Consider the following 288,358-nt stretch of genomic DNA (forward strand, 5'->3'; position numbering starts at 1 on the left):
ACGACCAGGGGAGGGGCAGAGAGAGAGGGAGACACAGAATCCGAAGCAGGCTCCAGGCTCTGAGCTGTCAGCACAGAACTCAACACAGGGCTCGAACTCACGAACTGGCGAGATCATGACCTGAGCTGCAATTGGACGTTTTAACCAACTGAGCCACCCAGGTACCCTGGGTGTTTAGGTCCTTCTCCCTGGGGACCTGGCCACCTCTTCAGTCACTGGGTTCTGCGTCTGAACACTGGTTCAGGAATGGAAACCAGGTAAGGAATTGTGCACTTTTATTGGGGTCACTGTCTCTCTCATTGTCCTGCTCATTAATCCTTATTCTTTTTTTAGATTATACACAGGAAACAGTACTTTGCTGGCTACCCATCTACTTCCCTCGTTGGGAAATTCTGTTCTGTTCAAAATCTCTGAAGCTCTCCACAGGTCGGGGCTGCTGGCTGGCACTCTGAACTTACAAACCCCTGGCTTTTTCAGTTAAGGGCCATCATCCAGGGTCTACGGCATCAGGGTCCTCTCGTCCCCGCTGCTATCGGTGAGTCAAGTCCTAGGACAGCCTTTCCTCCCATCCGGTATGTCCTGTGGGGAAAGCACCACAGAACTATCTCAGTGTTGCTAGTGTCCCCCCTCATCGGTGATAAATGGGATTCCGCTGGGCTGTTCTCTGAGCCCAGTCCTCTGGTGGATCTTCTGCTGGCCTAACATAATGTATCTATTCTACCATGCCCACTTTTCTGAATCTTTTAATCCTTTCATCTACTGTATGCCACAAAAATTCCGGCATCTCAATATCACTCTTCACGGGCTGTCGCCTTCCCAGGCTTCTAGGAGGCACTTGGAAGCAATGTTGCTCTACCCCTCTGGCCTTGCCAGGATGCTAACTCTTGTATCCCACAGACGGCTCCTATGTCGATGAATTCTCCCATATGCTTGATAGAAGAGTTTTCTCCGAACGGGAAGGTTGGAAATCAGAATAGATGGCTCATTTAAAATTTTTTTTTTTTTTACTGTTTTTATTTATTTTTGAGGCAGAGAGAGACAGAGCATGAGTGGGGGAGGGGCAGAGACAGAGGGAGACACAGAATCCGAAACAGGCTCCAGGCTCTGAGCTGTCAGCACAGAGCCCGACGCGGGGCTCGAACCCACGGAGTGTGAGATCGTGACCTGAGCTGAAGTCGGACGCTCAACCGAGTGAGCCACCCAGGCGCCCCAGATGGCTCATTTTAGAGGACTAACAAGGAAAGGGGACGAGAGGAGACGAGTGGGGAGGTGGCGGGAAAGGGGGAGGGAAGCGTGAGAAATTGTTCAGGTAGCCAGAGAGAGATTTTTTTGTTTGCTTGCTCATTTATTGCTGCTGTTTTACTAGAAGATCAGCAAATGTGCTGATGGGCAGTGCCCAGCAGAAGATGGGCAAATGTGAACATTTGGAAGAAATAAATCTGGGTAGAGCGCAGAGCTGCAGTTGCTGGGGCAAACTGGCCTGGTAGCAGGCTACAGGAGTCAGCTGAACCACCAGTCAGAGAGGGAAGCCCAGGGCAGCAACAAGCCAGCTATGCTAAGTCATAGAAATTAAAAGTCCATAAACATCAGAGGGGTGAGTCAGATGGAATGTCCAAAGTCCACGGCAAACAGATGTTCCCCAGGAGGTGTGGGAAGTCGAGGGAGGAGTCAGGCAGCCAGACAGGGGAGGGCAAAGGCGGGGAACAAGCCGAGGGGATTGCCCTCATTTGACTGAGCTGGGAAAGGATGGGGCTGCAGGTATTGGTGGAGTGAGAAGGGCCACTCTCCTCCGAGAGGACGAATTTACAGACTTTGCTTTGGTGGTGTTCAAATGAGGAACTTCAGGCTGCCAACCTTCACCTGGTAGCACTAGTCTGAAAGCGGAGGCAACAGGTAGGAGTGACCTAAGGGTGGGGCTGATTTGGTGACGGTGGCGTGATGTAGCAGGCTGACTCCCAGTGAGTCTCGCTTTCTGATGTTTGCACCTGTATGTCAACCCCTCCCACACCAAATAGGAGAGATCTGTGTTTCTCAACAGGATATTAAAGAAATGAGCCTGTGAATTCCAAGGGTACATCATAAAAAAACTTTGTGACTTCCTCCTTGCTCTCTCTTCCATCACTCCCTCTGGGAAAGCCAGCTGTGACTTTGTGTGGACAATCGAGCAGCTCTATGGAGAGATCCCTGTGGCAGGGGACAAGGGCCTCCCACCAACAACCAGCACTAACTTGCCAGGCCAGTGGGTGGGTCACTTGGAATGGGATCCTTCAGCTCCCGTCAAGATGTTAGGCGACTACGGTCCAGCAGACAATTTGAATTTAACCTCAGGAAAAACTCTGAGCTAGAACCACCCAGCTGAGCTGCTCAGCAGAAACCACGTGTGATAAGGATATTGATTGTAGGGGTGCCTGGGTGGCTCATTCAGTTAAGCATCTGAGTTTGGCTCGGGTCATTATCTCGAGGTCTGTGGGTTCGAGGTCTGTGGGTTCAAGCCCTTCATCGGGCTCTGTGCTGACAGATCAGAGTCTGGAGCCTGCTTTGGATTCTGTGTCTCCCTCTCTCTCTGCACCTCCCCTGCTCATACTCTGTCTCTGTCTCCGTCTCTCTCTCTCTCTCTGTGTCTTAAAAATAAATAAACCTTAGAAAACATTAAAAAAAAAAGTATCTATTGTAAAGCTGTTAAGTTTGGGAGTAAGTTGTTAGGAAGCAATGGATAATTAATATAATATACCCACACACACAAAGTGACAAAAGTCCAAAACACAAAATAATGTGACTGTTTAGGGAAATCGGGTAGGTAATCAAGTCCAGAGGAAGACTGAAAGAATGGATTAAGTGAAGAGAGCAGATGAGAGGGACTGGGAAATAGAGCAGGTTATCGGGTTTGGGTAAGGCTGGACAGAGAACAAGGACCCTGAGATTTCTGAGACCTGTGTACATTAGGTCAAGGCAGTTCTGGCCATGGCAGGCAGAGAGAAACCCAGCACCGGGCATTATCTGGGTGGCCTTTCATGGCTTGGGCTTCCTCCTCGACTACTGTTTCCACCTGGGTTGCAACATGATTGAGGCTGTGCCGTGAACCCCAAGGCACTGGGTGACGAGACCACCAGGCTCTAAGCGTTTACGATGTGTTATGTGCTTGAAATAACATGAAGGCTTAAACAAATGTGGCATGTCCATACAATGAAATATTATTCAGCCACTAAAACGGATGAAGTACTAATACATACGACAACACAGATGAGCTGTGAAATCATGCTAAGTGAAAGGGGTGCCTGGCTGGCTCAGTCATAGAGCCTGCCACTCTTGATCTCAGGGTCTCAAGTCCAAGTCTCACATTGAGTGTAGAGTTTAATAAAAATAAAAATAAAAAAATAAAAACAGATTTTAAAAAATATGAAACATGCTAAGTGAAAGAAGCCAAACATAAAGGGTTACATACCGCATGATTCCATTTATATGAAATGTTCAGACTCGGCAAATCCATACAGATAGAAAATAGATTAGTGGTTGCCAGGGGCTAGGGGGAAAAGGGGAATGGAGAGTGACTGTTAATGGGTACAGGTTTCTTTTTGGGGTGACTAAAATGTTCTAAAATTAGATAATGGTGATGTACAATTTTGGGAATATAATAAAAAAACCCACTAAATCATAGGGGCGCCCCGGTGGCTCAGTGGGTTAAGCATCTGACTTCACCTCAGGTCATGATCTCATGGTCCGTGAGTTCGAGCCCCACGTCGGGCTCTGTGCTGACAGATCAGAGCCTGGAGCCTGTTTCAGATTCCCTGTCTCCCTGTCCCTCTGCCTCTCCCCTACATTCTCTCTCTTTCAAAAGTAAATAAACATTAAAAAAAAAAAAAAAAGATGTTAAATCACCTGCCCAGGTCACAACACTAAAGCAAGTGAGAGAGCCAAGAACAGAACCCAGGCAGTTCTCCTCAGGCTCCACACTTAACCCACTATGTTATCCCACCTCTTGCTTATAAATGATCTCAGTGAGTCTTAAGCAAATCCGTGAGGTGGATTTTATTTCCTTTATTTACAGAGGGGAAAAAACTAAAATACATAGAGGTTAAGTAGCCTGCTCAAGTTCACACAGGTAAGAAGCAGGGGAGATAGAGTTTAAATCCAGGCCCTGCTGAGTCAAAAGCACACAATCTTGTGTCAACTTCAGTTCATGATCCTGCATTTCAGCAGCTGGCTGACATAGGGAGTTCCTTCTTTCAGGGCTCACTGGATTGCAATGCCTGGTATCTTTCCTGTTTACATTTTATTATGTTTATGTTGCTTTCTAATTTTCCAGTTATCTCACCACCAAATAATTACATAAGCAATCGGAGGTTGAAATCTGTTTCTCTATATTCTCACATAGAAGACGCCTCTTAGTTTTAACAGGTATAAATGCATGTTACCTTTTATGTTGAAATAAATATTGACTCCCATGTCTTTAACTCATTCCAGTTAAAACTTTGGCCATACTGAGGCACCTGGGTGGCTCAGTGGGTTAAGCATTTGACTTTCGATTTCAGCTCAGGTCATGATCTCACAGTCATGAGATCGAGGAGCCCTGAGTCAGGCTCCTCGCTGGGCATGGAACCTGCTTAAGATTCTTTCTCCTCTCTCTCTCTCTCTCTCTGCCCCCCCCCCCCGACTTGGGTGTGTGTGTGTGTGTGTGTGTGTGTGTGTGTGCATGCTCTAGCTCTCTCTCTCAAAAAAAGAAAATTTGGCCATACAGAAGAATTTGGGGATTTTCAAATAGAAATTTTCTTTTCAATGTTTATTTTTTAATGCTTTTTTTTTTTTTTTTTTAGTTTAGAGAGGGAGAGAGGGATACAGTGTGAGCTGGGGAAAGGGGCAGAGAGAGAAAGAGAGAGAGAGAGAGAGAGAGAGAGAGAGAGAGAAACTCAAGCAGTCTTCATGCTTATCGCAGAGTGATTTGGAGATTTCCCGTACAAAAATATAAAGGTAAATACACACATGCTCATCACTTAATTTCAACAATGATTACCTATAGATTTTCTGTCATCTAGTTCTTCAATTTATTAGTAGTTCAGCCATGACTATATTATCTTTTAGTACTGATTGAATCACTTTTTTTTTTTTTTTCATTTTTTTTAAAGTAGGCTCTATGTCCAATGCGGGGCTTAAACTCATGACCCTGAAATCAAGATTCACACACTGTACCCTCTGAGCCAGTCAAGCATCCCTAAATCATTTATAAGAAAACAAAATGTTAATAGGTGTCATTTCTTGGGTATGTATTTATAGCTAATTTAAATTTTCTTCTTTTTAATTCTCAGTATGTTCCAAAATTTCCATGGTGAGTAGGGAGCATTTTTGTAATAAGAAAAATCAAGTTATTTTAAAATAATTGAAAAGCATATTTCTTTGAAGAGTATGTATTCAAATGCATAATCCTGGAGTCAACTTTCTCTTGCTTAGAACAGTCAAAAAAAAGGTTCTTTCCCCATGAGCCCGTATAATTTAGTGCAGGGAGTGGAATAAAAAAATTTTTTTTTAAATATCTTAAAGTAATCTCAACACCCAACATGGGGCTCAAACTCACAACCCCGAAATTAAGAGTCACATGCTCTACTGACTGAGCCAGGCAGGAGCTCCTAGAATTTGGGTTTTTTTTTGGTGTATGTGTGTGTAAAATTTGGTTTTTAAAACATTCTCTTTTTAATTTTTCTTTAATTTTTTTTAAATTTTCATTTATTTTTTAGAGACAGAGAGACAGAGCATGAGTGAGAGAGGGGCAGAGAGAGAGGGAGACACAGAATCCAAAGCAGGCTCCAGGCTCCCAGCTGTCAGCACAGAGCCTGATGTAGGGCTTGAAGTCACAAACCTTGAGATCGTGGCCTGAGCCGAAGTCAGACGTTCAACCAACTGAGCCACCCAGGCACCCCAATTTTTCTTTAATGTTTATTTATTTTTCAGAGAGAGAGAGAGATGGAGTGCAAGCAGGAGAGGGTGAAGAGAGAGGGAGACACAGAACCTGAAGCAGGCTCCAGAGCCCGACCAGGGGCTCCAACTCGTGAACCGTGAGATCATGACCTGAGCTGAAGTCGGATGCTAACTGACTGAGCCACCCAGGCGCCCCAGGTCTGAATTATTTTAAAAAACAGACCAAAAACCCAAAAAACACAGATCTAACAGGATGCAATTTACAGATCATAAAATTCACCTGTTTTAAGTGTACAATTCAGTGATTTTTAGTAAATTTGCACAGTCATACAACCTTCATCACAGTGTGGATTATTTTTTCTAATCTCTCAGAAACTGCTGTTCTAATGCAACTACAATAAAGTTGCCAGTTCCAGCTTTGCCTCTTACGCACGCACCTAGCTTTTGTGTGTTTATGTGGCGATCTGTTTCACAACACCCTCGATTCAGCTGTAGTTGGGAATAATAGCTTCTTCTCAAGTACACCCAGAATGCCACGTTCTGCCCTTCATCATTAAAGCTACAGCCCAAACAGCCGCTATGGCGATTTAGATGCTTAAAGAAGTATCCCAAACTGCTGGAAATCAGAGACTATTTCGATAGATTTGGCAAGATCTTCAGGATTGCTTATACCATTATTGGCAACACTATCCTTAGACCCTCCTGAGGGAAGCCCTGCTCTGGACTCTGGGTTCTGACTGCACCAGGGGTGAGGAGGCCGTGGAGCCAAAGTTTGTTTTGTTTAAGTTTATTTATTTATTTTTCTAAAAGTTTATTTATTTTTTTGAGAGAGAAACAGAGCATGTGAGCGGGGTAGGGGCGGAGAGAATCCCAAGCAGGCTCCACACCGCCAGCACAGAGCCCCATGTAGGGCTCGAAACTACGAACTGGGAGATCGTGACCAGAGTCAAAGTCGAGAATCGGACGCTTAACTGACAGAGCTACCCAGGCGCTCTGGAGCCCTCTTCAGACTCCTTGCAGCCATCCTCACCCTGCTGTGGTGCCCAGGACTCTGAATTCCCTGCCCATACAACCCCAAACTTGTCTCCATACCTGCAGAGGTCTCTTCCCTGAGCCTATCCTGCCTTTAGGTCTGTCAGGGAGTGACAGCTGTCAGGAAAGTGGGTGACTACTGTTTGCATTGGTGGGCTGGGTGTCCACACACATGCACAAAGCCCCTCGGCGTAGGATGGAGCCTGGGTTGAGAGAAGGGCATGGGCTGGCACCCGGGGCTGGCTCTCTCCACACTGCCCCCTCCGGCAACAGAATTCTGGGAAGTCTGAGAATTCTAAATTGGAATCTGACTTCCTTCTGTATTTGTCAAGATAGGAGGATAAAACATTTTAGCTAACAGTTTGCTAAATTGATTTAAGATTTTTCAATATTTAGAAATATGGTGTGTGGAGCTCTATTTGTACAATTTCATTTACATGAAATGTCCAGAATGGGCTAATCCGTAGAGACAGAAAATAGAATAGGGGCTCCTGGGTGGCTCAGTTGTTTTGAGGTTCCGACTTCCGCTCAGGCCATGACCTCGTGGTTCAAGAGTTCGAGCCCCACGTTTGCTGTCAGCACAGAGCCTGCTTCAGATCCTCTGTCCCCACCTCTCTTTGCCCTCCCCCCTCTTATTTAATGTTTTAAATAAAAGTTAAAAATATATACATATTAGTGGTTGCCAGAGGCTAAGGTGAGGAGGGGAATGATGAATGACTGCTGATGGATATGGGGTTCCTTTTGGGGATGATGAAAGCATTCTGGAACTTGATAATGGTGATAGATGCACAATTCTGTGAACACAGCTTTCCCCTGCCATCTGAACGTAGAGTGTTCCTATGAAACTTTTCCGAAGCTAAAACATCTTAAAGCAAAGAAGCAATTACTGTTAATTAATTAATTATTTTTTTAAGTTTTATTTATTTCAGTAATTTTCACACCCCACGTGGGGCTTGAACTCACGACCCTGAGGTCAAGAGTCGCAGGCATGCTCTTCTGACTGAGCCAGCCAGGCGCCCCCTACTGTTAATTCGTGCAGGAAAACTGTTGAGTGCTCCCAGATCCAAATAATCACCTCTCTGAGGCTTTTCTGATCCCTTAGGACACATCTTGCTAACAGAAGCACAAAATAAATTGAGATAAAGCACAGATGATCACAGACACAATTCGAAGCTCAGGTGGTTTGATGCTGAGATGCCGAGCGTGGTTCCGGGTAAAGGAGCTTGGTGGTGCCACTTTTGCTGCACTGGTGCATGCTGCCCTGCTTGTTGTGGAACAAATGTGGCACGCTGTTTTTTTGCTTTTCTTTATAAAAGTGAAAACCCTCTTCAGATTTCTTTTGGTTAGCAAAAACAGGTACCAATGTAGGGTTTTCATAAAAGTGAAGTGGCAAAACGTGAACTTTTGAAAAGCAGGGGATACTTGTACTAAAAGTCAGTGAACAGGGGCGCCCGGGTGGCTCAGTCGGTTCAGCCTCCGACTTCTGCTCAGGTCATGATCTCGCAGTTCCTGAGTGGGAGCCCCACGTCGGGCTCTGTGCTGACAGCTCAGAGCCTGGAGCCTGCTTCGGATTCTGTGTCTCCCTCTCTCTCTGCCCCTCCCCTGCTCATGCTCTGTCTCTCTCTGTCTCAAACATTTTTTAAAAGTATGAATTTAGGAGCACGTGGGTGGCTCAGTCGGTTGAGCATCTAACTCTTGATTTCAGCTCAGGTCATGGGTCATGGGATCGAACCCCATGTTGGGTTCTGTGCTGAAAAGTGGAATCTGTTAAAAATTCTCTCTCTATGCTCCCCTGTGCTGCTTGCTCTAAAATTTAAAAAAAGAATTAAATAATAAATAAAAGGATGAGTTTAATATTTGGATGCTCTTGCAATAAGACTGTGGTAGGGTCCCCTCCCTTAAAAAAAAAAAAAAAGAAAGAAAAAACTCAAGGCAAACTGGATATACGCATACGTGACATCCCTCACGACCTTGTAACATGAAACCACTTAATCAGACTGCACGTTTGTGTGTTACCATATATGGGAAACAAAAAGTAAAAAATATATAAAAAACCAAGCCACGTGGTGTTCGGGGCTCACTTCTTTGGGTATGAACTCAACGAAGTTGTGCCAGCAGGAATAAAGTTGCTTCCTGGAAAGAAAAGCCTGATGTCACGACTCTCTGCGCAAGAATCCTGCTACAAGACAATTACAAAAGTATGCAGACTTCTGTAAAGAAGAGCTGAAAATAATTGGTTCTTTTTGAATGTTTTTATTTGTTTTTGAGACAGAGCATGAGCAGGGGAGGGGCAGAGAGAGAGGGAGACACAGAATCCGAAGCAGGCTCCAGGCTCTAAGCAGTCAGCACAGAGCCCAACACGGGGCTCAAACTCATGGACTGTGAGATCATGACCTGAGCTGAAGTCGGATGCTTAACCGACTGAGCCACCCAGGCGCCCCTGAAAATGATTGTTTTAAACTCAACCAAAAGTAGAGATATTTCTAATATTTGGAACCAAAAGAATTACAAGTATAGTGGTGGTGAATTTTCGCATTTCTTAAGTCTATGTTCCTGTGTCTGAATATAAGGATACTTGTGTGTACATAAAAGTGTATGTATCCGTGAATTAAGGTATGTGGTCATTTACTTATTCTCCAAGTAACAGGTGGTGGGAGGCGGGGGCTGGAGCATGAGCAGGATGCAAAAGAATCTAGGAAACCATAGCTGCCTCTATGATCTTATGGTATACATGAGTCTCTACAGGGCTGGTTATCTACAGTTGTATGTAATGTAATTCAACTATGCCACAACTACCTACACACTTGGAAATACTCCAGATGTTAGTTTCTTAGTTGGCTAATTCTCAGTACGAAACTGGGGATGCAAGCCCTCACAGACCCTACAATTTAGACATACTGCTCCCAGCTGCCTCTGACCAGAGTCCCGTAGTCCTTAGTTACTGTAAAAGAAACCTGTAAAAATGCCTCAGGAAATAATAGAAAGTTGCCGCCCCAAGTCTGTGGGATGCTGTTCTGCCTGAGATAACAAACACAGTGTGTCATGTTCCCAAGGGAATTTTTTTTTTTTTTTTAGCTTAGCGATAGTTACAGAATGTAGAACTTTTGCCTTTGTACTCTAGAGATGACCTCACCAATGCAATCTGCCAGGCCCCTAGAAGCAGAACGACCAGGCCCCTGAAGCAGAACGACCACCTCACTACCATCGCACCGAAACCAGACGGAGACGCCAGAAGGGATAAGATGATCAAGAAAGGAAATGTCATAGATGACCTAATCCCTAATCAGCATGATCCAAGGCCCTGGGATCCTTACCCTGAATTTTCACCCTTTTAAAACCCTGCTTGTAAAGCACGGTGGAGTTTGGGACTTTTGAGCATTCGCTCCCGCTTCTGGGTGGCGCCACAGCAATAAATAGCCTTTCTTCGACTGCGGAAGCTCCGTGTCGGTTGTTATTGGCTTGCCGCCCATCGAGCGGACGAAATGTCTGGTTTGGTTACAAAGGTTGCACTGGATGTCCTTTAAGATTGCTTCCAGCTCTAAATTCCACAATGCGGGGATTTCACCCGACGCATGCAGCCAGATTAATTCGGGTCAGGAGTAAAGTAGATAAATTAAGTCGTCCAACCAACATACACTTATTACAGTTACGGATTATGTTTATCTATGTAAATAATAAACTATTTTGGTGAACTCCCACCTGTAAACGCCAACTTCCTCGGTTCAGCGATTTTTTTCGAAGCTTCCCGGAGACCGGAGGCCGCAGATCACGTGCCAGTCAGCGCCGGGGGTTGCTATGGAACCCAACACGGTCCAAATCGGAAGTGGTCCTTGAAAATGACTTTCCCAGGAAACTTATATTGGAAAAAGAATACCATTCTAATCCGCCTGTTCTTAAAATCAAGCCCTAAGTAGAGACACAAACGTTCACTCCCAGCACAGCAAACCCTGCCTCTCCTCCTGAGGGGAGAACTTCTCCTCTCGCAGCGGCAGCAGGGAGCGGAACCAAAACGCGGAGGGCACGGGTTCCCCTGGGAGCTTTTCTGCGCGGCGAACCAGACCCCACCCCCGCGGGGTTGCCGTGGAGACGGAGCCAGCGGTGTGGATGCAGAGAGGCACTAAGGCTGGGCCTTTTCTGTCCGTCTGGGGAAGAGGCTCACCGAACCAACTCCCAAGATGGTTAGTGGCTCTGAACAATGAGGGAGGAGAACTTTGAGTGGATCCTAGACTTGGAGATCGGAGGTTCTCAACACACTTTGGGTTAAGTCTAGGAGTGTCAGCGGAGGATGATCTCCCTGCCCTACCCACGTTCTCACGGAAGACGAGGATGCGACTGTAAACACCTCGATGCTTTCTTCCCTCCCGCTTCTCCACTTCACGTCTAGGCTGCGCGTGGGATGGAAAGCAGACCAAGGGAAGACTGAGATGAGAGAAGCTGCGCCAAAGCATCTCCTACCCCGCTCTAATGAATTGATAAAGAAGATAACATGTAGTAGCTGTTGGGTTCAGCCCAAGTACAGGGTGATGGCCCTTTTAGTAAAATAGTTGTTACAAAGAGTTTGAATGGGCTTCCCTGGGGTTGGTTGTTAAGGACTTGACATGCAAATCCTGGAGCTGTTACTCTGAGTTTAAATCTGACCATCGGAATTGGATCATACAGCTGTCTTTGTTGCTTCTTTCACAGATGCTTTCAAGGGCCAAGCCTGCTGTAGGCGGGGACCTACCGCACGCTGACAAGAGAAAGAAGAAAGGTAGGAAGATTCCAAAACTAGAGGAGCTACTTTCACAAAGAGATTTCACTGGAGCTATTACCCTATTGGAGGTAATGTCCTAAGAAGATTGCTTCTTAGGAGGTGAATACCAGAATATGGATGAATGCTTGGGTGAACGCTGGTTGCATTCCAACGTTGTGCTGTTGGAACAGGTGTATGCTTTTGGGGGGGGGGGGCTTCCTATAAATCGAGTCTGGCACAGGTTCCAGATTCCGTGTTAACGATAAACCTGATTAAAGATGAACTAACAAGATCGGCTTACTTCTTGAGGGACGCTTTTAATTATGTCTAGTCCCACTGATGGTGAATTCAGCTAAAACTCTGGAGGGACATTGGATACAGTATCAGTTCACACATTGTTTATCCCAACCCCTGACCAATTTATGATTTGTTCCTCTTATATCTTATAAAATTTGAATCATTTGAATAATACTATGGTGCTTCATGCTTGTTGCCTAGAATACCCTATCTTCAGAAAATATTTCAAATCTTTATGGCAGTACTTCTCAGCTTCTAATATGCATCAGAATCACTTAGGGTACTTATTAAAACATACATTCCTCGACTCCTGCCTTAGGGGTTATGGTTCTTTCTTTTTTTTTTTAATGTTTATTTACTTATTTTTGAGAGAGAGCAGAGGAGGAGCGGGGGGGGGGGGGGGAGACAGAGAATCCCAAGCAGGCTCCATGCTCCACACAGAGCCCATCGTGGGGCTCCATCTTATGAACCGTGAGGTCATGAGCTGAATCAAGAGTCGGATGCTTCACCGATTAAGCCACCCAGGCACCCCAGGGCTTCTGATTCTTTACAATATGGTGCTGTTCAGGAACCTGCATTTTTGTCACGTAGCCCAAGTGCTTCTGACGTAGATGATCCAAGGACACTACACCTTGAGAAACTGCTTTGTGGGAATCACATGTTGTAGGAGAATGAAGGAGCACACCAAACAGTGAAGAGTTGAAGAGTTTTGACGGCATAGCCCAGTTGTGTTTTGCCAGTCATTTCTCCGAATTACTACTCCAGCTATCTTACTTATAATCTGTCAACAATGATTGTTTTAGTGAGCTTTATGTATTTCTCAATCTTCCACGTGTGGTTCTATGTTTCTTACTAGCTCTGATATTGAGCATCTTGTTTGACTTTTTTGGTGTCAGCTTTCTCATCATTAAAGTGGGGAAGTTGACTTGGAAGGACCTTCTAGCTCTGTAAGTCAGTGGACTAAGTGGTAGGTATATGTCTAATTTTTGTCGGTCTCTATTTCTCTTCTCTCTTTTTAGACAACAACCACATTTCCCTTACTGTGTAATCTTGCACTACTTTCAGGTTGTCAGGGAGACTCTGCTCTGTGCTTACATTCTTAGGTGGCCTGTCAAGTGCCATGAGGTATGGGAATGGGAACTGCCATGGTTTGCGGTGAGGAAGTCTCATGAGCTTTCCTTTGGCTCCCGGTAATTCCTGGGGCAAATTCAGGAAGGCTTCAAATAAGAATGTCTTCAGACTTAAGGCACTGTACTCAAATCCACAGCATTTTGCGAAAAGAAGATTTCTAATGTATGGAATTAACTATAGGAGTAAGTTCTTACCCAGACCAGAAAGTATCATTGGATGTCTTCATCTTGTCACAGTCAAGGCACCCAATATTCTGTAGCAGTGATCTGCCGATATGTGTCGGCTCCCTATTTAGTTTTTTTTTATCCATGTTTTTGGTTTATCAGCCTGTAGAATGGAAAACTCTCACCTAACCATGGGAGTTCAGATTCCTCCTTCAAAAGCCTCATTCATTTCCTCGAAAACAGGACTTTGTTGCCTGGGGAATTCACATATATTTTCTCACAATGGACAAAAATGAGGCCAGGCTTCTGAATATCCTTAATTCTCACAGGTCATGGTAAACCTGTTCAAGGGTTACAGAACGATTTACTGATTCGTTCTCAGCAGAAGGTCATAACCTATCAAAGATATATGTGTGCACTAACGGGATAGGCTTGAAGTGTGAGTTTGAATGCATAGAGCATGGAGGGTGAGAACACAGGCGTTGGAGTCAGTGGGCTGTGACAGTCCCTGCTGCTACCTTCTCTGGCTCTGGTAGCCTTGAGTTCATTGCTTAATCTCTAACTTTCAGTTATTTGGCGTTAGATACTTCGCGTAATTCTTGTGTTCCTTAATATGTCCCAGACATGTTGGGATTCTGCTTGGGATTCTCTGTCTCCCTCTCTCTCTGCCCTTCCCTTGCATGTGCTCTCTCTCTCTCGCTCCCCAAAATAAATAAATAAATAAATAAATAAATAAACAAACAAACATTTTAAAAAAAGAAAAAGAAAAATGAACGTGAAATATTTGAAATTATGCATTTCTTTCAACTGGAAATATTAAGTGAACGAGAAATTTTCATCTTGTGAATATCTAAGAAATAATCTATCTGTGTTATAGTTTTCTTGGATAATATAGAAGTCAAACATTAAAATTCGTTTAATTCCTAACCTTGAAAAGAATTGGGAAGATCATGTGGCTATATATGTTGTTTCAGTATAGCCTGTTTCAGTTGCTATGTAACAATAATTGTTCCAGCCTTTTGATGATGCCTCACAAAATAAATAAAATTTAGATTCTGATAGCTATTGCATCATTTAAGAAATATACAGATACATTCTCTGTGACAATTAGAAGGTAATTGTGCTGAGTTCCTTAGGTATATAGACTTAATTAAATGTTATTGTCTTGCTTCTGTTACTTTCAATTTCCTATTGTTCATCCGTAGCTTAACATAGCAGTTTTTTTAAACAGAGGGTTTATTCAAAGCTTTTCATGTTTCTTGTTTGTTTGTTCTGTTTTTCTGGTTTTTTTTAAATGAAATTTTAACCTGAAGTTCAAACGGCATGTTGGGGAACAAGAAGAGGACACTAATTTGTGGATTGGATACTGTGCTTTTCACCTGGGTGACTACAAGAGAGCTTTGGAGGTTAGTAAAAAAAAAAAAAAAAGGTATGGAGCGCCTGGGTGGCTCAGTCAGTTGGGCATTGACTCCTGATTTCAGCTCAGGTCATGATCTCACGGTTGGTGAGTTCAAGCCCCATATCGGGCTCTGCACTGTCAGTGCAGATTCTCTCTCTGTCCCTCTCTCTGCCCCTCCCCTGCTCATGCTCTCTCTCTCTCTCTCTCTCAAAATAAATAAATAAAACTTAAAACAATTTTTAAAAATTGTAACAGAAGGGTTTTGAAAAAGTTATTAAGCTCTGAAGTACAATAGTTCATGCTCTTAGTAAAATCCAAACAATACAGAAGGGAACAAAAGAAAAAGAAAAAAGTCATCCTATCTCCCTTTCCCAATTCTATTTCTTTGTTAACAGAGGCAACTATTGGCTTTTGTTTGATGTATTGCTTCATAAATCTTTTATATGTGTTCAAGCGTATATACTTATATACATATATATATATACACACATATATATATCTTGTTTGCTCTTTGATTTTGCATATATACTAGTGAGATTCTTCAAATCTCACTTAGTATTTCTTAAGGAAAGCTTCAGGAGAAGAAAAAACCCTTTTGATAAAATTTCCATGATGCTTTCCTCAAAAGTTCATTTTTATTTTTCTTGGTTCATTTTAGATAGGAAAGATTATATTATCTTTATATTTCTGCAAGTGCAGTTTTGAAAGTTGTTTTTCTTTGTCATTGTAAACAGTACCTACCTAAAATTTTTTTTTTTAACGTTTATTTATTTTTGAGACAGAGAGAGACAGAGCATGCACAGGGGAGGGTCAGAGAGAGGGAGACACAGAATCCGAAACAGGCTCCAGTCTCTGAGCTGTCAGCACAGAGCCTGACGTGGGGCTTGAACTCACGGACCGCGAGATCATGACCTGAGCCGAAGTCGGCCGCTTAACCGACTGAGCCACTCAGGCGCCCCTAAACAGTACTATCTAATGAGCAATCTATAGGATTATGAATCTAGATAAAATTTTAGATGCCATTAGTCAAACAGTTTTTAAATCATAAATGAAATTGTTTAAATACTTACCACATATTCTTACCCCCAAAATGTAATCTAAGGTTATTTTAAAACCTGCATAACCAGAATGAAAGTGTCCAAGGTCAGGTAATGAGGTAAGATGATGAACAAAAACAACAGGGGCGCCTGGGTGGCTCATTCAGTTGAGCAGAGGACTTGATTTTGGCTCAGGTCATGATGTCACGTTTCATGAGTTCAAGCCCCACATCAGGCTCTGCATTGACGGAGCCTGCTTGGTATTCTGCTTCCCTCTTTCTTTGTCCCTCCCCTGCTCGCACATGCTCTCTCTGTCAAAATAAATAAATAAACTTTAAAACAACAAAAACTGGGGTGCCTGGGTGGCTCCGTTGGTTAAATGTCTTACTTCGGCTCAGCTCATGATCTCACAGTTTGTGAACTTGAGCCTCATATTAGGCTCAGTGCTGACACAGCTCAGAGCCCGGAGCTTGCTTCAGATTCTGTGTCTCCCTCTCTCTATGCCCCTCTTCCACTCGCAGTCTGTCTGTCTCTCTCAAAAATAAACATTAAAAACAGCAACAACAACAAAATCAATTAGGGCAAAGGGAAGATATGAAAAAGACAATAGAGGCTGATGGTATTTTTGAAAGGTATAGGGAAAAGATGGGGCGCCTGGGTGGCTCAGTCGGTTAAGCGTCCGACTTCAGCTCAGGTCACGATCTCGCGGTCCGCGAGTTCGAGCCCCGCGTCGGGCTCTGGGCTGACGGCTCAGAGTTCATGCTGTGTTCATGACACGTTCATGCTGTGTCTCTCTCTGTCTCAAAAATAAATAAACGTTAAAAAAAAAAAAAAGGTATAGGGAAAAGAGAGTAGCCCATATGTAGTAAGAAAAAGAAACAAAGGAATCTGGTAAAGACTGGTAAATAGGGTATATGGAAAATGTGGTTGACAACGTAAATCTCAGAAGGTGCACTTGGCAGGAAAAAAATACCTTTTTCAAATATAAAGCCAGGGGGCACCTGGGTGCCTCAGTCAATTAAGCATCTGACTCTTGATTTCAGCTCAGGTCATGATGTCAGGCTTGTGAGATCAAGCCCTGTGTCAGGCTCTGCCCTGAGCTAACAGCTCAGAGCCTGCTTTAGATTCTCTCTCTCTCTCTGTTCCTCCCCTGTTTGAGCTTGCATGTGTACATGCTCTCTCTCTCTCTCTCAAAATCAATAAATAAATGTCAAAAAAAAAAAAAAATGTAAAGCCAAATGGGGCCACCTGGCTGGCTCAGTCAGTAGAGCATAGGACTCTTGGATCTCAGGGTTGTGAGTTCGAGCCCCGTGTTAGGCGGGGAGTCTACTTAAAAATATAGGGGTGCCTGGGTGGCGCAGTCGGTTAAGCGTCCGACTTCAGCCAGGTCACGATCTCGCGGTCCGTGAGTTTGAGCCCCGCGACGGGCTCTGTGCTGACCGCTCAGAGCCTGGAGCCTGTTTCCAATTCTGTGTCTCCCTCTCTCTCTGCCCCTCCCCCATTCATGCTCTGTCTGTCTCTGTCCCAAAAATAAATAAAAAACGTTGAAAAAAAAAATTAAAAAAAAAAAATAATAATAATAATAAGGGGCGCCTGGGTGGCTCAGTCGGCTAAGCGTCCGACTTCGGCTCAGGTCACGATCTCACTGTCCGTGGGTTCGAGCCCCACGTCGGGCTCTGTGCTGATGGCTCAGAGCCTGGAGCCTGTTTCAGATTCTGTGTCTCCCTCTCTCTGACCCTCCCCCGTTCATGCTCTGTCTTTCTCTGTCTCAAAAATAAATAAACGTTAAAAAAAAAAAATTAAAAATATAATAATAAAATAAACTCTTAAAAGAAATAGAATGTAAAGCCAAATAAACTAACCCAGAAAACAATTAGAACGAAACAATATTTATAGTATATTAAGATTATCAGATTTTAAGTTAACCAAACCTATATATTTCTTATAAGGTAGCTTTTATGTTTAAAGTTTATTTATTTATTTTGAGAGAGAGAGAGAGAGAGAGAGAGAGGGAGAGAAACGAGTGGGGAGAGAGGGGGAAACAGAGAATCCCAAGCAGGCTCCACCCTCTCAGCCCAGAGCCCAACTCAGGGCTTGAACTCACGAACCATGGGCTCATGTCCTGAGCTGAAATCAAGAATTGGACCCTTAACCAACTGAGCCACCCATGTACCCATTTTTTTTTAAGTTAGCAAAAATAAAATATTTTAGTTACTTTAAATTTTGCAGTTTGTTAGCTCATGGATCAGTGTTAAAACGGGGGAAAAACCAGTTTAAGATTGTGTGCACAACAGCCCACGTGGGTAGGATTGAGCTATAGCTTCAGTATGTAACCTTGAAGGTACAGAACAGTTGAGAAGCATATAGGATTCCCTAAATGTGAAGTTGCCCAGTCTCAGTAAGAAATCCTATTCCTTACAAAAGAATGGCTCATCGATTGCTTTACGGCTGAAATGAGATCCCTGCTTAATGTATATTTCAGGAATATGAAAGTGCAACAAAAGAGGAAAACTGCAATCCTGAAGTCTGGGTGAACCTAGCCTGTACCTACTTTTTTCTTGGAATGTATAAACAAGCTGAAGCAGCTGGATTTAAAGGTAAAATGGCCCCTTTTAATATCTAGTATTCATCACTAATGGTAAGAGTTATTTTGGAGATTTTAAAACTTATTTAATTCCTTTTTCTTTTTCTTTTTTTTAATTTATTTTGAGAGAGAGAGCATGTGCTTGTGAGCGGGGGAGGGGTAGAGAGAGAGGGAAAGAGAGAATCCCAAGCAGGCTCCGCACTATCATCGCAGAGGCAAACACGGGGCTCAAACTCATGAACCGTGAGACCATGACCTGAGCAGAAATCAAGAGTCAGACGCTTAATGGATTGGGCCACCCACGAGCCCCAATTCATTTTTTACTGAGGAAAAACCAAGTACCATGATAAAACTAAAAACTAACTAACTAAAATAAAAAAATAAATAATAATTAAGAAAAAGAAAACTAAAAAATAGCTTTATTCTTCAAAGAATATTGAACCTTAGCAATTTTACTTTTAAAGAGAGAGTTAATCTCCGTGGTGCTTCCTCTCCCCCACCTCCCCAGAGGCTGAAAAAAAAGGATGAGAGAAACAAAGAGCAAGTTATCTTTCTTAAGCCTCACTATGGTAGGATGTTCATGTTATTGTAGGAATTGGTGTAGTTGTTTAAGCCCTTATGGATGTGGGTTTTATAGCTATTTTCCCTGTTTCTCAATGAGAAGCCAAGTAATTTCCGCTTAAAGAATCCAGACTTATTTTCATTTGCTTGACCTGTCCTGACAGCCGTCTAACAAGAACTGGGCATCAACTTGCAAATAAGAATTGGGCAAAGAGAATCAGGGGTGGAAAGATGAAGAATAATGACAGTATGAATCAAATTAAATTGAGTGTTTTATTATTTTATGTTTGAGAAAGAGAGCGTGAGCGGGGAAGGGGCAGAGAGCGGGGAGGACAGAGGATCTGAAGCAGGCTCTGCGCTGAGAGCAGAGAGCCTGATGTGGGGCTTGAACTCACGAACCGTGAGATCATGCCCTGAGCGGAAGTCGGATGCTCAACCGACTGAGCCACCCAGGTGCCCTGAATCAAATTAAATTCAAAGAAATGTAGAGAAAGGGGGGAAAGGAACATTTGTTATGAAATTTGTTAGGGAAGAATAACAAATTCCCAGGGTAGAATTCTTAGAGAATTAACTGATATATACATATTTAGGAGCAATTCCAGCTCAAATTCATGGACACTGTGGAACTTGAAGCCTTTCTTGATTTGTACCCAAACTGTTTCCCATGTACTAATGTAGTTTTTCTTAATTTTGTTATAGGGCCTTTAAGTCACTTATTTTATCTCATGTTTCTAGATTTTATCTGTGAGAACAGTATTAGACACATAGAAAGTGATCAAGGTAGCTATCCTTCTTTCTGTATAAATTTTTTTTTTTTTAACGTTTATTTATTTTGAGACAGAGAGAGACGAGCATGAACAGGGGAGGGGCATAGAGAGAGGGAGACACAGAATCTGACACAGGCTCCAGGCTCTGAGCTCTCAGCACAGAGCCCGACGCGGGGCTCGAACTCACAGACTGTGAGATCATGACCTGAGCCGAAGTCAGACACTTAACCGACCGAGCCACCCAGGTGCCCCTAAATTTTTTTTTTAATACATTGAAGTATCATTTTTTTTCCTGTAAAGAGATACGGGGTTAGGTATCTAGGATTAGGAAAATTCTCCAACAGTGCAGAGGAGACTTGGAACTCGAAAGATGTTAACGTTTTCTCTTGGTTGGCTGTTTCAGGGTGGCAGATTATCATGCTAGATCTATGGAGTAGAGATCGGGCTAGTATTTAAGAAACTATGGCTGTATAATTGTGGAAAAAGAGATTTCAGAAGGACTTGACAATGAATACTGGGAAGCACAACTGAATGAGAGTGGATTCCTACATGACATGAGATAAACATAGCTGTTTGTTTCCAGTGTTTGATCAGTGTGTGGACAGCACGGCGGTGGCTGCTACCAGAATTGTGTGTGCTGTGCTGTGGGTCACCATCATAGAATCCAGTAGAACAAGTGCTGGGGAATAATAGAACCTTACAATGTTGTTTTCCCGGTTCTTGATGCTGTTCCTGCTACTGTAAGTAGAGAACAGGCTAAAATAATATATATCATAATAGAGACATATCATGATCATGTGTGTAGGATTTGGGAAGTTTTATCTTTGTCTCATGGTTTGTTTTTTTGTTTTAATTTTTTAACGTTTATTTTTGAGGCAGAGAGAGACAGAGTGTGAGCAGGGAAGGGGCAGAGAGAGAGGGAGACACAGAATCTGATGCAGGTTCCAGGCTCCGAGCTGTCAGCACAGAGCCCACTGTGAGGCTCGAACTCACAAACTGTGAGATCATGACCTGAGCTGAAGTTCGACACTTAACGGACTGAGCCACCCAGACGCCCCTGTCTCATGTTATTCTTGCAGGGGACTAAGTGCCATTGACAATTAATAAGTAGCTTGAACTTTTTTTTCTAGCTCCAAAAAGTCGACTTCAAAATCGCCTCCTCTTCCACTTGGCTCATAAGGTATTTATGTTCTTGTTTCACACTTTTTGTTTTTAAAATATTTTTTCTTTCTTATTAAAAACAATGGTGAAAGATAATTTAAAAAAATTTTTTAAGTTTTATTTATTTTGAGAGAGAGAGAGAGAGAGAGCATGCTAGCGTGTTCAAGTGGAGAGTGGCAGAGAGAGAGAGAGAGAGAGAGAGAGAGAGAGAGAGAATCCCAAGCAGGCTCTGCACTGTCAGCACGAAGACAGATGCAGGGGTCAAAATTACAAACCTTGAGACCGTGACCTGAGCCAAAGTCCTCTGACTGAGCCATCCAGGTGCCCCTGATGAAAGATAATTAACTAGAAATGCTTGTTAATGAATTTGTAGAACAAATAGAATATAGGTGTTAATTTTATAAGATTTTCTTCCCTTAATGTTCTTTACCCTACTAATTTATTAAGAGATGTTAGATCTTAGTTCTTCTTAAGTAGCAGTTATTCAAGATTAGTTTCTTTCTACTGTCTCCTATTGTCTCTTGGAAGCACATTCAAAGACACCTTGTCTTAATTTCTAGAAATACATACACACTTTTCAAAATTACCTTATAGCAATAATTTTGGTCATCAAATTTTTTTTTTTCAAATAATTTTCCATATTAAAGAAGTTACACATTAATTCCATTAGGTAAAATGTAAGTAAACAAAAATTGAAAAAGGAAATAACATCTACCATTTTTAAAGCTAACTACATTTCAATCTTTTGGTATATTATATCTCCTTTTAAGATAATTATTTTTTGTATGCATATTTATATATGCATTTCTTTGTTTTGCAAGAGTGAGACTCATGTTGAATATATATTTTTATATTCTGCTTTTTTTTCTACCTATCTTTATACTATGAGCATATCCTTGAGGCACAAATAGTCTTTAAGACTGTGACTTTTTAAAATGTTTTTTATAAAAAACATTTCATTGTATCATGTATCATAATAATTTTTTTAACAATTCGTAGTTATTTGACTTTTAGATCATATTTATGTATTTATTTATTTAAAAATTTTTAATACATTCCATACCCCATGATCCTCACAAGTGAACTCCTTAATCCCCATCACCTATTTAACCTATTCCCCCATCCACCTCCCATCTGGTAACCATCATTAAGGATCTGTTTCTTTGTTTGCCCCTCTCTGTCTTTTCTATGCTCGTTTGTTTTGTTTCTGAAGTTCCACATATAAGTGAAATCATATGGTATTTGTCTTTCTTTGACTGACTTATTTTGCTCAGGATAATATTCTCTAGCTCCATCCACATCATTGCAAATGGCAAGATTCCATTCTTTTTTATGGCTAAATAATATTCCATTGTAAATATATACCATATTTTCTTTATCCATTCATTAGTCAGTGGGCATTTGGGTTCTTTCCATAATTTGGCCATTGTAGATAGTGCTGCTATACACATCAAGGTGCATGTATCCCTTTGAATTAGTATTTTTGTATTCTTTGGGTAAATACCTAGTAGTGCAATTGCTGGATTGTAGGATAGTTCTATTTTTAACTTTTTGAGGAATTTCCATACTGTATTCAAAGTGGCTGCACCAGTTTGCATTCCCAAGAACAATGTAAGAGGGTCCCCCTTTGTTAATATGCTCACCAGCACCTGTTGTTTCTTGTGTTGTTAATTGTATGAGAACAGCATACCCTGATACCAAAGCCAGATAAAGATTCCACTACAAAAGGCAACCGCAGGCCAATATCCCTGATGAACATGGATATAAGATTTCTGAATAAAATACTAGCAAACAGGGGCACGTGGGTGGCTTAGTCCATTAAGTGTCTGACTTCGGCTCGGGTCTTGATCTCGTGGCTCGTGAGTTCGAGTCCCACGTCGGGCTCTGTGCTGACAGCTCAGAGCCTAGAGCCTGCTTCAGATTCTGTGCCCTCCTTTCTCTGTCCATCCCCCATTCATGCTCTGTCTCTCTGTCTCTCAAAAATAAATAAACATTAAAAAATTAAAAAAAAAATACTAGCAAACCTAATCCAACAGTACATTTAAAGAATCACTCAGCACAATCAAGTGGGATTTATTCCTGGGCTGCAAGTGTGGTTCGGTAGTTGCAAATCAACCAATGTGATACACCACATTAATGAAACAAAGGATAAGAGCCTTTTGATCATTTCAATAGATACAGTAGAAGCATTTGATAAAGTTCATCATCCGTTCATGATAAAAACCCTCAACAAAGTAGGGTTAGAAGGAACATATCACAACATAATAAAGGCCATGTATGAGAAATCCACAACTAATGTCATTCTCAACAGGGAAAAACAGAGCTTTTCTTCTAAGGTCAGGAATAAGACAGGGATGTCCACTCTTACCACTGTTATTTAACATAGTACTGGAAGTCCTAGCTTCAGCAATTAGACAACAAAAAGCAATAAAAGGCATTCATATTGGCAAAGAAGAAGTAAAACTTTCACTATTTGCAGATGACATGATATTCTATATAGAAAACTTGGTTAAAAAAAAAAAAACCTAAAAGATTCCACCCAAAAATTGCTAGAACTGATACATGAATTCAGTTAAGTCGCAGGAAACAAAAATTAATGTATAGAAATCTGTTGCATTTCTGTACACCAAAAATGAAGCAGCACAAAGAGAAATCAAGGAATCAGTCCCATTTAGATTGTTTTATTTATTTTTCCATTTAGATTGTTTTAATTTTAATTACAAAAATGTTATTCTGAACATCCTAGAAATGAGCTTATTGAGTTAATTGAATTTGAACAACTTTAAAGATTTTCATTGATATTGCTAAATTATTTTACACATCACCCATGGGCAATATATGAAAATAATTGGTGCATTTAAAAACATCACACTGTAATTATCTATCTCTCTGTTTAGTTCTTTCAGTTTTTGCTTTACATGTTTTCCAGACTGTATCATTAAGTGCATACAAATTTAGAATTCTTATATCCATCTAGTGGATTAAAACATCATTATGAAATGCCCCTCTTTATCTCTAGAAATTCCTCTTCACGTAAAGTCTACTTTGTCATATTTGTATATCTACACTGGCTCTTTTTTGTATAGTATTTGTCTATTATATCTCTTGACATACTTTTAAACTTTCTATCTTACTGTGTCTTTATGTTTTAAAAACATTTTTAATGTTTATTTATTTTTGATAGAGAGAGAGACAGAGTGCAAGTAGGGGAGGGGCAGAGAAAGGGGGAGACACAGAATTTGAAGCAGGTTCCAGGCTCTGAGCTGTCAGCACAGAGCCTGATGAGGGGCTCGAACCCACAAACCAAGAGATCATGACCTAAGCCAAAGTTGTATGCTTAACTGACTGAGCCTGACTCAGGCTCCCCATGTGTCTTTATATTTTAAAATGTCTCTCTTATAAACAGCAAATGAAAGCAATAAAAAGACATAGAAAAAAAGAAAAGGGAGAAAGAAATAGGAAGAAGAAGGAAGAAGGTGGTTATTAGCTGTGACTTAAAGGTTTTCCATTGTCAAGTCTATGCCTCCAGAGGCTGTTTTCATTCTTTCTCTGAAGGAGACAGAAGAGAAGATAAGGAACTGAAGAGAAATAGGGAGAACAGAGAGACAAGGTGGTTGAAGGAGGAGTTAAAATCTCTGTACCATAGGTATTGATTAACTGTTCTCTAATATGAATCTTTTCATGTGTTTTTTCCTCTGACAATTTTAGTTTAATGATGAGAAGAAGTTGATGAACTTTCATCAGAATCTTCAGGATATCACAGAAGATCAACTCAGTTTGGCCTCAATCCACTATATGCGATCTCACTACCAAGAAGCTATTGATATTTATAAGCGAATACTGCTAGATAACAGGTCTGTGCCCTTTTATTCTACTCAGAATCTCATTTTGTTCTTTTTTTTCCTGGAAACAGTTTGGCTGAGGACCCAGTATGGTTTCGATCTATTATCACCATGGGTTCAAATGTGTTTGGCTAATAATCTGGCCACATTAAGAACTCCTTATTCTCCAGATCAGGATTTCTCCACCTTCATTTCGTTATCACCCTTCCAGAGAGCCTTTTTGGACTTCTTTTCCCCAGCCACCTTCTCATGAAATATTAAAACCACAGATATACCGTGTGTCCATTTACATCTCAAACGTATATCTATGCTTTATACTTAAATGAGTACGATTTTCCATTTCTTCAGAAGAATTCTTAACTCCTGTTGAAAATGCATGGTCTAAATGTATCATTTCAGCATTGTATTACATCGTAGGTAACGTTTTGACAAAATTAGAAATAAACCATTCCCGAGAATTAACATTCCAACTTTGATCACTGACCATGTGGTCTCTCTCTCACTTTCCCAAATGTCTCACCCACCTGCCGTCTCTCCTTTTGTTTTACCTGCACCCCAGCCATTTCCCCCTCCCTCATCGAGTCTGCTTCTTGTGTGTCAGTCCCCTGTACCGCATGTGCTCATTTAGTTTTTGCCCAGTACGTTAGTTTCATTTTTTTTTAACATGAACGAGTAGGAGTTGAATGTTTCCCTTTCTCCTTTTGTTGTCATCTTTCATTCTACTTAAAACGCCCAAATATTACAGTACAAAAGAAAAATATCACACTGATGGTATCTTGGTTTCTTTCTTCGAAAGGCAAATTCAGGTTTTCTCCGCCTGGCTGTCCATTTTTTACCATTAAAAAAGTCTTTGTCGTTTGACAACATTTCTCTGAAGTAGACTTCAACTGTTAACCCTTATTCCTTTCACCTAATAGGGAATACCTTGCCCTCAATGTGTATGTGGCCCTGTGTTACTACAAGCTGGATTACTATGATGTGTCTCAGGAAGTTCTGGCAGTTTACCTTCAGCAAATCCCTGAAAGCACCATCGCACTCAATCTTAAGGCCTGTAATCATTTTCGCCTTTACAACGGCAAAGCAGCTGAGGTAGTGATGGAAATTTGTTTTTAATTTACTTAATTCCAGTTTGACTAGCCCTATACTTTCTGGGTCAGTCATAAAACTCTGTTATAATCTGTTAACTCGTGATTAATATCCCTTTGTCTTTGCCAGGGTGATTCTATAAGAACCAATTATATAAGTATTTATATTGATTAGGTATTCTAAAAAAATGTTGACTTCTGAATTCTGAATGTCTACTATATTGCAGATGATCTTTACCTAGATGCTTTACATTAACTTAAATATGTCAACACCAAACACTTCTGCTTCTTCCTCTAAAATAGATTTGTGGCTGTGTGGTTCATTATCGCCAGCATGGAAATCACATCACAAACCTAGGATTTCCATCAGTCTTTTTCTTCCTCCCCCATCTAATTGTCTACCACTCCCTATCAGTTCTGCATCCTGGATATCTCTTTGATCTATCTCTTCTCCTCTGCCACTGCTCTAGTCTGGGCACTCGTCATCTCTCTTATCATCTTTCAATAATTTCCCTGCCTCTAGCCTTGTCCTCTCCAGTTTAGCCACCGACATTGTTCCATACACCACACTCTGCTGCTCTCAGAGCTTTGCATATAACATTCTCATTTCTTGGAATGCCTTATTCTACTTGGTACAATTCAGCATCTCTTGTAGGGTCATCCCAAGAGGCAATACTGGTAAGCATTTTATAAATACTTAGAAATTGTGGGCACCTGGCTGGCTCAGTCGGTAAAGAATGTGACTCTTAATCTCCGGATCATGAGTTCAAGCCCCACGTTGGGAATGAAGCTTACTTAAAAACAAAACAAAACAAAACAAAACAAAACATTAGGGGCTCCTGGGTGGCTCAGTCGGTTGAGCCTCCACCTCTTAATTTTGGCTTAGGTAATGATCTCACGGTTTCATGAGTTCGAGTGCTGCATGGCCTCTCCACTGACAGTGCAGACCCTGCTTGGGATTCTCCCTCTTTCTTTGCCCCTCTGCCACTCACACTCTCTTTGCCTCTCTCAAAATAGATAAATTAATTAAAAAAAAATTTTTTAATAAAAAAAAGAAATTTAGAAATTGAGTTACTTAAAGGCACTATGCAAAATGCTCGGTATATATTATTTATTTTCCCTTATCCTGTGGATAAAATCTGTTATAGCATCTTTTTTTTTTCAAAATTTTTAATGTTTATTTATTTTTGAGAGAGAGACAGACAGAGGGTAAGCTGGGAGGGGCAGAGAGAGAGAGAGGGAGACACTCTGAAGCAGGCTTCAGGCTCTGAGATGTCAGCACAGAGCCTGATGCAGGGCTCAAACCCATGAGGTGTGAGATCATGACCTGAGCTGAAGTCAGATGCTCAACTGACTGAGCCACCCAGGCACCCCTGTTATAGCTGTCTTTGTAAGGAAACTGAGAGTACATAGGAGGCCATACATGGGACTCCCTTTTATTTAACACTCTACACACACACACACACACACACACACACACACTCATGCATGCACACATATAGAGAGGGAGAGGGTATATTCTATACTATATCTATTAACAGAGATTTATTTATTTATTTACATAATATATAAGGGTTTTTTTTAAGATTTTATTTTTTTTAAAGTAATCTCTACATACAACATGGGGCCCGAACTTAAAACCCTGAGATCAAGAGTCACACATTCCACAGCCAGTCACGTGCCCCTATACAGGTTATTTTTAGGTTAACTGTATGACGGAGGCCATGCTTGGAAATTACTTCCTCAACCACTATTTTAGTTGATGTCAGAAGCCACCAAATTTCAAATGTAAAATTTGTGCATGTGTCAAAATTACAAAATCCCACCCTTGCCCAAAAAACTGTTCCAGCTGGCATTGTGCCACTGGGGGAGGAGGGAAAGGAACTGAAACCAGCGAACTGACTGTATCCAAGCAAAATTCAGTGAAACTGCAACCGCGAGGAACGTTATTGACACGACAGCAGATTCGACTAATGGGTGAAACAGTGTTTCGTAATTGTGGGGGAGGGGAGGAGTACTATTTGTGGTTTATGTTGGTGAAGGGTGGTCTGTTGTGGCAACACAGATGCCCGCCACTTCATCTGCTTAGTTTGCCACTGAACAGTCCATTTATATGTCATGTAAAATACGTTCTTGGGTGTGCTCATTTCAACCAAATAGTCCCTGCAGTCTGCCTAACTGGCTGGTTTCCAGCATTAGCAGTTTAATAGTCAACTGGTTTGCAGTTTGATCTCTTTCGGGTTTATAGCCTTTGGTAAGAACAAATAAACAAAATGTATTCTCGCTTTTCTACCTTGAGTTAATCTTGGGGACTTTTCCAATGTTTCCCAGTCTGTTAAATGTTTACATTTTGTCTGCCCATGCTCTTTCCGTAGTCTCGTATGGGTAGCGTGGTTAACCAATATTCTGTAGGTCTGGCATTACCCAAGCCAGGGCACCAAGCTGCATCTCCGGTCTCTAAAAGGCATTCTTTTTCATCTGAAATTGTGTCTGTGCAGCTTACATACTAATTTTATAATGTTTCCAGCAGTAGATGACTATGTCAAATGTACCCTGACAAGCTTTGGCAGGGGGAACTTTAGCTGTTTGTGTTTACTAATAATTTTATCAAACCATTTAAAAATAAGGCATTCCTCTAGTAATTTGGATAATGGGTTCAACCTTATATGGCTCAGGCTCTCTACAAACACCAGTAGCATTCTGCTCTTCTCTAGTAAGCATGACGTAATCTATAATGACTCACTTAATTTTGAAAGTATTTTGAATAACTTGCCCAAAATTTTACAACAAGTGATGAATTCAGCTCTCAAACCCTTGTTTATCTGACTCTAAAACCCATAGAGTTAACTGCAATTTTAGATGAAATTTCTTAGCTCTTTTATGTGATTGTATATATATAATATATAAAGTATCATGTGTACTATTTGGTAGTTGCCTAATTGTCTTTAATCTAGACAAGTTTATTTAGGTTTGAAACTTTATTTTGACGTTCGCATCCCTGTACCTGGCACAAAGCACACATAAAGTTGGTGTCAACTCAGTATATTGGTTGAATGAGAAACTTAAAGTATGACTTAGAAATTAAGGGAGAATTGTGTTCAAAGAAGGGGGAGGTTCAAAAGAGGTCAGTAAAGATGAAGATTGAGAAAAAGCCATTGGGTACCATAACTAGGATTTCCTACAGTTCCCTACTCTGATGATTAGCATATCATTATCATTGGGGGTTGGATCTAGACAACAAGGAGTTGAGGAGTGGGTGAGTAATTGCTTGGACTGGAATTTGTCATAAAGGATATGACAGAAGGATGACAATTAGATGATGAAGCAATAGAAGCAGTGAATATAAGATGCTGGGGGAAGGAAGGAGAATGCTAGTTTCAGAGGATAAAGGCTTTAAAAAAAATTTTTTTAATGTTTATTTTTGAGAGAGAGAGAGAGACAGACAGAGACAGAGAGAGAGAGAGACAGAACATGAGCAGGGGAGGGGCAGAGAGAGAGGGAGACACAGAATCTGAAGCAGGCTCCAGGCTCTCAGCTGTCAGCACAGAGCCCAACGAGGGGCTCAAACCCTCGAACCAGGAGATCATGACCCGAGCCAAAGGTGGCCGCTCAACCAACTGAGCCACCCAGGCACCCCTCAGAGGATAAAGACTTAAAAAAAATCTGCCCCCCAAACTGGAAAGGCTTCCAGGGTAGTGGTTAAGAACAGGAGCTTTGAAATCAGATAGACCCAAATTCTACTCCCGGGTGACAGCTGTGCGGCCTTCGGTGAACTACTTAACCTCCTGCAAAGTAAGGAAAGTAATAGACTGACTTATTATAGCCTGCTGTGAAGATTAAGCGATACGATGTACGTAAAGTCCCTAACTTGATGTACATGGCAAACTCTCAGTAAATATTAACATTTATCAAGGATTTTGTAGGCAGAAACATTGTCAAAACTATCTTTTTCTTTATGTTTGGTGCTTTCTCTATTTTGTTTAAGAGGACTTCCTGGCTCAAGATCATATTCTCTGGTATTATCTTCTAAAAACCTCATTGTTTTGCCTTTTTCAAATTTAAATTATCTATAATTATATATATATTTTTTATTTTTTTTAAGATTTTTTTTAATGTTTATTTATTTATTTTGAGAGAGAGAGAGAGTGAGAACATGAGCAGGGGAGGGGCAGAGAGAGAGGCAGAGAGAGAATTCTAAGCAGGCCTCACGTGGTCAGTGCAGAGCCCAACATGGGGCTCGAACCCATGAACTGTGAGATCTTGACCTAACCTGAAGTCAGATGCTCAACTGACTGAGCCACCCAGGTGCCCCAAAGATTCTATGTTTTTTAAGTGGGGCTCGAACTCATGACCCCAAGACCAAGAGTTGCATGCCCACTGACTGAACCAGTCAGGCGCCCCTAATTATATTATAATATGTTATATTTAAAAGGTTTAATTTCTCAATTAAAAGACAAAGATTGGCAAATTAGATTTAAAAGACAAAACCCTAATATATGTTTCAAATATAAGGGCACAGAAAATTTGAATGTAAAAAGATACATTTCATGCAGAATATTTCCTCTTTTAATTTATTAAAAATTTAAAAAAAATTTTTAATTTGAGAGAGCGGGGGAGGGGAGAGAGAGAATGAGAGTCTTAAGCAGGCTCCACACTCAGCCCAGAGCCTGACATGGGGCCCGATCCCATGACCCTGGGATCATGACCCGAGCCAAAGTCAAGAGTTGGATGCTCAACCAACCAGCCATCTAGGCGCCCACATGTGAACTTTTATGATTATCTTCTTTTATTTAGTATAACGTTTATAAAGTTAATCATGCTGTAGCATGTATTACTATTTCATTTGTTTTTATGAGCAAATAATATTCTATTGTGTGGATATATTTCATTTTATTTTTCCATTCATCAGCTGATAGACATTTGGGTTGTTTCCACTTCCTATTATGAATAATGCTGTTATGAGCATTTGTGTACGTGTTTTTGGACATGTTTTGGACCTGTTTCCACTTGTCTTGGGTATATGCCTAGAAGAGGAATTGCTGGGTTATATGGAACTCTCTATTTAATTAAGGGACTGCCAGACTGTTTTACAAAGTAACTGTACAAGTTTACATTCACACCAGCCGTATGTAGGAGTTTCAGTTTCTCTATATCCTTGCCAACAGTTATTATCTGCCTTTTTTATGCTAGCCATCCTGTTGGATGTGAAGTGGAATCTCATTGTGGTTTTGATTGGCATTTCTCTGATGACTAATGGTGTTAGACATCTTTGCTTGTGCAGTGAGTGCTGCTTTTTTTTTTTTTTTTAATTTTTTAAATGTTTATTTATTTTTGAGAGAGACAGAGACAGAATGCAAGTGGGTTAGGGGCAGAGAGAGAGGGAGACACAGAATCCGAAGCAGGCTCCCGGCTCCGAGCCGTCAGCACAGAGCCCGATGCGGGGCTCAAACTCACAGAGCTGTGAGATCATGACCGGAGCCCAAGTCAGATGCTCAACGAACTGAGTCACCCAGGCACCCCAGTGAGTACTGTTTTAAATCTTGTGCCCTAGGCATCTCACTTGCCTTCCCCTGAGTTCTGGCTGGTCCTGCCTGAATCAGAACTATCCTCATCTTACTAAAAGATTTTCTTTTTTCACTTTCATTTGCTCAAGTGTGCACTGAAGTTTTCCAGAGACGACGTGATTTCAAAATAGATCCAATGCAGATACAGACATGCCAAGCTAGCTGTCCTCTTTTAAGCCTGACATGAAAGAGATTTGCAAAAATTTATGGAACAGTACTACTCTTCTCACTAAATTTTTGCAGTGGTAAATGCAAGGATTTTTTTTAAGTTTATTTATTTATTTTGAGAGTGACAGAGACAGCGTGAGTGGGGGAAGGGGCAGAGAGAGAGTATTCCAAGAAGGCTCTGTGCTGCCAGCACAGAGCCCCACATCGGGGTTGAACTCACAAAATTGCAAGATCATGACCTGAGCCGAAACCTAGAATTCGACACTAAACTGGCTGAACCACCCAGGCACCCCTACATGCAATTTTTAAAAATGTTTATTTATTTTTGAGAGAGAAAGAGCATGAATGAGGAGAGAAAGGGAGAGACACAGAATCCAACGGAGGCTCCCGGCTCTGAGCTGTCAGCATAGAGCCCTACGTGGGACTCAAAACTCACGAACCGTAAGATCATGACTTTAGCCAAAGTCGGACGCTCAACTGACTGAGCCACCCAGGCGCCCCTAAATGCAGTTTTCTTAATGAAATATATTTATGTTAATATATAGTGGTTTTATTATTATTTTTGATTAATTGAATAATTTAAAATTTCTGTTTTAATTTCTAATACAATGTATATTGTAGTGTGCGCTATTTATGTGGGCTATAACCCATGTAAACAAAAGCTCTTTAGGATCCTTAATAATTTTTAAGACTATAAAAAAGATCTTGAGATCAAAAAGCTTGAAAATTGCTGATCTAACCTAATATTACCAAACACTTTAGAATTGCTGCTGTGGACAAAAGAAGGGATTAATAAAAGCATTGCTGAGGTAGATGCACAATCCCATATGAGATCAAGTAGAGCAAGTTTGTAGTGGTTAGTGAGAACAATCGAGAATTTAAATAGTGGGGAGCCTGGGTGGCTCGGTTGGTTGAGCGTCTGTTGATTTCGGCTCTGATCATGATCCCAGGGTCAGGGGATCGAGCCCCACATCAGGCTCTGCGCTTAGCATGGAGCCTGCTTAAGATATTCTCTCTCTCTCTCTCTCTCTCTCTCTCTCTCTCTCTCTCTTTCCCCCTCTCCATCCCTCCCTCCTTCCCTCTCCCTCCTCAGCCCTCTGCCCCTCTCCCCTGCTTGCTCTCTCTCTGTCTCTAAAATAAAATTTTTAAAAATTTAATTATTTTATCCTGAAAAGGTTAGCTACCTACTGATGGAAGTAGAAAAAGGAGGAGAGGAAGATTACTCAAAATTATGGATTGGCAAGTCAGGAACAACAGAAAGCTGAGGAAGGGCTAAGGGAATCGAGGGTGTTAGTGAGAATGCTAGAAATGGTTGACCATTTGTTCTATGGGGAGCTAAAAGGGTGAGAGAATACAGAAGAGATCTGATAGGTCTAATAAATAATAGGAGAAGGTATTTTAATTATGGTATGTAAGTAAAGGCCAGTTCAGCAGGAAGGAGGTACTATGAGAGTTCAGGGTATAGGTGGAATGATCACATTGAAGAATCAACCTCAGTTGTGAAAAACTTAGCTCCTTTATCACCTTTGCTCTGCAAAGTAGAAATCTTCAGGCTTGGGTTGACCAGTTTCAAACTTGCTGCTTATTGGAAGGTTCAAGTCATGTAATGTTTATAAGCCTTGATGTTCTCATCTGTAAAATGAGGATAATAATCACACTGACTCTCAGAGTCCTGAGAAACAAATGAAATAGTGTGTTAAATTCCTTGTAAACTATAAAACGTTGTAAAAATATGTGGTGTAAGGACTGTATACTTGCGTTTTCCTAAGCCTTTCCTTTTTCAATTTCAGGCAGAACTCAAAAGCTTGATGGACAACGCTTCTTCTTCCTTTGAATTTGCTAAAGAACTCATCAGGCACAATCTGGTGAATAGCACTATCATCGTGACTGAATTGAGTCTTAATCCTACTTTGGTATATCAAAGCAGTTAGAAGGATACGTGAAGGGAGATATTGCAGCAAATACTTCTCTACTCCGAGTGAACTCCTCCTTGCTATGGGAGAGAGAACATAAGTTTTAGATATGAGGTCCTCTCCTCAAGGAAACCCTTACTGGGAGGGCAGTAAGACATATATAACATTTAGAAAGAACTGCAAGGCAGTATAAGTCCAAGGGTTCATTTTGTTGGCCAAGACCAAGGAACATCTATCCTTGTGGATTACAATGATTGGAAGGATTTTCTGGCGAAAGTCAAACTCGAGTCCATCTTTGTTTTTTTTTGTTTGTTTGTTTTTGTTTTTAATTTTTTAATGTTTTTAAATTTATTTTTGAGACAGAGAGAGACAGAGCATGAGCAGGGGAGGGGCAGAGAGAGGGGGAGACACAGACTCTGAAGCAGGCTCCAGGCTCTGAGCTGTCAGCACAGAGCCCGACGCAGGGCTCAAACTCACGGAGTGTGAGATCATGACCTGAGCTGAAGTCGGACGCTTAACCGACTGAGCCACCCAGGCGCCCAAAATTTAATTTATTTTTTAAATTTACATCCAAGTTAGTTAGCATATAGTACAACAATGATTTCAGGAATAGATTCCTTAGTGCCCCTTACCCATTTAGCCCATCCCCCCCACAATCCCTCCAGTAACCCTCTGTTTGTTCTCCATATTTAGGAGTCTCTTATGTTTTGTCCTCCTCCCTGTTTTTATATTATTTTGAAAGCATCTGTATTTAAGGAGCTTTTCTTAAAAGCTTCCCAGATGGATATAATGTGCAGCCAGAGTAAGGAAGCACCATATGTATATATGACTGGACGAGTATGTCAGCTAGTAAATAGGGACTCTCTTCTGAGAGTGGGATTAAAGAGAGAAATGAGAATACAGAAATTTTCCATTTGTAATATATAAGTTTTCCCCCTTTGAACATATAATACTTTTATAATTTAAAACAAAGTCTAAAATTACTACAGAATATAAATGGTTGTTATGAGCATTGGCTTTTGCAGTCAGACTTGAGGTCAAAATCAGCCTATTCCATGTACTAGCTTTGGACCTTTGGGTGAGTCACTTAGCATTGTTGAGACTCAGTGTTCTCAGGTGTTCCACAGGGGAAATTACAGTGCCTACCGTATTTTCTTGTGAGGACCAAATGACGTAACGTGTGTAAGATGCTTTGCACAATATCTAGCACTTAGTACACATTTAGTAAATCATGTTTTTGTGATCATGCTATGGCCATCAGTCCAAACTGCAGAAGCATCATTGGGCAGAAGAGTCCATTGAATTTGGTTAAAGGAGTTAATTTGTGACTTGTGAGAGTAAGTTTACTAGTGTGCTGAAAGCAGGAGGTTAAGGAGTAAGAGGATAATAAAGTTGAAGCAGTAAAGCCACACACTTTTGAACTGTGGTACTGAAAGAAAGGAAAAAAATAGGGCACTATCCAGAGGGAGGAAGATTTTTCAAGAGAGCAAAAACCCTTGTGCATGTTTAAAGTTGAGAAGTAGGACCAGGAGCAATGAAGATAGAATAATTAATAGAGAAACAAGATCCAGGTTGACTAAAACATCCTGAGATCCCTGGATTGGGAGAACAAATGTTAAAATGCCCCATACTACCAGGAGCAACCTATACATTTAATGCAATCCCTTTCAGAATACCAACAGCATTTGTCACAGAACCAGAGCAAACAATCCTAAAATTTGTATGGAACCGTAAGAGATCCTGAATGGCCAAAGTAATCTTGAAAAAGAGGAACAAAACTGGAGATATCACAAACCCAGATTTCAAGATATACTGCAAAGATGTAGTAATCAAAATAGTATGGTATTGGCATAAAAGTAGACACAGATCAATGGAACAGAATAGAAGGGCCAGAAATAAACCCACAATTATATGATCAATGAGTCTTCAACAAAGGAGGCAGGAATATGAAATGGGAAAAAGACAGTCTTTTCAACGAATGGTGTTGGGTGAATCAGACAGCTACATGCAAAAGAATGAAACTGGACCATTTTCTTACACCAAAAGTAAACTCAAATGGATTAAGAACATAAATATGACACCTGAAACCATAAACATCCTAAAAGAGAGCACAGGCAGTAATTTCTCACATTGGCCATAGTAGCATTTTTCTAGATATGTCTTCTGTGGTAAGGGCAACAAAAGCAAAAAAAAAAAACAAAAAAAAAAAACAGGACTAACATCAAAATTAAAAGTTCTGCCCAGCCAAGGAAACAATCAACAAAACACAAAAACAACCTGCAGAGTGGGAAAAGATATTTGCAAATGACATCTGATAAGGGGTCAGTATCCAAAATGTATAAAAAACTTATACAACTTGGGGCGTTTGGGTGGCTCATTCGGTTAAGCATCTGCCTCTTGATCTCGGCTCAGGTCATGATGTCACAGTTAGTGAGTTTGAGCCCCACATGGGGCTCTGTTCGACAGCACATAGCCTGCTTGGAATTCTTTCTCTGTCTCTTTCTGCACCTACTCCACTCGTGCTCTTTCTCTCTCTCTCAAAAACAAAACAAAAAAAAACAAACAAAAAAAAAAAAACCACTTACACAACTCAACACCAAAAAAACCAATCCGATAATTAAAAAATGGACAGAAGACATGAACAGACATTTCTCCAAAGAAGACATCCAAATTGCCAACAGACATGAGAAGATGCTTAACATCATTCATCATCAGGAAAATGCAAATCAAAACCACAATGAGATATCACCTCACACCTGCTAGAATGGCTAAAATAAAAAACACAGGAAGTAACAAGTGTTGGTGAGAATGTGGAGAAAAAGGAACCCGTGTGCACTGTTAATGGAATGAAATTGGTGCACTGTGGAAAAGAGTATGGGGGTTCCTCAAAAAATTAAAAATAGATTTACCATGTGATCCAGAATTCCACTGGATTCCACTGGGTGTTTACTCAAAGAACACGAAAAACATGAAAATGTTCAAAATTATATATGTACCCCTATATTTATTGCAGAATTATTTATAATAGCCAAATTATGGAAGCACTCCAAGTGTCAATCAATAGGTGAATGGATGAATATATATATATTTGTGTGCTTTTGTTGCCCTCACCACAGAAGACATATCTAGAAAAATGCTACTATGGCCAATGTGAGAAACTACTTCCTGTGCTCTCTTTTAGGATGTTTATGGTTTCAGGTGTCATATTTAGGTTCTTAATCCATTTGAGTTCACTTTTGGTGTAAGAAAATGGTCCAGTTTCATTCTTTTGCTCCCCCTACAGCAAATCCACAGACACACGATGGAATATTACTCAGCCATAAAAAGAGTGAAATCTTGCCATTTGGGGTACATGGATGGAGCTAGAGTGTATGAAGTCAAATGAAATAAGTCTGAGAAAGACACCGTATGATTTCAGTCATATGTGGAATTTAAGAAATAAAACAAATGAACAAAGAAAAAAAGAGACCAACCAAAAAACAGACTCTTGACTGTAGAGAACAAATAGCCATCTTACCAGAGGGGAGATGAGTGGGGGGATGGTTGAAACATGTGAAGGGGATTAAGAGTACACTTGTCATGATGAGCACTGAGTAATGTATAGAATAGTTGAATCACCATATTGTACACCTGATGTTAACTGTACTAGAATTAATTTTTTTGAAGTCATGAAATCAAGAAACTAGATGAAAGAATTAATCTTGGCAAAAGAAGGGAACATCTCAGATAAGGAAGAATCAAGAAAGAAACCAAATGGATATTTTTGAGGTAGAAAGCAGAGATTGGGTAGCTCATGCCTGATGGCCTCGATCTCTGTGTAGTTATTTATGAAACAGCTTGCTATGTGCCAGACACTGTGCTAGGCTCTGGGTAAACTACAGTGCATAAAACTGCTCTCTCAGATAGTATTTTTTTTTAGCCGTTGTCATTAGCATATGACACTATTCTTATGTGTTTGCTGTTTGAGGCTCTCTCCCCACTTGAGTGTAGCTGTGTTATAATGACAAGGAAGTGACTTGTTCTTGCTGCAACGCCAGTGCTTACTACAATCCCAGACAAACAGTAGGCGCTACTATTTATGCAATTCATTAAATGTTACCTACTATGTACCACACATTTACCCCTCTTGATCTCATTCAATCCTTATAATGAAGAAAAAGGCTCAAAAAGGTTATATAAATTCCTTCCTGGAGTTTTTGATATAGAATATTTGTCTAGAAAATGTTTTATTATTGACTATTGGATACTTTAAGAGTTTTCTGTAGTTCTTATGAAAAGGAAACGTATGCAATAGGCGTATGCCTTTATTCTGTTGCTTACACTTATTATAATTTAGATAATGGCTTTTTTCAAAAAGGTCAAAGTCGTGTGTATATTGAGAGCTTCAAAAATATATTCATCTTTTCAAAGAATAACTGAGTTATAAGTGGCAGCTCCTTACACATTTCCCCAGTAAGTGCATTCATGCTTATTGCCATAATAATGGACTTTTTCTGTCGTTAGGTTGTTTTCCGAGGAGGTGAAGGGGCTTTGCAGGTTTTGCCTCCCCTGGTTGATGTCATTCCTGAAGCTCGGTTAAACTTAGTGATTTACTACCTTCGTCAAGGTAAGAAAAACTTGTCTTGGTCTTGCTTACAACGAGATATGGTAGAACATTTAATCTCTGATTGAGCTAGTTGCTTAACTTTTAAAATCCAAAATACTCCCAAAAATGTATTTGCGGCAGGTTCATAGGATAGAACAAATTTATTGGTGCTTATTTGTTGTCGTACCTTTTCTCTTGCCTCCAACCTTCTCCCTCATTCTGTTTTTCTTTCTTCCTTTTATTTTTCTGTCTTTTGTTCTCTACCCATCGATTTCAGTTTTTCCATCGTTTTTCCTTCCTCTTCCTTACAGTTATTTTTCTAGTGTTCCCCTGTGTATAGTGTACATCCACGTTTTCTTGAGTCTTTGTCATTAACTATTTTTTATTTAGTCTAGTTGTCTGCTCTCTGTTTCTTTCTACCTGCAGCTTCTTATGAGAAATATTATGATTCAAAGAGAATGGACATTGACTGCCCTTAAGTAAGGTTAAAATTGTAGACACATGCCTAAAGCAGTCTTTTACCTAACAGTGATGAGTGCAGGATAGGAGCTACCATGCATTGGTGGTGGCGCTGTGTCAAGGACCTCGGACTAACAGTGTGGGCCTTTTTAGGTACATGGTAGAAACCAACCAGACAACATATTCCTCATCGAGGAAAATGTAAGTGTTTATTAAAATAAGAACATGAACGTGTCAACAGTTCTATCTGATATATAAGCTCAATGAAGTAGGCTTTTGGACAGGAATTAAATATCGTATGTGTTTTATAAATTAATTTTTATTATAAAAAATTTCAAACTAAGCAAAAGTAAATAGTATAAATGCCCAAAACGAACAGCCAAGTATTCATTCCAGCTTCAACAGTCTTCAAGATATTGCCATTATTTTTTCATCCATACTCCCCCTACAGCAAATCCCAGACTTCATGTCATTTCACTCGTACATACTTAATATAACTTAATATATATTCTCTTTTAAAAAATCGGTTGTTTTTCTTGTATAATTACAATGCCATTGGTATATAATAGTCCATATTCTTAGCTTGAACCCTTTTTTAGGTGCTTCATGGCTTATGGGTCTCCTAAGATATTTTGGTTATCCTTAAGGTAATTACTCCACATTGAACTTGATGGAGAGTTAGAAGACAGATAAAACAACTCATACTTCCCATGAACGTTTGAGTACTGAAGGACCGTATGTTTTTGGGACTATTTCAGAAGAGTTTGCTGGAATATAGACTAGTATAGCTACTTATTTCTTGTATTTCAGATGATGTTCAAGAAGCTTATAACTTAATTAAGGATCTGGAACCTACTACTCCTCAGGTAATTGAAAATGTGTTACCATTTTACTAACCAACTTCTGTTGAAAGCAGAATTTCAGAAAGGTAGCAAGAAGGCATATTAGAGAAGATCCCTGCTTGTAGAAGCTCAGGGAAGACCATATATATTGATCTAGGAATGTCCTGTGAGACTTTTGATATGAGAATGAATATTCTGGATTTTTTATGTTTTTAAACTCCCTTATATGTGGTCATTTCCTCAAAAGGGTTGAGGTGTGAAAAAACCTAAATCTAGGATTACAATGGAACTAACAGCAAGGTATAGAAAGAAACTTATCTCACTAGTATAATTGTTTGTAATTTGTCTTTCCCCTACTAGATTGTTAGCTCTTTGCAGTCAGGGACCATTGTCTATTTGGATTTCCAACACTATGTACACAAGTATGTTGTAGACATTGTACTTATTGAATGAAAGACTGAAAATGTTTCTAGACCCTATGAAATCCAAGCAGGTATAGTTCTCAAGTGTATTAAAAGCTTCAGCATTGGGATGCCTGGGTGGCTTAGCTGGTTGAGCTTCCAACTCTTTATTTCAACTCAGGTTATGATCCCAAGGTCATTGTATTGAGTCCCACATTGGGCTCCATGCTGAGTGTGGAGCCTGCTTAGGATTCTCTCTCTCTCTTTGCCCCTCCACCCCACTCATGCTCGCTCTCTCTCTCTCTCTCTCTCTCTCAAATAAAAAAATAAAAGCTTTGGCATCTTTTGTGTTCTTTTTATGAGCCCTCTTAAATAAAAATAGTACCTACATAAAAAATTGATAAAGCTGCTAAAAAAGGTGTCTATTAAAGAAAAGAACCATGTCTGAAAGGGATGAAGGTGAGGTCTCAGGACTCCAAAAGAGAGAATACCTTACAAATGGAAATTACAGGATACTTTTTTGTTTTTTGAGGAAAAAGATTATTATGAAAACAAAGTTATTGTATTATTGAAAAGAGAAAATAATGTGTATGTTGTTGTTATTAACAATGGCAGGGGCTAATAAGGTGATAAAAATTATTACATAAATATTTTATTGTTAATTTTTTCCATTGAGTTCAAATAAAACTTAAAGTTTCCACTGAGTTTTTCTGCTTAAGATTGAGAATTTACAAATATGGTGAATTCTGTTATATGGACACTTTCCTGAAAACCAAATCAAAGTCTCCTAATTCTTTCATTCAAGCCAAGGATGGAAAAGAGAAAAGTGACTCTGGGTAACTTTTGATAATATATTGAGAGTATTAAGTTGAAATTAATTTGGAAGACATCTCATAGTTACACATTCTCTTAACAGTAATTAGTGTTATTCCATGTTGCCAGGAGTATATCCTCAAAGGAGTGGTCAATGCAGCTCTTGGCCAGGAAATGGGTTCGGTAAGTAGGAAATCACTGGTAATGTACAGTCTGCAGTTACACTGTTGTGGAAAAGATCAAAGTGAACGTTCAAGTTCAGCCAGCAATAAGCTTACGATTAGGCTCATTTGCAGTTCCTTTCGTTCCTCCATATCCCCCAACCTAGAATCCATTGTAAAAAGAATTCTATGTTATTTAAAGACCAAAAAAAGAAATCTTTCAGCCTAAGAATTGTTGCTTCATCTTTTAAAAGCCCCATTTTTAAGCTGTGTGTTTATACCTAATAACAACTGCAAATCATCGCACATCTTCATTCTTACTTTCAGTGAGTTGCATTAACCTTGCACACCTCTGAGCTGTAATCTTGGCATCTGTAAAATGGGGATAATTGTTGCTTTGGCAAAGACTTTTTATAAGCACTGCCCAAAATTAAGTACTTATTCATACGAATATGGCACATTACATTCTTTTTGGAACAAAATAGATATAAATAAATCTTTTTATCTCTGGCTCCCTCTACAATAGGCATTAAATAGTCACTGAATCAATGAATGAGTGTATTTAATACTCCTTGTTATAACTATGGCTCCTACCACAAGGGCTGATATATGATAAAGGAGCAATAAATATCTGTTCATTGTGTGAATGAATGACTAAATGAATGAGTTCATTCAATGAAGGTACTTTCAGGATACAATTTGGGAATTAGATTTTTTTCTCTTTTTTATCTGACCCTGGGTTGGTTTCAATTCAGTTTCAGGTTATGATTCTCTAGTTGCTTATGCTAATAAGAATTAGTTTGTTTGGGAGAGGATTTGAAAGAAGGGTATATATTAAATCCTGGCAAATATTTTAAAAGCATAACGTATAATACAAATGAAATATTTTCAGCTTATATCAGCTCTCTCAGCTCTGCTTTGTTTTTCAGAGGGACCATATGAAAATTGCCCAGCAGTTCTTCCAGCTGGTGGGAGGGTCAGCGAGTGAGTGTGGTATGTCTGAAATCTGTACTCATTCACATGATTTGTAATTGTTGGAGTTGGTTCATATATTGACTGGTGAAGTTTGAGTCTCTGTCCGGAGATACGTCTGTCAGGCTTGAAAGAAAAGTATAAAGTAGGAAGTCCTGTGGGAGAGACACAGGAGGGAGTATTGGGTTAGCTCTTCTCAACATCTCAACTAAAGTGGGATGAGAGAATATATAAATAGAGGAGAATAAATGTAATCTTTAGTTCATAAGAGTTCTTAAAATTCGATTCTGTTTCTTTTTAATGTTTATTTTTTATTTATTTTGACTCAGAGAGGGAGAGTGTGAGCAGGGGAGGGGCAGAGAGAGAGGGAGAGAGAATCCCAAGCAGGCTCCATGCTGTTAGCACAGAGCCTGATGCAGGGTTCAAACCCACAAACAGATCATTACCCGAGCTGAAGTCAAGAGTTGGGACGCTTAACCAACGAGCCACGCAGGCACCCTGATTCTGGTTTTGATTTGAAATGTTAACTTCTCTGGATTTTTCAAGGGCTTTCTAAGCATTCAACTTTTATCATGTCATAGGTATTTTTTTCTGGCGGGTCATTTGCCTTTCAATTTTGCCTGTGGTATTTTTTCACATATAAAAATATTTAAATCTTATTCAATTAAGTTTACCTTTTTATGATGATATTATACATGGGTATGTAGGTTAGAAAATGCTTCCGTACCCCCATAGTTATATAATATTCACTTATATTTCCCACTAGTAGTTTTGTTGCTTTATTTTCTTAATTTAAGTATTGATTTCATTGGTCAAGATTGAGTGTAAGATTTGAGAAAGGGCTATCAGAAGGGCTGTGAGTTGGCCAGTGGGAGCTGGTACGGCTGTTTGCACCAGTTGTCTAAGGCCAGCATCTTTTCTGGTGGACAGTGTTCGTAGTGAACTGGTTGTTAAATATTTTTATCACCCCTGAATATTCATTTTCTTTCAAATGTTTCACCACGACCATTTATTGAATAATATTTCCTTTCCTCATTTCATTCATTTATATAAGAAACTTTATTGAGGTGCTGGGGATGTAGCAGGAAATAAAACCAACAAGTCCTCCATCCTTGTGGAGCATACAGTCCAGTGGGACAGACAATAAACACAATAATTAAGTAGATCACATGGTGTATCTGACTGTGATAAGTGCTGTGGGGGGAAAATTAAACAGAGCAAGAATGAATAGGAGTCCCAGTGTCAAGGGTGGGGGTCACACTAATTCTCTACTATCTCAAACAGGAATCTGGTATCAGACAGAAAGTTGTTCAGGATCAGGACCAGCTGGTTCCACGGCAAATTATTTCTCCATTTGATCTGGAAGTGCTAGGTTGTCTTATAGACAAGTGATGGTGAAGACTAAGCCACATTAGTTGAGTGTGCACGTGTTGGAACGGGTGAGAGACTCAAAGACGTGGGAAAACATACGAGGAATACCGTAGCCTGCAGGGCGTGTGTTCATTCTGGAGTCTGTGAGTTAGGCCCAAGAGAGATCATTGGTCACCCTCAAGTACTGTGTGACCTCCATTATGCTGGGGTTTTGTCCACTGAACAGAATCTACAATCTCAGAATCTAGAAAGAGGTCTTGGAATACATTCCTATCTCTGAATTATAAAGTGACTCAAATCTCAGCTAAAGAGAACTTGCAGTTTCATGAATATACCTGGTTCCTTTTCCCATTCCATTTCAGATACAATACCCGGGAGGCAGTGCATGGCTTCCTGTTTCTTTCTGCTTAAGCAATTTGATGATGTCTTGATTTACCTCAACTCATTTAAGGTCAGTATAGAATTTTCTAGATGAGTTTGTATACAAAATACTATATATAATGTGTCAGAGATAAGATACTCATAGAGATGGCCCTTTTACAATGGTGATGTTGGTGGTGTCAGCCCGTGCCTTAAAATGATCTTTGAGTTTATCTGGTATAACTGATGTTTTTATATTTTGTATGTTAATACTCAATGTGACCTATTCTTGGGATGTTTTCCAGAGTTACTTCTACAATGATGACATCTTTAACTTTAATTATGCCCAAGCCAAAGCTGCAACAGGCAATACCAGCGAGGGTGAAGAGGTGGGTATCTGCTTTTGATGCGTTTGAATGATTTCTATTTATAAACACTGTCTGCTTTAACTTTTTGAGGAACCTCCATACTGTTTTCCAGAGTGAAACAAAACGGATAAACATAGGGGAAATAAAAAAAAAAAAAGAGAGAGAGAGAGAAGCAAACCATAAAACAGACTCTTAACTATAGACCACAAACTGAGGGTTGCTGGAGGGGAGGTAGGCAGGGATGGGCTAAATGCCTGATGGCTATTAAGGAGGGCACATGGTAAGCACTGGGTGTTGGATGGAAGTGATGAATCACTAAATTCTGCTTCCAAAATCACTATTGCACAATATGTTAGCTATCTGGAATTTAAGTAAAAACTTGAAAATAAATGATAAAAATAAAAACATTGTTATCTTTTTGTCACTGAAACAATGTTCAAGGGCAAAGGATTATGAAAAGTTCTTTTGTTCTTAGGTTATGTTAAAAAGTAAAATATGAATAGACATAGATTTTGTAACTATGTACTGTTTTCCTTTTTTTGATAGCATTTATGAAAGCATAACATACAGTGAGAAAATTGTACAGATCAAATCAAAGTATACAGCTTGATGAATTTTTAAAGCGAACATATCCAGATAATCAGTACTCAGATCACGAAACAGTATTACCCTAGCCCCATAGAAATCCCTTCATCTACTTGTTTGAGTCCGTCTCTTTCCCCGGAGGCTAACCACTATTTTGACTTCTAACCCTGTAGATTAATTTGTCTGAATCATTCAAAGCAATTCAGTTGAATTATTCAATTCAGTTTTGTTATTATTTAGCAAATTGTTCCACTTATTATTATTCAAATTCGAATTCTTTCCTAACTTCCATTATGATGTCTTCTTTGTGAAATTTTTTTTTAATGTCTTTACTTATTTTTGAGAGAGAGAGAGAGAGAGAGAGAGCATGAGTAGGGGAGGGGCAGAGAGAGAGGGAAACACAGGATCCGAAGCAGGCTCCAGGCTCTGAGCTGTCAACACAGAGCCCGATGCGGGGCACAAACTCACAAACCATGAGATCGTGCCCTGAGCCGAAGTCAGACGCTCAACCGACTGAGCCACCCAGGCGCCCCTTCTTTGTGAAATTTTATTTAAAATGTGTTTCATTGGGAATGCAAGCTGGTGCAGCCACTCTGGAAAACAGTATGGAGGTTCCTCAAAAAATTAAAAATATAACTACCCTACGACCCAGCAATTGCACTACTAGGCACTTATCCATGGGATACAGGTGTGCTGTTTTGAAGGGACACATGCACCCCCATGTTTATAGCAGCACTATCCACAATAGCCAAAGTATGGAAAGAGCCCAAATGTCCATCGATGGATGAATGGATAAAGAAGATGTGGTATATATACAATGGAGTATTACTTGGCAATCAAAAAGAAAGAAATCTTGCCATTTGCAACTACGTGGATGGAACTGGAGGGTATTATGCTAAGTGAAATTAGTCAGTCAGACAAAGACAAAAATCATATGACTTCACTCATATGAGCACTTTAAGAGACAAAACAGATGAACATAAGGGAAGGGAAACAAAAATAATATAAAAACAGGGAGGGGGACAAAACAGAAGAGACCCGTAGATATGGAGAACAAACTGAGGGTTACCGGAGGGGTTGTAGGAGGGGGGATGGGCTAAATGGGTAAGGGGCATTAAGGAATCTATTCCTGAAATCATTGTTGCACTATATCCTAATTTGGATGTAAATTTTTAAAAAATGAAAAAAAAATGCGTTTCATGATTTTTAAATACGTGTATTATCTTTCCCAAGCTTTTTATTTTGATTTCTAACTTAATTGTATTGTGGCTATCCAATGTGGTCTGTAAGACACCAGCCCTTCAAAATTTGTTGAGACTTGTTTTACTACCCAGTAATACGGTCAGGTGTTCTTAAACAAATGTGTATTGTGCAGTTGTTAATTATTCTGTTCAAATCTTATATATCCTTACCAGTCTTTTGCCAGCTTGTGAGATCAATAACTGAGAGAAGTATGTCAACATCACCCTGTTTTGTCCTTTACTTAGCAGTCTGGATAGCATTTGATCATCTGTAAGGCTACAACTAAGTGTTAACCTAAGGCAAGCCCATATTTTATTGCAAAAATATCTTCATGTTTATTCCTTTTCTTTCCTCTTCTTACAGGTTTTCCTTTTAATCCAAAGTGAGAAGATGAAAAATGACTACATTTACCTCAGTTGGTTAGCTCGGTGCTGTGAGTCATCTTTTAAATGTTACAGAGGAATCCTCTTTTTCTTCTCTGTTGCATAATCTTCTGGATAGAAATTATAGTGAACATTTATTTATTTATTTATTTATTTTTAAGGGTTTTTTTTTTTTAATTTTATTTATTTATTTTGAGAGAGAGAGAAAAAAAGAGCACAAGCAGGGGAGGGACAAAGAGAGAGGGGAGACTGAGAATCCCAGGCAGGCTCCAGGCTGTCAGTGCAGAGGCTGATGCAGGACTTGATCGTGAGATCATGACCATGAGATCATGACCTGAGCCAAAATCAAGAGTTGGACGCTCAACTGACTGAGCCACCCAGGTGCCCCTTGTTTTATTTTTTTATTTTAAAGAGAGAAAGCCAGGGAGAGGGGCAAATGGAGAGAGAGAGAGAGAGAGAGAGAGAGAGAGAGAGAGAGAGAGAATCCCAAGCTGGCTTCATGCCCAGCATAGAGCCTGACATGGAGCTCAATCCCACGACCCCAGGATCATGACCTGAGCTGAAATCAAGAGTCGGATGCTCAACCAACTCAGCCACCCAGGCACCCCTACAGTGAACATTTCTAATTTTTTTTGTAGAATGAGTAAACACTGAAATTAAGCATCATTAATGCTACTCAATTAGGGTGGCCATGTACACGTATTACGTACATTTACCCTGTAGTTGGTTCTACCATACAACATTGACCTCCATGAATAGTCCTGAAAGGTGTCAAGTTCTTCCTTCAGCCCTGTTCAAGTTTCCAGAATCTCAGTTTACAGTATTCTGTGTTAAGTAGGCTAATTTTACCTTTTCATTATGATGAAGGCCTGAAAAGTGGTAATGTGTCGGAAACATATTTTTTAATCTGTTTTTAAAGTTTATTTATTTTGAGAGAGTGTATATGTGCATGAGCTGGGGAGGGGCAGAGAGAAAGGGAGAAAGAATCTAAAACGGGCTCCGTGCCTACAGCATGGGCTCAATCCCACAAACGATAATTTTTTAAAATACTATGTAGCCTACAACCTTTGTCTGTCTGTCATCCCCTATTCATTATCTTTCCTTGCTCCTTTTTTTTCACTCGGATTTAAAATGTTCACAGAGTTTTTGAAGTCACAGAAAAATTTCAGCAATCACATGTTCTCAGTGAGGCTGAAACTGTATGAGAAGGATTTAATGAATGATACGTGACTTTTGAGCAGATGAGCGAAGTGGGAACTACTGGAAATCAACCCAATCTAAAAAGACATAATTCTGTGAATCCTAACTGAAATATCTTACGTATGGTAGAGTTCTGATGGAGAACCAGCTTAATGATGACCCTGCAAGCTTTCTACATAAGGGCTGTTTACCATTCCTTTGTCTGTTTGGAACATAGAACCAAATCCAAAGAATAGCAAGATGCAGAATTGTATTTCCTGCACATTTAAAAGGCAAAACTCTGGGGCGCCTGGGTGGCTCAGCCAGTTGAGTGTCCAACTCTTGATTTGGGCTCAGGTCATGATCTCAGGGTCATGGGATCAGCCCCATGTCAGGATCTGTGTTGAGCGTGGAGTCTGCTTAGGATTTTTTTTCTCTCTTTCTCTCTCTCCCCTGCTTGCATGCTCTTTCTCTCTCTAACAAATAAATAAATAAATGCCCCAACTTTTTTTTTTTTTTTTTTTTTTTGTAGATATAATGAATAAGAAACCAAGACTAGCCTGGGAACTGTATCTCAAGATGGAAACTTCTGGCGAGTCCTTTAGCCTCTTACAGCTCATTGCTAATGACTGCTACAAGGTGAGTCCAAGTGACACCTAAAGGGAAGACTGAAGGTCAGTCACACAGTGCTACACTGGCCAAATATTAGGGCAGGGTGTCCTAGAGATTAAATGGCCATGTCAGAAATGTCATCCCTGGGGCTCCTGGCTGGCTCAGTCAGAGGAGCATCCAACTCTTGATCTCAGGGTTGTGAGTTCAAGCCCCACATTGGGTGTAGAGAATACTTAAAAATAAAATGCTAAAAAAAAAAAAGAAATGTCATCCCTTTTATGAACATATGAATTCAGAGATAGACAGCATTTCACGATTTTATATACATATCAAATATGTATGCATATAAGTGAAATATGAAATGTATATGAAACAATGATTTAGAGAGGTTGTTTTAGATTTCTAAAGACTCTGAATCTTTAGATATCATCCAGGTAGAGATAATCATGTGGGAGTTGGAAACTTAATTCTGAAGATCAGGAAAAATGTCCTCTGAAATCTAGAGACGTAGATTTGGAGAAATCAGCACCATTTCAATAGTAATCGAAGCCCTGATAAACAGGATTACCTAGGTAAGGAAGTAAAGTGAGAAGAGTAGAGAGTTGCAAACCAAACCTTAGGGAATACTTAGGGGCAAATAGTAGACTGGAGAGACAAAGGAACCAGAAAAGAGAATAAGAAGCAATCAGGTTTCATAAAAGACTAGCTGTGTGTGTGTGTGGGGGGGGGGGGGGGGGGGGGAGCTGGAAAGGCAGGGAGAAGGAGGGAGGACTTTGGGGCCTTATCCTATAGATTAGAAGTTTTTTAACAAATTAACCTCACATTCTGGAGGTTCCTATTGGGGAATATTTAGGTAACACTAGACTAGTGTTAAATTAATAACAGCTCATTTCAAAGTGAATCATTACAAAAATAAAGTGAGTCACTACCAATGGAAAAGGTTGTAAAACATAGGAAACTTGAAAATGTTTAACATGACTTAGTAGATGGCAATGACATTAAGCGAGTTAGGGGAACCAGAGGGAAAGAAAACATTCAGACGGGAATTTAGTTCAGTTGTAGATGTGTTAAATCTGAAGTGTGTTTGGGGCTCCAGCTAGAGATGTTACCTGTGGGAAATTATTATGGCGAGCCTGGAGCTCAGGTGTTCCTGTAAGAGGTCGGGATTAGAGATACAATTGTAGAAGTTAACAGTAGTTGGCGGCGGTGGTGGTGGTGGTGGCGGCGGCAGCAGTAGCAGGAGAGTGTGGGCGACAGTGAGGTTAACCAGCCAATGGGGTGAGGAACCACACGGACACCAGTGTTTAAGGCATAGAAATAGAAGAATCAGTGTAAGAGACAGAGGATGCTGATGGATATAAAGGAAAGAAAAGAACCGGGGGGGGGGGGGGGGGGGGGCTTTTCATTCCTCTTTTTCTTGTTTCAGTTTTATCGAAAGCCTAGGGAGGAGCATGACAAATCTGCAACCTGTTGGAACTGCATGAGACTTGAGAAAACAATAGTGGGTAGAGAAGAGAATGAGATTAGAAAGCCGACACAGTGAGCGTAGACCACAAAGAAATGGATGCTGAGGATAAGGGGGGGAAACATGACGCTAACTTAAAAGGAAAACCATGGTTAAGGACGTGGGGCGGGGAGTATTTTTACAGGTGGAGGGAGAGGTTGTTTTTGTTTGTTTGCTTGTTTATTTTTTATTTTTTAACGTTTATTTATTTTTGAGACAGAGAGAGACAGAGCATGAATGGGGGAGGGGCAGAGAGAGAGGGAGACACAGAATCAGAAGCAGGCTCCAGGCTCTGAGCCATCAGCCCAGAGCCTGACGCGGGGCACGAACCCACGGACCGCAAGATCGTGACCTGAGTTGAAGTCGGACACTTAACCGACTGAGCCACCCAGGCGCCCCTGTTTGTTCGTTTTTAGAGTAGGGAGTTAAAGTATCGTTAGGCAGAGGAGCTGTTGGACAGGGAGGTTAGAGATTCAAGAGAATGGGGGCATTTCTGATGGAAGAAGGCCCTACGGAGATGAGAGGAAGATGGAGTTAATGACCTTAAAAAGAAGAGAAGGACCTTAAAAACCAGTTCAGTCTTACCTACTGTCACAGTAGTCCCATGACCACCCACTAGTTTGGTGAGTCACTGGAAGGGTTCAGAGGATTCAAAGTTACACTCATGGCTAAGATTTACTACAATATAGAAAAAGCAAGAAAAAGATACGTATAGGAGGAGACTGGAGAGGTTAAGCCCAGGCTGTTTTGTCCTCCCTCTGTGCTAATTGCACAATCATGTCTTTCTCCAGCTGCAAACTACAGAGACATGTATGAGATGTCCTTGTCCAGGAAAAATAGAAAGGGCAAATAGGGGAAAAAATGGCAGAATTAAGTCTTCTAACATGTCAATCACATTAAATGTAAATGGTCTAAATATACCAATTAAAAGAGAGATGTTGACAGAGTGGATAAGAAACCAAGACCCAACTATGTACTTTTTACAAGAAACTCATTTCAAATATAGTGATATAGGTAGGTTGAAAGTAAAAGGACAGAAAAAATATATACTGTGAATTAAGAAATTTGTTTAACAAACACATGCTTACCATATGACTCAGCAATCACACTCCTGGGCATTTGTCTCAGAAATGAAACCTGTATCCATACAAATACCTATTCCCAATGTCAATAGCAGCTTGATTTATAATAACCAAAAACTGGAAATAATCCAAATGTGCTTCAGTAGTGAATGGTTAAACAAACCGGTTTGGCATGGACTACTGCTTATTAATAAACAGGAATGGTGATGACAGTCCTGACTGCCTTTCTTGATGTTTGACTGCTGACACCTTTTAAGCTTCACCCTTCCTTTTTCCCCTTGTGCCCCACATCTGGACAAAATGATAAGAAAAGCTAGGTACTCCCTTCTCTGGTGCCACCAGGTGATTCAGACCACATGAGCCCCTGCTGGTGCTCAGGAACCCTCATCCCAGCCCCAGCCCCAACCACAATAAAAATCTCTTAAGAGATTTGTTCTCTTGCTCTCTCTTAAGAGGCCTGCCCTACTCCTCCCAGAGATCTCAATTATTTAAGTAAGAAATCTTTCCATGCTCTCTTGGTGTGTGTATGGCATCATCACTCTCAACATCCAAACCAAACTTTGGGTGGAGGTGCCTCCTGCTTTTTCAAGGTTATGTAATAGGAACCAACTACTGATATACATAGTAACTTGGATTTTTTTTTTAATTGAAGTATAGTTGACACATAATGTTACATTAGTTTCAGGTGTACAACACAGTGATTCAACAACTCTACATGTTATACTGTGCTCACAAGTGTAGCTACTATCTACCACCATACAATGCTATTATGAACCATTGACTATACTCCCTGTACTGTGCCAAAATAACTTGGATTAATAAGGAATAAGAACGACATTATGCTGAGTGAAAAAAGCTAATCTCAAAAGAGTCCCATACTGCTTGATTTCATATACATAACATGCATGAAATGAAAAGTATAGAGATGTAGAACAAATTAGTGATTGCTGGGAGTTAAGGATGATCAACAGGGAGAGGAGTGTGTATGTCTATAAAAGGGTAGGACAGATTTGTGATGATGGAATCGTTCTGTATCTTGATAGTTACGTGAATCTACAGATTTGATGAAATGACAGAACTATACACCCACATTGTAGCAATGTCAATTTCCTGGTTTTAGATACTGTGATACTGCACTATAGTAAGCTGTAACTGGGGAATTTGGGTGAAAGGTACCTGGGACCAAAAAACAAAAAAAACAAACCAAAAAAAACCCCGAAGTTTTAGAGTACCTGGCTGGCTCAATTGCTAGAGCATGTCTCTTTGATCTTGGGAGTGTGAGTTTGATTCCTATGTTGGGTGTAGAGATTACTTAAAAATAAAATCTTTAAGAAAAGAAAAGAAAAAGGTATATGGGACCTCTTTGTACTATCTCCAAAACATCCTATAAGTCTAGAATTATTTCAAAATAAGTAATTTTTAAAGATGAACCGACTAGAGCTATATCCAGCCATATAGATGCATCTTAACATAGGCAAGACACAGAAGAATATTTATGATATTCATAAAGATAAAGTCTTGAAAGACGAAAGTTTAATTGTATTGTCTAAAGGTATATACATAAGTATAAAAAAAGTCAAAGAACTGATGACCATAAGAGTTGGCATAGCAGTTGCTTCTGGAGGGAAGGAGAGGGCTGTGGTCTGGCAGTGACACAGAGCTAAATAGCTGTCAATGTCTTGTTTCTTGACCTGAGCAGGGATTACTCTTGTGTTCATGTTTTATGCATTAAATTGTACATTAATGTTTCAGGCACCATTCTATATCTGTGTTATTTCTCCAAAAATAATTTTTTGAAGAGCACATAGGAAGAAGGACTAACCTTGAAAAGGAATAAGAACACTTCTTTCTGTGAAATGTACAGAAACGAGGGAAGGATGAATGCGAGTACGAGCATAATTTGAGCTGAAGGGAGGAAGGTTGTGTTTTCCTTGAAGGATAGACAAATGCTAAGACTGCAGTAGAGATCTTAAGGAAATTAGCAAAGGTTTAGAATAGCACTTTATGGGAGTGGAGAGGTAACTAAACCACACTGAACGAGGAGGATTGCCCAGCAAGTTGAAGACTTCAACAAAATGGCAATGCTATATGTTTTTGGCTGCCAGTTAAGAAAACTCACCTAAGCACAGTTTAATAGTATTTGGCATGCTCTACATGGCAGAGGAAATGTGTAGTATATTTGGGAAAGAGTTCTGTCAAAATGAATTAAGTGTTTAGAAGATTTGATGTTTAGAGTAGTAGTCAGTATCCATCTCGGCATTTTAAGAATTTAGGAACAAGGTCAGGAAAAGTCATGTTCTCTTGGGTTGAACATGATCAAATTAACGTAAAATGAATGATAGTAGTCACCTACAGAATGTGTTGAGGAAACCTGACAGCGCGGAGCCTGCTTGGGATTCTCTCTCTCTCCCTCTCTCTCTGCCCCTCCCCCACTTTTGCTATCTCTGTGTCTCTCAAATAAGTAAGCTTGAAAAAAAGAGTACAGTATAATTAGAAGAAATGACAGATGTGTTGATTACAGCATAACTTGACTATATGTAGGAAAAATGTTACGTTTTTGAAAACTGATATAAATTGAACCATGTACTCAAATTGTGATTTTCCTTCTTTAGTTTTAGTAAGGAATTGAAATTTATCTAATTTGCTAGCTGAAAATGTCATCACTAACCATTTTTTATATAGTTCTGTTTCACGCTGTCTTTACATTTCGTTTCATTCAGTGCAATCTTTAGATTACAAGTATTATCACAATACTTTCTTTTAATCAGATGGGCCAGTTCTACTATTCAGCCAAAGCTTTTGATGTCTTAGAGAGGCTGGATCCTAACCCTGAATATTGGGAAGGCAAGAGGGGAGCCTGTGTGGGCATTTTCCAGATGATCTTAGCTGGACGAGAACCCAAGTAAGTAATCCAAAAGAGACACTACCTCTATTCTTTTGGTGTTTGTAAGGGAAAAGAATTATTTTCTTGTATTACATCTTCTGAAAACCCAAAACGATAATGATGTTTTATAATGATGAATAGAAGATTAAGATGTTTTATATGTCTATCTGATGTTTTCTCTCCAGAAATTTTTTATGTTCCAAATCATTTTTACTGGGGACATTGAGTATACTATAGCTTTCAAATGTAAGAGTAAGATATATATTTGGCTCCAAATGAATTGTCATTTTCATTAAAAAAGTCTCTTTCTATCTCTTCTACTCTTTTCTTTGGCTGTTAGCTTTTTCTTGTGTACTTACTTTGGGCTTCAAAGATTTAGGAATGGAGTGGGTATGGTTGATAATTTTTTTTTTTGTCTCCCTATATTTCAGGAAATAACTGAGACAGTAGATTACATAGAATTAAGTAACATACAGCTCCATTTATAACAAAAATTAAAATACTTAAAACTAAATTCAGTTTTCTAAAAATAACTTTGTGGAATGTATTTGTTACTGGTGTATAAATAGATGTGGTTATTTTATAAGTATATAATATATCAAAAATTACTTTCTTCCTTGTATCTGATTCCATTCCTAAATACTGGTTTAAAGAAATTTATTAGGATGGGGTGCCTGGGTGGCTCAGTCAATTAAGCATGGGACTCTTGATTTCAGCTCAGGTCATGATATCACGGTTCATGAGTTCAAAGCCCATGTGATTGAGATTCTGGCTCTTCCTCTCTCTGCCCCCCCTCCCTTTCTGTCTCAAAATAAATAAATGAACTTAAAAAGAAAAAAGAATTTGATTAGGTGAAAGAAGATGCCTGAAATAAAAAACAGAAATAGAAAATATGAGTGAAATCTTAGGGAAGAGGATCCATAGGCAGAGTCACCTATACATTTGATAAGGTAACAGGGAAGTTTTAGTATGCATTACATAAAACATGAGTTTTAATTTTAATTAAAATTAAATTACTTGAAACATAAACACTGGGTATTTGCCAAATCTTGGCCCTGAATTTTCTTCCCTTCCATATTTATTAATATATTAATTTTCTTTAAAAATTTTTTTTAAAGTTTATTTATTTATTTTGAGAGAGAGGAAGAGAGCATGAGGGGGAGGGGCAGAGAGAGAGGGAAAGAGAGGATCCCAAGCTGGCTCTGTGCTGTCAGTGCAGAGCCTGACATGGGGCTCAATCCCATGAACTGCGAGATGATGACCTGAGTCAAAAGCAAGAGTTGGACACTTAACCGACTGAGCCACCAAGGCGACCCTAATATATTAATTTTCTTGAAGAAATCATCCATTACTCTGGCTTTATAAAATTTTACAAATATGGTGGTGACACCCAGTTTAAGGTGATTACCACCTCAAACAAAAGAGAACTTGGGGGCACCTGGGTGGCTCAGTCAGTTAAGCTTCTAACTTCAGCTCACGTCACGATCTCCTGTCTCATGAGTTTGAGCCCTGCATTGCTGTCAGCTGTCAGCACAGAACCTATTTCAGATCCTCTGTCTCCCTCTCTCTCTGCCCCTCCCCTGTTCATGCTCTCTCGCTGTCTCTCTCAAAAATAAATAAACATTGGGGCGCCCGGGTGGCTCAGTGGGTTAAGTGGCTTACTTCAGCTCAGGTCATGATCTCTCAGTTTGTGAATTCGAGCCCCGCATCGGGCTCTGTGCTGACAGCTCAGAGCCTGGAGCCTGCTTTGGATTCTGTGTCTCCCTCTCTCTCTGCTCTTCCCCTGCTTGCGCTCTCTGTCTCTCTCTCCAGAATAAAACATTAACAAAATTAGATAAACAAACAAACGTTAAAAATAAAATCTTTGGGATGAGCACTGGTGTCATGTGTAAGAGATGAATCACTGGGTTCTACTCCTGAAGCCAAGACTACACTGTATTTTAACTAACTTGAATTAAAATAAATAAAATAAAGTCTTAAAAAAGAGAGAGAGAGAGGTCTTGGACTCAGAGAAGCAACTTGTTAGTATGGAGCTAGAATTTGAACCTAATTCTTTGAACCCAACCCTCGTTCTACTTGGTCATGCAGAATAGGCATAGAGATAGGAATACTTACATCATGTTAGGCCAGAAAGATTAATAGCCTGTGTATGGATAGTATAAGTAAACAGGAAAACTTGGGTTGGTGAAAAGGATTTCATAGAATTTCCATTTTAGTATTCTACCATAAAAATAGAAGGCTTGGGGTCGCCTGGGTGGCTCAGTCAGGTAAGCGTCTAGCTCTTGATTTTGGCTCAGGTCATGATCTCATGGTTTGTGGGATCGAGCCCCATGTTGGGCTTCTGTGCTGACAGTGCAGAGCCTGCTTGGGATTCTCTCTCTCCTTTCTCTCTGCCCCTCCCCTGCTCGCACACATTCATTCTCTCTCTCTCTCTCTCTCTCTCTCTCTCTCTCTCATTTTCTCTCCCCCCAAAATGAATAAATAGACATTAAAAAAAAATAGAAGGCTTGGAAGTCCATAACTGGTTTGTGAATACACAGTGAAATAGTCTGTTACCAAAAATGCCTTACTGGAAGGAGCGAAGAACAAGTATGAGTTGATTAGATCTGTTAATTTACATGCTTATTGAAACTCTTTGTCCCTTCAAATCTTTCCCCCAGAGAGACCCTTCGAGAAGTACTCCATTTACTGAGAAGCACAGGGAACACCCAGGTGGAGTACATCATCCGGATCATGAAGAAATGGGCCAAAGAAAACAGAGTGCCTATCTAAAATAGCTCCAGAGTCCTGGGGAACTGGTCACCGCTTTGCTGTAAAATTGGAAATTCAGGAGAATTCCTCAAGTTTAATGTAAGATGCAGGGCTCTATTTTTTGACATTTCCTTCCTTGCTCTTTGAGCCTCAAGATCAGTGACTTGACTCGCTTAGACCTAACCTCCTGGCTGAACTAAGCACCATAGTCCGTGCTCCGGCCCCTGTGTGATCCGACTAGCAATAAGACTTTGGATTTGTTTGGTGCCTTTCTTCCAAAAATACTCAGAGAACTCTTATGTAATAACTGACTTTAAGGAGAATGGCATAATTTTTTTTTAATGTTAGCATTCCATGGCATTTTCCCATCGCTCCAATAACAAATGCCTTTAATGCCCAAGAGCCACCGTCATTCTGTCCTCTTCATTTTAGTCATCTGTACATCATCCCATGTCACTGGGGCATTCCATAAAGAATTTTGTAATGCATTTCTGAGTCTTAGGAGAGCAGAGGTTAGAAATAGCAACATGATTCTAAGAGTGGCAGTAAGATCCTTTATCAAACTGTCCAGTCATTAATAGATAATGGACTTCGGGGATTACTCTTTCAGTAGTTTTGATGATAAATAACATGTTATTTATCATCAAAGAAACAGGAGTATTACAGCTGTTTAAAAGGTGCATACTATGAAAAAAATCTGTATGGTACATTTAAAGGTATTCAGGAAATAGTATGCAAATCTCATTAGTCACTGCTCCATTATATTTTAGGGAACAAAACAGGTTAAGGATCTTTTTCATATGTTTTGCTGAATAGACATCAGTTTTGAATGTAGGGCTACAAAGGCTCTATGTATGCAGTGGGGCCATTTATTAATATAATGATAATAAACACGGGTTGTGCAGAGCCCTTTGAGGGACTTCCTAATAGCTGGACTCTGTCCTAAGTCCTATTCCAGCCCCGGGTTTCTGAGCTCTTGCAACGTAAACCTATCACTGAGCACTTTTAGACTCACAACTGATTTTCAGAAAATACACATACATGTTTTGATGTAGCAGATTACCTTTGTTTCTACACCATGTATTTTGTTTCTGTTAGCTTAAGGCACCCAGCGTTACAGGTGTAGAAAGTGCAGAGCCACCCCTCCCCGCATGAGAACTGAAAGAGCGTCCTAACTCCTTGAAGCAGTGCAGACAGCTTAGAGAAGTCCCATAGGCACTGCGCCCGTTGTCCCCGCACCCCCAGCACGGCGGTGGCTGAGGGAGTCCTAGAAAATGGAGCCGGGAACGCGGCAGGAGAAGACCAGCGACTGCAGGTAGCCTTGGCCATCCGGACACTTGCAAGGGGTTCTTTCAGTTCCTGTCTTTGATCTTAGACCCAGATCTAATCAGTTCGGAGCACAAGTCAAACTAAAGTGGCCCGAATAACTGCATTTTAAAAAACAAAATTTTATCATTTTTCATATGCCAAAGCTTCTGTGTTCTCATGTTGTCGTTCGTCCTTTTTCAGTAGTTGGTTCTCAGCATCTAAGGTGGATCAGATCTGGGCAGAACCCAATATGATTTTTAGAATTACCTTGTGATTCTTACTTAAGCTCACTTGAAATATGAGCAAACATAATAGTGGGAAAAGACGGAACTCCTCAATGGCTTTTGGCAATGGAATTTGTCTTCCGGTTAATTTCCATTATCGTCAGATCTCCTGTACTCGGTAAGCTTTTCCACTGGTGGTGATTTACTTCTAAATGAGCTTTTGTTGAATTTAACGCTCTAGCTCGTCCCTGTCATTTTCCTGTTTTGGGGGGGAAAGCTGATACTCCAAAAATAGCAATTCCTGGAATTTTAAACTAGTTTTTTAAAAAAGTTTTTAATCTATAGAATTGAGCCAAAAAAGCATAAAGGCTAGTTTTAGAGAGATACCATCCAATTGTTATTAAGGATCCTTCTGGAATGTCTTGGCGGGGTCTCAAGATTGCAGAGTCCTGTTGCATGGCTGCTTTTCTTACATGTGATTGATGATACAGGAGAGAAGAAGGTGCAGGCTTAGGAATGTGGTGTCATGGGTACAGTTCAGAGCGTCGATGCACCTTTTCTAGTTGGTAGCAAATATTACTTGCAAATGGAAAACATTTTAAACTATTTTTGTACTTCAAAAGAATGATGATATTCTACTGTAATATATTCAAATTAAAGTTTGTTATTTGGTCTTACTATGGTGGTCTGTCGAGTGTAGCGAATGCAGGTCCTGGGTATGTCCTGTGCCTTCCCTCCTTTCCTGACCCCAGAGCGGAGGGAAAAAACAAAGTTTGGGGCATCACAGTTAACTCTTTACGAGAAAGGAAGGTACATATTTTTAAGAATCCCTGTCCACCAACGCTGTGGTTCGTGCTTAGTCATTTTAGGTTTGGCTCTGCTGAATCACAGCTCATGGCAGAAGTGTTACGGCCAGTGCACAGGCCGACACTTCACACTCAGAAAGCTCTCAAGTACTTGTTTACTGAGAATTAAACATATCGTAGCTGGTAGAGCAAAGGACCTGTGAGACCTGACCTCATAGAATTCTGGTTCCCATCTAATTATTGTTTTATTGTGTGCCGAGCATATACTCGGGGCTGGGGAGGCAAGGATAAACAGTGTGGCGTCCTGACCCTTACGGAACCCAGGCTAACAGAAGTATGTAGCACCGAACACAATAGTGTGTGATTTTTGGTGTCAGTAGGAGCAAAGTGTGAGAGGAAACGAGGCAATGGGAACGCTTGTATCCCTTGCAAATGGACACCTCCTGCCTCACTTGGGAGAAGCAGTGGGGATGGGTCCTGAAACCCAGCAGCCAGCACGGTGCTCAGGCTTTCCGTGTGTGCAGACGTGCAGCGTACGTCCCAGGACGTGGAAGCCGGGGGACGGCTCTCCCTTAAGGCTTGGCACACTCAGAAAGTCGAGAGCGAGTGGGCAGTGCTCTCTCTCAGTAGTTATGCCTGCTTCCTAGTGATAAAACTGAATTCGCGGTTTATTAGTTCCTATACCTAGGACTCTCTCCATTTGACTCGGATAAATAGTCGTGTCTCTCCTTCATCCTACAAAATACTTCTGAGGTCGGTAGGTTTTTGATGGTAATGTTCAAACGGTACTCTGCCTGTTTAGAGACGCTGTCAGAGAATCCGTGCCTGTCACCTACCTTCACTCTGGACACATGAAGAACGTGAGGCAGGACAACGAAACACTAGATGAACACAACCAGCCTCTGCGTGCGTATGGAGTGTGTGCTACACGGTCAAATCCGTGCTTTCTGTTGCATCAGACACCCTTTAAGTGCAATCTAGATGCCACGTTCAACTAGGGACCGTGTCGGCGGTTGGGGGAAAGGGAAGGGAGGCAGCAGCCGCGGCAGGCCCACCGCTCAGGCCGCGCCTCTCGGGGCCACACACGGTACGGAGCTCGGATCTAGGGCATGAACTCGGTGACCCCACTGCATGAACTGTGCATACATTTTATGCATCCTCGTTTTCGTACCTTCGTTCGTGAATTCGTGTATTTATTTGGTCACTTCCTTACCCCGCTGTGTCCCAGAAAGGATTGGGATAAGTTACCAAAATACATGTGACAAAATACAAATAGAAGGCACTTAAGAGTAAAAGAAGCCCAGAGTAAAGGTTCGAACACAAATGTACCTACCAGAGTTACGAAAGATGGGCCAGAAGTTCACCTTCAAGCTTCCTACCAACCGAAGCAAAGGGTGAAATATAATCAGATACAAAATTCACGGTTCATCTGTGTGAATGAACTCCCTAATGGGAAGAAAAAACCGGGTTCTCGGTGATTTCTGATCGTTCGTGGGGTCCTGAATCAGGTTTTCTGTGCTATAACTTAACACATTAACTCTCTGCTTAATGAAATGTCAAGGGAATCTTACTGCTTTCCTACACATGTACGAGTCAGTCCTATTATGTACAATTAAATAATTACACTTGCCCTTCTATTTTTAATTTCCTCTATAAACATAATTATACTCTCCTTTGCCAGTTTTTGACTGAGGAGTGGTTATTAATATGGTGGAGCTGAGACATGTTATTCAAGTTTTTAAAATTACAAGTGGGAGTGCCTTGACTGGCTCAATCAGTAGAGTATGCGACTCTTCATCTCGTGGTTGTGAGTTGAAGCACCATGTTGGGCATGGAGCCTACTTAAAATTTAAAAGAATAATAATAAAATAAAATTACAAGTGTATGTTGGGATGAAATGTGGGTAACAGTGACCTAAAGAATAATTACAAGGTACTGTAAAAACAGTGAAATGATAGGAGGAGATTCGACAGGGAAACACTGTGGAGCAGGTTAAATAGAAAAGGCTACACGGAGCAAGTGAATCTTAAGCTGAAACTTGTGTAAAAATGAGAATAAGAGAATATGAGAATATGAGAATAAGAATAGAGAATAAGTAAACAATTGTGTCAGATGAAGCATAAAAGGAGACGTGAGAAATACTTACAGATGGTTAGTCTCAACTTTGTTTCAGTTTGTCTATTTTCATACAATTGGTTCTATGAAAAACAGTACGGCCTTATTTGTAAACTTGTAGTTTCGCACCATGAAACTCCTAGGCACCTGTCCAGGAGATACCCCCCATACATGTGTAACAGGAGATATGCTCAAGAATGATCCTCACACACTGTCCCCGGGAAACACCTGGAAACAGCCCAATAATACCCTCCGACCGGAGAACGGGTACACTGAAGTGGCTTGTTACAAAGTAAAGACAACTCAAATATCAATACACAATTAAAAGGGAGGCAGGAGAAAGATGAACAAGGAGGGCAGGATGGTGGTTACCAGGGGTGGGGAGACAGGGGCTGGGGAGAGAAGATACCACACACACAGCGTATTTTTGTCCTGGCTCTAGTCTTTGTGTTAGATGGCAAGCCACAGGAGTTTATGACTTATAAAAACAAATTATACATATACTATTAAAGACAAATTAGAAATAGTTCAATAAAAGAGGAACAACAATGAGCGTATGTCTTGAACTGAAAATATGACCAACCTGATCCTGAGTACCTGAGGTAAAACAAAACATTCGTTAACTAGAAGGAAATACTCTTAAATGTAAACAATGATTATTTTCAAATGATGGAATTAGATAACTGTACTTCATGTTCTTACTGTCTTTCTATATTTTCTATTCTTTTCTACAAGGAGCACATGTTACTTGTATTATCAGAAAAAGGCCATGAGGTGCCTCGGTGGCTCAGTCAGTTAAGCGTCTGACTTCAGCTCAGATCATGATCTCACGGCGCTCATGAGTTCAGAGTTCAAGCCCCCCGTCGGGCTCTGAGCTGACAGCTCGGATTCTGTGTCTCCCTCTCTCTCTGCCCCTCCCCCACTCACTCTCTGTCTCTCTCTCCCTCAAGAATAAATAAACGTTAAAAAAATTTTTTTTAAGAAAAAGGCCAGTAGAATAATAAACATTTTAAACTAAAGAAGAAAAAATGAAGAGACCTTCAGTTTATACCTAACAAAATTAATAATTCCTACAAAATTAATAATACCTTTGTGTCATCTAATACCCAATCCTTATTCAAATTCCCCATTGTCCCCACAGTAGTTTTCTAGAATTAGGATAAAAACTAAATCCAGCATCGCAGGCAGCTGTTAAAACCCTTACATATATTTGTTTAAAAGACATCCCCTCCCCAATTTTCCCCAAGCCATCGATTCAGGAGAACATTGGGTTATTTGTGTGCTGGGACATCCTACATTCTGAATTTGGTTGATTTCCTCCTCCTAGGATTATTGAACTTGTTCCCATATCACTCAAAGTGCCTTTAAACGGATAGATCTAACAACTGAGTAGATTCAAGCTGGATCATTTTACGCTGCTTAGGTGGCAGGTGCTATTGTGTACTTCCTACTGTGCCATGCCAGGAGATCCATAGTGTCTGGTTCTCCCACTTTCCAAGAATCCATTCTTCTCATTAGTAGACCTCTATCAAAAAAAAAAAAAATGGAGTCAGTTACCATTATTATATTTTTAATTTTATCAATAAGAAATTTCAGGAAATTTGTTTTCCCTCTTATCACATAAGTAGCTACATAATATTCTCAATTTGGCCTCTTGGTCTGCAAAGCCTAAAATATGTATTATCTGGCTCTTTATATTTTTTTAAAGTTTTTTTAAATTAATGTTTATTTTTGAGAGAGAGAGAGAGACAGAGTGCGAGCAGGGGAGGGGCAGAGAGAGAGGGAGGGAGAGACAGAATCCCAAGCAGGCTCCATGCTGTCAGCGCAGAGCCTGACATGGGGCCCCGTCTCACTGACCCTGAGATCATGACCTGAACCGAAATCGAGTCCGCCTTTTAACCGACTCAGCCACCCAGATGTCCTGACACGTACTTGGTTGAAGCCGAGGAAATTCTGCTGTGATGAAATACCGTTTTAAATTTTCTAATTTTTTTGGCCTTTGCTCTCCTGTGAGTTGCGATTGCCGCAGTGACTGGGTAATCTGCTAATGTGACTTGTATTCTCTCGCCAGTGCTATCATGTCATTACATAAAAAGCATAATGTTTTGCCACCTGATCTGACACAAAATAATTCACACTCCACTGTGCCTTAAAGGCTGAGGACCCGTTATTGGAGTTTCTGTAGTTACCAAGTGTGTGGATCCTAATTATATATTAAAGGAGGGAAAATGACCACTAGGTGGGTCTGTGGACCAGTGGACCCAAAGTAAGATAGACTTTGGCCAGGACTATATTCATTGGCTGGGGTCTGCACTCCAGCAACGGGGTCGTGATACATTCTAGGACCCTGTGTCTCACAGTCCTCAGAAGAGCTGGGTATTCCTTAGTGTCCTGTCATCTGAGAAAAAGGCCATAGGTCCCTTTTGGGAAAGGACTGAGAAAATCATGAAATACAAATATATGAACTCATACAGTTCTATGAGTTTTGGCAAATATATACAGTCACGTAACAAGCACCAGAGAGATAGATTGATGGGTTTTTTTTGTACAATACAAACTATTTTTCATAGAGAATCCCAGGTTTAAGTTTATGCTCACTCTCTTTGGTCACGACCACTATTCAGAGGCTGGGATTTGACCCAGGCATTTGTCCAGGGTGGCAGAGAAACAAAAAAGGAAAATTACAGCGACATTGATGACAACAAAGAGAACGAAAGCATCTCGTGTGGGGGAAGGTGGACACAAGTTGCAAACAATCCATCAAAAATACGATCGATAAATGGCGTTGGACTTCTCAACAGCAACTCTGGAAGCTATAACACAATGCTGCAATGCCTTAAGAATTCTGAGGAAAAGTTATTTCCGCCTAGAAATTGTTACTCAAATATGTAATAGAACAGATATCTTTTCAGACATGTATATAACATAAAATTTTCTCCTGAATTATGTGCTAGACCAAGAATATGGGAACAAACTAAGGAAAAAGGTGACATACCATCTGAGAAGTGGGGGCTCCAAGTTAAGAGCGGGTGAGGGGAAGGCCCAGGATAATGATGGGGAACATACTTCTAGACAGCTGTGCACAGTCCCAGAGATCAACCAGCACAGACTGGAGCGGGTCAGAGGCTCCAAGAGAGACTCATTCAAGATTAAATAGGATGCCTCATTTATTAACCTATGAGAAGAGAGTATTAGAGAAGCTCTAAAGAAAACCAAGCAAATGAGATGATTATTAAAATGTGCAAGAAAGGAAAAGTAATCATAATGTACTTCATGGTTCAGCTGTAAAAAGCGTTTATAGCTCATAAAACTGTAAGCACTGAACACTGATTCAACCAAAATCTGATCCAACAGTATTAGGAGCAGGAGGGTTGGAACGTGTCTGTGTATGGGGTTGTGCGTGAGAAAAACCTGTCTTCATATTTCATTGCACTACAATAAATGAAAAAAAAAGAGGGGTGGCTGGCCGGCTGAGTCTGAAGAGCATGCAACTCTTGATCTTGGGGTCGTGAGTTCGAGCCCCACGTTGGGTGTAGAGATTACTTAAATAAATAAAATGAGAGGGAAAAACAGGGGGGGCACCCTGGTAGCTCAGGCAGTTAGGCATCCGACTATTGATCTCAGCTCAGGTCATGATGTCACAAGTCAAATTGCGTGATCAAGCCCCACACTAGGCTCTGTTAACAGCTCAGAGCTTGCTTGGTATTCTCTCTCCCTCTATCTCTGCCCCTTCCCTGCTTGTGCTCTCTCTCTCTCTCTCTCTCGCAAAATAAACGTAAAAAAAAAAAGTCTTCAATTTAGTTCTGATAAACAGAGGAGGCCGGCAAACCAAAGAATTGCAGAGACAAGCCATATTTGCAGGAAGCACTTTGCCCTGTAGCAGAGAAGGCAACATTGTGAACGGCTCCACAGCTACTCACCAAAGAGGTGGAGCAGAGTAAATGCAGACCCCTGAGTCATAAGCTTAGTACCTGCCAGGTGGGCACATGGCCGTGGGGTCCCCGGATATGCATATTCACCAAAGCGGCTGGTCCAGGAAGCCTCAGCTTCCTCAAAGATGAGCAACTCACACAAACAAATGGACAACACAACTAAGGGTCTATAGAAAATTAATACAAGAGAAAAGGAAGGAAGAAGGAAGTCAAGTGCTAAACAAAAATATCACCAGAAAATTTGGTAATATGTACATGAAAACCATAACCAAATATTTCACTCTTACAGAAAGGTAGAAAATAGTGGTAGTTCAGAGATATCATCTTTAAGGTATCATTAAAGGTAATAAATCAAATAGTATATAAGTATATCTTGCAATACCAAATTAAAAGAAGAGAAAATACTGAGGTATCTGGCTGGCTCAGTCGGTACAGTGTGTGATTCTTTTTTCTTCTTCTGCTTTATGCAACTCTTGATCTCAGGGTTGTGAGTTAGAGCCCCATGTTGGGTATGGAGATTACTTAAAAATTCAATCTTAAAAACAAAAAAAGAAAGTCCTAAATTTCATCATTGGTCATAGAATGGAATTACAGACAATGTCCAAAAGAAATTGAGGATTAAGTGCGCTATAACATTATCCTATTAGAACAAAAACATAAACCTTCCAAATTACCAATGCGGTAACATACACAAAACAAAGCAAAGAGATTAGTTCAAGGGGGATTCTTAAAGAGGTTTAAAGAAGAAAGCACGACATAAAATAATGTGTCAGATCTATGCACAAACATACCTCTCATGTCAAAAATGCTAATGGACTCCACTCACCTATTACAAGAAGAAGATTGGCAGATTAGATCCCAAAGCAAAACCTAACTCTGCTGTTTACACATAAGTAGTGGTAATAAAAATATGGGTAATAGTATAATTGGGCAAATGCAAATAAAAGGGAGCAGGTGTCACAACCAAACAGGGTTGAATCCAGGTCAAGATCATTAAGCAAGTCAAAGAAACACAATTTGAATGATAAAAGGCCCATTTCTCAGTGAAGATATAACAGTTATGAATCTGAAATGAAAGAAATGGCATCAAAAAACAAAAATGATAAGAGTTATAAGGACAGTAGTAATAAAAGCTTACAGTTCACAATGGTTGAAATGAAACAAATGTAAGTAAAAGCATATAGGTAACTTAATCGTGACAACTAATAAGGAATATATTGTTAATGTAGCTTATGCCTTGAAAAGAGACTGACTTCCTTTTCAAGAACCCATAGAACATTCAATAAAGCTGTCAGTAAATTAGGCCACAAAGCAAACAACATCAAACATTTATATAAGTGCTTACTATGCCCCAGCTACACATCTAAGCACTTCACACATACTAACTCAATTTAATCCCCACAACTTTTAAAGTATGTGTATTATTCCCCTTTTGCAGACCAAGGCACAGAATGCTGAAATTGCTTGTGCCAAAGTCACAGAGGTAAGTTAGTTAGTAACCAAGAGTCTCAAAAATAAAACCAATGTGGGGCGTGTGGGTGGCTCAGTCTGTTAAGTGCCCGACTTCATCTCAGGACATGATCTCACAGTTCGTGAGTTCGAGCCCCGTGGCAGGCTCTCTGCTCTCAGCACAGATTCCGCTCTGGATCCTCTGTCTCCCTCTCCCTCTGCCCTTCCCCCCACTTGTTCTCTCCCTCCCTCTCTCTCTCTCAAAAATAAACCTTTAAATAAATAACTAAAAGCAATGCGGAGGTTTTCAAATCACAATGTCATAAGTAGAAGTTACCTACAAAACTAAGAGCTCTGCCACCTAAACATCAAAAAAAGAAAATAAAAAGCCACTTAAACAACCAACCAGAGGCCCCTGGGTGGCTCAGTCGGTTGAGTGTCCAATTTGGGCTCAGGTCATAATCTCATGGTTCGTGGATTCCAGCCCCGCGTGGGGCTCTGCGCTGACAGCTCAGAGCCTGGAGCCTGCTTCAGATTCTGTGTCTCCCTCTCTCACTGTCCTTCCCTTGCTCTCTCTCTCTCTCTCTTAAAAATAAACATTAAAAAATCAAAAATAAATAAAAATAAACCACCACCACCACCACCAACAAAACAAACAAATTGCAAATAAAAACTTAGACAAAAACCCTCTCTTAATTTTAGGGTAAAAGAGAAAAGCCAAGTTGTATTCGAACTGGATTGGAGATAAGTTTCAGAGGACAGGTGAAGGCCTTTGATTTTTATATTAATAAAAACAGAAAACAGAAATTAATATATATTAATTAATATATTAATAAAAACAGAAAAAAATAAAAACAAGTGACCTAAGCAACTTACCAAGAAGTAATAAAAAGTGGGGGGTGTCTGGCTGGCTCCCTCAGTAGAAATGCGACTCTTCATCTCCCAGTCATGAGTTCAAGACCCCCATTGGGTGTGGAGCCTACGTAATAAATAAATAATTAAATAAATAAATAAATAAATAAACTAAATGAAGTAATAAAAAGAACATTGAAATAACATAAGGACTCTGCAAGAAAACTAGTAAACTCTGAAATTAATTCATTTAAAACCAGAAAAATGGTACAACTAATAAGTAAGTGAAGGGGTTGGTTGGCTGAAAAACGAATAGATTAACCTTTAGCTAATGAATCAAGGTGAGGGATGGGGAGGAGCACACACAAAATGTTACAGCTCTTGGATAAAGTCATACAAGTGGAAACACTTGGTTAAAGAGAGCATACACAAGTATTCTCACAGACGGTGCTGAATCGCTGTGCACGCAGGTTATTCTGATTCCGGTCTCCACCAGCATATTTAAACATATTTAAGATATATGTATTTAGTTATTAAGTACACTCTATCCCCAACGTGGGACTTGAACTCACGACTCCAAGGTCAAGAGTCACACGCTCTACCGACTGAGCCAGCCAGGCACTCCTCTGCATTGGTTTTTAATGTTTATTCTTTTATGAATTCAGTCTTTGTCAGAAGTGGAATCAGTGTTTTGCTTGAGTCATGAAAAGAAGCTGTAGGCTTTTCCCCTATTGTCTATACTGTACCACTTTACATAACAGTAAACCTATTGTTCTATAAACGCCTGGTGGAATTTTTCTGTGAAACTGGATGGTCCTAGTCTTTCTTTGTTCTTTGGCAACATTCTTGATTTCTTCCATAGCAACTGGTCTGGATTTTTTGTCATCTCTGGAATTAGTTTTGTTATACGTGATGTGTTTTCTGTTCTAGGATAAATCATCACCGTGATTCACAATGATTTTACCACAGAGTCATCCACACTTTCTGCCGTCTCATGCGGTGGACATCTAGTGGATTCCTGAGAGGCCCCTTACCCTTTCTTGGAACAGTGCCCTGTCCCTCACCCCCATCCCCATCCACCTGATCCCAAGTTCCTGGTAGCCATGCTTCTTCACAGTTGTTTGATCTGGGGGTGAGCACCTGACCCAGGCCAGTCAGAGAACCTTCTCTACAATTTTGGTAGAGTGTAAAATTTTCCTGTCTTCGTCTGGGCCGGTCGCTCCAACAAAGATGATGTAAAGAAAAACTGGAGGAAGTATAACAAGGCCATATTTTTAATCCTGTAACTTGGGGAGCAGAGAAAGCTAGTCACAGAGAAAGGAACGCAGAATGAAATAGATCGGAAAGAGACGCAGAAAGGAGACAGAAGGAATATTGTCTGGCGTCCCGCAGGTTTTCTATCCCTAATTCTGGTTCCATCTTCTTGGGGACTGATTGCAATTCCTTCCCTTTGCTTCTGGGAGATATTCTTGCATCTGCTCTATAAACTGCTCTGTGTGTTCAACCCACTTATGCTGATTTCCTTTATGACACTTGAAAACAGAAGTTCTCATATTATTCGGTTCTGAATAATCTACTATTAGCCCACTTGGTGGGGCATGGCCGCCCATTCCATCCCCCTGGGTCACTGCAGTCCATCTCAAAGGCCATCACCATGCTTTCCCTTATTCTATTTATCCACCACCTCATCATCCGTAAGTGCGTTTCCTCCATAACATTTCCCTAACTATTCCAAACTTTTTGATTTCTCCCTTGTCTGAATGTCCATGTACCATCTGCACATTCGAGGAAGAACTGAAAAACGTTGGCCCAGCTATGCCAAATAACACTCGTAGCGTTTTCCAACTCAAGCATCTGACTTTCACACAGAATCTTCCGGTCCTCGTGCTTCTGCAGTGTGAAATTCCCATACCCTTGCCCCATGGGTACAACCTCATGAACCTGCTCAAGACTGAATCTACTATTAGTTTAGTATTTCGTTACTCATAGCACAATTTGCAACAAAACAGTTTCTGCTCAAGGGAGCTGTTCCATGTGCATTCCATAACTTTTCCATTAAAATTAGAAAACAGGAAATTATTACACTTTATAAGCATTAAAGCTGAATAAACATTCAGAATATCCATTAATACATACACTGTATACTGGGGTGCCTGGGTGGCTCAGTTGGTTGGGCATCTGACTTCGGCTCAGGTCATGATCTCGCAGTCTGTGAGTTCAAGCCCCACCTCGGGCTCTGCGCTGACAGATCAGAGCCTGGACCCTGCTTCAGATTCTGTCTCCGTCTCTCTGTGCCCCTCCCCCGCTCTCACTGCGTCTCTCTCTTTCTCTCTCTCTCTCTCTCAAGAATAAAATAAAAACATTAAAAAAATTAAAAAATACATCCACTGTATAAACAAATTGTGGTATATTCATAACTGAAATGCTACACAACAAGAAAAAAGAATAAACTACTGGTAATATGCCACGGATGAATTTCGAAACCATCATGTTGATGGAAAGAAGCCAGGCGTAACACACACACACACACACACACACACATATATGTATATACTGTGTTATTAAGTACATACTGTGTGATTCTGTGTAATGTTCAAGAACAGACAAAAGTAATATATGCTGGATAGAAATGTGAATGGGGCTTACTTTTGGGAGGATACTGAGCGGCAAAGGACACGAAGGACCTTTCTGGGGTGAAGGAGATCTTACCTATCTGGAGTGAGTACTAGGGTAAAGGGCTGTCTACAAAAGGAAAAGCTCTGGGGCGCCTGGGCTGCTCCACCGGTTAAGCGTCCAACTACTCTTGATTTTGGCTTGGGTCACGATCTCACAGTTCTTGAGTTCGAGCTCCGAGTGCAGAGCCAGCTTGGGATTTGCTCTCTGTCCTTCTCTCCCTGCCCCTCCCCCACTCGTGCTCGCTCTGTCTCAATGAATAAAATATAAAAAAACGTGCAAGTATGCATTTTCTTGTATGTTTAGAATTCCTAAATTAAAAAAAAAAAAAAAGATGCAAATGTTTAGTTACCAGAGGTGGCTTCAAATCAAAACAGGCACAGCTAGACTGCCTCCAACCGATATAAACCTCTTCTGTTTCTACAACTGGCTGTGCAGTGTCTCTCCCCAGATCGCTTTTTAGTTTTGTGAATATACATCCAGAGATATTTTATATATATATACATAATACATCATTTCTCCCAGAAAGAACACAGTGTTCTTCCTCTTTTTACACAAATGGTAGCATATTGAAGGTTGTTCCGCCTATTGCTTTTTTCACTTAAGAATAGACCTTAGTGATGAGATTTTTAGAAGATTGCATAAAATTCCATTGTATGGATCATGTCATCATAAGAGAAATGTACACGAAAATCACTTAAATAAATATCTCAGCTTGGCAAAGATCAAAAAGTTATATTGCCAAGGGTATTGGGAAATAGAAACCCTCATGCATTGCTAGTGGAATATAAACAGATACTTCCTATGGAGGGCAATTTATTAAATTCAAAGTGCACGTATTCTTTGATTCTACAGTTGAGTCAGGTTGAACCGACTACCTTTGCGGAAAAGTTGTTTGTATTTCCTTTCCTGTGAACTATCTGTTCATATCTTTCTTCACTTTTCTATTTGATTATTATTGTTGGTGCTCCTTGATCTGTGAGAGTTTTTTATAGATTAGAGACAGTCACCCTTTGTGAAATGTGTTGCAAAATTGTTTCAATTTTGTCATTTGTTTTTGACTAGTCCTGCTTTTCTGTCATGTAGCAATTTATTTTAAATGGTTGAAATTATCAACCAGACTTGGAAAGGGCTTCCCCAGTGTGAGATTATTTTTTTTTTATCTCAGTTGATTTCTTCTGAAGTTTTTATTTCTGTTTTTACATTTAAAATTTGAGTCAGTAGAAATGTAGCCTTTCATACGGCATAAGATACAATTTTATTCCTGTGTGGACGGCTACCCAGTTGTCTTTAAAAAACAAACAAACATTTTTTTTACATTTATTTATTTTTGAGAGACAGAGACAGAGCATGGGTGGGAGAGGGGCAGAGATAGGAGACACAGAATCCAAAGCAGGCTCCAGGCTCTGAGCTGTCAGGACAGAGCCCAACATGGGGCTCAAACCCACAAACTGTGAGATCATGACCTGAGCAGAAGTCGGATGCTTAACCGACTGAGCCACCCAGGCACCCCTTTTAAATTTTTTTTTTTTTTACATCCAGTTGTCTTAATCTATTTATTGAATAATCCATTATTTCCTCACTGATTTGAAATTATTGTATATTCAACAAGAGAAAGACAGGAAATGGAAAATGCACAAATGGAAAAGTGGAAAATGATTATGAACAGGCAGTCTGCCGAAGAGAAAACTTAAAAGACCAACAGGTTCTCTGAAGCAATGCTCATCTCCCTTAGTCATCAGAGAAATGCAAGTTGGAATAATAAGGACTGGCAAGAATTAAACTGGATTCGGTGGTGGTGGTGGTGGAGTGGAGGGCTGAAGTGATATGGGAACCCTCATGCACTTGTGCTACCATCCTGGAGAGCAGTCCCTCAATGCAAACGTGTGTCCTAGGACTCAACGGTTCTCACCCGAGCACACGTCCCCAAAACACATTTTCACACACATCCAAAGGGCATATGAATGAGTGTGTTCATAGTTGCACTGTGGTGGTGGTGGGGAAGCAGGAGATAATTCGAGGCTTCATCGCTAAGAAAATAGGCGAAACATGCTACTGCAGAGTACTCAAAAGTTATAGGCGCGCCTGGGTGGCTCAGTCGGTTAAGCGTCCAACTTCAGCTCAGGTCATGATCTTGTGGTTCATGGGTTCAAGCCCCGCGTCGGGCTCTGTGCCGACAGCTCGGCGCCTGGAGCCTGCTTCAGATTCGGGGTGTCCCTCTCTCTCTCTGCCCCTCCCCTGCTCGTGCTCTCTCTCTCTGTCAAAAAATTAGTATACATTTAAAAAAAAAAGTTATAAACTGGTGTATGATTACACACAGCAACGTGGGTGGATCTTAAAAATATGATGTTGAGTGAAAAAGAAACAGAATGAGATATGTAACATAATAAACTTACTACTAAAAATATATGCATATAAAATCACATATTACAAAGTCACGTACAAACAAAGAGTTAAACTTCATAATTTCTGTCATTGGAGATGAGGAATGATATTAAGGTGAAATTTCAGAGAGGGAGGGAAGGAGAGGTTGACAAGGGTCTTGAATAGACCAATGATAATAATGTGCCATAAACCAAGTAGGATTAATTCAACGTTGTCTGAATTGAAGAAAACAAAGCCTCAAGGTTACCAAAAATCTCCATTTTGTCAAGCCAGGGAATCATCTCCCTGCCCTCATCTTACTAGACTTGGTAGCATTCAACAGCAAGTTGACTACCCACTTTCTTGAAATGCTTTTCTCCTTCTTTTAAAAATGTTTATTTATTATTTGAGAGAGAGACAGAGAGAGAGTGAGGCGGGGAGGGGAAGAGAGACAGAGAGAGAGAGAGAGGGAGAGAGAGAGAATCCCAAGCAGGCTCCACGCTGTCAGCACAGAGCCCGATGTGGGGTTTGATCTCATGAACCGTAAAATCACAACCTGAGCCGGAATCAGGAGTCCGACGTTTAACTGACTGAGCCACCCAGGGACCCAGAAATGCTTTTCTTCTAAGATCATGTTACTTTTTTTACTTAAAATTTTCCAATGGCTCTGGTTTCATTTATAATAAAATCCCAACTCCTTACACCATTGTGTAAGCTGACTCTTAAATCGCTCTCAGATTTATCTCTTACATCTCTCCCCACCTTGCTCACTGTGCTCTCAGCCACTCTGACCTTTCTCCCAACCCACCAAGTTCACTCCCTTCATACACTTACACTTGCTTTTCTTTCTCTGTGATATTCTTCACTTGGATCTTCCCAAAACATTCTGGTCTTGATTCAAATGGGTGTTCCTCAGGCAGAACCAACACAGGAAGGATTACCGTAACATTGAACTATGGTCCATTCTACCTTTTGCTGTCAATCGTCGCTGTTATTGCCAATTAAGGTATTTCCTATTGTTCAGCTCCAAAAGGCAACCATCTTACCTCATTCATTTTGGGGAAGGTGGGAGACAGGAACTTGGGAACAGTCCTGCCGCTCTGCCTGTAGGATATACCACTAAATTTGAAGCACCAAAGAGTGGGGTTGGTGTGTCCCTCTTCTATAAGTACAGTTCTCCACAGGTGCAAGAACACCACACCTTGGATTGAACTTTAATCCTCAACACGAGATTTGAGAGTTTGTAAAATTATTACATTGCCATGCTAAAGATGTGGTGGACAGTAATTTTGCATGAAAAGGGTATGAGTGGCTTGATCTCACAGGATATTTTATATACAACAAAAACGTAACGCCTGATCTCATAGCATTACAGTTCAATAACACTAATATCTTAGATATCTTAGATAATCTAAAATCTTAGACAAAGGTATTCTAACTTTGCATTCAAGAGGAATTGAATTTGGGGCACCTGGGTGGCTCAGTCAGTTAAGCATCTGACTCTTGATTTCAGTTCAGGTCATGATCTCGCGGTTCTTGAGTTTGAGCCCCACGATGGGCTCTGTGCTGAAACTGCAGAGACTGCTTGGGATTCCTTATCTCCCTCTCTATCTCTGCCCTTCTGCTGTTTGAGTTCTCTCTCTCAAAAATAAATAAGCATTAAAAAAAAAAAAAAAGAGGAATTGACTTTGACCTCTTCCTGGCCTCCTCAAAGGCCCTTACTACTGAACAAGAGTATTTAGGATTTCCCAAATTCCCAAGGAAATGCATCGGTACCCATGCTCTGCCCCTGAAACATCCCAAAAGTAAGAAAATTAAATTTTCCTCATCTATTCAGGTTCTAATAAGGTGGTTGCTAAGGTGGCTATTGGTTTCAAGCCGGTGATCGCAACCAGTTAGAAGACTGTGAAATCAATTTTGAGGGTCACAAGCAGCATTTTTAAAAAATGAACTAGGCTACAGCAGCACTTAATTGAATCGAAAGTTCCAGTGGCCACACTAATCCTGGATTATTCAAGGCTGGAGTGCAGGAGGGGAAGCTGGTAGATAAACAGTTACCTCATTGGAATTCCTGGGTTAATTTGTTGTACAGATAACAGTGTAGAGCCTAATTTTACCTATCACAGCCTGTGATTTATGCAGTGAAGTACAGGAGAAATTTTACTTGCTGATAGAAAAACCAGAATTTTCAATTGAGTGCCAATGAAGAACTTAAAGTCTGTTTTTGGAGCAAGGGGTGTCATCACGTATATGTGTGTGTGTGTGTGAGATACATATCGTGAATTTGTACTATTTATTAATCGAGTTGGTATCAGTTGTTCTCAAAGAAGTTTCTTTGTTATTAGAAGAAATAATAACGTGAGAAATATAGAGGCACCTGGGTGGCCCAGTCAGTTAAGCATCTGACCTTGGCTCAGGCGTGATCTCACGGTTGATGAGCTCGAGCCCCACTTCGGGTGGGCCCCACTTCTCTTTCTCTCTCTCTCTGCCCCTTGTGGGACTCTCTCTTTCCCTCTCTCTCTCTCTTCCCCTCGCTCACTTTCACCCTCTCTCTCTCAAAAAAGAAAAAAAAAAGTAAGAAAGAAAAATACAAAAATTGTGTTCGTTTATTTTAAAATTTTTTAAAAATATTTATTTATTTATTTATTTATTTATTTATTTAAAAAGCTTATTTATTTGCTTTGAGAGTGAGCAAGCGCAGGGGAGGGGCAGAGAGAGAGAGAGAGGGAGAGAGAGAGGGAGAGAGAGAGAGAGGAGAGAGAGAATTCCAAGCAGGCTCAGTGCTCTTAGCACAGAGGCTGACACAGGGCTCAATCCGACGAATCCTGAGATCCAGACCCAAGCCAAAATCAGGAGTCGGAGGCTCAGTCGACGGAGACACCCAGGCGCCCCCATGTTCAAGTTTAGCTGTTAGATTTGGATGTGCAGTGAAAATATTGAGAAAAATACGTTATTCTAATAATCAGAAAACAGACTTTACATTTCAAAGAAGAAAAGATAATACATTTCCTGCAAAGAAAGCTTAATAATACCTTTAAAAGTAAAAGGACATTTGAAAATACAGCATGATCAACTTGTCAATAAGCCCCAAAAAGATGTTCTTAAGGAAAAGGGCATAAAGTTATTGGCACAATTATCAGTTGCTTCACAAATATTGATGAGGAACACAATCTTTGTGTTTAGCTGTGGCAAAAGAAAAATGGTTTAGTGCTAAGTGCTAAAAAGCTGCTTCATCCAATATGTTGGTACATATGTTTTTGGTGGCAAACAAGCTGATAAGTTCAAAGCTATACTTCCTGGAAATAACACGATATCAACTCAATTATCACAGAACCTTGAGAAGAATCAATGATTCTTATGCAGTAACAGTCCAACTCGATGAGAGTACTAATATTGCAAATTATATAATACTTTTATGCCAGATATGTGTAGCAAGACAATTTTATAGAGGAGTTATTGTCTGTATGGAGAAAAATATATTCACAATTAGGAAATAGCATTTAAGTCACTAAAAAAAAAAACTACAATTTATAATGGAATTGCAAGTGATGGGACAACAAATATAATCAGGAAACCATAGGGGCGCCTGGGTGGCTCAGTCGGTTAAGCGTCCGACTTCAGCTCAGGTCACAATCTCGCGCTCCGTGAGTTTGAGCCCCGCGTCGGGCTCTGGGCTGATGGCTCAGAGCCTGGAGCCTGCTTCTGATTCTGTGTCTCCCTCTCTCTCTGCCCCTCCCCCATTCATGCTCTGTCTCTCTCTGTCTCAAAAATAAATAAACGTTAAAAAAAAAGTTTATTAATCAGGAAACCATAAAGATATAAAAATTATTGAAAACTACTAAAAACAGAAGATAACTTGAAATATTAAATGAAAACAAATGTATAGAAGACTCAATTGGTCTTCAAAACCTTAAATAATTTTATTAAAGTTGATGTCTATGAGGAGAATAAATTATTGGGGATTAGTACCTCATTTACACAGAAAAATGATTGCCATACATGAAATTAATCATTATGTTGGATTAAGATGAAAGAATTTACTGCAAAGAAAGTGGATTCACATTACTATTCACAATGCCTATGTACATGAACTAAGAAATTCAGTTTTGACTCATTTGAAAAATAAAGTTACAGATCAGGCTCAATGGTAGACGAGATGAACCTGCAACATTACCCTCATGCATTGTGGACCGAAACCCATGAACAGGCAAGGATTTCCACAGCATTAAATAAAATCTTCTGTGCTATTTATATGGATTGGTTTGTACATTGTATTATAAAACATATTTATGCGGTATGAATTTTGTTCTTTATTTTACACAATAAGGTAAGTTCTGTGAAACCTGTATTTCAGCTATGTATCTGTGCGTATACTGGGTTTCAGTGTAGAATCTATTTCTCACTGGGAGTTGTGAGAAGTTAGAAAAACACTCAGTGCGTTAGAAGTTGGAAGATTACGTTGTACGAGTCACACGCCTGCAGAACGATTCAGCCCACAGACCGCCAGTTTGCTGTCTGAGCTAAGCTGTGGAGGCTACTGGATAGGAGTTACCATACAACTTACTCCGTAGGAAAAAACTGAGTGTCTAAGACGTCATACTGACTCAATCAAACGGTCGCGAGTTCGTGGTAACATTGTTAATCCGGTTAATGGATTTAACAGAAGGCGTGAATTCTCTTCAGGATTTGGAGGGGGCAGGGCCTCAAATTTGCTTTCTGGTTCGTGGATTAAAATGGACAGTAACTCTCCTCCTTTTAAATCTGGATTCCAATTAGTTTATCATACGTGTGCCTACAAGGCGTTCCCAAACAAGGCTCCCCTCCACCCCGAAATGGGTCATTCAGCATTTCACTTGCAGAGAGTACGTTCTCTAAAATACCACCAAATCCTCCTGAGAAGTTTTCTATTAATTTCAACAGTTTAGACTTTGTGGACGAGCCCAGAACTGTTCATTTACCCAACTGCAAAACGTTACTGCTCATTTTACGACCGTGCCACACACAACCCCCACCGTGGCCGGGCGACAGCAGTCGGTCGAGGAGAGGTAGGCCTGTGGGAGTCAGTGTTGCGCTCTGCGGAGGGAAGCCGCAGGGCGAGTCCGGCTGGAGTTAGCCATTTCCTTTCTTCCCTCGGTATTTCGGGCAGCGGGGCGCCGGGCAGGCAGGCACCGCAGCTGGTCCTCGCGTCCCTCAACCCTTTCTCCGTCTCCGCCTCGAGTAACCATCTTGACAACCCCAGCTCATTAGAGCCGAGTGCCGGAGGAATGGGCCGGACGGGACCCAGCGCCATGATTAGGTCAGTCCCAAGCGCATCCCGACGCTGGCTCTTTGCTGAGCCCCACGCGCGCCTCCGGTTTCCGGGTGCAAACGGGAAGCTGGGGAAACCCCAGACCCCTCCCTTTTAGGAAGGGCGCAGACGGCGTCTCCGTTTCCAAGGAAACCGGCCCTGCCACTACGTCACTTCCGCTGACCTGTCTGGACTCCAGACTGTTGGGAGGAAAAGAGGAAAACTGAGCCGCAGCCACGACGGTGGACGCGAGCGTCTCCTATCTGCGCATGCGCCCGCTCAGCGGCCTGCTTCTATTTATGTGGGGTATCCAACATGGCGGCTGCGGCGACCCTGGCGATGGCGGTGGAGCCCATCAGAACATAGTGGCTGGGAAGGGGGCACGGTCCGCACTCACGGTGGCGTCGGCAGAGACGACTGAGGGTGGTGGAGGGAAGAAAAGCGACGGAAAGCAAAAGGAAGGGCGGGCAGGCAAACAACTCGGCGTAGAACCGAGCGCCGGCTCGAGCGAAGGCACAGGGCCAGAACAGTGGGGATGGCGGAGCCACGCAGAGTAGCGTTTATTAGCCTGTCACCGGTGAGGCGGCGCGAGGCCGACTACCCGGGGGCCGAACGCGAGCCCGAGTACCCTCGCGAGCCCCCCCGGCTGGAGCCGCAGCCATACCGCGAGCCGGCCCGGGCGGAGCAGCCGACCCCGCGGGAGGCTGCCCCCCGGTCGGACGTGCAGCCCCCGCCGCGGGAGAAGCCGCTCCCCCAGCGCGAGGTCAGCCGCGCCGAGCCGCCCATGTCGCTGCAGCGCGAGCCCCCGCGGCCCGAGCCGCCGCCGCCGCCGCTCCCTCAGCTGCACTTGCAGCCGCCCCCGCCGCGGGAGACGGCTTCCCGGGCCGAGCCGCAGCAGAGGCCGCCGAGGGAGACGGTGCGCCTGGAGCTGGTGCTCAAGGATCCCACCGACGAGAGCTGCGTGGAGTTCAGTTACCCGGAGCTGCTGCTGTGTGGAGAACAACGGGTACAGAAGATTCCTCCCTCACCCCCCAGACCCTGGGAGTCTCAGGACGCGTCCGCCTCTCCCAGTGGTTGGCACCTTCCGACGCCCACTTTGCGCGTCTCGGGTCGCCTGGGAGGGTGGGCTGGCGGGGGCAGGGGCCGAGAGGGTGGACGAGTGGTCGGTGCTGCTTTCCCCTGCTCCCCAGGGTTGGCCAAGGCTCCCACCCGGCTCCGCCGACCCCCCCCTCGCTCGCCTGCTCCGAATGCCGCTCGGAGCCGGTTTTCCTCTGCAGCTTTCGGGACCTCAGAATTTATGTTCCTTTCTGCTCCCCATACAAAATCTGGGAGCTCTGCAAGTTACGTGGTTGGGTTTTCCTTGTGGAGCTCCAGCAGTCATTCCGGTAGAAAGGAAGAGAAAACCTTGGGGGACACGCCCCCCGGTCGGAAGCCCAGAGATAGTGTAACCCCTCGACATCGTCCTCTTCACTCTTATGTTTGGCTCTGAGGTGTGCTTGCGAACGTTGGGTATTTCTCTTAATTGAAGGGGATTTGAAAGTAATCTGAAAAATTTCAGACTAAGGATTCCGCTCTAGGAATGAAGAAGTGGGTTATTTGGTTACTTACTTTCCTCTCTCATGTTGCTATTGGTAAATCTATTTAGCTTTGTTTTCTGTATAGTTTGTTCTTAGTGTAATTGAATGGGAAGGTGTCTTTGGCGCCTACCATCATACTTTTATTTCAGTGTTTATCATTAGTTTATAGGTCCGCGTTGGAGGATGGTGTATTGGCCATGGTGATTTTTGGAGAACAATGAAAAACATCTTAGCTTTGAATTTTTAGAAACTGTTGAAAATCCATAGGTATGCCTTTGATGGAACTGGTGAACAACGAAGATAGGAGAGAGGTTTGTTGCTAATTGTAATCTTTATTGTAGGTTTTGGTGGTCTTTAGAAGTAAACTAGAAAGGGAAATGATAGAGTAAAAGCAGTAAGAACAATTTCCTCTGTCATTTAGAGGTTATGCTCTTTATTAGGTTTGTTTCAGTACAGATCTAATGGACTCAAGAAGTCATTTGTTTTGTTTTTGTTCTCAACTATCTTTATAGTTGAGATGAATGACTCTTTAGTTTAAAAATATATTAATGTCACTTGATTTTGTTTATTTTAAGGCCAATGAATCTTTTGATCATTATTTGTAAATATTGTTGTGTGGTCAAATCACTTTATTATTATTATTTTCATGTTTATTTTTGAGAGAGAAAGAGAAACAGAGCATGAGCAGGGGAAGAAGGGGCAGAGAGAGGGAGACACAGAATCTGAAGCAGGCTCCAGGCTCTGAGCTGTCAGCACAGAGCCCAACACGGGGCTTGAACTCATGAGCCACGAGATCATGACCTGAGCTGAAGTCAGATGCTTAACTGACTGAGCCACACAGGTGCCCCTAGGTCAAATCATTTTAAATGTTTGCAACCTAAATGAATTGGCAAGGGTAGAGATTATATTGGCCATGTCCACATAACATTTTATCCTTCAGACTCACTTTAGTACCCCTCCTTTTTATAAATTTGGTTTCTTTTTTCCAAAATAATTTTGAAAATACTGGATTGGAGCATTTTTCAAGTAAATTGTATTTGATCTTCTCATCTAAGTAAGTTTGCTGTTTGACTCCCTAATCTACTTCATACATTACAGATGAAAAGCATCATATTTGGGTAAAAATACATTATGGTAGCTAATATTTACTGAATTCTTCCTATGTGCGTGCTAGACACAGGTCTGAGTAAGGTGTATGGCTTATGGAATCAGTCCAGCAGAGCTCCTTGAGGTAGGAACCATTGTCCCCACTTTGCAAATGAGGACGCAAATGCAAAGTGCTTGTATGTAATTTTATTAGTATTTCTTTCCATACTAGTACCACTTGTTAATAAAACAAAACTTCTTAAAATTGTATAGTTTAAAAAAATTTAGAGGATCCTGCCAAAATGAACTAAAACGAGAGTTATAGTAGAAATAGGGATTTGTTCTGATCCTCTTAATGCTATGATATTCATTCCATGACAAAGTAATAGTAGATATTTATCTTTTAATTACGACCAAAAAAAGTTAATTTTGACCCCCTACCTTGTTTGTTAACCTGATAATATCAGAACTACTAGTTTCATGTAATAGGAGAAAGATGAATAATTCAGATTAGTTTTTCTGTTTATGCTCTCAATTTTGGGATATATTGGTCACTTTTTCTTGTATATTCAGCCAAGTATCATTTGTTGTATTCTGAACAAAAAAAACCCCATGGTTTATACAATGCACCTTTGCAACCAAGATTTGCCAGATTTACCTATGATAACTCCCAATGAACATATTTTTAAAGGAATTGTAGGAAACATTTCTTTAAATGAGGTTGTCATATTTCCATGAAAGGAAATCCTAGCAATAGAAACCAACAAAAAAAGCAAAATGAAACCAACAGAATTGATCTGCAAAGCAGTGATTCCCAAACTTGGTTTTTCTTCCCTCAGGGAGAGTCCAGTTATTTTTAAGGATGTTATAATCTTTTCAAAATAGTTTTAATGTTGAGTTTTTGTAATTGAAAAACTTACTGTGTAGCAGAGTTTGAGTAGAAAGGCAAGGAAAAGACATTGTGTAAAATTAAAAGAAAAAAGATTCTAAATTTTGAAATAGCCATCTATCACTGAATAAGATTTTAGTTAATAGGTGTAGGTATAAATCTGTGTCGCATGTGAATACCATCTTTATCGGGATACATTTAAATCATTCCCCTTCTGGGGCGCCTGGGTGGCTCAGTCGGTTAAGCCTCCGACTTCAACTCAGGTCACGATCTTGCGGTCCGTGAGTTCGAGCCCCGCCTCGGGCTCTGGGCTGATGGCTCAGAGCCCGGAGCCTGCTTCCGATTCTGTGTCTCCCTCTCTCTCTGCCCCTCCCCCATTCATGCTCTGTCTCTCTCTGCCTCAAAAATAAATAAACGTTAAAAAAATAAATAAATAAATAAACCATTCCCCTTCATAGATACAAAATGAATAGTAAAACCCTGATTAACCGAATGCAAACAGAATTTTTGCATATTATTTTTTATTAATGAGGCAAAGCGCAGTTAAATGAGTGTATGTTGGCAAAATATGAAAAACAAAATCCCTTCTTGTTAGGTTATAAGGACGCAGGTTAGCTAAACCCTTACCTTGTTATCTCTGTGGACTGCTAAGCCCTGATTGAGGTGGTTCGGGATGATGACTGAGGCATGGCAATTGTCTCTATCCTCAGAGATGAATGTGTTCACCATTTCTGGCTAAAGGGAAATAGTACAGTTTAGATATAAGTTCTGGCAGTAATTGCTATGCAAGTAATTTTTGTTTAACTTTTAGTAAACGAGGGAATCAGTTAACTAGAGCATCCATTTGTGAATGTGATTAATTGAACACATAGTATAAAAAGAAAAAGGGGTGCCTGGGTGGCTAGTTGGTCAAGCGTCCGACTCTTGATTTCTGGTTGGGTCATGATCTCACGGTTGGTGGGGTTCGAGCCCCACATTGGGTCAGTGCTGACAGGTGGACCCTGCTTAGGTGTCTCTCTCTCTCTCCCTCTCCCTCCTTCCCCCTCTGGCTCCCTCCCTCCCCCTCCCTCCCTCTCCCCCCCCTTTCTGCCCCACCCCCCACCCCATGCTCTCTCTCTCTCCCTCCCTCCCTCCCTCCCTCTCTCCCTCCCTCTCTCCCCCCCTCTCTCCCCCCCTCTCTCCCTCTCTCCCCCTCCCTCTCTCTCTCCCTCTCTCAAAATGATAAACTTAAAAAAGGAAAAAAATGATTATGGTGTTAATATGGTTATACTTTTACAGAATTCTATGGCATCCCATTGTCATAGTGCATATTTTCGGTAACGTGAAAGATCCGAAAATGGTGTTAATGAGTTAACATCAAAGGACAAAATTATTATAATGTTCATGCCTGTGGGTAGCTCATAATTTTGATATTTACTGATTTTCAAATCTTTTTTTCCATCGGAAAACCATAAAGCTTACTTAGAGCCTTGATTGTGGGTAGGGGTTGATTTCTTAACTGTGAAAGGAGAGTGAGTCAGTTTTCTTAAATTTACTTTTACAGACTGTCAAGAGTAAGAGATTTATTTTTGATGTCTCTATGAAGTCTACACAAAATCTTATAAAATGGCACATAAGGTGATTCTTATTAAAAATATATGTCCGTGTGTTTATATTTCACATATAAAACGGGTCAGACCAACAGGAAGACCTAGTGTTTAGACTTCACAGTGACTTGAAGCATAAGGTCATAATGGCAGTCATGGTGGTTGCTCTCTGTCCTTAGGCTCAGGTTAGGGCTATATCCTGGACATGCTTCATATTTCTTATTTCATTATCAGTCTCTTCCTGCTGGTTTAATTATTCCTTTCAGGTCATATGTATTTTTTGCACAGGTAACTCCTACTGGGATAAAGGATTCTGTAAATATATTACTTAATTGCAGTAGATAATTTTACAAGTTGATTCTAAGATTACTTCTTTAAGCTTTAAGAGCATCCTTTTATTCTTATACCCTAGGTCTGATGAATTGTTTTGTATGAATTCTGTTCATATTTTTCTGTCATGTTTTTAGACTGACCAAACCTCAGCCTTTATACCCAGGATGAAATATCTCTGTTCCAAAGTGTGCAAACCTTTGTCCCTTCTGAATTTTTTTCTTCAGATTCAGCTGAATCTGTATCCAATATTTCACTTGTAATATACTTTATCTTTAATTCCTGAAAATACTACCTCAGTAAAAATACCTAGCCTTCCTTTTTTAAAAAATTAACTTTCTAGTCAGTTGTTCATAATTGGGTACAAGTAGAATTTTGATGCATATGCAGCTCCTTGTTTCCCCTTTTTTGTGCTGAAAAACTATATATATGAAATGTGCCTGCTAAAATAGTAAACCTGAGTAAAGGATGTGATTTATGTTTTTGTTTGTTTCGGTAAATGGATGGCAAATGTGGGATCCGAGCTGTTTGTGTGGTTTTTTAAAAACCATGTATTATAATAAACTTTGATTCTCCCCTGCTAGAAGGAAGCCATGGTAATGTAATCTATTCGCAGCTACTTCACTTTTCTAGCTTTGTTTGAAGGTAGTATGTATTCCCTGAATGACTACCCATTGATAACAAGTAGGTGATGTTGGGGCACCTGGGTGGCTCAGTTGGCGGAGCGTCGGACTTCGGCTCAGGTCATGATCTCGCGGTTCGTGGGTTCGAGCCCCACGTCGGGCTCTGTGCTGACAGCTCAGAGCCTGGAGCCTGCTTTGGATTCTGTGTCTCCCCCTCTCTCTGCCCCTCCCCATGCTCCCGCTCTGTCTGTCTCTCTCAAAAATAAATAAACGTTAGAAAAAATTAAACCAACAAAAGTAGGTGATGTAGGTAGAGGTGTTGATGCCCGGCCTCAGCAGAAGGCTGTAGCAGCTACAGATACTCTAGTGACAGCTCAGGGCAGATAAATCAGCGGGGACACTGATGAATAACCAGGTGATCCTTTGAGAAGCATTTCCTGACCAAAGCAGTTATCTTTGTTGGGAAGATCTCAAACTAGAGTTATAAGTGGGATTTTTGTTTTTATCTAATTTTCTTGGGGGATTTTTGGCCTTTTTATTTTGGACATGGTGGCCATAGATCATTCTGTAGGAGGAGACAAGTTGAATTGTTGAGCTGTTCACCGAAAAACTTGAGAATGTGTAAGAATCCATTAAAACTGAAGTGTTATTTTGCTACAGATGAACATTTCTTTCTGGTTACTTTTTTAGCATTTTTTTTTTTAACGTTTATTTATTTTTGAGACAGAGAGAGACAGAGCATGAACAGGGGAGGGGCAGAGAGAGAGGGAGACACAGAATCTGAAACAGGCTCCAGGCTCTGAGCGGTCAGCACAGAGCCCGACGCAGGGCTCGAACTCACGGACTGTGAGATCATGACCTGAGCCGAAGTTGGACGCTTAACCGACTGAGCCACCCAGGCGCCCCTCTTTCTGGTTACTTTTAATGCTTCTAACTCATTTGTTAATATTTGGAAATTTTGACGCTCATTATTAAATTTAAGGATGTATTTGCCTCTGGTTGAAGCAGTACTAATACTTTTATTTCTTTTCCCATTTTCTTTGAATCAGAAGAAGCCCATTCACACAGAAGACCCATTTAATGACGAGCAGCAAGAGAGGCAAGAAGTGGAAATGTTGGCTAAGAAGTTTGAAATGAAATATGTGAGTACAATATACTCTTCACTAGGTCATTTTACCCTGTTGGCCTTTTTTCCACCTGTGACTGGTTGGGAGGGCTTATAATACCCACTGCAAATCTTATTTTGCTCTTATAAATTGCACTCCTTATAGAGTCCAGGTACCTTGCTTAACTTACATTTTCTCCCATCCTTATAATAACACCACATACTAAGTAATACTGAGTGCGTTTTACACATGAAGAAACTGAGGCTCTGAGCTCAAGATCACACAGTGGCAGGAACTAAGCTACATATCCATGTGTGTCCAGCTCTGATCCTTTGTCTTTCCACTGCCATTGAAAAGACCACTTTAATTCCCTTGGTGTAGTATGTCTCCAGTTTTCATGCCTCTTTAGACTTTAAGAGAATGAATGTGTGTACTTGTAGGCCCTGGGGATCAGAATCAATCAGAAGCAGCATGAAATTTCTTTGAAAGTCTCTTGTTTACCTTAAACATTCATGTACATTTTAAATTCTGTGCCATGAATAGATTGGTATTGGTTTTAATGTAAAAATAAATTCTAATGACCTGATTGTGAAGTTGCTTAACATTTTCCTCAAGTTTTCTAGTAACTGGGTTTGTAGGAAAGCCCTCTCCCCTCCTCACTCCTGATGTTTATCCTATGACTTGACTTCATGGCACTTTGCTAAAACATAACCCATGAAAAGCAAGACCCCTTTCGGGTTCCCCTGTAAGCACTGAAAACTGTCTCACAGAGATAGGAGGTCAGGTGGTGCTAGCCCTGTCATTCATGTTATCCAGATTCAACTAGGATCTTGGTTGACACTAGTTGGCTCCTTGTGCTAATGAAGAATGTATTTGGGGTGAGGGAAATGTATGAGAATGCTTTGGGATGTGGATCAGGTTGTAGGCCCTACTTTGCCACCTACAAATTGTCCTTTGGTGAGATTATTTAACCTTTGTGGGCCACAGTTTTCTTTTTTTGAAGACTCTTTGAAGCTCCTTCTGGCTTTATATTCTGTAATTATATAATAATTTGGGGATGGACTGGTGGGCGTTTTGATGGAAAGAATAGCAAAAGTCGTTATGTAAACTGTAGTGTTTAATTAAAATATGGTGTTCTCGTTATATATTCTGACGTACTATGGCTTGATTTTTTAAGTAATCTCTGTACCCAAAGTGGGACTTGAATTCATGACCCTGAGATCAAGAGTCCCATGGTTTACTGACTGAGCCAGCCGGGTGCCCCAACGATTTTTTTTTTTTTTTGTGAGAGAGCGTGCTAGCACACGAGAGGGGCATAGGGGGAGAGAGAGACAGAGAGAGAGAATGGGAGAATGAATGAATCCTAAGCAGGCTCCCTGCTGGGCTTGATCCCACCTTCCTGGGATCATGACCTGAACCAAAATCAGGAGTCAGATGCTCTACTGATGAGCCACCCAGGCGCCCCCTATGGCTTTTTTATGCAAGTTGATACATTGGTTAAATTTAATGTTTTAACCAGACAATATATTTACATGGTTCAGAACTCAAAAAGTGTAGAGTGAAAAATCTTTCATTCTTTTGTTCACCCACATAATCTCACCTCCCAGAGGCGCATAATGCTTTTGGGGGTCCTTCTGTTCTTTGTTTTTTTCATTTACTCTAACTTGGAGATTTATTCATATCAATACAAAGAGAACTTTCTTCTCTCTCTCTCTCTCTCCCTCCCCCTCCCTCCCTCCCTCCCTCCCTCTCTCTCTTTCAGGGTTGCATGGTATTCCATTGTATGGACATATCACAGTTTATTTAACCAGTCCCCAAATGATTTAAATTGTTTCCAAAAGTTTGCTGTTGTAAATAGTGCTACAGTAAATTACTTAGTCGCGTGGTATTTCACAGAGTTGCAAGTTTATCTGTTGGGCAGATTCCTAGAAGTGGAATTTTTAGGTCAAAAGATATATGCATTTATTTATTTAGTTTGGGTATATATTAACCAAATTACCAGTTTCTAAGTTGCCAGTTTCCATTCCTCTAATACTACATTGGAGTGCCTATTTTTTCCATAGGTTATAGAACTAAGAATTAGAATTGCCCTTTGCAAATGGAAGAATTCCTAGCATATGATCCTATAAGTATTGTGACTCAGTGTATGATGTACTGCCTCAGAGTTAGCATTAAATCTTATTGGGGAGCTCTTGGATAGTACTTGCCATGGAAAAACCAATATTCTGAAGAAGGTGGTTGATGTGTAAAATCCAGTTCCAAATAACTGGGTTGTATCCAGGCGCTGTAATTATGCAGGGAGAAAATATTACTCTTGTTATAATTCAAATTAATGGGTTATATTTCTTCTCTAGATTTTTATTGTGGCTACTTACTCTCTTATTTCCTTTCTTTAAATTTTTTTTTTCTTTTTTAGTTTATTTATTTATTTTGAGAGAGAGAGAGCACAAGCAGGGGAGGGGCAGAGAGAGGGAGAGACAGAATCGCAAGCAGGATCTACACCATTAGCGCAGAGCCCAGTGCGGGGCTTGAACCCACGAACTGCGAGATCACGACCTGGGCTGAGATCAAGAGTTGGATGCTTAACCAACTGCACCACCTAGGCACCCCTCGTATTTCCTTTCTAAGTAGAGATTTAAAATGTCCTACCCTATGAGGCCTTTATGTGCCATGAGTATTACGGGTATTAACTATGTATGTTTTAACAAATTATTTGGACCCTTTTAATTAAGAAAATCGTCAGGTTGAAAGTGATGGGAGAAGATACTTTATCCACCTCTAGGCCCCGGGCTGTCACAAAAGATCCCTTCTAAACAGCAAAGATTTGGGGCACCTGGGAGGTTCAGTCGGTTTAGCGTCTGATTTTGGCTCAGGTCATTATCTCACGGCTGTGGGTTTGAGCCCTGAGTTGGACTCTGTGCTGACAGCTCAGAGCCTGGCGCCTGCTTTGGATTCCATGTCTCCCTCTTTCTCTGTCCCTGCCCTGCTCATGTTCTGTCTCTCTCAAAAATAAGATAAACATTAACAAAAAATTTAAAAAAATAAACAGCAAAGATTTTTTTGGTGTTGAGAGGTAGCAAATTGGGATGTCTGTATGTATATTTATATTTATGCATATGTTATATGTATATTTATATTTCAAGTAAAAAGCCTTAAATAGTATATGTAAAATATTGCAAAATGTTAACCCACCAAGGTTACATTTCCTTTTTTTTTTTTTTAATTTCCTTAAAAAACTTTTTTTGGTGATAAAACGAGGACTTAATTTGGAGGTTTATAAAACATGAAACTAGCTACCTTCTAACTTTTGTTTCCTTCATATAATTTAGTTGTCCTTGTCATTATTTCTGAAAATCACTTAAGGTTACTTCTAGCTCTCTGCTTTTTAGAACGAGAGATGCACTTTTTTTGTTAAATTTTGTGTATAAATGATAAAGTACTTGAGGATTTACGTTGGACATACAAAGGGGCATGATAGTTGCTTTCTCTTGGAGAAACTTTCAGAATAATTGGGAAGACAAGACATAGACACACAAATCGAGTACCAAGCAGAGCCTGTGGAATTGAATGACTCTGGGGATCTGAAAGTGAGTAGAAAGGCCAGTTCCGCTCTTGCAACTGGAAGGAATTTTGGAGACCTTGGTGCAGTCATTGAATGGATTCTTCCAGTCTCCTGTCAAACCACATTTGTCTGTAATCCCTGGAATAACTTTTCTGCCCATCGTAGGATATCGAGTGGGTAAGAAGCGGAAGGAGCACAGGATTGTGAGTTAACACAGCTGGATTCTCATCCTATCTTTACCATGTTAACTAGCCGACCTTAGTGAAGCCTCTTGGCTTTTTTATGCTTTGGTATCTGTCAGGGGAAAACAAGATCTGTGTAGCCAACTTTATATTTATAGCACAGGGGTTTTGTCAGCGTCAGATGAAAAAATAGATTTTTAATGTTGGAAATATTTAAGGTGCTATCTAAATAGGAAATACTACTTAAACATGTCAGTCTCGTGGAGAACTGCTCCGTCTCATTGTACATGTCATAAATTCTTTTTGATACAAACATGCATGGGATTTTTAACCTCTATTATTTGACTGCCCCACTGATTTTGATCTTTTAGCTCAGGCATTCTGTTCCAAATGGCCTTTATCTTTGGTCATTCTCCAAACGGTCAATCACCATTTACAGACAGTTAGTTATTACAGTCTTCGTAAAGACCGCAACAAAGTATTTGGAACCCTTTAAGAAAATCATCGGGCCAAAGTGACCTGGGAGGAGATATGTTGTACGGTGCTAGGCTCTCGCAAAAGGTCACTCTTAATCACTGAAGATCTTTATTGACTGTAGTTTACTGTCCAATAGTTCCTTTAGTATCCTGTAGCAAATTCAGATGCCCACTGATCCACCAGCGAAGCAGGCCACGTGAACAGTAAAGGTGGGGGGTTGTCTGAAATAGGGGACAGCTCCTGTCAGCTGTAGCCCTTCTTACTTTGCGGGGACTTGGGCTTATGGTTGTCACATCTTTACGTTTCTCAAAAGAAGGCTGAAGTCTGGATTTTCCTCTAATATTTCTTAAATATTGGCTTCTAGTTAAAACACCTACTAGACTAAACAATACATCTGTGGGCCGTATCCAGCTCTCAGGCCCTAGTTGGAGACTTGGTATACTTGCTTCACTCTTTCTTTTTTTCTGATTTATTTAACTTATCAGTCCATGTACTTTCACATCTGCCCCTTGTCTTCTGTGAGCTGGGTGGTTGGTGATACAGGTGGGAGGGCCTGCCATTTCCGTTGTGGAGGAGAATGCATTTGTAGGAAGTTTCAGAGAACGGAGCAAGTTAAACTCAGTTGGGGGTTTCCATGATACGGGGGAATAATAAGATGCATTGAGTGGTGGCTGGGTCTATAAGCAACGTTAGTGACAAATTGAGTGGTGTGGTGGAGGGCTGAGGCAAGTTTATGGGCTTCTTGTGGTCTGGAGTGCGTGTGTGTGGCGGTTCCTTGTGCTGGAAAGGAGCTGTGTGAAGTGGAGCTGGCTGCCACTTGAGGGAAAAGGAGGGAGAATGTGGAGTTCAGGATGTGTCCTTTGTCTTGCAGCAGTTGCTTGGGGGAAGGGATGGAGACAATTTTAGTAGTTGAAAAGCAGTAATGGAAATTATAGGATTTATAAAATTGTAAGCATAGTACCCTGTATCAAATGGTTTGTTTTTTCCCTCTATTCTGTCCTCTTTTTATTGCCTGTGTCCTGTTACCTTTTAGGTAATGTAACAATGAATGTTCAGCATTAATTGCTACATGTTTTCTTGGGAAAAGAGGAATGTAACTGTTCAGTGCTTAATTTTACTTAGAGCATACTAAATTGGTTGTTGTATATAAATCTTATTAAATAGCTAAGTCCAACCTTTGATACTTCTCCATAGGTTCCAAATTTTTCTTGTTGGTTACTATAGGAAGAAAGCAGGATACAATTTAAAGAGGTTTGTGTTCCTTTCCTCATTCTCAATTTTAAGGCTCCAAATGTTTAGGCTAGATGTCCTAGTTTCCTGAATATCCTGAATTTCCAACTCAGTTTTTAGATGGTTTCTAGATTGTGTATGCTTTTTCTGAGGCTGTATACACTCTACATCAGTGAATGAGGTTCGCTTTGATGGGTATAGACTTGTTCTCTGAGCCTTCGAGGGCATAGGAAAACCTGTGGTGGTTGGAAGATTTCTTTTAGTGGTTTTTCTCACTCTGTTACCCTAGCCATCTTGAAAGATCATGGTATCCTAGAATCGGATATAAATTCAATAATCTAAATGGAAGTGCTTAGCATAATATCCGGTGCCTTGCAGGGGCTCAGCTGCTCAGCTCTTTGAATCTGAATGACTCTCTGAATAGGAAGACATGTATTCAGCCAAACATTTATTAGCATTTCTGAAGTCACATTATGGCTTTAAAATTCACTTACTTTACCATATAGATTTTGAATGCCACATTTGATATTTAACTCTATGTGATTTTGGACTCTCGGAGCCCTGATAGCTTCATATTTATTTTAAAAGAGAGGATAAGGGTAGATTTGATGGTAGGAAAGTAGTTTTCAGCAATCTTATAAATAAAGCAATTGAAAAATAAAATCACTTGATCAAATGGAGTTAATACTGTTTTTAATAGAAAAGTATATTTATAAAGTCTTGATTTTCTTTTTGTATACAAGCTTTTTAAAATTGATTTTGCCCTGATATGTTTTAAAGAATGGCAACATCTTTTTTTCTAAATTTTATTTTAATTCCAGTATAGTTAACTTACAGTATTATATTAGTTTTAGGTGTACAATATAGTGATTCAACAGTTACATATATTCCTCAGTGCTCATCGTGGTAAGTGTACTCTTTTTTTTTTTTTTTTTTAAAGTTTATTTATTTTGAGAGAGAACGTGAGCAGGTGAGGGGCCGAGAGGGAGAATCCCAAGCAGGCTCTGCATGTGGTCTGTGGGCAGAGCCCGATGTGGGGCTTGATCCCATGACCCTGGGATCATGACTTGAGCCAAAATCAAGAGTCAAACGCTCAACTGACTGAGCCACCCAGGCACCCCATGATAAGTGTACTCTTAATCCCCTTCATCTACTTCACACATCCCCCTACCTATCTCCCCTTTGGTAACCATCTATTTGTTCTCTGTTGTTAAGAGGCTTGTTTGTTGGTTTGCCTCTTTTTTCCTTTGTTCATTTGTTTTGTTTCTTAAATTCGACATCTGAGTGAAATCATGTCTTTCTCTGTCTTACTTCCCTTAGCGTTATACTCTCTAGCTCCATCCATATTGTCCCAGCTGGCAAGATGGCAAGATTTCATTTTTTATGGCTGAGTAATATTCCATTGTGTGCGTGTGTGTGTGTGTGTGTGTGTGTGTGCGTGCGCGTGTGTGTGTATATCTTCTTTATCCATGTATGTATCAGTGGACACTTAGGTTATTTCCATAACTTGGTTATTATAAATAATGCTGCAAGAAGAGAATGGCAATATTTGGAATAACTGTATAATTTCCAATGAGTGACTTCTTAGTAAATACTACTCAATTGAGTGAAAAGGAAATATGCTTTTTTTAAGCATAATTATTTAAAATAATTATGGATTGCTTAAAAAGTGGCCTCAAATATGAGACGGACACAAGTGGATGTTAGAAAACATTTATGCACTCTTTCTGGGAGGTTTAAGAATTTTATCAGTGACTCATATTATTTGATAATCATCGACACTTTATGAGGGGTTACAGCTTCCTTGGGAACTTCCTTGGCTGTTTTTCCTCTGTTTTGGCCTTCTGTTAGGTCTGGTCCCTAAAGATCAACATGGTAGGGTTGGGTAAAGCAGTTTGGATAAATCTGCTGTACTACCACAAAATAAATTCTTTTTGTGAAGCACAAGTACCAGAAATTTAGGTTCTATAGACCAACAATATATGGTACTACATATGTAATAAAAACATAAAATAACAACCTTTTAAAACAGACTGAGGTTGGGAGATTCTTAAATATAGGGCAAGAAAGAATTCTTAAAAAAATTTTTTTTTATTTTTCATTTTTTAAAATTTACATCCAAATTAGTTGGCATCTGGTGCAACAATGATTTCAGGAGTAGATTCCTTAATGCCCCTTAACCCATTTAGCCCATCCCCCCTCCCACAACCCCTCCAGTAACTCTCAGTTTGTTCTCCATATCTGAGTCTCTTCTGTTTTGTCCCCTTCCCTGTTTTTATACTATTTTTGTTTCCCTTCCCTTATGTTCATCTGTTTTGTCTCTTAAAGTCCTCATATGAGTGAAATCATATGATTTTTGTCTTTCTCTGACTAATTTCACTTAGCATAATACCCTCCAGTTCCATCCACGTAGTTGCAAATGGCATGATTTCATTCTTTTGATTGCCGAGTAATACTCCATTGTATATATAAACCACATCTTCTTTATCCATTCATCCATCGATGGACATTTGGGCTCTTTCCATACTTTGGCTATTGTTGATAGTGCTGCTATAAACATGGGGGTGCACGTGTCCCTTCGAAACAGCACGCTTGTATCCCGTGGATAAATGCCTAGTAGTGCAATTGCTGGGTCGGAGGGTAGTTCTATTTTTAGTTTTTTGAGGAACTTCCATACTGTTTTCCAGAGTGGCTGCACCAGCTTGCATTCCCACCAACAATGCAAAAGAGATCCTCTTTCTCTGCATCCTCGTCAACATCTGTCGTTGCCTTAGTTGTTAATGTTAGCCATTCTGACAGGTGTGAGGTGGTGTCTCATTGGGGTTCTGATTTGTATTTCCCTGATGATGAGTGATGTTGAGCATTTTTTCATGTGTCGGTTGGCCACCTGGATGTCTTCCTTGGAGAAGTGTCTATTCATGTCTTTTGCCCATTTCTTCCCTGGATTATTTGTTTTTTGGATGTTGAGTTTGATAAGTTCTTTATAGATGTTGGATACTAACGCTTTATCTGATATGTCATTTGCAAATATCTTCTGCCATTCTGTCGGTTGCCTTTTAGTTTTGCTGATTGTTTCCTTCGCTGTGCAGAAGCTTTGTATTTTGATGAGATCCCAGTAGTTCATTTTTGCTTTTGTTTCCCTTGCCTCCAGAGACGTGTTGAGGGGCAAGGAAGAATTCTTAAATAATAGTTTTCTTTATTGGAGTTACCAATTGGAATCACTTGTCATGACATGCCTTTTCAGTTCCTTGACCTCTTTGAGCTAAACAAATTCTCTTCAGCTTCCTGAAACCATTAGGAACAATTGAGAATGAGCAGTTTTAGGGTATTTGGAAGGAAGGCCCAATATCCTAAGTGCCGATTCAAGAAATCTGTGTACGTTATATCTGTGCTGTTAAGTCAGCTCTTGGGTGTCTTTCCACTGACTTACATTTCTACTCTTTTCTATGGGCGGGTTAAGGAAATCAGTGGAAGTGGAGAATGATAAGGTTGTGACCAGGCTGGGGCAAATAGAGAAGCTTGGTGATCAGGAGTTACATTCTTCTCAGTTATAAGATTGCACCTGGGTGGCTCAGTTGGTTAAGTGTCTGGCTCTTGATTTCAGCTCAGTTTCTCACAGCTCAGTGATCTCAGTTTGTAAGTTTGAGCCCCACGTCAGATTCTGCTGGCGGTACAAACTTGCTTGGGATTCTCTCTTTCTGTCTCTCTCGCTCTCTCTTTCTCTCTCTTTCCCTCTCCCCCACCCCATTTTCCTCCCCCTCCCTCCCTCTCTGCCCCTCACTCAGTGGTATATTCTCTCTCCCCTTCTCTCTCAAAATAAATAAATAAATAAACATTAAAAAAAGACTGCAGTCTTAGCATTCACTGTCATGCTTCCTCTGTCTTCCATAGGTGATCAATGAATGTTGCTTATTAGTTAGGTTTCTTATTACCTGGAGTTAATTGGCAGGGAGGTGACCGGGGTGGGATCCTGTACCAAGAACATTTTGTTTGTTTGTTTTCCAGCTTAGTGTTATAGTGTAATCAGACAGCATTGGCTTGAAATACTGATTATCAGGTTAAACAGGTACTAATGATTCAGTAAGTCATTTTCTTCTGAGTCATAGTAAACTAGTGATCTAGGGGAATAGATTCAAAGGGGATTCTTCATTTTAGATGTAGCAAAGCTCAAGATTATTTTTTTTAATTTGGAAAATAAGTTTTGTGTTTTTATAGGATGCATTTATTGTGTAAACTGTGTAACATTAACAAGGCTAAGGTCTGGAAAATTTATCAAATAAGACTTTGATTCTACTGCAGGGAGGATCCTTTCTAAGGCTGCTGGAAAAGAGACCAGTTCAAAACAGGCCTATTCAGGAAGACCCTATAATATAATCCTTTGCCAATGTATCTTGATTTCCTTAGAATTAGGTGAAATTCTAATATTTGTGAATTGTCTAGTATTTGGTTCCAGTTTATACCATTTGCATATCACTGGACTTGAGCGTAACTGGGGAGCCAGAGAACTAGAGGGTGGAGAATGGAAAAGAGGAGGTGAGGCGGAGGGCAAGCCAAGAGAGAATTGTTTCCAGGAAGACCAGGAGATGAGGAAAAGGGAATTGAGGCCAGAAAACTGTACTCTGGTGGCCTCTGTGATGAAGGAAGGAGCTGGGATGTGCCTGACTGTAAATGCTTTGGCAGAAGGCCATTGATAGGTAGAGGAGAGACTATTAAAATCCTGGCTATCCGGGAGGGATTTGAGAAAGAGCTACTTGGGCACCGCGGTGTCTAATACAGGTTGTCCAAAGCTCTTTCCCCGAAGTGGGACTAGGAAGCAGAACCATGTAAGGAGTGAAAACCCAAATGGTATTGAACATTTGGTGGGCCAGATGAAGAAATTCTTGAATAGGTAGTACATGTACTTGACAAAAACTCAAAAGATATGAAGGGAATATGATGTAAAGTAAATCTCCCTCCTACTCCTAACTCCTAGCTAACCAGTTCCCCCCCCCCGCCCCCCCGCCCGAGATAATCACTGTTTGAGTTTCTTGTTCTAGAGATGTGTTTATGTAAGCATTTACATATTTCAAAAGATTTTGTTCAGTGTAAAAGAATACATAAATACAGATAAAAAAGGGAAGAAAGTAAAAATCACTTAATCATCTATAATCCCACTACCAAGCATAACCACTGTTAGTAGTTGGATATGTAGCCCTTTCAGGGCTTTTAAAAATGCTTGTCTGCTTACAGATGTACTCTCTTGCACTTAAGAAAATTATTTTTAATCGTCTAAGTAGCATATGAATACATTCCTGTTATTACGAACAAATTCACAGTGTTACAACTCTTTGAGAATTCATCCAGCAGGTTTTCTAGTTCCTACCAAAGGGGGAAAAATTCAAACGATACATATTAAGTCAAAATCTTCCTTCACGACTGTCTCCAATTGTATCCCCTCTCCATTGTAGCAAACATGGTTATCTGCTTGTTGTGATTCTTTGAGCTTTTTACATATATTTATGGACATATATTGTTGTGTTTTTCATAAATGAGATCCTACTGTTTGTATGAGAATTAAAAAAGATCTTATTTTTAAAAAAAGCAAGAAAACAAGATCTTGTTATTTTAATGTCATCTCCACAATTACCAGTTTAGGCTGAACACTTCCTTTTTTAATTTTTTTTTTTTTTAACGTTTATTTATTTTTGAGACAGAGAGAGACAGAGCATGAACGGGGGAGGGTCAGAGAGAGGGAGACACAGAATCTGAAACAGGCTCCAGGCTCTGAGCCGTCAACACAGAGCCCGACGTGGGGCTCGAGCTCACGGACCGCAAGATCATGACCTGAGCCGAAGTCGGCCGCTTAACCGACTGAGCCACCCAGGCACCCCTAAGCTGAACACTTTCAAATGCTTAGTGAATACTGTCTTTTCTATGACTAGCCTGAACTATACATAGCATTTGGTAAACTACTTTTATAGCCTTCCGTACTATTAAATATTCCTCTACCACATGGTTTTAAAATGGCTGTTAGTGGGGCATCTGGATGGCTCAGTCAGTTAAGTGTCCAACTTCGGCTCAGGTCACTATGTTATAGTTTGTGGGTTTGAGCCCCGCGTCGGGCTCTGTGCTGACAGCTCAGAGCCTGGAGCCTGCTTCAGATTCTGTGTCTCCCTGTCTCTCTGCCCCTCCCCTGCTCCTGCTCTCTCTCTCTCAAAAATAAATAAACATTAAAAAAATTTTTTAAATGACCATTAGCATTGAATGGATGTGTCACAGTATATGTAATTTATACCTTTATTATTGTTATGATGCTATGATTGATAGGATGGTTGGTGAAGAACTTACACCTGTACATCCTTTGTACAAGTTATAGCAGTTATGTCTTCCTGTGGTAACTCCTGATCAGCTTGATTAGACTAAAATGTTCCTAGATCTTTCTAGTTATGCAGAAGTTATTTGTGCTAGTTATGCAGAAGTTATGTGTAATCATGCCCATTCCAACAGAACCTATTTGTTTTTTTAGTTTTTCCCTAGGTAAATCTTAGAGGCAGTTAGCTAGCTGTCCTTAGATAAAAAATGTTAGGAGAGTAGAAAAAGATCATTTTGATTTTAAGTAGAAAGCATGAAGGAGGAAGGGTTTAAAACTTATTAGCTGGGAAGGGTGGGGAAATTCAGAGAGGAGTAAGAGATTATTCCCAATAAGGGGAAGGCAGAAGAAAGATGAACTTCAGTGTGTTTAGGAGGAGAGTGGATAGATAGGTTGAATGAATCAGAGTGTTCAAGTTGGAAAATTGTAAGAAAAAGTTGGAAAGGTAGTTTAAATGCCTTTAATGCCTTATTAAGGGTTTTGGATTTATTTTATAATAGGATGCTTCTGAAGCATTTTGAACAGAGGAATGATACGAAATGGTATTTTAGAAGTATTAATTGGATGGTATAATGCAGGATAAACTAAGATAAATGAGGGAAGAGAGGCTAATTAAGGCATTCACCACATTTAAATGAAAAATAGTGGCCGAGATTATAGCAATGGCAGGTGGAATAAAAAGGAAATTGCAGATGTGAAAAACCACATGAACAAAGGTTTGTGGGGAGAGAGTTGAAGTAGAAAGAATAATGAGGAGTTCTAAAAATCAGCACTTCTGAAAGGTAAGTACCTACAATTCATTCATTTAAATTGTTCTCCCCAGAACCCAGAAAGTTCCCTGATACCTCTCCATAGATAATCCTCTCCCTTCATTCCTGGTCCCTGGTATTCTCAGACCTACTTCATGTCAGTATAAGTTTTTTATTTGTTTTTATTTTGTGGTTTCTAGCGTTTCTGTGGTTTCTGGGAATCTTAAAGTCTTTTGTGTCTGGCCGCTCTGACTTAGCATGATGCTTTTGAAATTCATCCATGGGTTGCATGTTGTCAGCGGTTCCTTCCCTTGTGTTGCTGCATAGTAAGCCATAGTTCTTGGCTGCTATGAATAAAGATGTTCTGAACGTTGGCATATAGCTTTTTGGGTGAACATACATTTCCATTTTTCTTGAGTAAATACGAAGAGTGGGATTGTTAGGTCATATGTGAAGTGTACGTTTAAGCTTATAAGAAACTGTCAACTGTTTTGCAGAATGGGTCTTCATTTCGCACCAGCCATGTAGGAGAGTTTTAGTAGCCCCACATCCTTGTTAACATTTGGTATCATGAGTCTTTTTAATTTTAGCTCACTGAAGTTTTAAGGCAGAAAAACAGGATGAATAAAATGGGAATGTTCAAGTGGAAGGAGCTAATTTGGAGGTGGCTGACAGTGGGGACACTGGTTTCAGTTTCTGGTATTGAGTTTTAAGGGGTCTCCAAGTAGGAAAATGACCCCAGAGATTCTATAACTTCTCTTATAGAACTTTTAATGGAATGGCACTTTGGAGCCAGATAGTCATGAGTTTGAAGATTAGCTCAATTACTTTCTGTGTGATCTTAGCCAAGTTATTTGCCCTTTCCAAGCTTTAGCTTTTCCCATTTGTCAAATGTGAAATAATAGATGGTTACACTTAGAAGAGGCGCTGGTGCAAAGTTAGCACTCAGCGGGTGGTAGCCATCATCATCTTGGTCGTCGTCATCATCATGTTTGCTGCTTAAATATATATTTTATGCCCCCAGTAACTTAGGAGTTTCTTGCACATCTCTGCATTTCTTCCCTTCCTAACCCATCTCCCTATCTTTGCTCATCCCCCACCACAACAGGAGTGATTTTGTTCAGCACTAATCTTGTCTAGTCACTTCCTGTTCTGATCCTTCTACTCATGTTGTCCGGGCATAAATATCTACAGAAAGCCTTGATTAAGACCGCGGTTAGAAAAGTCTGGTACCACCTATATTTTCCTTTCTACTGTGTATCATTACTGTAATTTGTGTAATCTTTCTCCTGTCTACAGTACTATAAAATCCACGAAGGCTGGCACTTGGAAGGTACTCAGTTAATTTTTGAGTAGATTGTCTTGTTTTAAGATTGTTCAGGACAGGATTTTTACTACTTAATTTAAATTCTTTCTGAGGGTACCTGGGTGGTTCGGTTGGTTAAGCATCTGACTGTGGATTTTGGCTCAGGTAACGATCTCCTGGTTAATGAATTTGAGCCCTGGTTCTTGGATTTGAGCCCTGCATTGGGCTCTGCACCGCTGGTAACAGTATACTATGTAATTTTTTACAATTAAAAAAATTTTTTTAATTCTTTCTGACATTTACCATATTACTTTCTTTTTCAAAAAAAATATTTATTTATTTTAAGTAGTCTGTACAACTTAAAGCATGAGGCTCGAACTCATGACCTCAAGATCAAGAGCCGTATACCCTTCCTATGGAGCAGCCAGGCACTCTAGCGTGTTACTTTCTATGGCATAAGTTCTTAACAGATATTCTTGAATCTAAGTAGTGGTTTGAAATAAGCTTACATAGAATTATCAGGTCAAATAAGGTAAAGAGTTTTAAAAATTATTTTACTGTATTTCCATTATGACATTAATACTTTATAGAAAGTTTGGAAAATAAAGAAACAAAAAGAAGAAACACAAGAGGATGGCAGAATTCTTGGCAGATGCTTTTAGATTGCTTTCCAGAAGAGTTTCATGGTATACTGTTACCAGCAGTGCTTGAGTGGTCCTGTTTCTTCTCCATTTTGCCAGTTTATAATTTGATAGATGAAATTAGTATCTTTAATTCCATTTATTTGATTTATTAATTACTCTCTGTTGAGTTGTAATGCCGCCTTTCTCATGTTAAATTCTTACCTACTAGGATAGGTTTCTGAACATTGTTGTTGATTTATGTTTATTCTTACATTCCTGGTATGTCGATTTTAACTCCCATAACTTTATTTTTAACTTAATTTTTAAATTTTAATTCCAGTATAGTTAACATATGGTGTTATATCAGTTTCTGGAGTACAATATAGTGATTCAACAATTCTATATATTACTCAGTGCTCATCAAGATAAGTGGACTCTTAATCCCCTTCACCTATTTCACCCATCCCCCCCACCCTCCTTCCCTCTGGTAACTATCAGTTTGTTCTGTAAAGTTAAGAGTCTGTTTTTTGGTTTGTCTCTTTTTTTTCCCTTTGTTCATTTGTTTTGTTTCTTAAATTCCACATATGAGTGAAATCATATGGTATTTGTTTTTCTCTGACTTATTTTACTTAGCATTATACTCTCTAGATTCATCCACGTGGTTGAAAATGGGAAGATTTCATTCTTTTTTATGGGTGAATAATATCCCAGCATATGTATGTATGTACACACACACACACACACACACACACTCTACATCTTCTTTATCCATTCATCTGTCAGTGGACACTTGGACTGCTTCCATAATTTGGCTATTGTAAATAATGCTGCAGTAGGCATAGGGGTGCATAAATCTTTTTGAATTAATGTTTTCATGTTCTTTAGGTAAATACCCAGTAGTGGAATTGCTGGGTCATATGGTAATTCTACTTTTAATTTTTTGAGTAGCCCCCATACTCTTTTCCACAGTGGCTGTACCAGTTTGCATTCCCACCAATAGTGCACAAGGGTTCTTTTCTCTCCACACCCTCGCCAACACTTGTTGTTTCTTGTGTTTTTGATTTTAGCCATCCTGACAGGTGTGAGGTGATATCTCATTGTGGTTTTGATATGAATTTCCCTGATGATGAGTGATGTTGAGCATCTTTTCACGTGTCTGTTGGCCATCTTGATGTTTTCTTTGGAGAAATGTCTGTTTGTGTCATCTGCCTATTTTTTAATTGGATTATTTGTTTTATTTATTTATTGTTTTATTTATTTATTTATTTATTTATTTATTTATTTATGGTGTCGAGTTGTATAATTTCATTTACCAATATCTTCTCCCATTCAGTAGGTTGTTTTTTGTTTTGTTTTGTTGATTGTTTCCTTGGCTGTGCAGAAGCTTTTAATTTTGATGTAGTCCCAGTATTTTATCTTTGCTTTTGTTGCCCTTGTCTCAGAAGACATACCTAGAAAAATGCTACTATGGAAAATGTCAGAGACCTACTGCCTGTGCTGTCTTCTAGGATTTTGAGATTTCACCTCTCACATTTAGGTCTGTGATCCATTTAGAGTTTATTTTTGTGTATGGTGTAAGAAAGTGGTCTGGCTTTATTCTTTTCATATTGCTGTCCAGTTTTCCCAGTATCATTTGTTGAAGAGACTTTTTCCCACTGCATATTCTTGCCTCCTTTGTTGAAGATTATTGGTCACATAATTGTGAGATTTTTTCCTGGGCTTTGTATCCTGTTCCAGTGATCTATGTGTCTGTTTTTGTGCCAGTACCATACTGTTTTGATCAGTACAGCTTTGTAGTATAACTTGAAATCTGGGATTGTGATACCTCCAGCTTTTTCTTTCTCAAGATTGCTTTGGCCCTTCAGAGTCTTTTGTGGTTCCATGCAAATTTTAGGATTGTTTACTGTAGTTCTGTGAAACATATTTTTGGTATTTTGAAAGGAATTGTATTAAATCTGTAGATTGCTTTGGGTAGTATGGACATTTTAACAATATTTGTTCTTCTAGTCCATGAGCAAGGCGTATCTTTTCATTTGTGTCATCTTCAGTGTCTTTCATCAGTGTTTTATAGTTTCCAGAGTATGGGTCTTTTACCTCCTTGGTTAAGTTTATTCTTTGGTATTTTATTATTTTTGATGCAATTGTAAATGAGATTGTTTTCTTAATTTCTCTTTATGCTGCTTCATTATTAGTGTATAGAAATGCAGTGTATTTCTATAAGTTGATTTTGTATCCTGAGACCTTACTGAATTCGTTTATCAGGTCTAGTTGTTTTTTGGTGGAGTCTTTGGGGTTTTCTATATGTGGTGTCATACCATCTACAGATAGTGAAAGTTTTACTTCTTACTGATTTGGATGCTTTTTATTCCTTTTTCTTCTCTGATTGCTGTGGCTAGGACTTCCAGTACTATGTTGAGTAAAAGTGGTGAGCATGAACTTCCTTGTCTTGTTCCTGACCTTAGGGTAAAGGTCTCCATATTTTCCCACTGAATATGATGTTAACTGTAGGTTTATCATATATGACCTTTATTATGTTGTTAACTCTCATAACTTTAAATATATTTAATATGTAACAGGGTTAATATTCATTTGTTTTTGTATTTTTTATATAGTATAAAAATATACTATATTTTTATATTAGTTTTCATGTATCTGTGCGTTTTTATATTCTCTTTCGAGTTCTGTCTGGTTTTTGGGTGAAATAGTCTCTCATGCTTAATTGCATGTATGTAACTATCCTAGAAATACCTCCTTCTGTTTGTCTTTTTTTTTTTTTTTAACTTCTGCTTCTAACTGTAGTTCTATAAACTAGTTGTAAGGGTCCCAGTTTGCAGACCTGACAAATGGAAAAAAATAAGAACAATTTATTACATGTGTTGTATATGAGCACACACATGCTGTGTATATGTGTGTATGTGTATATGTGTGTGTGTGTGTGTGTTATGTATGTATATGTTTAATGTTGCCAACTAGTATTTCCTTTTTTTTTCTTTTTTTAAAAAAAATTTAAATGGTTTTATTTATTTTTGAGAGAGAGAGACCCAGCAAGGAAGGGGCAGAGTGAGAGGGAGACACAGAATCTGAAGCAGGCTCCAGGCTCTGAGGTGTCAGCACAAAACCTGATGCGGGGCTTGAACCCACAAACTGTGAGATCATGACCTGAGCCGCAGTTGGACGCTGAACTGACTGAGCCACCCAGGCGCCCCTGCGAACTAGTATTTCTTGAGAAGGATTTTTGTTGTTCTGAGATTATGCCCTTTAATGGCTCTATTTGGGGGTGGGGGGGGGAGAAGGGTTGCCACCTTGTGTTGGTCTCCAAAATTGTTTTTAAAATTTACCTAATTGTAAAAATCTAAAAATACGGGAACTGCTACTTTATCTCACACTATAATGACTTTCTTGGCGGTAGTGGTATAGTAACAGGGCTGTCTTGGTCACCGAAAAGCATACAATGAAGTTACAGCTTATGGGGGTTAGGTTTTTTAACATCTGGATGTAATAAAAATATAACATTGAATCAGGATTACTTTTACAAATTACTTAGAAAAGGATGTCACCACGTTGGTGACTTCTCAGCAAGTCCAGCATAACCATTTTTTCCCTGAATCACTGGAATAGATTATTTCTTTGCATGGAAATAAGATAGAGCAGTTTGCTTTTGTTTAAGGGCAGTGTTTCACAAAACTTATCCATCTTTCACTGTTAGAATCACACTTTCCATTGAGAGCTATTCACTGAGAATTGAAACCGAATAAGAGATTTACGTCTTGCATCCCATGCTCTCTGCTGGACTTACTCTGGCTCAGTGGTAGCATGTTAGGCAGAATCCTTACCACTTAGTGTTTTCTCTCCTCTTTCTGAGCATCTTCTCACTCATGACCCACTTCAGTAAAAAAATCAGGGGTCATGGAGGTGTTAGGATGATACTTAGAGTAGTTAAATTTGAGTGAGTATGGTTGAATATCTAAAATGAGTTTTGGAGACTAAACTAAACACTTGTTTCAGCAGTGCCACAATAGTATTAGGTTTCCTGTCCACTTAAACTCCTTAAAACGAGCTTATCTATACCATTTACCGTACATGTACCATTTATACCTGACGTAGAATGTTTTCTTTATAACTGTAATCAACCATTTAAAACCTCCTGAAAGTATGACATGAATAATGGAATGTATACTAACTGGTTCTTTTTATTTTGTTGTTGTTTTACTTTAAAAAAACATTTTTTTTCTTTTAAGAAAAAAAATTTTTTTTTGTTTTCTTTTTTTGTTTGTTTGTTTATTTAAGTAATCTCTATACCTAATGTAGGGCTCGAACTCACAATCCAGAGATCAAGAGTCGTACGCTCTGGGCTCCTGGGTGCCTCAGCTGGTTGAGCAACCGACTTGGGCTCAGGTCATGATCTCGTGGTTCTTGAGTTAAAGCCCACATCAGGCTCACTGTTGTCAGGACAGAGCTAGCTTCAGATCTTCTGTCCCTTACTCTCTCAAATAAAACAACAACAAAAAAACCCAAACAAACAAGAGTCATTCACTCTGCTGACTGAGCCAGCCAGGTGTCCCTAAAATACTTTTTATTTGAAGAGATTGTACACTCACATGAAGTTGCACACACAATACAGAGAGGTCCCTTGTACCAATCACCCAGTTTCTCCCAGTGGTAATATCTTACATAACTGGAGTTATCAAGACTAGAAGATTGACATTGGCACACTACAATTAACTAGCCTTCAGTCCTTATTCACACTCACCGGTTTTTGCATGCACTCATGTTTCATTTTCTTGTATGTCTGATGTGTATAATCCTGTGGTGTTTACAAAAATAATTTTAAGAATAGTTTGGATTTACAGAAAAGTTGCAGAGATAATAGAGGCTTCCCATATACTTCTCACCCACTCTCTCCTATGACATATTATGAATGATGATATCTATACAGTAGATTTGTTACAGCTAACAAACCTACTTTGGTATATTACTATTAATTAAACTCCACATTTTATTCAGATTTTACTAGTTTTCCCCTAGTGCCCTTTTTTAGTTCCTGGATCCCATACAGGATACTACATCACATTTAGTCATTACATCTCTTTAGACTCATCTAAACTCTGACAGTTTTTCAGATTTTCCCTTGTTTTTAATTATCTTCATAGTTTGAGGAATCCTGGTTAGTTATTTGTAGAATATCCCTTAATGGGACATGGTTTAGTTTGTTTGTTGTTTTTCTCATGATGAACCTATAGCTCGGATTATAGGCTTTTGAGAGAAGACCACAAAGGTGCCATTTTTTATCATATCGTATCAAGAGTACATGCTATCAACATGACTTACCGTGTTGATGTTGAACTTGATCACCTGGCCGAGGTCATGTTGGCCAGGTTTTCACTATAATTAGTCTCCTCACTTTCATACTCTATTCTTTGGGAGCAAGTCCCTCAGCACAACTTATATTCAAAGGGTTGGGGGATTTCAATTCAACTTCTTGGAGGGGGGATTATCTACAGAAATTATTTAGAGTTCTTCTGATAGGTACTTTTAAAGTTTATGGAAACCGCATGAGTACTGATATCAGTCTAACGTATCTGTTCTTTGCAGGGTGGGAAACCCCGTAAACACCGGAAGGATCGGCTACAAGATTTAATTGATATAGGCTTTGGCTATGATGAGACAGACCCATTTATTGATAACTCAGAGGCTGTGAGTAATGTATCTTTAATATAGCAGCAATTCTTTGTTTGGGATAGAAGTCAAGGATAAAGTTACTAAAATAGTTCAGTATTTGTTTTTACTAACTAATCCCCTATTGACGTCCATCTAAATTGTTTCTACTTTTTTATGTGCTTACGAGCAGCTGAGCATCTGTGTACGTTTATCTTTGTGTACTTGAATAACTATGTAAGATAATTAGAGAGTGCAAATGTATGTACAGGATAAATTTCTAGCACTGGGGTTTATTCATTAAGGGTATTTACATCTTGAATTTGTATTGATATTCCCAGACTTGGGCAGGTGTAATTTCAAATGGCTTCCAGATAAGACCCATATGAACTTGAAGATTGGAGCTGCTGGGTTGAAGTTAATCTGGCAGACAACTTTAAAATGTGCTTCATTTTTTATTACTGCCAAGCCTTAGTACAGTGGTGGTGATTGAATGCCAGCCTTTATCAAACCCTATCTGTTTTGTTCCAAGCCCTACAGCTTTTTCCCTGGAATCTTCTTTCTTTTATAAAATGAAGAGGAATTTAGGAGAGCATTTAAGGACTATAACAATCCATTGATCACATAGCAAACAAATGCAGGCATATTGTGTTTGGGGGTAGGTAAGGTGTATGTTCTTACATTCTTCTCAGTGCACTGGAGAAATCTAAACAAACCCTGGACTTATGGCATCCTCTGCATTGTTCAGTGATTACTTACAATACACAGAAAGGGACACCAAGGTAAACATTGTAGTACTACCCACAAATTAGTATTTCTTTTTCCTGTTACTACAGTGCTTGGTTGTATAGATGATGATAAGGCATATAGTGGTAGGAGAATCATAGAACTTCCAGCAGGAGGCATACTGGATACCCTGAGTTGTTTCAGTGTTCTGACCTAAACTGGTTTACCATACCAGGCAGCCTGTTCTATAGGAGTAAAATATTGACAATGCCCTTTGGAGTAGAGAAGCCTTCTTGTTACCAGAAAGGTTGACAAACCTTTTTGTAGATTAGGGCATGGGATGTTTTTAAAAGTCTTGACCTTGATTTGAAATACAAGTCAAAATTCCTAGATTCTAGCCTCAACTCGGTTTCTAAAGATTTCTAGACAAATCTTTTAGCATTGCTCAGTTTTCTCTGCTACAGTCAGAATATTTGGATATGGTGTTTTTCATACTGACTTTTGCAACCCATAATTGGATTACATATCACTTTAGAGAGTGTGGCCAGCATTTTTAACAACAGTGAAGTAGAATAGAATAGGAGCTATCATAGTAAATCATAGTAGATTATGTGAGTTTTTTTTATGTGTGTGTGTACACACTGGGATTTGATGTGTAACATATTTCCCACTTGGGTTGTGGTGAAAAAAATTTGAAAAGTACTGCCTTAATAAATAAGGGTAAGTTTTGTATGTAAAAGTTGTTGAACAAAAATTATTTTATTAGTTGCTGACATTTAGAGGACAAGGTAGGTTCCTGTTTAGTAAGAGGAAATTGAACTAGATTACAGGTTGTTTATTGACTCGCAAAATAATTTTGTATTGTTATTCTTACAGATTATTGGGTTCTTATGAGATAATTCAGACATAAGACAATTATTATCCAACCAAATGATTTTCTGTTCTTTTCATTGATTGTAAGCTTTCACTGTTTGTAATTATTTGATAGTGAAAATAATCTGGTTCTAATTAATTTTCAGAATCATGTACCACTTATAAATACCTGAAAATAAATGCTTTTAAAGATTATTTTTAGTCTCACTTATGCTGCCACGTTTTGTGAAGACTGAAAGAAAATGTTTTTCTTTATTTATTAATAAATAATAATACCAGGCATGAATAACACTTTTATTTAGTTTGTCTCTTGTAAATTTCACTAGAACGTTGTGAAGTAAGTGATGTTGTCACTGTTCGACAACCCCAAGATATCCATGTTAAGTGATTTCCTCTGGGTCACAATTGCTAATCATTGGCAAAGGATCTAAATCCAGGCCTTCTGATTCTCAAGTTCAGCGTTCCATTGCCTCTTAACACATTCTACTTGGACGGCTAAATTAAATATGCATAAAGAGCTTGTTCTCCTGGAGAGTGTTCCGATAGGGAGAGCTTAGGAAACACTGCAGCAGACCGATGTTGAACACACCCATGTTGCTATGTAACGTGGTGATGAATGTGTTTCCCACTGCATGATGTAGTGGATGGTTTGGGATACAGCCAGAGCCTCTACCATAAGCTTATAAAATTACTCTGGGGGTTCTTATCCTCTCTAAATTTGGTTTTCACTTATAAAATGCCTTTTTTGCCTCACAAAGGTATCAGGAGGGCCAAGTGAAATAATTTATATGAAGAAGCATTGTAAATTATAAAGCAGTGTAAGCAAAAAGTAATGTTTGTCACAGTTACACATTTCCAAAATAATTACTACAAAGTCTTTTCACTTCTAATTCTTTCTCTTCACTCCTTTGCTTACAGATAGTACCGGACCCTTTCCGAAGGTCTTACCCATAGATCTTTATAGTAGCCCGTCAACTGCAGCAACAGGAAAGGGATTCATTCCTTTTTTTGACTCAGTATGATTAAACTGGAAATTCTTTTTCTATTTACCATTTAATTTAAAAGGATACAGGTTAAAAGCAAAAACTTTTGCATGTAGCCTCAATGTTCTTACAGTAACTAGTACATTCCCTATATTCCTTGTCCAGTGCAAAGGATCTGCTTAAAATCTGCCTTTCTTAAAAATATAAAATATGAAGAACCTATAAAGTAGAGTTCTGGGGACCTCAGGTAGCAGGTATCTTGCTTCTATTAGATAAGTAACTCACTCCTTTTTTCTCAGCCACTATGGACTCCCAACATTTGGTTAAGATTGACCCTCATTTAATGTTTGCTTTTGTCCATTTTCATCAGGTGAGAAATGATAAACTTTAAAAATCCAAGCTTAGAGGACATCAGCTTAAGTGTTATTTTAGGTCAGACCTTCTATCTAACTTAGACAATTTGCTCTTGATCCAGGCAAAGTACCTGGCTCATTATAGTGTATGCTTACTGAACTGGGCAGTTATTTTTCTGTTGCGTTTTTAAACACATATGTTATTTTATGTTTTAAACTTTTAAACAATTTTCTTCATTTAAAAGCTTAGAGCTAAGACATAAGAAATAACTTTGTTATTTATAATCTTATGAATAAAATTATATACTGATATGGTAGGAAATGAAATTTATTCCTTTTCTGTATGTTTAGTCATCTGTTTTAACTTGTTTCAATTTCTCATCAGAATCATTTGTCTTTGGGGCACCTGCCTGGCTCAGTCAGTAGAGCAGATGACTCTTGATCTCTGGGGGCGAGTTCGAGCCCCACGATGGGCATAGAGATCACCTAAAAAATAAATAAAGGTTTGAAAAAAAAATTTGTCATTAAGAATAGTAGCAGTGATCCTTAAATTTTTCTCAGCAGATGATGGCTATACTGAGGATTTGCTTCATTATTCCAGAATTTCCTTTCTTTATATATACTGAGTACTCTGGGCTCATTTTTATCCTAGATACTAACTTTTTCTAAATTTATTCCACAAACATCCTCATTGCAGTCAGTTTTGTAGTTAGGATGTAAGGAAGGATGCTGACATAGTGATTGGATTTCTTTGATGTATTTGTAGAATTAATAATGGGATATATCTGAAACATTTTATTTTAAATATAGTATGACGAATTAGTTCCTGCTTCTCTAACAACAAAATATGGAGGCTTTTACATCAACACTGGCACTCTGCAGTTTCGCCAAGCTTCAGATACTGAAGAAGAAGATATTACAGACAACCAAAAGCACAAGCCCCCCAAAGTGAGTTTATCCAACACTGCAATGGTAATGAGAGTGTTCAATAAATACGGTATACTTTTTGAATTTACTTGTGGATATGAGGAAAAGTAAAATGCTAACCATTGTTTAATAAATCTGTAGTTATTTACCTGCTTTGAAGTAAAACTATGTAGATATAGGGAAAATTGATATTTACATCATAGTATAATTGTATTTTCTTTTAAGACTTCTCTCTCCATATGTGGTCGAATAATCTACTGTTTGGGGGATAAGGGTAAGTTTCTAGGGTAGGTTAAGACTTGGTGTAGACATTAGCTTTCCCGAGACAGCTAATTCTATTTAAGATATATATAGTTTGAGGAAGTGAATAGTGTGTCCTTAGGTGTTTCTTGAAGCGTGATCCAAAGACTGACTTGTGCCAGAATCACCAAAATGTTTGTTAAAAACTAGGCAGTACTCAAAAACAAAAACAGGTAGTGCTCATAGACCCCAAGAGTCTGCATTTTTAACAAGCACTTCTTTTTTTTTTTTCTTTCTTTTTTTTTTTTTCAACGTTTTTTTATTTTTATTTTTGGGACAGAGAGAGACAGAGCATGAACGGGGGAGGGGCAGAGAGAGAGGGAGACACAGAATCGGAAACAGGCTCCAGGCTCCGAGCCATCAGCCCAGAGCCTGGCGCGGGGCTCGAACTCACGGACCGCGAGATCGTGACCTGGCTGAAGTCGGACGCTTAACCAACTGCGCCACCCAGGCGCCCCTTTAACAAGCACTTCTAATGCACACTGAACTTTGAGAAAAAACACTGCCCTAGATGCTAGATCGCTAATCTAGCGAGTAAAGCATTGATCCTCCATTAAACGATACTTTGTTTATCATTTGCAGATTCCCAAAATAAAAGAAGATGATATTGAGATGAAGAAGCGGAAGAGGAAAGAGGAAGGGGAAAAGGAGAAGAAACCAAGGAAAAAAGTCCCCAAACAACTGGGGTATGTAAAATTAAACATCCCAAGGGAACTAGGGTCAGAGCATGACTAGCTGCCCTTTTGGAAAGATCTATTTAGCATTCATTAACCCAGCTTAGCTGGGACTAATTTAATACTATATTTAAAAGTGTCAATGACCATTAACTTACATTTTAATAATATTAATATGTATTAAGTATAAGTTTTTATTAAAAAATAGAAGGCTTTGTCATCTTAGAGACTCATGGTGTTTTAGATCAGATTTACAAATTAGTTCATTAAGTATTTTGGTCGTTAAAATTTTTTACCGACAAGAACCAGTTTGAAAAGATGGTACCTTTGAAAAGATGGTACAAACGTTGAGCAAGTTGTTTTCATCTTTTGGTGCTAAAACTAAACTTATTAGATGCCTGGGGATTGAGGACTGGCAGTAGTCTATGTGTGAATGATTTATAGTTGTTTTAGTATTTAAAAAGTCATTTATTTAGCTCTTCTTTAACACCTGTGACTTTAGGTAATGATATCACCTCTAAATACCAAGTAGAATTTCTCGAAAGACTGAAGTCATAAGAATGAAATGTTTGTACCATGCGTCCATAAAATTACCAGTTGGTCTTACTTTTCCATGGCCTTTTTTTGGAGAACCAAGGGACAGAAACTGTGACAGGCTGGATTTTCTTCCCTTCCTCACCAGGGGAGGTGCATCTGAACTTTGGGCTATCAGTATGCAAAAGCTTGATGTAGGGAGGTATTTATTCTCTCCTAAGCATGAGATTTTAGTGAACCTTGAATCATTAATTAAGAAAAAACATATATATATTACTCATGCATGTTTTAAATTCTCATTATTTACAAGTAAATTTCTTTAATGTCTTTTAATGGATTTGTTATTTTCTGAAATCTGTAGCTTATTCATGCAACACACACTTATTAAATACCTTTTATATACTAAGCATTGTTCTGGTTTCGGATATAAAAACACGGGCCTGCCCTCAAGGCACAAGTGATAGTTTCGATTCTGTAGTGCACCTAGAAGCGTGTATGCCGTAGAATGTAGAAAAGATTTCTAGAGAAAAGTGTTAACTACACTGAGACACTTTTCCCCCATGGTTCCTGTAGGGAGAAAGTTGTCATAGAAAATCACACATATGTGATTGCCTCACATGGCTGTTCCTAGAATGGAAGGTGAAAATGATCAGAAGGTAGTGGCAGAATAGGGTCTAGAAAGATTTTATATTTCTTTGGCAGTTTGTAGCACAAACCACCTGGGGTACCAGTTTGAAGGTGTACTGTGTGAGCTTCTCTGGTTGCTTATAAGGCAATTCTGTTTTCTCAAGTACATTTCTTTCTTTCTTTTTTCTTTCTTTCTTTCTTTCTTTCTTTCTTTCTTCTTTCCTTCCTTCCTTCTTTCTTTCTTCTTTCTCTCTTTCTCTGTCTCTCTCTCTCTCTCTCTCTCTCTCGTGCATGTGCACATACACACTTGCACACAAGCAGGGAAGGAGCATAGGGAGAGGGAGAGAGAGAATCTTAACCTTGCTCCATGCCCAGCGTAGAGCCTCACTCGGGGCTCGATCTCACGACTCTGAGATCATGACCTGAGGTGAAATCAAGAGTCAGATGCTCAACCAACTGAGCCACCCACACACCTCATAAGTGCATTTCTTTACTTGGTTAATTCTTTAGGTGACTACTTTATAGATGTGCTAAAGAATGTGAACATTCCAAAAAGAGTAGTTAGTTTGACTTCATAGACTTTAATAATCCTGAGTTACCCTCAGTTTTGTTTCTTTCTGTTGACTTTTGTCCTTTTGTTTTCTTCACTCTGGTGGCCATTTGCCTTTTGACCTTTCCCAAGTGAGTCCAGATGAAGGTGCTGTTGTAAAAGGATGATGTAAGAAGAAATTTGCTTTCCCACCCATCAAATGACCGTTTTGATTATCTGTGCCTCCTTATTTACACGGGCTTTAAAGTAAAATCCTACACAGCCTAACTGATCCTTTTTTTCTTCACAGAGTTGTGGCTCTAAATTCACACAAGTCTGAAAAAAAGAAGAAACGTTATAAAGATTCTCTTTCTCTAGCTGCCATGATACGAAAATTTCAGAAAGAGAAGGATGCATTGAAGAAGGAGCCTAACCCCAAAGTCCCAATGAACTTAACGACGTCCTCTCTGAATAAGACCCCCTCCACTGCCGTAGCATTGGGAAGTGATGTCTCGGACTTAAATCTGAACACTGCTGATCCGGACCTCCCCATTTTTGTTGGCACAAATGAACACGAACTGTTTCGGGAAGCTGAAAATGCCCTAGAGATGCTAGATGATTTCGACTTTGACAGATTACTGGATGCTGCTTCTGATGGTAGCCCCCTCTCTGAGTCAGGGGGAGAGAATGGAAACACCACCCAGCCAACCTATGCCTCTCAGGTTATGCCCAAGGTGGTGCCTACACTCCCAGAGGGTCTGCCTGTCCTTCTTGAAAAACGCATCGAAGACCTCCGTGTAGTAAGTGTAATGATTCCCTTGTTTCTTATTTGCCACACAAACATAACAATAAATGTTTTTTATAAGGCAAAAATACGAACCCACAATCCCAACACCCATATAAACAATTTTTAATTTTCTGTATTTCCTTTCAGGCATTGGCTATATTTATAGGCCTTTGATTTTAAGTAGAAGTAGCTGTAGCTATAGTTCTAGCATGATATGGGTGATTGTTTTATTATTTCATTTCAACTTACAGTTTTCATAAATATAATTTTTATTGTAAAAGAAAATCATGTAAACACAACAGAGGGAAGGTAGGGGAAATAGTAACACTGCAGGAGTGTACCTGAACGTGGTCCAGACTGTATTGACATCTGGTTTTTTTATAGTTGATTTTCCAACTAGTCCTTTGTAGCTAACCAGCACCCCTAGTAAACATGCATTGTTCCCACTAGTACTTGAGAGCTGAGGTTTTAGCATGTCCCATCAGGTACCTCTCTAGATTGGCTTGGATTTCATAATCTTTAACTAGCTGCAAATCCAGATAAATGTCATCACACTTACCCAGTTAATCTCAAGGAGATAGTATTTTGACTAAAAATAACACGCCAAATCTAGCTTAAAATGCCCTTCTTGATTACTTGAGGATTTGAACCCGTGCCATATTTTAGTCCCCTTTTTTCCCTGACTACAAAGGTAAAACACACAATACAAAACATATTTCAGGAACACCTGACTGGCTCAGTCGGAAAAGCATGCAACTCCTGATCTCGGAGTCATGAGTTTGAGCCCCGTGTTGGGTGTAGAGATTACTAAAAAAATAAATTAAAACCCCAAAACACCAAATATGTATTTCATACATATGGAAAGATTCCCCATAATCTGACATTCATTCCCCACCCCCCAACAGAGGTAACCACTATTAACTATGTATTTTTTTGGATTTTAATCCATGCATTTGCAAACGTTATATTATTATAAAAAATAATTAATGGGATTGTAATGTATGGACTGTTCAAAACTTGCTTCTTTCTCCTAGGATTAGTGTAATCCAATTTAAGTCATGTTTTAAAATTTAAACTCTCTCTCTCTGCCCCTCCCCCATAATAATCTTTTTATTGTATTTATTTCTCTTAACTTTTCCTAAAATTTAAATATCTGATTAGGGGAATATTAGATTTATCTAATTTTTTCAGTAACTGGCCCACAGATTTTATTTAGTAATTCTGTTATTTTTTGTTTTATTCTTTAGCATTTCTTCTAAACTTGTGACTTAATTGTAATTCCCTGTTAATTTAGTTACCCTTATTTTATTTTAATGAACTTCATTAGTCCAAGACTTAGAGAAGTGTGTTACTTTTTTTTAACTTTTTTTTTAATGTTTTTATTTACTTTTGAGACTGAGAGAGACAGAGCATGAGCAGGGGAGGGGCAGAGAGAGAGGGAGACACAGAATTCAAAGCAGGCTCCAGGCTCTGAGCTGTCAGCACAGAGCCTGACGCGGGGTTTGAACTCATGGACTGCTAGATCATGACCTGAGCTGAACTCAGACGCTTAACCCACTGAGCCACCCAGGCGCCCCTAGAGAAGTGTGTTAAAGTATCTCATTGCCAATATTTCTTTCTAAAAATTTTTTAAAAATGTTTATTTATTTATTTTGAGAGAGAGAGCGTGACCAGGCGAGAGAGGGAGAAAATTTCACACTTAACCAACTAAGCCACCCAGGCGCCCTTATTGCTAGCGTTTCTTAGGTTGTAGCTTGTGCGTACCATAGTTTTTGCTTTGTTTATTTCTATGCTGTGTGGTTTGACCCATAAAATTCTTGATGACTAGATCTTTTTTGTGATAATTATCATTTGGAGGTGACTTTTTGTGCTATTAATGCCTTTCATCTTGAATTTAGTTTTGTCTGATTTACTGTGGACTTTTTATTTTTACATAGTATAGCTTTTCTTATCATTTACCTTCAACCTCTTTGATTTTCTTTATTTTAGCTCTTTCTCTTATAAGGCAGCGTAAAAATGGAAATCTGTTTATGGACCTCATTTGAGTCTTTTTCCTGTAACAAATGATTTTAACTTATAATTATGTAATTGATCTTTGTCATTTTCTTTTTTATTCTGTTTTATTACTTCCTCCTTTGTTTTCATTCTTTTGCTATTTTCTGTGCTTATTTTTTGAAAAGTATACAGTTTCTATAGTTTTGGTAATAAATGGGTTTTTTATTTAACCTTTTTAGCTACTCTGTGTAGGAAGTATGGGTCTTATTTCTTTTTTATGGTTCAGAAGCTTGAGGTAGGTTATAGCTTGGTCAGGTCCACACAAGTAGTAAGTGGTAGAAATTTAACTACAATCCAAAGTATGGGCTTTTTGCTCTGCCATTTTGCCCACTCCTAAAATCTTTAGTTTCTTCTAAATTTGAAAAAGTGCTTAGTGATGCGATCCACATTTTTCAAGATGTAATTAATAATAATAGCTGCTGTTCATTTAGCAAAACTTGTACTCTGTCCTGAGCACGGACGGTACTGCCGGGTGTCCCAGAGCAGTTACCAGTCAGGAGGCAGCCCTGTGAGTGCGCTCAGTGTGCTTCACCTACTGTGCAGTCTAGTCCTCCCACAGTCCAGTGACGTACGTAGTGTTCTTCCGTTTAATGGACGAGGAAACCAAGGTTCAAAAGGTTTAAATGCTTTGCTCAAGGCCACATAATTTTTAAGTGTCTGAGTCATGATTTGAAGGCAGAACCATGGAGCTCCGTAGCAGGCACTATGCCTCTGTGTTATATGCCGTTCATTCTCACTTAAGAAACAAAACTGATTAGTAATAAGTGTGTTACGATCTTGTAAAAGCATTGTCTTCCATACCAAAAATTATTCTCTGTCTCTGTGGTAGCCCTGCCAGGGTTAATGTATCTGTTCCATTGGTAGGAAATTATCAATAAGAAGTTTGATTTCACTTACTGGTATCTGTGACTTCTATTTTTTCTTTGAAATAGGAGATGGAGGGGTGCTTGGGTGGCTCAGTTGGTTAAACAGCCGACTCTCGAGTTTGGCTCAGGTCATGATCTCACGGTTCGTGAGTTCAAGCCGCGTGTCTGGGCTCTGTACTGAGAGCATGGAGCCCACTTGGGATTCTCTCTCTCTCTCTCTCTCTCTCTCTCTCTCTGCCCCTCCCCCGCTCGTGCATGCTTTCTCTCTCTAAAAGTAAATACATAAACTTAAAAAAAAAGAAATATGAGATGGTATTTTTTCTTCAGGAGGTGAGATTTCATCCTTGGCTTATATGCTTATGTCTGTATGATAAGGAGTTGCTTCTCATGACTCTTTTCTTACTTTGTAATATTCTTCCACTGTTCACCTTCTTGACTTTTTTTGATTCTCTTTCTTGACATTTAGTTTTCCTTATAGCTTTCGTGTATTTCTGCCCGCTGCATATACGCAGTTTTCATTCTTTTTAATAAGTACTAAGGCACGTCTTAGAAATTTTCTTCTATTTATTACATGTAAAACTGTCAAATAACTTGATGGGTTGACGTGGTCAGCATATGGCTTGCTCAGATTATTAGATCAGATTTCTCGATGTTTTCCATCTCATGGATCTCAACTACATCCTTTGTGATTTTCCCAGTAAATTTTGCTTATGGTAGAGTGTCTTGGTTTGTACCCTTGGTTTCTGGGCACCTGGTTAAGGTGACAATAATGATGAAAATATTATTCTTAAGCTCATGGCATTAATATTTGCTTCTCCCTTGATAATAATCTTGGCTAAATTTTTTTGTTATTAGTAATTAGGTAGAACCTAGACTGACTGCAGTTAGCTGAGTATCTTTGTACAGCATGGTCATGTTGCACAATTGAAATCAGAGGGCTTGTGGTCTGAGTCCTGGGTCCACCACTTATTAAGCAGTGTGATTTGGGAGGGAGAAGGAGGCAGGATTAAAAAAAAAAGAAGTAGTGTGATTGGGGGCATGCCATGTAACCCTCTGACAGATTTAGGTTCCTTGTTTGTATAATGGGGGCTGTCATACCAATGTCATTGGCTGTTATGAGGATTAAACATGATAATGTGTGTAAAATAGAGGATATCAGACAGATCTTCTGTAGACAGTGTCTGTAGAAAGTGAGCCATCTGCTTTCTGTTATGTTGGAGATCATAGCAGTGATTAATAAAGCAATGGATCGTCAAAATGCACAAGATACTCAAAGCACAAAAAAATCTTGTGTTTGGGATGCCTGGGTGGCTCAGTCAGTTGAGCATCTGACTTCAGCTCAGGTCATGATCTCACGGTTCATGGGTTCGAGCCCTGCATAGGGCTCCATGCTGACAGCTCAGAGCCTGGAGCCTCCTTCGGATTCTGTGTCTGCCCCTCTTCTGCTCATGCTCTGTCTCCCTGTCTCTCTCTCTCTCAAAATTAAAACAAAAAAAAATTTTTTTTAAGTCTTGTATGTATAATTTTGTTAATTTATAAAGATTGAGAAAAATTAAGTACAGATATAATAGAAAACAGTGGTATATATGCTAAATTTGTTTCAACACTCTGTAATTGCCTACTCATGTCAGGTACTAAACTGAGTATGGATGATCCAAAGGGAAGTAAATCACAGTAGCCTCACCCTTTAGAAGCTTATTCTTTCCTAAATAGATATGGAAACAAATAATGTGTTGAAAGCGGTATTGACAATCCTATGTTTCTCTAGGCTGCCAAACTTTTTGATGAAGAAGGAAGGAAAAAATTCTTTACACAGGATATGAATAATATTCTTCTGGAGTAAGTAATTCTCTTCTTTGATTAAAAAACCTAAAAAATTATTTAAACTTTAAGAACTCATTTAAAACTATAGTTGATTACAACTTTACAGGTTGAATACTATTTTAGATTTAAATGTATTTTTTTGTCACTTTCTATGAAAGTGTCTTTCTGGAACAGCTCTGAGTGGTCATATTAATTTTGGTATATTTTCCTTCTATTTTCATTCAGACTTGGGAAAAATAATTCCATTGGTATCTAGCAAGGTTGTAGACAAACATTTGGAGACAAATGGAAAGTATGGTTTAAAAAAGAAATTCTGGTTGTGAGGTAGGGGAGAGGCAGTGTGGAGAAGAGAAAAGGAAGAGAGGGAGGGGGAGGCTGAAGGCCGACATGTGATACAGATTGTATTTAAATTAGTGACAGTTTTTACTCTCAGCTGGAGTTTGATACTAACAAAGCTGCACGTTCTAAGTTTGTGGCCAACTAAGCTGTCCTTATAAACCTAACGGCTTGTGAATTCTGACCATTGGTTATAGCATTTGAGTGTGTAATTGATTGCTGCAAGCAGAACTGGGCAAAAAAACAATCCTGGAGAAAACAGCACACGTTACTCCTCTTTCACGAAAATGATGTATGCCTGCTCTTAGTGGTTCAGTAGTGTTATATACAAAGAAACAAGGAGTGTTTCCACTACTTTGTGTGAGGCTTGTCTTTTAAATATACAATGAAGGTAGTTTCTCATATAAAAGATGATGGATTGGTTTGTTTTGATAACTTTTTTTAATTAAGTACAATCTCTCTTTTCTCTGGAATACTTAAAAGATCTTTCTGGTCCCCCATGGACCCATGAAACACCTAAACCTAGTATGCCACCAGTATGGTGACAGGAATTTCTTGTTCCTGTTCTTCATTTTAGCCAGGGATTTTCAGACTGATTCTGTCTGCCTGGAAGCAAGGCAAATGTTTCCTGTCTGTGCCAGATCCTTTTACCTGGCTCCCTTTTCACCCCAGATTCAATGAAGAGTGTAACCATTACTCATCAGAGCTGTCCCAGATTCCACAGTCAGGAATCTGACTAGCTCTTCTTTTTCTTGCCACTTGAGAGCCCTAAGTTTACTAGAGCAGGTCCTTTTCCTGTGACTGAGACCATTTTTTTTTATTTTACTCTTCTGTAAGAGGGACCCTCTTTTTCTCTCCTGAGAGAAACAAAGGACCATCCTTGGGACCTAACATCTCAAATAAGCAGAGTATCAACATTCCATTAACAGGCTTCTCTCTTTCTTGCTCTTTCTTTCTTTTTTTAAGTAATCTCTGCACCCAATGTGGGGGTCAAACTCACGACCCCAAGATCAAGAGTCGCATGCTCTACCCACTGAGCCAGCCAGATGCCCCCACCACCCCCAGCAGACTCCTTAATCTCTCCATGTCTGTCTTAAATCCTCTAATTTTTTTGGAGCCCTGTTTTTATTTCACAGAGTGTGCCTCCAGTTCTACAAGCCCTAGTGCTCAGAGTTTATTTTTTTTTCCCTTTTAGTCACTTATTTATGCCCCCTGGCCTCTGTTCCCACTTTCCTAAATATCCCTGATTTCTTTGGACAGAGTTGATCTTCTAAGGGCATATGGCATGTGATTATTTTGAGTAGTAAATTCCCATGAAATGATTCACATGTATTGGCTCTGCCTCACCATTGCTTCTTTATGATGGGGAGAAAGGGAGGTAAGTTTATTGGAATAGGGAACACTTTTTCTTTTTGCCTAATTGAGTTTGACTTGGATCAGTAAATATACAGCATGCCGACTTGATCCTCCCCATTTCCTCCTTTACCTCAAGCAGACATTGCTAACAAAATCTTAATGCTCTTTGCCTGTGATCTCAATCCAACCTGAGTTCTGTTCAACAGATGCTCTGGGAAGGCACTACCAATCCCAGTGGACACTTGCAGTGAGCCCTGTTGTCTGCCACCTCATTGTTAGACGCTCCTTTAAGGAGCTCATGAATGAGTATTGACTTTTGAATCTCAGTATGAAGAGACTTATCAGTTGGCCTGTCTGTCTCACCCTCTCTGACATAAAGGAAGGTTACCAAAGTGAGGGGGTTGATCCTCTGCCACAGCTTTCCTTAACTCTCTTGAGGGATTACTTTGCATTTGGAAAAACGAACTTGGAACCACATCTTTAACCTATGCCACACCAGGCGTTCTTGAGGTAACACTAGAACCAGCCCATCTGAATAAAGTCATTCAGGGAAGGAGGGATCTTTTGAATTCTTGCTATAAAATAAATTTTCGATTTTGAGTTTGGGTTACTGCTCCCTAAGTCTTTCTTCAGTTACTAGTTTCAGTGGTTCTGTTATATGGATAGTATCGGTAGGGTATCTGAAATATTTGAGAAAAAATTCAAGAAATTTACTAGATTCCGGGGGCTCCTGGGTAGCTCAGTCGGTTAAGCGTCTGACTTTGGCCCAGGTCACACGATCTCATGGTTCGTGAGTTCGAGCCCCGCATTGGGCTCTGTGCTGACAGCTCAGAGCCTAGAGCCTGCTTCAGATTGTGTGTCTCCCGCTCTCTCTGTCCCTCCCCTGCTCGTGTGCTCTTTCTCTCTCTCTCAAAAATAAATGAACAGTAAAAAATTAAAAGAAAAAAAGAAATTTACTAGATTCCGAATTTATTTGGACTTAGGTTTTCTTTTACTAGTGTTTTTAAGCTGATTGACTAAGATATGTATTCTGTTTTGTTGGGTTTTTTTTAATGTTTATTTTTGAGAGAGAGCATGAGCCGGGGAGGTGCAGAGAGGGGGAGGAAAACAGAGGATCCAAAGCAGGCTCCATGCTGTTGCAGAGACATCGTCATGGAGCTTGAACTCAGGAACCGCGAGATCATGACCTGAGCCAAAGTTGGACGCTTAACTGACCGAGCCACCCAGGAGCCCCTGTATTCTGTTTTTTAAAAAGAGGGAGAAGGGTGCCTGGCTGGCTCAGTTGATAGAGCATGTGACTTGGTCTTGGGGTCAAGATTCCAAGCCCCACATTGGGTGTAAAGCTTACTTAAAAAACAGTTATTAAAAAGAGGGAGTTGATGGGATGGGAAGATTTATTTATGTATCAATTATGGTGAAATGATTGTATTTCTAGAATTTTGTGTGAAAATATAGGTAAGACTAAGCATTCCTGAGCCAGAAGAATCTTTTTTATAAAGTTGGCCATTGCTTCAGCTGTGGATTCCTATGTTGTGTTTCTTTGAGCCTTCTTCAGAGGCAAATGAGAGCCTTGTACATACAGATGGGGATATAAAAGTGGGTTTCAAACTTATATACTCAGGAAATCCAGTGTTTGTCCTCCAGTGCATTATCAGCAGGTGGTCCCAGTATATTTTTATCCATTTAGAGCCTGTAGTAATCTTGTGCTTATAATTTATTATCAGAGGTTTGAGACCCAGTCATTGTAACATTCTTGCATGGATATCTGTTTTGGGGACAGACTTTACTTAAAGAAGGAAAGAAAAGACAAGAAACCTGGTAGAGAGAAGGGGTCAGACTCAGGAAAGTTCATTGCTTTGGGAGAACCTTTATTTTTCTGAAATGTGAAAATACCTGAAATTCAAACTTTGATTGGCATGTGTTTTTAGTCATCTGCAGATACTTCTTAGACCTTAGAAGATTGTAATTCTTAGGAAAATAAATAAATAACTGTATGAGGGATGTGTGTTTAAAATATACTGCTGTCAGGTAGGATTTTGTATATATTTGTGATAGACCAGTATAGTCTGTAACCTTAAGGGTTAATATGCTTCTCTGATTTTTCCCTAGTATTGGCTTAGCAGCAGGGAGTCAGTTCTTCTGTTTTCGAGTTTCGCCCTCTTTGGAAACCACTTATTTTTTTAAGTATGTCACTGAGTCAATCTATTCTTAATTGAAATCTCTTACTACTTGGAGTTTCTATTTTATTTTCAGCCTCAACTATCGTTTAATAACAGGGCAAGCATAGAAAGCCTCCTACCCAGAGTCTAGACTTCTAATAAAGCTTCACGCATAATTTATTTAACCAAACGTTTATACACAGAACCATGACAGTAATGGTTGTTTCCCATATGATCCTGTGCATTTGACCTTCTGGTTCTTATAGATCCTAAACATTTTTCTATTTGTATATTGTATTTGACTTCTTTAATACCAAACATTTTCTCTTGCCAATGCTAAGGGCATAGTTTTCCACATTTCATTGTTTCTGAACTTGCAGTGTATCTTCTAAGTGATGGATATATTTGATAGGCAGGGTTTCTTCCCCAAAAGCTGTTAACTGAATCTATTTATGAGAATTATTTATTAAATCTATCTATACGTTGTCCTGTCATAGAATGTGATGATTTGGATGTAGTTTGTTGCCAAGAGCTCCAGTTAAGTCTTGGCCTTCAAATTAGTATCTGTTCCTATCTTCCTACAATAGCAGCTGCCAGATTTAGTGTCTTCCATCTTGGGAGAAACCTCCGTTATTTCTTGGTAGACTTGTCCAGCTGGGAATATGGTGGCTGTTAAAACTCTTTTCCTTTTTTTTTTTTTCCCCCCCCCTTCTTTAAATAACTATTAGGCTAAATACCCATTTAACAATTTATTTTTGATCTAAAAAACTAATTTATAAATGGAAACAGGAACTGAAGAATTGGAATAAATTGAGCCAACTATTAAGTATCTAATTTGTGCAAGGCAGGCATAATAAGGGAGACAAATGGATAAAACAGTCTGTATGTGTAGCCAGAAGAGCTTTACCTCTTCTGGATCTGCAATTTTTTCAGACACCTCTAAGGAAAAAATATTCTAAGAACTCATTGAAACTATGTGACTCTCTAGCTTAGCAGTTGTGGTTGGGGGAGAGGGGATGTGAATATCTATCTCTTTGAGGAAATGGGGTTTTGGTTAATAATGGAGTTCCTATGCTTTACCCAAAAATGTAGGTTTTGTCCCTGTTCATCAAAAAATTAGTCACCAGACTACTTATGTTGATATAAATTCTCTGTATATTTTTTTCCTTGAAAAATACTGTCTAGGAAATCGTGGAAAGATAAAACGAGAGAAGAGTCATTGCTTTTACCTCCTTGCTTATGTATTAGTACCTAAAAGAAATTCTGTACTATTTATTTGTTGTTGTTTTTGTTCAGCATTGAGTTACAGCTACAGGAACTAGGCCCTGTCATTCGTAGTGGTGTCTACTCCCATCTTGAAGCTTTTGTGCCATGCAATAAAGAAACACTGGTGAAACGTCTAAAGAAGTTACATCTCAACGTCCAGGTAAGAAGAGGATCAATAATATCCGTATCTGGAGTTTTATAACCTATAAAGAGACTAGTTTCTATTTGGGACTTTTGCATATTAGTTTCTTTATACTCTTAATTGTATGTATTGAATAACCATAGGAGGTTATTAAAGGCATAGAGAATCTCTTGAAAAAAATTACTTTTCAACAGTTGAAAAGGCTAGACGAGAATGTTTCCTAAGGCGTAGATTCCTGGACTGGTAAATTAATGTCAGTTCCACAGGTGATACAACTTTGCCCTCAACAAATATCTGACAGATTTATTACTCGGTTTTCTTATTACTGAAATGGATCTGTACAGATTTGTTCATGCCTACGTTACAAAAACTGAGAAAGAATCACAGGGTTACGTGTAAACTTGGAGATTTTTTTGTGTGTAATCATCCATATTTTGCTAGATTCTTCTCCCCTAAAACACCACCAAGTAATTATCTAAGTTTGAATGCTTCCAGGGTCAGAAACTTATTTCATTATATCAGAAAGTTCTTCTGTGCACTGAGACATATCCAGGTGCTTTCCACCCTTTTGGTCCTGATTCTGCCTTTGAGTCCATTCATAAACCTAATTATTTGTCACCTTCATGGCTTTCATGTTTTTGAAAGCTTGTATTATGTCCCCTCCTTCACTTCCATATAAGGTGGTTTTCAGTACCTTCACTGCCTGATGATTTTTCCCTTATGATTTATTTGATTATTTATTTTTTAAATATTTATAACTTGCAAGTAATAGGAAATAATGCAGTTTAAGACAAGAAAGGACATTTTTTTTCTATTAATAAAGGTATTTGATGGAATTAAAAGTACATACAAGGGGCACGTGGGTCGCTCAGTCAGTTGAACATCTGACTTCGGCTCAGGCCACGATCTCACAGTTTGTGAGTTTGAACCCCACATCGGGCTCTCTGCTGTCAGCACGGAGCCTGCTTTGGATCCTATGTCCTCCTCTCTCTTTCCCCCTCCTCTGCTCATGTGCACATGCACTCTCTCTTTCTCTCTCAAAAACAAAACAAAAGAAAACAAAAAAACAACCAGAAAGGGATGGGAACTGATAATTTGGATTAGCTCTTGTTTTTCTCTCCCTGTGTCTTATTTTTATCCTTTTATGTGCATCTGAAAATAAGATTACTTCATTCTCAAGGTTTTATATTATAGAAAGGCCACACACAGAGACTGACTCAACCCTCTCATCCCAATCCAAGTTTTTGGATCAGGAAATCTGATTATACTATGTTGGGTCAACCTAAACTTTTCTGGCCAGAGGTTGGGAGTCACACAGCACAACATGGCTAGCCAAGGGCCTCCATAGCTGGTGGGGGAATGAACATGGTGCCCAGGGCCACTAGTATTAAGAGCTGATTGGCATAGAATTCTTTATTGTAGGTATTATACTTCTGTTAATAAAATAACTCTTTTGAATTCAGAAACTTTAAGTTCTTCCTCAACGTAAAGCAGAGTAATCAACAAATGAAATTTACTCGAGGTCACAGATTTTGTGTGACCTGGCTCCTTTTTTTTTTTGCCTGGCTCCTTCAGACATTGACTGCTAGAGCTCACTGCCATACATTCAGGTGACAGACATGGGTACCAGTAAAAAAAGGAATTAGAGGCAGGAGAACAACTTTTCATACATTATAAAATATTTTCTAAGGGGCATTTCAGATTTGATGTTTGAAGTTATTTAATATTCCTGTTCTTCCTGTGGAAGAAGACATCTATCTTAACCTTTGATTTTCTTCATGTGGTTTTATCATGTATACTTTATTTATTTATTTATTTATTTTAATGTTAATTTTTTGAGAGAGAGAGACAGAGCATGAGCGGGGAAGGGGCAGAGAGAGAGGGAGACACAGAATCGGAAGCAGGCTCAAGGCTCCGAGCTGTCAGCGCAGAGCCCGATGCGGAGCTTGAACCCACTGTCTGTGAGATCATGACCTGAGCTGAAGTTGGACACTCACCTGACTGAGTCACCCAGGCTCCCCGTCATGTATACTTTTAATCCCTAAATACTATATTATTTGATTTTGCATGTTTTTGAGCTCCGTATGAATGGAGTCATCCTGTCTCCATACTTTTCCTCTGCAGCTTGCTTTTTTACACTGAACATTATGTACCTCAGATTTAGCTATGTCTTTACCTGTGGAGGACTCCAGTTGTACTGCTCTACAGTGTGTACACCGCTCCATTCTGTTAATACATCCCAGTTATTGTGTCTGTTTTACTGCTGATGGATAGGTGGGTTGTTCCCAGGCAGATAGTCGCAGCTACAGAATTAGGAAGTGATCACCTAGGAACCCTGATACCGGACGTTCACATTTCTTTTGATAGGATTTTGTAGCAGGCACTGTAATGTGTGCAGTAATGTTTGTTAACTGGTATGCATGAAAACATAAGAGTCTTCCAGTTCCCTCTTTCTCTTTGACCTCGATCGTGTAACTTTGCTTGCAGCGTAAGTCACAATTGGTAACAATAAACGAAAGAACAGGATGCCAACATCCAGTCGGTTGTCACCCAAACCAAATTATGTGTTCTAGTGTTGCAAAGCAGTATCTCCTCTCATGGTACCTCATCAAAATGGGGATCAACCGGTAGTAGTCTGCATAGTGTAGATTTTGTTCTTTACTTAATTTTTTATGACATTTGAAGTGTCCATATAATTTCTTGGCCAAACGTGGGGCATTTTTAAGAATGTAAAGGAATACGTTATGTGTCAACTCTACTCAAATAAAACATTTTTTTAAAAGAAACAAGTGTAAGGAACACTATTAATTATGCTGGGGTAATTACCAGGCACAAACTAGGATTCTCGTTGGCTGCCTGGGAAGTATGGTCATTCTAATTTTATATCCAGTGTGCCTCCTGAAGACTGAGTGTTGTAGAAGAAATGTCCATATTTAAATATGCTTACATTTTAAATCTATAATTATTGTCTTTTGAGAATCTGCTTGCAAAATAATTTTTTGTAAATGTATTTAAAAAAACTTGTAGTATTTTTTTTTCCCCTCAGGATGATCGTTTAAGAGAACCTCTGCAAAAACTGAAACTGGCTGTTAGCAATGTCATGCCTGAACAGCTATTTAAATACCAGGAGGACTGCCAAGCTCGCAGTCAAGCTAAGTGTGCCAAGTATGTACCTCTTCTGTTTGGACTGGCTTTTGCATTTGAGAAATATTTTTAGCTCTTAGGGATTGGTATTATGTGGACTTTATCACCAAATAGAAATCCACATATGCCACTGAAACAGTATAATTGAATATTTTCTAAATGACACAACACTTCCCATTCAGTTGCTTTGATGTCAAAAGCAAAAGTTCTGTTGATTTAGTGGATGGGTGTGATGAAAGCAAGAGCTGGCACTGGTCAGGTATTTCCCATGTCACCCAATTTAACTGGCTGAAGTCAGTATTTTCTGAACTCAAAGATAAGTAATCATGCCCTTAAATGACACAGCTTGAAGACCTAATTTACCAAACTACTTTATGATGCTCTTCAAAATATTATGTATAAAGGTAGATTATTTACTCTGCCTTTTGAGTTAACATTCAGTTAAGCAATTTAACAGGTGTCTCTGGAGCATATCATAGGCACTGTTGGGTTAGAACTTGGCTTCATAAAATCTTTTTCATTTTTAGGTTGCAGACAGACGAAGAACGAGAGAAAAATGGATCCGAGGAAGATGATGATGAGAAACCGGGGAAGCGTGTCATAGGACCAAGAAAGAAATTCCACTGGAATGACACCATCAGGTAAAATTTAACCAAAGCCTTCACTTTTAACCAAATGGACAATGCGGAACTAAGGTTTCTAATAAAAAGAATATATAGTAAATGGAAGAGTAGATTGGCAGCAACCAAAAATTGGTGTGTAGGAAAAATTTATTCAAGAGAAGTTTGATTTGGTCCTGGTATCTTTAGAGTGCTCTCACTTTTATTTTCATACGCTACTTTCTATAAACTAATCTTCTAATTATTAAGTCAGTCATATTGGCTTCAGAAGGTGAAGTACTCTGTGTACATCTGTAATCAGTCATCTTTTTTGACCAATATTTCTGTACCCCAAATAGAGGGTTTGGTTGCAGGACTATCCCTTTCAGTCTTTGGTGCCTAGATGAAAGGTATCAAAGGAAATTGTTTCATATTGGGGATTTGGCTGTAGTGCAATGAGTGATGTGTGTTAGAAATTATTTATCTTCATGTCATCTGAATTCTTGAGATAATATTCTTTATTATTGCTGTCAGATTTATGTGCTTAAAAAAAATCTGTTTCAAACTTTTCCACAATTTTGCAGTCAGATTTATATATAAATATATATTTTTAATCTGTTTAGAACTTTGTTATGTAACCTTGTTGAGATCAAATTGGGATGCTATGAGTTAGAGCCAAATAAAAGCCAGTCCGCTGAGGATTATCTTAAATCCTTTATGGAGACAGAGGTGAAACCATTGTGGCCTAAGGGCTGGATGCAGGCAAGGTAAGAAATATGACATCCTAGATTTCATTTTACTTTCTTATTGTTGCTGTGTTTAAAGATACATGTATAGAGACAGATATGTGACATTCATTTTGTTAAGAACCTAGTGTGTTTAGCGTTCTCTATAGTCCTCTCAGATGATCTCTGCTTTGAAAACTTCAGGCACTGAAAAGACAAAATGGTTAGTCACAGGGACGTAGAGATACAGAGATACACATAAAGGTGACTTTTTTGCCAACCACTTTCTCTTTTTTTGCACCTGACTTTGCTAATAGAGAAAATGGGTGGAGAGGTAGATGGCTATAAACTTTGGGAGGGGACTTCACATTGGTATCATGAAGATAAGCCTAGAGCTGAATACAAAATTGAGAGTGTAGAAATAGAGACACACAACCTTGGGTTCTGTTGTCAATAGTCAATGTAGAGTGGTGTCTCAAAAATGCATAGTCGTCCAATTTAAACCATAAAGCGTTAAGAATGTTAAGATAGGCAGCTGTCGCAACCAGTTAAATCAACAGAAAACATCTTTTGATCTGTTAAAAGATTTAAATAAATAAATCTTCTGTAAAACTCCCTGTAAGACAGATTACTGAATTTACTCTGTGCCATTATAACTTCCATTTGATAAATAAGCAAGTAATAGACTGTTGAAAACCATGTGAGTAAAATGAGAAAGTGGTTATCATTATCTGTTACACAAAAATAATTGTGTCCTTTTAACTTTTGCAGAATGCTTTTTAAGGAAAGTCGGAGTGTACATAATCATCTTACTTCTGCTCCGTGAGTAAAACAGACTCCATAGTTCTTCATTTGTTTTTACTCACATTATGTGCTTTAGTAAACAAAAGTACTATTTATTAAATGCTAGGCAACATAGTACTTAAATGTACATTTAGACGATCTCCATTTTACTACTGCCTTTTTTTCAAAAAGAATCATTTTTCTGTTGACCTGAGACCACATTTATCTGTTTAATAGTTCTCAGGCTAGTCTCTAAACACCTGAATCTATGCTGGCCTGAGATCTGGCGGCTAGGAGCCGTGTAGACAGGAAGCCTCTGATGGTTTCCTTTGTTCCTGGGCCTTCTTCCCTCCAGTTATTTTGTGTCTTTTTTCTTTCCCTCTTAATGATGATCAGCATAGCTAACCTGTAGCTTTGTGCCTTCGAAGACAGTTTCTTACACATACCTACCCTGCCTTGCCTTGCAGAGTGCTTCATTCTACAAAATTAATCTATTTTTCATGCCCTTCCCTTCTGTTCGAAACTGGGTATTTCCTTAGTGGTATGATTACTAAAGAAAAGTCTCTGATCCTAGTAGGCAGTAGTAAAAAGCTGGGTTTTTTGTGGTTATATTTTTGGGTGAATACTGGTTGACTCAACAAGAATTTTATATTTACCTACAACTTAGGGCTATTTCTCTGCACCATAGAAGTGTAATAGTAAGAGTTAATAAAATATACAATTAGCAAGTCACTGAGAATTTACAGACCACTGTAATTCAATATTCTAAGAGGTCTGGTTAACAACCGGGTAACATTACAAAACTCCCCATCCCCTTGTGTACAATTATAATGGAATTTTTTACAACTCTTAGGAAGGACACTTTGTTAGTATACTATCAGAGTTATGTTGGGTTGATTGTGGTTTTTGGTTCTTGCTATTCTTGTTTATGGAGTATAAATTTGGGATAAGTTTGGTTTCATACACATAGGTTTACTTTGTTACTGGTGGTTTAATTATCCTGGGGTGGGGGGTATATATATATGTGTGTGTATGTATTGGTGTCGATAATATTTCTGGCCTTTAATTTCCCTATAGTTCTAAAATCACAAATGTGTTACAATTCAGGTATAAATAATTCATCCCTTTAAATCTAAAGCATATATTTACATAGACCCTCTCTTCAGTTTTTTAGGTGGCTTTATTATTATGACTAACTTGTGTTTTGTTTTGTCTTGTTTTGCTTTGTATCAGAAAGTACAAATCTATGGGATGCATGGGCCTGATATCTTTTGCCCCAATGGTCTTTATCAAAAAAACTTGGAAAATTACTGTCGCCTTAATGAAGTTGTAGATTGGCAGTTTTAATCAAGATATTGGTTAATTTAATGGATGACATTTCAATTTAGTGAAGTAGAAATACTCAGTGTGAGGTATTTTAGCTTGTTAACCCTTTAGTTATTCAACAGACATTTGGGTACTTTCTCCTCTTATGGAACACATGAGATTTTTGTCTTCAAACTTTTTCACACTGGTTCCCAAAGTTTCCAGGGTTGCATGGTATTTTACTTGCCTTTTGTCCTCATGTCATTTTGACATTTTTTATTTGAATTCTCATATTAAAATAATTTTCTTTAAAAGAATTTTATTTTTTTAAATAATACCTTATTTACAAGTTCTTGGCATTGGTTCTTCTCAAATTATGGTTTAATTTGAGCTTGAGGTTTCTTGAAGATCTGTTTTCTTATAAATAATTATTAATTCTTACCAGTTCTTTGAAGTGGGTCTTCTCAGGCAGCTTTGTTACCCTATCTTCAGTTATTTTTTTAATTTTATTTTGATTATTTACATTTAATTTTTAAAACCTTTTATCATCTACTGTTCATATTTTGCTAATGGTTCAGCCTTTCTTCCAGTTAATTGAAATTGGAGGAAATGTTACTGTATATTCATATATAAACTGAGTGTGTGTGTGTGTGTGTGTGTGTGTATACACATATATAAATACACACATATGTATAGTTCCTTCATAGAATTTTCCAAATAGCATAAGAAATTATTTACCCATGTAATGGCAAGATTAGAATTTCATAATGAGTGACCTAATTGCTACTGAAATGACCTCCTTTTTAATCTGTTGTCTTAGGGCAAAGAAAAAGGTGATTCCTGCACCTAAACCCAAAGTGAAGGTAAGTATTGAACCAAATCTTTAATTGGTCATAATTGAGGAATGTTGAAATACATTCATAAGATGAAAAGGATATATGGTATTTATCATAGATTAATAGGTAGTGTACTCTTAAGAAGAGTGTTTTTAAACTTTGTAAAAATCCTAGAACCCCTGTATTTCCAAGAATAGATGACTGTGTGGTAGTGGGAAATTTGCACACATTAATTAAATTGTAAGATTTAACCTCATACAAGTTAGAAACACTATAAAATATAACAAATATCCTTTAAAAGCACAGCTGAGATTGCAGATGTATAAGAGAAATCCCAAGGGCCCAACGCAAAGAAGCTACCAGCGTGTTAATATGACTTTGAAACTTTGGTTGCCTGTAGGGGTACTTGCTGATTTTCATCTAACACTTTATGATTTATTTTCAAATTTCTTCTCAGAGCACAGGAGATAGGGTTTTCTTGGGCTTATATAGATTGAGAATTAGACTCAAACTCTGCATGAACCCGGACCTTCAAAGGGTAACACCTTTGGTAAAAGAAAGAACTAGAAAAATTCACTCGCCAGCAGAAAGTAAGAAACTTGTGTGTCTTGGCCTGAGTCCTAGATTAGGGGAAGGAAGTCCTCCCTGAGAATTTAAGGAGTTCAGGAGTTTAATTTATACTACCTGCAAGATCTGGGAAATCCTCAAACTTTGAAAATAACTTAAAGGAATTAGTATTAACCCAAGGCAATTGGCAAATCAAATTTTCCTTAAAATAGTGCAGTCTCATAGCAGGCTTCAAAGGCTTGCCACATATATACTGTGTCAAACATGAGCTTACAGTCTGAAAATACAGATTACACAAGGAAATGAATTACTATGAGTGAGAGTCAGCAGAAACATCTGACAGAATTAGATCCCTGAGAGGGCCAAGTGACGGACTTACTGGGTTTCGAACATAAAGGAATTTAACTTGTTTAATATTCAAAGAAGGAGAAGACAGAATAAAAAATATCACAACAGACAAAGCAGTTGAAAAAGAACCAGGTATAATCTCTAGAAGTGAAAACTGTAATCATTTGAAAAGTAAAATTATAGAGAAATCCCACACGCTTTATTTAGCTTTTGGACTTTCCCTATAGACTTCATCTCTTTGAATAGATGAGTTTCTTTGCTTATGAGGTATGGCCAGAAGGCCATCCTTCTCTGTGGCCTTCTTAACTTTTAATATTAGAGGCTTTGTAAGTACGAATAGTCTTCTTTTTCTTACATACCTCATTTGTCTTCTAATCTAAATAATGGTGAGCCAGTATTCCATCACATCTGTTGAGTTCATGCTTTGTTTTGACACATTATTTTTAAACTCCTAATGCCCTTCATAAAGTGTTTGTTAAATTTTACATCTATTCAAACATATGACTAATTTATCAGAATTCTGATGTTGACAAGGATGGTATAGGGAATTCCCTGTTTTTGCTTGTTTGTGTCTTTGTGATTAAATTATTTTTTCCTTTTCCCCAAATGGAAAAACTATATTGCCGATTTGTGTTTCTCCTACCCTTCCACCCCTCAAATACCTGTTTTAATTACAAAGGTAATACAAGGAAATGCATTAGAAAATGCAGGGGTGCCTGGCTGGCTTAGTTGGTGAAGCATGTGACTCTTGATCTCAAGGTTGTGAGTTCAAGCCCCACATTGGGCATGAAGCCTACTTTAAAAAAAAAAAAAAGAAAGAAAATGCTAACAATACAGAAAAATAAGAAGGCAAAAAGTATAAGTATCCAGGAAAAAAAAAGCTCCTACTTTCTGGTACAAACCCACCCTCCCTTCCCTCTGTCCAAACACCTGTTCATTTATTCATATGACTTAACATTTTATAAATGGGATAGTTTGCTTTTTTGACTCAAGTGTATACCCTGAACAATTATCTCTGCCACTATAAATTTACACAGTACTCTGCTGGGTGGATTTAATGTTATTTTTATAAAGAAAAAATTAATTTGGGGGCACCTGGCTGGCTCAGAAGAGCATGCAACTCTTGATCTCAGGGCTACGTGTTCAAGCTCCACATTGGCCCTAGAGCTTACTTTCAAAATAAATAAATAGGGGCACCTGGGTGGCTCAGTCAATTAAGCCTCTGACTCTTTAATTTTGGCTCAGGTCATGATCTCATGGCTCATGAGATCAAGCCCCACTTAGGATTCTCTCTTCCTCTTCTCCTCTCCCAGCGGTGTGTGCACTCTATCTCTCTCTCACATGTGCATGGTCTCAAAATAAATAAAAACTTAAAAGATAAATCAGTAAAAATAAAGCCAGTTTATTCATTAAAAAATAAAAAGTTACTTCAAAAAGCAGTTTTATATTGGTAACACTACCAGTATTATTCTGATACATTCTCCCATCATCAGTTTCTATACTTTTTTATAAAATGAAATTTTCACTAACCACAATTAGAGGGATGGCATGTCACAGCAGACATGTTTTATGTGCATTACCCCTTCATATCTTAACAATTTTGACCTTAATGCAGTTATACTACAGAATTCTGAGAGGCAGTGGGGTTTTCAATCAGGGCTTTGGAGTAGCAGCTTAGAAAAATTGCTGAAGAAGTTAGAGTTTAAAGCATTTTTAACAGCTGATTTACTGTAATACAGTAGAAGGTGATAGTAGAGACACTTCCTCTCCATTCTTTCCCCACTGTGGTTAAGGTAAGTGTTGTGGTGATATAAATTGATACACAATTTAAGACTTTGGGTTTAGGTTTATTTGGGTTTGTTTTTAAGAAACCAATCAAAGAAACTTTGAAATGATTTTTATGTAATAGTTTTATTTCTTCTTAATTTTAAAAATGACATGAGTCAGATACTTTATATTTCTCTTTTAAGGGAAACAGTTACTTTTTCATTCTTTTGCTTTTTGAATATTTTAAGCTGTGCTTTATGGGGTGCTTGGGTGGCTCAGACGGTTAAGTGATGAAGTGTCTGACTCTTGATTTCGGCTCGGTCATGATCTCACGGTTCGTGAGGTTGAGCCCCAAGTCGAACTCCGCGCTATTAGCACGGAGCCTGCTTTGGATTCTCTCTCTCCCTCTCTCTCTGCCCTTCCCCTGTATGCGCGTGCTCTCTCTCTCTCTCTCAAAATAAATATATAAACTTAAAAAAGAATAAACTGTGCTCTAATTCTCTTTTCTCTTACTTGAATTTTAAGAAGGTTAATTTTTTGAAGAAACAGACAATATTCTCTTAGGTATTCAGAATTTTAATTCCTAATAACCCTGTTTTCTTAGTATATGGCCTTGCTCATAGTACACATTTAGTAAATATATGTTGAATACATTACAAATGATTTCTACCATGATAAATAGAAGACATAATTTCATATGCTCGGACGAATCCCAGTTTGATGGACTACTTTCTCTACGTATGGCTCTGGGTGGCTCTAGCACAGGGCGTACAGAGGGCAGAAATACAAGGAAGCAGAAAGCAAGGGTCAGTATCCTAGCAAACCATTCTATAGAAGAAGGGTGGAGTCTTAGGATAAATGCAGAATTTCTTCTAGGTGCAAGGAGAATAAAAAGAGAATAGCCTCTGAACAGACGGATTTGGAATAGCACGTGAAGATCTGATGTAGGTGGGCAGGGTGAACGGGGTTTCACCAATATTGTAACTAGTATGTGGATGTTCCTTTGGCTTGGTTTTAATTTTAAGTCTTCTCAGAAGAGCTTACTGAGGTATGGCAGCTGTTTGCAATGTATCAGATGCTTTGGCTTATGAGCACAGTTCAGTCAGGAGCTCTGTCCTCAGAAACATTTTGGTTTTTACAGTCTATAAAGATTTCCAGTGGAATTTGAATCATCGTGAGAATTTCTTAGTCCTTTAAAAACTGATACTTAATAATTCATTTAATTTTTTCCACTATAATGCTGTTTATGGTAGGAGTGTAGTCCAAAAAAGGACCAGAAAACTCCTGCATCCTTGGTGGCTTCAGTTGGTGGTCCTTCAACGAGCTCTAGCACATCTGCCGTGGCCTCTACCAGTTCTAGCTCTACACCAGCCCAGGAGACCATCTGCCTTGATGACTCACTAGACGAAGACCTTTCTTTCCATCCACCTGCACTGGATCTTGTTTCTGAAGCTTTAGCTGTTATCAACAATGGGAACAAGGGCCCTCCGGCTGGCTCAAGGATAAGCGTGCCAACTGCAAAGCCTCGTCCAGGACTGAGAGAAGAAAAGTTAGCAAGTATCATGAGTAAGCTGCCATTGGCTGCTCCTAAAAAACTAGATTCTTCTCAGACTGCACATTCATCAAGTCTTATTGCTGGTCACACAGGGCCGGTACCAAAGAAACCCCAGGATTTAGCTCATACTGGCATCTCTTCAGGCCTTATTGCTGGTTCTTCAATTCAGAACCCTAAAGTTTCCTTGGAACCTTTGCCAGCCAGGCTGCTTCAACAAGGACTACAGAGGTCGAGTCAGATTCATGCTTCTTCCTCTTCACAGACCCATGTTTCCTCTTCTTCCCAAGCCCAAGTTGCTGCCTCCTCTCACGCTCTGGGAACATCAGAGGCCCAAGACGCTTCTTCGTTAACACAAGTAACAAAGGTGCACCAGCATTCAGCTGTCCAACAAAACTATGTGTCTCCATTACAAGCAACCATTAGTAAATCACAGACCAACCCAGTGGTGAAATTAAGTAATAATCCCCAACTTTCCTGTTCATCCCCGCTTATTAAGACTTCGGATAAGCCACTTATGTACCGCCTTCCCTTATCTACTCCCTCACCCGGAAATGGTTCTCAAGGGTCCCACCCCCTGGTTTCTAGGACAGTACCTAGCACCACTACCTCCAGTAACTATTTAGCCAAGGCTATGGTGTCACAGATGTCCACGCAGGGTTTCAAATCTCCCTTCTCAATGGCTGCATCCCCCAAACTTGCCGCATCTCCAAAACCTGCCACATCTCCTAAACCCTTGCCCTCACCTAAGCCTTCTGCCTCACCCAAGCCCTCTGTGTCCACTAAGCCTTCAGTATCAACTAAACTTATTTCTAAATCCAACCCAACTCCCAAGCCTCCTGTACCCCCAAGCTCTTCCAGTCCAAATGCACTAGTAGCCCAGAGCAGCCACTCCAGCAGTAACAACCCAGTCCATAAACAGCCCAGTGGGATAAACCTCAGCAGACAGTCTCCCACCTTGAATTTGCTGCCCTCCAGTCGTACTTCGGGCCTTCCATCCACAAAAAATCTTCAGGCCCCTTCAAAGCTAACAAATTCCTCACCCACTGGAACTGTTGGGAAGAATAGCTTGAGTGGAATTGCAGTGAATGTACCTGCCAGCAGAGGTAGCAACCTTAACTCAAGCGGAGCCAATAGGACTAGTCTCTCTGGGGGAACAGGAAGTGGAACACAGGGTGCTACTAAACCGTTGTCTACTCCACATAGACCATCCTCTGCCTCAGGGTCTTCAGTGGTAACCGCCAGTGTGCAGGTATGTATGTTCTGTGTGTTCGCGTGATAAAACGTAAGCTCGTTTGATTGTTCTCTTCAGTCAGTTTAATAACCATATACATACAGAAGTTGTTTGTAATAGTTTCTTACAGCTTATGGCCAAGGCATGTTCCTGATGTTGACATCACAGTAATGGGGATACTTGGTGGATGAGGTTTCTGTTGGGATGTGGATTCCCCCCTCCCCCCCGCCCCCCTTCCTCCCGCAAAGTAGCACATACATACTTTCACAGTTGTTGAAAAACACATAGAATGAATATTTAAAACTGTATGTTGTCAAAGTCCAGAACAAAGCCGTAACTTAGGAGTTTAATATACTCTCACTTGTCTCCTTTCTCCCCTGTTCTAGTTCCTCCTCTCCTGCTAACTTTGATTTTTTTATTTAGACAGATTTATACATTTGTCAGGGTCTTTTCCTTTAACCATTTGTCTTTTCAAGTAAAATTTTTATTTTGCTTTAAACTTACAGTTATTCATACATAATTCTCTCTGTCAAATTACTGTCAATAACCCTTTTATATACCAGTTTCCCCTTTTGTGAGTTTTTACTTTACATTTATCTTACAGTTAGCAGAGTGCCTCACTCAAGAAAGGAGTCTTTTCAAGAAGGCTAACATAAAACCTAGTTTCCCTTAGCTCTAGCGTGCCTGATAATTTCTGTGCCATCACGCTTGAGTATGTATAGACTTCTTGGGTCACTGTCTCCCTCTTAGTGTTATAAATACTGTTCCACTGACCTTTGCTTAGTATTTAGGATTATGGAGAAGTCAGAGGCCATTCTGATTTTTTGTTCCCTTATGTGTGTTTTCTCTGCCTAAATTCTAGTAAGATTTTGTCTTTTTACTTGAAATTCAGGTATTCTCGGATTATGACTAGATTTATGTATAAGGTTTTGTTAACTGTACCTAAAACATGGTGACCTCTTTCAGTCTTATACCTGGTGGCTTTTTCAGCTCAGGAATATTTTGTTCTATGCGTTTCATTGTCTTTTCTGATCCATTTGGCCTAGGTTTTGTGAGAACTCTTTATCACTCATATATTTCATCTCTCTCCTTTCCATGTCATCTTCTCTGTCATTGTTTTCGTCTTGCTGCCACTCCTTGTATTCTGAGACTTTGTCAGATTTGTCCTTCATGTGACCAGTTTGATTTCTTTAATATTCTTTCTCCCTGTTCCCTGTTCCCAGAAGTAATACATATTCACTGTAGGCAAATTCAGAAAAAAGAAAAATCACCATCCTCCCACCGCTGTTTATATTTTCTGGGTACTGTTTGAGATTCTTGTCAAGAAAATGGGTTTTACATAATCTGTTTCATAACAAGCTTTTAAAAAATACATAACATTTTATGATGTGTTCTTCAGTTCTTAAATGTTTTTTGAAAACAAGACTTTTATTGATTTGTAGAATTCTGTTGTCTAAAAAAGTACTGCTTCCTGTTTATGTGGAATAGGAACATCTAATGAAAGAATGTTTACCTTAGTGTTTGTAAATATTTCTGCTATTCAGTACAAGTTAGCATCGGTATGCATAAACAAATGAAACCCAGATCATCACTCTGCCATCCCTGTAGGCCTAGGAATGAATTCATTGTAGAATTCTAATGAAAATAAAATTCAGTTAACTGATACTTCATTAGTTGAAATCTTGGACTCTCTGATGTTTTATCTATTAATTTTATTTTTATCAGAAATAAACTAGCAAACACTGATTAGGGATGGCATGTTAAAATTCAAGTTATAAACTAAGGTCTGAAGAGTTAGTTCACATTCTTATTACTTTTTGATGTTAATCTTTGAGTAAAGGAGAGATTTATAACAGAAATACCAGTTCCCTGCCAAATGGGTCCTCCTTCCTAGTGTCAGTTACTTTTAATTCCCCTAGGTTTTTGTGTGTTTTTAAGTATGAAAAATGGATGAAGACAATTTATTCATTTTAGTATTAACTTTTAACTTCTTGTCATGATAAGGCTTTTAGCTCGCTTTATACCTTTGCCATTCTCCTGAAAGAGTAAAATTACAGCCTTTGACCATGTAAACTATTGTCTCTGTTGAGCCTACTCATAAACTATGGTTTCATTTGCTTTCTTATTACAAGTTTTTGGCTTTTTTTCTGAAGTTAAAAATTCACTTTTTCCCCCCTTCACTTAGGAATTTAAAGCTAAATCTTTCTCCATTCTTTGTCATCTCCAGTGTCTATCAGTTCTCTTTCCCACCCCCACCCCCATCCTTCTTGTATTTGATCATTTATCCCGAGAGAAGCTAGATACTTGGCATAACAGTTGGTTTGTCATCAGGGAACCTATATGGCAGAATTTGTGTTTCCAAAAAAGAACTGCTTCCTTCTGGTTTTCTTCCTTTCTGAAATGACTTTATGATGTGAAGGCCTTAGCGTTCCTGCCTTCAGACTGACCCTTTTTTGTTCTGTCTTACTGGTTTGACTGAAGAAAAGGTCAATAATTGAATAAGGTTGTTGGTAAGTTGGGGAGAACCGATGGCTTTTTGTTTTTAATGTAGCCTCTCATTGAAACCTGGCGGCCTCTAGATAACCTGTTTCTCTAGCGCTCTGATACTAAAAAGAGATTCCCTATCCGTGCTTGCAAAACATTCAGTTCCTGTCTGAAAGACATCTCCAGCTATCTGTTCGTTTGCAGAGTGAAAAGGACAGGTCCTGAGTTTAACAGAAGTTAAAATCTTTCTGGGTTCAGATTATCACCGCTACCTTCTTTATATTTAATAACTTTCTGCTCAAGTCTTTCCTCTTCTTTCTTACCTTTCAGCCTGTCGATTTTCTATGAATTCTGTCTTTGCCACTTTATAATTCCCAAAATAATTCATTCCTTAAGCAAATGTTTATGAGATGTTTAATATGTGCCAGGCACTCTTCTAGGTGCTGGGGAAATAGAGTGAACATCATACTCAAGATTTCTCTTCTCATGGAACATATATTCCAGGTAGAGAGAGAAACAAAACACAAATTTTTTAAAAATATTTTAAGTGTAATGAAAAATTAAAACAATAATATGATAAAGTGTGATTGCTGCTAACATAGATAAGGGATTTTGGAAAAGCCTCTTTCAGGAGGCAACATTTGAGTGGGGAATTGAATAAGCAGGCCAGTCATTTGGAGATAGGGGGGAATGAACAGTCCAAACTAGAGTGAAGACACTGAGATAGGAAAGAGCCTGACATGTAGGCGTGCACATCTAGACTAGGGAGAGATGGAGAGGTGATGAGATCTGAGATCCAGCAGAACCATGTGATGGAGGACCTTGTAGGCCACGATGAGAACTTGGGGTGTTAATGTGTTCAGTGGGAAGCTTTTAGAGGGTCTTCAACAGGGGAGTGGTATGGTTTGATTTATATTCCAAAAGATTACACTGGGTGTCGTGGAGAATGGGGCCAAATTCCCTTATATATCCGTATACGTATATACGTATACGTATATATATATATATATGTATATGTATATATATATATATATATATATATATATATATATATATAAAATTCCCACCACGGGAAGAGCAAGGTTTTCTTTTATATTTTCTCCTGGAAATAAAATGTAGAGGTCACGGAAGTATTTTTGATTATGGAGCATCATCCTGAACTTTGCCTATTTACATTTGCCTGTTTTATGTTGACAACTTCTCCTATATGCTTCCGAATCATAACGATAGGATACCCAACTTTTGAAAGGTCTCCATCTCATAAGAGAGAGAAATTTATAAATGCCATGTAACATTCAGATAATCTGATGTTTCATTTTAATTTTAGAAACAAAAGTGGATATCAAAGTTTTTTGAAAGCACAAAATGTTAGTTATGGCATGGTATCATTTTCAATTGCTCAGTTACTTAATTTTGGAAGTTGCTCTGATTTACACTTTCCAGCTATTTTAATACTTCAGTTAGCCTCCTCTAGAAAAGCTTGAGTTCTCCTTATTAGCAGTATCTAATGTTCCTTACTACGGGGTTTACTTGGGGCAAACGGTATTGGAGTGTGTGCACCATATTATGCTGGGATTACAATAGAATTATGATTGAAAAAGAACTCTTATTCTTAAATTGATGCAGGATCCCTTCAATCCAAATTGCTTCCAAGCGTTATTTCTAACTTAGTAATTCTTTCAAATTGTATCTGTTTTGTATATCATGGTTGGCTCAGTAAGGGAAAGACCTGAAAATAAGAAAAATAGCCAAGTCCAAGCAAAAGTGATGGAGATTTGTACTTAAGTGTTGGAGGAACTGGTGGTTTAAAAAAAAAGTTTTTTTTAAGAAAAAGAATGAGTATGTTGACAATGAGTTCATCTTGTCTTGCTATTTTATGATGCCTAAAAACTAAGGTTTCAAGCCTGAGTGTTGAGAAAGAATGAGACTATTAATGATAGCCGTTGACAAATAGGGCGGGGTTGCATGATTGCAGGAGCTGATGAGTTCAGTTGTGGTTGATGAGTGTTCCATATCCAAGTGACATTCCTCACTGAGCTTTTAGACTTACAAGATTGAAACTGTGACGAAGTCAGAACTATGGATGTAAATTTGAGAGCTAACAAAGAAGAGAAGGGAAGGCTGTTGGAGAAAGAGTTGTAGAACTAGAATTGAAGCCTTCTTGAGGATATCCTTCATTTTTTGTTTAGCACTGGCATGGAACATTTGGTGTATCAATATATGTTATTGGCATATAAGTATGGGGAGATCATTTACATGGATTTTTCATGGATTAATTAAAAAATAGATCAGCCCCTTTATTAATTAGTAATGTTTACTGCAAGAGTAGTTAACACAGAGATAGACCTGATAATAGTTGACATTGATTACTGACTAAAAAATATTCAAAGAATTCAGTTTTGTTGACTAAATTTAGAACCGTAAAATTTTTGGCCAGGGAAACTTAGAATCGGTAAAGATAAGACTACAGAAGAAAATTCACAGTTGCAGAAACTATAATAATATCTGATACTGAAAAAATTTTACTGTAATTTTTGTTAATAAGTACATATAGAAAAGAAAGTCAAAATGGGGACAGATTATTGCTGAATAGAAAATTGTTCAAAGAATTAAATTAGCTTAATGAAGTATATTTAAGTAATTTCTCAGTGAAAGCTAATTACTGCTTGCATATTTCAGATTTAAATGTGTTTTTCATAAACATGGCATCAAAGCCCAGGCAGAGGAGTATTAAAACACCTTTTTACCTTAAGGAGTCTTAAGTTGAGAAAAGTAGTGAAAATGGAAACCAGCTTTCAGGGGTTAAGGAGAAACTAAATAATATGGAAATGGAGGGTATCATTTAGTAAATTTGATAACAAAAGGAGTACAAATAAGTCAGGTTTTTTCTAGGGGTTGAGGAAGAGCCAGGGATAGCTGTTGTTATAAACAAAACAGAACAAAAACAAAAAAACAAAAACACGAGGACTCTGTATGTGACAAAGCAGAGGAAACATGGGGAAAGGCGTAATACTAGATATTTGTACCAGAAAGTTCTGCATAGGTGGGATTCATGGCATGGTCAGATGGTTAGTCTTGGAGAAGAGACAGGTAAGGCTAATGATGAGGAAGAACATCTGGGATGGCCTCATTTCTTTAAGGCTTTATGATGAAAGCAGAGGGTATTGCATTAGGGGCTCTGAGAGAATCCTAGTCTGGAACAATAACCATGGGGATTGTGTCAGGAAGGTGGTAAAACAATGAAATTACATTTTGAAATTACATTATGATCATTTTCAAAGATCATATTGAAATTAAATGAAATTAATGGCTAGTGAGTGGCTCAGATCTAGGGTTTAGAAGCAAAAGTAGAAGTCTGAGGTGAGAAAGACGTGTTAATATAGACATTAAAATAAGTCAAGGAGTCTAAACTGGTGATGAAGAGCTGAGTAGAGAATTAGTTCCAAAACCAATATGGTAGCTCTTAGAAATACACTTTTCACCTCGGTCTTTATTTTCTGTCTCATGAAGTTTCTGTTAGAGTAGAGTTAGGACACAGTCTTGCGCCCATGAGGATATTAAATACAATAAATCAATTCAGGTTAAAGATTTGATTTCTTATGTATTTTGACCCCTGGTTTCTGCAGTCCACAGCAGGAGCATCATTATTGGCTAATGCCTCACCTCTGACTCTCATGACATCACCTTTGTCTGTAACAAATCAAAATGTGACTCCTTTTGGGATGCTGGGTGGCCTTGTTCCAGTGACCATGCCCTTCCAGTTTCCCTTGGAGCTACTTGGCTTTGGAACGGACACAGCTGGAGTGACAACCACCTCGGGATCTACCTCAGCCGCTTTCCACCATAGCCTAACTCAGAGTAAGTGGGGCTCTTTTAGTTACTTGCCTACCTAGTTTGACAGAACGGGAAAACTCATGAATTTATACTGATTGAGAGTAGTCCATTTGGAGTTAGTGAAGATTACAGAATTTTCTTTAAGAAATGCAGTTTAATTTCATTTATATAGAATAAATCAAATTGGTGGATTCAGAATTTATTTATAGTCCTTAAATGAACCATCTATACCACATTGCTATCTTAATGAAATTTATAATAAGAGGCAGTCAAATTTGCTGGGTTATTTGCATAAACGTATTTATATATGTACATTTTTTCAATGTATGTACTCTAAGGAGGACTTTGAAATCAGGGGCTGTGCTTAACATTATATAAATTAAACTATTTCCATTTTTTATCTAAGAGCAATTAAGTGTTAGATTGAAGAAGATCACTGACAGTTCTGTTTTTCTCTCAGATTTACTAAAGGGTTTACAGCCAGGAGCTCAGCATGCAGCAACACTTTCCCACTCACCTCTGCCTACACATTTACAGCAAACATTCAATGGTAAGAAAGCCACCTATTTTTTTCATCTCATAATATTTATATAGATTTATAGATTGGATTAAACATCTCTGGAAACTAAATGGGATGACAAAAGTTGGAAAAAACAGATTTTCACATGACTGAATCCTCATTAGCAACAAACTCCTTGTAAGGAGAGGAAATAGGTAAAGAGACCTTTTGTTACATGTGGAGAAAAAAAAATTTTTTTTGAGAGCAGAATAGCACGAGTGGAAGAGGGGCAGAGAGAGGGGAACAGAGAGAATCTTAAGCAAGGTCCACACCCAGCACGGTGCCCAGCATGGGGCTTGATCTCAGGAACGTGAGATCATGACCTGAGCCGAAACCAAGAGTAGGACATTGAACCCACCGAGCCACCCATACGCCCCTGAAGAAAACATTTTGAAGGTATTTGTTATATTGAAACGATAACGAAGAAGAGGATTCGTAAAACAGTGTACAAAAGTCATGTCCAGTAGTTGCAATAGTTCACATTTTGAAGGTTTACTAAGTGCCAGTTAGTCTTGTGACTACTGACGTGTATTAGCTAATTTAATCCTTACAACACCTGTGAGTGTGCTGATAACAATCCCCATTGTTATAGATCAGGAAACTGAATTAGAGATAAGCAACTTGCCCAAGATGATACAGTAGTAAGTGATCTGAGATACAAATCTGGGAAGTCTGACTTGGTACCTTTTCTGCCTTTTAGCAGTAATTCAGTTAATACCCTCCAAACTGTATGCGGTACACACTTGCAGCCCAGCTAGATCACTCTGAAATTAGATAGTGGACATTGGACATAACATATTGACCTCTAGGTTATTGCTTTCAACAGCAGTCGACCTCAGTAGACTGCTGATACTATTCTTGAAGGCCATTTTCAGGATCTTTTGAACAGAAATAAGTGTTCAACTGGCCTCTTAACTTTGCAGGTTGACTGGGATCTCACTATTCTTTTTGGCCACTGCATTTAAAATGATCTTTGAAGGGGCACCTGGGTGGTTCAGTCAGTTAAGCATCCGACTTCAGCTCAGGTCGTGATCTCACAGTTTGTGAGTTTGAGCCCTGTGTTGGGGTGTCTGCTGTCAGCACAGAGCCTGCTTCAGATCCTCTCTCCCCATCTCTTTCTGCCCCTTCCCTGCTCATTTTCTCTTTCCCTCTCTTTCTTCCTCTCTCTCAATAAATAAATAAATAAATAAACTTAAAAAAATAAATAAAATGATCTTTGAGGGACACCTGCGTGGCTCAGTTGGTTAAGTGTCTAGCTCTTGGTTTCAGCTCAGGTCATGATCTCATGCTTCATAAGATCAAGCTCCTTGAGAGAATGAATATAACTTCTCTATATTCATTTTATATATAATACAAACTTTTTCTGTAAAGGCCTCAACAGTAAATATCTTCAGCTTTGCAGGCCATATAGTCTCTATCACAACTACTCAACTCTGCCATTCTATTGCGAAAACAGCCATAGATAAATATGTAGCATGAGTGTGGCTGGGTTCCTATACAACTTTTTAAAGTAGTGGTGGGCCACATTTGGCCCTTGGGCCAAACCTTGGTCTAGACAATCTCACAGTCCAGTTAATATGAGTATTTTATTTTGTAGTTTCCCAAACCTGCTTTGAGCACAATCCTTCCTTGCCATTTTATGAATTTAATCATACCTTAGGTCACATCATTCTCCCTGCAAACACAAGTACATAAGATCTCATTATGAATGGAAAAACCAATTCCTTAGATGTTGTCACCAAAGTTATTTTAATAGTGTCCTATTTATACAGCTTTTGAAACAATCATCCTCTCTCATTGATACAACAGAGGATGTTTCTTCAATAGAGGCAGTTTTTTGTTTTATGTTTTACCAGAGTAATTTAGATACCACGTGAATGAACCTAGCAGTGTGACACATGGTCTCCTCCAGCCTTGAGGTTGATCTTGTAATACGGCAATTTGTTCCTTTTCACCTGTGTGTCTCTACCATTCATGCCTCCCCCTGCCTTTTGCTCTCAGGCTTAGGAGTGGGAGGCTTCATTGTCCTTGCTAAGGCAGTACCTTGTTAAACTTTCTCTATATTTTGTTGGCTCTTAAGGTCACTGGGTTCTAGTCTTGCCCATTTTAAATAGAGTAATCAACTAACTAAAATTTAAGAAATAAGTCAGCATATAAATAAATACATACAATAATCAACATTTTCCCAATTAAAAGCTAAAAACCATATGTAAGGAGCACCTGGGTGGCTCAGTCGGTTGAGCGTCCGACTTTGACTCGGGTCATGATCTCATGGTCTTGAGTTCGAGCCCCGCCTCAGGTTCTGTGCTGACAGCTCAGAGCCTACAGCCTGCTTCGGATTCTGTATCTCCCTCTCTCTCTGCCCTTCCCCTGCTCACGCGCTCTCTCTCTCTCTCCCTCTCTCTCTGAAAAATAAATGAACATTAAAAAAAAAAAACCACACATGTAAAACTAGAAACCGTTGTTCCCAGTTAGCAGACTTTCCTATCACTTACAACTTTTGCCAGGTTAGGACCAAAACAAAGACTCAGCTGGAATTTTCACTACCAGTGTATCCCATTTATTTACATAAATAATCGAGAATTAATTATCAAATGCTATGTCATGGCAAGGAATTTAATTTCACTTGCAAGAAAATGAAATTGACTTTGTCTTCTAAAGGGATCAAAAGATGTGGTAGGTTCCTTGAAGGTGGGGATTATGTCTTTTTTATGTTCCTTTGTGATCCTCATAGCATTTGACACAGTGGGTTCTGAGATGGATAATAATAGTATTTCAACTGAAAACCAATCGAACCACAGCCATTTGACTTAAGAGGATCTTTTTTGTTGAGTTCTCTTATGTTTCTCAACCTCTGTAATGCCATACATAGCATGTAAATTATTAAAGGTTATCTTTTTTAGCAGTGTCATTTCACGTGGAAATTAAACGTTAATTGTTCTCATTGCTCTGTTTGCTTTTAATATGTATTTTTATAACACACCGACACAGCCCAATTAAACATCTCTTTTCTCAGATGGAGGCCAAAGTAAAGGGGACACTAAATTACCACGGAAATCTCAGTGACTTCCCAGCGAGCAATGGAGATGAGACACTCAGCTGGCTGATGGAATCTACCTGATGGGAAAGTACTCATGTGGTCATAGGGCTGCTGTTCTGTCGATGTTTACATTCTCTCGTCCCAAGCACTGTGGTGAGGAGGAAAAAAGAAAAGAGAACATTACTTGAGTCAAGCCAGGTGCAGGAGGAAGAAATGCTTTCGTGCAAAGTTAGTGACCTGTGGTCTCCTCTAAAGAAAGACAAAGTGACCATATTAACTGACTTGAAAGAGACTCAGTTGTCAAACCCACAGAAGTACAAATTTGATTTTTTTCCCCGGGGGAGAAAGAAGGAATCTGAGGATTTGGGTAAACTCCATCCATCCTGGGGGTTGGATCTGAACACTTGTAGACATAATCGCATAATAAAAGGCAGTCTATCTGGAATTAGGCCAGTTTGTCAGGAGTAACAATCATGTTTATCTGAGTGGACTATGCAGCAAATTTGCCACACAACAAAATTAACGACCCTGTGTTTGATCCAGACAGTAGCTGAGGAAATCCTGTACTCTCACAAGTCCTGAACAAACTTGAATCTTCTCCAGTGTGTAGCAACCCCCCATGTAAATCAGTGGACTAAAGATGTTTCAGGAAAGTTATTTTAGCACAGTGATACATATTATTAAATCATCAAGATTTTTAAAAGTGAAGAAATTGAGCCTGTTGCTCTTAACAGACAAACTTAGATGTCCCCTTTTTGTAAAAGGGTCAATTTCATCTTCCATTCAGAAGCAGGTACTTAACTCTCCTTCAGGTGATTTGTGCATCTGGTATTGACTGGTTAATTCTTACTTCCATTCTTGATGTTAAAATGTGACTCTTCAGAAATGGGGATCTTTGACGTAGGGCTGCGACTTCGGTGCTCCTAGCCCCTGCAGGCCCAACACCCTGAACTGTAAACTTCCCCAGCCGCACCTCGGTTCACAACTTCTCCTGGTCTTGTAGCTAGTGGTACTTCAGGTGATTCTTAATTGTTGATAGAGACAGGCGTGAGTGTGTACTACACATGCCTCTTCGTTGGTCATTCAAATGGCATATATCTATTTTTGGAATTTTTAAGATAGTATTTTAAAGGGAGGAATTACATTAGGATCATTATGTGTATAAGGGATTATTTTTTATAACAATCACAGTGTATTTTTACTCCCTGTATCCAGTGTAGTGAAATTGATTTGGAGCATTTGGGATCTTCAAGCTTTATTAATATTTACTGAGAATATTGATATGTGAGTAAAGCTGCAGATAACGGGATAACAAAACTGCTCAGTTCTTATAGCTTCCTTATGCAAATACATACTCAACAAAGGATGTTAAGGGAGAAATTTATGGTTCTTTTTGAATATATTGGATTTGATTTTTTTTTTTTTCCCTCACCTTTGGTCTTGTCTCCTTTTCTCCCTATTTAGGCTTTTGAATGTTTTCAAACTATACCCATGATTGGTGTAAGCTTGATCCATTTATAACAATAGACTAACCTAAAAAACAGCATGAAATTGATAGTAGCAAGATTTGCATCTTTTTTCATTACAAGTCACCCTATACCCTTACATTTCTTCAAATAAGTGTATTAACCTGGCCCTTTTTTCCTTTTACAAGCACAAGTCCCAAATAGCCTATAGGACTGTGAATAAATTACCACAGATCTGTTCAGATCTGTATACCTATATTTTGACTTCAAAGTCACATTGGCTTGCTTCATAGCAACAAGTTAATAAGTAACTGAAAGCTTTAGTTCCAAGAACTTTTTACAGTAAGGGGAAAGGATTATTTCAAAGGAATCACTGATATAATTACTTGCCCCTAAGAATTTAGTTTACCAGTAAAACATAAGAATGTTGTATCAACCCCAGTTGGAAGGATATTGGGATGTTGCAGCGAGGCTTGACTTGAATCGAATATGTTTAATTAAAGGTTGTTTGGTTTTTTAAATTAGGGAAGCTTACCCACTTCTTGAGTTATTCGAGTGTAGTATACCTGTTGCTTTTATCTAATTTGGAAAAAGAAGTCTTTGCTAATACTCTATGGGAGTTTTCCTTTGGGAAGCAATAGCCTTTGTTTTACTTCCCACACCAGGAGAGAAGTCACAGTGCATACTAATCTCTCTTCCTGCTGATAATTGTGTATGTGTTCATCTGTGTGCATATGAAGATTTATTTATATATAAATTCATTACTAATGTAAGTCAGGGAATAATTTCGGTTTCTTAAATCCATCAGTTCTGAATCATGCTACGTGAAGATCCCTGACAATTCTTGGTTGTCATTAGAGAAGAACAGGATTATCAATTCTTCCCCCAAGTATTATTTTATAACTAACCATTAAAATTATCTGAAGGCTCTTGGCTCTGAAAAGTCCATATATATGGAGATGATATTCTATTCTCTTCACTCTTGATTCCTTGAGGACTGCTACCTGGTCCCCCCCCTTAGCCCCCCACCACATTTTCACTAACTTTCGTCCATTTCAATCAAGACGACCCTTTTATGTTGTACAAATGAAACAAACATCTTTATATTTCTTAATAGATAAGTATGACCAGAGAGCTCCTAGATGTAAATACAGAACTGTTTCTTTTCTAGATCATAACATTGAAAATGGTGTCCATACTTTATGGGTGCCTGTCTTTACAGTTTTTCTTACTAAATACAACCATATAAATTGGTTATTTTTTAGCACAGAGACTTGTGACTCATACTGTATTTTTGCACTTAAAAGTCAAATCGTGTTATTTTTTAAAACGGTGAGTAATTGGAAAGGATATAGAGCAATGTGTATTTCTGAAGAGCATTAGCAACATCCCAATGCAAAAATAATCAGCACACTTAATTATGTCCCAGTCAGCGGGATTCTTGATTCAGGAAAATTAAGCTGTTTTGTTTTCAACTGTCGTGTATTTTAAATTGCCTTCACTGATGTATAAGCTGTTACTGTACATACAAGTTAATCCTCAGTATTCACAAGCAATAACGGTCAGCAGAGTTGTCTTCAGAGATAGCAGTGCTGAGCCTCAGTTGGAGACTGTTTGGGAGCAAAGTGTCAAGCTCATTCAGAGCCTCCAAAGTCAATGCAAGCAATAATTCCACTATAACTCAATTCTAATTCTTTCTCACATGCTTCTCAAATCCAAGTGTAAAAGAAATCATGGTTTTAAAACAGCCTGAAGAAAAACGTTTTGGAAAAAGAAGTGAAGTTAATCTGAAGTCACAAAATCCCGATATTCTGAGGAAATCAGAGGATTGTGTTAGTACATTCTGTCATGCCTGCCACCCCTTTGATGGATGTTGTTACCCCAAATTACATTTTTTTTATATCCTAGAAGTTGAATAGGGTGTATTGCATCACCGAGGTAGGAGGAAGAACCGGGCACATACATGTTTGGATACTGTGGGTTTGACACCTGTTTGAAAACAACGTATTGGGAAAGATTTTTAACCCAGGATCCCCAACCACCCACCCCACCCCACCCCACCCCACCCGCTCCAAAGCAGATCTAAATTGTTTACTACCCAGGGTTGGAAAGGGCAGACACGTCTAGTCTGTTCCGGTTGCCCTTACCACTCCCCTTTCCACCTCTACTTGGTTCAAGACGTTTTCTGAAATGGAAATTCTGCTGTTAATCAAACTGCCATTGATTGTGAGAACTCTATGTCCCTTGGGATCATCTCTTAGAACTCCAGTTATCTATCATATTTGCTGCTACATTTGTAACATGAACTTTGCCTGTATTGGTCGATTTTAATCTAATTTACAGTTCTTCATTTCTAGGAGGTTTTGTCATATAACTTGACCCATGTATAGAGTTAGGATACTTTATTTTAGGAGTGTACCGTAAAAGCACACTGGTTGGTCCCTGTATTCTTTTTATTATCACTTAGGTTTTGAATTTATGTTTGCCTTTTTGGTTCGTTGATGTTTTGTTTTGCTTTGTTTTAAATTAGAAATAGAAGAGTGAGAAAAATCTATAATCAGGCCAAACTTGAGAACTTTCCCTTGTGCTTCAGCACTATAGTTTCTGCTGACCATATGTTCTCAAAAGGGGCACTTTTACTTTCTCTTGTGCATGTATGATTGTTTTGTTATGTTTTTTGCTTTTGTAATAAGCAGAAGAAAAATGCAGTAGTAGGTAAATGATTACAAACATGTTCTGCAATTTTATTTTATAAAATTTAAGGGGAAAAGTTTAACTCTCTGTAAATCATTTCTTAGCTCTGGTAAAATGCTTATTCCTCTAAAACACGCTCAATTCAGGCCTTTGTCTTCGTTAAGTGCCTTTTTTTTCTTTCTTTTTCCCCCTCTTGAAAGTGTTCTCAGATATCCTAAAGTACAGGCTAATAAGTCAGGGGATTCAGGAGGAAGAATCTCATACTTGCCAACATCATGTCATGCTGTAATATTATTCTTCCTTTTTTTGTTTTATAAGTATAAGGATATATGTATAAGATACATACATACATATATATGTATACATATGTAATATACATATCCATATATATACATATATATACATATACATATATATACATATACATGTGTGTGTGTGTGTGTGTGTGTGTGTGTGTGTGTGTGTGTGTATAACTAGTAGCTGCTGTACCATCGCATCCTTTCCAAACACACTCCTTTCAGTGTTTGCAAAACTTCTGGCTTGTTTATTCCATTGTTTTAGTCAATTCAAATGGGTAGATTGGGAAACTGTCTTTATACAAGATGCTATCTTCCCCCTTTGAGTATCTGTTTGTAGAAGTTAACAAAAATACCTAAATATAATAAGTCACTTATTTCAAGTAAAATAAATTTAGTGGACTCATTGACCATCCTGGATGTAACCCACTGCTCTGTGCCCTTCAAACTTGGCATGAGTACTATTGGAGAAAGCATTGGAGTAACAGTCTTTTGTGGGTCAAGTTGATAAGGAGCACTTATCAAGTTATGGCAGGCAAGACTAAAGACATGGGCAGCTAGAGTCAGAAGCTCGGTGTTGTATCTGAATAAGTTTTGAACAAAGATGGCAACTTTGTCAACATTAAACGTGCATCAGATTTTTCTCTGGGAAATTATTTTTGAAGAATTCATATAGCTGCATATCTGTGAAAAGGTTGATAAACTCAGAAAGACTTCAGATACTCATGTAAACACTCATATAACCTATAGCATTCTTGAGAGATCTTCAGTTTTCTTTTTATTTGCCAGATAATTACATCTGGCTTACTCTGATTTTATGGTTATTTAGATTTCTCCCTTGAACAAACTGGCCTAATTTTCGGTATCTAAGATTCATCTGTTTCTTGTTAAAAACAGGTATGATACATTAAGGGAGACTAAGTTGAACCAATCCTCAAAGCCCAGTACAAATATATCTAATAAGTGCCCCCTTTTAAAGACATTTTAATTGGGAAGAGGAGACGGGTGGCGAACAAGAAAGCAGCGGCTCCTGGTAGCGCTACCTGAGAGCACAGCGCTTATCTGGCAGCCTCAGTTCGGGCGAGTCATTCTTGAATTACTATATTTAACAGGGGGAATATCATTTAACCTTCGTGCCTCAGACTACCCATTCGAAAATTGGGTATAATAATATTCACCTACCTCCCAGGGATATCAGAGACTTTACTATTTCAAAAATACTTTGAGTTTTTCTAAATGTCCTATAGATTTAAAAAGTATCACCATCTTCCCGCAGAGGCTAAAAAAATGTGTCCCCATGATGGGTATAAAAAGCACCATATGATTTTTAAGTTTAAAGAAGAATCACTGGAATTCTAATTCAGATGCATATTATTTAAACATATTTGTGGTGGGATGAAAATGGTTAGTTTCAGGTTAACAAGTGGGGAGGGGGAATAACACTAAGTTGCTTAATTGTAAGTAGATTTTCTTTTTTAGCCTTTTATGGTGTTAATACATGTGTGATTTTTGCCAAGGCCGTGGAGCTGCAGCTAGGTAAAGGTTGGGTGATTGGCTACTGAAGTTGATAAATGATCCTGAAAGTTTTTTCCGTCTCACTTTTCCATCTTCTCAGTCTGCTTTCCTTAGAGCACTTGTTTGGTGATGGAAAGCTAAGCTTTTAGCTTCTAAGCAGGAATGGACAACTCCTCATTCTTGTAAATCAGAGACTGTGTACTATTCATGTCACTACTGGCTTCTCTGGCTTTGCCCTGAAGGAGCAGGCGCTACACGCCGTCAGCTGGGTGTACCGTTAGCCCGGCCACCTCTGTGTAATTCAGGCTCCTTCCACCCGCGACGGAGGCGGAGTCATCTGCCACTCAGGTTACAGAAGAATGGGGAGAGGGGAGGCAGGATTCACTTCTTAGCTGGGACACGGGTGGGAAGGGTGGGGGTAGAAGGAAACCGGTTTTTGCTCATCTCTAAGGAAGAAACGAAGATCATTTTATCCCACTTTCCATCCTGGCATATTAAGTAGTGATGCTTACAATTTTCCTTTATCGTTTCAAACAACAGCAACAGCGGGAAAAAATGGATGCTGCATTTTTAGTTAGGGCTAAATGCTAAGCAACAATTATTAGAGAGTGTGTGCAGAATTAAATTACAGCACAGATTCAGGGTCAGGAAAGAGAATGTAGACCGTAAGGAAGAAATTATCCAGCTCAAGTGAGTCAAGAGAAAGCACCATGCCCAAGCAGACCGAGCATCTGGGTTAATTCCCACAACTGGCCAAGGCCCATTTAATATCTAGTGATAGGATGTTTTTCCTTAAAAATCACTTTTTGGTTGTTTACTGCTTTTTCCAGATAAGGCCTTAGTTAGTAACCTCTAAATATCAGCTATGCAGATAAACGTACTCTTTATTTTCCACATTTCCCTCTTTTTCCATGCTTCAGATAATAGATGTTAAATGACTTCTACCCAAAGAAATAAGGCATAAGGGTTTTGTTGAATGTGTGTTTGTTCCTCTAGGGAAAATTAACAGAAGCATAACACAGAGATATTTTGTGTGTTCCTCTATCCTAAAATGTGAACTTTATATTCAAAAACTTAAGTACAGATCCTTTTACTGGTGCAAAACTGTAGTTAGAATCATGGAGTGTCTTTGGGTTGTTAAGATAAAATAGTCCCAGTGTTCAGTTCTGAGAACGTTTTAGATTCTGTGGCACAGTGTTCAGGTTTATAGAGCTGAACAGTTGGTCAGACTCTAATTAAAAATAGCTTTGAATGTTTAATGTTGAATTCCTTCTTTCCTCATTCTTCTTACCTCTAGTTTGAGCTCTTAAGTTAACCATTTCATCAGCTAGTTGCTACACTAGAATATCACTTGCATGTTGTCAAGAGTCTGGGGCAGAAAGGTTAGACTTTCACCTCCTTTTCTCACTCACCTGGCCCATCTTTCCTGTGTCTCCACTGAATTCAGAAGGGAAGACTACGGTACAGGCATCGTCCAGGAGACTGTTTATATCCTAGCACAGACTCAGACAGGAACTCAGAGGAGTTTAATGAGACTGTCTTTGAACAACTTGACAGTAAATGACATTTTTCTCAGATACTCCCAAAGTACTGTTTGCTTGAAAGTAGCTATTTGTGACCTTTATTTAATTTCCTCATACTGTAATTCTTGAACTTCTCAGTCTTTCTTACCTATTTCTATTTAGAATAGGTTAGCAGTTTTCTGAACTGTTTCCCAAACAGGTCAAGAATACTTCCAGAAATCTCAGTAGTATAGTTAAGGGGGTCTGTATTTCCAGGATTTGGAATCATCACTGGTGACTGGAATTTTTTTTTCTCTTCTCCCTTGTATTAAAAACTAGATTACTCTCCTGCTACACAGTGTGGTAGCTGTAATTCATGGCCTCCTCTTGATACTTTTCAAGGCTATTCAAAAAAGATGCAGACTTTTATCAAGGGCTCTTATTTCTCCTAATACTCTTCCTTGCTTATTTTCATACCGCCCCTGGAATAAACCTACTTTTGCAAAGGCCTGAGTCACACAGGCCATATAAATTCTTGCCAGTTTTAATGTTCCTCAGAAGACTCTGCCCATTATTTTCTCCCATTTTGCTAAGAATAATATAATTCTATTTTACCTTAAATCTAGTTTTAAAATATTTTGTAATAGAGCACTAATGGAAACCTAATTGAAATACAAAAAAGATAACTATTCCTCAAGATAACTTGGAAATACTTTTGTTTTTGAAGTTAACAGCTCCACCTACCCCCAAGCACATTTCAGAGTCAGCAGTAACGAAGACCAGCCACTTGGCATCTTTTTCTGTGTGACAACCTGCCTTTAATTTGTCAGATCTTACCTACCTTGTATTTTCTGTCCTCGCAACCATAAACTTTTCTCATTTTTGGCTGTCGTGTGCTGTTTGCAGGGTTGACGTGCCCTGTGGCAGCACATAGGATTTTTCTTTCCCAAACCTGCAAATTTACCAAGGATGACCCCGGTTTGGGCAAGGGGCATTAAAAGACAAAGAAGTTATTCTCAGCTGATAAAAGTATTGCTGTTTTTATATAGTGAGTTTAGAAAATTGGCCAAAGATGGCCAACTTTTTAAATCCTGGCTATGCCTACATAATTAATTACATATCCCGTCTGAGACCTTCTGATAAGTAAGGGGCCCTTCCACCAGTAGAGGCAGGTTTGCAACCTACAGATAATTTCCTCTGGCCAGCCATAGAAAAGATTCAAACTTTGTACTGTCCTTTTGTTGGCTGTCGTTGAAAAATTATATTATAGAAAGTATCAAAAATATCAAACTGTTCTTAAGAAGAGTATATAATGTGGGGCTTGCCTTTGTGTTTTGCTCACTAAACGTTGTCAAGCTTAAAAGAAAAGGAAATGAAATCTCTGGCTGGTGAAAATTTTGTGCCCCAAACAATACGTTAATCAAAGTCTACCAAGGTAACTAAGTGATGGGTGTTTTCTCTCTTTCATTACAAGCAAGAAAGTTTATTCACAGTTGTAAAATTATAGCGGAACTGCAGACCTATTTGCTATAACTGATTGGAAATAAAGATTCTGATTTTTAGTCTGGGTAAGCACATATTTCCAACACTTGTGGTATGCATTTTGATAAGGGAGAGACTTTTGTTTGGTAACAGAAGGAAAAAACAGGACTTATTTATACAGTGAACGTTCACTCTGTAGAGGAACTTCCCTCCAGGTACACATCTTCCTCTTACCTTAGCCGCCTCCGCACTTGGTAGAGATGCCAACATGTTTCACAACCGATCTTGAAGGAAGGAGCCTAAAGAATTGCTGCTCCTCTGGGTGAAAGGCACTGATTACTGTATCGCGTTTGTTTGTAGGGAGGTGCGTTTTTGCTCACTTGAAGGGATATACTGTATTTTAAATAAGTGTGTGACTTAATATTTGGGGATTTTTTTTTTCCTCCTTTAAAACTGGACCTGAACACAGCTTTGAGTTGATATTTGTAATAATCTCAGGACCTGAAAGATTGTAGCATTTAGTGTGTCTTAAAAATTATGTACTGTACCAGCCATGGATTTTTGTAAATATACCTGTCTCCCTTTTTTGTATTATTTTAGTAAAAAAAATAATAAATTTAAATAAAAGGGGGTGGTGATGACATGTGAATGGGTGTGGGTATGTATGTGTGTGTGTTTGTATAAGGCTCTTTTGAGACGAACTGGTGCTTGTTTAATTTCCGGCTCTGAGGAGAGCAGGAATATGGCCAAACTGCTGCTACCGACCCTGCACTGAGCCCAGGTGTTTCCATTTTGTCTTTCCCAGTGCTTGATTGGACGCGGGCCACCAGGAAATGACTCAGAAGCTAAACTCTTCTTCCCACTGCCACCTTGCCTTTGCATTCTCGGTTCTGCACACCCTTTGAACTTCCGTGGCAAAGCTTTCCAAACTCTGGGTGGCTTGTCGGTCTGTAGTTTTCAGAGAGCTCTTGTCACTATTTTCTAAGAAGAAAGAAGGACAGGTAAATTTCGTAACCAAAAAATGATCACACATTTCAGAAAACCCTGATGAATTCTGGACATGTGAGAGGGCTTAAACATTCCTAAATGTGGATCTGTGAATTGAGAAAATCAGCCCCGTGGATATACGCCTTCAGTGCAGGGAAAAAATTTTTTTTTTTTTTTTTTTTTTTTTTTTTTTTTTTGTTGCAACAGCCTTGCTCATATTCCAGGTATAGTTAGCAAATCCCTGTTTTAACACAGGAGCCTTATTTGATTCCGTGTAGATGTTTCCTGTCTATCCTTTGTGACAGGACCTTTTACATGAGTGTTTTTTCTTTTTGTATGTGTTATGTGTTGTATTAAATAAAGAGGAATGTACATATTACTCTTGTGTCTGTTGTATTATTGGGCTAACTTGGATTTTAATACCTCATTCTTTTAGTAGTGGTTGAGTATATGTTGTCTGTATTGTACTGTGCTGAGCGCTATCAGATACAGAAGTAAAGGGCAGGGGCCCCACCTTCAGGGTATTGACAAACACTTTGCAGTCTCATGACAAGTTAAAAGGTAACAATTCGAAATTTGTCACAAGGGTGTGGTCCATTGCTGCTTGACATGTGAGTTCAGAACAGGGAAGAAATTGGACTGGAGCGATCTGGGAAGATTTTGTCAATTGGATGGCACTGAGCTGGGTCTCAGGATACTGGGATTTGGCTAGGAAGAAGGAAAGGGGAATGTCCCGAGCAGAGTCAGGAAATAGACGAGGCTGGTGTGAGGTGTATACTGGGATTGGTAGAAGCCAGACTGTGGAAGTCCTGGAATGTAGGCTTGCTAGGTTCTTCCTCCGGGTTATAGGGTGTGTGTGTGTGTGTGTGTGTGTGTGTGTGTGTGTGTGACAGAAAGCAAGGAATACTACTACTAGGGTCAAAGTTTGAAATGTAGATATGGGAATTCGGCAGAACTGATCATCTTTGGGGTGTCTGGCTGGCTCAGTTGCTGGTAGAATGTGCAACTTGATCTCAGGGTCATGGGCTCAAGGCTCATGTTGGGGATAGAGATTACTTAAAAAAAAAAAAAAAAAAAAAAAAAGACCCCCAAACAAGAAGTGATCACCTTTTCAATCCTTACTTGTAGAAGACCTCTGGAGAAAATATTATTAAGATAAAGAGTAGAAAAAGAATTCAATCTTAGAACTCTGGTGAAAGAGTGGGGAAAAGATGACATAGAAAGCAACATGTGAGAGAAATTGAACAGTTTGTCATTTATAAGCGAATATGTATATATGCATAGAAAATACAGAAAAGACATATACCCCAAAGTATAGAGTGATTATATGAGTGTTTTATTCCTTTTACTTATGCATATTTTTGGTGCGTTATCATTAAGAGGAAGAATTTTTAAAAGGGATGGTCCTCATGCATGGGGGAGAGCGTAGGCTGCAAATGCCCTCACTAAAAAACAATATTTAAAGACAGATACGCCAAAGCAGATTCTTGGTAGTAATAGCCCCTAAAGGTATCTATCGTTATTCAACTACATTCACCTATGTTGTCACCATCTTGTATATTAACATATTTAAAGGTGTTATCGTAAGCAAGATATTTTTAAATCTGTAATTTCCCCGAGTTTATTTGACCATGGAATTTTTTCCGTGTAACTCCAATTAACATTAGGCATGTAAAGCACTTATCACGGTGACGCGTATTAAGTACTAGGTAAATGTTAGCTTTTATCATCAGTCAACCTAGTTCTGTTTTATTATTATTTCTGTAGTTTGGAAAAGTTTCTAAGAAGATACTTGGCCCAAGGAGTTAAGGATTTCAGAATAACCTTTAGAGAGCCAACAAGTAATCCAGAAATGCTCCCAGCCTTCCAGAGTTGAACGAGGGCCAGGTGTCCAGAAGGGGTTCTTCAAAGGAGTATAGTGGAATATATGCAGCAGGAAGTACTTCTGACACTGTCCATGGAGGCAAGAAATTGTCTCAGGCCTGAGCTCTGCCACAGGAGAGTGGTTGGTTAGGAAACGGGTGCATGGAACAGTTCCTAGTGATGGAGTTCAAAGGCAAAGTGAACCAATTGGTGCTGGAGTTAGTTACTTTGCTTTTATAAGTTTATTCAAAGGGAGAAATGGATGGTACAAGGATTTCTGTACAGTGGTAAACGATTGAAACAGCCTAATGCCATGTTAGGATTTGGTTCAGTAAACAAAAATAATACTAAGTAAAAAAAATTTTTTAATAAGAAATGACCAAGATATCCAGGCATTAAGAAAGAGCAGACATAAATATAAATGCACACTGGCGCAGAAAAATAGAAAAACCAACACTCCCAAGTCCAGAGGCGTGGTGTGAGTGCTTGTTCTGTATCCTTTTACTTAAATGTATTTTCAACAAACGTGGATGATGTGAGAAAGGGCTTTTGTTGGTTTGTTTTTAAGAAACAGGTGGGCTTGGTGGAAGAAAGAAAAATGGGAAAGAGGCTCTTCCCTGTCTCATCACTGGGAAAAGGGAAAAGACCTTATTTCTTCTACTCAGATCCTGCTAGAGCCCCAAATTGGCTCTGTTTTGGAGGGAAGGCACAATGAACTGCTTGATTTAAAATCAAAATTTTCTTTGGAAAAGATTATCCTTGTACTTGGTTAAAAAAAAAAAAAGTACCAAGTACATGGGCATACAGAGTGCAAAGCGTGTCTTTCCTGGCTATAGTCCCTGTTTTCTTTGCTCAGAGCAACCACTGCTACGAATTTCTCCAGCTATAAGTATAAATATGTACCTGACTCTTTAACATAAATTCAGCATACGCACTTTGCTGCACAGTACCTAGCATTTTTTCCAGTTGTCTCAGAGATCATTCCACATCAGTACATAGGGGTCTGTTCTGTTCTTTTTGACAGTTCACAGTCTTCCATACTTACGGTATCATCACGGTTTATTGTATTTATTTTTATTGATGAGCACTTAGATTACTATCACAAGGCAAACTGTAACATCCCGTGTATGTACATCACACGGAAGTTCATTTTGGCGTGGGTAGTAATGACCTAACACCCTAGATTTCAAAGTCAGGGTCTGGAATCTCTGACGTTGCTTCTCATCCAAGTAAAGCTTTGAGAAATGCCTGGGAAAATCAATCCTTGTTTAAAGGAATTTGGAAAATTGGAAATAAAAGCAGAAGACGTGACTCTGGGTACACCAAGGGTGGAGTCACACGCGAGGGAGATCATGAGTTTCTTCAAAGGACAGCCCCCTCTGATGTGTCATGCGTGTCCTTGCCTCAAAAACGATGGCCCTTCCTTGTCAGTGTGTGCCTTGACATGGCTTGTTTTTTTCTGTCTGTATATTTACCTCTTCTGTGCCCTGTGTCTGTCCCTTTACCATTTCCCCACTATCTTTTTTCTAGTAGGTGGCATAGCATGAAGGAAAACAGGCTGACATTAGATGGGTTCACGAGTCCCCGCTCTGAAGCTGTGACACTAATTTAGACAAGATGCTTACCTTTTAGTCTGTTAACTTATTTCTACAGTGATGATAGCAACGATGGGGTGTGTGGTTGAATTAAGAGACTGGATATGGAAAGCACCTAGCATCGTGCCTAGCACATAAGAGCTAATTAATGGTGGCTACATTATTCTCTCTCTCTCTTCTGCCTTTTTTCTTCTTAAATTCATACTTCCTCTTGCTCTCCTAACTTCCCCAACTATAGAGGTGAAACCATAGTGGTTTTTTTTTTTTTTTAATCTTTCTTAAAAAAAAAAAAAAAAGCTTACAGTACAGGAGTGGATAAATATCAGAATTCTTTCATTGCAGATGTCAAACCCCTGGCTTAAAAAGTAACCAAAGTAAAGTCTGTTAAACACAACAGTAAAGAGAATCTTTTGGTTCGTAGAACTGAGTAGTGTAGAGGTGAGCCTTGAGTAGGGGAAGCTTTATCCAGTGATTCGGTGTCCTCACCGTCTAGCCGTGTCTCTGCCCTGGCATTCGAAGTGCCAAGATTTCACAGATAGCCCTCTGACAGCCTCAGCCTCTCCCTTCGTGGCCAAGTGGCCGCTGCACTTCCAAACTCCATGTGTGTGTCGTGTGTCAGTTTCTTTTTGCCTTATGATACCTCATGTGCAAAGCAGTGCGTTAATCACGTGCCTCCAATCATAGTACGTGGTTCACCATCACGCAGTACAGCAACTCATTCCCTCATTTTATTATACATTCAGCTCCTCCTTCCTTCCTTAGTCCCCAGTGCCCTGTGTCTCATAGGTGCCCTCTTGATATGTGCCCCTTGTTATGTTATGCTATGCTATGTTATGTTATGTTATGTTCACGTCTAAAATAGTGCTATTTAGTGCGTGTACAAATTTCATTTGTACGAACGGTCTGGGCCTATAAATCTTGCTCTTTCCTACTTTTCTCACTTTTCTTAAATTTGTCCATGTTGCTATGTGTACATCCTGTGTGTTGCTGCTTATCACCGTGTAGTATTCCATACTATGTATCCACCACGTTCTAGATACCCGTTTCTCTGGAGGTGGATACCTAGGTTGCCTCTAATCCCCTGTTATTGCAAGAAAGGCTATAGGCTGTCTTCTGCCGATTGCCTGTTCATCTCCGCTTATTATTCGATCGCGTTGTATCCTTTTGTTATAGATAATACTCTCTTACCAGTTGTAGGTGTGCTTGATATTTTAGTCTGAAACCCCCCTTTCAACTTTGTGGAGGACATCCTGAATTGAACAGAAAATGTTAACTTTTAATAGTCAAATTGATCTATTTGTCTACACGTATGTTGAGGCGCTTGTTAGGAGATATGTCCCTATCCCTGTGCCACAAATATATCTTCCTGCTCTTTCTTCTATTAACTTTATAGTTTTAAATTTTCTCCGTAAAGGTATTGTTCGTGTATTGATTTCTAGGTACTTTATAGTTGTCGCTTTTATGGGTGGTATATTCTTCTCCATTCGATACTCTCATGGTTTTTGTGGGTAACGAGGAACGCTGTTGATTTCTGAAAGTTGAGTTTGTGTCCAGCAACTTTGCTGAACTCTCCTATTCCAGTAACTCATCTGATTATTTTATTAGCTTTTCAATGAAGATGATCATATCATCTACAAAAAATGACAGGGCGCCTGGCTGGTTCACTTGAAGAGCATGCGACTCTTGATCATGGGGTTGTGAATTCAAGCCCATGTCGGGTGTCGAAATTACTGAAATCAATACATAACCTTTTCAAAATGACAGTTTAATCTCCCTTCCCAATTCTTTCACTTTCGTCTTATCTTAGAGCATTAGACTGGTCCTTTAATACTATTTAAACAGTAGTGGTGAAAGTGACATCTTTGTTCCTTGTCTCAATTTTCTCAAGTGTGCTGTTTATTCTAGGTTGTTGGTATATAGATTTTAAGAAGTTAAGAAAGTTCTATTCCTAATTTTCTGGGAATGCTGATCATAAGTGTGAACTGGATTATAGCAAGTACATTCCCCCTAACCCTGATACATGGTCAGCACTTCCAGAAAATTTCTGAGAAATGTATTCATAATTTTTTCATTCTTATAATCTTCATTTTCTTTGTTTTCCTCTTGCATTCTGTTTCATTTATACGCATCTTCTCCCTTGTCCTCCTTCAGTCTTGCCAGTTTTTTTCAGTCTTACTAATTTTTCAAGGAATCATGAATTTTATTGGGTGCACATATGTTCGTTATGGTGATATCTCTTTAATCTATTTTTTCCACCAATATATAATGTCCCTCATTTTTCTTTATGATGTGTTTTGCCCGGATATCGCAGTTATCTATATTCTGAATAATATCCCATTGTATGAATATATCACATTTTTAATTTATCCATTTATCAGTTGATAGACACGTAGGCTGTTTGTACATTTTGGATATTGCGAATAATGCTGCTATGAACATTTAGGTACCATACTCCCCCACCCCACCCCTGATCCAAGTGGCACACATTCCGAGACCCCCAGGGGATGCCTGAAACCGTGGACACTACTGAACCCTCTAGATCCTATGTGTTTTCCTATGCATACGTACCGATGATAACGTTTAATTTGTAAATTAGGCACAGTAAGAGATTGTCAATAATAACTAAAAATAGAACAATTATAACAATATACTGTAATAAAAGTTATGTGAAGATGCTCTCTCTCAAAATATCTTATTGCCCAGCCCTCACCCTTCTTGTGGTGATGGGAGATGACCAAATGCCTGCATGATGAGATGAAGTGAGGTGAATGACGTAGGCAGTGTAGCATAGTGTTCGACTACCCCTCACCTTCTGACTCTGTGTCCGAAGGCAGATCATCTGCTTCCAGCCCATGGTTGACCGTGGGTGACTGAAATTGCGGATAAGGGGGACCACTGGACAGGTTTTTGTGTGGATGGATGTTTTCACTTCTCTCAGGTGTGTACCTAAGAGGCCATATGGTAACTCTGCGTAACTTTTTGAGGAACCACAAAACTGTTTCCCATAGTAGCTGAAACATTTTGCACCCTACTAGCAATATGTGAGAGCTTAAATTTGTCTGCATCCTTGCCAGCACTTGATATTTTCCGTTTGTTTGATGATAGCCATCCTGGTAGGTATGAAGTGGTACCTCATTCTTTTGATTTGCATCTCCCTAATGACTCACGGTGTTGAGTATCTTTTCATGTGCTTATTAAGTGGTTAGTATATTAGTATAATTAATAGTATGTAGCTTAGTACATTAAGTATAAAAGTACTTTTTTGAGGCGAGTTCCCAAAGAGGCCGTGTGCTGTAAACTCTCTGAGGCCTTGCGTGTCTGAACATATTATCTTTGCATTCTCACATTTCAATAAGAGTTTAGCTGGATATAATATTCCAGGTTATTTTCCTTCATCACTTAGAAAACATAACTTGATTGCGTTTTGTCTCCAGTGTTTGTTAGAAACATCGATGTCAATCTAATTCTTACTTTTTTGTGGACTAGCTGCTCCTTCTCTCTAGCTTTTAGAATTTCATTTTTGTCTTTAATGGTCTTAAATTTCACTAGAACGTGTCAAAGTTTTAGTTTTTCCATATTTACCCTGTGTGGTGCACCATGAGATTGTTGTATTGGAATCTTTTTTATGTTTAATTTTTGAAAGTTCTGGGGCGCCTGGGTGGCTCAGTCGGTTGAGTGACCGACTCTTGATTTCAGCTCAGGTCGTGATCTCATGGTTTGAGTTTGAGCCCTACATCGGGCTCTGTGCTGACAGTGTGGAGCCTGCTTGGGATTCTCTCTCTCTCCCCCACTGTCTCTGTTCCTCCCCCACTTGTGATCTGTGCTCTCTCTCTCTCTCAAAATAAATAGACTTTAAAATTTTTTTTAAGAAGTTCTTAGGATTTCTGTAAATATTCCCTTTCCTAAATCTATTTCCTCTCTTCCTGGGACACATATCATACATATATTTACATCATATCACCATCATCATCATCATCATCATCATCTCTCTAATGTTCTCTCATATTTTCCATCTCCTTCCAGTACCTTCTGAGAAAATTCCTTGAGCTGATCTGGATCATTATTCATTTTCCAGCTATGTAGTCATTCTTGTTTTTATCCAATCTTTTGGCTTTATTCACCTATCACGTATTTCATACCCACTATTTCCATTTGGTTCTTATAGCTGCTTGTTTGTTATTATTGTTCTCCTATCTTAGTAAGGATCTTTCCCGTGCTTCTTTTAAGTTCTTGTTTTGTCTTGTTCCATTCTGGCTTGTCTAGCACGATTCGTCCCAGTTATCGTCTCTTTTGTTGTGACTCTACTCCTCAAATATCTGATGATTTTCACTTGGGAGCTTGTTTTGTCCTGGGCTTATAAACAGCTTTTTTAGCTGGTGATGTATATACCAAGGGGAGAGGCCAAGGACCCTAGCATGTGCTTTTAAGAAGTGGGTTGGGAGCCTTAGGAGCATTTCCCAGAGCAAAGTCCCAGGTACCAGAGTCAGATTTTGACCCACTGTGGGTCCAGTCACATGGGTCATTATTTTCTGCAAACTTGCTCACAGTGGCTTATTTCTGTATATTTGGTGATTTTTTAGTATATATCCCTGCACTTTATAACTTCAGCTATGGGCATTCTTCGAGGCCTAGATTTTTATAAAGTATGTTCCTCTAAAGGGCATTTGAGTTTGCTTCTTCCCAGCTCCTAGGAACATTACCAAGCCAGGACCACTTCAAACTAAATGTTAGCTTAGGGTTTCAGGGCCTCAGAGATAGGATGAATTTCAGCCACAAATGCATGTGAATGGTTATTGCTAGTAGTTAGGAACTTTAGAAGAAGGCTCTCCACCCTGCTACCCTACCCTGAGCTGAGATTAAAACAGAAGGGTCTCAGGGCTCCTGGCTGGCTCAGTCAGTAGAGCATGCTACTCTCTGACTTAGGGTTGTGAGTTTGAGTCCCACATTGGATGTAGAGATTATTTAAACAATAAAATCTTAAACACACACACACACACACACACACGCAGAAAAGTCTCTTCTTGGTGAAGTCAGGGATATTTTTTTCATTCCCACCAATGAGGCCAATGTTAGGGGTTCCATCATTCTGTAAGACTTTTTGATCTGACTCCCACCATGCTAGTCTGAGGCTTTTTTTCCCTTCTGACTGTCTACAGTAAATTGAAATCCCGACTGTAGGCCACCAGGGATCAACAGATAGATATCTTCAGGGCAAATCAGTGCTCATTTTCCTATTCCTCCTCCTTCCTCACCTCTGGCTACTCTGGCTCCCTTGGCTGTCAGCTCTGTCATGCTCTGAAAAAGTGTTTTTATGTGTTTGTTCAAATTTCACTCAGTGCTTAAGGCGTTTTATATTGAGAGATTTCTCTGCACGTCTAATCTTTCATAATGTCAAAAACAAAAGTCCTGTATGTATTTTGTGTAAGCTCATTATCTCTCTATGTAAATATATAATATGCAAACATTAGTATTGAATATGAAATTATAATATATATGCTACTTAGTATTTAATTCTATATGAACTGTACATTCACATAAGCTAATTATCTCTCTATGTAAATATATAGTATGCAAACATTAATATTGAATATGAAATTATAATATATAGGCTACTTAGTACTTAATTCTATATGAACTGTACATTCACAGTCCATTTCATAAGTCAGACTCTTGCAGATCACCTACAGCGCATCAGGTGTCCTGATGTAAGAACAGGAGTTCCATAAGGAGGAGGGGTTGACAGTGGTGACTTCATTTACTAAAACGGGACTCTTTCTGTGTCAGTTTCACCAGAAAACCCAAAGGCTGAGAACAAAACCATAGGCGCCAATCTGTCCACATTCTAAAGGGAGGAGGAGCCAGATCACCTATGCACCCACCCTAAGAGGTTGTGAAATGGACCCCGGGAAGCACTAGCTCAATACTGGGAAGGATTAGCTCGGCACCCACCTCAGGCTATGGAAGAGAATGTGAGAGGATTTCTTTGGAAGTAGCTGTCTGTATGCTGGACGTTTCCCCTTCTCCCCAAGCAGGGGAGGGTGGGGGGTGCTCCCTCTTTGCTTCATGCCAAATGAGGGGGCACTTCAAGAGGACCACCTGGGGAGTTTGGTACAGCTTGCGGAGTTTCAGGGACAAAGGGACTGGTGTCTGACTTCTTCCTAAAGTCTGAAGACAAACTGTCGGTGGCTAGGTCCTTGAGAAGACAGAAGAGGAGAGAAGACTGTGCTCCAAATGGCTTGCACGCCCCAAGTTCCTGGGTTCCCGAAGGCTTGCTGTGCTTCTTGAGAGAGGGAGGCAGGTTTGGCCATTTCAAGAAGGAGTCCAGCCAAAGGGAACACCTGGAGGGAGGAGATGACATCAGTGGCAGGGAGGCTGCTGGAGACCGAGGGGCTGGGGCAGGCACCCTAAGGAACTAGAGACGGCATGGCCCACAGGGGGACGACAGGTGCGAGATCCCCAGTGATGGACGGAGACTCGAGAACCTGTGAGGAAGCGCCTGTGGGACAAGCAGCCATGGCTTCTCCTACTCCCAGGGGACACCGGCGCCAGCTTACAACTCAGCCACTCACGTGAGACTTACCCCTTCTCCTTCCCCTGCGGCCACACGAGAGCAGGCCCGGAACAGCCACGAGTGGGAAGAGGTCCTGTGTGAGAAATCAAAATGACGCTGACCGTGACCCCCGTTCTCCCTCAGATTTCCGGGCCGGGGAAGGGAAAAAGTTTTAAAATTAACTGACATTTGAAGTTTTGATCGATCACTCGATGAGACCTGTTGATAGCCAGAACAAGAGACTATTTCTGAAATGATGATGATGACAACTCTTTGGCCTGTTTGTTACTTTGCAGAGACTGGAAAAGCTGTAAATTTCATCCAGGCTCACGGGAGACCAAACCATGACCTCAGGTTTGTCCGGGCATTCACGAGAAAACAAAGTTACTTTCTTTTTATACAAGTCTGGCTTGTTCCAGGAACAGGTTGCCTTTGAAGAGGTGACCAGCCAATCGGGGGATGGAGAGGTTGGCCAGGTCCTCCAGCCCTCGCGGCTCATTTTCCAGCCGACGGCAGTCTCACCTTGTCAGTGAGGAGTCTTATTGGGTAAAGTCTGGGGTTTTAATGTTTTACAGACTGGACTTTTTTTTTTTTTTCCAAACCAAAGAAAAACCGCCAATTGTCCTGTTTTTCTCTTGGAAGAGCTGCGTGAACTGCCGCCGATCTCATGCTGGGAAAGGAAGCCTTCGGCCAGGAGGTCCGCAAGCAGCAGGGGTTGAGAGGGATACATCGAGGCTCTCTCTGCCTGCATCTACGGGTCAGCTCACCTGTTAACAGCCACATTTGCTCCTGAGTATTATAACGTACTGAGCTGATATGCTACAGGATGTCATCAGTTAGGTTAAGTTGATGAAAAGTGATACCTTTACATGGAAGAAACTACTACATAATGCAAAGTAGTCATGAAAATCCCGTACACCACAAAGAGACCAAGTGATTTGCTTGCTGCAAAGTATCTACCAGAGTGGCCAAACTTAAAAATGGCTATTTTTCGTTTACAGAAGTGTTTCTCAATTGCTCTCCTTTTCTGTGACGACAGGAGGCTATCAGGAGTGTGCTGCCCGTGAGGTCTGCAGTCTGTTTTTTGACAGCCCGCACTCATTCCCATATCCCTCTGTGTCATGCTCTCTCTGTGTCACAGGGACTGGACTTATGGGAACTACATCTCCCAAACTCCTTTGCCTTCCAGGTTCTGGATGTCATTTCTTTCTGCCAGGGTATTCATGTGAGATTTTTGTAGGTGGGAGGAGAAAGTGGTGTTATTTTTTTTCTCTGGCAGCACCTTGCAAAGTGGGTAGGTCCCGGGAGACCCGAAGCTCCGCCCCAGCCTCTAGGTGACCTGTCAGCTGGCACGTCAGTACTCGGCTCGGCTCTGATGAGCAAAGGGGGCGCCCTGCATTCTTCTGACCTGGGTGACGGCAGCGACCTTCTAGTGACTGCTTAGAACTGCTGAACATTAGTGGCAACTTCCCCAAACTCCGGCAGTCCTTCCCATAGTGCCGCAAGCATCCCAGTGCCCTGCACTCAGTTCCTGTTTGCTTGAACAGCCTGCAGTGGGTTCTCTCTTGGTGACTGACCCCTGATGGTCACAGCGCCTACCTAGCTGATATTGTGAAAGAAACGAACATGCCTAATGGGTCTCGTTGAGTTAAAAGTAAGTTTTTATAGTGATGAACGAGGCCCTGGCTGCCTCTTTAAAAGAAATTCATGCTATGAAGAGAGAAATTTAAGAATCGATCTTGAGAAATATTTATCACTATGTGATTCTGTGGCCCCAAATAATGTGTTAAACCAACATTTTCAAAATATTGAAACGTATTGAATTGCATTGTTTTCAATAAAGGAAACAATAATCTTTCTTTACTGAGAGAAGTTAGGACTTTTTTTACTGTTAATAAATAAAATAAAAATATTTTCCAAATATTGTATATTTCATTTTTTAAAAGCATCCTTTTAATTCTGTTTTGTGCATAGTTTTAATGTACGTGCTACATTCATGCAGTAGTGCATGTGTATGGTTTAAAAGTAAATACAAAGACTTACGGGGGAGGCACAAGATTTTTACCACTATGGATACACCATCAAAAAAGTTTAGAGGGGTTGCCTGGCTGGCTCAGTCAGTAGAGCATGCGACTCTTGATCTCACAGTCGTGAGTTCAAGCCCCATGTTGGGTATAGGGTTTACTTACTTACATAAATGAATGAATGAATGAATAAATAATAAAGTAATATCATTAAAAAATTAGAAATCAGTGCTTGGGACACACATCTAAAGTATCACAACTGATGGAAGCCAGCAGCTACACATATATATTCTCTCAGATATACCCTCTTTCATTGGTCCTGGCTCTTTCCCACCAATAATTTCCCCGGATTCCTGTGTGGCTGACTGGCTTGGCTACCCAGCTACAGTTGCAAAGTTAAGACTGAACGCTCTGGGTCTGTTCCCACAGTTTCACTGGCCACAGAAAACATCCTAGAATCCCTTCCTCCTTCACAGAGCTTGAAGGACCAGAATGGTATCCTCACAATGGTTGGGGAATGGAGGTTGGGTCTCTACTTAAAAGCATGGGCACTAGGGTGCCTGTGCGGCCCAGTTGGTTAAGTGGCTGACTCTTGATTTCACCTCAGGTCCCCATCTTGGGGTCATGAGTTCAAGCCCCATGTTGGGCTCCATGCTTAGCATGGAGCCGACTTTAAAAAAAGTATGGGCACTGTCCCACCCCAACACATGCACACACACAAGCTGACTATGCTTACACCATTTGTGTTTCTGCTCAAATGTCACCAAGTCAGTCAAGACATCCCTGAACACATTATAAAGCAGCAGGTCCCAATCCTCTGCCCCAGTTTTACTTTTCTCCATAGCACTCATCACCATTTGGTAAGTTTTGCTTTACCGGATTATTGTCTGTCTTCCCCTTTCTAGAACGGAAACTTCACTGAGTATCAAAGCTTTACCTACTCCGCTTGCTTTTGCTTCCTCAGCATTTGGAAGAGTGACTGACTCATGGCAGATGCTCACTAAAAATTCAAAGAATGATAAAATACTCGCTTTTCCCAGCCACCCTTGACCAAAACAGCGGGACATGACCCAGGCCATGCTCATCAGAAGTACTCACCCCAGAATGGGACTCTTAGGAAAATACTTCATCCATTCCGGCACAAGTGAGAGCAGAGAAACCAGCCAAAACCAGTGTCCCGGAGCAGCGGCTTTGGTGCTGGCGCCCAGTCCCTGTCCATGGTCATTGTGTCTGCATTGTGAAGCTGTGGCAATTATGCCTGCTGGTGTTTTCACTGGATCAGATCTGGGGCAGGATAGTGGGTGAGGTTTCTGAGCCTGGTCTCTGGCCTTAGTAGGAAATTCTGAAAATTATCCAGCATCTTTTTTTTTTTTGTTTGTTTATTTATTGCTGAGACAGAGAGAGACAGAGCATGAGAGGGGGAGCGGCAGAGAGAGAGAGAGAGGGAAACACAAAATCAGAAGCAGGTTCCGGGCTCTGAGCTCTCAGCACAGAGCCCGACGCAGGGCTCAAACTCGCAAACCGTGAGATCATGACCTGAGCCGAAGTCGGTCACTCGACCGACTGAGCCACCCAGGCGCCCCACCCAGCATCTTTTTAATAAAAATCCTTTTTCTGCTGTAACTTTAAAAATGATTTAATATGCTTTGGAGTCAGATTGCCCGAGGCCGAATACCGGTTTTCCACAGACCAGTTAATAATGTTGACTAACCCATGGAGCTATTCTGAGATTATTCCCACATTTCTAAGTGGGAAAAATCAGTACTACCTCATAGGATTGTGGCGAAGGTCAAATGGGACATTGCCCGCGAAGTCCTCCGGGACGCAGTTCATACATTCGCAACCCTAAGCTGTGTAAGGCCAACGGAAGTGTTCTGTTTGGTAATTTATTGTTTTTAACTTGATTGCTAACGTTGAAGAGTCAGGGCACTGCATAAAAATGCTGGATTTACAACTATTGAAAAATCAGAAGCTCTGGCAACACTGGGTCCACGTGCCGACTTCACACCAATGAGACCGAGCTGAAAGTGTCCAGCTCCTTTGCAGGAAGTAGCCGCCCACCCGGCCTGATTTATTCTTGTGTTACCTGCCTGGTCTCTGCTGTAGGGTTTCGGGGTTGTAGCCCTGTAACTAGGAATAGAAAGATTTTCTAAAGCTGCAAAACTGAGAAATTTGGCTAAATCGGCTCTACAAACTTTTCCAGACTGATTCGGTGTTTTGTTGCTGCACAGTAATCCCAAAACTTGGTGGAATTATTCCCACACAACAGCCATCTTATCATCTTCAATGATTCTTCGGGTTGACTGGGTTTAGCAGGGCAAATCTCTGCTTCAGCTGACACTGGCAGAAACTGTGGACATCTGGACATTCGAGATGGTTTATTCACATAGTCGGCAATCAGTGCTATCAGACCGATAGCAGAGCTCACCTGGGTCTACCCCAATACCCCTCCTTGTGCCATGGGGTTTTCATAGCATGGTAGCTAGACAAGAAGCAGGAAGTGAAAGTTGCCGGTTTTAAGACCTGGTGTTCTACAGAAGTTCCAGAATGTCACTTCTGCTACATTCTATTGGTCCAAGGTAGTCACAAAGCCAGCTCAGATTCAAGAGAGCGAAGGGTACATGGGACAGGAAATAAGCTTCACCTCTTGATGTAGGGAGCAACATATGTATAAAAAGAGAAGAGAAGACTGCTGGAGGGCCATCTTTGGAGACTAATGGCTACATATACATATACATAAACATTTCATGAGTATTCACCCTTTCCTAGTGTAAGAATGGCCTGGAGAAGAAGAGTCTCCTGGCCATGCAGTAAAAAGGAATTCACAATTAGTTATTGCCCGTATCACAACATATCAAGTTATTGAAGACCTACTTCCAAAACATTCTCCCAATTCCTCAGAGCTGGTTTAAATTCGCTACATTTTAGAAAGCTGGTTAAACAAATTTATATTGGTAAATAACAAAAATTCAGCCGAGTAAATTTGAAAGATCTAATCAACTTAGGAATCAGGCAGCATCCCCTCTAGCAAGTATAGGGGAGTTCCAAAGGGCTACAGAAAAGGAAAGGTTTTTAAAGGTAGAGTTGAAAAAAGGAAATTATTAGCTAAGAATCCATTGTTTTAGGCAAGGTTGCCCTCCTAAGGGGAACGGATGGGGTCTATCAGTAAATGTCTCAATGCTGACCAGGAAATTTCTGCATTGACTGGCTATAGGTTCCATTTGGGGGGGGGGGTAGCTGTTAATTCTTGGTTTACTGACTTGCGGACTTAACTAAACGACACCATTTTTGGCCTGTGGTTTTTCTCTTTAACAATGTTCAGAGAAGAATAACTGATAGCATTCTCCCCAGCCCCTACTGCAGATGAGATGTGCCTTTTATATTTATTTATTTATTTATTTAAATGAAATTTATTGTCAAATTGGTTTCCATACAACACCCAGTGCTCATCCCAAAAAATGCCCTCTTCAATACCCATAACCCACCCTCCCCTTTCTCCCATCCCCCATCAGATGTGCCTTTTAAAATCAGATACTTGTGAATTATAGGTTGATAAATATTTTATGAATGCCACAGGGAGAAATTAATTCACTCATATGAAGTCATTCTAGTCTGGTTTCCTCTAAGGTCGATTCTGGAGGTGTCAGGATTCCAGCCAGAGTATGAACCTTAAAGTTACCTTAAAGTTGGCCACTGTTCTCCAGACAGGGACCTAGGAGGAGGGACCTATTAAGAGTGGGAAGTTGGAGTCTGCGCGGTTGCATACTGATTCACGGGAAAGATAATGAAACGGAGACACAGGTAATCCACACGTAAAAGGAAAGATTAACATGTCATCTAGAGAATCTAGAGGAATGCAGAGGTGAAATAAATCATTTTCGCTTTACCATACTGACCACAAAGGCCGAAAGCAGTGTCTGACCTAGACTTCTCAAGGAAACTGGAAGCCCGAAAGGTAAATATTAATACAAATGGCTAAACTTCAGGCGGAGAAAATAAGACAAAGGGAGGCGAGGAAGACAGAGAAGTTGAGATACCTGGCGCAGAAAGAGTGTGAGGAAACGACTAGTGAGAGATGACAGTTACGATACAGGCAAGTCTCCGGGGCAATGGAGAGCCACTGCGACATTTTAAGGAATTAAAATCTTAATTTTAAGGAATTAAGAGGAATTTAAGAGGAATTAAGGTCGCTGATAACTCAAGAAACCCAAGTTATACAATTAGAAACAGAATCAGAAAAAGAACTACTAATTATTTCTAATTAACTAATTCCTAGCGAATTAAATAATAAATTCCCGCTGTCCTACATTTATCTCTGACGGGGCAATTCAGAAGGTAAGCTACACATTCACAACTCGCCAATGCCTCTGCGGAAACGGCCTCACCCCTACAACCGGAAACAGAAAGTGACCGCTGCGGACGCCACCTAACGGCGTGTTGGAGCCAAGCTAAGTGGGAAAGCCGCACCACCGGAAGGGGCCGGCTGTTTCCGGTAAAAATCCGACCCAGCAGCAACTCAGAGGGCGAGTCTCCGAGATTCGGCCAATGTGCCCCGAGCGCTCGGCTCCGCGACATCGTATGCCCGCTTTTGCGCAGGCGCGGGGTTACCGGGCGGGCAAACGCGTACGCAAAACCGTGCGCGCGCCCGTCCTCCGTCCGGCGCATCGGTGCTGATTCGAGGGTAAAGCCTTTGGAGCTGGAACGCGGACTCTTGTTCTCTGAACTACAACTCCCAGCATGCCTCACAACTCATAGTGGTACTAGGTGTGGTTTCTCAGGATAGGTTAAAAGGAGACCTAAGTGACGATGACGTACCAAAGAGGAAAAAAAATTGAATACGTTGCTGCAGCGCCTCGCTCACAGAAGCCCCAGTGGCCTAATGGATAAGGCATTGGCCTCCTAAGCCAGGGATTGTGGGTTCGAGTCCCATCTGGGGTGGTGAGACTTTTGTCTTGAAAAGAATTTTTGCTATTCTTAAAGAACTCTACCGAAATATGCTAACTTAATTTTACCTTTTAAAAATGGGAAGTATACGTGTCGTTTTCCTAAGTGTTGGGCTACTGCTTGAGAGAATAAGCATATCCCATTTCCTTCTTCTGAGCCACCACAGTGGCTGGAAGTCAGTGCTGGAATTCTGATATCCCCTCTGGGTATCTTTCATGTTGTATTTCAAATCAACATCCATTCCCACCAGGCCCACTTATTCTCGAGACTCCGCGGTCAGTTAATGACGTCTTAAATGACGCAGTCACCAAAGACCCTCCTTTCCCCTAGCCCGGCCTTTCTCGGTGTTTCTTAAGGACCTGCGAGTCAGTTACACTCGGCTTTCGTTTGCTTCTGTCTTAACTCCTGAGGGGGCCTCTCGGCGTTTGATTAGTAAAGCTGTGCGGAGAAGGGAAGCGAGACATTCCACTACTCGGCGATCGAAGGGGGGACCCGGCAGTGTGGGTCCGACCGTACCATTAAGCAGCTGGGCGGGGGTGAGGGAGTTAGAGGGGCGTAGGGCGCCATTGGGCACCACGCTCCGAGGACATGAAAATGGCGGCCTTAGGGTCGCCGGCACGCACTTTACGAGGCCTTCTACGGGAGTTGCGCTACATGAACGCGGCCACTGGCCGACCCTATCGCGACACTGCAGCCTATAGGTACCTCGTGAAGGCTTTCCGTGCGCATCGGGTACGGAAGCCCGTGTCCGGGTGCTCCAGCGGCCGTTCCCTGAGGAAGGAAGGGGGAAGGGGGGGGAGATCTAGCTGGGGGGTAGGGAGCGTCTGGCCTCAGCCCCTGCGTTTCTGAAACCGGCCCTCCCACCCAGCCCTGGTTCTGGCCAAGCTTACCCAGGCCCTAGTCCTTGGTCTATGGCCTAAGCCCGGGGACTAACCAAGGAGCGGGGATTTCATTGGCTGGTCTTTTGCAGGTGCAGAGGACAAAGTCAGAGCCATGGGAAGTGGAGGGGATGGGGCGGGGGTTGGTAAAGGAGAGATGCACTTGATGGAGAGTGTAGGGTCACTAGCTGCAGCATCTATCAACCACTCTCCTCATCCTTCCCATGGTAGTTATTCTAAAAACCATTTTTTGAGGCGGAAAATAACTGTAATAAGATGAGGAATATTAAGAATTTGGCGGGAACCGTGTTTCACTTATGTTGTATTTCATTCCCCATTTAAAGGAAATGGTGCCTGTGGAGCTGAACTAGAGATCTGTAATGACATTGCGCTATCACAACATTAATGTGATATCTGACCAGATATATTTTTTCCTTCTGTAGCAGATAAATATGAACATATGGGAAGCCATCCTTGGGAAATTCCTTTGTGAACTCCACACTCCATATTCCCGTTAGGCAAGATCGGGTGGAAGATGTTTTATTTTTCAAATGGGTCAACTGAGGCTCAGGGACCCCGTGCAAGGACTTGTATAGAACTAGAAGCTAGGTTCCCAAATAATCGGTCTTCCATTTAATAGCTGTCTTTAGAGTTACGGATTGGGCTTTGAAGGAAGTTGCAAGCTATCTCCAAAATGGTACGTTGGAGAGTCATCTTGGGCTTTAGGGTAGGAAACTGTCTTTTGAGCAATGTGGGAAAAAGGAGAACCAGGATCCTGTTGAATCTTTAAGCTATGGAAGTTAGAATGCATTGTTAGAACTAAAATTCAAACATTTTTATCTTTTTATCAAGATATATATATATATATCAATATATATATATATATTGATATATATATATAATTTTATCAAGTAAGCTCTATACCCAACGTGGGGCTAAAATTCAAAAACTTTTCAAAGGCCACAGTGTTAGGGACTTCTAGGAACTTGGCTAAAATGATGAATCAGATGCACACAGGTCCTGTCTTTTAAGAAGTTTACGAAGAACCCTACAACAAAGCACTTGGAATAAGAAAGTGCTAAGAGCATAAACAGGAGGTCCTTGTATAAAGAAGGATTTCAGGAGGAAATTAAGCAGGATTTCAGGAGGAAACTAAGCAGGGACCTGATGTGTGAATTGGAGTTTGCAAGCAAATGGGGGTTGGGGAAGATGAGGTCCAGGTCGAGAAGCTGCACAACTGAAAAGCCCAGAGGTGAGAACAGACATTTGAGACTGGTTGAAGCTTAAGGTGTGGTAGGTGAAGTAGAAGTTGTGGTAGGCAGGAACTTATTAAACTTCATTGTAAATGTAATGGAAGGTCATTCTAAGATTTTTAAGATGACATGATTATAGCTGTACCACCTTATGGGGGCATTATTGCTCTTAAGAGAGGCTCTCAAATTTTGTGTAAATTCATGTTACAAGTTTCAGAAACACAGCAAGGATATGAGGAATGGTTTGTTTCCTGCTGGCTCAGAGCTAGCTCAATAACCATCTATGCCCATTTTCTTAACTGAAGGGGTTCAGTTAGGGAGGAACCTCTGCCTTCCCCTTAGAGAAAAAAAAATTTTTTTTTTCATTTGATTTCATTTGGTCTCTTGTGATTCATATACTGTTTATATATTGCTGACCCTTCTGTCCTGACTCATGATTCAGGCTTAGCTGAATCATGGCCTACACTAACAGAATTCTTGTTTCCAATCTATCAGTTTTGGTGTTTATTATAGAAATGGATGTTAACCTTTTTTAAAAGTTTGACATTGGTGTTAGTCATTCACAAATTTTTACTTATAAAAAGTTAACTGATTAAAGCAGATAGTTCTTTTTTTGAGCAGCTTATGAGTGTTATTTTCACATATGTGATCTGCAGATCTTTTTTTGTATGTGTGATGTGCAGATCTTAAACCACACTTTCTAGTTTTCAGATTCCAACTCTACATATTCAAGTAAAGAAAGGTCAAAGGGGTTGACATAGGCATTGGTACACAGAGGTTAATATACATTTAGAGAAACACGGGGCTCCTTAAGTATTTTAAGCTATGTACACATCTCTGTCTCACCTTTTCTTCCTTTTCTCACAACTTCAGAACGCAAAGTTAGTCAAATAAAGGACAGTGTACTAAATCTGGGAATTAATTGTGATGAAGAAAAAACAAGTTTGGAATTATTGGCGACTTGTGAATGGATATCATTTCTAGCTACTTAACAGTTATCAGAATATGGGTTTTTCAGATGGATAAGTAAATTATAATGAATAGATGCATATTAATTTTATATATAAAGGCTTCATTTTGTTACGTTGAGGACAAAGCTATTATTTTTCAGACAAAATGGTTTTACTTTTCATTGAAATGATAATCATATACCACCTTGACCAAAGTCAGAAATATAAAAATCAGACTCATTTGTTTGAAGGGGAGAAAGTTCTATACACCTTAGGCGACATTAATGATTATAGTTTCCTATCTCTGCCAGTAACCAACTATTGAGCCCCTCTGGGCTTTAGTTTCCTCATTTGTAAAACAAGAGTGTTGAAATGACTTTTTCAGTTATTAAAATATGAGGACACTCAATGAAACTCCTCTGTGAAACTCCTTGTAAACTTCCTCTTCAGTTAATTAGAGGTCAGGTTCCCTAATCAACAATTAGAGTGTCTCTACATATGTAATTAGTATACACATACGCATGTTTATATTTCCTCTGTGCAGTTTACTTCCATTCTAGAGAATGCTTATTAGATCTCTCTGGCTCTGTATCTGTAGCTGGGCTGTTAATAAAGTATGTGACCTTGCTGCTTCTCCAGGTTACCAGTGAGAAGTTGTGCAGAGCCCAACATGAGCTTCATTTCCAAGCTGCCACCTATCTCTGCCTCCTACGCAGCATTCGAGAACATGTGACCCTTCATCAGGAATTTCATGGCAAGGGTGAGCGCTCAGTGGAGGAGTCTGCTGGCTTGGTGGGTCTCAAGTTGCCCCAGCAACCTGGAGGGAAGGGCTGGGAGCCATGAGAATGGAGAGATTCCTTGGATGCTGCCTTCATACAAGAACTTAATCATTTCTATGTATTTATCATTAAATTTGTTTCTAAGTGTAGGGTTTTTCTCTGTAATTTTGTCAACTGTTTCTTAGGTTTTATTCTTACTCAGTGAATTTACTGAACTTCTTACATTAGGCTGATTGATGCTCTTCATTTTTTTAAAACTTTATTATTTTTATTTTTAAAGTATACAAACCTATTGTGTTAAGTAATTCAAATGGTATAGAATATAAAATAAAAGCCTCCTTTTCTTTTCCCTTGTCCCTCCCCTCTCCCATCCCTGTTAACTGGTGAGAAATGTTGCTAACAGTTTGGTGTGTGTCTTTCCAGCTATTTCCTGTCCTTATACAAGCATACAGTTATATTTATGCATGCCCGCACACGCGCACACACACGCATACTTTAGTACAAAACACAAAAATATGATGTGTTTTAAGTTCCTGACAGGAAACAGGTGGCATACTCAATTAAATAGGGTTGCTGAGGAGAGTTAATGAAGGGGTAGATAAAGATGTGCTGCTCCTAGAGGCTAGCAACATAGGCTGAGTTGACCCTTAGGTGTAGGAATATGACCACCACTCAACTGCAGGCTGCAGAGAGGAAGTCCAGGGAGAGGGAGATGGAATGAGCATAGTGACTTATGCCTTCTAATCTGTCAAATTGTTACTCATCTTGAATTCTCTATCAGGGTAAAGGGCTCCCAACCACACACTTGGCTGACCGAGTAAACTACTTGGGCTTCATTCAGTATTCCCGACTCTTCTTAGTCTCCATATCTAGTCAATCAGCAGTTTTTGCTTCTGCAATGGCTCTGACATCCCCCCCCCCCCCCCCCGGCCGCCCCCATCTCTTCATTGCCTCTCTTCTTGTTCAAGCACTAACAGTCTTTTGCCTGAACTACTAAACTAGTCTCCTAAATGGTCTTTTTGCTTCTAACGTTCTTGAATAGAAATTACTCTTTCTGTGAACTACCAGTGGTTATCTGTGACCACTTTGTGGCCTAGGTTGGTTTCTTGTAGGCACGTCTTACAGCTTCTTTTTCCCTGGACTCAAGCTCCTGAAGAGTAAGGGCCAGTCTCATGCATCTTTGTAGGCTCCAAATCACCATCCATGGTGACTTACACGTAGCGTTATTCCATATTCTGAATACATAGCTCAGGACTACTCGCTAGGAGTACAATCTGAACAGAACTATTCATAAAGCATTCCAAACACCATCTCTTCTAAGAGATCAACATAAAAACAATAGTATTAAGAGGTCAAACAAGCATTTATTCAATTAACAGATCAAAAAACTGGAAAAATTTAACACACTTTGTTTCCCATTTTATTTCATGAGCATGAGTGTATTATTATTTTAATGTTCATTTTTGAGATAGAAAGTATGAGTGGGGGAGGGGCAGAGAGAGAGAGAGGGAGGGAGAGAATCTGCAGCAGGCTCCATGCTGTTAGCCCAGTGTCCGGTGCGGGGCTTAAACCCACAAACCGCAAGATCATGACCAGAGCTGAAGTCAGAGTCTCAACTACTGAGCCGCCCAGGCACACCAGGTATGAGTACATTATCTGAAGATGTCTTACTTTTATAAAATAAAGAAAGCAAAAGGACTAGGGTATGTTGATGTTTTGATTTCCTTTGTTGTTACGGTATCCTATATACAATAAAGTTTGGGGTGCCTGGGTGGCTCAGTTGAGCATCCGACTTCGGCCCAGGTCATGATATCACAGCTATTGAGTTCGAGCCCCACGTCAGGCTCTCTGCTGACAGCTCAGAGCCTGGAGTCTGCTTTGGATTCTGTGTCTCCCTCTTTCTCTGCCCCTCTCCTGCTTGTGTTCTCTCTAAATAAATAAACATTAAAGTTATAAAAAAAATAAAGTTTGAGGCAGAATTGCCTAACCAGGGTAAGATATTTATTATGGGTTTGAAGTGATAGAGACCTAGGTTTTAACCCACTTTTGTAATTCACCAGCTGTGTTATCTTGGGCAGATTAGTTGACCTGAGTTTGTTCCCTCTTTTGTAAAATGGGAATGCCAACAAGGTGGTTGTATGTAATAAATACATAAAATACTTGCACAGTAAATAAGGAGTACTTGACAAAAAGAAAATCTTACTATTTTAATCATTTTACTATACTTTCCTTCTTTTGTCATGAACCCTTCTCTAAACCCCATTGCCACCTATCTTCTGGATTATAGACAGGGTTTTTTTTACTTTGATTCACTCAGGCAAATCTTTTTTAAATAGATTTTTAAGATTTTATTTTTAAGTATTCTCCATGTCCAACATGGGACTCAAACTCACAACCCTGAGATCAAGAGCCGCACGTTCTTCTGACTGAGCCAGCCAGGTGCCCCTGCTCAGGCCATTTCTATCCATGTATGTTCAAACCTGTACCTTTTACTAATGGTCTTACCAAAAAGAATTAGTTGAACTCAGTTTTAGAAATAGAAGGAAATGATTTTGGACCACAAGCTATTCAACTTTCTATCTTGGGAGTTCCAAGAACTGAGGTTTTTGCACTGTGTTAATTTGCTGCTCTAGTGTATGATGTGCTACATGCTTTGTCACATTCCTTTACTTTGCTGTCTCTTTTACCCTCGCTCCTTTATTTTCAACTGCTTCCTCTCACTGAATTATATAGTAGCATTTAAATATGCTCCAGGCTCTTTCATCTAAAAACATACTCAACCTCTTACACAAATGCCTTTTCAGTTACTACCTCTTCATTTAAAATATGAAATAAGCTGTATTGAAGTATAATATAATAAATATACCCATTTTAAGTGTGCAGGCCAATGAATAATGACAAGTGAATACATCTGTGTAAGAACCACCCCATGAAATTTAAAGAACCTTTCTGTAACCCCCAAAAGTTGCCCTGTGCCCCTCTGAAGTCAATCCAGTTCCCTTTCCCCACACCTCCCAGGCAACCACTGACTTGCTTGCTGTCAGCAGAAATTAGTTTGGCCTGCTCAGGGATTTAATCCAAATGCAGTCATACAGTATACACTCTTTTGAGTAGCATACTGATTTTGAGGTTAATAATCCATGTTGCATGTGTCCATTTTCTGCATTTTTCACTGCCCAATTATCCTCAATCCACTGTAGTCTGGTTTCTGCCCCTCTACCAGAACTGCCTTGCAAGCTTACAAATGACCTTCAGGTCACTAAACTCAGTGGATCATTCCTTATCTTGTTTGATCTCTAGGGAGCATATTTTTTCTTAAGTAAACTCTCAACATGGGTCAGGAATTCATGACCCTGAGAAGATGATTCCCATGTTCTACTGAGCCAGCCATGTGCCCCTCTAGGAAGCACTTGACACTATTCACCATTATTTTCTCATGGCTTCGAGGACCTCACATTCTTGTTTTCTTCTCTTGCTCTAGCCATTTGTCTTCAGTTTCGTCTTCTGCATATCCCTTATATATGTTGATGTTCCTCAGGTTCAAATCTAGGTTGTTACCTCAAACTTGGTATGTTTTCCCTGGCTTCAATTATCATCAACAGGCTAACTCCAGCCAAGCCCTGCTGTAAACCTGTATGTCCAGCTGCTTCACAGACAACACTACTTAGATGATTCAAAGGCATCTTAAATTCAATGCATTCAAAATAGAACTTCATCATCTTCCCCTATAAATCTCTCTGCCACTGCCACTTGTGCCAGTTGCTCAAGCCAGAAAATGGGAGTCATTCTTGATTGCTTCTGCTCCTTCATACCCTCAGTTAAATCACCACTGAGTTAGATTCTACCTCCCAAGAATCTCTTGAATCTCTAATACTCTAGGTCCAGGCTTCGTACCTCTTGCATCTCTTTCCAGAACCACTTTTGTGCCTTATAAATGTAGCACATAAAGACACATATTTGGCTTCAGGGCATTTGCCAGTTTTGTAGTAACAGCTTCAGTATTAAAACTGAGCTGTAGTTTTGGTGGGTTTGTAGGGTTAGGGATGCAAAAGGCAAAGTCTAGGGCCCTTCAAGGTAGGCACTCTAAAAATCCACATCCACTTGCATCTAGAATCCTCAAGTTCACCCTAAAGGATGAACTGTAAGCAAAAAGTCCTTGCCAGGTTTTCAGCCCAGATTTTTGTCATTTTGGTGGTCAAGAGGAATTGAGACCTTGAACTTGTATTATGGTGGTCCTTGACCGGTAAGGTCTTCAGTGACCGACAGAGAAAAATAAAAATCTTCTCTGGAGGAAGATATTAGATCTTAGGCAAGGGGCCCCTGGGTGGCTCAGTCGGTTAAGTGTCCGACTTCGGCTCGGGTCATGATCTCACAGTCTGTGAGTTCGAGCCCTGCGTCAGGCTCTGTGCTGACAGCTCAGAGCCTGGAGCCTGCTTAGGATTCTGTGTCTCCCTGTCTCTCTGACCCTCCCCTGTTCATGCTCTGTCTCAAGAAAATAAACATTAAAAAATTTTTTTTTTTTAGATCTTACTTAGGCTTATACTATTCCCATACATATTTTTTCAGATACGTGTTCAGCACATAAAGATAACCAGACACACAAGAAAACAAGACTCCAAAAGTGAAAAACAGCAGAAATAATAGACAACAGAAACAAAACTACAAAAAACTTCAGATAATTAGATTTAGTAAACTCAGATTACAAAACAATTATGTTCACTAAGTTCAAAGAATAGCCAGGCTTGAAAATTTTATCAAAGAACCAGAAACTATTTAAAAAAAAAAAAAGACACAGAAGACTTGAGAAAGAACTCAATAAAAACTATAGAACTGAAAAAAATAATTCAATTTATGGATTTAGCAGCAGGCTAGATTCAGCTGAAAGGAGACTAGTGAACTATAAAATTTGTCAGAAAACAAAAGTACCAGAAGGCAGCTTGTCAAGACAAGGTAGAAAATGCAGAGTAAAGAAATCTAGACGATACAGTGAAAATTGTCTAATAAACACTTATTTGGAGGTCTACAAATTGATGAGTGAGAAACAGTATTTAAGAACAGCTAAACACTTCTTGGAATTGACAAAAGACAAGTTTACAGATTCTAAAAGCTCAATGAATCCTAAAAGAAAAAAAATACATATATATATATATATATATATATATAAATCTCCACACCCAGAGACATTATAGTAAAATTGCAGAAAACCAAGAGCAAAAAGAACAAAATTTTAAAGCAGCCAACTATCTGCAAAGGAGTAAGAGGCTGAAAACTGACTTCACAGGAGCAAAGTTAAGCAGGAAGATGGTGTGCACATGTTGAAGAAACTTCAAACCTAGAATTCTATACCCAATAAAAATACCCATCTAGAATTAAGAAAAGCAAAAGAGCAAGCTTTTAAGGTAAAAAATGGGACAGTTCCCCACTAGCAGACCAACACAAAAGCAAACTCTGAAGAGGTTAGGCAAACTCCAGTAAAATGCTAGATAGTAAATATTTCAGTCTTGCTGGCCATACAGTATGTTCTCTGTCACAACTACTCAAACAATGCTGTCGTAGTGCAACAGCAACCATAGACAATAGTAAATGAATGAGCCTGGCAGCATTCCAATGGACTATTCAGAAAAATGGGCAGTGGGCTGGATTTGGCCTGTGGGCTGTAGATTGCTGACTCCTGTCCTAAAGTTTAAACTTCAGACAAAAGGGAAATGATTCCAGATGGAAAGGCAGAGATTCCAGAAGGAATGAAGAAAAAAGAAAGTGCTAAATAGATGAGCATTACGTGAAGTTTAGCTTCAAAAAACACAGAACTAAAACACATATGATAACGGGCATAAGACTTCAGGAAAGGTTAAAAGGAGTCTTCTTTGTGTTATCTGGAGGAAGTGAAAAGGTATTAAGAATGCCTATTTTAACTTTTAGGGTAACTACTAAAAGAATAAAAATAAAATGAAACTTCCAAATTACTAGAATGGATGATTAGAAAGCAGGCAAGAAAGGAGAGAAAATTAAATAGATGAGACAAATAGGCAAAATAGAAGAGCTTTAAGACCAAACGAGTAATTACACAAATATAAACGAATAATTGCTTCAATGAAAAGAAATAAATATGATTATTAAATTAAAAAAAGCCAACTATATGATGTTTATGATACATTTAAAATGTAAACAACCACTGAATGCTGGGACACTGGATAGTTCCTCCAGTTGTGTCTCAGGTCCTCATCTTGTAATATAAAGAAGTTGAACTGTAAAAAAAAAAAAATAATAAATAAATAAATAAATTAAAAAAACGTAAGCAACCAGAAAAGTAGAAGGTAAAAACTAAATTCTCATTAACACATAGATATTTCAACATGTTAGTTTACTTCCCTCCTAAGTTTTTCAGATTATATAGATATATAGATATATATATATATATATGCCTCCCACTAAGACATGATAATTTGTACACTTTTATTGCGAATTGTGTTCAGTGATATTCTTAGTATTTGGAGTTGCTGGAATTTTGAATTCTTTGAATAATTGGAGGGAAACTATTTTGTCAGTTACAAAAGACAGCATAATTTAAAATTTTTTATTGGCCCAATATAGATTCAAAGTGATATTGGGCCTAGGGCTACTATTTTATGTTTTTTACTAATCTTGCAAATAAATTATAAGTTCCAGGCTGATGCATATAAATTTTTAATGAAAAAATTTTAGTTATTTCTTTCCCAAGTATCTAGGAAGTACCTAGGTCTCGTTTTAAAGAATTAGATTTTACAAAAAAAGTTAAAATGCCAGGCTAAGTATTTTCTGCTAGCTCATTTAACCCTCACAACAATGCTGTATGTATTTATATCCACAAACATGAGATTACGAAATAAACTGCTGAAGTTAGCAATTAGTCGACTAAGATTTTGAATCCAAGGTGATGGCAAGCTATGAACGCACAGGCTTTCTTTCCCGTTGGCAATGCTGCTGATACACTGAAAAGGCCTAATTCTTCAAATTTACCTCTTAAGCAGGAAAAAAAAGAAATTCTCTTAAAAAAAAAAAGATCACCTCCTTTCCTTTCTGAAGATACTGCTCAATTTTTATAGTTCCAAATTTAGACTAACAGCTTCCTGTTATAAATGATGATAATCTGAATGGGTTAGATCATCTGTTTCCTAGTGTATTAAGTTCAGGTGTTATTTCATGAAGGGAAACTACCCAGACGTCAGTTCTCCAGGGCTCCTTTTATAGAAGGTCAAGGCAGCAGTGGGGAAAAGGTTGAGTGTACGAGATTCTGGGCGGGCCCCTGAAAGCGAGTTAATCGGTCAGTGAATAGTCGTTAGAAACACGCCTGCATTAACTATTAAGATTGCTAACCTCAGTAGAACCGATCCGCATGGTCTCCACTTACTTTCGACTCGGGGTAACCCTCTGGCACATTTGCTAATTTGAGTCCGGTTCGCCAGCACAGCGTGCCGCGCGGCCCTAGCCCACTTGCAGAAGGGTGCGTGCAGTTTGGCGCCTCGGGCGGATCTAGCTCGAGGGTCGTTTGATAAGCACTCTCGCGAGATCTGGGGGAAAGGGGCGGGCAGAGCCCGCGTGCACGCGCCCGAAAGCCGTTAGGGCGGAACCTCTCCCGGGCGGGGCGGGTGGAGCAAATACAGTTGGACGCCAGTTGGTGGAGCCCCCGCGGGAAACAACTAAGCGCGAGGAGCGTGCGCGCTCACGTCCCGGCGACGGTGGCGGCGAGCGGCGTCAGAGCTTGAAGGGGGGGCTGACGGCTTCTGGCGGGTGGCGGTGTTGGAGGCGAGAGCTTGCTTAGCCCGTAACGCTTCTGTCCCAGGACCAGACGGAGAGTGAGGGAACGAGGGTTGCTTTCGGGGGCTGCTGCTTTCCACTTACGCATCGTCGTGAGGAGCGCAGCCCGGACTCTCCTGCTACAAGCCCTCCAGCTCCCTTTCCACACGCCTCGAGGCGGCGGCGGCGGCAACTGAGACAGCGTCTCACCTTCCCCCACCCCTTCCCCTGTCCCCCCCGCCCGAAAGGGCCCGGTCTGCGCCCCACCCCCGCCCGCCCGCTTGCTACGCCGCCGCCATGTCGGCGCAGGCCCAGATGCGCGCGATGCTGGACCAGTTGATGGGCACCTCCCGGGACGGTAAGTGTCTGCCAGTGCCCTGGGGGTGGGGGAGGGGAAGGGAAAGCGAGGGGAAGGGGCTCCGCGGGCGTACCTGGGCTTGCGTGTGTGGCTGAGTAAGGGGCTCCCAGATTGGTAACACGAGGTCCCGGCTCCCGTCCCATCCAATCAGGGTTGGGCAGGCGGGCTTGGGGGGCGGTGACCGAGCGGATTGGCGGGAACTGCTGCCAATGGGGTCAGACGGGGCCTGGAGGCAGAAAGGAGAGTTTGAGATTCAATGTTGACTTGTCTGGGATGGGGGAGCCCACGTCTCTGTTGGCGTAGTGGGGCATCCCGTCTTGTGGCTGATGAGGTACCGGTGGACCGCTAAAGCCTCCGCCCCTGAGCTAATTCCTTCACCCAGAGCTTTGGGATCATCCCTCGCCGCCGCCCTCCCGAGCATCCAGAGACAACTGGCCGCCCCCTCCCCCAACCCCCCCGCCCCTTACCTGGGTCCGGAGAAAACCTTCACAGTGATTCCAGCCCCAGAAGTGCACTCTCGATCCCCACAGAAACAACCATTCTTATGGAAAAAATCTGACCCAAACCATGGTTTCTTGAAGTGGGTGTGTTTGGCCCCATTTTGTGAAAAGAAAAAATGTTATGGACTGTTTTTTCCGAGAGACCTCCATCTTGTTAGAGAATTTAATAGAAGCTTTGTTCAGTAAATATTGACAAATCTTGCATGTGCCCCAAATAGAGCCATTTTGAAAATGTGGTGCCCAGTGAAATAGAATTGAGGGAAACAATCCTTTTAAGCACTTAGGTTAGAGTTTGTGTAGAAAATCACTAATTGCTGGATATCTTGTCATAAAGAATTTCTAATAAAAAGATGAAATGCTGTTGCTTTTTTGGTGATGATAATAGCAGTGTATTCTCAAATTGAGCTCAAATCCATGCTATTTAGGAGGAAAGATCTAGTTTAGTACTTTCTCTTATAACAGCAAAACACTTGCTCATTTTTATATGTTGCTTGTTTAGGTAGATTGTTTCTTAGCCATTAAAGAAATGCTTTTTTCTTGAAAAGTTATTTAAATTGCTTGACGTAAGAGAAAAGGCACACTTATATTTTTAACAGTTGCTCTTCTGATTTTCTTGAGTACTTTGCAGCAAAATATGTGAGTAGATTAAAAAATATGTTCTGAATTCATATACTTTTCGCAATGCATATTAAGAGTGGCTTTTCAGTGTTCACATTTGAATTTTAATAGAAACCCACATTGGGAACTTGTCTTCATAGGACATATAAACAAATAGGTGGAGGTGGCAGACCTATTTGTGGTTGTGTAGAGAGGAGGGGAAGATTGGGAAGGAAATGAATTTTGTGTAGTAAACCCTTGAAAGTTAACATTAATTAAAAATGCCCCTGGAGAGACTGTTAACCTGTTCATTTTCCACTTTAGATAAGAATGGCTATTTTATAACTGCAGCATGTCTTGACATTGCTCCTTTTCCATAATGAAGACGGTATTGGGAAGAGACCTAATTCAGGATTTTAGTTGATAGAGTAACTGATTTTTGTAATAGCAATTCGGAAATCATTTAAGATTTTACATGAAACTTTTAATCCTAGATGGATACCATTTTTGTTACCTTCTGCATGGATTGAATTTTCTAATTTTACTGGGAGGGTAGTTGGAGCAAAGTAACTGTTAATCAGTTGCCTGATAAATTTCCAAACTAGGTAGCCATTCTAGCATTGCAAAGCTACATAAAAAATACCTTTCTTTCTATTCCTGTGTGTGTAGACAGCAGAAACATGGGTTTCTTAAAATCCATTCTGCTTTGTATACAAATTTAAATTTTTATGTGTCTGTTACTGGATTTTTTTTGCCTCCAGACTAAGAGGATTTACCAATGAACTCATGTAAACAAGTCCACGATATTATTTAGCTGAAATGACTGGATTTTCACTGCTGTGTTGGGCCAGAAGTAAGAAACCTACTACTTTCAAGGAAAAGAATTGAATGTTTTTTTAGATATCCAGATTAATTCTTTTATGTATACAAGATAAGAATCAGAACATTCTTTTCCTTCTTACTAGATAATGAGTTTACATATTTCATCTTATGATTCAGGACCTTTAAATAATTAGGATTGTTCTTTTTTAGCATACAGTCAACTTCAAGTTATCCAGGGGTAGGGGGACATGGATACGTTTCTGAATAACACCATATAATTTGAAACCACATAATGGAAAGCTTTGTATTGGACAAAGGAACAGCTTACAGGGAATGCTGTTGGGTGTCTTTGGCACTAAGAGGTGGAAATGGGGATCCAAGAGGTGGGAGAGAGATGGAAAAGGTAGGTAGGGGAAGGTATTTAAGGCAGCTTTGTCTCTCTCTCTCTTTCTCTCTCTCTCTCTCTTTTTTTAAATCACCCCAGAGACTATAAGACAACTACAGTCTTCTGGGATAGTGGGACTCAAAGTTGCAATAATGCCCCTCAACCCCTAGTGTCCTGTCTCAGGGAATCTGAAGTGGCACAAGAGGCCTAGGGCGCTGGGAAAACCTTTCCCTCTCACCTCCCCATCTCCTCCACCAATAAAAATATTTCTTCCTTCTTCCCCTCCCCCCAAATCAGTGTTTAATTCTTTTTAAAACTCATTGGAGATGTAAATGTATTAAAAGTAGACCTTACTCTGAGTTACTTAAATCAGTTAATCATTTAGATTACCTAAACTTCATTGAAATTCTTAGAAATAGGAATTTTAGTGTCAGGGAAATGGAGAGGTAATTTTGGAACACTGGGCACTCCCAGGAAGGTCAGTCCTGGGTGAGTGGTGGAAGTGGGGGGCTTTGGACAACCAGAGGGCAGCATGATGGTGCTGGGAGGCTGGGCAGGGGGATGACCAGGAGGTGGGAGAGGAATGCATAAGGGTGGTGGGAGGGCCAAAGACAAACTTTGCCTTCTTTGCAATTTTGCCTAGGGCCCTGGTGGTGGCAACCGCCTGTGTGCCACTGAAAATCGTGCCGATGCCTGGCATACTGCATAAATGGAAGCAGGGTACCGCGTGAGTTGAAACATTGGTCACACTATATAAAGTTTGTATATGTGAATCAGTGTAACTCATACCCATGTAACTGGGGGTCTGACTGTATTTGGATTTTTCTGATAAGGCATCATGGGCTAAGGAAAAGAGCCCTGGGCTGAGACTCAGGAGACCTGGTTTCTAGCCCCAGCTGTACCTCTAATTATAACCTTGGGTAAGTCGCTTAACCTTTTTTGCCTCAAGTTAAATCAATAATTTGTTAAATGGGAAACCAAACAATTTCCTATGTTACACTCAGAAAGTATTGAAAAATAAGTATATTGTAAGCTTTTTAGAAGAGAGGAACCATAAGTAGATATAAATTAGTATGTTATTTTATCTGAAGTTTGAGATACATTAAACTTTATAAATACTTTTCTGTTTCAGTTGTTAGCGTTAATAGAAGGGAGAGGGATAATTTATTTTCCCTGAACGTAGTCCATTTGAAAGTAGGGAGGAGTAGCAAAGGAAAATTCGAGCAGCAGTTTGAGAACTCTTTGTGACAGTTGGAGGAATTCTTGTGTCCTTTCACAGACTGTAGTCATTTCTTCGGAGTTAGGTTAATTGCAGGGATGTCCCTTAGCTAAAGCCCTATTGCCAACACATACAATTTGGTTATAAGTCTCTGCTCCCGACCCCAAAAAGGCCTGGCAAGGTGCAAGGGATAGGAATTAAACAAAATTGAGGATATGAATTTAGATTACATCCTAAACTAGGGAATTTACAGTAAGCAGTTTTGAGGACTCTGTACGTTTTAATTACTTAACAACCTTTAAATAGAGATCATCTCTGAAAGGTTAAAACAGGCCAGGAATGGCATCACCCCTCTCCCCACCCCCACATCCCCTACCCCAAACAACCAGTAGACTAATAGAATATAGAATATGGAATAGAATTTTATAGCATCGTTAGTTGCCCATTATGGCTAGGAAATGTTGAGGGCAAGTTAAAGCTCTCAGATAATTTTACCTGTTTTTCAGGGTAATCTTTCTAACCATACAATGATGTACTTCCTCAGTTAATAGAGTACATTTCATCATAATTTAATATTTCTGCTCATCAGTTATATTATACAATAGTTTTCTGGAATCTAAAATTAAAAGGATACTACTCATCCTAGGAGATAGCCAGGAAAATGGAGTTCAGAAAATAATTTACTTGTTCCTAATGTAAGTTTAATGGTACGTAAGTGTTGAACCTGTGGGACAGTATGACATTGCTGCCTTTCTGCGAAATGAATAATTGAATCCAAGATTGAAGTAGTGTTTTCTTCAGTGGATTTTCTTCATAAAATCATCTTTACTGTAATCTGTGTTCCTTGACTTGTCATCAACATTGAGAGCATTTTTTTTAATTTTTCTCATTAGCATAATGAACCATATTTATTTCTTGGTCAGTTGTAAGCCATTCTTCTATTCTACTTGGATTGTTCATTTTAAGTGAAGGAGGCATAGCCTTTGATGTACAAGCACACATTTTAAAAAATAATGGGGTGTATCTTACTCCAGAGCTTGTAAGTTCTTTTAACGTAAGAAATTTTAGCAAAAAACAAAGGCTAAACAGTAGTTAAACATAAGCCTAGTAAGAGTTTTAGTAAATATTTGACTTCCATCAGAGGTCCAGGCATATCAAAACATTGAAAGCTCTGCTAACATCCATATAGTAAATCTGTTGTAAACAAACTTTAACTCATTTTGAACTCTGAATATTTCTGTCTGCAAGACGGTCCAGAAAATAAGAATAGTATCATTTCATATAATCTTGTATTGTCCTTGGGTTGTCTGTAGCTGTTTAGCTGTCTTCAGGGAAGCCTATGCAAGAGAGCCTATGCTCTCTTTTACTTAGGTAAATAAGTTGGAACCAAAGAAAAATCATTTTGTCTATCACTGCATAAGCTCTGTAAGCAGTAAGTAAATGATTTGGTTTGGATAAGATGTCCTACAAGGAGAAATGGTGAGCTGCATGTTCAAGATAGGTAGCAGGAACTCAAGGGCAAATTGAAGTCCTGGATCATGGTCATTCAGTGAGTCAGATAGTGTTCATTACCAGGTGATTTCATACCTTAAAGCTTGAAGTTGCTGAGTTCAGGCAAGTGGTGGGGTTACAAAGATAGATGGCTTTGAACTGAAGGTCACTAAGTGTAGGCAAAACTGTGATAAATGAGGCAGATGCTCCTCAAGAATGAAATTCTAGAAATGAAATAGGTTGAATCCTAAGAGCCTAGGGCTGTTATGTTAGTATAATCTATCAGAAAGTATAAGTGATTGTACTTGTCCACCTTAATCATTCTTAATAAGAAGTCGACTAAGAAGGTGAAGAAAGTTGGAACATTTTGCTGGAGAAAGAATGAGGGAGTGAGAGAGGGTACGTTTCTGATGGGACTCTTACAAATTCAGCACCTACAGAAAAGTCATTCTGTTGCTTTTGATTTAAATTCTCATACACTAGTAGCTGCTAGGGTAGAAATTGGAAGGCAAGGCCAAAATACATCAGTTAATCAATTTTTGTAAGGTTACTGAGGTAATAGAGAAAAGTAGTTTGTAAACACTGAATAAATGTCATATTTTGCTGTTTAACATGGACTAGAGAAAGGAGTCTTCAGAATTTTTTTCTAAAAAAAACTCTCACTAGATATTGATCCATATGTTCTAATTTAGTTGTGAACCATGTGCAGTGATGTTTGACCTGTGTGATTCAACATGAAAAGAATTTAACAAGCTGCCTTTGCTGAGTGTTTTGTCATGTCTCCTGAATGCATGGTAAATTGTTTTGTTTTATCTTCTTGAGACCTCAGTTTTCTCTTTCAGAGTTAAACTTTCCAGAGTTTTGCCCTTCAGTTAGATAGGTTGGATACTTATTGGATAGTATCTTCATTATACTTAATTGCTCACTGCTTCTTTATTCTGTCCTATTAGATTACACAGTAGACCATTTTCAGTTATGTTTTAGGTCAGGATTGGCACTGTGGCCCACTTGGCTTTTTGTAAATAAAGTTTTATAGGAGCACAGCCATGCCTATTTGTGTACATACTGTCTATGGCCGTTTTGCCTTAAAACAGAGTTGAGTAGCAAGAGACATATGGCTGCAAGCTTAAAATGTTTGCTATCTGGCCCTGTAAGAAAAAGCTTATTGGTCACTATTCTAGATGAGTGATTCTCCAAGTGTGATCCCTAGACCAGCAACTTTAGTAATACCTGGGAACTTGTTAGAAATGCAGATTCTTGGGTCCACCCCAGGTCAACTGACTCCAGAAAGTCTGGGGATTGGGAGCAGTAATGTGTGATTTAAGAAGCCTTCTACATGACCCTGATGCACATTAAAGTTTGGGAAACCCTGTTCTCTAGGTAAATGTTTCCTGAATATTAGTCACACTACCACGTCGACTATTTTTTACTCTGTTTTCTGTTTTTTAATATTTTATTTCAACTCACTTTCTAAAATTTAATTTTAAAATGAAAAATTTATGTCAGCAGAAAAATACAGTGAGAACAACATGGTATTTTAAGAGGTAACTTAGACTCACAAAAAAAAAAGAGAGATAACCTAGACTGTGTTGTCACTTTGTGCTAAACATTAGAACTTGTTAGGTGTTAAGCACTAGATGGACTTCGTGTACTTTTAAACTTAATCATGATAAAGAATCACCACTAAATGAGTAGTGCTTAAAATGTTGGTGAAATCCTGTTGGTAAAATCATACAACACCTAAAATCATCTTTTGTACAAATCTCATACTCTGGAATGAAAATTGTAGTTCATATGAACGAAAAAGCTGCTTGAACTGTACGTACCCAAGACCGGAAGTAGAAATAACTGACCAGAAGAAATATATACCTGTGAGATGGAGCGTTCTAGGAGTCCCTAGAGAGGTTCATCTAGACTTCTAGGGTGACATTACCTCATTTAGCTTTAATTCTCACCTCTCCAATAGTGTTTTGGTCTACAGTGACCAGTGGTTTTGCAGGATTTCACCAACCTGTGGGAATGTGAAAAGGTGCCTGGATGTGGGAAAAGTTGCTTATCAAAGATAACCCCTGGACTAGAAACTGGGGCGGGGTGGGGGGGAATGGCTGTGGTTTTACATTGTGGACAGGAGAGCAGCGGGACATGCTTGTTAAGAAAATAGTGGATTCATCTCAGGTTCTAGAAACCATGCGTTCGTAATTTGAGAAATTCCCATGTTATTTAATTTGCCTCTTAGTATTTAGAGGGATACTTCCCCTAGGCATGGTGTTCTGTATACTTATTGGCTGATGTGCTTTAGGGTATAGTAATTGTTGATAAGAATAGAATCTTTCTTTCCTGAATATCTCCAAGTTGCTGAGTTGATTTAGCTTTTCCTTTCCTTAGAGATTATGGACATACTTGTTTTCTTATCTTTTGTCTCTGCAGTAAAGAGTGATACAAGACTAACCTTAGAGGGACTGAAAGTCTAGTAGGGAATGAAGATTTACTCATGAGCAGTTACGTTTAATTTTAAGTGATGAGTTCTGTGATGCTGATTATAGGGGCCTAATTTTGCAAATACTGTTCAAAAATACAAAAGACTTTCAAACACCTATAGGAGTAAACAGATGTTATTTTGTATGTTTTCTTCAAATTAAAAAAAAAACAACAACAAAGCATTACAAATGAAGTTCCTTCTCTTCGCTTCAGAGTCACAGTCCTTTCCCCAGAGGCAATCCTTGTGAATTTAGCATGTATCCAATGTGACACAGTATTTCTCCTGTGTCGTTTCAGTAGTTAGAAGGCTCAGTCTCCTTCATGGTAATCTCTGTTTTTCATTTTAACTTCCTTTATCATTGAGATGTTTGTCACTTCTGTCCTTTGATATTCTCATTTCTTTTCCTTTTTTATTTCTTCATTATTTTTTGATTTGGGGAGGCTCCTACTTAGCTTTCATAGCTATAGCCAACCAGTGAGAACTTGTCTTTTTGGTAAATTAGCCAATCACTTTTTCTTTGGTTCTTTTCAGCTATTTCTTCATAGCCAGAGATAGCTTTCGTTACTTCTAATTTTGTGTATAGAAAGTTGTGGATGATAGAAGGCACCAGATACCCAGAGTACAAGTGTTACTGTATCAGAATTGCAGCTCTGCAAGTAAGTATCAAAATAGAAAATTTAGCAGGCTGCAACCTTTTAATGACTAATTTTCCTTTATGACATGTATCACAATAACAAATTCTGTATAATCTAGAACTTAATTTTTAGGTAACAATTTATTAATAAGGCTTTTCTGATGTGTTTCTTAAGTCTAAAAGGAGAAATCTATTGACAGATTTCGTGAAGTATGTATTCCACCACTACCCCTGCCAGTGGCCAAGACTCTGCTTGTGTAATGAGAGAAGATATAGTTGTGGCAAGGGGTGGAATAGAGCCTTTGGAATGTAGCTACTTTAGTATTTCTGTTCTCACATTTCCATCACCATTCTGTTAGCTCTTAAATATCATGCAAGCTTTTTCACCTAATACAAAGGTTATTTCCCTGTCTCATTCTTTATAATTTGTTACAGGGATTTTTATAGACAAGTAGGCTGGTAGATTTAAAAAGTTATTTTAGCATTATTGATCTTTGATCATACTTGGTAAGAACAAACTTGTTCTAGAAATTTATTCTACAATGGGCATTGCATTTTTTAAATGTTGGGGTTGTCTTGGGGCTTCTGGTGGGGGTAACAGTAGTACCTATTTGTAATTATAAACCTATAGGATCATATGCAAAGATTCGGAGGGATAGCCTTTCTTTACCATATAGTACCCTTACTTTTGCATTTTCTGGGGTAAAGGAAATTTTCTCCTATTCACTCAGTATGATTTTGTAAGTTCTGTTACATAGAAGTGACTTGATATTACATTTGGGAGGGAGAATACCATAATTGGTTTTTCCCACTGCCACCTTCGGCTGAGTACATTTTCTTTCCTTATGTAGTAAATATATTCTTGAAAAGTTTGACGTCTATCAAGTCACATTAACTGTTTTCAAAGCATCTGTAATCATAATATGCTAAGACATGGTAGTGAGTCCTTTTATAAAACAAATTCTATACTTTGAAGTATGTAAACATGCAGTGAATTAAACTGGGTGTATTTATTAACAATTACATGGAGTAATAGATTTTTTAAAAGAATAATTACAAAAGAGTTCTTACAGATGAGTTTTAAGGCTGAATTCTAAAGGAACAGCAAAGGTAGGTGGGAGAAGTTAGTAGTTGATGAGAAACTTCAAGGAGGGTGTAAAAGTAAATCGGTTCTTCAGTGTAGTAGGCACTGTGCAGCAGTAATCACCTGCTTTTACCTCTGAACACAAGGGTTTACTGAGGCCGGGCAAGTTTCTCCCTGCCCTAGACTAGAAATTGGCTATGGGTCTTTATATAGTTTCCTTGTTACTATATGGACTCAGTAGCTAATACAAGAAATGGTGGTAAGAAGGTGAAGCATTTCTCTGTGTTTGATGGTTTGAGGGCACAGGGAAATGAGAAGCTTTAAGCGTTTGGTTAGATGCCTGTCTTTCTTGCTCTGCTTTCCTCTCACTGAAGGGGTATGCATTTTATTTCAGGGGGAATGTGCCTACTCTGTCCTAAGCCATTGGTGACACTTGGCCCATAATAAGTGTACCTGCGGGGAGGGCTTTTCTTTTTCTGGCCCCATTTATAAGCCAGGGGTTGCTTCCATTTGCTTTGTGTGCTGTTGAGTTTTATTCTCTCTGGTTTCCCTAAGCTAAGCTCTAAGCTAATTCTATACAAAAGAAATATTAATTAGTTGTTTTTATAAGTTGCTTGCCATTAATGCCTGATAATATGCAGTAAAATAAGGATTCTGCATACCATTATATATGTCAAATATTACAGACTTTAAGGTTCTTTTAATTACAATACTAAACTCAGTTCACTTTTGCTTAGCCTTCACAGTTGTTGATCACATAGCATGGTCATCCACTCACAGCTTAAAAAAATACAGGGAGCATCGGAGAGAATGGGTAAAGTAAAATTTTGATGTTTTTAAAATAGCACCTAAATCTATGAAAGTTTATTTGATTTATTGTTTGTATGGGAGGGAGAGGGTGGGTGGTACTGGAGGGAGGGTGGGGGGTGGGCATTGGTAAAATAGCATGCACCATGTAAAACGATGTCAGATACGATATAGGCTGGTTTTCATTGTTACTAGTACCATTTAGGTCTTAAGTCTGTTTCAGAAAAGGTAGGACCATAAAATAGTGGTGTTGGCATTTTGCAGTGGGCTTATTTTCCCCTCCCAACAGATTGGAGGGGATTTTGAGAATAGCAATATTTGAGTACAGTTTGGACAGGAGCCTTCTTTTTAGAGCGGCCTATTGGCATTCCCCAAGTGAAACTGCTTCACTGCCATGTTAGGCCCTGTTAACTTGCTGAAAAACTTTTGAGAGGAATATTAGGCATTCCAGTTTTTATTGTACCCCTGCAATCAGGTATTCCCAAATACAAATTACAATTTGTGAAGCTCATGAAGGGGTTGAATCAAAGAGAGAGGTAAAATAAGTTGTTACTCTGAAGTTAGTTGCTTGGTAGGAAATATTGACAGAAATTTTGATGCTTGCATTCAGATGAAAGGCACTTTGCCCAGCAAAGTTCTCAGTCAAGTTTCTTATTCTACAAACTTGGCATTGTAGGTATGTACAAAGCCTAATTAATGTAGAGGTTATAGGGCAGAGCAACCTCCATACTTTTATGGTTAGGACATTGTGTTGCTATTAAATCACTTGATCTAATCTCTGCCCCATAATTTTTAAACTTTTTTTTTTTTTTTTTTTTTTACTCTGTTTATATACTAAAAATCTGGATTGAAGAAAAAAATGAAAAAAATTAAGAAATCAGATATTACCCACACAATATTCTGACCCCAACTTTGCTCTTCCCTTACATTGAAGTCATTTGCCAAAGTAAAATAAGACTTGCCGTGTTTACCATTTCCTAAGCCTTTCTGCCTCTATAAACTTTGTCAAAGATAATACTCCAGTTTGGAATGTTCTTCTTCTTTCCTATGGTTTAAGTCCTATCTTTTCTTTAAAATTGGGCTTCTACTTTTTGCATGAAGCCTTTTTTCTAACCTCTCCATCCTTGGTGGCCATTCTATAGCGTCTCAGAACTATTGAAGTACTACTGTTAATGAAACCCATTTGGCACTCGGGTCATGCTACCTTTATTACTTGTTAAATGTCCTATTTCTCTCTCAGAATCATGGACTCCTTGAGGGTAGAGAGCTTCTAATTATATGCCTATTTGTAGCCCCATTGACTAGCCCAGAGGAGATACTTTCACTAATAGGTTTGATTCTGTGATTTGGATCCAATGTTAGTGTAAGAAGGTAATTGTTTTTTCATAACTCAGGTAATTTTTATATGAATATAGGCCCAGAAGACCCAAAGATAAAGTATATTGAATTCATAAAGTAATTCTTTGTATTCAAAGATTTGATTCATAATTGTTTTTTATTAATTGTAGTCTCCCTCCCCCCCCCCCCCCCCCCCCCCCCATGGGCACTGTTTTACCTAGTTTCTTTTGAAAAACATGGTTTGGGCCAGATACCTTGACAGAAACCAAAATTACCAGTATTTTTATTTTAAAAATTCTTTGTTGATTTAGCCAAATTATACTTCGATGGTATATGCCCAAATAAATTAATGAAATACTGCTTGGTAGTGTAAACAAATTATTTTAAAATGTTAACCTTAAGACTCTTAAGTAAAGCTTTAAAAATACAAATAAACAGATACTTAGTTGCTAGTCCCTCAGGATATTTCTGTATCTTAAATTATTAGGGGTTTTATTATTTCATTGTCTTAAAGGTTTCTGTAATGCATAGGCTGATATTTGATAGCTGTATTTATTGTGTTTGCAGTTATCAAATGTTTTTAGAGCAAGCATTTTGAGGCACTGAGAAGTTACTTTAAAACACTTTTTGGCATTTATAGAAGTAGATTCTTTTTGTAAAAACTCATCAGAGATAGTCTTTGCTAAATTCATATTTGGAATTGTTTATATTTCACCTGATAGCTGTGTCTTCAGGGCACATATATCTTAATATTAGATTTAATGTTGTGATTTCTGAAGCAAAAACAGTCGCCCTACTTCACAAATGTTTGATTAGTAAGATTCCTGAGAACCTTGATTTTATTCTAAAGCCTGGTTTATGATAATCTTGAGCCATTAGTTTGGCATAGCATTGAAACAGTACTCTTGTTACATACTAAAAAGCTTAGATATTGTAGCAGGGAGAGTCCTAGATATGAAAGGTTTTTTTTTTTCCTACTTAAAACCTACATGATCTTTAAGTTTCTTAATATAATTTGGGTAGAGATTTTAAATAAGACAGTTTTTCTTACATGCCAGTAAGCAAAAAATGTCTAGTATATAGCATTGCCTTTCTGGTGCGAGCTTAACTTATTCTAATGTGAACTTAGGCCCTCCCCAAAGTCTAAAATGAGGTAAAATTTTTTAAAAACCATTTTTTAAAAACCCCAGTTGGCCCACAGAGCATTTCCTAGAGTTCCAGCATTGGACTTTTTCCTGTGGTCAATCATATTCTTTTGTAGGGTTACACTTGTTAAGTCAATATTTTGAAAAATAAAACACCCTGATTTTGTTCACTTTTGTTTTCATATACAAGAATCTTTACAGTCAACATGTACTTCTAGATGCTGTATTGAAATTGCTGGCAGAGTCTATTCTATACAAACTGAACAATCTGGCCCCTTGTTTTATTTGTAAAGGTTCAATGTATCTATGCCTGCCTACTTCAATCTGCAAGGGAGTGTCAGAAAGGCCCCGCATTCGCCGAGCCGTGAGTTATCACTAACTTTTCAGATGTGTTAATGAATGTGGAACAAAAGCAGTTGTGTTTAAAAGGAAAAAAGGACCATCAAAATAACCTTTATTATAGTAGCAGGCGTGAACACTAAATGATTTATTCCAAATTGTGGTGTCAAAAATAACCTACTTTAACTAGAGACTAGCCTCTAGAAAACCTATTGTTGAACTGCTCTGAAGCTATCATTTTAGCTATAAATTATTTTTCTTAAATATAATAAACCCTGATTGCAAATTAGAGTGTTAAGTCTTTTTAACGGAGTTAAAACAATTTGAACAAAATCTTACCCCACCTGAAAATGACATATTTAGTTGACTGCATTAAGCTCTTCAAAAAAGACCATGTGAAAGGGGTAAAGGCTTAACCTTTTTGTTGCTCACATGTAAAAAACAAATTAAATAATTGGATCACTTCCTAGATGAGTTTTTGGAGTGCCCCAGGCATCACATGAAGTACAGAGGTTTCTATAATCTCTTTTGGTACCAACAGTTCTCGCTTCAGTAATTCATCAGTAGGTTTTCATTCATCAATGATGGTATCAATTTAAGGCTAAAATAAAACACATTTCTTAGGGTTGATCATTCTACATAGAGGAAACATCCTTAAGAGTTTTTCCCCCCCCAAAGAGATTCTAAGCAAAAAAATTGTAACTAACATCTATATTTTGTTATTAGAGCTAGTTACCTTTATTTTTCTTAGACTCTTTAAAATTTGAGTTAGATAGGCCTATTTGATTAGCAGGTTGGATGCTTCTGTTGCTTAGGAGGTATATTGTGTTATATGAAGACAATAAATTTAAATGTACCCAGTTTGGCCATATATAGCACAGACCACCTAAAACGTGAAGGTATGGTACCTTTGGAGGCATTAAAGTTAACGTTTCATTTAGGCAATGTGCCTTTGTTTGACTGGTGTGTAAGTCCTTCTTCCAGGTTTGTACACTCTTAAACACGCTATTCTACCCTCTCTAACTCATCCCAGCAGCAAATGGGAGACACTTCAGCTGGAACAAAATAGTGGAAGAAATGGCGTCTGGGGTTCAGTGGGGATTCGCAGTGTGTATGCAATGTTTGCAAGATTACTTTTTATGTTTTTCAATTAATGTAAATAATTACAAAATAAATCTATGCTTAGCGTCAAGTAGGGAACATTGTATACCAGTAGAAACTCTCCTAGTGGGTCTGCTGCAAGTCGCTTAACCTCTTGGGGCCTCAATTTCCTCATCTGCAGTTTGAAGGAGTTGGACTCCATAATCTTTAAAGTCCATTCCTGCTCTGTATCCTATGCTTTTCTGAAGTACTCTGTTAACAATGCATTGCTTTCCCACTTTGACTATTTGAATTATATTTGCAGTACACATACTGCAGCTGCATGTCTAAAATAGTTTTTTCATGGGATATTATATAAAAAAACTAATCCCTCTTGAGCTGATTTATAAATATATGTGTGTATAGCCACACAGAAAAAGCTAGTGATAGTAGGGCTCTCAGAAAGTAAGTATTTTCCAGTTGTCTAACCTTGAATGTTATTAACTTTCCTATATTACAGGAGATACTACTCGCCAACGAATCAAATTCAGTGATGACCGAGTGTGCAAGAGTCACCTTCTCAACTGTTGCCCCCATGATGTCCTCTCTGGAACTGTACGTATTTATTAAATCTATTGTTTGATTATTGGTATCCTTCGAAAATGAACTACTTGATAAAGACTTAATTCCTTGTCAAGTTATTATGTGGTGATTTTTTAAAACACTGTTAGAGGAGGTATTTGCATCCCTTATATTGTTTGAGTTTCCCATCTGCAAAAATGGGATTTCTCCCAAAAGTAGTTTCTGTGCTTTATCATTTTTTCCTTCTTCAGAGCAGTTTTTGGAAAAGCCTTATTTGGAATATAGAGGCAATTACTGCACTATAGTTGCACTTTTGGTTCCAAAATAATATAAATGATTTTTAAAGTAGTTTTTTTTTTACCGTTGGGCAGAGTAGACTTTTATCCAAAGCATTATATATTAAGATTTGTGCACGTTATATTGTGGAAATCATAGTGGAGAAAACATATTAGTAAATACTTAAATTCACAGAGCTTAATTTGCTAGTAATGTTGTCACTTAAATTCATTTCATATTGCTGACTTCTAATGTAAAAGCTCGTTTAATTTAGATGCTATATCTAGTCGTGTTGGTTGACCTTGGAGTATCATCATTTTTTTATTTTTCATCATTTTAATTTGAAAGATAAACCACATGATGATGGACCTGTTTAAATGGAACAAAGGATCTGATTTCCTGACTTGATGTGGTTGAAATGGTTACTCACTGTAAGAGCTTCCCTTCTCTGGGTAGCTGTGATGGCAGCTAAAGATTTAGTTGGCTTTATTTCTCATTTGCCTGAAATGATGAAAAGCTTTCTGATTTCCGTTTTCAGAAGTGATGAGTTCCTGTAGTTAAATTAGTCTAAATGAATGGTTTCTTCTTAATAGGAAGAATTAAATACCTCTAACAGATAGATACCAAGGCATATGCAGTAGGAAACACTTTTGTCTTATTCCAGTAGGAAAGACTGTGGAAACTGTATTATGTTAAAAGGAAAAAGGGAGCCTACATTTAAAAACATGTAATACTTGAATTTTTTTTTTTTTTTAAGAATAACATAAGGTAAGAAATTAGATTCTGAGCATTTGAATTAGAACTATGACAGATAAGTTAGCCCTTGTATCTACTGGGTAATGTATTTTCTACTGTGATATAAAACATTTGAAATGTGAAAAATCGACAATTATGTGTAGTATCCTTTGATTCTTCTTACTTACTATTGTAGTAAATTTAACAAAGTCATTTTATTTAATGGCTAAGTTAATCACTTCAAATAGATTTTGAGAACAGGATTAATTACCAAAATGACAAATTTAGTTTTATTTTTTTTTAAGACTTAAAACCAGCCATAGCAAGACTTGGACACAGTGTTATATTCTTCAGATATGGCATTATTAGTAAGAATCACAGTTGTGCTTTACATTTTATAATGTACATAGGCAATTATGCTCATTTCTTAAAACTATTTTGTGAGGTAAATGATTCACAGTTAGCCTTAATGTTCGTAGGTGAGTTGCTCAAAATCACATAGCTGTTGATTTAAAGTAAAACTGGGACCAAAACTGAATTTTATTCAGCATGTTTTCTACTCTAGGGAGTACTTAATTTTTCATTATGTTAAATAAAAAAAGATGAATGGTTGGTCTTGGACTTTCCTTCTTGTAAAGTTCTTGTCTGGTAGATTTATAAGATGCACATTTTCTCAAATGTTAACATCTCTGAAATGCACGTTAAAAAATTTTTTTTTAATGTTTATTTTCATTTTTGAGAGAGAGACAGTGCAAGCAGGGGAGGGGCAGAGAGAGAGAGAGGGAGACACAGAATTCAAAGCAGACTCCAGGCTCTGTGCTATCAGTACAGAGCCTGACACGGGGCTCAAACCCATGAACCCTGAGATCATGACCTGAGCCGAAGTTGGACGCTTAACCAACTGAGCAACCCAGGTGCTCCAGAAATACACATTTTAAATTGATGATAGAAAAAGTATGAATTGGTTACTTTTTCTTATGGTACAGAATTGAATGCTGAGGCTTAAAATTGATGGTTCTTGGATTATATTAAAAACAGTTAACAAAAGCCCTTCTACATGTACTTGTCAGGGAAACTGTGGATGAAAATAGCTCATTTTGTCAGTGTAATAGGCAAGAGATTGTCGTATGTAAGAATGAGATTAAGTAGTTGTGAACCTCTTTGAGAAGTTAATCAGAACTTTATAGATTCGCTATAGGACTTTGTGAGAATCCAGGGTTATAGAGTGGTCTCCTTGAGAACTCAAAACTATCCATAGTGTGACTTTCTCATGACCCTTATTAGGAAAAAGAGCTATTTATAACAGTTCATCCTGTGTACAGATGGTTTGTAATTACAGAGTTATGACTTCTTTAGCAACCAATCTCTGTAGAACAACTCCTTTTCTGGCATAGTCTAACTATTCATACATTGTTAGCCTGTTTTCATTTGCCTTTACATTGAAATGCCTGCTTCTCTTTTGTTGTTGTTGTTTTAACAAATTAGATGAAAAGAACTGGATTGTAACAATTTTATAATGCTTTTTCTTTGTTGCATAATTAAAGTTTACCCTTTGCTCAGATTTGTCACTTCCAACAGAATATGACTCACTAATACTCTAGATTATTTAGCAGAATACACAGAAATGTATTCTCTCTCATTTTTGGAGATGGAGAGTGTGATTTCTAAAAACGTACTCACAGCTATTAGTATGGAATATTTTTGGGATTTAGTTTGGTGAAAATGCTCTGTAATATTTTACCTTTCAGTAGTCTGATACTCTGGTATAACTAATTCATAAACTAATAAGAGGAGGTCAGGTGTACAACAGAGAGGCAAATAATTGTGTATATGTTTATTTGGCTTATGATTTTTAAAGAAGTGTGACTGTTTCTTTATAACTGAGGAAGCTGCTTTATTTTAAAGGCTTGGGTTATTTTCATATTCCTCTATAATAGTGTCTTGTTTTAGTCTCATTCATCGCCTTCTTTAGACACGCTTGGTTTCTTCCTGTTCTAGTCACTATGCAAACAGTAGGCAGCATCTGCTTTCAGGTCAGGCAAAACAAAAACCTAAACAAAATTGTCCTTTTTTCTCCTAAATACATTATTTCTGGTACATACCTTCCCTGAAGAAAAATAAGTATAATGAAGTGCTCAAAAACATATCTTTCAGTCTAGTTCCTTGTGATCTAGGAAAAAGATGTGTAGTAGTAATAATTTATAGAAGCATTAAATCTAAAGCAGAGGTGGTAACAGAAGCTTGAAATTAAGATCTACAGAGATGAAAATGTGCACTCTCATGATGTGCCTGTCCTAAAATCAGAAATGGCCACTACTAATTTTATTATAGCCATCATAGTACAGTTGTAGGATTGACAGGCGTCATGATTATAGTAGAAGGTCGTTATTTCATAGATGGGAAAAATTAAGGCTCAGAGAAGCTGTGCTTGTCAGATGTCTGACAGAATTATAGAAATACACAGGAATCTTAAGAGTTATTTAAATCTCCTTTAAAAAAAAAATGTTTCTGTTAATTTTTTAGATAGCACATTTACTTAAGGCAGTGACTTGTAGATGCTTCTGAAATGTCCTTGGAGGCATTTCATGCACTAAGAACATGGGGACAGGCCGGTCTTTACTGTTTCAACTAGAATTTTACACATTTTAAGTATAGAGCTTTTCCATGAAAGTTTGTTTAAGTAAAGAGATTCTACTGCTGAGAAATAGAATTTAAAGTTTAAAATTGAGAAATATTAAGGGACAGGGATAAAGTAAAAATTTTCTCTGTGCTTTTGAAGTGATTAGGTAGGATTATTAGTTTCAAAAATTCTGAGTTGATTTTATAGTGCCCCAATAGGTTCTGAGATCATGACGTGAGTCGAAGTCAGGAGTTGGACGCTTAACCACCTGAGCCACCCAGGCGCCCCTATCTAAAGTGTAGTTTTTACTAATTGAAACTCCTTTATTGTTTCTCTAAACTATTCTGTTTAAGGGCTGGTCTAAAATCAGTTACTTGGATACATACAAACCTGAACTTTAAAACTGCTGCAGTCTTGGTAGTACCTCTGTAAGAGACCCATGAAAGTATGGAGAAGAAGAATAGGTGGTAAGAAAGAAAAACCACAAAATTTTCTCAACCAGCCACTAGAATGTAAGTTTCACAGTAAGAACAGGGATGTTTTGTTGAGCGCGGTGTCCCCAGCATCTAGAACCCTGTCCCTCCGTTGTGTTGAATGAATGATTGATTTACCCAAAGTAGAACACTAAATAAATCTGTTACAGAACTAACTTGAGTTTCAAGAATTAATGATTGTTAGTGGGAAATGTGTTATCTTGCAACTTCTGAGGAGCTGGGCAGTATCTTGGGTTCTTTGAGCTGCTGCTTAGAATATGACAGCAGTAGTTTCACATGCAGATGTGAAAAATTGGTTTGTAGATAAGCAAATCAACAAATGGTTTGTTTAGGGCTGCTTTGGTATTTTTTTTTTTAATTTTTTTTTAACGTTTATTTATTTTTGAGACAGAGAGAGACAGAGCATGAACAGGGGAGGGGCAGAGAGAGAAGGAGACATAGAATCTGAAACAGGCCCCAGGCTCTGAGCTGTCAGCACAGAGCCCGACGCGGGGCTCGAACTCACGGACCGGACCGTGAGATCATGACCTGAGCCGAAGTCAGATGCTTAACCGACCAAGCCACCCAGGCGCCCCTGGTATTTTTTTTTAATTTCTTTTTTTAATGTTTATTTTTGAGAGAGAGAGTGCATGTGGGGACAGGGGCGGGGGGGGGGGGGGGGGGGGGGGACACACAGAATCTGAAGCAGGCTCCAGGCTCTGAGCTGTCAGCACAGAGCCCGACGTGGGACCCAAACCCACAAACTGAGATCATGACCTGAGCCGAAGTCAGACGCCTAACCCACGGCCACTCAGGCGCCCCTGCTTTGGTATTTTTTTAAACAATTGTTTTTAACATTAGCCCACATTACTGACTTGATTTTTTTTTTTTTTAATTTACATAACATTTCTAGAGCCTTCCCACTTTGTGAAAATTCTGGTTTTTGCAACCTAGGTTTTACCAGTTTTGGCTTTTGAAGTATATTATATATAATGTCTTCATATCAAGCAGGTTTGCTGTTTGTATTTTCTTCTCAGTCTGTTAAAAAAAAGTATGTGTTTCTTTTTTCTCATAGTATTATAAAAATATGCATTCCTTTAACAAGCACTTGCAGAAACTGCCTAAACCAAAAACACCTTTGGTGTCCAGGAAGTCAGAGGCACGTTAAAAGCTTCCCACTGAGTAATTAAAACTTTAAAAACCAAGCCCTCAATATTGTTTATAGCTTTATTGGCAAAGTAGCACATGAATATCCTAAACTATTCAACTTGGGGTACATATAACCTTGGGAAGTAACCTTTTTTTTTCATACTGAATAATATTGCAGTCATTCATTCTGTATACTTAAAATAATACACTTGAGGCTTGTGGGAGTGATTTTTTTTTAAATTTTTTTTAACATGTTTTATTTATTTTTACGAGACAGAGCATGAGCAGGAGATGGGCAGAGAGAGGGAGACACAGAATCTGAAGCAGGCTCCAGGTTCTGAGCTATCAGCACAGAGCCCAATGTGGGGCTCGAACTCACAAACCATGAGATCATGACCTGAGCTGAGGTCAGATACTTAACTGACTGAGCCACCCAGGCACCCCTGAAGTGATTTTTTTTTTTTTTAAAGGTGATCCAGAGACCATGTATTCTAGAATCTTGTTATAGTTTTAGTATGACTTTAATTGAGGTTGCTCAGCAAATTTGTTACTTAGATTAATGGCTAAATACAAATACAGGGACACCTGGGTGGCTCAGTTGGTTGAGCGTCTGACTTTGGCTCAGGTCATGATCTTGCAGTCTGCGAGTTCTAGCCCCGTATCAGGCTCTGTGCTGACAGCTCAGAGCCTGGAGCCTGCTTCAGATTCTGTGTCTCCCTCTCTCTGCCCCTCCCCCACTCATATGCGCGCGCACGCGCGTTCTCTCTCTCTCTCTCTCTCTCTCTCTCAAAAATAAATAAACATTAAAAAAAATTAAAAAAAATACAAATACACAGTTGACTGCTGACCAGCACAGGTCTAAGGGTGCTGAGCCCTGCACAGGCATAAATCCCTGTGTAACTTTTGACTTCCCCAAAACTGAACTGATACCCTGTTATTGACTGGAAACCTTACCAATAACATTAACAGTCCATTGGCAATATTTTGCATGTATTGTATATATGTATTATATACTGTATTCTTACAGTCAACCAGAAAAAATATTAATAAAGTCATGAAGATATATTTACAGTATGGTACTATAAAAAAATCTACGTATAAGTGGATCCATAGCAGTTCATTAAAAAAAATTTTTTTAATGTTTAATTTTGAAGAGAGAGACATTTTGTGAGCAGGGGAGGGACAGAATCCGAAGCAGGCTTCAGCCTCTGAGCTGTCAGCTTGAACAGTTGTGGGGCTTGAACCCACAAACCGTGAGATCATGACCTGAGCCAAGGTCAGCGCTCAATCGACTGAGCCACCCAGGCGCCCTTTTTTTAACTTCTATAATAGAAAATTTCAACTATAAATAAAAATGTGTAATGAATTTCATGTACCTACCCATACAGCAACTTCAATAAATCTTTTACCACATAGCTGCCTTATTTATAATCACTTATGTCCTTTGGTTTGTTTTTTTGAAGCAAACTTTAAATCTTGGACTTAACCTGATAGGATGAATCTTGAAACAGTATAAAGTAGTAAAGATCAATTTTTTGGGGGGCGCCTAGGTGGCTCAGTTAAGCGTCAGACTTTGGCTCAGGTCATGATCTCACAGTTTGTGGGTTCAAGCCCTGTGTTGGGCTCTGTGCTGACAGCTCAAAACCTGGAGCCTGCTATGGATTCTGTGTCTCCCTCCTCTGGCCCTCCCTCACTCATGCTCTCTCTGTCTCTCTCTCAAAATAAATAAACATAAATTTTTTTTAAGCAGATTGTTTTTCATAGTTTGGTACATGATTAAGATATTTCAGTGTCACATTTACTTTTCTGTACAATGATTCTCAATAAATGCTTATTACCTGAGAACCTCAAATCATCCTCCAGGTATTCCTTGAATTCTTCAGATCTGTTTTAGAGATAGATACAGTTTTGTAAACTGTGTTTTAACAAGTCTGAGGAAACTAGTGTGTCTCTGAAGCTATTTAATGAAAAAGAGAGGATGGAGTTATAAATGCATCATTTGGAGGATGAAGACAGTGAACACAGAATGGAACAAGCCCATAATAATAAATGAAAACTTGAAACAAATATTTGTTGTACGGGGATTAAACTACAAACATCAAGCAAACTCACAGATTCTCTCACTGGAAATACTTTTTTTTTTTAGTTTATTTTGAGAGAGAGCCCATGCACATGCGAGGAAGGGGCAGAGAGAGGGAGAGAGAATGGCAAGCGGGCTCCGTGCTGTCAGCATGAAACCCAACATGTGTCTTGATTTCACTGAGCTGTGTGATCATGACCTGAGCCCAAATCATGCGTTGGACGCTTAACTAACTGAGCCACCCAGGTGCCCCTGGAAATATTTTTTAAATTGATGAATTCTACCTTGATGTGCAAAGACAGATGTCTTAAGAAAAATCCTTTTTAGTTTGACGATTCTCATTAAGGGAACTTGTAAAAGCATTTTTGTTTGTTTTTTGACCTGTATAGAGTTAAATATCTTGAATGTATTTTGTCCCATAGACATAACTGGTCTACAGGATCAAAAAATATAGGCATAAATATTAATTTATTTGGATAATTTTATTTGTAAAATTTCCAAATTTAGGTTTTTCTGTTTTTTCCCTTTTATGATATTTATTACAGTGTTTGGAGTAATGGCATTTAAGTAATATTGAAATTAAGAGGAGGAAGAAATAGAAAAAAGTGAGCAAGAGATACTAGGCTAGTGAGGGCTGAATGGAGAAGGTAAAGGATTTACAGTAAAGATTAACAAAAAAATTTTCTCCAAAAGGTGATTTATTTTCTTCATCTCTTTGGGAGTGGTACTGATTGCTGTGAACAACATTCATTCATTCGCCTAACAAGTACTTATTGAGGACATACTATGTGCGGTGTTGGGGATACAGAAGTGAACATGGGTTTCTCCTTTAGTGGTAGGAGCTTGCATTCTGATGTTGGAGACACACACTAAGTGAAAAGAAATAATGTGATTTCAGGTAGTGATTTAAGTTGCCAGAGGAAAAAACGCATGGTTAGGTAATTTAGACAGTCTGAGACAGTGGTCCAGAAGCTACTCAGGGTGGTTAGAGAAAACTTTTTTGATGAAATGACATTTAAAGAGATCTAAATGTTAAGAAATTTAAGCCAGTCATTTCTAAGTGGAAATAAACTTAGCATATGTTGCTTCCCCACAGAAACTTTGGGTGTTTCCCTGTTATATATATGGCCCCCAATGTAAAATCCTTAGACCAATCAATCTACCTCTTCCTTGAATGGATAAATCAGTTTGGTCCTCTCTTTTTCCCAGACTGATTTAAAAAAAAAAATTTTTTTTAACATTTATTTTTGAGAGAGAGAGTGAGACAGAGTGTGACGGGGGAGGGGCAGAGAGAGAGGGGGAGACAGAATCCGAAGCAGGCTCTTGGCTCTGAGCTGTCAGCACAGAGCCCGATGCAGGGCTTGAAGTCACAAACTGTGATCATGACCTGAGCCAACGTCAGATGCTCAACCAACTAAGCCACCCACGCGCCCCATTTACCAGACTGATTTATTCATTGTTGTCTATTTTCCTTCCCCAGTATGCTTCTTATTTTTGCATCTCTTTCTTTTCCTGGGATAACTTTTCTCCTTTACACATTTGAATCCTGCTTGGCTTAGTACGTGTGATTGCCTAAGCCTGTAGCTGTTTAGCCTCTGACCCCTTCATATAGCACCTGCTCTCCATACTGCTGAATAGGCACTTGTTAGTTCATCTTGTTTATATATGTGTTCTCTCTCTGTCTTGTCTCCGACGGTATAGTCTTTGTAAAGCAAGAATTTTTGTCTTAATGTTACCTAGATATCTTTGCATATGTTGGTTTGAAATGGATAAGAAAGTATTCTCTGCTATGTTCATCAAAAAACATCATCAAGGGGCTTCTGGGTGGCTCGGTTAAACGGCTAACTCTTGATTTGGGCTTAGGTCATGATCTCACAGTTTGTGATTTGAGTGCTGTGTTCAAGTTCATTGTGCTGAAAGTGCAGAGCCTACTTGGGGTTCAGTCTCCTCTCTGCCCCTTCCCCGCGGGCACACGCAGATTCTCTCTCTCAAAAAAAAAAAAAATAAATAAATCCAGCAACCACCAATATTAAAAGCTAGAAGAGGAGCTTTATTTTTCTTTATGCACTCAGGGAAAAATGGACTTGGAAGTGGAACATACGAGTGGGAACAGGTAGTTACTAAATGGGAAGTGGTAAAAAGCAGGAACTACTCTGCATGCACAGTGTGCCCCTTCCCTCTTCACCCAATAGTCATGTTGGACTTGTTAGTTTGAATGCCAGGATTGGAATTAGGAAAGAAGAAGCTTAATTTATTTATGTGTTTATTTATTTTAAATCTTTACTTTTGAGAGAGAGAGTGTGAGCAGGGGAGGGGCAGAGAGAGAGGCAGACACAGAATCTGAAGCAGTCTCCAGGCTCTGAGCTATCAGCACAGACCTGACGCAGGGCTTGAACCCACGAACTGGGAAATCATGACCTGAGCCGAAGTCTGAGGCTTAATTGGCTGAGTCACCCAGGCGCCCTACTTAATTTTTATTTTTTAAGATAATATGGCATAACTTAAACTCATACCCAAGTTTTGTTCTTTCAAGGGTTTGCCATATTAGACGACTTTCTCTTGTTCTTGAGCTGGGGCTTAATTCAAACATTGAACATGTATGGAAGAGAGATTTTACAAATGTGAAGAGAGAAAGTGAAGGTGCAAGAAGAATCAAAATGTAGGCAATTTGTTTTAGAAAATAGCATTGGCATTGGAAGGTATATGGAAGGGTTCAAATGGCCACAGGTTTGTATTTCCTGTGCTCTCTGTCCTGCTGTCATGTCACTGTTTCACTTGTTCTCTAGCTGGTGTGTATTCTTTTTAGCACTTTACCATTGTTGCTATCTATTCTTTGATTCCTTGCTATTTTTCTACTGTGAATTATTTATCATATTTCTATGTCTTTCACTCTTGAGACTCTTAAAATAGTGTAAGACAACATCATAAAAAGACAAGTGGGAAGAATTATTATTTTAAACACTAAACAGTATAAATAAATGAATGAATTAAAACCAGGTTAAATAACAGTGAAACTATTGCTCTAATGAACACAGGTTTTTGGAAAGTTAAATAAAAATTACCAAGCAGTGGGGGAGAAAATTACCAAGCAGTGGGGTTTGTTTTTAAATTTTAAGTATGATAATAGAAATTTATACTGTTCTTCCCAAGCATTCTTCCTCACCTTCCTTAAATTTTCCTGTGGCAGTATACTATTATCTTGCAGGTGGTACTGTTCTTTAGAAATAGTTTTCAGAGTTTTGTTAATAAATTGACTTAGGGAGGTCAGATGTGGGGTTTCTATATAATTTTTTAAAGAGGGTCTCCTAGAAGAATACTTGAGATGTAATTCTAAGGAGAAATATGTCAATCTGTCTGTTTGGAAAACTTAATTGGATAAAGAAAGCCTTTAGTATCATATCTATCCCATACTGGACACTGCTACTTAGGTATCCTATTATATCACATTACACATGTCCAGACAAACGTTTTCCATCACAGACCAGCTCTCCCAATTTATTTAGTTTCTTTCTTTTGGTGGCGTCATTGTTTGCTCATGTTTGAAATACTTGAAGCCTTGGTAAGATTCCTGACTTTCTCCTCTCCACACTTCATTTCCAGTTAGTTAATTGATTAGGTGGTAGTTCCATTTAATTAGTTGTTTGAGAATCATTGTGTTATTGAAAGAATATTGAGTGATATTAAGGACTGGACTTAAATTTTTACTCCTGCTAAGCTTATAATCTTAGCCTTATGATCTTAAGATTTCTCTGAGCCTTGATTTCCATTTTTATAGGAAGGTAGTCATGCAATAGATTTCAGAGCTCCTTCCCATCTTTAAAATGGTTTTGCTCCTCTTTAGCCCCTTATTTTACCTCCATTACCTGCCTTCTCTTTTCTTTTCTGCTTTGATACTAAGGATTTATTTCTGGCTTATATTAGCCTTTCCCACCCTTGATCTCTTTCTTCTGGTCAGTCCATCTAGTAGTGTGGTGTTAATGCTTTTAAAATACAGATTTTATCACGTCATATTTCTGTCCAAGTAGTCAAGCATTCCTGTTTGCCTAATAGAGCAAATTCCACATGTTGATTTGTATTCAGAATTTCCCATGATCTAGTCAGAGTTCGTAATTGGATTGATAAAGCAATCCTGAAGTGTTTGAGAAAAGACAAGTTTGGACAGACTTAGGGAATTTGCCAGTGTTAAATGGATACTGACATGTAAAGGGAGGTCTTGTGTGTTGCTGAGTACCCATTGTATCTTATTTTGTTAATTACTTAGACAATATAGTCTTCGAGTATAAGTGAAAACATAAAATATGAATATTTACTATTAGATGTCATCCCCCATCCAAACCTAAACCTTTTTCACTCTCTTTTCTGTACATTTACAAGTATGTGTGAGTGTGTTTTAACAAATGGCATTATATTGTTTGATTTTTTTCTTTTTTAACTTGGAGAAGTTTCAAATTACTGGTCTATGTTTTATTTATTTAAAAAATTTTTTTAATGTTTTTATTTATTTTTGAGACAGAGAGCATGAACAGGGGAGGGGCGGAGAGAGAGGGAGACCCAGAATCTGAAGCAGGCTCCAGGTTCTGAGCTGTCAGCACAGAGCCCGACGCAGGGCTCAAACTCACGGACCGTGAGATCATGACCTGAGCCGAAGTCGGACACTCAACCAACTGAGCCACCCAGGCGCCCAGTGGTCTATATTTTTAAAATATGTCTCTATATTTCATAATATGGCTGTTTCCTAAAGTATTTATTCAGTGATTATTAATATGTTAATAGTTTTTGGTTTTGGTGCACAGTGTGGCAATGAAATCTTTGTACTTCTTTGTGTATCTTTGCAACTGTTGCTTTAGTTTGATGTCTAGAGAGTGTAAATTCCTTGATAGAAGGAATGATATACTGCTTTATAATTCCCCTTAGGATCTAGCTCATGGGCCTGAGCAAATGTACTAAATACAACAAAGCAAGAATATTGCAATTCTTGAAGTACTGTGCCTAGTTTCTATCACAGATTTATTCATTAACCTATTACTGCCGTTCATTTACACCTGGCAGCACACTAAAATGTATATAATATAATATAATATATACATATAACTATAATACCATGTTTGTTGATTTTGATGTATAATTTCCACATGCTTCTGTTCCTATTATGTAGATTTTTTTGGTCCAAAATTAAAGTGACTTCATTGATTTTTTTTTTTTTCCTGACTTTAAGAATAATACTAGTTCATTGCATTTAATTCAGCCAATATCAAACAGCAGTGCTTCCATGAATTTACAAAAATGGCATTTTTATTGCATTTTTCTTTGCCATCTCTTTACTCTACTTAGTATCAAGATCATCATTTCTCTTGGCTATATAATGTATTATATGGCTGTTCCATAATTCAGTTAATCAAACTTCTGTTCCTAGGCTCTTAAAATGTTTCTAATTTTTTACATCAAAAACATCATTGTTAAACTTCTGTCTGTTTAACCTCTGTGTACTTATTTCATTGTTTTTCCAAGTTCTTAGAATTCCTTATGTTAAATCGTCAAGTTTATTTAGTAGTCATGGGTTTTGTAAAACCTGGTCTTTTATGTAGGAAGGGAAAAATAAGAGAAGCCATTTTCCTCATGAAGCTTAAAGTCCACTTAAGGAGATAACCTTCATTTTTGGAATTTCAAAACAACACTTAAAAAAGCACTTAACAGGGGTGCCTGGATGGCTCAGTCAGTTAAACATCTGACTTCGGCTTAGGTCATGATCTTGTGGTTCGTGAGTAGTGAGTATAAGCCTCGCATTGGGCTCTGTGCTGACAGCTCAGAGCCTGGAGCCTGCTTCCGATTCCGTGTCTCCCTTTCTCTCTGCCTCTCCCCACTGCGCGCATTCTCTATCTCAAAAATAAATGAACATTAAAGAATATATGTATACATTAAAAAAAAACAACAAAGCACTTAACAGAATCAAGTTTGTTAAACAGTGAAAGGTAGTACAAAGTGTTGAGAGGTTGTAAGAGAAGTTGCCAGAATCATATATAGTTATTTGGTCAAGACTTCATGGAGGAAGTAGATTTAAGATGTAGGAGACAAAATGCAGAACTGAATTTATTCAATTAAAAGTTTAAGTATTTTGGGGTACCTGAGTGGCGTAGTTGAGTGTCCGACTTTTGATTTCTCCTCAAGTCATGATATCAAAGTTGTGGGATTGAGCCCCGCATCAGTCTCTGCTGAGTGTGGAGCCTGTTTAGGATTTGCTCTCTTTTCCCTCTTCCCTCTCCACCACTCATGTGCTCTTTCTCTAAAATAAAAAAAATTAAAAAGCATTTTTCCCATTTACAATCTGAAAATTTAGATGCCTTTTAATTAAAACACCAAGAATAATAAACTTGCGGGAAGAATTTAATTATGAAGTAAATTACTTGTTAAATTTAAAACTCAAATCTCTTCCTATGGCTTTCATCACAAATAGAGCCATTATAACTTAAATAACCAAACATTTTATTTTGTTCACTTTGAAGCTTAATTATGTCAGAAGAGAAGCAGGGGCAAATATCTGTGCACTTTGTGTTCAGAGTACTCTTGAACCATCAGTGAAGAAGTCAGGATTGATTTGGCTTTTATTTATCTTGCCCTTTTTTTTTAATGTTTTATTCTTGAGAGAGAGACACAGAGACAGAGAGAGACAGAGCATGAGTGGGGGAGGGGTAGAGACAGAGAGGGAGACACAGAATCTGAAGTAGGCTCTAGGCTCTGAGCTGTTAGCCCAGAGCCCCATTCGGGGCTTGAACTTGGGAACGGTGAGATCATGGCCTGAGCCAAAGTTGGATGATTAACCAACTGAGCCACCCAGGCGCCCTGGGATTGATTTGGCTTTTGAGGATTGGTTCATAGGTGGTCATAGTGTGGTTCTACCATGGTTCCCTTTGTAGTGGCTTTTTAATTTGATGACTGGTGTCCTGGAGAGCATTAACATGGGCATACTTGCCCCTCACTCTCTTTTACAGTAGCAAGTACTTGTGTTTATTTTGGCTTGCTTGTTTTTCATTTTAAATACTCTGTGCATGCATGTACATGCTCAGTCATGATGATCTGGACAGGAAGACAGATGACTAGTATCTAGAATTCTGAAAATTCTGCCTATACCTACTGTCCTGCTAGATCCCTGAGGGATAAGCACTGAGGCCATATACATACATACATACAGATAAATAAATAAACAGCTACCGCATTTCCTAATGTTTTGGCCCCCAAATCTGCTGTTGTAAGCAAGCCTAGTTGTAGGGCTCATGGTCGAGGATAGCATCAAGCCCAGGTGGTCTACTTCCTGGAGGACAGGAAGAGCTTTAACTACTTATACTTAGAAAGGAAAGGAGTCTCAGCCAAGTTGTTAATCCATGGACAGGCAAAGACCTTCCCCTTGAGAGCTCAGACCCGGAGCTTTTGTCCTGGGTTGCATCTTTTTTTAAAAAAAATTTTTTTGGGGGGCGCCTGGGTGGCTCAGTCGGTTAAGCGTCCAACTTTGGCTCAGGTCACGATCCCATGGTCCGTGAGTTCGAGCCCCGTGTCGGGCTCTGTGCTGACGGCTCAGAGCCTGGAGCCTATTTCAGATTCTGTGTTTCCCTCTCTCTCTGACCCTCCCCCGTTCATGCTCTGTCTCTCTCTGTCTCAAAAATAAATAAACATTAAAAAAAAATTTTTTTTTTTGACGTTTATTTACTTATAAGAGAGCCATGAGCTGGGAAGGGGATGCGGGGGGTGGGGGGGGGTCACAGATTCCGAAGCAGGCTCCAGGCTCCGAGCTGTCAGCACAGAGCCTGACGCGGGGCTCAAACCCATGAAGCATGAGATCATGACCTGAACCAAAGTCGGCCGCCTAACTAAGTCACCCAGGTGCCCCCTCCCTTTTTTTAAATGTTTGTTTATTTTTGAGAGACAGAATGCAAGTGGGGGAGGGGCAGAGAGCAGGAGACACAGAATCCAAAGCAGGCTCCAGGCTCCAAGGTAACAGCAGAGAGAACCCCAGTGCCAGGCTCGAACTCATGAACCATGAGATCATGACCTGATGTTGAAGTTGTATGCTTAATTGACTCAACCACCCAGGAGGAGCCCCACGTCCTGGGTTGCATCTTGACCACCCTTGCTTGTTAAGCTCAGGGCTCCCTGTGCCAAATGTTGTTCTTTGTCCTCTTTTACCAGTTTGATTCATTCAAAAGATATTAAACATTCCTATATACCAGGCACAGGTACATAGTATATAAAACAGATAAAAAAAAATCCTTGTCTTTGTGAAGCTCACATTCTAGTAAGGTATTAAAAAATTTCCCCCTTCCACAAATCCTCCTCCAAGGCATCCAACTCTCCTCCTCTTACCAAAATTCCACCCTTACTACAGTGGTATAATTGTGTCCTTTTTGTGTTCATTTTGTCTTGATCCACATAGTTGGGGTTTTTCCTTTTGTTGGTTATATGATGTAAATTTAAAGATAAGAGTGGGGGAATTCCTGCCAATGTTTAGTATGGGTGGGTAACAGATGTTTAAGTAAAACACAGTGAGACAAGATTTATACACTACTTTTAGATCTTTGTGAGAACAGATTGGAAATATAGTTAAGCAGAGGATAAAGATAGGAAGATAACTAGAGGAAAGGCAGTGTAGATAACTGCTTTGAGTATCTACAGTATGTAGAGGTTGTAGGGAGTGATTGTTACCTAGAAATATTAAAAGGTAAGTTAGTACTGATTTAATTGGAACTGGCATGGTTTTAGACTAGAAATCAGTTTAACCAGATTTATTCCAGTAAGTACCTGGAATAAAGCCATCTTTCTAGGCCTTAATTCTTTGTCTGGAGAATGGGAGTAAAACTAGATCAGTGAGTGGTTCCCAACACTGTACATTAAAAACACCGGAGAGGCAAAAAAAAAAAAAAAGAAAAAAAACACCGGAGAGGCTTTTATAATTCTCTCTTTGGACGGTGGGGCTTGGACCTGTTTTCAGATTCTTGCATCTGTATTACCCTGGGTCTAGGTTAAGAACCGCTGCATTGGATCATTGGCATTTCCAATGTGACATCATAACATTTTAGGAAGTAAGTATAGCATCCCATTAACCACTATAGCTATAGAAATACACATATAAAAGGAGTTGTTGGAGTGATTAATGTTAAGATATCGATTAAGCAACACACTGGTGTAGCAAAGATGGTAACAACCTTTTGCAGTTAACTTCTTTCATTTCTGTCTTACTTTCCTACAATTTTAAGAGTGTTAAACTTTTTTCTGTAGGTTTTTAAAAATGCCACTTGATAAGCAGCTTTGAATTTCCACACATCAACAAGTTTCAGTTGGCTGTTTATTGTCATTAGAAGACTTCTTAGCTAACCCATAGACTTATGAATGAGAGTAACGAGTGGAGCTTGGAAAAATCTCAGCATCCTCGGCAGTGCAGTGATCCGTGCTAGTCTTCAAGTGTGATAAGGACTTTTATTATACTAGTGAATATTCCTTATTATTTCTCAAAGGATCGCTTTGAAGATATTGTCTGTATTTTCCCATTCTTTTATGTAATTAAAAATTGAGGTAATAGTTTTACAGAGGAACTTGTTATTTTCGTCATAAAGTCTCACTTGGAAAGAGGAAGCTACCTGATAGTACCTGATATTCTTTTCCTCAGTATCCTAGATAATTGGTTGTCTAAACCATATTCGAATCTTTCCATTATCGGGGAACTCACTAACTCTTGAGGAAGATTTTTCTTTTTAATGTTTGAGAGAGAGAGAGTACGTGCATGAGCAGGAGAGGGGCAGAGAGAGAGAGAGAGAAATCCCAAGTAGGCTCCGTGCTCCATCCATCACTTGAACCAAAATCAAGAGTGAGATGCTTAACCAACTGAGCCACCCAGGTGCCTCTTGAGGAAGAGAGGGAGGATTCCAGGCCGGCTCTGTGCTGTCAGCTTGGAGCCCTTCAAGGGCCTGGAACCCACAAACCATGAGATTATGACTTGAGCTGAAATCAGGAAGTCAGACACTTAACAGACTGAGCCACTCAGGCACCCTGACTAGTATGTTTTTAAATTTGTCTTAATTTTCTGTTCATAGCTAATTATTTGTAAATTTGTCTTCTTAGATATGACTATAGGACTTCATATTTATTTTAAATTTTATCTGGTCTATTCTTTTGAATATTACTTTTCTTAAGTTTATTTTTAATTTTTTATTAATGTTTTTGAGAGAGAGAGCACGCGAGCAGGGGAGGGGCAGAGAGAGAAACACATAATTCACAGCAGGCTCCAGGCTCTGAGCTGTCTGCACAGAGCCAGACATTGGGCTCTAACAGACCGCAAGAGAGCGAGCAGGCACGCAAGCGAGCAGGGGAGGGGGAGAGAGAGAATCCCGAGCAGTCTCCATGCTGTCAACAATAGAGCCTGATATGGAGCTCAGACCCACAAACTGAGATCATGACCTGAGCCAAAACCAGGAGTCAGATACTTAACCAATTGAGCCACCCCGGCACCCCTACATATGCTTGTTAATAGGGTTAGGTACTGATTCTTTGTGAACTTCTGTTGAGTCTTAATAAATTTCTTTTTACTAGTTCACCTACAGTCTTGTCTGAAATCCAGATTGAGTTTACTGGTCTCATGTTTTGAGGACTTCATCTTTATTTGAAAATCAGAATGTTCTTCAAAGAATACTGACTATAATTCGGCAGTCTGATTTACATATTCTTTTAGTTTGATTTTAAATTAATGTTATCTTTTCTGTGTTAATGGGCTGCTAGAAGCTTGTTTTAGATTCTGGCTGTTTTCCTTGTTCGTGTGTTCTTAGGTACAAAAGTGATCACTCCTTCCATCTGCTGGTAGTCAGAATTGACGTTATTTTTTTCTGGCACCAAGTTTTATACTTGTCTGTGAAATTTCGTAATTTGGAAGTCCGTAAATAAAGAAGCACCTGTGAGACTTAATATGTAATTTGAAGAGAATTGTGATTGTTAATGAATTTTTGCAAAATGTGTTTGCTCTTTCAATAATGTCTTTTTTTTCCCCTAGAGAATGGATCTTGGAGAGTGTCTCAAAGTCCATGACCTGGCTTTAAGAGCAGATTATGAAATTGCATCCAAAGAACAAGATTTTTTCTTTGAACTTGATGTATGTGATTTTTGCTTTAATGGGTTAGATTATTTTTTGCAGTAAAACATTTTGAATATGGATTAATATCTCTACAGGCAAAGTCTCTTAGCGAATTATCTTTTTAGTTATATGAAGGACAGTACTAAATTAAGATGCTTTGTTGACTAGCAACATTTTTTTTAAGACTTTTTATTTTATTTTTTTTAAACTTTATTATTTTGGAAGAGAGACAGCACAGGTAGGGGAGGGACAGAGAGAGAAAGGGAGAGAGAGAATCCCAAGCAGGCTCTGTGCTGCTAGTGCAGGCCCAACGTGGGGCTCAAACTCACAAAACCATGAGATAATGACCTGAGCTGAAACCAAGAGTCAGATGCTTAAATGAAAGAGCCACCCAGATGTCCCAATGAGCAACATTTTTAAAAAATATAAGGTTAAACTGGGTATTTTAAGAAAATGTGTAAAACTCATTTCAATGCATATATTCTTTTGAAAAGTATCTTCCCAGTAAATCCATAATGATTACAGAAACATCAGTTTAAGCACATGAAAACCAACACATTTTTGATGTATATGAGGCCCTTTAATAATCTATAGAATTTTTATATTTGTTTTTTGTGTTTGTAAATACGTTTATATAGAAAGAGAGAGGGAGGATATTAAATGCAATGTGGATTTTTTTAAGTTTACTTATTTTGAAGGAGAAAGGGGCAGAGACAAGGAGAGAGAATCCCAAGCAGGCTCCATGCAGTCAGCATGGAGCCCGACACTGGGACTCAATCTCACTAACCAGAGATCATGTCCTGAGCCAAAATCAGGGGCTTTACCTTTCCTGGGAATTATTTATGTTTATTCCTTGCCAGTTTGATAGATGATGAGTAGTATTTTTATTATTGAATCTGCTTTTGTTACTTTTTTACCTTTATTTTAGCATTTAAAAAATACAGTTTTTAGTAAAGATATTTCTTAAGAAATATCTAATTGTCTTTTAATTAAACTTTGCAGGCTATGGATCATCTGCAGTCATTCATTGCAGATTGTGATCGAAGAACAGAAGTGGCCAAGAAAAGATTAGCAGAAACTCAAGAAGAGATTAGTGCTGAAGTGGCCGCAAAGGTAAGAATGCCAATAATTTCATTAGTACAAAGTATAGTTTCATCTCACTAATTTTAGCTTTTTATTTTGAAATTACTTGCACAGATTACAGAGACATATATAGGGAATTCTCTGAACTCTTCCTCTAGCCTCCCCTTATATGTTTACATCTTATACAACTGTAGTACACCATGAAAGCCAAGATACTCATACCACTCCAATCACAACATTTTATTCAGATTTTACCAGTTATGTGTGCACTTGTGTGTGTGTGTGTGTGTGTGTGTGTGTGTATGTATGTGTGTATAGCTCTGTGCAGTTTTATCACATGTGTAAGTAACTTGGGTAACTACCATCATAATTATGTTACTTCCCTGTAACATCAACCTTGAGACTCCCTCATATTACCTCTTTGTAACCATACCTGTTCCTCCTTTTCCCCTGTCTTCTGGAGACCTCCATCTCAATAATTGTTATTTTACTGAATATTATATAAATGGAATCATGTATCCTTTTGAGAATGGTTCTTTTCACTCAGCACAGCTTCCTTGATTCATACAAGTTGTTGCGTGTATCAGTAGTTTATTCCTTTTTTTTTCTGAGTAGTATTCTATGGTATGGTTATATTACAGTTCAACCACACATTGAAAGATGTTTGGGTTGTTTCCATTTACTGGGTTAACACCAATCAAACGGCAATAAGCATTTCATTTCTCTGGGATAAATGCCCAAGAATGCAATTTCTGGGTCATATGGTAAGTCCATTTTTAGTGCAACTCTTGATCTTGGGGTCATGAGTTCAAGCCCCACATTGAGTGTAGAGATTACACAAATAAATAAACTTTAAAAGTGCAAATAAGAAAAATGTAGAAAGAAAAGTACAGTAAATCCCAGTGGATTTGTAGTCATCAGTTTTTTGCTCATTTCATTATTTTAAAAGCAAATTCAGTATGTCACATGATACCACCTCTAAAACATAACCATAAAATCATATCCATAAAGCTATAAAGCTAGCAATAATTTTTTAATATTCCCTAATAACTAGAATGTGTTAATTTTTCCTATATAGAGTTGGTTTGTTCTAATGAGAATCCAAAAGAATTCCCTGTATTACAGTTTGATTTGATGACTTACTACTTAGTAACATTTTGTGCCATTCAAGATAGTTGGTACGTTTTATGAAAATGTAGAATGGAGGCAGAGTTACCCAGATAGTTTGGATGACAGCATTAAATCCACTTCTCAAGAAATGTATGTACGAAGGGAAATGGATTCTCCTCGTTGAGGAAAGGTCTTTTGTTTTAAGTAATCTCTGCACCCAACTTGGGGCTCAAATTCATGACCTTGAGATCAAGCGTTGCATGCTCTGCTGACTAAGCCAGCCAGGCACCCTGAGAACTTCTGAAAATTCTCTAAAGATGGGATCCTAAAGTGCAAGGATCTGATATCTCATGGTTGAAAAACACCCATCAGTGCTATCTTGGTTTATATGGCCTTGTATTGATTATTGATCACCACAAAAATGCTGCTTAACAAATTACCTCAAAACACAGTGACTTGAAACAGTAGCATTTAGCCTTTGAGTCTTCAGTCAATGATTCAGGCTGGGGGTGCCTGGGTGGTTCAGTCAGTTAAGCATCTGACTCTTGATTTCTGTTCACATCATGATTCATGAGATCGAGCCCCGCGTTGAGCTTTCCACTGATAGCATGGAGCCTGCTTGGGATTCTGTCTCTCCCTCTCTCTCTGCTCCTCCCTGCTCACACTCTTTCTTCCTCTCAAAATAAATAAATTTTGAAAAAGTGATTTAGGCTGAACTTGACTGGGAGGATCTTCATATCTCAGCTATAGGCTTACTCACATGTCTTACAGTCGTCCAGAGGGTACTGAACCCAGAAGGCTAGCCTGGCCATGTTCTCATGGTAGTGGTAGAGGTGTAAAAAAAAAGTCATAGCTCTGTCATACAAGTGCTTTTCATGCCTTTCCTTCTGTCATGTTTGCTACTGTCCCGTTAGCTAAAGCCAGTTATGAGGCCAAATTCAGAATTAGAATGTGTATGATATTACTAGTTGTATAACAAAGAAATGGATACAAGGAAAGGTAAAGAGTTTGGGGCATAATCCAATTATTCTATGATGGATATTGAAAGAAAAATACCACTTTTGTTAAAGAGGTAAGAAAATGATAACAGCATTGAGAATTTCTTTGAGGGATGAATATTTTGGATTGAAAGACATTTGAGAAGTAAAGATTATTGGCACACTAGTTTGTTGGGACTGGATGTCCACATCAAATTAAAATCTTAGCTAATATAATTGGCCACGTAGCCTGAATACTTAACTTTGTGGCCAAAATAAAGATGGTGTATGTATCATATACCATTAAAACAGTAGGAATGAACTAACTACACTCTCAGGATGATGGTGAGGAGGAGGAGGAGGACAGAATCCCAAGGCAGGAATTAATCCCAGTGAAAAAACATTCGCTAAGGCTAAGGGAGAAGGAGTGCTGTGGTCGTATGGTGACAAATCAGTAATGTGCTGTGTAGTGTATGTGCAACGCACATTTTCTCATTTCTCACAACTTTGTGAGATACTAGTATTCCTGCTTCTCAGATGAGGAAGTTGATTCAGGTTAAGTAATATGGTCAAAATTACACATCTGGTAATTGGTTGGGCAATAAGCTAAAACTGTTGGGACTCTAAAGTCATATCTTTGACTTAAAGCATGTGCACCAGTTCATTCCTGTAACTCCTTTTTTTTTTTTTTTTGAGTCTATGCTGTTTCTTGGGCATTGGAAATACAAAGATGGGAAATATAAATAGCTATTTTAAAAGTGGTGTGATAATGTGTATAAAAGTAGGTGTTACAAAAGATACAAAGATGGTACACAGGTGGCTTTGGCTCTCTCTGCTTAGGATTAAGTAGGGTGCAATGTGTTGATTGATCAAGAATGCTTCATGGAGGGGCACCTGGGTGGCTCAGTTGGTTAAGCGACCGACTCTTGATTTCAGCTCAGGTCATTCATGATCTTACGGTTCATGATTTGGAGCCCCACATCGGGCTCTGCGCTGACAGTGTGGAGCCTTCTTCGGATTCTCTCCCTCCCTCTCTTTCTGCCCCTCCCCGGTTGCGTTTTCTCTGTCTCTTAAAATAAATAAATAAATAGACATAAACAAGAAATAAAAAGGAGTGCTTCACAGAATAATTGGATCTTGTTGAGTGAATAGACATACGTGAATTCAGGCAAGGGGAGATAAGGGATGATATCCCAGGAAGAGGGATGACATCCCTCTGCAGTCACAGAGGTAGAAATTGAGAGTAAATTTGAGAATCTGGGTGTAACTACTATATTGTGTTGTGAAGTGGGGGAACAGCAAGAGATGCTTTGGAAAGGTACATAGGGCCAGATTGTGTGAAAAAAGGTATTTTATACTTGGAATATACTGCCAAAGCAGAGGTTGGGAAGTAATAGTTTTAAGTTGAGATTATTTGTATTCCTGACCTCACTGTAGTGAGGGCAAGCAGGCTCAAAACATCCTCATATCCCACCTGTTCATGTATTATATGCTCAGAAAGCATTATTTGTACTCCTCTTGCTTTGGAGAACTTGTCTTTTCTGAGCATTTGTGAAATATTTTGAACTTTGATAATTGTGCTTTTTACTCATGATTTTCTTTTCTGTTTCTTTCTAGGCAGAACGTGTTCATGAATTAAATGAAGAAATTGGTAAGTTGTTGGCCAAGGTGGAACAACTAGGAGCTGAGGGAAATGTGGAAGAATCCCAAAAAGTAATGGATGAAGTAGAGAAAGCACGGGCAAAGAAAAGAGAAGCAGAGGTAATGAAATTCTTTATAGAATTATCTAGAGCCTTACTGTCTGTACTTAACATATATTTAATTGGAAATTACTGAAAAGTTAAAGCCAATTAAAAATTATTTTAATTAGCTGGTATCATACTAATGGATTATGTATCAAAAGTTGTGGGTTTGTTTTACTTTAGAGCCGTTGACCTGTTGAAATTTGTAACTAGTAAATGAAATGAACTAAACTAGGTAGTCATACAGAACAGTCACACACACATAACACACAGAGTGCGTAAATGTCATAGTGATACCTTCCCCTCCCCCAGCTTAACACCATGGCAACCATTGCATTTCTTCTCTTCCTACCTCAGTACAAATATAGTACTTTGGCAGCCTCCTCTTATGCTTTCTTCACAGCACAGGTCAAAATCTAATGTCTGAAGACAAAGTTCTATTTTGTTTTGCCCACCTGATGTTTTTTAGAAAACTGGATACCTTCAGATGAGGTTGTATTCTCCCATTTTACCATAGTGTCCATTGCTCTTAACTGTATCACACCATGGTTTAATTTTTTCTTATTCTGTCCTCTTTTAGATAACTGATTTTAGCCCATTTACTGCTGTAAATTTTCTTCTACACACGATTGTAGCTGTATCCCACAGATTCATATGTTGTATTTTTATTTTTATTCAATGCAAATATTTGCTAATATTGCTTGTGATTTCTTCCTTGATCTATGGGTTATACAGGAGTGTGTTTTTATATATTTGTTTTTTCTAAATATTTTTCTTTTCTCATTTTAATTTAGTTCTCTTGCAGTCAGGGAACATTGGTGTGATTTTAGGTCTCTTAGATATGTCAGTACTTGTTTTGTGCCCTGAATTTAGTCTTGGTAAATGTTCCATCTGCATTTTAAAAGAATGATATTCTCCCTTGTTAAATGAAGTGTTCTGTAAATGTCAGTTGAGTCAGGATGGTTGATTAATTGTTCAAATCTTTACACATCCTATTGATTTTCTGTTTATTTACTGAGAGGAATATTCAAGTCTCTACCTCTAATTGTGGATTTATCTATGCTTTTCAGTTTTGTCAGTTTTTGCTTCATGTATTTTGAAACTATTATTAGGCTAATACACCTTTAGGTTTGTTGTGTCTTTTTGAATAATTGAGCCCTTTATTATTTTGAACTGTCCTAGTAATGTCTTTTGCTTTCAAATCTTGATCTGATATTAATAAGGTCTTTTTAGCTTTTTTTAGATGTTAAAGTTGTATACTGTAAACTCCAGAGAAACCACTGGAGGGGAAAAAAGTATAACTAATAGTAGAAATAAAATGGAGTCCTAAATAATACTTAATCCAAAAGAAGGCAGGAGGAAAGGAACAAACAACAGATTGGACATAGAGAAAATAAATAGCATGGTGGTGTACCGATAATTATGTTAAATGTAACCCAGTGTACCAATAATTACATTAAATGTAAATGGTCTAAATATTCCAACTAAAAGGCAAAGATTGTGAGACTGGATTTTTTTTTTTAAAAGCAAGAGCTAGCTATAATAAATCTACTCTAGGGGCAGTAGGTGGCTCAGTTACACGTCCGAGTTTGTCTCAAGGTCATGATCTCACGGCTTGTGAGTTCAGGTCCCACTTTGGGCTCTCTGCTGACAGCTCAGAGCCTGGAGCCTGCTTCAGATTCTGTCTCCCTCTCTCTCTGCCCCTCCCCTGCTCGCACTCTCTCAAAAATAAATAAACTTAAAAAAAAAAAAAAAACTAAAGTGTTTATTTTGAGAGAGAGAATGCATATGAGCAGGGGTGGGGCAAAGAGGGAGAGAGAAAATCCCAAGCAGGGTCTGTGCTGTCAGCACAAAGCCCAGCGTGGGGCTTGGTCTCATGAAGCATGAGATCATGACCTGCACCAAATGCACCAAAATCAAGAGTCGGACGCTTCACTGACTGAGCCACCTAGTCTCCCCTGGAATCTACTTTAAATATAAATATATATTAAAGGTAATAGGATGGAAAAGAATATGCTGTGTAACCTTCTTAGTATTTTTAAAGTCTTAATATTGAGGATTTCTTTATTATTTTTTTTAACTTAGATTTTATATTTTTATTACCTGTTTTTTTTTAAATAGAATTGATTGTCAAGTTAGGTAACATACAGTGTATACAGTGTGCTCTTGGCTTTGGGAGTAGATTCCCATGATTTATCACTTACAAACAACACCCAGTGCTCAGCCCCAACAAGTGCCCTCCTCAATGCCCATCACCTATTTTCCCCTCTCCTCCGCACCCCCCCCAACCCTCTGTTCTCTGTATTTAAGAGTCTCTTATGGTTTGCCTCCCTCTCTGTTTGAAACAGTTTTTTCCCCTTCCCTTCCCCCATGGTCTTCTGTTAAGTTTCTCAAATTAGCATTTCTTGAAATGTAATTAATACCAATCCAGAAAATAAACACTGAATTTTTATATTTTAAATGTTTATTTTGAGAGGGAGTACATGCACGAGCAAAAGAGCAGAAAGAGAGGGAGAGAGAGAAAATCCCAAGCAGACTTCTCATTGCTAGCACAGAACCAGATGTAGGGCTTGATCTCACGAACCATGAGATCATGACCTGAGCCAAAATCAAGAGTCAGATGCTTAACTGACTGGGCCACCCAGTTGCCCCAATTTTTAAATGCAGAGTATTTTATAGCTCATTTCCCCCAAAGACTCTGGTAGCAAACATAGTGATGTTATTACTTGCATGTTTTGTTTTCATGAAATTTCATGCATATGTATTTGAAGATTTTCTAGTATCACACAGTGGCTTAACGTCTTTAATCTGTTATATTTTGTCTGCATTTGATTTTTACTAAGGACAGTACTTTAAAAAATGTGCTTGCCCATTTTAGATTGTGTTCAACTGCACATAAAAGAAAACTTACAGTGGGTTAACCAAAAAAGGATTTTGTTGTTCTCCTTTAGTAAATACTCGTGGTTAGGGAGTCTAGGCTGATATGGCAGCTCCATGATTCCATCTAGTACACAAGTTACTTACACACCTTTATGTTCAGCCATCTTTATTATATGGATTCATCTTTATGTTTATCATTTTTTGGCGGTAATATGGCCACTATGCCTAAAGCCTTTCTTCTGCATAACTAGAAAGAGGAATAATAAGGCACAAAAATTGAGTTGACTTGCCTCTGTGTATCATGTGTTTGTGTTTATCTTTTTTAAAAACTTTTATTTTGAAATATTTCCAGAGATACAAAAGAAATAGTGTAAGGAATGCCCCTATATCCTTCACGTGGACTCCAAATATTAACATTTTTACCACATTTCCTTTTTTTCCTCCTATTGTATGTGTATTGTATGTGTATTGTATGTGTAATGTTTGACATTAAGTTATAGATGTGAAGCCTCTTTATCCCCAAATACTCCAATGTGTATTTACTAAAAACAAGGATATTTTATTACATAAATGCAGTATAGTGATTTGAATCAGAAATTAAGATTAATACAATACTATTAATTGGAAGACTTTATTCAGATTCTTCTGAATTGTCCCAATAATGTTCTCTTTTATTAAATTTTTTTTCTTTGGGACCCCTAGGTGTCTTAGTCTGTTAAGTGTCTGACTCCTGATTCTGGCTCAGGTCATGATCTCACGGTTTGTGGGTTCCTGCCCTGCATTGGGCTCTGTGCTGATGGTGCGGATCTTGCTTGGATTCTCTCTTTCTCTGTCTCTCTCTCTCTCTCTCTCTCTCTCTCTCTCAAAATCAGTGAATAAACATAAAATTTTTTTTTCTTTGTTTAAGGTCCAGTTAAAGATCATATGCTGCATTTATTTGTTCATGTTCCTCTAGGCCTCTTTAATGTGGAACTTTAGTCTTTGGCATGATCTTCACAGTTTTGAAAAGTACAGGCTAATTATTTTGTAAAATGTGTTTTTCAGTTTGGGTTTGTCTGATTTTCTTCTTGGTTAGAATTTTGACAGGAGTACCATTTAAGTAATGTTACATGCATCAGAAGGCACATGCTAGTAATTTGTCCCATTTCTGGTGATATTGCCTCTTTTTCGACTGTGAAGTTACAGTGCTTTCCTTTTTGTAATAAGTGTCTTGGTATTGACACTTTTTTCTTTTTTTTAATGTTTATTTTTGAGAGAGAGACAGCATGCAAACAGGGAAGGGGAAGAGAGAGAGGGAGACACAGAATCTGAAGCCAGCTCCAGGCTCAGAGCCTGATACAGGGCTCAAACTCAAATGGTGAGATCATGACCTGAGCTGAAGTTGGATGCTTAACCAACTGATCCACCCAGGCGTCCCTTGGTATTGACATTTTTGAAACTGTAAATATTGTTTCCCATCACTTCTGATCCACAGGTGATAACAGCCATTAGTGATTTTTTTCTCAGCTTACTGACTCCCTTTGAAAGAACTTTTCTATATATTCCCTCCAGCAATGTCCACTTAAATATCTCTAAAGGCAAAGCTGCATGAAGGCTTGGAAATAGAATTTTTTTGTTTTTAAGTTTTTTTTATTTATTTTGAGAGAGAGTGTGCATGCACATGCTCAAGCAGAGGTGGAGGGCAGAGAGAGGGAGAAAGAGAGAATCCTAAGTAGGCTCCACACCATCATTGCAGAGCCTGATGTGGGGCTCTGTCTCACGAATCAAGAGTTGGACGCTTAACCAACTGAGCCACCTAGGTGCCCCAGGAAATGTAGTGTTTTTTAGGTAGAGAGGTGGCTGTGTCAGACGATAACCAGAATATTTTCAGTAAGGAAAAATGATTGAGTGTAAGACATCTTACTCTTGTTAAGGTACTTCCTCTCATTGCTTATAGAACTATTGCTTTTGGTGGAAAGTTATCATTTGTATGCCCTGTCCACATTTCCAAAGGGAAAAGAAATGACCTGTGGGTAAGAAGGCAGTGGAAGCAGTGAAAGGAAACTGTAATAATACCAAAGACATTCATTCCCTCTCTGCCAGCGTGGGTGACTTTTTTCTTGATCCTTCACTGATGTATATAGTTTTGGGGTTGCTTCGTTTCATTTTTAACAAAAATTGCAGAAAAGAAAACCCAGAACACTGAGAAGGCCTTTCCGAAAGTCGTGTTCTATGTCATGGTAGAATTCTTACAGTAGTTCTTGGCAAAATACAGTTTACTTCTATTGGATAGGTCCCGAGGACAGAGGATGAGGGCAATGGAAAACCCATGATTTTCATAACAAAATAGCCATACTTTTGCGTATTCGTCAGAAAACTTTTCTTTATATGTACATAGTGTATTTTGTGTAGTGGTATGACTCAGTGAGGTTTATATGAATATTGTTTTTCTCACTTTTGTTCAGGAAGTTTACAGGAATTCTATGCCGGCTTCCAGTTTCCAACAACAGAAACTTCGAGTCTGTGAAGTCTGCTCTGCCTATTTAGGTCTTCATGATAATGATAGACGACTGGCTGATCATTTTGGGGGTAAACTGCACCTGGGATTTATTGAAATAAGAGAGAAACTTGAAGAATTAAAGGTACATTGGTAAATTAATATCCTTCACTTTATCTAATTTAATCACTCGTTGTTTTGATATGCATTAGTTATCTTTTTGTGTAATATCTTGGCTGAAATTCTGCTAACAATTCATACCAAATAGAGTAGGATTATAAATGGAGATAACAGCTGGTTTAATGGATGATGTCTGAAAAACAGACTTTAAATACTGTCCCCTTATTTTGGGGGATAGTGTTTTGTGTTGGATAGGACATTGAATTAGGAATCTTGCAAACTGAGTTCTGAACTAATTGTTTCATGCAAATTCCCCCAAATTTTTATTCTATTTTCTATAAAATAAACAGTATAATATTTACTTTAATTTTTTTTAATGTTTATTTTTGAGACAGAGACCGAGCGTGAACAGGGGAGGGGCAGCGAGAAAGGGAGACACAGAATCTGAAACAGGCTTCAGGCTCTGAGCTATCAGCACAGAGCCGGACGCAGGGCTCGAACCCACGAACTGTGAGATCATGACTGAGCCGAAGTCGGACGCTTAACCAACTGAGTCACCCAGGCGCCCCGTTATAATATTTACTTTAAAGGAAGATTGAGAAAATGAGTCTAGTATTTTTTTGAAATATTTTGCAGTTCTTCATAACTAAAGCTTGTAGGACCTCTAGTTTTATTTTATGCTCCTACTCTTGTTTCAGAAAGGAATTAGAATGAAACCTGTCTTTAAAAAAAGGACAGTTATTATCACTTAACATATATATACCACTATTGTGAGAAAGGCAGTACAGTTCCTACTCGTGCTGAATTCTTTTGAGAAGACAGGAAAACAACAAACGGTATTTCTAAAGAGGTTAAAGATCAGAATAAATGGATATAGTCAATTTACTTTTCAACAATCTGATGTGGCTAGTTTTATTTGTTGTTTTTTTCTTTTTTTACATTTATTCAGTTTTGAGAGAGACAAGCATGCGAGTGGGGGAGGGGCAAGAGAGAGAGGGAGACCCAGAATCTGAATCAGGCTGCAGGCTCTGAGCTGTCAGCACAGAATCTGATGCAGGGCTTGAACTCACAAACTGTGAGATCATGACCTGAGCCAAAGTCAGACAGTTAACTGACTGAGCCACTCAGGTGCCCCTGATGCAGCTATTTTTTTAAAAATTTTGGCACTGTAGCATTTTGTTATGAGTAGGAGACTGGCTCAAAGGTGGCAATCACTGGATAGTGACTTTTATTACTGAAATTAACCCAAGATCTATAGTTTCACATTTAAAATAATGTGGAGTCAGAAACACTTAGGGACGTCTCTGTATTTGTAATTAACAGTGAGCTCTTCTAAGTATTCTGAGTAACTGGGATGATTTTGGGTAAGTTTTTTTAAATGACTAAGTTTCACTATTTCACATGGTTACTGGGGTCTAAGTTAAAACTCAAAAATAGTACTGTTTGGGAATCTTTGCAGATACAGAGCTAGCAACAGGACTATTTAGCTTTTTACTGGTACTTTTTGAAGCAGTAGAATTGAGGTGGTAATTGGAAGTGACAGAAGACATTTTTATTTTGGAAATCATAGAGAATGGGAGCTTATAGTGATTTATAGTGCTTAATGTTCTTTAAAAAATACAAAATAGGTGTACCTCGCTGGCTTAGTTGGCATGGCATATTCCTCTTGATCTCAGGGTCGTGGGTGTAGAGATTACTGGAAAAAAAAAAACTTGAAATAAAGTAATGCTTGAAAATATTCAAAGGAGAAAAGTCTTGTAGAAATGATTTTGAAATATTAAGTCATGAAGAAACATGAAATTTTACAAATGTTCCCGAGAAGGGGGGAAGAAACATTTTGGAAACTAGACTTGCATAATGATTTTACCCAGTAAAACTTTTAATTGAACTGTTATTAAACAGATTTTGATGTTACCTGTGCTATATTGGGAACCACATGTCATAGAGTGTAGGATAATTCTTATTAAGAATAGACTCAGTAACTAATGCTTCTCATTTTTTATTATTTGAATTGTCATTGTCTTTTAAGAGAGTTGTAGCTGAGAAACAGGAGAAAAGAAATCAGGAACGCCTGAAACGAAGAGAAGAAAGAGAGAGAGAAGAAAGGGAGAAGCTGAGGAGGTATGGAGTGATGAACTGAATAGTCCAACTATCTGATGTTGAATGTCCCTGGCTCTAAAAAGAGATGTGATTAATACAGGATTTTCGGTGTTACTAAATCTGCATGTGGGAAATTTCTGTTTACTCTTAAAAGTATTACTATGTGAAACAGTGTTTATAAAAATGTTAACTTACAACCATTTAAATCAGGGTGATTTCCTTCAACGTGTATGGAAGAGTGAGTAAAGAGTCACATCCTTATTTTTTGTAAGATTTACTACAAAGCTCTTTCTAGCCCTCTGGTTTTCATAATGGCTGCGTTTGTACCAGATTGGTATAAAACTATTTTTATTTTTGTGATCTGCTTTATTCTTAGTTTGGGTTTTGTTTGTTTCATTGATTATCTTACATTGTGCTTTGATTCTATATTTCTTCAGTTCTAGGGGCTATAAACTTTTAAGATTGTATTAATTTAATAATAGCTAAATGTATGCAATTTTTATATTGGTATTCATTAGTTGATAAAGTCATATTCTTCATGTTTAGTAAACATTTAAACATTAATGTTCTGAGCCACTTTTACCCATTGGCAGCAAATTGTGTGGCATCATGGTGGGAACCTTCTTTGAACTCACGTACATAACTTCTTTAACAACTTCAGGATGGACAGATAATGCCACAAAAGAATTATGTGTAGTTCTCATTTATAGTGTTTCCTTCATTGTATTACACATCCCTGAAAGTTAAATACTTTCCAGCAGATTTTGTGCCTAATTAAAACCCTTTATGATATGTGACTTGGTCATGGCAGCTTCCCCCAGGCTTTGAGCATGTTTTACCGTAGTCTCTTTCAAGATGTTTAAACTGACTTTGTGTTACATGACTTGTAGCAGGTAAAATTTTTGCACTGCAGTGAAGAAATGAAACAAAACTACACTTCCCTTTTTAAGGGGAGTGCTGTCGTATATCCATTGATATATATGTTCTTCATTTACCATAAATTTTACCTCATAGCTCTATCACTGTTCTCTTTTGTGTACACTGATTTTCTGTGGGAATATTGCTTAGCTTGATAAGACTGTATAAATGGCATTAGAAATCTCATTTTAAAATTCTGAATATAGTGCCACTAATTTATATAATTCAACTGAAATGATAGTTGGATGAGAACAAAAATTCTTTGCCATGACTACATTTTCACATCTGTGGCTGACAGGAAAGTGTACCACATCTTACTCCTTTGTTGCCAACTGGCAAATTTCTTTTAATATCGATGGTAAAATGTGACGCTATTTCAGAAATGTGTTTGAAGTTTTCTTTTTTTTAACCTGTGAACTTGAGGAAGTATCAGAACTAAGAATGAAAGATGAAGAAATTACAAGCAAGTACGGAGTTATACAAGATGGGATTCCAGCTATGGTATTGAAAAGGATAATGATAAAAACTACTGTTGCTTACTGAGTGCCTGTTATGTACCAGGCCTGTGCTACGAATTGGCCTATATTCGTTCATTTAATCCTTACAATTGCCTGTGAAATTTACATTGCTGTGCTGCTTTTGCAAATGGCAAACAAGGCTGAGGGAAGATATATATTATCTGTCTGGGTCACAGATAGTGATGCAGCTGAGTTAAAACTTAAATCAGGATGAGTCCAAAGCTCATCCTTCAGTTGTGCTGTATCTTCCCCACAAGACACCCATGGTTTCCTAGTAACCACAGTACTAGCCATTACTATTTATCGAGTGTTAATTATATGCCAAGAAATGTGAAGAGTGCTTTAATAAGGGTATCATGTGTCATGTTAAGAAAGATATTGTAAGATTGAGTTGGGTGTTGTAGCGATTACACTATGAGGTTATAGTTCAAAAGTGAATATATCTCAGATAATAGAAATTTTACCCTGTTCCCACAGGGAAAGAACAGATGACAGAGATATAAATAACGAATTTTTTCCAGGTTGGGAAGTATTTCCTGGGGAATTAGTGAATGGTTATTTATTGTGGTTTTTACTCCTAGGATCATGTTTTTTTCTTTTTTTTGTAATTAAAAAAAAAATTTTTTTTTTTAATGTTTATTTTTGAGAGAGACAAAGCATGGGTCGGGGAGGGGCAGAGAGAGGAAGACACAGAATCCGAAGCAGACTCCAGGCTCTGAGCTGTCAGCACAGATCCTGACATAGGGCTTGAATCACAAACCATGAGATCATGACCTCAGCTGAAGTTGGATGCTTCACTGACTAAGCCACTGAGGTGCCCCTCCTAGGAGTGTATTCTCTTAGAGAGCTAGGTATCCTAGATAGGGGATCTCATATGCCAAGGTGGGGAAGTCTGTACGGTTTGTGGTGTATTTTGGAAAAATTTGCACACGTTCATATGTGCTTCATATTTATAGAATTGAAAAGATTAGAAATCAGGGGGTGCCTTGGGGGCTCCTTCGGTTGAGCATCTGACTTTCGGTTTTGTTTGACTCAGGTCATGATCTCTCGATTTGTGGGATCAAGCCCCGCATCAGGCTCTGCACTGACATTATGAAGCCTGCTTGGGATTCTCCCATCTCTTCATCTGTCTCTGCCCCTCCTGCACTCTCTTTCCCTCAAAATAAATACACATTTAAAAAGATTAGAAATCAGGAAGAATGTAATTTTAACAGTGCATTGTACTTTTTCTTAGTCTTTTTTAATAAAAATAGATACTCTTTTTCCAGGTCTCGATCACACAGCAAGAATCCCAAAAGGTAAGTTTTACACAAAATGTACATAAGTATTGAAGTTGGGTTTTTTCCAGATGTTGTTTTCATAGATTAAATATTTTTTAAAAATGAATGAGAATTAATAGAGTAGTACTCTTAATTTCTTTTGTAGTTCAAGTATGGGCATTTTGTTTTAAGATGAAACTGGTCAGAAGGTACTCATGAACTACAGCCTGATTTTATCGGAGTAATATATACAGTGCCCTGGAGTTAAAGGGAAAACTAAAAACATTGGGGCGCCTGGCTGACTCAGTTGGTAGAACATGCAACTATTGATCTCAGGGTTGTAAGTTCAAGACCCACGTTGGGCATAGAGCCTATTGGACAACAAAAAAAGGGAAAGCTAAAAATATTTTAGAATATTTAAAATCTTTAGAAGTGCAGGCTAAATATGCGACAATATATTTTTAAAATAATTTTCGTGGTGCATGTAAGAAACAGATCAAAGTAAGGAGGGAGGGTGTAGGGTGTACCTGTTGAAAATATAAGCAGGTTAAATAGTGAATGCCTTTTTGAAAGAGGGATCCATAGCGAGATATTGAAGGGAAACTGAAATGTTTATTAGTTTATACCCTGGTCTTCACTTTATATGTTTATTACTTATAACTTTGTACCGAGATCACAAAAAACTTCAGAGGGGCACTTACATCTTTAAAGAGGACAAGAGAACACTTTCTTTTTAAAGCTTTGACATTAATATTTGACGTCTTTTTGAAGACATTCTTTAAAAGTTTTAGTAGTTGGTAATTTTTTTCTGAGAAAGCTGGGGAAGCATGGTGTATGTTGTCATTTTTTAAATTTTTTGTGTGCAATTTTCATTCCTATCCTTGAGTCGTTCTTGTGAGTCCATCCCCACTTAGAATGCCCTTTGTCATTCTTTGTCAAATCTTACAATTTTTCTTGTTCAGATAACTACTTTCTGAAACCTTTGGAGTACTCTTAACTCTAAAGTTAATTATTTCTCAAGAACTTTCTCCTGTGTACTAGAGCATTTGCTGTTATGAAAGAAAAACCTGCATTTCTTTTAGATGCCCCATAGTACTTTTTAGGATCTTTCAGTTGATGTGTTTCTGCTCCAAACACTAAAAAACTAATAAAAAAGACCAGTTGTGTCAGCCAGTTTATATTGTTGTTTCTGAAATCTAGGATGAATAAATAGAAACATTAAATGTTGATAGTGTTCTTGTTTACCGGTTGATTAATGCAAATCAGTCCCTTTGTTGAAAAGATATTTAAACTGTTAGTACATAGAAAGTCTTCAGATATTGAGGCCAGAACGTTAATTTCTACCATTGTACTCCAAGGCACTTTTCTATACTTGGCCAATCCCCTTCTCTACCTCAATCTGTTTTTCATACGTCAATCAGAATATGCCCTTTAAAAAGTGAAATAAATTACGTCAGCCAAAAGATATTCCATTTCACTTAATGAGAAGTGGAAATCCTTGCCATAGCTTTTAAGTAATCAATCTGAGATTGGGGTAAGTAGGTACCAGTTTATGTCTTATGTCAGCATATTTATTAATAGCTCGCCCTTGCTTTTTATATAATTAACCATTGAAAGCATCCTAGTTTGAATGATACGGTACTTGGTCATTCTGCCCTTAAAACCCTGAATTATTCCCCTTGCTGAATTCATTCCAGCCAAACAGATCTTTTAGTCCTTCAATATGCTGAACTTTCTCCTACCTCCGAGCTTTTGCCCCTGTGTTCCCTCTACCTGAAGCAACCTTCTTTGAGATGGCGGATTACCTTATTTTGTCTTTGCTTAAATGCTATTTTACCAGAAAAGCCTTTCCTGCCTATTCTGTAAAAAGATTACAATCTTATTTCTCTGTCCATCTTTACCTTTTTAATATAACCTTTTTTTACTAGCCGACTTACAGTATTTACTGCTTACATATCGTGTGGAATAGAACCTCCATGAGGTTAAGGACTTTGCTTTATTTACTGCTCAGTCTTCCTAGTACTTAGTGCAAGATGCACCCAGTAAATACTTTTTAAATGAATGACTAATTATCTAGAATTTTGTAAAAGAGGAATGAATTTATGCATTGAAAGACATAAATTCATTATAGCTCAAAATGAGTGACTAAATCCCATTTAATTAAACTTGCATTGAATGAATTTTATGTTCTTTTCCCTATGCTGCTTGTCAGAGAGATTTTATTCAGTTGTGGAAATATTCGTTCAACTGTAGTTGATGCTGGGTTCACTCTATATGCCTTCTTTTGAATATAAATGTTGACATAAGCTGAATGCTTTTAAACTTGATTTAATAAAATAATCACTTGAAAATGAGCTCAGTTTGTAAATTGTATCACCTGAATAATATGCTTTTGAATTTATTAAATTATGAGAAAACATTACATTTTTAAAGTGACTTGAACAATTTTTTAACCGCTTTATTAAGGTATAATTTACATGCCGTAGGTTCAGCCATTTTAAGTGTATAAGTCCATTAGTTACAGTTATGCAATGTCAATGTCAAGTTTAGATCATTGCTATCACTCTATAAAGGGACAGTTAGAACAAAGTTTCATATCTTTCTTCCTGCTTGCTTTCCGTCACTTACCACACACACATGTTGTGAGTTTTGTGACCCAGTGGAGGCTTCAGAAGTGTTTTTCCTTCTAGCTACTTCAAAACGTTTTTCCTTGACTATAGTCCTATGTACTCACACTTTTTTTTTTTTATGATTAAAGTTCTCTAAAATGATTTATACATGTTTTTTTCCTTCCCAAGCTAAGTACTGCTTACAAGAGAACAGCCTTACTGTGTTGATTACACTGTGACTAGGCATATTGTGGACATTAAAACTTATTTTGATGGTCATAAGATACAACCTTTTAAATTCAGAGTTACATTATCCTAAACACTGATCTCTTATGCCTCTCCTCCCTTTTTTATTCATGTCCATCAGATACATACTTTAGAAACAAAGTATACCAAAAAAATTTTAGGAATTTATTTAAATGAACTACAAATCTCTAATCATCTAGATAGTACAATCCCTGGCATATAGTAGTGTTATACATTTAATTTTTATGATATTCTTGATATAAATTTATACGATATTTATTGACCTTTAAGAACTAATATTTCATTTTGAAATTGCAGTATGTAGTTATTTAACATACCAGCATTTTACTTTGGTGTAGATTTAGCTGACTTGAAACAGAACTAGCATCAAGCTTACTGAGCGATTGTTTCTCTTTAAAGAAGAGGCTTTAGCAAATGAGAAGTGCATTGCTGAGAAAGCTAAAAACTAAAGCAAATGGGTTTTGTAGGTCCAGGTCCAGAGAGCATCGCAGACACCGGTCTCGCTCCATGTCACGGGAACGGAAGAGGAGAACTCGCTCCAAATCTCGGGAGAAACGCCATCGCCACAGATCCCGCTCTAGCAGCCGAAGCCGCAGCCGTAGCCACCAGCGAAGTGGGCACAGTTCTAGAGACAGGAGCAGAGAGCGATCCAGGAGGAGGTACTGAGGTGTCCATAAGAGGATATGGAACTACCTTTATTAAAGGTTTACACTTGGAATACTATTGGTTTGAGACTTGCATCTGGTAACATGTACACATTTGTGTGTGAGTTTGTAACATTTTTTCCCCTGATTATATGGGTAGTTAAATAATACACTTAGGAGCCAGAGTAAAGAAATTGGAACCGGTGTGGGCAGAGGTTATTGCTTTTTCTCTGCTTAGTGTGTCTTGGGGAAAAAAAAGTACTTTGTGGACAATTTTAGGTACCAGTACCAATTTTTTCAGTATGTATTGGCGCATTAGGGGCTTTAAGAAGTCCTTTCATTTAAAGAGTTTATCTTTGTTTGACTTCTGTTTTCCAAACTTTTGAGCTGGTGCACTTTTTCAGAGCAGACACATTCTGGTATATTGTTTAATCTGCACTCTAGGTATGCGTTGCTATATACAGTTCGCTTGGTGGGGCAGACTTAGACTCTTAAGGAGGGTAGACTTTCTTGGCATGGAAATTTAAAGGTTGCAAGGATGTGGTGTGTTTAAGGACCTGAAACTATATTCAGGATAGAGGATTAGTATGTGGTGGTGGAGCCTTAAGTACACACGGGCTACATCGACCAAGCTCCCAAAACTTCTCAGGTCACAAGATGGTCTTTAAAAGCCAGGTCATTTCTATGGCACATAACCCATGCTTAAAATTGCTTTTTTCATGAGAACTCTTAACTATGTGTGTGATAAATCTTTTTTGAGTGCCTAGCACCTACTAGTCTTAAATTTTCTATCAATTACTCTGCATAAAGCCCATGAGAGAATCCACATAAAGGTGGTAAAAATTTTTTTGTTTGGGTGTGGGGTGGATGGGAGGGAGGGAAGCCTTTGTTTGAAATCACTCACAAGCAGAGTTAATAGGTTAATACGATTTCACTAAATATTTTCTTATATTCTTACCTTGTTCCAAGTAGGTCTCTCCCCCCACCCCCAGCTTCATTGAGTTAGAATCGACAAAATTATAAGATATTTAAGGTGAACATTGTGATTAGATATAGATATATAGATATATCTATATATCTATATCTATATATATAGACACACATTATAAAAGGGGTCCCACCATGGGTTAATTAACCTATCCTTCACCTCAGCTGTTTTTCCCTTTTTTTTTTCCTCCAGTGAAAAGATTTAAGTTCTCTTATTAGGACATTAAGTAGTTCTTCAGTTAACTTTTAATCAGTAAGAGTCGTATACTTGCTTCTATACTAGGCCTACTAAAAAAAGAAGTGTAACAGTTGAGCAATTTTTTCAAGTTAGAACACAAGACTAACATCTTTGACAATAAACAGACTGATCTCATACTTAACATATAAAGTGCTAAAGTATACATCAAAATAATACAGGAGTTTAGATGAGGGAAATACCAGAGAAGTAAAAAAATGGGTTCAGATAGTAGGTAAAACCAGGTAGGAGAAAGATCTTCCGGATGGATTATCATAGACACTTGCAGAGAATGAGGAGGGACTTTATAAGGGACATAGTTCCTAAAGTGATTTGCTTGCTGGCCATTCATCTCATACTCTTAAAACTGTAGACCCACAGTGCAGTGCCCAATAAATGCATTAAAAAAAGGAATCACCCTACTGGTTGTTGGAAGGTCTAGAGAGTTTGTCTTGTGAACCTGCCCACCTGTCATTGTTTCTGGTATCTGTGAACTCTGATGTCTGTTGGTGGTGGGGATGGAAGGGAGGGGCATGTCTCCTCCCCTGGGATTGTGTTATCCTAGTCCTGAATGGTTCCTGCATTTATGAAGTTGTATAGGACATTTTTCCACTATCCTACATGCCACCCCTGGTGTTTTCAGCATGTTCATAAACAGGTTTATTTTTGTAAAACTATTAAAAGTTTTTGCTTTTCTCAAGAGCACTTCTAATCTCGACAACTTATTCTCTTTCAAAGCAGCATTGTGTTTTAACCAAAAATTAGCAGCCAATTGCTATTCAAACCTACATGTTAGTACATAAAACGTCAAGTTACTGCTATATATTTCAGTTTAAATTTCAAGGTAAAAGTCCTAATTCAAAGTCTTAATGATTTGCTGTTTCCCCACCCCAACTGTGAAATACTGGTCTGAATTCTGTTAGTGACATTTCCCTGGCAACAGTTACCTTAATAAATGAGGACTTGGCTTGCATTTTTCTACATCCTGGTCTTTTCAAACACGTGGTGCAGACTTCACAGTCAGATTAGTTGGGTTCGGTGGCTGTGGCCAAATAACCTAATTATCCTGTCATCTCCCATCTTTTAAGTACTTGGGTTATTAGTATTGGTAATTTGAATGAATTGTTGAGTGTAAATAAAATGCTTATGGAAGGGACATTGTAATCTCTCACAGGATCCTAGTTGATGCTCATCTCGTGGTTATTTTCCAGTTATTACTGACCTTTGAGACTTACCTGCCGTTGTATCTAATGCTTAGGCATCTTCTCTCCATGTTACATTCTTAGATTCTGGAGAGGAACAGTGTAACCAGACATGCACTGTGATTTTTTTTTTTCCTACATCTTTTAAAAATTAAGCTTATTCTAACGTTAAGTAGAATGCTCAAAGTTGACATTTTAATCTTTCAACCTTTTTTGGTTCAGTCCTACCTTTTTTTTTTTTTCCTGCATTAGAAGCTCAAAGTATTAGCTAACCCATGTTCACACTTAGAATCTGAAGCCTGGTTAAGAGAGATGATTATGTAAAAGTACCATGTCACCTGTAAAGAACCAAATATATGTAATATATAGTATTAATTCATTCTAGAGATTGAAAGTATAGATTTCATATTCTGATCCCATCATATCCTTTGGTTTTCCTTCTGATTGAATCTCTGATAAGAGTTTGTTATCACTTACCTTTCTCATTGAAATTGGGTATGGGAATGGAGAGATGGTGTAAAGAAGCCATTATGGTTAATCAAGATGTAGTGTGATCATCTTTCTGTCTTCCATTCTTATTTTTTTCTGTTGGTTGAATGAGCTCACTCAGGAGGAGTAAAGATTTTAAAAATAATAAATGGTTATCTGAAGCCATATCATTAATTGAGTACTTCCTTATCTAAGTTGAGTGTTGGCAAACTATTGCCTGCAGGCCAAATCTGGCCCCGTAGCCGGTTTTTGAATAGCCAGTGAGCTGTGGGTGGTTTTCAAATTGTTGAAGGGTTGATAAAAAGAAAAGGAAGAAGAATATCTACCTAAAATATTTACTCTCTGGCCCAACAGCAAAGAAAATAAGATTTGCTGACCTCAGTTGTAAGTCTTAAATTTCCATCCAGTTTGGAACCTGTATTCTGTTTATAGGCTTTTTAAAAATCGGTTTAACACTTTCCTTTTTAAAGATACTGTCTATGTACTATTTTCATATTAAATACATTTGCCATGAATTAGAAACATTTTATGATTGCCTCTGAAATAATGAGAATATCCTAGAAGTCATTATTTTAGCTTACGGTTTTTGACCCTTACCTACTTGTTTTCACCCATCTCCCTTGTCATCTTGGGTAGTGCTCTTTTCAGCTCGAAAACTGGCTCCTCTGTCTTTCTTGGATGTAGTCTGTATATCTTCAGCTATCAGTACCTTAATATTTATCCGATTCTTTGGATATTGGGTTTCCCAACACATTTTGCTCCTCAAATTAATATTTTTCAGATCCTCAAAAGAAAGATTCAGAGACCAAGACTTAGCATCACGTGACAGAGACAGGAATTCAAGAGACAGATCACCTCGTGACAGAGACCGAAAAGATAAGAAGCGGTCCTATGAGAGCGCTAATGGCAGATCAGAAGACAGGAGGAGCTCTGAAGAGCGCGAAGCAGGGGAGATATAATTAGCTGTGTACATATCCTCAATCCTTAAGCTTCCTATGGAGTTACATACTATTGTTTAGTTTACAGCTATTGGGGGTTACAGTGAGCAGTTCCAGACTCCAATCCAAATAGGCTAGATGCACAGTATCTAACTCGATCTGAACTGAACTTGTTTTCCCTGATGAAGCCTAAAACTACATCCATAGTTTCTGGTGAACCTGTAATGCCATTCTGAAAGTACAGTTTTATATAATAAGATGCCGATATCTTTATTCTTTCTAGTAGGAGTGATAGTGAACGAATTGTGTTGCTTGCCTTGGGAATTTTTGAACATTTGTAAAATGCTGTCTTCCTTTCTAGTCCACAAACAACAGCTTTCAGAATTTTTCTTTTTAATTCTTCTTCCTCTGACTTTTGTATCCCCTAATACCTCCACCCTCTAATTATAGGAGAAAGGGGGAGCAGGGAAGCAATATGACTTCTGTTCTAAGGTTCTGTTCCCATTATTATGAGCTGATTACAGAGCATTTATACTGGAAAGTGTGCTGGAGAAATTTCAATACCCGGAGTTTTTGTTTTGTTTTACAGTGCCTATTTAGAGTTGGAAGTTGAACAGCCTGTTGCATCACATACTTTGCTTTTTTATTGAAATTTTGAAATCCAACATGTCTTGATTTTTCTGTTCTATTGAATTGCTATGTTCAGGATGTTTTGAAAAGGGGGGTGGGGCAGGGACTCTTTCATAAGCACTTGTTTTATTTTTTGTGTGTGTGTGTGTGGAGTATAAAGGCTACAACCTTATTGTAAAAAATAATAAAATGAAACAATCACCACCACCATCATTAAACTGTAACTTGTCTAGTAAATTGTCACTAGAACTATTTGATGTGGGCATTTCTTCTGTTCTATCATCATTAGTGCCTTACTGTGCAAGGCACCAAAGGAAATAAACACATACTTGCCAAGATGAACTGTTGCTCTGCCTGGTCCAGCCCGGGCCCCTGCTGACTGTATTTCAGCTGTTTTAGGGCTGTCTGCAACAAATGCTATAGAGAGGGACTAGACCTGCAAAAGAAATTGGGTTTTTCTGGTTTTGTTTTTTTCATTCAGCCAACCAAAATAAAAACATGGTGTAATCAATGTAATGAGCATAACAATTTCTGCACTGAAGAGCTATGTACCTACCAGTGATTTTAAACAGTAGTGGGCAGGTGTCACTTGTGATTCTAGAAAATCAAGGAACAAAAATACTTCAGTGAAGTTAGTGTCTGTGTTACAGTTAACAAACATCACCTTCCAATAACTGTCTTCGGTCCCATAAGTGTGTGGGCCATAGAGGGGAAGGGAACCTAATTTTAAGTGGCAAATTTGCATCTAAAAGGGACACTCACCATGTTTACCAGGCTGTGCATCTTTACCTGAAAGTTTTCTACCATATTTGGTTCCATGTATTCCAGTTTATTCAGAGTTTAACTATCTGAGACCCATCTTCCATCAGTGGCCCATTCTCTTTTATTCTCGATTTCTGAGAAACTGTTTTGTATCTACTTTGTTCCTAGTGGTCTGCTCTATTCTCAATCCTTACAAGTACTGTGGATTTAATACCACAGTTGATCTGTAATAAGATCAAACAGGTTAAGCTGGTAGGTGCAAGAAGATTGTGACCAAACTCCCAACAAAACATTGGAAAATAGGTTTTACTTACCAGTGTTTGTGTAGCTAGAATTTACTACCTGCTGTCTAGTTGTATACCTGCTGTATAATTATTAGTTGTTAATACAGTTGTCATTTGTAGGCAATACAGGCTACACAACCATCAACAGGTCAGTGGTAGTCCATAAAGAATATCCTCATCCTCATGGTAGGTCACTTCAGTTGCAGGATTCTCTAAATGATCAATCCCATTTAAAAAATCCTTTTTAGAACAATTCTGTTGCTTAGGTACTTCTAGCATTTGGACTTTAAGAAATGTAGATTTTTTTTTTTTTAATCCCAGTCATCACCCTTAAGCCAGGGTGGCCACTCTGAATTAGAATAACCATAAATCTCTGTATCTTTCAGAAAACGGTTTGCTCCATACTGAAAAGGACTTAAGACTGATAAAGCAAACCTGTCTTTACTATTTATACAGTTTTATTCAGGGCAGCTTACAGACAAGAGGCAATTGGGTGGGTGCATGGATGATCCAGGTTACTGTGCAGATGTCCTCCACCCCTAGTTCTAAGCCATATGACTCACAGCTGCACAGACCTTAATCCCCACATTTTTTAAAACAAGGAACATGATGGTAAGGTCACAGTGTTATCCTAAGTGGCACCACCTGGTGGTGGTAGATGGCAGCAGAATACTAGGACCCTGGGCTTGCCTCGTCCCACAATACAAGTAGGTAACTAGCAAGTCATCTTAAATACCCCCAGAAATCGACTTTGAGAGTGGCAAAAGAAACACCACAGCTAAAGGTAAGGAAGGTACCAAATCGAAGGTAGGAGGCACAGAGATCTAGTTTGGGGAGAAATGGATCCTGGCTGCTATGGAGAGGAGCACTAGGGGAACACAGAAGGAGAACGTTTCCTCATAGCCATTGGTTTGGAAAGTGAGAAGGGATTAATTTCTTGAGTTGTTGCACTGCTTTGGGGTTTAAAGCCTGAAGTTTTTGAGTGTTAGCAGGTTGGGCTCCTGGGGAGACCAGTCCATAGGCATCAGGGCTGCCCTTGGAGAAGGTGGGCAAACAATCTGGGGACATAGAGCTTGGAAACAGCAGAGCGCCAGTGGAACCCAGTGGGGAGATTATTTGCTCTTCTCAGAGTGTGCCCAAAGGCAGTGTTCACAGAGACACCTCTCCAATAACGAAGGAACTGGCTGGTGCTGTTACCCTCCCATGCCGCTCAGCATACACACAAGAGCCACCTGCAGGAACCAGTGAAGTATAGTCACTGGCTACCTAACTTGCTCACAGCCCTACCCCCCTTATGCTCCAATAGAACTGCTCCTCCCAGGCTTGTTTCACTCCTAGGCTGGTGGGCCCCCTTATCCAGAAGACCAGCACAAAGCCCTGCCCCTGCATGTCTCCCAACTACAGTTTTGCAGGGCCTCAGTTTCACTGGAGGTGGTAACAGGTTTCATCTCACAAGCAGACCAAAATACACAACTGAAACTGGCCAGCTAGAACATTCAGGCCAGGGACCAAACACTGCTCACAGGAGGCAAGGAGAGCTGCTGCAGATGACAGGCCTGAAGGACAGAGCAGCCAGAACAGCAGATTAAAGCACCCATGGGAGACACACCCTGAAACACCAGTCCCTGGACACCACATGACCTCTTCATAACGCCAATACTTTCAGCAGCCAGAGACCTAACTGGCTAACCCACAGAAGCAGGCAGTGACTTAGACAAAATGAGCAAATTTATCCCAAATGAACAAGTTAAGGCTATGGCCAGAGATTTAAGCCACATAGATAAAAGTAATATACGTGTTCAAGAATTGGAAGCAATGATCATTCGGATACTGGGCTTGAGAAAAGCATGAAAGATCAGTGAGACCCTTATGACAGAGATAAAAATTTAAAAAGAATGTGAGGGTAATAAAGGAGATTACAAACATGCTTGATGCAGTCAACAGCAGGCTGAAACAATCAGCAACAAGTTAATGACTTAGACTAATGGAAAGTAATCAAGCTGAACAAAAGAGGAAAAAATTCTGCCAAACAAGAACAGACTTAAGGAATTAAGTGACTCCAAACAAAATAGCATTTGTATTACAGGAGTCCCAGAAGGGGCAGAGAGAGAGAAAAGGGGGCAAAAAATTTCTCTCAAGAAGTTGTAGCTGAAAACTTCCCTAATCTGAGGAAGTAAAAAGACATCTAGATCCAGGAGTCATAGAGAACTCCCATTTAAAAAAAAAAAAAAAAAATCAAAAGCAAGCCAACACTAAGACATACTGTAATTAAATTTTCAACATATAGTGATAAAATATCTTAAAAGCAGCAAGACAAAAGACTCTTACTTATATGGGAAAACCCTTAGGGCTGTCAGATTTTTTCATCAGAAACTGCAAGCCAGAAGGGACTGGCATGGTATATTCCAAATAGTGGTAAAAATCTGCAGCCAACAATGCTCTATCCAGCAAGGCTAACATTGAAAGTAAGAGAAAGAATTTCACAGACAAAAACTAACATTCATGACCACTAAACCACGGTTGCAAGAAATACTAAAGGGGACTCTGCATAGAAAAGACACAAAGTGACAGTATGAAGGTAGGAAATATAAATCCAGTAAAAATGATTTTCAATTAAAAAAAAAAAAGTCAGGACCCTGGGTGGCTCAATTGGTTGAACATCTGACTTGATTTCAGCTCAGGTCATGATTTCAGTTTGTGGGATCAAGCCCCGTGTCAGGCTCCACACTGACAGCACAGAGCCTGCTTGGGATTCTGTCTGCCCTTCCCTCCACTTGTGATCTTGCTCTCAAAATAAATAAAAATAGGGGTGCCTGTGTGGCTCAGTCAGTTGAGCATCCAGTTCTTGATTTTGTCTCAGGTCATGAGCCCACTGCACCAATGGTGTGGAGTCTGCTAGGCTCGCTCTCTCTCTCTGACCCTCCCACACTTGCTCTCTCTCAAAATAAATAAACTTTAATAATTAGAAATTTTTAAAAACTTTTGAGAAAAATCAGTCGAGGAATTCACAAAACAACAGGATAAAAGGATGCAAAATATGACATCATATACCTGAACTGTGTGAGGACAGGAGTCAAGAATGGGTCGAACTTAAGCAGCTATCAAGTTAATATAGACTACAATATGCAGAAGGTGTTACATGCAAACCTAATGGTAACCACAAAAACTAATAAAGATGGGAAGAATAAAGAGATAGAAATTGCAGTCACTGAAGAAAACCAGAGACCATGAAATGAAGACGAAGGATCAGAAAAATCCTCTACAACCTGAGAACAAGTTATGAAATGGCAATAAATTTTTACCAATAATTACTTTCAGTGTAAATGGAGTAAATGCTCTATAATCAAAAAAGACATAGGGTGACAGAGTAGATTTAAAAAAAAAAGACCCATCTATATGAGCCTACAAGAGACTCAATCTAAAAAATATTTTTAAATGTTCCCAAAAAACAATCCAGTGAAGAAAGGGGCAGAAGACATGAATAGACACTTTTCCAAAGAAGACATCCAGATGGCCAACCGACATGAAAAAATGCTCAACATCACTCATCATCAGGGAAATACAAATCAAAACCACAATACCACCTCACACCTGTCAGAATGGCTAACATTAATAACTCGTGGCAGCAACAGATGTTGGTGAGGAGGCAGAGAAAGAGGATCTCTTTTGCACTGCTGGTGGGAATGCAAACTGGTACAGCCACACTGGAAAACAGTATGGAGGTTCCTCAAAAAATTAAAAGAACTACCCTATGACCCAACAATTGCACTGCTAGGTATATACCCAGGGGATACAGGTATGCTGTTTCCAAGGGGCACATGCACCCCATTGTTTATACCAGCAGTATCAATAATAGCCAAATTATGGAAAGAGCCCAAGTGTCCGTCAATGAATGAATGGATAAAGATGTGATACACACACACACACACACACACACACACACACACACAAAATGGAGTATCACTCAGCAATCAAAAAGAATAAAATCTTGCCATTTGCAACTACGTGGATGGAACTAGAGAGTATTATGCTAAGTGAAATTAGAGAATGACAAGTATCATAGGACTTCACTCATGTGACTTTAACACACAGATAGATGAACACAAGGGAAGGTAAGCAAAAATATAAAAACAGGGAGGACAAAACATAAACTCTTAAATATGGAGAACAAACGGTTACTGAAGGGTTGTGGGGGGGGGGGGTGAGCTAAATGGGTAAGGGGCATTAAGGAATCTACTCCTGAAATCATTGTTGCACTTTATGCTAACTAACTTGGATGTATATTAAAAAAATAAATTTTTAAATGTTTATCTTTTGAGAGAGAGCACAAGCAGGGGAGGGGCAGAGAGAGAGGGAGACAGAATCTGAAGCAGGCTCCAGGCTCCAAGCATCAGCACAGAGACTGACGTGGGGCTCAAACTCACAAACTGAGCCACCCAGGCACCCAACGTTTTTGTTATTTTTTAATTAAAAAAACATTTTTTTAAAGTAATCACTACCAGCATTTGGTTCAAACAACCCAAGCAAGATCGAGTTTCATGCTTCACTGACTGAGCCAGCCAGGTGCCCCAAGAGACTCTAGAGTTAAAGACACTTGCACATTTCAAAGTGAGGGTGTGGAGAAACATTAATAATTAAAGTGAATACCAAAGGAAAGCTGAAGTAGCAGTACTTACATCAGACAAACTAGACTTTACAAGAAAGACCGTAGAGGCACCTAACTCAGATGGTTGAGTGTCCAACTCTTGATTTCAGCTCAGGCCATGATCTCACAATTCATAAGATTGAGCCTTATGTCAGGCTCCACGTTGTCAGCACATGCCTGTTTGGGATTCATTCTCTCTGTCTCTCCCTCCCTCCCTCCCTCAATAAACTTAAAAAGAAAAACAAACAAACAAACAAACAAAAAAAAACAATTGTAAATCTTTCTGCACCCAAATGGGAGCACCCAGATACATAAAACAAGAATATAAAAACTAATTGATAACCATACCATGTTAGTAGTTAACACTGCACTTAAATCAATGGACAGATCATCTAAGCAGAAAATCAACAAGGGAACAATGGATTTGAATGACACACTGGACCAGATGGACCTAACAGATATATTTAGAACATTCCGTCCTAAAACAGAATACACATTCAAGTGCACATGGAACATTCTCCAGAACAGATAACCTATTAGTCCACAAAACAAGCCTCAACAAATTTAAGATCAAAGTCCTACCATGTACCTTTTTTGACCACCACACTATGAAACTACGAGTCAACCACAAGAAAAAATCTGGTAAGACCACAAACACATGAAGGTTAAATAGCATGCTACTAAACAATGAAATGGGGGTGGCAAAAACAATGAATGGGTCAGCCAGGAAATGGAAGAAAATAAATCTATGGTAACATGAAAATGAAAACAATGGTCTAAAACCTTTGGGATGCAGCACAAGTGGTCCTGAGAGGGAAGTATGTAGAAATCCAGGTCTGCCTCAAGAAGCAAGAAAAATCTCACAATGTAACCTTACACTTAAAGGAGCTAAAAAAAGATCAAAGTTTAAAGCCAGTAGAAGGAAGGAAAGAAGATTAGAGCAGAAATAAATGATAAAGAAATTGGAAAAAAAAAAAAAAACCTTAATAAAACCATGAGCTGGTTCTTTGAAAAAATTAATAAAATTGGCCAACCTCTAGCCAGACTTAAGAGAAAGGACCCCAAATAAATATCACAAATGAAAGAGAAGTAACAACCAACACCACAGAAATACAAACAATTTAAAAAGATTATGAAAATTACATGCCAACAAATTGGACAAACTGAAGAAACGGATCAATTCCTATAAATTACCTATAGGTAACCTATAAATTACCAACACTCAAGAAGGAATAGAAAATTTAAACAGATTGATGACCAGTAAAGAAATTCAATCAATAATCAAAAATCTCCCAATAAACAGAAATCCAGGGCCAGATGGCTTTACAGGCAAATTCTACCAAATTAATTTAAAAGAATTAAAGGAATAATTTAAAAGAATACCTATTCTCAAACTACTCCAGCAAAGCAAATAGACAAGGAAGGAAAACTTCCACATTCATTCTATGAGGCCAGCATTATCCTGATCCCAAAGCCAGATAAAGACACAGCTAACAAAAAAAACAAAACAACAAAAAGACGAACTACAGGCCGGTATCCCTGATGAACAAGGATACAAAAATCCTCAACAAAATACTAGCAAACTGGAGCCAACAGTGTATTAAAAAAATCATTCACCACAATCAAGTGTGATTTATTCTTGGGTTGTAAGAGTGGTTCCATATTCACAAATCCATCAACGTGATACACTCTATTAATAAAAGATTAAGGACCATACAGTCATTTTGATAGATGCAGAAGCAGCATTTGACAAAGTACAATACCCATTCAGGATAATGGGTACAAAGTAGGTTTAGAGGGGACATAACTCAATGTAATAAAGGCCATATATGAAAAACCCACAGCTAATATCATCCTAAACAGGGAAAAAGCAACAACTTTTTCTCTGCTGTCAGCAACAAGACAGGGATGTCAGCTCACCACTTTTATTCAGCATACTACTGGAAGTCCTAGCCACAGACAACAAAAAGAAAAACATCAAAATCCGTAAGGGAGAAATCAAGCTCACTGTTTGCAGATAATATGATACTATAGGTAGAAAACCTGAAAGACTCCACCCCAAAACTGCTAGGATTTATAAATTCAGTGAAGTCGCAGGACACAAAAATCAGCATAGAGAAATCTGTTGCATTTCTATATACCAATGACGAAGCAGCAGAAAGAGAAACTAAGGAATTAGTCCTGTTTACAGTTGCACCAAAAATAATAAGATACAGGGGCGCCTGGGTGGCGCAGTCGGTTAAGCGTCCGACTTCAGCCAGGTCATGATCTCGCGGTCTGTGAGTTCGAGCCCCGCATCAGGCTCTGGGCTGATGGCTCGGAGCCTGGAGCCTGTTTCCGATTCTGTGTCTCCCTCTCTCTCTGACCCTCCCCCGTTCATGCTCTGTCTCTCTCTGTCCCAAAAATAAATAAAAAACGTTGAAAAAAAAAATTAAAAAAAAAAAAAGATACCTAGGAATAATTCTAACCAAGGAGGTGAAAGACCTGTACTCTGAAAACTAAAACACCGATGAAAGAAATTGACAATGACACAAGGGAAATGGAAAGACATTCCATGCTTGTGGGTTTCAAGAACAAATAGCATTAAAGTGTCTATACTACACAAAGCAATTTACAGATTTAATGCAATTCCTGTCAAGTCGTTTTCACAGAACTAGAACGAACAATGCGTAAATGTGTATGGAACTATACAAGACCCTGAATAGCCAAAGCAATCTTGAAAACTAAAAGCAAAGCTGGAGGCATCACAATTCCAGACTTCAAGTTATATTACAAAGCTGTAGTAATCACAACAGTATGGTGTTGGCATAAAAATAGATACAGAGATCAGTGGATCAGAACAGAAAGCCCAGAAATAAGCCCACCCTTATATGGTCAATTAATCTTCACTAAAGGAGGCAAGAATATGCAACAGGAAAAAGACCATCTCTTCAACAAATTTTGGAAAAACTGGACCTCTTTCTTACAGCACACACAAAAGTAAACTTAAAATGGATCAAACACCTAAATGTGAAATCCTTGAAGAAAACAGAAGCAGTAATATCTCTGACATCAGTTGTACCAACTTCTTTCTAGATAGGTCTCCTGAGGCAAAGGCAACCAAAGCCAAAATAAACTATTGGGGCTATATCAAAATTAAAAGCTTTTGCACAGCAAAGAAAACAATCAACCAAACTAAAAGGGAACATACTAAATGGGAAAAGGTATTACAAATGGTATATCCCATAAGGGGTTAGTGTCCAAAATCTATAAAGAACGTATTCAACTCAACACCCAAAATGTTAATAATCCAATTAAAACTGGGCAGAAAACATGAATAGACATTTCTCCAAAGAAGACATCCAGATGGACAGCAAACACATGAAAAGATGCTTAGCATCAATCATCATCAGGGAAATGCAAATCAAAACTACAACAAGCTATCACCTCACACCTGTCAGAATGAGTAAACTCAGAAATCCAAAAAACAAGTGTTGGCAAGAATGTGGACAAAAAGAAACCCTCTTGCATGGCTGGTGAGAATGCATACTGGTGCACTGTGGAAAACGGTACGGAGGTCCCTTACCCTACCATCCAGCAATCACACTACTGGGTATTTAACCAAAGAATACAAACACACTAATTCCAGTGCATGTGGAATGAATACATGCATCTGATGTTTATAAGAACGTTATTTACAATGGCCAAATTATGGACACAGCCCAACTGTCCATTGATTGATGGATGGATAAAGAATATGAGATATAGATATAGATAATAGATATAGATAACAGATATAGATAATAGATATAGATGTAAGACTTAGCCATAAGAATGAAATCTTGCCATTGCCAACAACATGGATGGAGCTAAAAATGATTATGCTAAGAGAAATGAGAGGAACACATACCATATTATTTCACCCATGTGGAATTTAAGAAACAAAACAAAGGGAAGAGAGAGAGGGGCAGACCAAGAAACAGACTTTTAAGGTATAGAGAACAAACTGATGGTTACCAGAGGAGAAGTGGGTGGGGGGATGGGTCACATAGGTGAGGGGGATTAAGGAGGACACCTGTGATGAGCACTGGGTGATATATGGAAGTGTTGAATCACTATATTGTACACCTGAAACCATTATACTGTATGTTAACTGGAATTTAAATAAAAACTTCAAGTGTCACCACCTGTGCACCAGAGGGTAGAACAAGATGGAAGGCCAAAGATGGAGTTGGTGTTGCCAACACTCCTACACTTTACTCCTGACATCTTTATGGCCCATATAACACTTGTGTGCCATTCTTCCTCTATGACCCTGGAGCTAGATATTGGGAAATCCGTTGCAGCCCCAAGCTACAGCAACTATATAAACAGCCAACAGGAGATTCCTAGCCACCTGGTCAAGAGGTCCTTTCCTCACCCAACAGTTGGAGGGATTGTGAACTTTAGCTTACGTAATGGTCCAGGACAGGAAGACATTTCCTGATGCAAGAGGAAGGTACATTAGTGCAAGACTAGGGGCGATAAGACTCATGGTTTTACAGACCATAGACATGGCAAATTTTTCTTGAGCAGTAACGCAGTAGCTGTTTGGTCCTCATGAGCTAATAGCTCTGGCTTTTCAACATTTTTCATTTTTGAGGAATAGGGGCTATGAACAGTCTAGCTACTTGCTGCTGAAAAGGGACGTAGATAGCTTTGACAAATGAAATTGCCTTGCATCTAACTGCAGACATTCCCTAGTACTAAGTTGAATCCCCATCCTTCATGGAGCCATTATTTTGGAACTCTGGTGTAATAGACCTAAGCTCTTATTCTGCATTTTGTAATGAGGTCAGTTAAGTTAGTTCATTGAAACAGTGGTGTCTTTTCAGGAGGCTGTCCTGACAGTGAGCTTTCAAAGTCAAGCCTAGCACATGCAGTCAAGTAGAAAATTAGCCAGATATGCAAGGAAACCAGAATAATTCAGGATCCAGCCTCGTTTTATAGGTAAACAATCATTCAAGGATAATCAGAACTAGAATGTAACTCCCATATGAAAACATATGAAAACAATTTCCATTTTTCCTCTCTGAAAATCACTCTGTCAAAGGTAGCCAAATTAAGAGTCAGTTGTTTGTAAAGCAAATCCAGTTTTAACAAACTTGGCCAAATTATTTACCCAATTGCAGCAAGAATAGTGATTGATTAGGTCCTTTTATATCTGCTTTGCTAGAGCTTCTCATAAGGAATTTCAGATTGAGCCTGCAACAGCTTTTCAAGGCTAAGAGCCAAACCAAATACTTGCCACCAGACTTGCCTACAATACCTGTAGGTTTGGGTTACTTCTTTCACAAGGTCCTCAAGATACCCTGAACTTCTTGAGCCTTCCAGGAAGTGACCCTCCTTACTCACCTGGTAGGGTTCCTGGGAACACTCACAAGCAAGGTACCAGGCCAGTTATTTCCAAGGGGCTTCATAGGCTCCATAAAATCAACCTTAGTGCCTTAATGCTGTCTGGTCGTATCTGAGCCAATGCAGACCTCTCTCAAATAGGACATTGCAGTCAAAGCCTTGACAATATGACCAGTGTTTCCAGTGGGGTCCTGTTACAAGGAGAACAGATTCTTACTGGATTTACTCGGGTAACTTTAATTGATTTCCCATTTTGTCATTGCTGCAAGCCCCAGCCAAACCCTTCTGGATATGAAATTCCCTCAAATTCACAACACATCCAGCATTAAGACCCCTAGGTCCTGTACTTGTTTTACTATCATTTTTCCTTTAAGAAAGCTTCTTATTGGTTAGCAACTCAATCCAGTCCGCTTCCCTTCTTAGCCAAGGCATATAAAGGGTGTTCAAGATTTTTTATTTTTAAGATCTCAACACCCAACGTGAAGCTCAAACCCACTACCCCAAGATCAAGAGTCACATGCTGTACTGACTAAGCCAGCCAGGCATCCCTTAAAGGTCTTGATATCTGGATTAGATGGGAAATAAAAGGTCTCCAGTAACTCAGTAAAAAACCAACAAGCCTGTAATCCCTTTCCCGTTTTAGAGATTGGGAAGGTTTGTTTTTTTATCAGTAACCACCTTTTGTCTTACACAACCAGATGATGCCCAGGAACTTGACTGATTAACCTGGCCCTTGCATCTTATAGCTATTTCCCTCCCATCTTCAGGACTAAGTACACAGCTGCTTGAGTCGGAGGATAAATCATCACAGGTTAACATCATCTCCATAATGAGAGAGCACCATAGCCTCAGGCAATCGTCCTATTTATTGCTCTCCAGGGACCAGCAGCTGTATTGTATAGGTTCCCATTTGGCGTGACCCACGAGGATAGGTTTTGCAACTCAGCTACACAACCTGAATTCACCTGTTGTAGTTAGATCCAGATCCTGTAGATCTCTATACCCAAAATATACTCCAGAAAAGGGGGGGGGGGGACTATGCACTAGAAAACATCAGGGAGGAAGCCTGCTGATCTGTAGATAGAGACTAGTTGGTCTAACCTTGATAATTTGTCCCTCATGGCCATCAGTAGCCTTTATTTCTCCCCCAAATTTTGAGGGGTTTCCACAGATCAGTGTACATTCAGCCCCATTGTCTGTTGGAGCTAGTACAGTCTGTTAGTGGGACACCAACAAATAGTGAATTCAACCTGGATCCTCTGGTCGCCACCTATTGCAGGAAATAGAGAGCAAAGCACTAGAGGACAACGTTGGCCTAACCCCCCAGTTCTCAGAGGGGCAGTTGGTGACAGTAGGGCAGTGGCTTCAAGGCAATAAGCTACTTTCCCTTAGGTGATGCCTTCAGTAGGTCCAGCAAGTCTGAACTGGGCTGTGTGTATTTTCTCTTGGGGTCCCAGATAATATTAGATCTTGCCACAGTTGTTCATAAGCAACCTTGATGGGCCCCCCTCTCTGCCATTTTGTCGTGGTCAGGGTCCTTTGATTTTCAACCTACTTCCCTTCTGAGGGATCCTTTCAGTTTCACTTATGTCAGTGAACATGGAGCTACTGGAGAAAGGGGCTGATTTACCACAGGGTCCAGGACAGATGCCGAAGTCCTATACCACACCCTTGGGGCTGACTGTAGGCCACAGTTCTTCATACCAGAGCAAAAGAATTCTTCATCTGGGCCTCTCATTTACGCTGCATGTAAATGGCATGTTTCATTCCCAGTTCACGTATAATTTCTTGTAGTCCTTCCATAGAGGCCAGGTTATCTTAATGCTCTAAGTTAACCAGCCAACCAACCGAACTAAGTGCCTGCATTTCTCACCCATGCTTGAGGCACGTAACCTTTGTTGCAGTGACTGAGGCTATTTTTTATATCGCACTTAACCCATTTAACCCACCACCATCTCTCCCAGTATCCCACAGTTGTAACACCCAAGCTGCCACCCCTTCTCAGCCCTTTTGCTTCCCCGCCACGTCAGGCAGAAAACCTAACAACTCTTGGGGCCGCTTTGAGGCGTCCCCATACTCACGCACTGGTCTGAAACGCTCCAAAGAGCCAAGTCTCCCCCCGCGGCCAGGGCTGGTCAGCTTGGGCTTGAACCCCGGCGTCTGGCTCCTCCCCCCACCCCCCTGTGTTTCCCCCCCTCCTCCAGACAACCCATTCTCCCCCCTCCCGGCATGGACCCCTTACCCAAGCTCGTTTTGTCTTGGGCATCCTGTTGACTACACCGACTGTTAAAAGGTAGAGGAGGGTCACTATCCTCTAGCCTTAGACGGCCTTTTTAGGGAGAAAACCGAAACAGGCCACTCCACTGTCTTCCTCACGGCCACTTACTGACACGGGCGGTGGTCCAGGGCGCCGTGCAGGGATCCTCCACTGCTGCTCTCTGAGCCATATCCCCCGAAGCCACGCAGACCTTAATCCCTAGCTTTTACGGAACGAGAAGCGAGCTGGCCAGGTCCCAGGGTAGTTACCTCGAGTGGTGTCACCTGTGCGCCAGGGGCTCTAATGTGGTCCCACCTGTGTGGCAGAGCGGAGAACAAGGTGGGAGGGCCCAAGGCGGAGTCAGGCTGTCCGCACTCCTACACGACCTTTCTCCCGCACAGTTCTCAGCCCTGTTGTGTTATCTGGGGACCGTAGCAGAGAGAAGTTTAGTCACAGCTGCAAAAACATTTATTTGGTCCTCCAGGGACATCATGCTTCTCGTTTCCTTCATGGGGGCCTGGGTTTTGCTGTAACCAGGCATTTCCCCCAAAGCTGAAACTCAAGGGAAAAAAACCTCCATTTCTAAGTAGACTTGTTTTTATTTTCAAGAAAGACTTGCTCGCTCCTCCGATAACCCTAAAGCTAAGGTGGACTTTTCTTGATCATTTCCAACTTCCTGTTTTTTCCCCTGCCAAGTCTCATTTTAAGAGTCTGCTTTTATAGAAACTATTTAACAGTAGCTTTCTGCATGATCCTATTATCCCATCGAGTCACAGCCAAGCCTGCGACGAGGTGTGAATACTTCTGACAATTAGTGTGATAGTTTGTCATTCCGTGTGGTACCTAGTAAAATGATAGTTTTAGGCAATGGCCCATTTCATAAGCTACTTACTTTTCAAAAGTTACTTTTTCATAAGTTGTTATAAATGTTGGTGACAGTTTTAAAAATCAAAAACTTTTACAGGATTTTCTACATTAAAAATCCAAGTAAGGGGGCGCCTGGGAGCCTCAGTCGGTTAAGTGTCCGACTTCGGCTCAGGTCATGATCTACCAGTTCGTGGGTTCGAGCCCCACATCGGGCTCTGTGCTGACCGCTCAGAGCCTGGAGCCTGCTTCGGATTCTGTGTCTCCCTCTCTCTCTGCCCTCCCCACTTCACGCTCTGCCTCTCTCTCAAAAATAAACATTAAAAAAAATCCAAGTAAATGTTATAGAGTTTAACAAATGTATACATATCCAAGGTGGATACTCAGCTGGAATTTACTGATAAGGACTGTTAAACCACTCAAATGTGCCCTTCCAACCGGTAATCAGCTGCTGCCCTGGCCTTGAACTCCTCCTTCCCCAATGCCTACCCCCACCCAAGTCCATGCCACATCTCTCAAGGTTGATGTCTGGCATACCGGTCCACTACAACATGCTATATCCTGACTCAAGTATTTTGAAAAACATTCTTGTCTGTTTTTCCCATCTAGAAAAAAAACAAAAACAAAAACAACACAAAGCTGCTTACATCATGATTTTATTACACCTTGACTGTGGAGATTTAAATTTTCCCAGAGTGTAAGTAAGGCAATACAGAATTGCCCCCTGTTTTATTTTCCATTGCTTTTTCTAATTTGGAAAAAAAATTTTTTTCAGTAAAAAAATCCCAGCTTCAGGGGAGTTAAGAAAGGCAGGAGAGAGCCGAGGGAACAGGGTTTTCACAGCAGAGGCCCCCCTGGGGGAAACAACCAGACGGGGTCTACCAGTAGGGTGGTGCAGCAGGGCTTGGGGGTGGGGGTACTGGCACCCACAAAACCCAGGAAGTCAGATGTTCTTGGTGTGCAAGTACTTACGGAGACCAGACCAAACTCATGACCAGTGTAACAGGGGTCAGGCTGAAAGCAAGGCCCTCAGCCTCACAGAACTGGGCTCGCAGTCAAGGACCCAGCCAGACAAGGCCACATAGGAGGAGACAAAAGCTGGCACCGGCCCCAGAATCTGCTCGAATGCTGTTTTGGAAGAGTGGCCCCCAGGTGCCAAATGTGTGTACCCCCAAATCTGGAAGCTATTGACTGCCTGTAACAGAAGATTAAACTCAAATGGGCTTAAACAGGGGTCTTATTGGCTCACGTGATTGAGTTCCACGTTAACAGCTCCGTCTGTAGGTTTGACACTTGAGCTTTCTATCCACATGACGAGAAAACATTCCAGTTTTGTGTCCCAAAGACCAAGGCATCTTTTCCCAGAAGCCTTTGGAAAACCTCCTCCTATCTCTGGGGCCCAGATCGGGTTGTGTTCCCCTCTGGGAACTAACCAAAGTGAGCAGAATAATGACATCTCCGGCCGGCTTAGGCCTGGGCTCTTGAGCCAAACGTTAGCCGGGGGGCTGGGATTGCAAGGTTGGCAGGATTGACTCAGGTGTATCAAGTGCCTCCCAAACTATCCCCGCCCCCCCCCTCCCAAACTGGGGTCACTGCCAGACCACACGGGCGCTCCACAGTGGAGGGGGCGGAAGGGTGGAGCCGAAGAGGCAGAGAAAACCCCAACGTTCCCGGTGATTCCTTCGCTTGAACACACGGCGTGGTGTTGGCAGTCAGACCAAGTGCTGGGGCACAGAAGGGACCTTGTTTTCTGCATCCTCTCGTGAGTCTGGTACAGACTCGTGAGTCTGGTACAGCCAGTGTTCACATAAATGTGGAATGAATGGAATGTCTCATTACCAACATGATCTCAATGGATCCATAGGTCACTGTATCGTATCACCACACTCACTTTACAGGGTAGGAAACTCAGCCATGCCAAGTGACCAAAGTCACAACAAAGCGGACACCGTTTTGTCGGTGACCCCAAGGCACTTCCCATCCTAACATTAAGACAGGTATGTCCTGGGCTGGGAAAAGCAAGAAGGGACCAAGTAACAGCCCAAGAGGGAACAAAAAAGGCCCAAACAAATGAAGGTGGAATAAAACCTATGTATAGTACAGTATTATTTCTAAAACCCTTTAGTCTCGTTTTACTTTGACACTGACCCTAAAGCTGAGAATAACAGGTGAAAAGCCTGTATGTATCCAAACTGGGATATATGAATTGTTTTAGTCCCCTGAATTTTTTGAGAAGGTTTTGGTACAAATTACTTGAAATCAGTGTTAAAAATCTATCAATTTTTTTTTATATATCACTCGATATATATATATATATATATATATATATATATATCCAGTGATAAATCATGAAGTACCCTGTGTTGCAATGTATTCCTGTCAAAAATGTTTATAACCGAATCTCAGCCTAACTCCCACAGTCAACGGGAAACAAGTCAAACCCAGAATATTTGTCACTTTACAAGACAGCTGGCCTTGTCTATTCAAAGAGTCAGTGTTGGGGCATCTGGGTGGCTCAATCAGTTAGACATCTGACTTTTGATCTCAGCTCAGGTCTTGATCTCAGGGTTGTGAGTTCAAACTCCACACTGGCTGTGAAGCTGAAAGAAAGAAAGAAAGAAAGAAAGAAAGAAAGAAAGAGGGAGGGAGGGAGGGAGGGAGGGAAGGAAGGAAGGAAGGAAAGAAAGAAAGAAGCCTACTAAAAAAGAAAAAAAAAAAGTTCTAGGTTTAAAGAGATTAAAGGGACCAATAATGGTGCTTAGACCCTAATTGGATCTTTGTTTAAAATACATTTAAAAAGTAATAATAATGAAATAAAATAAAACACATTAGTGGAAGAACCAGAAATATTGGAACATGGATTGAATGTGAACTTAACGTTAATTTTATTAAGTGTAGTAATGGTGGAATTGCAATTACACAAAAAAATATGCTTATTTTTAGCGGATGCATGCCAACATATTTAGGGGTGAAGTGTCAAAGCGTCGAAGTCTACAATTTATTTTTAGATGGTTCAACCAATTTATATACAAACACATACACACACATAAATAGAGAGTAAATGTGGCAAAATGTTATCAGATCTAGGGAGAGGGCATACGGGTGTTTATCATATCTTTTTTCCCCAACTCTCCATTTTGAAATATTTCACAAAGTGGAGGGATATCCTAGATTTTCCATTTAGGGGTGCTTGGGTGGCTCAGTTGGTTAAGGGTCTGACTCTTGCTTTTGGCTCAGTCATGATCTCACAGTTTGTAAGACAGAGCCCTGCGTCGGGCTCTGTGCTGACAGCGCGTGCTCTCTCTCGAAATAAATAAATACACTTAGAAAAAAAATCATCACTTTCAAAATGCTCTGTCCTGGCAGGCACGTAGGTCTTTCAGGTAGGGTTTCTCCAAGTATGGTCTCTCACCATCAGTACGAGAACCACAAGAGAAAATACAGGAACGGTCAACGAGCACATGAAAAGAAACTGCATCAGTCGTCAAGAAAATGCAAATGCAATTATAGTGCCATACGCCTGAAACTAATGTAACATCGTGTGTCGACTGTATGTCAATGGGAAAAAAACGCGCAGGGAAACCACGCTGAGATAGCACCACACGCCCACCAGAATGGCTGAACAGAGAAAGGCCGGCAACATCGGTGTCGGTGAAGATACGGAGTGTCAGGACCGCCTGTATTGTGTGGTATGGGGGACTGTAAAATGGTACAGCTACTCGGGAGAACGATGTGGCAGTTTCTTACAATTCAGCATATCCTCGGTTAAACATCCGACTCGATTTCGGCTCAGGTCAGGAGCTCACGGTTCGTGGGTTCGGGCCCCACGTGGGGCTGTGCGCTGGCAGCACGGAGCCTGCTTGGGATGCTCTCTCTGCCTCTCTCCCCCTCATGTGCACACTCTCTCTTTCTGTCTCTCTCAAAATTAATGGATATTAAAAAAATAAATGAATTCAGCGTATCCTGCCCACACAACCTTCCTCTCAGGTCCCCAGAGGAATGAAAACCTACGTCCAAAGACTCGTATCCCAGTGTTCACGGCAGCTGTATGGACAACGGGCAGACCCTGGAGACAGCCGTGCAGGGTGTCACCAACCCGAGTGCAGATAAACCCTGAGACAGCCCCTCGTGGACACGTGCAGGAACGCAAGTGTTTGAAAGCAACCACGAGAGGACGCGCTACACGCTTCTCTTTTCATATGAATTCCTGGAACCAGCTGGACCTACCTATAGAGACGGAACAGATGTGCCTGGGACTGGAGGTCAGGAAGGATTGGCGGCAAAGGGACACGAGAGAACTTTCTGGGGCCTGTGGAACAAATTCCGCATCTTGTCTGGCAGTGGTCACGTGGGAGCCTGCGTTTGTCCGAAAGCACTCTCGAGACAGGTGCATTTTCTTTCGGGCAAATTCTGTCTCCATAAAGCTGACTTAAAACACATTTACACATCTTTTTTTCCCCCGCTCCGGTGGTGAGATGGGCTCTTTCAGACAGGGTTTCCCAAAATATGATTTCTGGGCTTTGTGCATCAGCCTCACCAGGAAATCTGACCCACTGAGTCAGAATCTCAGGACTGGGCGGGGAGGAGTCACGGGCACCCCAGAGGCTGCCGGAGCCGCCCGTGCCAGAGGCCGGTGTCACGGCTCGGGGGACAAGCCACGTCTGGATTTCACGCAATAGCAGCTGGTGGTGCGTGGTGGGGAAAGCGACTAGAGAAATGACTCGAGAGGAATCCCAGGCCGACCAACCTGCCGCCTAACTTGCCAGCTTTTGTTCTGTACAAAGGGAAAGACAGGCTCTGAAGGCCAGGCTGGAACTTGTGAGAAGGGCCCCCGGCGAAGGAAGGAATTATGGGCTGTGAGAAAGGGGGGTCACGGGGCTCCCTTCCGAAGCCCGCCGCTTTCCAGCCAGGCTGTGCCTCGGAATCTTGGGGACATTTTCAAAAAGTCTAATTCCTCTTTTTTTTTTTTTTTTTAATTTATTGAGAGAAAGAGACTGCAGGGGAGGGGCAGAGAGATGGGGAGAGAGAGAATCCCAAGAAGGCTCCACGTGGTCAGCCCAGAGTCTGACGTGGGGCCCGAACCCACGAACCATGAGATTGTGACCCGCTTAACCGACTGAGCCACCCGGGTGCCCCGTCCAACTCTTCTTTTAATCATAGTAGTACATAAATACAGGGTCTTAAAAAAACAAACATGTGAATATGGCTTTAGTAACACTAAAAATCAAAAGAGATTGGTCCCTCTGTGACCTTATTTCTGCTCCTTGGAGACACTGAGAAGCTTTTTACTCTTAAGGGTACAGCTTGATGAATATTTACATGTGTGCCCCCCTGAGCCCGCCTAGACGAAGACCCAGACCGTTTCCAGCACCCTAGAATGTTTGCTAGGTGCCCCTTCTCGGTTCATATTTCCCCAGACAACCACTATTCTGACTTCTGTCACCACTGGTAAGTTTCAAGGCAACCACTCTAAATTATTTTTGTCATGGGGCGCCTGCGTGGCTCAGTCAGTTAAGCGTCAGGCTTCAGCTCAGGTCACCATCTCACGGTTCATGGGTTTGAGCCCCACATCCGGCTCTGTGCTGTCAGCACTGAGCCTGCTTTGGATCCTCTGTCCCCGTCTCTCTCTGCCCGCCTTCCCCGCTGGTTCTGTAAGTGAACGAACTTTAGAAAAATTGTTTTTGTCATTTCTTCTAGCATTTGTTTCCGTATTTCTAAATGATATACTAACACCGCTATTTCTGGGTCTGCCTGCTTTGGGCAGGAACTAGCAGCTTCTTAGGACGCTAGATCCCACGTTCACTCTTCTTGCCCTGCCTCACCAAGGGAAGCTACAACACTTGCCAATTTCCAGGCCCCGCCACCAAACCGCCACGCCCTGGGCACCTGTGCCCCCGAAGCCGCAGGCCCGAGGTAGCTGCGAGCCGGGCCCTCCGCCTTAAGCCGGCCCGACATGCCGGACTCAGGACGTCTGCGGAGAAGGACTTCGTGGTGTGAAAGCAGAACCTGTTACCAGGCTGCGGGGTTCAACTGGAGTTGGAATAAGCAAGCCAAGAGAAACCCCAGTGTTTCTAAGGACCCCCCCACTTTCCGCCGGTCGGCCCATCCGTGCCGTGCAAACCTCTGGTCTGAACGGACCCCTCAAGGCTTCAGTCTGACAGGAACCCGAATGCATGGCCTACCTCCAGAGAGGAAGGCCGGTCCGCACGGGACAGTCGCATCGGATGTTCAGCGCCAAGATGCGACGCAGGTACAGCCTCCTGTCACTTGGAGAGAGGTCTATGCAGGCTGGAGACACTGAACCAGTCCTTCCGGCTCACCCTGTGGCCACTCCCTCGGCCCAAAGGCCCCTCACTGAACCCCAACACAGACCTCTTCAGGCCGGTGTCTCCACAATTCTAATTTCCTTTCTCACTGGGACCCCACTCTCTGTGGCTCGCGTGGCATCTCCGGCCCCGGGCGGGAGAGCTGCACCCTCCCTGCCTCGGGAGCCCCGCCAGCCCTGCGCCCACCCTCGCCAGCCCGGGAGGAAACCCTCTTCCCGCCTCCGGGGCAGGGCGGGGGGTGGGGTGCAGTTCGCATGTCCTGTCCTGCAGACACTGCTGGTGGGTGGTGTGCCCCCAAGTGCCCGGGGATGGCGCTTCCGGCGGCTGCCAAGTCCCCGGGCTCTGCGGGCCCGGGCGAGAACCGACGGGCAGCACCTGTGATCGTGAAGTCCTCCTGGTCCTTAAGACCAAAAGGGTGTGCACGTGTGACCAAACAGGTACAGGGGTAGGATGGGAAATGGCCATTTTAATGAGGGAGAAACCCAGGCTCCAAGACGCTAAGAAGCCATCCCAAGGTCACCAAACAAGTCCGCTTCGGGAGCCGGAGACTAAAATACACTCTGCCTGGGGCCACAGGAAACCTCTTTTCCCTTGGACGTGACCTGCTTGCACCAGAAGTCCAGTCCCGGGTTCGCTCAGGGAGGGCCCCTTGAGCACAGGGCAGGGACACCTGGAAGCCTGGGTCCAGGGGAGCGGCTACCCCAGCCGGCACCCTGGCCTCCACTGAGGGGCCACAGGCCCTGATGTCTCTGGATGGGCAGAACCCAAATCACTTGGTCCCCTTGGCACAGACCCAGGATCTTGGAGAGGCACAGTCCCAAGCCACAATCTTGCCTTCCTCCAGGCCCCCGCACTTGAGATCCTGCTGGTCCTCATCTTCCTCCGGGAGTCTGGGGAGGGTGAGAAGAGGGGCCGGGCTCAGGATGACGGGCTCTGCCGGCCGGTGCGCCTGATGCCAGGGCTGGCGTGGGGACGGCGTGACCACTGCACAGAGCCAGGAGAGTCTGCAAAGGGCTCTGGGGTTGGAATGAGGGTGCCCCATAGCTTGAGAGAACCACCCACCGCCTCCGTGCAGTGCCCCTTATCTACCGAACAGGGTGACGCTCCTGCTCGGGTGGGTGCGCTAGGGGGCCCAATAAGGGATGGGGTGACTGGGGCTAAATGAAACCAGGCCCTGAGTGGGGCAGTGGGGGAGGGGTGTCTCCCAAGAGCTGCCCCAGGCTGGTGGTGGAGCAGGGGGCTGAAACTGGGAACGGAAGGAGGATCCAGATCAACAGTGGGGGAGGTGTCAGCGGAAAGGAAGGCCTCGACCCCTCTTCGGTGCCTGCCGTGATGTCATTCTGGTCACACTGGGGACAGAGAGGCCACCCACCCAGGCCCACGGTCACTTACAAATGGGGTGGTAGTGGAGCCCCATCAATCCAGTGCCAGCCCTGGGGGCCTCGCTGGGCCCCCACCCAGGAGTACTTGGTGACTGGGTATCTGCTCAGGAAGTCCTGAAGGAGAAAAGCAGCTGGTCACCCTTCTCCGACACTAGTAAGGCTCCTTCCCGGGAATTCTGCGCCCCACCCTGCCCCACCCCTGCCCCACCTCCTGCAGATTCCCAACTTACTGAGCCAGAGAAGTGACTCGGCTCAACCCGGCTCTCCCAGAACACCAGGAAGTGGAAAGCTGTATTGGATGCTCGAGGGTTGGCAGACACTGTGCTCAGGACTGGGGACCAGAAATGGGGGTGATCCCATCTCCGCTTCACGGGGAGAGAGGATGCGAATGCCAGTCCCCACCCAGCAACGCGAGATGGATAGTGAGCGGCCAGAGAGGCGGGGAGAAAGCTGGGAGACTCCAGAGTACATCCGGGGAGCAAACAGCCTGACTGTGCAGGAGGCGATGACAGGGCTGAGGCGGCCGCAGAGGGGGCCTGGGAGCAGATGGCCAGCAAGAGCGCACCTGTCAGCGAGAGCGTAATGTACCCTGCACCAGTTGGGTGCGATGTCATGACCATCTACAAAAAGAAGACAAGTACGAAGGCCACGGAGCGGTATGAGGAAAGTCAGCAGACAGGGTTACAGTGAATCAGACGTCAATCAGCTGCGCCATGATCACCGTCATGACAAAACACGTACGTACACAAACACAGACACGCAAGGAACGATAAAAGCCGGGAGTGCGTTGGAGAGCTATTAGAGACCGTCTTTCTTTTTCTTTTAAAGTATTTGTCCTTGAGGTCATGTTGTTTTTGGCAACAGAGTGAACGAAAACATTGCATTAAAAATTTTTTAACTTGGAAAAAGATGTTTCAGTGCTGTAAGTCCTGGTGTGGGGCAGCGATGCTGGTGCATCTTCCAGAACATACTTTGGTGCCACCTTAACAGGAGCAGTGACATCCTTCCGACCACTTGGGTGAGTGATTCCACTTTGGAGGAAAACTTCAAGAACATAAAGGGGGAGGAAATGAACTTCTCCAAAGATAACACAGTGTTATTTGTAAAGAAAAAATGGAAACCACCCAATTGCTTAGTAATAAGGAAATAACTAGGCACGTTATGGGACATCAACACGATGGAAAATTACAATGCTGGTAACAATGACAAGTACGTAGAAAATGTAATGCCAGAAAATGTAAATATGAAAACACGCAAAGCAAAGAAGAGCAGAAGAGCAAAAATATGGCCTGGGGAAAGCATCATCCGTAGATTAAGTTCCAGAAACTTCTGAGTCACTTATGGTTCCAAAGAATTGCTGTGTATGAGGCCGCCGAAATCCCAGGGCCTCCACGGCCTCCAGCTGGTGCTTCTCCAACTTTGCCACCAATGTGGGAACATGGGGGAATATGACCCTCAGCAGAATTTCCTTGAAATCCCATATTTTCCATCTTAAAAGTGAGCTAAATTATCTGCTAAATTAGCCTTCAAACATCTTTTTTAAAAATTGTGAATAAAATACATACCAAGAAATTTAGCATTTTAACTATTTTTTTTTTTTTTTTTTTTTTTTTGGGACAGAGAGAGACAGAGCATGAACGGGGGAGGGGCAGAGAGAGAGGGAGACACAGAATCGGAAACAGGCTCCAGGCTCCGAGCCGTCAGCCCAGAGCCCGACGCGGGGCTCGAACTCACGGACCGCGAGATCGTGACCTGGCTGAAGTCGGCCGCTTAACCGACTGCGCCACCCAGGCGCCCCGCATTTTAACTATTTTTAAGTGTACAAGCTGCTGGCATTATGTCCATTCACACTGTTGTGCAACCACCGTCCATCCCCAGAACCTTCTCATCTTCCTCCATGGAAACTCCAGGCCCATTAAACACCTTCCTATCCCCCCACCTGCTTGAGTAGAGCACCACTCTACTTCCTGCCTTCATGCATTTCAGCTTTCATATTCAAATGCTCCAATTAGTTAATCTTCGTAATCTTACGATGGAGATTTTTTCATGGTTTTTTTTTCACGTTTCTGTAGTCAACTGTGGCTTCTTCCTCCCTCCACCCCACAAACACAGCCGTTCTTAAACCAATGGCGAGTGAGTCTGCTGACTGATGACACTTAAACTTTCTCCTTTTCCCTAACTGCGAGCAAAATCAGCTCTTGGGGAGGCTGAGACCCGCTGATCCAAGGGCTGTGTGTGTCACTGGCACCTTGGAATGTCCCCGGGTGTGTGTGTCCCAGCTCCTGGAGTCTGGCCTTTGCCAGCTCCCTCTGCCTGCCAACCCTCAGCTGCTCCTCCTCGCCCGGTGCCTCCTGAAGCTTCTGTCCTCGTGGAGAGCTCCACAGTCATCACATTCCAGATTTGAACAGCCCGGGACCCAAATCTTCACCCTTGTCTTCTTGCAAGGAGCTTATCCAGACTTCATGATATGTTTCCTATATACTTATGTTTCAAATAATTGATCTTTAAAAGAATTCTTGGGGTGCCTGGGTGGTGCATTCAGCTGAGTGTCCAACTTCATCTCAGGTCATGATCTCGTTCGTGGTCCATGAGTTTGAGCCCCGTGTCGGGCTCTGTGCTGGCAGCTCAGAGCCTGGAGCCGGCTTCGGATTCTGTGTCTCCCTCTCTCTCTGCCCCTCCCCCACTCATGCTCTGTCTCTGTCTCAGAAATAAACATTAAAAAAAATAATTTAAAAAATTAAAAAAAAATAAATGTTAAAAAAAGTTAAAAGAATTCTTTATCTGAAGCTTGCAATTTGGTGAAGTTCATCTCCCCCTTGGAGGACCCAGCAGCCACAGGGAAGTTTTTGCTCAGGGGGCTGAGGTCATTCTGAACTCAACCTGTCTGCTTAGAGGCTGGAGGGCAGGGACAGGCTTTCTGAGGACACTTGCTGTGCTCAGTGGGTCACTGCCCAGCTGGGTCCCCTCCCCAGCTCCAGCCACTCTCTAGGGACCCACCTCCATTCCCACTGGCCTCCATTTTGCAGACGCAACCAGGGGCCTGAGAATGTTCTTATCTGACAAATATAAGAACTCAGGTCTGACGCAGGCCCCCAACAAAAACGCTTAAATACTGACCTCCTGCTTACAGGGCTACTGTCCCTCTAGCATTTCCTCCTAATTACGTAGCACACATTATTCACAGAACATTTAGAAGATTAGAAAAAATTAAAACTTTAAAGAAGAAAAAAAAATCACTCGTAATCTTGCCCCCAGCGGTAACCACAATTAGAATATTACTATACGTATTTCCTTTCTGTTTTTCCTTTGTATATTTATTTTTACCATATTGAGATTTGATGGTTTTCAATCTACATTGTATCTTTCTCATTTCTCCATGCTTTCTGAAACGTCAGTGCTATTCCTGGTAATGAAATAACTCATGTTCACTGTAAAACATTTTCTCCAGCATGGTTTTCTGTCCATCTCCAGGGAACTCTCTGAGAGAAAGAAGGCAGGAACCACCTCCCATGTTGTGCAGCACAGAACAGCTTTGTGTCAAGACTGGGCAGGAACAGTCCAAGAAAACAGAATGTTATGTATGTGGAACCTTAAGTAAAATATTAACAAGTCAAATCCAGAAGTATTTGAGGAAGAAAACATCACGGCTAAGTCAACTAGCACAAGAGGCCTGTACTGAAGTGAAGAGCCTGCTTGGGATTCTCTCTAAATAAATAATAAAATAAAAAATAAAAAACAAAAAGTAAAACAAATAAATAAAAACAGATGAACGTGATTCACCACAGAGATTAAAGAGGAAACAACGGTATCATCTCGATACACACACAAAGAAGCATCCCATGAAATGAAACTCATTCATGTTTAGAACTCTTCAAAAAATGGGACTAGAAAGGAACTTCCTTAAATGCTAACATTTAAGGAATGGGCTGTTCTGGCTCATCATTGACTCCCCAGGGCCAAACACAGCGTAGGTGGTCAATAGATACTTATTAAATCACTGACCGAAGGAACCCTCACGGTGAAGGGCTTGGCACAGGCTGGACGGGAGCACGCCTGCGCCCGTGTTCCCGGCTCCACCTCTTCGTCTTAGAATGAAGAGTAGGTTGACGACCTTGGGAGCCCTGATGTCTGGTCCTCCCGCATGTAACTTTATTTCCCCAGGCCTAGGTGACTTTTTCTGCAATGCAGAGTTGGACTAGATCTTTGAGATTCCTTCCAGCGCTAGGAATGGGTGATCCGTAATGATACGTCCATCTTTCCGCCGCCCGCCTCCTTCTCACCTGGATGTGGCCCAGCAGGGGGAGGGTGGCATGGTGAGACGAGCAGAAGGCCTGGCTGGCCTCCCAGGCCCGAGCCTCGGCAGAGACGTAGTAGCAATGCTTCTCACACCACATCCAGCCTGGGGGGCACGGCTGGCAAGTGGCCCCTGCAAGCACAGAGACAGACCACTGTAAAGAGCTGAATGGATGCGCGGTAAAAAAAAATCAAAGTCTGGCCATGGCCTTGGCTGATGGGACAGATCCGGAGCATGGAAGTGGTAAGCCTTGGGAAGGGCAAGTGGGATGGGCAAGGACCCGGGCAGGCTGTAGAGTTTGTGCAATGGCCAAAGCCGCCCGAGGCGGGGGCTGTCAACCCACTACTCGTCAGAGCACAGGCTGTGTCCAGTGGGAGGAAGGAGCTCCTTTCCCTCTCTGTGCTCAACAAGCCCCATGTCTTCATGCTGCACCTGCCCGGGGCAGGGGTGTGTGTGTGTGTGTGTGTGTGTGTGTGTGTGTGTGTGTGTTTCTAATTCTCAGAAAGCTGCTGTCAGGACTACACACCCTGGTGGTGGCCAGAGGAGGAGAGGGGACCAGGAGGAGGCACCATACCTACTCTAGAAGCCAGGGCCACAATGGTGACCGCGGACACTGCCAGAAACACAGCCATGACCACTAGGGCCCAGCGCAGGGACTTCATGTACAGAGGCAGCCCTGGGGGAGGGGACAACCAGGAGAGACAGGTTAGAACCCAAGACTCGTACACGAGCATCACGCCTGCCTTAGCACCCCCCTCACCCTGGCCCAAGACACCACAGAAACCCACTCAATTTAGGTTAGAAAATTATTGGGGAGAAAAACACTAGAAGATGTTCTGCTTCTTTAAAAAATAGAAGACGTAAGAATCCATTCAAGGAGAACAACGATTGGCTGACAACCATCTGCTGAGCACAAACCGTGCATTGGACACAGGGCACGAATACCACCAGGGACAGGGCAAGACCCCTGCACTCATGGGGCTCAAGGTACCAGGAGATAAAGCTCCAAACGGGAGGGATGGGGGTTCAGCTTAAACATTGGCAGACCTGGCTTCCAGTCTTGGCTCTGTGGGTCCCCCAAGTGTTTTTGGTATGTTTTCCCACCTGCCTCTCCTATCTCTCCAGGCCACTGGAGGCCACTGGTGAGGCATCGTGCAGAGCGTGCTTTGCAGGCCATAGAGCAGGAGACAGATGTGAGTTGTCAGCAGCTCCCGTGAGCTGGACCCAGGGGACCAGATAACTAGAACGAGGCTGCAGAGGGGAAAGGAACTCCAGAGATAGGCAGGCAGAAGAGAGAGAACATATTTGAATCATCCCGCCCCGGTGATGGAGTAACCTGGGAGGCCAGGGGGGAAACGTGGGGAATAAAACACAGTAAATGGTTAATTGCGGCCTCAGACAGCTCACGGCGGCTTTCTACCCAGAAACATCTAAAGTAACTGAGCACTCCTGGGGCACCTGGGTGGCTCAGTTGGTTAAGTGTCTGACTTCGGCTCAGGTCATGATCTCAAGGTTCGTGAGTTCAAGCCCCGCGTTGGGTTCTGTGCTGACAGTGTGGCCTGCTTGGGATTCTCTCTCTCCCTCTCTCTCTCTGCCCCTCCCCCACCAAAATAAACAAATAAACTTTAAAATAAATAAATAAATGAGTAACGGAGTACTCCTGATTTTGAATTTGACCTCTGCCGGGACACAGAAGCATGAAATCAATTAATGTAAGAAGAGGCCTCTCCTCTCCCAGGCACTTGGCCGCAAGGGGCCATGGGACCCAGCCACATCTCGGGGATGAGGGTTGGGAAAGCTACATATTCAGTGTAAGGGTCCCAAGAATGCAAGTCATCGTATTTGTCAAAGCTTGAAACAGCAGAGGTAATTCTCCAGCAAATATTTTACTATTTTGAAACGACTAATGCCATTTTTAAAACCATATGCACAGGATACACGCCCCATATGAATGCACACGTGTGTATGGTACACACAACTTATACACAAAGAAAGTTGGGACACACTTCCAAGGTTTTTAAGAAAACATGTTTGCAATCATAATTCAACTTTAAAAGCAAAGGCACTTTTGAAATCTTTGACTTCCCTTTTCCATTAGGAAAAACACTTGCTTCAAAGACTGGAAAGGGAAGTATGTTACGGTGATCTGTGAAGAGTCACATTCCATCTATGACCTTTTAGGAATTTGTTCTTTTTTTTTTTTTTAAACACATAATCCGCTTCTTAAAGGGATTTGACCCAAATTTTCATCAACTGATAAGTGGATAAACAAAATGCGGTATATCCATACAGCGCAATATTCAGCCATGAAAAGGTAGGAAATGCTGATGCAGGCTGCAACGTGGCTGAGCACTGAAAAGTTTATGCTCAGTGAAAGAAGCTTGTCGCATAAGGGCACATATTACGAGTCCATTTATGAAATGTCCAGAACAGGCAAAACCCACAGGGACAGAAAGTAGATCAGTGGTTGCTGGGGAGAGGCTGGGGGTGATGGCTAAAAGATAGAGCGTTTCCTTTTAGGGTATTGAAAAAATACATTTTTTAAGGTTATTTATTTATTTTGAGAGACAGAGAGAACAAGTGAGCGGGGGAGGGGCAGAGAGAGAGAGAGAGAGAGAGAGAGAGAGAGAATCCCAAGCAGGCTCTGCACTGCCAGTGTGGAGCCAGATGTGGGGCTCGAACTCACAAACAGCGAGATATGACCTAAGCCAAAATCAAGAGTCGGACGCTTACCTGACGGAGTCACCCAGGCATCCCGAAAATATTCTAAAACCAACTGTAATGGTTGTGCACCTCTGTGAATATACTGAAGACCACTGGATTGTACACTTTACATGGATGGGTTTTATGGTATATGAATTATGACTCAATGAAGCTGTTACCAAAAAAAGTGATTTGAAAATGCTTGGAATAAAAAATACATACACATTGATAGTCTTAAAAGCAGAAAAGCCTGCAGAAGAAAAGAACAAATCTACCAATCACCTCCGTCAATGTAACTCTTGTGACTGAACACTGAATTCAGCTCTGACCTTTCAGAAAAGAAATACAGCAGGTTACATAGTCTCACACACCTTCCACTCTGGGCTGCAGTGCTGACCTTGGGGATGGCCTCCCACAGAGCCAGGGTCCTCGCCAAATTTCCAGGCAGGAGTCCCACCTACCCTCTTTCAAAAACAATTCTTTGGGGTGCCTGGGTGGCTCAGTCAGTTAAGCGTCCGACTTCGGCTCAGGTCGTGATCTCGCGGTCCGTGGGTTCGAGCCCCGCGTCGGGCTCTGTGCTGACAGCTCAGAACCTGGAACCTGCTTCTGATTCTGTGTCTCCCTTTCTCTCTGACCCTCCCCCCATTCATGCTCTGTCTCTCTCTGTCTCAAAAATAAATAAATGTTAAAAACAAAAACAATTATTATTATTTTTTAATTTATTTATTTTGAGAGAGAGAGAGAGAGAGAGATGGAGGGAGGAAGGGGCAGAGAAACAGTGAGAGAGAATCCCAAAGGTTCCACACCATCAGCACTCAGCCAAACTAGAGCTCCAGGCAGGGCTCAAACTCATGAACCAAGAGATCATGACCTAAGCTGAAATCAAGAGCCTGACACTTAACAGACTGAGCCACCCAGGCAGCCTGCTAAAGTCCCCTCTAAACTCGTCTTCTCCCTATTTCCAATTCTGGACCTGCTTAAATGGAATTCGCTCAGGGTCTGCAAACCTACCCAGTCCCACATGGCAATTATACACAGTCCTTCCCTCTGGCCCCATTCTCTAGCTTCCACCCAATTCTGTTTCCAAATCTTGGACTGACCATCTCTGAGGTCACACCCTCTGTTTACTCTCTCACTTCGAACTCCATCTTAACTTGCCATATTTCCTACCGGCAACTGAAACAGTCTGCTTCCTCCCTCCTAGCCAAATCTGGGTATCAGGGGGTGGAACCAGGTTTTGTGGGGCTTCAAGTTTATTCAATTTGCTCTCCCCTGCTTGCACACTGTTTCTCTCTCTCTCTCAACTGTAAATAAACATTAAAAAAAAAATTTTTTTTTAGAGGGGCGCCTGGGTGCTTCAGTTGGTTAGCGTCGACTTCAGCTCAGGTCATGATCTTGCAGTTCATGGGTTCCAGCCCCATGTCAGGCTCTGTGCTGACAGCTCAGAGCTTGGAGCCTGCTTCGGATTCTGTCTCCGTCTCTCTCTGCCCCTCCCCTGCTCCCACACTGTCTCTCTCTCTCTCTCTCTCTCTCTCCCTCTCAAATATAAACATTAAAAAAATTTATTCAATTTGGTGGGTGAGGGAAGGGGTCTTAAAAAATATAATAAAAGCCTCCAAACACAAAGTTTGGCATAGGACTCAGAGGGTTCCTGCCAGTGAGGCTCTGCTTTTGTGTCATCGCCTTCAGGTAAAATCTATCACAATTGCCCTGCTCCTCCCGCTGGGCAGGACCATGCTGGGGCATCACCCTCTCTGGGCCCCATTTCCTCCATGCCCCCAGCACTGGTGAGTACATTCTTCCTGCCCGTCCCACCAAAATTATAACCACCTCTGGAGTTCCTAGGCTGCCCCACCATCTCCAAAAGACACCTTCTACCCCAGCCTCTGCTCCGATTCTCCGTTCCAGAAGGCTCCTGCCCAGACCCCTCCTGGCTCCGTCCCAGGCTGACCTGCAATTAAACTTTAGTCCTAGACTCTTATTAATCTGATCAAAAGCTATTGACTTTAAAAGACTCATTGTGGTAGACAGAATAATATTCCCCCCCAAAGATGCCCACTTCTTAATCCCTAGAACCTGTGAATATGTTAGGTTACATGGCAAAGGGGAATTAAGGTTTTAGACGGCATTAAGGCTGATCATCCTTTGACTTTAAGATGAGGAGACTCTCCTGGATTTTCTTGGTAGGCCCAACGTAATCACAAGGGTCCTTAGAAACAGAAGAGGGAGGCAGAAGGGCAGGAGAGTCCGAGAGGGCGGCAGCAGAAGTAATCAGCCACACATTGCTGGCCTTGAATATTCTGAGGGGTATGAACTAAGGAATGCAGAGTCTTCTAGCTACAAAAAGGCAAGGAAATGGAATCTCCCCTAGAGTCTCCAGGAAGGAACGCGGTGCTGCTGACACCTTGGCTTTAGACCAGTGAGCCCACATCAGACTTCTGACCTACAGAACTGTAAGATAATAAATTTGTGTTGTTTCAAACTACTAAGTTTGTGGCAATTTGTTACAGCAGCGATAGAAAACACATCATCAGGCAGACAATGTGCTCACACCGAACTGCAAAAGCCGGGAACGATGTGCGTCCCTGAAGTCTACCCACAACTGAGACATGGCAGAGACGGGCTCTGCAGCCTGTCTAGCTGGCCTGGTCTTCCTCTCACCTGGCTAAGGTTTTGGCATTTTGCCTGCTGGGCAGGTGGCTAGCCCTCCTGGCCTCTGTTCCTGAGCTTTCCAGCTAGAAGGTTGCCTCTGCCACCCCCAAACCCTACTCACCTTTCAACGCTTAGTTCCAGGAAGCTTTCCCATGCCCCCAGGGTTCACCAACCACTCCCTCCCAGTTCCCAGTCCAGGGTTGTTTATATCTTTTCCAGGCTCCTTCTGGTTCCCTGACAAGAGAAGGGAGGCTGGGCCTGAGAGAGGAGCCAGAAGTCGGGAGTCCGGGGACCTGTGTTCCCATCCGGGTTGCCACCCCCGTCACGTGATCCTGGAAGACCTCCCCTGTCCCGGAATTCCTCCCTCCTCTACTTCTCCACACTAAGAGGGAGTGAGAAAGTTCTTGCGGTGGGACGGCGGAGTGGTGGTGGAAATAGTGGTTTTACTCTTTCATCGCAGACAGCTCAAGTACAACCACTAGCCCCGAACGTTATCGATCCCAGCTCGGCGGGGCAGGCCAGGCGGGGCCGGGGCAGGCCAGGCGGGGCCGGGGCAGCGGGGTGGTCGGCGGGGCGCCGGGAAAGCGGAGCGCTCCGGCTGCGTCGCCCCCTCCCCGGCCGCGCGCTTACCCATGATCTTTATGGCCCGGGGCAGCTTCTCGTCGCTGTCCGTCTCGGCGCGGGGCAGCAGCGCGTCCTCCTTCTCCAGCCCCAGCTCCCTGCAGCGGCCGCCGCACGTGGTGGGGGAGCCCGCGGGCTCCGCGCGCCCGTCGGCGAGGCTGGCCCGGCCCTCGGCGTCGAGGCCGCGCTCCGGCCGCGCTGGGGTCCGCGGCAGGAGCGGGTGGGTGGGGAAGGCGTGGCGGGAGGAGGCCGGGGACTCGGGCACCGGCACGGTGAGGAAGCGCGTGGAGGGCGCCGGCGAGGGCGCGCGGCTGCTCCCGGCCGCGCCCCCGGACTTCACGCGCACGTCCACCTGCAGTTCCACCGGGGCCCAGGCGCCAGGCAGCTGCTCCCCCGACACCAGCTCGGCCCCCGGCGCCTCGCCGGCCCGGGGCCGCTCGGCCACGGAAGGGCCGGGCGACGGCGGCTCGGAGTCCGCGGACGTCTGGCGGCGGAAGGCGCCGTAGCCCAGGCTGGATGGCGGCAGCCGCGTGAGCGCCGGGCGGGCCGGGGGCTGCTGCTTCCCGCCGGCGAGGTCCTGGCCCGCGCCCGCCGCCTTCTTTACGGCTCGGACCAGATTCGGGCTGCTCTCGAGACTCTCAAGCCGTAGTTCGTCGGCGGGGACCTGCAGCTGCTCCGGCTCCGCGACCTGGCTCCCCAGGGGCTCCATTGGGAACTCGGCCTGGTCTCCTTCCGATGCCACCTGGGCCCGCTTCATCACCGACAGACATAGAGCGGAGCGCACCTGGGCCCAGGTAGGCACCTCCCCGGTTTGGATTGGTCCAGCCTGGACAATTGTTTTCAGGCCACGCCCCTCACCCGTGCCCCCGCCCACCCCAAGGGCCCCGCCGGGATTGGCTGTGGCTAGGATTCTATTGGCCACGCCCCTTAGGCTACCAGACCCTCCTTCACCTGGCACCAGGAATGGAGAGGGGCAGTGGACCTAGCGGAGGGGTAACCCGGAAGGCAGAGCTGGGAACAGAGACATAAGGAAGAACCCAGAGCCACGCCTGACTCCTCCCTCTTCTTTGCACCCAGTCCCACGGCCCTCTGCCATTGCGCTGATTTTGAGGGTTACAGCTTTGGGCTGAGAGCGGTTGGCCAAGCCTGTGAGAGAGCCTGGGACTCAGATTAGCAGGTACAAAGGAAATTGGGCGGCCTGAGGAAAAGGAGCAGAGCTGGTTGTCCTGACCGTGTAGTGGGGGAAGGGGCACCACACCTGAGAGGACTCCGCCACAGCAAAAGTCCCCGGGACAGCTACTCTGAAGGCCTGACTCCTATTAGCTTAACTCGTTGAAAACTGAGGGGTGTATAAGCATGAATGTGTATTTTCCACGGGGAGAGAATCCTGGTCCCCAGTCAGCCTGGTGTGGTACAATATGGGGTGCCCAAACCTGGCTAGTGATCTGAATACCATTTAAAAATACACATATTCCGGGCTGGGCTCCACCCACACTTACTGAATCTCCTAAGGTGATGAGGCCACTTTTAACAAGTGCCCCAAGGTAGCAATGACAAGTAAAATAGAAGCCACTCTGTTAAATCTGAATTTCAGAAAAATAAGAGTTAGGTTTTTAGTATAAGTGCACCCCAAGCACGGTGTGTCCTTCTATTTAAAAATTATTCATTATCTGAAATTAAAATTTAATCTGCCTCCCATATTTTTATTTGTTAAATCCGGCAACCTTACCCCAAGGGCTTCTACTGGATTGGTTTTAGGAGCAACATTTGGAAAGACCAGATACTTGTTACTCCTAGGGGAGAGGGGAGGAAGGAGAATGTGGAAGAGGGATTCTAGGAACAGATGTCCACCCCACCCCCCACCCCAGAAGACAAGTAATGGAGAGAAAAAGTCCAGTGGAAAGAAAGTGCTAGATGAAAAAGTTACGTTTAGGGGCTCCTGGGTGGCTCAGAAGGTTAAGTGTCTAACTTTTGATGTTAGCTCAGGTCATGATTTCATGGTTCATGAGATTTGGCCCAGCACAGAGCCTGCTTGGGATTCTCTCTCTCTCTCTCTCTCTCTCTCTCTCTCTCTCTCTCTCTTTCTCTTTCTATCTCTCTCTCTGCCTCTCCCCCACTCACGACCTCAATCTCTCAAAATAAATTAACTTTAAAAAAAAAAGAATACATGTTATGTTTAATCCCTTCAAAAATCCAGACCATATATGTAATGTGGGGACATATCCATGCATGAAAATACATTTTAAAAGACGTGAAATGATATGTCCCAAAGTGATAATAGTAGATGCTGCTGTAGATAGTTTGGGGAGACAGTCTAAGAGACTTTAATCTTATCTGTAATGTTTCTACTTTCTAGAAAGAGAATGTATGCATATTCTTAAATAAAAATCCATTTTTACAAAGGTGGCATATTGTAAGGTTCTTTTAGACCTGATGGAGATTACTATAAAAATTAAAATAATGCAGATGTATGTAAAATATTATTTTATTTCTGTAAATGTTTTTTATTTATTTTTGAGAGGAAGACAGACAGACAGAGTACTAGCAGGGGACAGACGGAGAGAGAGGGAGACACAGAATCTGAAGAAGGCTCCAGGCTCAGCTGTTAGCACAGAGCTCGGAGCCCGATGCGGGGCTCGAACTCGTGAACTGCGAGGTCATGACCTGAGCCGAAGTCAGTGTTCAACTGACTGAGCCACCCAGGCACCCCAGAAGTATATAAAATATAAAGGAAAGGTCTCTCCCCTCTTTTTCCCCTCTCAGAGGTAGCCACTGTCCCTGCTGACATTAGTTGCTTATCCATTTTTGGAGTGACCTGGGGTAAGAGAGGAGCAACCTGACTTTGCTTTCCTGTTTACATATCTTTTCCTGGGATGATGATTATCAAATAGTTTATAACATCAAGCATCTCTAATGTCCCAGGTGTTTGGGCTCAGAGTCAATGTCAGTGAGGAAATCACAATGTGCTTACCATTTAGCCATGCTCCCGTGACCTTGTCGGGGATACCCCAAGGCCTGGCTCCTCTGGCCACAGCCCACTAAACTGGGCTAGGCTCCTGACTCAGAGGCACCCAGGGGCATCTAAATTCCATCTTGAATTTGAACCGGGGTTGGCACTGGCATCAACAGTGCCACAGGTGGAGTCACCACCGGCCGCAGGAAGTATGAGCAGGAAGCTGCAGGGACTGAAGATGTGGCCGTGGCCAGTCCCTCCCACCTGTTTTCTGGATTCTGTCTGCAGTCACACTTTCATTTCACAAACACTCGCCGAGCAGGGTCCCTAGCCTGCGGGTATACGGCTTTGGCGCATTCAGGGGAGCTGGTGCCGAGATGATCTCTTCCCCTTTAATCTCTTCCTTTCTACTGGTTCCTTCCCTCATCGGTAAACATGAGCAGGTTGTAAATGCCTCCTAGGACCCTGTCTCTTCCTCCAGCGAACACTCTTTATTTCCTCCTTGCACGACCAACTTTCCTTATCACTCACTTTCTCATTCCATCACATCCCAAGCCCTCCCTAAGCCACTGCAGTGTTTCTTCTCCCACGAGTCTGCCAAATTTTTCCTTGCCAAGGGCACCATACATCACCAACTCCTGCAGGTTTCTTCAGTGCTCGCTTTATCTCTCAGAAGCCGTCTGTGGCTTTCCTAACACTGCACTCTGCTGGTTTTCCATCTGCTTCCAGAGACTCCTCACATTCCATTAGGTCACTGACTCTCCAGCTCTCCCTCCAGCCCAGATCTTTCTCCGGACCTTGACCACACAGGTAAGCTATGGGTTGAATTTGGTCTCTCCAGCGTGTCCCGCCCCAAATTCATTTGTTAAAGTCTTAGTCCCCAGAGCCCCATAACGTGACCTCATTTGGGATTAGGGTGGTTACTGTGATGAGGTCATTCTGGATTAGGCTGGTTCCCTAATCCCATATGACTGGTATCCTTCTATAAAAAGGGGGAGATTTGGACACAAACACACACACAGGGAGAACAGCGTGTGAACATGAAGCAGGGATCAGGGTGTCTACCAGCCAGGGAAGGCCAAAGATTGTTGGCAAACCACCAAAGCTAGAAGATTGGCCTAGAACAGATTCTCTTCCCACAGACCTCAGAAGGAACCAGCCCTGCCAAAGCCTCGACCTTGAACTTCTTGCCTCCACGACTATGAGAGAATACGTTTCTGTCCTTCTGGGAGAGAATACATTTCTGTCCTTCGAGCTTCTCAGTTTATTACTTTCTTACCGCAGGCAGCCACTGCAAACAAGTCACCATCCAGGAGGCTGCCCGCCCTGTGGCAATGGCTCTCCAGGATGCAGGTGGTCTCTGTGCCCCACCCTTCGTCACAGCTAACAGTTGGGCCAATCGGATTCTCGGCAATTTCTCGGAATTTGGCACGGATCTGAGAGAGCCAGGGCTGGGAGGTGTCAGAGCTCCAGGAGGGCAGCTCTTGGAGGGAAGACCCACAAACTCCTCTTCAGGTCCCTGGAATTTCTCTGGTCCCAGCCCTTCCTAAAGCTTGCTTGTCTGTATCTGTGGATGTCATATGACCCTGGAGTATCTTTCCCTTACCTCCCTTTTTTAAATCTCGAGTTAGCATGTAGCATTCACCACTCTAACTGTAAGTAGCAGAAAACCCCAATTTAGCCACCAGCTGTGTTAGGCCCTGTGGGCTCCCTTAGGGTGAGGCCCAGGCTTTGGAGCAGTCTCCGTTGTGCCTTCAATGTAGAGCCATGGGGGCTTTGTCATCAGGAGGCCATTTACGGGCCGCCTGGGTGACCCATGGGTTAAACGTCGTCCAACTCTTGATTTCAACTCAGGTCATGATCTCACGGTTCACGAGATTGAGCCCTGTGTCAGGTTCTGCGCTGACAGAGAGGAGCCTGCTTGGGATTCTCTCTCTCCCTCTCTCTTGGCCTCTCCTCACGCTCTCTCTCTCTCAAAATAAATGAACATTAAAAAATAAATAGAATCTTTTTCTGCTTATAACAGCAATACATGCTTGTGATTTAAATTTAAATTTTACAGAAATTTAAATATTACAGAAATACATGCTATAGAAAGAAATTTCATGCCCCCCAGACATCTCGGTTATTAACATTTCAATATCTTGTCTTCTGGATTTTTTTCCATGCCTGTCTTACCTACGTTGTTATTATATGTGCATATATTTTATTTCCAAGACATTGCTATTAAATACATACCCATACATAATTCATTTAAGGAGTCTCCTGCTGGTGGACATTCGAGTTGTTTCCATGTGGACAGGCAGTCCTGTTTGAGCAAAATCAATGCAAAAGCTACAGTTATAATTCAGTGACATCCTCGTGCACTGTTTTTAAAAATCAAACCGATGTTATCTTCAGATAGCTTCGTTAAAATGAAACTGCTGAGCCAAAGGGTGGTCACAGTTTTGTATTTGATGGACAGTGTCGAAAGTCCCCAAATTCTTCATAAGAAGCTGAACAAACAGTGGATGAGGGGTTGTTCCCCACAGCCTCCCCAGCACTTGATATGATCAATTTTCTTAGTCTTTATCAATCTGATGGGCAAAAATGTGAAACTTCAACTTGCATTTCTTTAGTTATGGGTGAACTTGACCATCTCTTCGTTTGTTAACTGCGTTACTGAGCAGTGTCCTTACCAGTCTCAGGGGCTGGGCACAGGGCCTCTAAGTCCAGTTCCAGGTCAGGGGCTGGTTCCAGGAAGTGGCTCAGCAGGCACCCTTGTCACTCCTTCCTGCCCCCACACCATGGCGTTCACTGGCCCGGGAAGAGTGATGGTATCTGACCCACGTGAACAGGCCCAAGAGTTATAAAAGCATAAACCAAAGCACGGCTGGCTTCTCCTGGGGAGGAAGCAAACATGGCCACGCCAGGTTCTTGGCTGATGTCCTCTCCTCTGGCTTCCTGAGCCCTTCCAGGGTGTGTGGACACCCAGATGAGAGCAGGAGGGGTGGTTTCTGCACGGCCGGCTCCCTGGCACAGTCCCCCTTCAGCCCACATTCCACCTGCTCAGAGGCTCAGGGGCACCCAAGCCAGTGAGTAGCACTCCTGTCCCTCACTTGGGAACTGTCCTCCCAGCACTTCGGGGCTATCTCTGGTTAACAAGTTCACGTGTTTGTTTTGTCGTTCGATGTTTGTCTCTGGCCTTCTAGAAATCGTTGCCATGTCCCCAGAAGAGTATCTGGTATGTTCGTCTCTGGTTCTTGGCTGATGTCACCCCCAGTGGCTTAGGGTATATTATAAATTTGTTTGAATGTTTTATTTATTTTTTTAAATTTTTTTTTTCAACGTTTTTTATTTATTTTTGGGACAGAGAGAGACAGAGCATGAACGGGGGAGGGGCAGAGAGAGAGGGAGACACAGAATCGGAAACAGGCTCCAGGCTCCGAGCCATCAGCCCAGAGCCTGACGCGGGGCTCGAACTCACGGACCGCGAGATCGTGACCTGGCTGAAGTCGGACGCTTAACCGACTGCGCCACCCAGGCGCCCCATGTTTTATTTATTTTTGAGAGAGAGAGAGAGAGAGAGAGAGAGCATGAGCGAGGGAGGGGCGGACAGAGAGGGAGACACAGAATCTGAAGCAGGCAAGCTCCTCCAGCCACACGCTCACTCTGCACCCCTGGCTTTGTCTCTGTTCCTGAGACCTTAGCTGTCATCTGGGAGTGACAGGCAGTCCTGTTTCTGCCTCATTTAGTGGAGGATCCACCTGCAGCTAACCTGGGCCGAGGAGAGACAAACCCGGCTCTGGGGGGAGGGAGGGGCGGGGGACATAAGGTGGCTTCCAGTCAGGCGTGTGGGTACAGCTGCAACAGGGATGAGAAAACAGTCCACCTGGGTGCATGCAAGCTCATCGAAGGAGACTCACAGGAGAGCAGGAAAACATCTCCCTGAGTCATCAGCTGCTTGCTCTCTGCAAGTCCAAACAGAGGCCCTCTCTTGCTGGGAGCTCCACCCCTGGAATCTGTTCCTGTAGACAGCAGCACATGCATGCTGGATGGTGAGCAGCTAGTGTGTGTGTGTGTGTGTGTGCACGCACGTGTGTGTGTAAACAGCCCTGACGTTAGTCACATCTGGGGCAGACCTAGCTCTCTTGTGGATAACGGCCCCCACCTTAGCTGATCTGTGTCTGGGGCTCAGCACTTGAAACAATCTGGATGGAGCAGGTGTGAGCCCCAGGAGACAGAATGGACAAGGCAGGGGGACATGAGACACCTCACCTCACGTGTGTGTAAAAGACTCCACCAGGCTGGGAGAGAGCAGCAAATGCCCTTGAGCACCTTGGTGAGCAGGCCCCAAATTTGGCCTAGTGGGTCTCCGGCCTTCCAACTATGGAGCTTGGGATTTCTTAGCTAATTGGGTGAGTTACCTCCTTATAATATTGCATAACATATGTATTTCCTTATCATATATGGAAGGAACTGGCTCACCCTATTATAGAGGCTGAGAAATCCCAGGAGAGGCCCTGCTGGTTCTGTTTCTCTAAAGAACCCTGACTAACACGACCCTTGTGTGAGTGTCACAGACTCCTCTTCCTGGCTGTCCTTACACAACCGCACCGCCCAGAGCTGGCCTCCACACACAACCATCCCCTCCCCGCCCTTTGGGAGCAGGTCTCTGGCACTGTGGGAACACCTGTCTCCACCCCGTATCCTCCAGCCCTGGGCTGTTCTTTGGACTCAATCCAGAGTCCTCTATCCCAAATCTCCCGTGTTATGATTATTTTATAAGTCTAAGCTTTTAAAAATAAAACACTCAGCTCTCCCCTGGGGCTAGGAACACGTCCATTTTCAGGACAAAAAGTCCAATTGCCCTGTGAAGAGGAAGAAGCAGAAAATCCCTCTGTTTTTTGGTAACGAGTCAGGAAGAAAATAAGATGGCTAACTCTGAATCAGGCTCTTCCTACCCATCGGCTTTGTCTCCTTTCTGCCGTCAGGAGCAGACGGGACGAGGTGCTCCGCTCCAGGGGGCTCGGTCCTCACTCACGTTAGAGTCTAGGTGAGCGGCAACCCTGGGCTAAAGCGGTTCACAGCCTGTGCTGCTGGTGTACAGCTGCTCAAGAGTCCCTCTTCTGGACCCTGTGCCCAGGGCCCCAGGGGGTGACTCACTACAGAGAAGATGGGGGGCAGGGTCTTCCTGCAAGATCCCACTTCCCACTCCAGGCTGGACTGTGCAGAGCTCAGTGAGGACAGAGAACCAGAGTTCATTTCAATCCTACATGATTCTGTTTCCAGCTGGATCTAAACGAAGGGTCCCAGGGAAGTTGGGCTGCTCCAGCGTGGCTGGATGCCAGACTAGACAGCGGGTGGGTGCCAACAGGCAGCTCTGGGCTGCTCAGGATAAAAGATCAGACACCAGCCCTCAGCAACCCCATAGCCAGCTTGGGGGTCGGTCTCCCCTGACTGCCTTGGGCTCTGAAATTGGGTCTTTTGGGAACTGACCCGGCTGCCCCTGCCTGTGCAAGACACGAGGTCGCCTGTCCAAGGTATGCGCTTGCCTGTCCGAGGCATGGGGTCACCTGTCTGAGGCGTGGGTTGCCTATCTGAAGCTTGGAGTTCCCTGCCCTCCTAGGCCCCGGCCCTTCTCAATCCTGTCCTGCTTCTGTGATGGCTCCCTCTCACCTGCCTCCAACTGTCCCCTTGGTCCCCTCTGCTTACCTCAAGGTAGGTGGGCCTGCTTCCTGAAACCAAACCCCACGTCCCTTCTCTCTAGAGGCTTAGGGGTCTGATCCCCCACTCTCACCCACAGATCCAGCCATACCTCAGTGTCCCCAGTGACCCAACACTTGAGTGGCAGGGGAGGCCCAGACCCTGGACGTTGCTTGACCACAGACATTTGTGCCAACCTCTCCTGCACCTGTTGGGACCACCCTCAAGGTAGAGACTCTCCACGTCTGACCAAGTATGGCTCAGAAAGAGCCCGAAATCCCCTTCCTGCCCCCAAAGTGGGAGTTTTAGGGACCTTCTATGGCCCAGGTTAACAACGCAGGTAATTCCCATGTCCTTTAATGGAGACCAGGAGCACTCGACCAATATGACACATCGATGCTAACACTGCTGCCTAAGGTTTGGCTGGGGAAGGGGATGTCACTAGGCCATACTCTTGGCGGATGGTGCAAATGCTTTCCGAAAAGCAAGACTATGTGGGCAGACACTGTTCGGTCCTGCTCGGTTATGAGCATAAGATGATTGCCAGCCTGTCAAATACAAGGAGAGGGAAGGCCAGAGAGAGATAGTCATGGCACACAGCAAGGTAGAGGTCTTCCTGGGGTGCTGGACATGTGCATCAAAGTGACCCAAGCTTTCTAGATGACACTGCAGTGAAAATGCAAGCAGGTAGAGGAAACGAAGCTTCTCTCCCCAAACTAAAGGCCAAATTCATCAGTTATGAAGAAGTGATGTCTGACGGGGAGGTTACTGAAGATCTCTGGCTGTGAAGGAACTCTATTAAAGAAAAAAAAACGGTTTGCTAAAATTTCCTATTTTATTTCTGTAAAACTGGATATCTGGTCGTCCTTTTTATAATGCAGGCAGAACTTTCCCTACCGTGTACCGTGAAAATTATCCATTACATATATATAATACATATCAAATCTCTATATATGTAATAGGGTAGAGTGGTGGAGGAGGGTCAGACAAATGGGAGTATGATTGAGAAACAGAGAGAGTATTGGACCGGTTTCTGTCCTAATTCTAAACATGTGAATCCTTTGGCCAAGTAGAAGTTGTCTGCCACTCAACTCCAGCTGATATGAACAAAAACCCTCCACAGAAGCAAACTTCTGGGGGAAGGGCCTTACATCCCTAACGATATTGAAGCCAAGTCCACGGGCCCCATCAAGGTCCCCTCCTTAGTGGGGACCCATCAGAGACCCCAGGCCACAGGGGACCACATCATATGCCAATTTATGGCCACAGGAACCGACCCTGCACATTCCAAATTATAAATTCATATATATAATCCTAACAGGACGTTCAAGGCCCAAACTGGGAGATCGACCATCGTCAAGTTTAAAGGTCTTGCTCCCTTTGCTAACAATTCTAAATTTCATGATGAACTTCTACACTTTAGAAGAAAATTGAATTTACTATTTTACCATAAAGATGTGCGAGGTTTACTTGGTTTGTATGTAGATTCCTTTGAGAGTCTAACGAAAGCTGGGAACCTTCTCCCCTATGTAGTAAAATACACACATTTTGCAGTTTTCAGTTTCAGGAGGGTCACAGATTCCCTGAAGGCCACCCATGAGCAGCAATGCTCTACAGGATGAAGCTCTAACCAGTGGCTTATTGATTCCACCACATCTTTGCCCTTGAAGTTTTCACAGGCCACTGGGGGTGCTGTTCTCCACCCGCCTCATCAGAGCCCCAAACTGGGATTATGGATGACTTCAGATGCCAACAGATTTAAATAACTCAAGTACCATGACTCAGATAACATGGGAGCCACTCTGGCCACAGGGCTTGAGAATTAAACACTGATTGTCAACCAGAATTACGACATTTCTGCAAGCAAAACACATCAGCTAAAACAGGCATTTAAGTTACTGTGAACCTTAAGGAGACCTTCACAACGATGATTAAGAGAAGTTATGAGGGTCGCCTGGTGGGTCAGTAGGTTAAGCATCCAACTTCGGCTCAGGTCATGATCTCGAGGTTCATGAGCTTGAGCCCCGCTTCAGGCTCTGCGCTCTCTCTCCCTCTCTCTCTGCCCCTCACTCACTTGTGCTCTCTCTCAAAGATAAATAAATAAATAAATAGAAAAGAGAAGAGAAGAAAAGAAAAGAAAACTTATGCTTTGGGGCACCTGGGTGGCTCAGTCGGTTAAGTGTCCAACTTTGGCTCAGGTCACGATCTCACGGTTTATGAGTTTGAGCCCCACGTCAGGCTCTCTACTGTCAGCCTAAAGCCCCCTTTGGATCCTCTGCCTCCCTCTTTCTCTCTCTCCAAAGTAAATAAAAACATTTAAAAAGGAGGGGGCAAGTCCTGCAAGGTCTGTGACACTCACACAGACCAGGTCTGCCAGGCCTTGTACAGGCCCACGTTTTTCTGGCTACTGAGGCAGCTCATGGTCTGTTCCGGCTACTGAAACCTCCCTCTCCTTTGTGGTCTGGGAACACATAAGAGACCCTCTGGCTCGTCTGTCTGTCTTAGAGATTTCATTGGTTACCTGGGGATAAGATACAATCCTGATACAAACCTGATGCAGAAAGAAAAACTTTCTTGTGGCTTTTTAAAAATTTTTTAAAAAATATTTATTTATTTTTGAGAGAGAGAGAGAGAGCGCAAGCAGGGAAGGGGCAGAGAGAAAGGGAGACACAGAATCGGAAGCAGGCTCCAGGCTCTGAGCTGTCAGCACAGAGCCCAACATGGGGCTTGAACTCACGAGCCGTGAATCATGACCTAAGCTGAAGTCAGACACTGAACTGACTGAGCCACCCAGGCGCCCCTTTCTTGTAGCTTTTATGAGGTGAGTCTCCTCTTCCCTCCAACATCTCGTTTCCTGTCACCGTGGCACTGGGTAGAAGATGAGGGTTTTAGTGCCATCTTGTTTGCGGTTCTTAATGTTATCAGTTGAATAGTGTCCTCCCAAGTTCCTATGTTGAAATCCCAACCCCCAGCACCTCAGAACGTGACCTTATTTGGAGACAGGGTCACCGCAGATGTAGTTACCTAAGATAAGGTCATTAGGGTGGCCCTAATATAGTATAACTGTGTAATTTCACAAGAGGAGATCTGGACACAGACATGCATCCAGGGAGAAAACCGTGTGAACACACAGACTGCGGTGATGTGTCCACAAGCCAAAACCCACTGAAGATCACCGGCGAACCTGTAGAAGCTGTGAGATGGGAGCAGGTTCTCCCTGCTGGCCTCGGAAGGGGTCAATCCTGCTGACTCACTGTTCTTGGATTTTTCAACTCTGAACTCCGTTGTCTACCCCACATATTTTGTAGTACTTTCTTACAACAAATGAATACATTTACCTGCTTCTCCGGTAGGCTATGAGGAAACAGCTCACCCATTTCAAACATCAAAAAGTGCTTAACTGCTCAGATTTTATAGACCAGATGGATGAAGCATAAATCTGTCTTTGGACTCACCTTAATCTTTGTCCACTGGGACTGTAATGACCTTTCAGTCTGGAGTTGTGTCTTTGCACATGAAGTATTCTGGGAACAAGAGAGAGGAAGCCTGGTCTTAAGAAACCAGAATGAACAGAAGAGGGCAAATACATGTCTTCTGCCTGAAAAACCTTATCAAACACCAGGCACGGGCGTTATTCCCCAGCAGTGCCCCCGTGGAGACCACAAACACCAGAAGAGGTTTGCCCCTCTGGCTAGTACACTGTGCGCCTCCAGGGGAGTTTCTACTTGTGGGAGAATAGAGTGGAGTTGTGGCCCACACAAACCAAAGAATCCCGGGCTGGGGCTTCATGCAGGAGCCTTTTCTCCAAAGACAGTCACCTAAATCCCTAAGGGCTACAGCCTGCTCCTATCTGTGCCTGAGAAGGAAAAGGGGGCCCCTGTGGGCAGGCTCATGGAGAGCAGGTAAATTTGAAGACTGTTCCCCTTCCTCTTGGCAGACACAGCGCTCGCCAGGTTGCATGGCTTTGTGCTCAAGCAAGGGCTGAATTCCAGATCCCAGGGTCCCACCCTCAACCAGGTGCCCTTGTGCAGTGAGCTACCTGCACAAACATACGTGGCAGTTCTGATGGCTCTCTCCGTCCCCAGTCTGCATCTGCTTCTATTAATGACCGCATCCCATATGGGTGAGGCTTTTGTCCTGTTGCCCAAGAATGGCAGCGAAGGTCCAAAGTTGTAGATAAGAGGTACTAAATACCCTATATTCTAAATCCAAGGAACGCTTGCAGTCAGACTAAGCCTATCTGCAGGGTTATTGAGTGGTGTCCTGAGAACTTTCTTTCCTTCCCAATATAAGATCACAGAGGGAAAGAGGTCATCAACCGTGGGGAGTATAGTGCCTATAGAGAGAAACTATTCCCTTGAAGGGGGTGGTGCTTTTGTGACAGCTTTTGTAACCGGTCTTAAGAGTTGCCTTGCTTCAAGCTTATGCACTCCTCGCTAGCTGACCTAAGTCCCTTCGTCTGTAGCAGAACTAACTTTGAGATTTGCAGACCCCTGGCCTTGAGAAGTGAAGGGCCAGACTTTTCCAGGAGATAAGGCCTGACTACATTTAAAAACAGGGGCCTCAGACGCCAGCAAGTCTGTTCAGGATCATGCCGACAACATAGGACTAACCACCTGGGCACCTGCTTCTCCTGCACCCAGTGCCCCCTTCTCTCCCCTCCTCTCCTTTCCTCTCTAAAACCCTCGGGCTTCGCCAGGACGGAGAAGATGGTCTTTGACACATTAGTCCACCATCATCCCAGTTGCGGGCTTGCTGAAAAAAGCAACCTTTCCTTTCCCAGCATCACTTGTCTCTGAGTACTGATCTTTTGTCCGAGGAGTGATTTTTCCAGCAATGAGAAGCCCAACCCCAACTAGGAACCGGTTCTCTGTCCAGTAACACGTTCCCCCCATGAAGCCAAGCTGGGGGATGCAAGAAAACCCCCAGTAAAGTTTAGTGTGTGTGTGTGGGTGGGGGGGGGGTGTCTAAAAATACGAGACTGGAGTCCTGTCCCCACCTGAATGTGTGCTGTGGAAGGCTCTTGTTCCCTGGGTCTGTGCCTGCAGACCCAAGGAGTGGGGTTGGGGGTGGGGCTGAGGTGGCTCTCCCAGAGGCTGTTTCAGGAACCCGAGAGTTCTGTCTTCCCCTGCCCTCTCTTCCGGAGGTGGCACTCAGGGAGGACAGGCCTGTTCTGAGCTCTTAGTCACTGGTGGAACTCTCTCCGGGACCCCTGTCTCCCGGAACGCCTTTCCCCGCTCCCTCCCCCCGACCCCGACAAAGAATGGGCTTTCCTAAGCCAGACACCCTTGCAGACAGGTGTTCTGCAGAATGCTCTCAGAGCCAACCTCACTGGGGCCACGGGCCTGCCCTTTCAAAGACCAGGGCACTGTTAACACGAGGCCTTACTCATATGTGGCCAAGGCCCACCTTCCTCTAGGAGGTGGGCCCGGGCCGCGGGGTGCAGGTGAGCGAAGGGCCACCAATCTGCGCACCCCAGCCCCCCAACGGGGCCTAGGATTGGGTCTACTCCCCACCCTAAAGCGTTCTCGCACTAACCAGAAACGTTCCCAACTTGTAGCGTCGGCCGGCTTCGCGGCCGAACGCAGCAGTATATCCTGCCGTCACTAGATGGCGACCCTGCGTAAAGGTACCGCAGAAAGTCGCTACTTCGCGTACCCCGCCCCGCTGCCCGAGGCGGAAGGGGGAACGCGGGGCGCCTTCCCGGACGCGGGGTCCGCGGTGGGACTGAGCCCGCGCGAGGCCGCAGAAGAGTGCGCGGGCGTGGCCGGCACCCCCTGCCCCGTGCTCGGAGGCGGGGCTCTGGAGCGCTGCTCCGCCTCCTGCCCCGCAGCGCCCCCTATGTGCTCCGCCCCCTGCCCCTGCCCCTCCCCTCCCGTTCAGCGATCCCTGCGGGATTTTGGTGAGGCAGTGTCTCTGGGCCTGGGACGTGAGCCCTAGAGGGGGAGAGAGCCGCTCCAGGCCGAGCAGGGGCCCCTGAGGCGTCGACCCCGGACTCAAGACCACCCAGGGTGGGAGCTGAGCGTCAACTGCAAGAACAGTTTCCTCGAAAAACCAGAGTGGCTCCCCGCCTTGATAGCTTATTGTCTTCTCTCCCTCTCCCGCCGCTGTAGCATGCACTCCAGGAGCAGGTGCACTTGGGCAGTGCATGACGTTGCCTGCAGTTCTCCAAACTAGCCCCCTCACCTGAGGTTTCTCCCTTAATCTCCCTCCTGGCAGGACAGCCCCAGAGTTACCAGTTTTCTGGACGGGTTCCCTGAAACCACAACCTTCTGCTCCAGAAACCAAGTTATAGGTTTACTTGTTTGCGGGGCTGCTGGTCCTCTGAGGACCTCTGGTCCGCTTTCCTTCCATATTAACCACTCACTCTGCCCCATGGTAGCTGAATTCAGGCTGCCGGTCTGGATGAGAGAAAACAACAAATAATAACCACCAAAAGTCCCAATTAATTGGTTCCTGTGACTGGGGTCAGAGCCCATGGCGGCTGCTTGGTCTTCAAGAGAGATACTTCCCAAGACCTTTTTGAATCTCCCAAGTTCAAAAATGGCAATAGTTCGGGGCGCCTGCGTGGCTCAGTCGGTTAAGTGCCCGTCTTCGGCTCAGGTCATGATCTCACAGTCTGTGGGTTCGAGCCCCGCGTCGGGCTCTGTGCTGACGACTCAGAGCCTGGAGCCTGATTCAGATTCTGTGTCTCCCTCTCTCTCCGCCCCTCCCCCACTCGCACTCTGTCTCTGTCTCTCAAAAATAAATAAAGGTTAAAAAAATTTTTTTTTAAATGTCAATAGTTCAAGAGACATTAACGATGGTCATAACTGCGTGGGGTTGCTCGTGACATCTAGTGGATAGACACCAGGGATGGTGCTGAACATCCTACAATGCACAGGACAGCCCGCCAGGACAAAGAATCATCCAGACCAAAAGGTCAACAGTGCAGAAGTTGAGAAACCCTGGAATATGGGAATGTTTATTTAGCTTCTGTGTTGCCCCTTAAAAAAAAAAAAAATCTTAGTCCAGGAACACAGAGTTTGGTCCTGTGCTTATTCTCATTCTATAAGTTAACTACTTTTTCCTTGTCTGTTTTAAAAAATTTTTTTAATGTTTATTTATTTTCGAAGGAGAGAGAGACAGAGCATGGGCAGAGAATCTGAGGCAGGCTCCAGGTTCTGAGCTGTCAGCACAGAGCCCAACATGGGGCTCGAACCCATGAACCATGAGATCATGACCTGAGCTGAAGTCAGACACTCAACCGACTGAGCCACCCACGCGCCCCTCCTTGTCTGCTCTTCCGTTTCAAACAGTTGTGCTCTTTCCTTTCCTATCACTTCTGGAACTTTGCTGAATATTCAGCGATGTAGGGACAACAGCAAAATGCAGTGATAGCTGGCTAGCTGGCCAGGCCTGCTCACTAGATTGAATATTCTTCCACACCATTGTCTGAAAAACTGCACATGACTGGTTACCGTGGGCCTTTGGTTATTCACAAAATGCAAACACGAAGACTTACTCAGACTCACTAAGACTTACCCAGAGTCTTACTGTGTTCGATTGTATTACATTTATTTAAGAAGAAGTTTAGACAGCAAATATTTACTGGGTGAGTTTAAGAATAAGTGAGGAACTGACCCCCAGCTTATTGTCTAAACAGGCAGGGGATCGGTCCCCGTTGTGTGAACACGGGGGCTGATACCCAAACTCGTTTTGGGGGCGTTAGTTTATCTCGCTCTGTGTGATCCAGCCTCACGTGGGATCTACCGATGTGTGCAGTTCATGACTAATCCTGATGCTGACACTGAGATTTTTCTCACCTTCAGGTCAGTGGCATCAGGGAGACACCGACTCAGGAGCCGTGCCCTGCTCATTTCTTGTCCTAATGAGGAAACTGGAACATTTCCTTTTTAATATCTTTTTTTTAATGTTTGTTTATTTATTTCTTTATTTATTTTTTAACGTTTATTTATTTTTGAGAAAGAAAGAGACAGAGCATGAACGGGGGAGGGTCAGAGAGAAGGAGACACAGAATCTGAAACAGGCTCCAGGCTCTGAGCTGTCAGCACAGAGCCCGACATGGGGCTCGAACTCACGGACCGCGAGATCATGACCTGAGCCGAAGTCGGCCGCTTAACCGACTGAGCCACCCAGGCGCCCCAAATGTTTGTTTATTTTTAATATTTATTTATTTTTGAGAGAGAG

At 40.5% G+C, this 288,358-nt stretch overlaps 5 protein-coding genes, 2 long non-coding RNA genes and 1 other non-coding gene across 20 annotated transcripts; 5 read left to right on the forward strand and 3 right to left on the reverse strand.

Annotated features, from left to right (window-relative positions):
• Window positions 1–10,090: 10,090 nt before the first annotated feature.
• IFT56 (intraflagellar transport 56) lies at window positions 10,091–58,107 on the forward strand. 5 transcript variants are annotated; one of them, XR_007460106.1, is made up of 19 exons: window positions 10,091–11,117; window positions 11,623–11,760; window positions 14,577–14,669; window positions 18,182–18,296; window positions 20,742–20,791; window positions 24,481–24,626; window positions 25,532–25,703; window positions 33,222–33,296; window positions 37,848–37,950; window positions 39,199–39,254; window positions 40,574–40,627; window positions 41,535–41,598; window positions 43,311–43,399; window positions 43,614–43,697; window positions 45,867–45,936; window positions 47,598–47,704; window positions 53,032–53,165; window positions 55,808–55,997; window positions 56,997–58,107. XR_007460106.1 is itself a non-coding variant. In XM_049641941.1 (18 exons), the coding sequence occupies exons 1-18, from the start codon at window positions 11,115–11,117 to the stop codon at window positions 55,917–55,919; spliced, it is 1,665 nt and encodes a 554-aa protein (XP_049497898.1). In that variant the 5' UTR covers window positions 10,091–11,114; the 3' UTR covers window positions 55,920–58,107. The 5 variants fall into 5 exon arrangements, 3 of the variants coding, with proteins under 3 accessions (XP_049497898.1, XP_049497899.1, XP_049497900.1); XM_049641941.1 differs by having other exon boundaries at window positions 55,808–58,107; XM_049641942.1 differs by lacking the exons at window positions 53,032–53,165; window positions 55,808–55,997; window positions 56,997–58,107 and adding an exon at window positions 48,101–48,353.
• A 19,108-nt stretch (window positions 58,108–77,215) lies between these two features.
• UBN2 (ubinuclein 2) lies at window positions 77,216–154,653 on the forward strand. Of its 4 annotated transcripts, none has more exons than XM_049641947.1 (17): window positions 77,218–77,914; window positions 84,052–84,141; window positions 104,176–104,277; window positions 107,984–108,121; window positions 108,983–109,086; window positions 111,075–111,564; window positions 116,241–116,311; window positions 121,444–121,573; window positions 124,602–124,720; window positions 125,227–125,340; window positions 125,922–126,065; window positions 126,795–126,845; window positions 128,932–128,974; window positions 132,883–134,433; window positions 140,526–140,757; window positions 141,194–141,283; window positions 144,309–154,653. In XM_049641947.1, exons 1-17 carry the CDS (start codon window positions 77,444–77,446, stop codon window positions 144,356–144,358), a joined length of 3,990 nt encoding a protein of 1,329 aa, XP_049497904.1. In that variant the 5' UTR covers window positions 77,218–77,443; the 3' UTR covers window positions 144,359–154,653. The 4 variants fall into 4 exon arrangements, with proteins under 4 accessions (XP_049497905.1, XP_049497904.1, XP_049497903.1 ...); XM_049641946.1 differs by having other exon boundaries at window positions 77,219–77,914; window positions 84,049–84,141; XM_049641948.1 differs by lacking the exon at window positions 104,176–104,277 and having other exon boundaries at window positions 77,216–77,914; window positions 84,049–84,141.
• An 8,815-nt stretch (window positions 154,654–163,468) lies between these two features.
• LOC125930198 (uncharacterized) lies at window positions 163,469–171,412 on the reverse strand. The gene is made up of 3 exons (XR_007460108.1): window positions 171,319–171,412; window positions 164,313–164,376; window positions 163,469–164,070 (listed from the first exon to the last, which is right to left on the reverse strand). It is a non-coding gene; the product is annotated as an uncharacterized LOC125930198 (long non-coding RNA).
• TRNAR-CCU (transfer RNA arginine (anticodon CCU)) lies at window positions 171,172–171,244 on the forward strand. The gene has a single exon. It is a non-coding gene; the product is annotated as a tRNA-Arg (tRNA).
• Window positions 171,413–171,766: 354 nt separating the features above from the next.
• Window positions 171,767–175,259, forward strand: FMC1 (formation of mitochondrial complex V assembly factor 1 homolog). The gene is made up of 2 exons (XM_049641957.1): window positions 171,767–171,982; window positions 174,971–175,259. Exons 1-2 carry the CDS (start codon window positions 171,839–171,841, stop codon window positions 175,172–175,174), a joined length of 348 nt encoding a protein of 115 aa, XP_049497914.1. The 5' UTR covers window positions 171,767–171,838; the 3' UTR covers window positions 175,175–175,259.
• Window positions 175,260–183,125: 7,866 nt separating this feature from the next.
• Window positions 183,126–239,709, forward strand: LUC7L2 (LUC7 like 2, pre-mRNA splicing factor). Of its 6 annotated transcripts, none has more exons than XM_049641951.1 (13): window positions 183,153–183,241; window positions 186,189–191,390; window positions 193,190–193,266; window positions 196,036–196,106; window positions 197,682–197,776; window positions 216,103–216,201; window positions 217,186–217,296; window positions 220,971–221,114; window positions 226,420–226,596; window positions 228,601–228,692; window positions 231,376–231,405; window positions 234,710–234,901; window positions 238,581–239,709. In XM_049641951.1, exons 4-13 carry the CDS (start codon window positions 196,049–196,051, stop codon window positions 238,756–238,758), a joined length of 1,176 nt encoding a protein of 391 aa, XP_049497908.1. In that variant the 5' UTR covers window positions 183,153–183,241; window positions 186,189–191,390; window positions 193,190–193,266; window positions 196,036–196,048; the 3' UTR covers window positions 238,759–239,709. The 6 variants fall into 6 exon arrangements, with proteins under 6 accessions (XP_049497907.1, XP_049497908.1, XP_049497909.1 ...); XM_049641952.1 differs by having other exon boundaries at window positions 186,189–186,465; XM_049641953.1 differs by having other exon boundaries at window positions 186,189–186,272.
• An 18,800-nt stretch (window positions 239,710–258,509) lies between these two features.
• KLRG2 (killer cell lectin like receptor G2) lies at window positions 258,510–272,333 on the reverse strand. Its single transcript, XM_049641958.1, has 5 exons — window positions 271,540–272,333; window positions 266,129–266,230; window positions 265,541–265,686; window positions 261,271–261,374; window positions 258,510–260,768 (listed from the first exon to the last, which is right to left on the reverse strand). The coding sequence occupies exons 1-5, from the start codon at window positions 272,285–272,287 to the stop codon at window positions 260,648–260,650; spliced, it is 1,221 nt and encodes a 406-aa protein (XP_049497915.1). The 5' UTR covers window positions 272,288–272,333; the 3' UTR covers window positions 258,510–260,647.
• Window positions 272,334–275,987: 3,654 nt separating this feature from the next.
• On the reverse strand, window positions 275,988–285,895 carry LOC125930202 (uncharacterized). Its single transcript, XR_007460109.1, has 3 exons — window positions 285,707–285,895; window positions 283,624–283,692; window positions 275,988–276,791 (listed from the first exon to the last, which is right to left on the reverse strand). It is a non-coding gene; the product is annotated as an uncharacterized LOC125930202 (long non-coding RNA).
• Window positions 285,896–288,358: the final 2,463 nt, after the last annotated feature.

This window comes from Panthera uncia, chromosome A2, assembly GCF_023721935.1.
Source record: "Panthera uncia isolate 11264 chromosome A2, Puncia_PCG_1.0, whole genome shotgun sequence".
Lineage (NCBI taxonomy): Eukaryota > Metazoa > Chordata > Mammalia > Carnivora > Felidae > Panthera > Panthera uncia.

What these genes read in the sequence shown, in the direction of transcription:
- UBN2 (XM_049641946.1), top strand. Translation starts at nt 77,444, where the DNA reads ATGGCGGAGCCACGCAGAGTAGCGTTTATTAGCCTGTCACCGGTGAGG. An exon ending in TTATTGATAACTCAGAGGCT is followed by an intron (nt 104,278 to 107,983) that starts GTGAGTAATGTA and finishes TTTTAAATATAG; the next exon opens with TATGACGAATTAGTTCCTGC. An exon ending in CCACCATAGCCTAACTCAGA is followed by an intron (nt 140,758 to 141,193) that starts GTAAGTGGGGCT and finishes TTTTTCTCTCAG; the next exon opens with ATTTACTAAAGGGTTTACAG.
- IFT56 (XM_049641941.1), top strand. An exon ending in TCTTCCACTTGGCTCATAAG is followed by an intron (nt 20,792 to 24,480) that starts GTATTTATGTTC and finishes TGACAATTTTAG; the next exon opens with TTTAATGATGAGAAGAAGTT. An exon ending in CAGTTGGTTAGCTCGGTGCT is followed by an intron (nt 45,937 to 47,597) that starts GTGAGTCATCTT and finishes TTTTTTTTGTAG; the next exon opens with ATATAATGAATAAGAAACCA.
- KLRG2 (XM_049641958.1), bottom strand. Translation starts at nt 272,287, where the DNA reads ATGAAGCGGGCCCAGGTGGCATCGGAAGGAGACCAGGCCGAGTTCCCA. An exon ending in CCCTGCTGGGCCACATCCAG is followed by an intron (nt 261,375 to 265,540) that starts GTGAGAAGGAGG and finishes TTTCTCCTTCAG; the next exon opens with GACTTCCTGAGCAGATACCC. An exon ending in GCTCCACTACCACCCCATTT is followed by an intron (nt 260,769 to 261,270) that starts GTAAGTGACCGT and finishes CACCCTCCCCAG; the next exon opens with ACTCCCGGAGGAAGATGAGG.
- LUC7L2 (XM_049641950.1), top strand. Translation starts at nt 183,181, where the DNA reads ATGTCGGCGCAGGCCCAGATGCGCGCGATGCTGGACCAGTTGATGGGC. An exon ending in GTGCTGAAGTGGCCGCAAAG is followed by an intron (nt 217,297 to 220,970) that starts GTAAGAATGCCA and finishes GTTTCTTTCTAG; the next exon opens with GCAGAACGTGTTCATGAATT. An exon ending in CACAGCAAGAATCCCAAAAG is followed by an intron (nt 231,406 to 234,709) that starts GTAAGTTTTACA and finishes TGGGTTTTGTAG; the next exon opens with GTCCAGGTCCAGAGAGCATC.
- FMC1 (XM_049641957.1), top strand. Translation starts at nt 171,839, where the DNA reads ATGAAAATGGCGGCCTTAGGGTCGCCGGCACGCACTTTACGAGGCCTT. An exon ending in AGGCTTTCCGTGCGCATCGG is followed by an intron (nt 171,983 to 174,970) that starts GTACGGAAGCCC and finishes CTGCTTCTCCAG; the next exon opens with GTTACCAGTGAGAAGTTGTG.